The 288,358-nt window shown below is 40.5% G+C and overlaps 5 protein-coding genes across 22 annotated transcripts in view; 3 read left to right on the top strand and 2 right to left on the bottom strand.

Moving 5' to 3' along the window:
* The window catches only part of Abi1 (abl interactor 1), a 99,914-nt gene extending 13,843 nt beyond the window's left edge, over positions 1-86,071 (bottom strand). For 5 of the 12 annotated variants that reach the window (XM_042686235.1, XM_042686239.1, XM_042686236.1 and 2 more), the window contains exons 1-7: positions 85,799-86,028; positions 59,984-60,151; positions 15,793-15,969; positions 9,983-9,997; positions 8,955-9,055; positions 7,150-7,290; positions 3,377-3,477 (exon numbers count right to left, since the gene is read on the bottom strand). In XM_042686235.1, the coding sequence (XP_042542169.1) occupies positions 3,377-3,477; positions 7,150-7,290; positions 8,955-9,055; positions 9,983-9,997; positions 15,793-15,969; positions 59,984-60,151; positions 85,799-85,915 (820 nt within the window). In that variant the 5' untranslated portion in view covers positions 85,916-86,028. Of the gene's footprint in view, positions 1-2,420; positions 2,502-3,376; positions 3,478-7,149; positions 7,291-8,954; positions 9,056-9,982; positions 9,998-15,792; positions 15,970-59,983; positions 60,152-85,798 lie in introns of all 12 variants that reach the window. The other 7 variants (XM_042686237.1, XM_042686241.1, XM_042686238.1 and 4 more) reach the window with 3 other exon arrangements.
* Positions 86,072-107,285: 21,214 nt separating this feature from the next.
* Positions 107,286-148,749, top strand: Acbd5 (acyl-CoA binding domain containing 5). 4 transcript variants are annotated; one of them, XM_042686029.1, is made up of 14 exons: positions 107,286-107,369; positions 108,732-108,903; positions 114,949-115,069; positions 118,275-118,347; positions 122,440-122,554; positions 122,804-122,836; positions 130,336-130,470; positions 132,268-132,462; positions 134,489-134,595; positions 136,537-136,801; positions 140,506-140,705; positions 142,047-142,091; positions 142,405-142,514; positions 147,406-148,749. In XM_042686029.1, exons 2-14 carry the CDS (start codon positions 108,828-108,830, stop codon positions 147,416-147,418), a joined length of 1,488 nt encoding a protein of 495 aa, XP_042541963.1. In that variant the 5' UTR covers positions 107,286-107,369; positions 108,732-108,827; the 3' UTR covers positions 147,419-148,749. The 4 variants fall into 4 exon arrangements, with proteins under 4 accessions (XP_042541963.1, XP_042541960.1, XP_042541961.1 ...); XM_042686026.1 differs by lacking the exon at positions 107,286-107,369 and adding an exon at positions 108,482-108,538; XM_042686027.1 differs by lacking the exons at positions 107,286-107,369; positions 122,804-122,836 and adding an exon at positions 108,486-108,538.
* Positions 148,750-156,055: 7,306 nt separating this feature from the next.
* Positions 156,056-198,791, bottom strand: Mastl (microtubule associated serine/threonine kinase like). 3 transcript variants are annotated; one of them, XM_042686063.1, is made up of 12 exons: positions 198,593-198,791; positions 193,434-193,571; positions 190,205-190,344; positions 189,125-189,213; positions 185,989-186,095; positions 185,289-185,427; positions 181,433-181,605; positions 177,550-178,689; positions 175,321-175,462; positions 168,982-169,095; positions 168,269-168,370; positions 156,056-157,124 (listed from the first exon to the last, which is right to left on the bottom strand). In XM_042686063.1, exons 1-12 carry the CDS (start codon positions 198,773-198,775, stop codon positions 156,967-156,969), a joined length of 2,625 nt encoding a protein of 874 aa, XP_042541997.1. In that variant the 5' UTR covers positions 198,776-198,791; the 3' UTR covers positions 156,056-156,966. The 3 variants fall into 3 exon arrangements, with proteins under 3 accessions (XP_042541997.1, XP_042541999.1, XP_042541998.1); XM_042686065.1 differs by having other exon boundaries at positions 168,269-168,355; XM_042686064.1 differs by having other exon boundaries at positions 175,321-175,459.
* Positions 184,583-184,929, top strand: LOC122113321 (60S ribosomal protein L37a-like). Its single transcript, XM_042686324.1, has one exon. The coding sequence runs from the start codon at positions 184,602-184,604 to the stop codon at positions 184,878-184,880; it is 279 nt and encodes a 92-aa protein (XP_042542258.1). The 5' UTR covers positions 184,583-184,601; the 3' UTR covers positions 184,881-184,929.
* Positions 198,792-199,088: 297 nt separating the features above from the next.
* On the top strand, positions 199,089-239,149 carry Yme1l1 (YME1 like 1 ATPase). 2 transcript variants are annotated; one of them, XM_042686024.1, is made up of 19 exons: positions 199,089-199,313; positions 207,077-207,208; positions 210,822-210,984; positions 212,866-212,964; positions 216,740-216,849; positions 218,368-218,518; positions 219,096-219,179; positions 222,092-222,174; positions 222,970-223,060; positions 226,694-226,846; positions 227,691-227,823; positions 229,570-229,632; positions 231,017-231,129; positions 232,219-232,374; positions 234,803-234,954; positions 235,689-235,815; positions 235,920-235,993; positions 236,952-237,038; positions 238,673-239,149. In XM_042686024.1, exons 1-19 carry the CDS (start codon positions 199,284-199,286, stop codon positions 238,814-238,816), a joined length of 2,145 nt encoding a protein of 714 aa, XP_042541958.1. In that variant the 5' UTR covers positions 199,089-199,283; the 3' UTR covers positions 238,817-239,149. The 2 variants fall into 2 exon arrangements, with proteins under 2 accessions (XP_042541958.1, XP_042541957.1); XM_042686023.1 differs by lacking the exon at positions 199,089-199,313 and adding an exon at positions 199,741-199,911.
* The last annotated feature ends 49,209 nt before the right edge of the window (positions 239,150-288,358 follow it).

Raw genomic sequence — 288,358 nt, 5'->3', positions numbered from 1 at the left:
GCTATTTTACTCCAGCCACAGCACCACTTTCAGCTTTTTTTTTTTTAACTGGAAATAGGTCTCGTGGACTTTTCTACCGGGCTGTCTTTGAACTGCGATCCTCAGATCTCAGCCTCATGCGTAGCTAGGATGACAGCTGTGAAACACCAGCACCTGGCTTGGGGGGCTAATGTTTTTTTGGGGGGGAGGAGGAGAGAGGGAGGAATTTTGTGTGTATGTGCGTGTGTGTGCACATGCACACGTGCACACCCTGAACCTGGGCTTACACTCAGGGTCTGGGTGTTATCCCTGTGTTTTTGTGCTCAAATCTAGTCCTCTACTACTTGAGCCACAGCTCCACATCTGACATTTTTGAGATTAGGGTTTCATAGATTTTCTTGCCCAGACTAACTTCCAATAATGATCCTCAGATTCCAGCCTCCTAAGTAGCTAGAATTACAGGTGTGAGCCACCACCACTCTTTAAATAAAACAAATACCAAGCTCCATAAATACAGTATTAACCTATCACTGAAGCTTCCTATGTGTCCTTTCCCTGGATTGAACACTTTGTTTTCTATATAGCTTTTAACCGCAGATGAATTATACCTAGTATTAAGACACTTAAGTTGTGTTGAGATTTATGTTATTAATACTACTTAGAAATACTTGTTTAGGAATGAACATTTGTAAATATGGTTCCTCTGTTTCTATAAAACAACCATTCTTAAATTTCATCACTAATCAGAATATCCCTCTTGAGGGCTTATTATATATAGTACAGACTGTTGGGGTCATCAGAGTTTTTGAATGATTAAGCCTGGAATGAGATCTGAAAGCTTATAGTTGTAACTACTTCCCACATGTTGATGATTAGGGAACATCACTCTTAAAACTATTGCCCTAAGAGTCGTTTTCAAACTTTTTAGTATTAGAGTCCATTCTAAAATTAGAGAACCTCAAAAAGTTTTTGTTTATGTGGATTACAGCTATAAGTGATTACCATAATAGATATTAATATCCATATATTTTTGAAACACATAAATAATAAAGCACAGATTCCATTAGCTGTCAAAACTGACTTCATGTAGCCTTTGGAAAATTCTTCAACATACTTCTAATAGAAAGAGAATAAAAAAGATAAATAATGAACAGAGCTCCCAAATTTACTATGAAAGGATCTTGGAACCTGTGTTCCTTAATTATAGTTTGAGAATTGATGCTCTAGGGCAAATATCTATCATAAAATTTATTAAGTCCATGGTAAACATGTTCAACTTGGGTTACTTTGCAAAGTGAGTATATCAACTAGTAACACTACCAGTAATGCACTCTCCTGTTATCACATATCCTCACCAATATTCATATTGTACATTCTCCAATTTTTACCTATTCAAAAACAGAATCCTATTGTGGCTTTAATTTTCCTGATTAATTAGGCTAATGGCATTTTAGTTTCATACAAACCTATTAACAATTTCTATTATCAAAGTTCTGAGGTTTTTTAATTACCTCCTTCCCCACTTTTTGGCTCTCACTATTTAAAAGACTTCACTATCATTTCTACCTGCATAACTGTTACTTTGTACTTCTACAGCCAAATGGTTTTTTTTTTATTTTTTATTTTTTATTTTTGGGTCCGGTCGTGGGGCCTGAACTCTGGGCCTGGCCACTGTCCCTCAGCTCTTCAGCTCAAGGCCAACGCTCTACCACTTAAGCCACAGCACCACTTCCCGCTTTTTTTTCTTTTTGCTTATGTGGTGCTGAGGAATCGAACCCAGGGCCTCATGCGTGCAAGGCAAACACTCTACCACTGAGCCACCTTCCCAGCCCCCCAAATGGTTTTTATACTAATTACATGTGGAATCCTTTACATGCTCAATGTACTCTTTAGATTAAATGCACTTTATTCAAAAAACTGTTTTGTAGCATCCTCAGCAATCATAAAAACTGGATTTTTCAAAGTATAATCTACAGTAAAACATTGGAGGACCCCACATCACACATCATTTTCCTTCCCATTTTTCTCCTCCTGTTCCCACTTTTACCAGTCTTCTTACTGCTGTACATACCAGGGAGCTTTAATCAAGTTCCACTGTGGGGAGAGGGAATTACATTACTAATTTGGATTTTTTTTTTTTTGAGCAATCACTACAATTCTTTTAGAAAAATCTGAACAATAAGTAAATTAAAGTCATATTACATTGGTTATAAACCACATATAGAAGCATTTCATATTGCAGAAGAAGTTATTCTATATATTGTTACTGAATAAGTTCTTTCACTAGAAGAAATTAGTGCAAATTAGATGTAATATTTTAACCTTGGCATTATAATCTACCACCTAATGGCTATAAAAACTTGCATTCTATTAGCTACAGAGGAGTTCATTAAGAATTATGCAAAGTAAGGTCAATGGCTCCAATGGTTATGCAATCTCACCTATCACAGTGCTCACTGGGAGAAGTGGTGGCAGAGGTGGTGCTGGTGGAGCTCCAGAAGGAGGAGGGACAGAAATGTTTTCTAATAAAATAGTTTATAATTCAGGTCAGAGTGCAAGAAAAGAGAACTAAACATTCTGAAACAGCAGGAAAATACAATGTATTGGAAAGAAGAAAGAAAAGAAACACCCATATGTAACACATGTTCAAATGAATAAAGAATTTTGCTAGATAAAATTGAGTTTATAATTGTATTAACTAGAAAATGTGCCTGTCTTTATAAGTAGCCTTTCTCCTTCAGCAGTATGCTTGAAAAGCTAAGACGTTTCCCTAACGTTTTTATTATGATACTTACTTTTTAAATGTAAGCAATATTAGACTATATATACATAACAAAACTCTTTGTCTCCTCAGATCCCCCAAAAGTGTCCCATTTTCTTTAGTAAAAATTAATGGGCTAATTTAATGTTCTCCAAGAATGCTTTACTTTTCTAAAAAATAAAAGAACTTTCAATCTCAGTTTACATTCATCGCACTTTACTAAAATATAAACTGAATTGCACACAAAAAATGTAGTAAAGTCACAAAAGACCAGCATCAGAGTTAAATAACTATCCTACATTAAGACAACATCAAGACTCTGAGACATAATTTGCCTTTAGGCAATGATCCTTTGGATGAAATGTATAGCTGACTTGCTCTTGAAAAAATATGAGTTTTTTAAAGAATGTTATTCTTGACTACTGACAAAGACAAGCTTTTCTAAAACAAAACTGACCACATTTTTAAATAGTTACTTAAGATGCATTGTATATAAGGAGACAGAACTGGTAAAGTTCAAATAATTTTGTGACACCATCTAAATGTCACTAGCCTTTATTCTCACTGTAATTACAAATAATACTTCTAATAACTGAAGTATTTATATTACCACATATTAAACACAGAATAACATACCTGGTCCGATAGTGGGTGGTGAAGGTGTAGGCACAGCAATGGGAATGCCAATACTACTGCTTCCACTGTTTTCTCGGCTCCCACTTCCACCACTACTTCCACTACAAACACAAGAAGAAATAACTGAAAATAGCAATCCTGCATATTTATGAAGAAAATCAGAATAATCAATCACAGCTACCCATTAGTCAGGAAGATAACTATTTGAGGACAGCCTAGGCAAAGTTAGCAAAACCCCCATCTCAACAAATAAGCCAGGAATGATGATCATGCCTGTGATTCCAGTGAGGTAGGAGGCACAGGCAGAAATGTCAACAACCAAGGCCAGTCCTGAGCAAAAAGCAAGACTCTACCAGAAAAATAAAGGAAAAGGGGCTGGGGGCTTGGCTTAAGTGGCAGCGTACCTGCCTAACAGTTCAAGGCCATGAATTTAAACCTCAGTTCCACAAAAAAGAAAAGTTGTAATAAACTGAAAGCCTTTTTTTTCCCTCTTTTGTCTGTCATAGAGCTTGAACTCGGCCTGAGTGCCATCCCTCAGCTCTTCGGCTCAAGGCAAGAGCACTCTACCACTTGAGCCACAGCACCACTTCCAGTTTTCTGGTGGTTTATTGGAGACAACAGTCTTGCAGTGATGGGTGCCAGAGGCTCACGCCTGTAATCCTAGCTACTCAGGAGGCTGAGATCTGAGGATTTTGGTTCAAAGCCAGCTGGAGCAGGAAACTCCATGAGATTCTTATTTCCAATAAACCACTCAGAAAACCAGAAGGGCACTACAGCTCAAGTGGCAGAGTGTGCACCTTGAGCTGAGGGACAGCGCCCAAGCCGAGAGTTCAAGCCCCACAAACAACCAACAACAACAACAAAAAAGGTCTCAAGGCCTTTTCCTGCCCTGGCTGGCTTTGAACCCCAATCCTCAGATCTCAGCCTCCTGAGTAGCTAAGATTACAGGCATGAGCCACCAGCACCTGGCTAAACTGGAAGCTTTTCTAAACACTCTTTTACTGACATATGTATGTATTTATCTATGTACATATGAGCATACACATATTTATGTGTGCACACAAAAAATCTAATTGTTTATGATAAACCTTTAATGTGTAATTTATCTGAAATTGATAAAATATTCATATCATCTCTACTAAAAAATATTAAAATCTTACAATACAGTGTGTTGCCAACTTTTTAAAACCCACTACACAGAGTGAATAGCTGTGGTGATGCACAACTGTAATCCTAGCAAATGGGAGGCTGAGGTGGGGAAAGCTTGAGTTCATGGTTTGTTTGGGCTATAGGACAAGATGTCTCAAAAATAAAAAACAAAAGATACAAGGAACAAGCAAGAATGAGCCACGTTATGAGAAGCACTGATAGCTCATGCCTGTAATCTTAGCTATTCAGGAGGCTGAGATATTTAGATCACAATTCAAAGCCAACCCAGACAGAAAGTCCATGAGCTCTTATCTCCAATTACCACCCAAAAAGCCAGAAGCAGAACTGTGGCTCAAATGGAAGAGCACTAGCCTTGAGTACAAAAGTTCCAGCACAAGCACACACTTGTGGCTTACACCTGTAATCCTAGTTACTTGAGAGTCTGAGATCTGAGGATCATGGTTCAAAGCCAGCCCAATAGTCTGAGAAACTCTTATCTCAAATAAACTACTCAGAAAACTGGAAGTGGTGCAGTGGCTCAGTAGTAGAGTGCTTACCCTGAGCTAAAGAGCTAAGGGACAGTGCTCAAGCCCAGAGTTCAAGCCCTACAACAGACAAAAAAAAAAAGCTCGGGACAGTGCTGAAGCCCTGAGTTCAAGCCTCAGGACCAGTACACAAAAGAAGGAACCATGTTGTCATGGAACTCCACAGTCAAGAATGAACAAAGTGTGATGGACACTACAAAGCATAAAGTACATATGAGCATGTACACAGCCTTAGGCTCTGGATTAATACTTATCTGAGACAGTCTCTCTCTGTGGCTGGCTTCATACAAACTTCTAGGCTCAAGTGACTCCCCTGCCTCAGCCCTCCAAGTACTGAAAAAATGCATTAAATACTACCAGACCTAGCTCACATTATAGTTTAAGGGCAAAGTTTTACAGAGTCTGGGTAAAAATTTTCTTAATTCTCAATATGATTTATAAATAAGAAAACAGATTTTATATATACACATATATATATATATATATATTAGATTAATGAAAGAAAAAAGCACTGAGTGTCAAGCCCTCCCTAATTCTTTAAAGCCAATTCATCAATACATCAAAGATATATAAATATCTGTGCACTTGTTATGCTCTTCTATTATTATTGACTTAAATGACATTTTCTCACATAAGGGATGGTCAAAAGTGGGCCACGTCTAATTCTTGCTGTGAGCTAAGACTATGATTTTACATTTTTTAAACACTTGGAAAAAAAATTTAAAGAATCTTTTGCAACATATTAAAAGTATGTAAAACTTAAATTTCAGTATCATAAATAAAGTTTAATACAGCCATTTTCATATCATTATGGCTGTTTTGTGATACAATGAAAAAAACTGAGCATTCCCAGGAGAGCCTAGGCGGCCTGTGAACCCTAAAATATTGGCAGTCAAGCAATTTATAGTTATTTCTAATCTAACAGAATACATTCATGAAAAAAAGAACTACCTGACTGCCAGTGACTCATGCCTATCAATAATCCTAGCTTTTCTAGAGCCTGACCCTGAGGGATCAACATTCAAAGTCAACTTAGGCAGAAAAGTTCCTGAGACTCCATTTCCAATTAAGTAGCAAAAGGCACAGCTGGAGGCATGGCTTAAGGCATTGTAGAGTGCCAGCCGTGTGCAAGCAAGTCAAACAAGAGCACAAGTTCTTTTCTGCCCACACTGCTCCCAAACTGCTCTCCTTCCAGATCTCAGCCTCCTGAGTAGATAAGGTTGCAGGCACCACGCGTGATACATTTTTAAGTGATAGATACAATAACACCCTCTAGTATAACAACTCTCTTAAAATTCTTCCTCAAAAATAAGCTAAATCATCTGTCGTCCAACTTTTTAAATTTTAAATCATATTGCATAACTTCTATGGTATTCAACCTTTCATCCAAATATACTACAGAATGTTTGTCATGCCAGGTGATGATGGCTCACACCTGTAATCCTAGCTAGACACGAAGCTGAGATCTGAGAATCTTGGGTCAAAACCAGCCCAGGCCAGAAAAAGAAAAACCACAAGTGGAGCTGTTGCTCAAGTGGCAGAGCGCTAGCCTCAAGCAAAAAAGTTCAGGAATAACACCCAGATAATTTTAAAAAACATTCCTTTGTTTTAAATCCAAATATACTTCTGTTGGGCTGGGAAGGTGGCTCAGTGGTAGAGCGCTTGCCTTGCATGCATGAGGCCCTGGATTCGATTCCTCAGCACCACATAAGCAGAAAAAATTTTAAAAAGCCAGAAGTGGCGCTGTGGCTCAAGTGGTAGAGCGCTAGCCTTGAGCTGAAGAGCTGAGGGACAGCGCTCAGGCCCAGAGTTCAGGCCCCACGACTGGACCCAAATATACTTCTGTTGTCAAAGAGGAAGTAACTAAGGACCTGTTCAGAGTATAAACATTTTAAAGCTCTAAAAAGCAGCAAGTACAATGTAAATTCATAGAAGTACTTACAGTGTTATCACCCTCAACATTTATATACAGTATTAATATTAAAGGATAACTTCACTTTTACCCAGCACCTTTTATAGAAATTAGTTACAGTAAAAAACATCTCATTTTAAATGTTCAAATGAAATTTGAAGGTTTACCTGTGTGTCCTTGGTCTCTGATTTAAAGAAGCCGTCCTTCCTGGACTATGCTGACTTCCAAGCCTTGCAGGACTAGTCATGTAGTCATTAGGAACTGTTGGAGGTTTAACAGGTTCCAGGGTTTTATAAGGTGTATTCCGTCTAAAAAACAACAATACAGGAAGGAATATTGAATAATAAAATAGACCCCTCTCCCAAATTTGCAATTATTATCTCTTTGTGACTAATCGTAACAGGTTTTAAATTTTAATAAACTAATTTTGTTTTCTAAACTGAGCTATATAAATATTACTTCAATATGAAAACTAAAATTTGTTACATGTTTCCTTCAAAGGAGTAAAGTTCTAAACTTATTCCTAATTTTTAAAAAAGGGTTATGATTCTTTGAAACATGATTATTCCAGGCTTAGTCACCTATAAACCACTGTCCTTTACAAAGAAAGCTAAATATTGCCTTAATTTCTGCCTCAATATGGGAATATCTGAACTATATTCAACATCTTTGATATAATGCTATTAACTTAAGAACTGTTACTATGGGGGGGGGGGGGGGGAGGCTGGGAAGGGATGAGAAGGGTAAACAAAGGAGGAGGCTGCAATGCTTGGTAAGAAATGTACGCATTATCCTGCCCATGTAATTGTAACCCCTCTGTACAGTATGTTCACAAATAAAATTAAATTAAAAAAATAAAAAAAGAAATAAAAAAAAAAAGAACTGTTACTATTATTTTAGTTCTCTATTTTTTCAGGGGCAGAAGTTGAAAAAAATGAAAACCGAAACTAAAATCTTCACTAAGCTAATATAATACTTTCTATGTTAAGGTAAATAATCTTTCAGAAATTTCTTGGAAAGTTTTGAAAATATTTGGTAGCTTGAGAATAGGAAGGAAAAAAACCTATTACCTTTTCTACTTTTTTTGGGTGGGGGCAGAAGTAGGGAGTACACTTAGGACCTACAACATAAGTGCTCTACAATGTGAACCATAATTCTTATATAGTTTTTGTTTGTTTTCTTGTATATGGTATGTTTTCCTTTGTCCACTTTTATTGTTTTTGTCTTTAAAAATTATTACCATGAATTAATTGTACAAAAGGGTTTCATTGTGTTCTTTTCATATGTATATAATGTACTTGGATCAAATTTATCTCTTAGCTTATTTTTCAGATAGTATTTTGAGCTAACTTTGTCCAGGCCGACCTCGAAATCATGTTCTACTCTCCCTACCTCACCGGTATCTGGGATTACAAATATGCAACACCATAACTGGCCTCTCTTTTCTATTTTTCGAACTGGCCTTCCCCTAAAACTACTTTAATACGGAGGGTCTTAGATTACAACTGGTTTATAGTTACAAGGCCAGGAAAAGACTCCTAATTCTTAAGTGTCAAATAGGGAAACAAGAAGCGGTGTAAATACTAAGCCAAACTACAGAGAGCAGGCTACTTGCTCAAAGTTGAATAATATAAATATTGTAAATATATGCCTAAATATCATTTGGAACTCTCTTGTCCTTCCACTTAAAACATATCTAAGTTAGACTTACAATTAATTTTTTTAATTAGACAAAAAAGTATTCATTTATAACAAATTATAAAAGAACTTTCCAAGTACAGACTTCTGTAGAGATATTATTAAAGCAGGCAGATTGATTTTGGATTCTGTTCAGCGAGTAAGAATTAAAATGAATTGGAAAAAGGTATCATCACATAGAGAAGGTTCTAAGACAAAGATCCATACACTTATCTAAGTGACACTCTTTTCTTTAGCATAGAAATTCTTTTGTAAAATACAGTTGAATCCTTACCCCAATGTTCCCCGGCCTGACATGGGAGGACTTGGTGGTTTCTGAGTAGGAGGATTTGTTCTCGACAGTGTGCCAGTTCTTGCAGGCTGATTATTTCCATGCTAAAATGTGGAAAGAGAGCTTTTATTTTTATATCAAATTGTTCTCCTGGTGTTTTAACACTATGTATTATTTTTTTTAATAACAGAATGTGAAGTAAGGATTCCCAGACAGGTTTTTGTTTTTGTTTTTGGTCGGTCATGGAGCCTGAACTCTGGGCCTGGGCACTGTCCCTCAGCTCTTCAGCTCAAGGCTAGCGCTTTACCACTAGAGCCACAGTGCCATTTCCAGCTTTATCTGCATATGTGGTGCTGAAGAATCGAACCCAGGGCCTCATGCATGCAAGGCAAGCACTCTACCTCTGAGCCACCTTCCCAGCCCCCAGACAGTTCTAATAAAGACTTTGGTACTACATTTTTAAAAGTTAAGGAACCATCTGCACTGAGTCTTTCCTACCATTTTGTGTCACTCATGTGAGCTTTTGGCAAAATGCAAGTGAGACTTTATTAAATTATCACTAAACATGTTTACTCAGATTAAACTTATCTGCACTCAACTACTGGGTTTCTTAAATTTTTCAAATGTGTGCAAAAGCATAAACTACAGATCTCACTGTCAATCTGCTAAAACACCCATCTGAAAAATCGTCTTTATCCTAACAATTCAGTAACAAAGTCACATTATGATGTCTGGGAAACCTCCTAATTGTAAGTCAATGAAAGCAAGGCAACTATCAAAATATGAGCAAAGCAATAAATGTTAGCAAAATTAATGTTCCTCTATCAATGCAAATGTCAATATATCCTTGATATATTAACACAGCCAAGCTAAATGTTGCTGATTGGAACTGAGTTTGAGTACATTTAATCTATATAAATCCTACAGGAAAAAGCAGACAGACATAGAAGAGTTTTCAAATTTTAGTGGCTCTGCAGCCTCTATCAATATAGAGGAAATACTGTGGATCAAATGTAAGTAATATTTCTTACCTTGGCTTTTAGCCACTTTATGTTGGCAAAAAAAGAGGGGGGAAAAGTAGAAATTAATTCTAGGTAAGTTATATCTGACAGGACAGGTTTACATTTATAGTTATTCAAGTCATTCTAATTAAGCTTTATCCAGTCATATTCCAAATATTTTATATTCAAAAGTACAAGAATATTCATATGTTCCATGTTTCAAAAGAAATATATATTATTAAGGAAACCACCACTTAATTATGCCAATATCATGCAAGCCCAGTAATTTCTTAGGTCAATAGTTTATCCTATAGGAACTATTCCAAATGAATTACAGAGACCTAAAAGGGAAAAAAAAAATTTTGAGATAAACAAAATTGAAGAACACACTAGACCTAAAGCTATTTAAATTTCTCACATTCGAGACTGAAGACTTTAGTGGATAATGAATGCCCAAATATGAGAATTCATTATTTAAATTGCAGTATAATATATAAAATTCAAAATCATAGGTTGTTTTTTGATCCAGAAAAGGATTTTGCACATTAATATTTAAGGATGAAATCATAGATTGGCTATGTAGCTCAGTAATAGAGAACTTAACTAACATGTAAGGCCATGGGCTGTTTTGTTGCTGTTTGTAGTTATGATTGTGGGGCTTGAGCTCATGGCCTGGGCACTGTCCCTGAGCTTTTTCTGCTCAAGACTAGTGCTGTGTCACTTTGACAGGCCACTTCCAGTTTTCTGGTAGTTAATTAGAGATAAGAGTCTCATGGGAGTTTTCTGCCCAGGCTGGCTTCAAACCATGAGCCTCAGTTCTCATCCTCTTGAGTAGCTAGGATTACAGATGTTAGCCACCTGCACCCGAGTTGGCCCAGGGTTTAATAACCAGCACTGAATAAAGAAAGTTATCGTGCACATTAATAATCTGGGGCCAGATTCTAACTGAAAAACAGACTGGAAAATATTTCTATTCAAATTCTGAGCAGACCCAACAACACTAAGATACATGCTGCTTTAGTTTAAAGTTTTGTTCTGAACCAGATTAGTTAAAATTCAAAATTAAAGAAAAATTGCCTTGCTCAGAATGAAAGGCTAATTGTATGGAAGATGCCTAGCTACATACATAAAATTGTATATATTTAGATATACACATTGCAATTAAGAAAAAAATCTTTAGCCTAGTGCTGGTTGACATGCCAGTAACTCTTAGCTGCTCAGGAAGTTAAGATCTAAGGATCACAGTTCAAACCCAGCACAGGCAGAAAAATCCAAGAGAAGCCTGGTGCTGGAGGCTCACACCTATAATCCTAGCTACTCAAGAGGTAGAGATCTGAGGACTGCAGTTTGAAGCCAGGCAGGCAGAAAAGACTCCCTGAGACTTATCTCTAATTAACCACTCAAAAGTAATACGGCTCTAGCCTTGAGCAAAAGAGCCAAGTAAGAATATAAGACCCTGCCTGAATTCAAGTCCTAGTCCCAGTCCCAGAGAGAGAGAGAGAGAGAGAGAGAGAGAGAGAGAGAGCGCCTGAGAAAGGAATAAGAAGGGAAGGGAGAGGGGGAAATGGAAGGGGGTAGGGGAAATTCTTCAGTTTCTATGAGGAATCATAAGGTTCTATGGAGTTTTAAAGTGGCATGTTCTTTCTATAATATATACCATTCTGGAAGGGGAAAGGGAGAAGGGAAGAGGTGAGAGGGAGAGGGGGGAAATTCTCCAGTTTCTAAGAGGAATCCTAAGATTCTATGGAGTTTTAAAGTGGCATGTAACACACCATTTTAAGTTGTCTAGCACTTTTCAAATTACCATAAAGACAACATTAACAGAAATTAGCCAGGAGGAATTTGCTCTCTCTAGGATATACTCTCACTTATAGTGGTACCTGAAATTTTGGATTCTTTACTGTTTGCTTAAGCATTGATATTTCTCATTTTCATTTAGAAAACATCCGGAACCCTACCTAACGACTACATTTCACACCTAGTGTTATAATACCATATTTGACTAAAATCAGGATCCCTGATGGTAAGATATATCTTAATCTGGTCTATGCATATGTACATTCTGATTATAGTATATGTATAGTATATGTATAGTGTATGCATATAGTATAGTATATGTACACAAATGTTTTTATAATGTAATGCATAACCATTATAATAATTATCATAAAGTATACATAAAGCAAATACTCAAAACACGCTCATATCTTTTCTCATTTCTTCTTTCTTTTTGTGCCAATCCTAGGGCTTCATTCAACACAGGGCCTAGATATTGTCCTGAGCTTTTTGAAACCAAGGCTTGCACTGTACCACTTGAGCCACAGCTCCACTTCTGGCTTTTTGGTTATTAACCAGAGACTTAAGAGTCTCAGACTTTCCTGGTTGAGCTGGCTCTGAACCACTATCCTCAGATCTCTGCTTCCTGAGTCACTAGAATTACAGGCTTGAGCCACTGGCACAAAGCTACTGCTTCTTTTTCAGTAGAATTAGGGTTTCAATTCAAAGCCTTATACCACTTAAGCCATACCTCCAGCAGCTTGAGTCTGCTTTTCAGACAGGGTCTCACATGTTTTGCCCAGGACTGACCTTAGACTGCTATCCTCCTACTCCACATGCTAGGATTACATGAACTTGCAGCTATACTTAACCTTCCCTTGGATCTCTTTCAAGTACAGAGGAAACCAAAAAGTTATTATTCATGTGTAAAACTAGTCCTTTTCCAAAAGAAAGAGTAAAAGAAGGGCTGGGAAGGTAGCTCAGTGGTAGAGTGCTTGCCTTGCAGGCATGAGGCCCTGGGTTCGATTCCTCAGCACCACATAAGCAGAAAAAGCCAGAAGCGGCACATGGCTCAAGTGGTAGAGCGCTAGCCTTGAGCTGAAGAGCTGAGGGACAGCGCCCAGGCCCAGAGTTCAGGCCAATGACCAACAAAAAAATAAAAATAAAAACAAATAAAAATGTTGTCAGAAGCAAAACCAAAAAGAAAAAAAAAAAGAAAGAAACAGTAAAAGAAGAACGCAACTGGGAATGAAAATTCTAGTTGAACTCTGCAACTATTCAATAGTGTAACCTTTAGTATTTTATGGAGCTTGGCTTTCTCTAATTTATAAGTGGAATGTATGCAGACTGCTAAAAATGGGAAGTGTTGGAAAAACTAACCTTTTATAGTTCAAAGTATTACTGTCAGAAACCAATAATAATGTAAGCTAAATATCAACCTAAATGGCCCCTAAAACACACCCAAAGTAAGATAGTTTATTACTTCCTTAAGCTCTCACTGTCATTCTCTAACATTTATCCTTATAGACGAATGATTTTAGAATTTGCCTAGAATCTTTTAATAAAAACAGTAAATCTGTTTTTTATTCCTCTCTATTTTCTATGCCTCAGTAGATCATCATACTAAATGTCAGCAAGGCAAATTTTTTTCTTTGAAATGATGGAGCTCACTTAGAAAATTAAAACTTAAAAAAATCCCTACATTAATATTTTAAAACTTTACTGCCTAGGGGCTGAGAAGGTGGCTCAGTGGTAGAGTGCTTGCCTTGCATGCATGAGGCCCTGGGTTCGATTCCTCAGCACCATATAAGCAGAAAAGGCCAGAAGGGGCACTGTGGCTCAAGTGGTAGAGCGCTCACCTAGCACTGAAGAGCTGAGGGACAACGCCCAGGCCCAGGACAAGACAAAAACAAAACAAAACAAAGCTGGGCGCCAGTAGCTCACGCCTGTAATCCTAGCTACTCAGGAGGCTGAGATCTGAGGATCTCCTTTCAAAGCCAGCCCAGGCAGGAAAATCTGTGAAACTCTTATCTCTAATAAACCACCAGAAAACCAGAAGTGACACTGTAGCTCAAGCAGTAGAGCACTTGCCTTGAGGTGAAGAGCTGAGAGACAGTATTCAGACCCAGAGTTCAAGCCCCACGACTGACCAAAAAAAAAAAAAATTTACTGTCTATACTATTAAAACAAAAATTAAAAGATCATCAAGCTAAGACAGATTGAGTGTCTTGAAGTTCTATTAAGCAAACTAAAACCAATATAATCAATTAGAAACCCAACTAACCTCTAGAGATTACAAATCAGAAAATACCCTAACCAATCAAATGTGTTCTTTGTTATACTTCCTTCCATTAATTTCCTCTCACACCCCTGATGTGGTCAGGAGCCATCCAATTCATGAATCACTGTTCAAATAAATTTACTTTAACTAATGTAACAGCAACCAGAACTCTTTTTTTTTTTTTTGCCAGTCATGGGGCCTGAACTCTGGGTCTGGGCGCTGTCCCTCAGCTCTTCAGCTCAAGGCTAGCACTCTACCACTTGAGCCACAGCGCCACTTCTGGCTTTTTCTGCTTATGTGGTGCTTAGGAATCGAACCCAGGGCCTCATGCATGCAAGGCAAGCACTCTACCACTGAGCCACCTTCCCAGCCCAACCAGAACTCTTTTAAGCTTAAAAACAAGCAAACAAAAGCATTTATGTACTGTTTTATAAGAAGAAAAGTCAGCATGAGACAAAAAGTATTTATGGGCAAACATATGTGTTTATATATGTATATATACGCATGCATGCATGCATAAATACACACACACACACACACACACACACACACTGGAGTCTATATGTACTTCTTTCTTTAATCCCAAAGTAGGAAATAATACAGAAGCTTTTTCTATAATTTCACATTCAAATTCATAGACCCATTAGTATAAAATATCTTCAAATGTAATTAAATTTAAGCTCTTATACAACCCTACACATACTCTGAATGAATACAAGCAAAAAGTAATCTCTACTGTTTGCTAACTGCTATAAATTCACATGTAACTCCACAAGTCCTGGAAAAGAGCACACTAAAGTCAGTGTTGTTGGCTATGTTCCTTTCAACCAGAACATGAACAAAGTTAGAATGCAACAGATCTAAAACCTGCATAAATCAGATCCATCAGAAAAGACCTGACAATGTTAGCTGACTTCTAAAAAATTATGAAATATCCTGAAGACTAGAAACAAAATTCAAAGGGACTAACATTTCAGAAAAACAGTTTAACCTAGACAGAGATGACTAAAAAATTCAGGGTCATCACTGATGTTTGCAAATTGACACATGAATACCAAAAAGTTCACAAACCTCAAGATCAGCAAATTATAGTATAGTTTTTCTTTTTTGCAGGGGCAAGTCTTTCATTTTTTCTTTTGTTTCCTTCCCCCCACCCCCCCCACCCCCCCCCACCCCCCCCCACCCCCCCCCCCGTCATGGGGCTTAACTCTGGGCCCGGGGAACTGTCCCTTGGCTCTTCAGCTCAAGGCTAGCACTCTACCACTTGAGCCAAGCCCCACTTCTGGTTTTTCTGCTTATGTGGTGCTGAGCACTCTACCACTGAGCCACCTTCCCAGCCCTCCTTTCATTTTTTTTCTAAGCTGCTCAATAACATAGCCATATACACAGGAACACAACTATAAACAAATATTTAAAGATGAAAAGACAAAAGTATAACATTTTTCTAAACCAATTTTGGAAAGCAAGTGCATGTTTTAAGCATTTATTCAGTAGTAAAAACAAGACAAGGCATTCAAAATACTAATTTACAAGAGTAGTCTATAAGTGAAATGATTTATTTAATAAGTACCTATTTTTACTTTTAGTATATTTTAATATAGCTCATCAGCTAATATTCTGTTCCAAGCTAACTAAAATTAATATTAAATAAGTATTTTATGTAAATGAGTTACTAAAGGAAATCCATCAAGTAAGCAAATACTTCTAATATATTTCCTATCTAAAATATTTGAAAACACAAACTAGTTCTTAGTTCAAATAAACATAACAGAAAGATGCTTACCTTGACACCATGACCCACATCATCCAGAACTGTGTAGTCAATAGGTTTCCGAATATATCGTACAGGGCGCTCCATATTGGCAGGTGCTATTATTTTATGGGTTCTTGATGTGTTCTTATTTGTTGTCAAAATGCCGATCTCTCTTCGAGCCACTTTCTCTTTATGAATATCCACAGTCTATATTTTAAATGTGAACAAAGCAAGAAAATATTATTTGTCATGGCCAACTACATATGTGGTGTCCATATATACTGAATCCAATATAGGTTGTACTATGGTACTGCACCATAATACAGAAATTTTCCAGTGAATATATCTTTCTCTTCAAATTAATTCCCTCGAGGCTCAAAGGAAATACGTAAGGTAATTTAAAACACTAATTTATTGGATTTGATTCTAAGGTAACTGCCAGGAAAACAATTTGTTTCCTAAAAACTTGGGAGTATGTAGGGGAGAGGAATCCTGCTCTAAAAGCTTACATCACACCCACCTTATTAATTACAACACGAAGAGGTTAAGTACTGTTGTGACACATATGCAAATTATTTGAAATTGCTATTCAGAGTAAGACAAATGAGGCTGAAGAGTTCAGTTAAAGGCTTTACAGAGAAGATAAATTTTAAATGATAAGCAAGAATATAATATGGAGATTACAAAAGACACTGGGAAAAAAAACTACACTGCAGGATTCAAGGATGGTAATGGGCTTAATTTACTAAGAAAACCCTCTTGCCCCAATTGTTTCTTGAGTCCATATGTTGTATGAACCTCAATTTGCATTAAATTTTGTTTATTCTTTTTTTTAACTGCATACTTCAAACAAAAACATCAAGGGAAAAATGATAGGACCAAAAGTTATAACCTGTCAGCAAGTGGCCTACACACCTGCTGCTTAGAACAGCTTACTCAATAATGTCCTATGAGTTTTTAAAATATTTTTAGGATTTGTTCTATTTGTATTCAAAATACAGTACACAATTAGCTATTGTCACTGTGTTGTGCAACACATCTCAAAGAGGAGAGAATTTTTAAACTTATTGTGTGTGTGTGTGTGTTTAAAGAGAGACTAGCAAAGTAGCTCTGTAGTAGAATACTTGCCTAGCCAAGTACAAGAACCTGAATTCTACCCTCAGGACCAAATTAATAATAACAGCAATAATTATTATTTAAAACATTATTACTCAGTGATTAGCATTTAATAACTGGATAGCAGTCAAGTGCCAGTGACACGCATTATAATCCTAGCTACTCAGAAGGCTGAGATCTAGAGGATCATAGTTCAAAGCCAGCCCAGACAGAAAAGTCTGTCAGACTTCATCTCCGAAATAATCTGCCTAATGTCAGGTTGGAGAAATGGCCCAAGTGGTAGAGTGCCAGCTAAGTAAGCCAGATGAGTGAGCTCAAACAAACAAAAAACAATAAAAGACCTGGTTCCCTAAACCTGCAAGCCTTTCCCTGTAATGCACTCAACAATGTGCAGGTATCAACTGTCTCTCTTTGCAGTAGTCAATAAAAAAACAGACTGTTATCTGGTACAATTGTTAACATAGCGGCTACTGTAATTGCCATGAGAAATGATATCCTTTGTCACTGACCATGAGTCTCATGTCTTCTAATAAAATCTATGAAATTATGGTAGAGTTAACCTATTCATTTGCAAAAGTCAAGTCTCCAACTACTCACAATTTATGAGTTTTGGAAATGAAGATGGAAGGCTGACAGAGACCAAACTTTCTAATAATAATGGATGGAAAAGGTGATTACAGGTATTCAGAAAAATCCATGAGAATTGTTAAATGTCCTCCCTTTTATTGTTTATTAATGAAGCTAAATTAACAGAGACTTTCAGACTGAATACCAAGAAGTAGATATATTCAGACAGCAGCCTGAACAATTCCCTGATATTGCCAACTCTCTGCCAGATGGGAGATGTTCTTCATCAAGCTGACAGTCTCATAGGCCTGCCCCAAAAACAACTTGAATTAAAATTTGTCTGGTAGAGGAGGGGAAAGCACATAGGGTCCTGTTTCATTTCAGATGATAGTTACAGAGACACATGTCTATACTGAATGTGAAAAGGAGAAAATTCTGCAGCTATTTTGGTTAGAATAAAACTAATTTTTCTGGCTAGTTTGCTTGTAAGATGATGATGCTTGTTAAAGAATGACAAAACTAGTTATCTTACTGCCCAACTTTTCCTGCAGTCTATCTAACCAACATTCAATCCTCATGAACTGACAAGTCAAAGCCTCAGCAATTTTGATAGTGGGTCTTACTTGCTATAATAAAGCATTGGCCCTCTAGGAAATTTTTCTTTTAGACAAACCCCACTAAGAACCGACTAGCCTAAGGACTTTATAGTGGATTGAGATTAAAATGCCGATATTAGGGGTGATTCACTAGAAAATGAGACATACTCAAAAAAAAAAAAAAAAACTAGAAAATCCTTAGCCTCAGCTCTAATGCTTCTAACTGAATTAAGATTCTGCTGTGCACTTGTGGCTCACAGCTGCAACCCTACTAAAATCTGATGATCATGATTCTAAGTCACAGATTTTTTTTTGGGGGGGGGGGGGGGAGGTCGGTAGTGGGGCCTGAACTCTGGGACTGGGCCCTGTCCTTCAGCTCTTCAGCTGAAGGCTAGCACTCTACCACTTGAGAGTCAGCCCCACTTCCGGCTTTTTTGCTTATGTGGTGCTGAGGAATCGAACCCAGGGCCTCATGCATATAAGGCAAGCACTCTACCACTGAGCCACCTTCCCAGCCCCAGTCACAGACTCTTTATCTCCAATTAGCCTCCCGAAAACTGGAAATGGAGCTGTGGCTTAAGTGGTAAAATCTCAGGGACAGCACCTTGGCCCTGAGTTCAAGCCCCAGGACAATCATTCCCTCATCCCACCCCATTCCAAGAAAGATAAAAGATTTTAAGAGATATTATCTTTGTCAATGGAGCAATACTCCAAATTAAAGTGGGCTCCTGAAAATAATAATGCCACTATGCAAGTAAAGCCCAAGTCTAGGAGCCCAGGGAGTACAAAACTTATTGTCCCTGCCAACAAGCTGTTCACTCAAGATATTCACAATCAAAAATGGATTATAATAGTACTGATGAGGTTATCACACAAAATATTATTCTTTGGATAGACCAAAATCATCCCAAATTTGTTTTGTCAGTCTTGGGCCTTCAACTTTGAGCCTGGGCTCTATCCCTTGGCTCTTCAGCTCAAGGCTAGTGCTCTACCACTTGAGCCACAACGCCACTTCCAGTTTTCTGTGGTTAACTGGAGAAAAGCATCTCACAGACTTTCCTACCCGGGCAGGCTTTGAACCACAATCCTCGGACCTCAGCCTAGTGAGTAGCTAGGATTACCGGTGTGAGCCACCAGCGAGTGCCCAGCTTCATCCCAAGTTTTATTTGGTTGATCAGCATGCAGCTACCATACCATTCAAAAATGAGAGTAAATGCGTTTATTCAAAAAAGATGATTGGGGATGACTTGGAACTTTTTTTTAATTTAAAGTTTCCAAGGAAGGCTGAAGACCAAACATATTTATGTTAGATATTTTAGCAAACTTTTAGGGTAATGGTAGATGCAAGAAACAAAGTACTTTGGAGGGATAAGTTACCTGCTTTGAGCAAGGTTCATATCAGGGAAAAGAAGCTAATTTGACCTTTCCAGTGGGGCTCTTGGAACCCACTCAATATATTACTGTTATGGCTTCCATTAATAAGTAAATAGCCTAATTGTTGGCATTTTACTTATGATATTGTGAATACTCCTAAACTCCCAAGGGATTATGCCCACTTTAAAAAGAACCCATACATGACAGCATTAGTGGATTTAAGATCCCACAATTTTACAAGCTCTTTGAGGAGCAATCTCTGCAAGGATAATTTTACTGACTAAAGCCTTTAACAAGAGGAAGATCCTCTCTAGAGTCACTAGCTGGGTCAATAATATAAATGACTATAGTAAAGGTCACAGTCTCATAAAATCAAGTGGGATAAAGTCTGCATTGCTCAGACTGTTAACACTGCCACCATTCCATCATCATACCAGACATAACAACACATCTACCATCAAAATAAAAGACTGTGTTCCTGATTAAAAAAAAAAAAAAAGATACGACCTCATCCCAGACTGGTAAACTCCACAAAAAGTCATTCTGCAAGCTTGTAGCTGAAAGGCTACAGCAAACCTTTGACACTTAGTAATCAGTGATGCCTCACTGCTGATGACTTTTTCAAACACATCACACTAAATGCTGAAAAAAAATCTCCTCAAAAACCAACTCAAAATACTCAACAATATTAAGGAAAACCTATCTCCAAAAAACAGGCAAAGGAGGGCTGTGGGCAAAGCTCTGTGGTATGTGTACTTTAGCATGCACAATGCTTTGTGATGCCAGTGATTTCAAACATCACATTAAATATATATTCCTCCAATACTCACTAGACGCTATGTTGGGACTGAACTATACAACTTAGGGGAAGGAGGACAGAGGGAAAAAACTGGGAGAAAATGAGGTAATGGCACTGTTCAAAAAGACATGTACTCATTACCTGACTTATACAACTTATGTACATCACCTTTACAACAAACAAACATTCCTCCAAAGAAAATTCGGAAAGATAATGACTACTTGATCAAGTAAACTGCTCCATAAGTCCTCCCTTTAGGAGGCATAAAAGAAACTCAGTTAAATTTGATTTTAAAATGTCCTTTCACCAAGTAGCAGTGGCTCACACCTGTACTCCTAGCTACTCAGGAAGCTGAGATCTGAGGATCACAGTTCAAAGCCAGCCCAGCCAGTAAAGTCCTTGAGACTCTTATCTCCAGTTAGTCACCAAAAAGCTACAAGTGGAATTGTAGCCCAAGTGGTAGAGTGCTAGACGTGAGCAATTTAAAAAAACAAAACAGCTTAGGCACATCACCCAAACCCTGTGCTCAAGCCCAGAACCGGCAAGCACATGCACACAAACCAAAACTGGCACATGATTGTGCACACACGCGTGCGAGCACACGCGCTCACACACACACAGAAATGCCCTTTTCACTCTATTTTTTTTGGGGGGGGGGTCCAGTCGTGGGGGCCAGGTCTGGGCCTGGCCACTGTCCCTCAGCTCTTCAGCTCAAGGCTAGCACTCTACCACTTGAGCCACAGCACCACTTCCGGCTTTTTTCTTTTTACTTATGTGGTGCTGAGGAATCGAACCCAGGGCCTCAGGCATGCAAGGCAAGAGCTCTACCACTGAGCCACCTTCCCAGCCCCCTTTTCACTCTTGTACCTGATCATTCCAAACAAAAGGTCTAGGTACGAGCCAGGAATAGCTAGCAAAAGTAAACTATTGGAATGGAATACACTAACTTTGTGGCACTATAAGAAAGTAAATAACTATAAACAACCCTAGCACTTATGGGGGAGTACAGTACTTCCTTACTTCAAGAGGTAAGGAAAAAGCAAGGAGGTAAGGAAAAAGCAAGGATGTAAGTGATTTCTCGCCTTGAAAATCACTCCTAGATACTCTTTGGGGAGGAACACAAAGGCTCAATGCCTATATGCCTCTGATCATATAAAACAATATATATTGAAATGAACTCCAGAAAAATGGAAACAGAATTTTTCTTTGTTGAGGGGTGACAATTACATGGGCAAGGTAATGAGTATAGTTCTTATCAAGCATTATTGTCTCCTCCTTTGTTTCCCTTTATCATCCCTTCCCATCTCCCACCCCCCCAGCCCCCACCCCTGATTTTGTTTTTTCTTTTTGTCTTGTTCTTTTATCTGTGTCTTTGGGAGAGTAAGAGAGGCATGGAGATGGAGGGACAAAGGGTGAATAAATGCAGCAGTGGTACTCACTAGACACTATTTTGAAAATTAACTGTAATTTGTGGTTGAGGACAGGAGGGAAAAACTGAGAGAAAGCAAGAGAGGTAGTGACATTGTTCAAAAAGAAATGTACTCTTGGGCGCTAGTGTGGTCTAGGGCGCCAGAAATGTACTTTTTACCTGACTTGTATAACTGTAACCCCTCTGAACATCACTTTTATAATAATTATAAAAAATTAAAATTAAAAAAAAAAAAGAAAATCATTCCTGGAGCCTCCCTCACAATGGAAAATCCCCTGGTATGGACCCAACAAACTGCAAACTTTAAATTTCAATGGCTCCCTGCCAGACAGCTCTCATCACAATTCTTCTTAACCTCATAGAAAAGTCTCTAGGTAGAGATGGAACATGAACGAAGCTCCTGTATTTCCCACACAAAACACCTATGGTGTCTTTTCTACCCACATTCCTGTAACTAAATGAATGCCACCAGGCTAGTGGCAGAGACAAATAAGGGAAAAACAAGTATGAGCTTTAATTATCTATACTGAACTAGAAAGCCTAACACCAACAAGCCATCCAGGAGGCCCATACAGTAGAAACTGTCATCCCCAAACCTCATGGGGAGGAAGCACCTAGGCAAAAATTGTAAATAGCACATTCTTTATAGAAGCACAGAATACCACTTGATCAAGTACACTGTTCCCCAAGTCCGCCCTTTAGGAGACAGAAGAGAAACTTTGTTAAGTTTAAAATGTCCTTTTCTCCTGGTGGCAGTAGCCACCCTGTAATTCTAGTTACTCAGGAGGCTGAGATCTGAGGATCACAGTTCAAAGCCAGACCAAGCAGGAAAGTTTTTGAGACTCTTATTTCCAGTTAACCACCAAAAAGCTAGAAGTGGAGCTGTGCCTCAAGTGGTAAAGTGCTAGACTTGAGCCATAAAACAACAACAACAAACAAACAAACAAACAAAAAAAAACACAGCTTAAATGGGTCTTCCTGTATCCCTATTTAAACAATTTGTTTTTTCCCTTCCCTTCCACAAATTATACCAACATCAAATACAGTGAAAACAGGGGTTATACCGTGGGGGAGAGGCATACAAAGCAACAAAGAAATCTTTGCCTCTTGACACAAGAGGCACACATGCCCTCAATAAATGCTTACTGAATAAATGAATACTAAAAAAAAAAAAAAAAAAAAACCACAGCTTAGGCACAGCACCCAAGCCCTGGGTTCAAGCCCAGACCCTGCATGCACACATGTGCACATACATCCTTCTACTATAAAAATCAAGTATTGCTTCCTTCAAAAACAGTGACTTATAGATTAGGGGTGCTTATTCAAGACCTTCAAATGTTAAGGAAGCACCACTAGTAGATTATATAATGTCACAGACAACTATGATCTCTCTAAAACAAGGCTAGTAGGGAAAGGTGCTTACAGAGAAAATTAACAAGTTAATGCATTCTAATCATGTGCATTCTAATCATGTGCATTCTACATGTGCATTCCTACAATGTAAGTCATCCAATTTGGTGCACAATTTGCTCCAGACTTTAAATGAAGTAATCAATGACATCACCTTGGCCCTTCAAGCATTCTCAGCAGAGAGAATTGTTTTGGTTGACAGAATAACCCTAATACTTCCTTCTTGCAAAACAAGGCTAAAATCTGAGAAATATATCCGACAGTGCCTAAATTAAAGCCTTAGGCCAACTTGAAAGTCAGGACAGAAAGTTAAAAGAGAAAGCCAGATGGCTAAGATTGACTCTAAAAGTTCCCTGCATTTGTTCAGCAATATGGGTCTCAAGTCCTGGGGAGCATAATTGAGGTCAACACTGCAGATTGGCCTCATCCTGCTATCCTGTGGATAGTAACTTCAATTAAAGGTTATATAAGACAATATATCTGGTCCAAGCCTCTGCTGTAAGGTTTAATCAGTGACCAATGAAGTTGCATAATTAAATATACTTCATAACTAGCCAAAAAGGTACAGAAAGGAAGAGTGTTGGAAGACAATTATACTTAGATCTCTCATTTCAGTACATCTTGTAATTAGAGACGTTGAAACTCATTCCATAACATTTGGTTAAAATATGTTGATATAAAAAATAGTCTTGAAGTAAAGAAATAATATATCCTAAGGAGCAAAGAGCAGGTTTGTTTATTATCAAATATAATAAAGATGTTATCTTCCTCCAAGATAAAGATCAGATAGGCTTACTGCTCACTATTAAAAGTCTGTATGTTCCCTAACCTAGAAGTACTGTCTCTCCTATAACAGACTGGATTACATTACAGGAGATGGATCACCACCACAACATCTACAGTCCCCTTCACATTCCTCTACAGACCTGCGAGCTTGGGGAATAAGTACATTCCACTGTTCTCATGAGTAAAGCCCCATGTTTCTTGTCCATGAATCCTATTATCTTTCACCTGAAATCTTTAAAACTGTGGCAGGCTAGTCTGCATAAAAAACAAAATCTCAGATACCTTAGTCCTTAAAACAATTGTTTTTATAATGAAACACCACCTTCTGACCACCTTCTCTCATTAATTCTGATGACCATCTAATATAGACACTGATGTGAATATAAAAACTTTTGGAGGGCTGAGAATGTGGTTTGGTGGTAGAGTGCTTGCCTAGCCTAAATGAAGTCCGGGTTGGATTCTTCAGTACCACATAAGCATAAAAGATCAGGTATGGCATTATGGCTCAAGTGGTAGAGCAGCTATTCTTGAGCAAAGAAGTTAAGGGACAGTGCCCAGGCCTTGAGTTCAAGCCCTACAACTGAAAAGGAGAAAAAAGAAACAATTATATTTTTTTCAAAATGTCCCTTTTTAACTCTTCTAGGACCCTGAGTTCATACTCTAGTATCACCCACACAGACTTCCACAAACAAACTTGAAAATTTCTTCTGAATCACCAAAGTCCAAATTACAACCTGTCCAACAATACACAACTCTCCATATGGTAGGAGAGCACATGAAGTAAGTAGGAGGAGGGCCAACAGGTTTGGACTATTTGTATTGTAGCAGTGTGCATATGTTCACCAAGTTGACAGTTTTTTCAGTGAAAGCAATTCTTTTTTTTTTTTTTTTGGTCAGTCATGGATCTCTGAGGCCTGGGCGCTGTTCCTGAGCTCTTCATCTCAAGGCAAATGTTCTACCACTTGAGCCACAGCGACACTTCCAGTTTTCTGGTGGTTTATATAAGAGTCTCATGACTTTCCTAACTGGGCTGGCTTTGAACTGTGATCCTCAGATCTCAGCCTCCTGAGTAGTTGAACCACCGGTGCCCAGTGAGAGTAATTCTTTCTTATACTTGGATTTCCTTAGTTTTACATTCTTCTTCTTTATAGAAAAACCAGCTGTTTGATATTTAAAAACAAAAGAAAGAATCCTAGCTAAGGGGCTGGGAAGGTGGCTCAGCGGTAGAGTGCTTGCCTTGCATGCCTGAGGCCCTGGGTTCGATTCCTCAGCACCACATAAGCAAAAAAGCCGGAAGTGGTGCTGTGGCTCAAGTGGTAGAGTGCTAGCCTTGAGCTGAAGAGCTGAGGGACAGCGCCCAGGCCCAGAGTTCAGTCCCCATGACCGGACCCAAAAATTAAAAAAAAGAAAGAATCCTAGCAAAGATCTGAGGATCATGGTTCAAAGCCAGCCCAGGCAGGAAAGTCCTTGAGACTCTTATCTCCAATGAACCACCAGAAAACCCAAAGTGGCACTGCTGCTCAAAGTGGTAGAACACTAGCCTTGAGCTAAAAAGCTGAGGGACATTGCCCAGGCCCAGAGTTCATTCCTCAAGACTGACAAAAAAAAGTTTTTATCTTAATATACTGTTTGAGAAGATCCTAGCAGCGCAATCTTTAGAGCCACAGGTCTCCCCAGCACCCAAAATAAAAAGAGGGGGACATGCAAGCTTGAAATGAGAAAAATCTATGTTTAAATACTGGCTCTTTGGCCTAAGTGTAATAAAGCTTCGTTAACTATCAACTCAAGATAAGGTAAGATGGCTCAAGTCAAAAATAACAGCATTTAGGAAGTAGAGGCATGTCAAGTCCAGGTGAGGCTAACCTGAGGATACACACAGAGACCTTGCCTCAAAAAAAAAAAAAAAAAAAGATTTAATTTTGCTAGCTGTAGGGCTACAGCTCAATAGTAGACAACTTGCCTAACATATGTAACTTCAACCTCTAGTACTTAAAACAAAAATTCCATTTTGCTCATTGCCTTACTTATATAACTGTAAACCCTCTGTACAACACCTTTACAATATAATTAAAATTAAAAAGAATGGAATAACAGAATCTACATCATTAAGAAAATCTACAATACTGCCAGATACAAAAAGCACTCAATTTTTTTTACTGACTCTTATTCACCAATCTACTTTGATCTACAACCCCACAATTAAGACAACGTATTTCTAAAACACTAATATTAAACCTTGAGCCAATTATACTATGGATCAGAAATATGATAAATATAAATTGTGTTCTGAGTTCCAGGTCTGCAATGGGATTTTGGTGAACTATCCAGAGTCAGTACTAAGGTTTTGGCAAGTTGAAAACTAAATGATTTCAAGGTGAACAAGTACTAAAACAAGGCCAAACTTCTTTGTAAAAACAGTGAGTCTATAGCTATCAAAAATACTAACAGAGAAAAGATACACTCAAAGACAAGGTCTGATAAATGAAGACCATGTCTGATGAGTCAGCCTGTGAGGGAGAAATAACAAAATCAAGATGGATACATACAAGATAAATTTGGAACTAACAGGATTACTACATAAGGTATGGTAGGGGTAGGGGAAACAATTTTAAGGAATGAATGCATTTCTGAAGCTCTCATATAATTCAAAAACTAATATGGGTTTATTCCTAATCATCATTTAACAATAAAACAGTTTAATATTCCCTTCTTCTGTTTTGAAATTAGGCAATGGTTCACAAATTTTTTTAATTTGAAATAAGTCTTAATATCAAAATTTTTTCTGAATTTTATTCTCACTTTATACTACATTTTTACCATATAAAACTACTGCAGGGCTGGGAAGATGGCTCAGTGGTAGAGCGCTTGCCTTGCATGCCTGAGGCCCTGGGTTCGATTCCTCAGCACCACATAAGCAGAAAAAAAAAAAAAAAACGGAAGTGCTGTGGCTCAAGTGGTAGAGCGCTAGCCTTGAGCTGAAGAGCTGAGGGACAGCGACCAGGCCCAGAGTTCAGGCCCCACGACTGGACCAAAACAAAAACAAAAAACAAAAAAACTACTGCAATGAGGGCTGAGAATGTGGCTTAGTGGCAGAGTGCTTGACTAGCCTGCATGAAAGCCCTAGGTTCGATTCCTCGTACCACAAAAACAGAGAAGGCCAGAAGTAGCTTTGTGGCTCAGCTGGTAGAGTGCTAGCAATGAGCAAAAGAAGCTCAGGGACAATGCCCAAGCCCTGAGTTCAGTCCCAAGACTGGCAAAAAAAACCTACTGCAATGAGCAAGGTGCCAGTGGCTCACACCTGTAATTCTAGCTACTCAGGAGGCTGAGATCTGAGGATCATGGTTCAAAGCCAGCCCCAGCAGAAAAGTCCCTATAAGACTCTTATCTCCAATTAGCCACTAAAACTTGAAGTGGCACTGTGGCTCTAAGTGGTAGAGCATTAGCCTTGAGCAAAAAAGCTCAGAAACATTACACAGGGCCAGAGTTCAAGCCTCACGACCACCGCCCCCCCCCCAAAAAAAAACCTACAGCAAAGGGCCAGTAACAAGACACACAAAGTACAAACAAAACCCTGCACCTGCATAATATATAAAGCAAAATCTACAAATATCATTGTTAGATAGCTCTTTTGGCATTCTCAGTATATAATCAAGAGTTGTTGGGAGAGAATAGCAAAAGCAAACATGATAATACAAATATCCTTCCCATAAAATCAGAACACACCCTGAAGAAAAGCCTACAAATTCCTTTACCCATTTATATATCTTACTTCTAGTAAGAGAAAAATAAGGGAGCAGTAAAAACAAAAGCTTAAAAGAGGAATCTAAAAAAAAGAAGTTATATGCCCTTCAAAACTAGGTGTAACACTCCCTCCTACCAAATACACTCAATGCCCCACTTCTACACATGTAGTCTAAGTCTTCCAAAACTCAGTTATAACTTCAGAGCATCTCAATTAAAATATCAGCAGAGCTAATTTTTTTGGTCAGTTGTGAGGCTTGAACTCTGGGCTTGGGCACTGTCCCTCGGCTCTTCAGCTTAAGGCGAGCACTCTACCACTTGAGCCACAGTGCCACTTCCAGTTTTCTAGTGGTTTTTGGAGATAGTAGTCTCACGGACTTTCCTGTCCAGGCTGGCTTTGAACCGTGATCCCCAGATCTCAGGATTACAGGCATGAGCCACTGGCACCAGGCTTCAGCAGAGCTTTTTTTTTTTTAGGTCCGGTCATGGGGCCTGAACTCTGGGCCTGGGCGCTGTCCCTTAGCTCTTCAGCTCAAGGCTAGCGCTCTACCACTTGAGCCACAGCGCCACTTCCGGCTTTTTTTCTTTTTGCTTATGTGGTGCTGAGGAATTGAACCCAGGGCCTCAGGCATGCAAGGCAAGCGCTCTACCACTGAGCCAACTTCCCAGCCCCAGCAGAGCTTTTTACGGTTTCAAAAAGTATATGAAAGAAGAAAGGATAAGACATAATTGGGAAAAAAAATAAGTAGGATAACTTGCCTACTGAGATTCATTATAAAGCTTTAGTGTGGGCTGAGAATGTAGCTTACTGCTATAGTGCTTGCCTAGCATGCATGAAGCCCTGGGTTCAATTCCTCAGTACCACATAAACAGAAAAAGCCAGAAGTGACACTGTGGGTAGAGTGCTAGCCTTGAGCAAAAGCAGCTCAGGGATAATGCCTGGGCCCAGAGTTCAAGCCCAGGACTGGCACATTTAAAAAAGGGGAAGGGAAGGGAGAGGAAAGGAAGGGAAGGGAAGGGAAGGGAGGGGAGGGGAGGGAAGGGAAGAAAGACACGTGCCTCTTTTAAGGACCTTCCAGAAAAATCTGTCATATCAAAGACAGAAGGGCAGGCAGGAAAAAAACAGTACAGCAACACTACTTAGTGTTTCACGTATCTTCCATGATATGGGATTAGGAGGCCTGCTACCCTTACAATTGCCACTAAAGGGATGCATTGTTGATTTCAAGCAAAAATCTTTATATATAAATAAAACCACAATAAATGTTTGCTAAAAATGTAACTACATAATGAAAACCAAAATATATTTGTACCCTAAATTTTAAAAAAAGAGACATAGTTAAAGAACCCCAAAACAAGCTACAGAGAGAAAGCTTTCAGCCAAGAAAAAAGACAATCTTTCTCTGTTGCTGCTTATTTGGCTCAGTCTTCAGAAATGGCTCTATGCCCAAAATTCTGTGTTACAGGGCTTTGTGCAATAAGCTGAAAACAAGGTCCCAATCAACTTCAAAGTTAACTTGATTCTAAATGACCTATATATGTAATACACTATGAAATATATTTTAAAAGATGAACTGTAAAACTGGACTCTGGTAAAAAAAAATGTAATCAAAAAATTTGAATACAAATTATTTAGAAATATTGTCTCCTGGTTAAAAAATGGTTCTGGCACTAATATTTTGTTTTATGCCTAGTTTTTCAGTACTACCAATACCATTTTTCTATTTGAGAATCTAAGATATGGGTTTCAGAGAGATGAGCAACAACTATGGAAGAAGTAACATTGATCAAGATGCACTGCACTCACAAACTGCAATGTTCAAGTGAAACCTCTTCATACAACTAACAATGACAAAAATAATTAAAACTTTAAAAGAGAAAACATAGAACACTTTCATAATTATAGTCACCTAAAAAATATTTGTGCTTCATTTAGTAATAACAATTTTTAATCTAAACAGATTTGGGCTGGATATTTACTTTTAAGAGAACATTGTCACAGTTTTATCTTCTAAATATATGATCTAGGGTTTACAGTTAGTCTTCACTTTACTAAGATCATACCTAAGAATTCACATTTGTTGTAGTATTCTCTCTCCATAAAATGCATTTTAGGGCTAGGAATGTGGTTTAGTGGCACAGTGCTTGCCTAGCATTCATGAAGCACTGGGTTCTATTCCTCAGTACCACATACACAGAAAGAGCCAGAAGTGGCTCTGTGGCTCAATTGATAGAATGCTAGCTTGGAGCAAAAGCTGCTCAAGGACAGTGCCTAAGCTCTGAGACCTGACTAGCAAAAAACAAAAAACAAAAACCATGGTATTTTCAGGAGGCTGAGGTCTGAGTATCAAAAGTTTGAAGCCAGGCTAGGCAGGAAAGTCTGTAACACTTTTATCTCCCCTTATCCACCGAAAAGCTCAAAGGGGAGCTATAGCTCAAGTAATAAATCATTTGCCTTGAGCAAAAAACTCAGAAATAGTGCTCAAGCCCTGAGTTCAAGATTCAAAAGCAGAGTGTGTGCAGGCGCACAAGTGCGCACACACACACAATTTTTTCTAGAAGTACAAGACAGTTCAGTATAATGACTATGTAGAGGCTGATACAGAAAGATCACATATTCAAGGACATCCTGGGATATATAACCAGACATGGACATAAAAAATAAAAAAAAAATAGTTCTAAAGCTGGTTAGTGCACATACCTAACATACACAATGTCCTGGGTTCAGTACTCGATACTACCAAAAACAAGACTACCATTAGTGTATGATCTTTCAGGTAAGTTGTTTAACCCACTTTTGATTTCAGTTTTCTTATGAAAGTATTAAATTTAAAGATTTGGATGAATCTCATACAATTATTGTCAGGATTAAATAAGTTAGTATATGTAAAGGATTTTCATCATTTCTGGCATGCAGAAAGAAATCAGTAAATATTAGTTTTACCGTTAACTGCTCTGTTCCCCCATCTATATATCAAGTGTTAAACTGAATTTATTTGACTTTACTATTTAAATAAGTATTTTCAATTTTAACAGAAATTATTAACTGGGTGTTATTGGCTCACATCTATAATACAAGCTACTCAGGAGGCTGAGATCTGAGAATCCTCAAAGATAGCCCAGGCAGACAACTCTGTGAAACTCATCTCCAATTAACCAGCAAAAAGGTAAAAATAGAGATGTGGTTCAAATAGTAGAGCTAGACAAGAGTGGAAAAGCCAAACAAGAATACAAAGCCCGGAGTTCAAGAAAATAAAAATATTAGAAATTACTAATTTAAGATGCTCACCTAGGGGCTGGGAAGGTGGCTCAGTGGTAGAGTACTTGCCTTGCATGCATGAGGCCCTGGGTTCGATTCCTCAGCACCACATAAGCAAAAAGAAAAAAGCCAGAAGTGGCGCTGTGGCTCAAGTGGTAGAGCGCTAGCCTTGAGCTGAAGAGCTGAGGGACAGCGCCCAGGCCCAGAGTTCAAGCCCCACAACCGGGCCAAAAAAAAAAAAGATGCTCACCTATATTATAAATATATATACATACACACACACATATATATATATAGCAAATTTGCACTCTCAAAAATAAAGGTTGAAATCTATCACTGAAAAAATTTGGATTATACTTAATAGTAGTTTATTCTGAGCCTACACATTTCTTTTTGCATCATAGGAGTATTTTGGATCTACAATTCTTTACAACTGGGTATATTTATACCAAGGGTATATTTAAAATCAGAAGTTGGTACTTTGAAATGCCACCAAAATGACTGCTACAATTTTTTTTCTGGAGGATAAGGGAAAGCATTAATGGACAAGAAATTCCAGTAAGTCTTTGGACATTGGAAAGTAAATTGAGGTAAGGTAGCTAAGTTTTCAAAACAGAAGGTACTGCCTACAACACCTGTACACAGCAAAGCAATTTACCCTAAAAAAGAGTAAGAAAAAATAAGACCTGAGAGACTCAGAATTTGGGAGTGCCAGGCTCTATATATAGTGGACAAAAAGTGAAGAACAATTAAAATCACAACTTACAATACAGAAGAGCCAACAAATGAAGGTAAAAGTAGCTAAGTATTCAAAACAGAAGAAGCTAGTACACCAAAGGTATCTTAATGTATATAATTCCCAAAAAAGTGTTGTTGAGGAAAATTTGAGGATGCTCAGAATGCATAGAGTGTGGTACTATACTGCAGATGTTTCATTCATTTAAGCTATAACAATGCTTAACTTCTAAAGACATGCATGCCATCTTTTAACAAACCTAAAATTTTTGCTTTATCACTTCAATTAAGCACATTAATTTTTACTTTGCTTTGGGGAAACCAATTGGTTTTAAGAGGATATTTTCAGAAATTTTAGAATACAGGAAAACTCAACAGACTATACAACAATTTAAACAGAACTGATGATAATAAACATGGGAGTATGCAGGAAATATGTTGATGGGAAAGATGGCTCAAATGATAGATCCATGAGGGAAGACAAGCAAAAACACAGAAATGAGAGCGTCTCCACCTACATAATGCACAAGTAGAAAACTTTTTGTTTTTGACTGTGAAACCTGTTGAAACTGTTTAAAGAAGAAAGACAGACAATAAAATAGGTGATAGTGAGTTTGATGAAGTACAGTTTCCACATATGGAAATGTCACAATGAGAACACCTTCCAGTGTATAACAAACATATACTAATATTATTAATTTATTATTAATTTAGTTATTTTGATCATGCTTGGTCAAAACTGCATATATAACAAACCAAAAATAAGGCAGACTCACTCTATCATTGTTTTCATCAAAGTTAGCTAATAAAGTCTATACCAAACTACAGCCACGTAATAAGCATTATTGCTAAATGTTTTGCAATAATATAGATTTGGAATAACATTTTATCACTAGGAGGTATAGTTCTTAGTTTATCAGCTCACTGAACATAAAAAAGTTGTATATACCATACCCATACGTGCTGGAACAATCTTTTTTAATCAGCTGTGTGAGAAACACTTACAAATAAGATTAAGAACTTAAGTGAGAGAAGAATTAAAGAATCCATTAATCAATAATTTAAATCTTAAAAAAGAAAACAAAGATCAAGAAAACCCTTAAAAAGAAGTGTAAAGGGGCTGGGAAGGTGGCTCAGTGGTAGAGCGCTTGCCTTGCATGCCTGAGGCCCTGGGTTCGATTCCTCAGCACCACATAAGCAGAAAAGAAAAGCCGGAAGTGGGGCTGTGGCTCAAGTGGTAGAGCGCTAGCCTTGAGCTGAAGAGCTGAGGGACAGAGCTCAGGCCCAGAGTTCAGGCCCCACGACCGGACCCCCCCAAAAAAAAAAGAAGTGTAAAAATTATTACAAACAGTAGATACACTGGAATTAAAATTGAGGAAGTTACCCAGAGATAAAAGGTAGGAAGGAAAAGAATACTAAAATCCAAACAATCTAGGATCTGAATGTAACACTTAGAAAAGAGGAAAAGAATGTGGCAGAAAAAATTATCAAAGTAGATTATATTCCAGAAACAGTAGTGTATCTCCAGTCAAAAAGAGCCCTAGAACAGCACAATAATGCTTTGTAAACACCAATGACAAAGTATGTCCCTCTGAAATTTCAAACCATCACAACTAAATATTCTAAAAGTTTCCAGAGAGACAAAGACAAATCACATTAAAAAAAAAAAACCAAAACTCTAAAATAAGTCAGGCATGGTGGTACACACCTGTAAAATAAGCATTCAAGAAGATGGAGCAAAATGGTTAAAGAATTTAAAGCCAACCTGGGCTACCTAGCAAGACCCTTGTCTCAAAAAGAAAAACTAAAAAGCCAAAATATAATTTGTTGTTGTTTTTTCTAGGGTGTTTCTTGTTGGTCAGTTTTGGGTTTTTGTTGTTGTTGTACTTGGTTTTTGTTGTTGTTTTTTTGGTGGTATCAGGATTTTAACTTGGGCTTCATGCTTGCTACGCTAATGCTCTACCATTTGAACCACATCTCCAGCCTTGTGTTTTTGCTGAATGTTTTCCTTTCTTTCTTTTACTAACAGTACTGGGGCTTGAATTCTAGATCGGCTTTTCTGCTCATGACTGATGCTCTATCACTTGAGCTATGCCTCCAGTTCTCTATTTTGTCTGGTTAACTAGAGATTTAGTCTTTCACATATCTCTGCTCAGGCTAGCTTCACACTATGATCCTCGGATCTCAGCCTCCTGAGTAGCTAGGATTATAGTCATGAGCCTTGCTTGGTAGTTATTTTCAAGACAGGGTCTCTCGGACTTTTCTGCCCAAGCTGACCTCAAAAAGATATCCTTTTGGTCTGAGCCTTCCAAATGGCTAGGATTACGGGTATGAGTCACCTATACAAGTTTAAACCATCATCAAAACAAAAACAAAAACAAAAAAAACTTCATAATCAAATGCTAAATAGGAGAAAATAAGACATTAGAAGGAAAAAAACAGAATAGATAAAGAGTAGAGAAAATAATGGTAGTTCAATTAAATCCAAATCATATCTATATTAAATATAATATATAATATAAAATACTCCATTAAATATCACAATGAACTCAGGTTCCTGAGTTCTTTTGCTCAAGCAAGCACTCTACCACTTGAGTCACAGCTCCACCTTTGGCTTTTTTGTGGTTAATTGGGGAGAAGAGTCTTATGGACTTTTCCAGCCCAGGCTGTCTTCAAACTGATCCTAAGATCACAGGTGCCCAACTAAACTCACTGTATTTTTTAATCCACTTAAATACCCAGAAGAGAGATCTTTTTTCTGTATGCTAATATGTAGCATATTAATATGCTATCAAGATAAACTATAATCAAAGTCTTCTGACAGGTAAAGAGCCTTTTAATTCATAATAATTTGATTATTTTCTCAAAAACATTTTAAATGAACTTAATACTCAGTGAAGGATTTGTAATTTATACATGATCTCCAAATAATAAATGTCTCAACAATGAAAAACGTTGAAATTGGCAAAGGAGAGTGAGAGAAGGGGTGAGATTGATTAGAATACATTGTAAACATCTGTGGAAATGTAGCAAATGAAACTCCTTCCTATAACTATTGTTAGCTAATAATTAAAAAATGAACATAATATGTTTCTAAAGCATTTGAGAAGCTACTTCTATGCCAAGCTAGTTGGGGTGGGAGTTTGAAAAGAATGAACACATGCAACTGCACTGAAAACTGCAGGTGGCGAAAAAGGAAACCAGTGAAAGGGGAAACAATCTAAAAATAGGCTTAGAACAGTAATTCTGACAGTCTCAACTGGGTTTTTCAAATTATTTCAGAGCTAAATGGAGAAATAAAATATTGTACAATTTAAAAATAATTTCTGAATAATTAAATATTTATGCCTTAGAGTTTTCAAGTACCACTGGCAATTCAAAAGAATTCAGAGAATTTTCCATCAGAGATGATATCAATGACAAATTATACCAAAATAAATCATTCCTGATTAGTTGAATAAAAATTCCTATGACAGAGGACTGATAAAGAAAGAGGTGGTTGACACACTGTATGTGTGCATGGGATTGTGGGAACTTTCTTCTAGGACTAATTAAAAAATTCTTATTACAACAAACTATATTGGTGTCTTACAAAGTATTTTTAGGGGGCTGGGAATGTGGCTTAGTGGTAAAAATGCTTGCCTAGCATGCATGAAGCCCTAGGTCTGATTCCTCAGTACCACATAAACAGAAAAAAGCCAGAAGTGGCGCTGTGGCTCAAGTGATAGAGTACTATCCTTGAGCAAAAGAAGCTCAGGGACAGTGCCCAGTCCCTAATTCAAGCCCCAGGACTGGAGAGAGAGAGAGAGAGAGAGAGAGAGAGAGAGAGAGAGAGAGAGAGAGAGAGAGAGAGAGAGAGAGAGAGAGAGAATTCATTTACATATTTTAAACTGGGCCTGGTAGTACACTTGTCATCTCAATGATGCAGGAAGTATATAGCCGAAGATTATGTCCCAGGCCAGGTGGGCAAAAAATTAGAAACCTTAAAAAATAATTAAAACAAAAAGGACAGAGCATATGGCTTCCTAATAATGGTGATACTCAAATACCACCAAAATAATACTTTTTATAGGGCTCTTACACCTTCATGTATATGCCAAGTCCTTCAAAGATTTCCTCTAGATTAATTTTTTAAATGTATTTATTACTTTACTTGGTACTGGTGATTGCTTGTGCTTACTGGGCAGGGAGTGTAACATTAAGCCATATCGCTAGTCCTCCTCTAACTTTAAAGATTACAGATTCTCAGGCCTCCAAACAAAAACCTCTTGCAAAAATATTTAACATATGTAACAATTCTAAAAATAACAACACTGGGCTATATATCTGTGCATGAAGATCCATCCTTGTATGCAGGAAGCTGAGGTCTGAGACTATTAGTGTGAAGCCAGCCCAGACAAGACTTTTTTTTAACTTTTTAAAAATTTTATTTATGTTTACAGAGGAACTGAACCCAGGGCCTCATGCATGTTAGGCAGGCACTCCACCACAAGCCACATTCCTAGTCCAAGACTTACCTTGAATTAACCAGCAGAAAAACAAAACTGATCAGGCTCACACCTGTAATCCGAGCTACTCAGAAGGCTGAGATCTAAGAAACATGGTTCAAAGCCAGCCCAGGCAGGCAAGCCTGTGACTCTTATCTCCATTAACCACCAGAAAGCCAAAAGTAGGGCTCAAAGTGGTAAAGCACTAGCCTTGAGCAGAAGAGCTCAAAGGCAGCACCTAGGCCCAGAGTTCAAAGCCCATGACCAAAAAAACCTGCAAGAAGCATGGTTCAAGTGGTAGAGCACCAGCCTGTGACTGAATAGCTGAGCAAAGGTATATGAAAGTGAATGCAAGCCCCAGTACAAAGCAAAAATTAACAATAGTATTGTCTTTAGAAAGTCATCTTAGCCAGTCGCCAGTGGCTCACGCCTGTAATCCTAGCTACTCAGGAGGCTGAGATCTGAGGGTCGAGGTTCAAAGCCAGCCCAGGCAGGAATATGTGCGAGACTTTTATCTCCAATTAACCACTAGAAAACCAGAAGGGGCACTGTGGCTCAAGTGGTAGAGCATGGGCCGTGAGCTGAGGGACAGGGCCCAGACCCAGAGTTCAAGCACCACCATCGACGAAAGAGAGAGAGAGAGAGGGAAGGAAGATGGAAGGAAGAAATCGAAGAAAAACCACCCTTAAATAAAAATCAGGCTAAAGCCTAAAAGTAAGTGATTAGCTATGAGGAAATATGACCATAATATACACCTATATACTAACATAGGATAATTTCTTTATTCCCTTTCCCCCCCAGTGTAGGAGACTGCTCCCAAAGCCAGCACTCTGAGCTACATCCTTAATTTCAAACCAACTCACAAAGAATCACAATATATAATATGAACAACTAAAGTACTCTTCCTGCCAAAAGTGGGAAGAGACCACTTTAAAATTTCACCAGCTGAACCTCCTGTTTACCTATGATACTTAGAGCACGGCAAAAGCAGACAATGATTTAAGATACAGAAGGTAGTACTAAAAATATTATATGGTGGAAGACTTCCAATTAGAATGAAATATTCCAATTAGGATCACTCATAGAGCATTTATATGCAAAGAAACTAAATCCAAAGGAGTGATTAAGACTGGCCAAGGCACAGTGGACATGGAAGAGTTAGTCCTAGCCTCAGGTAGAGTATCTACAAATCCAAAATGCAAGGAGTAGGAAACTTGGGAGACAAAGTTACATAGAGAAGACCTTCATTGATTGAATAGTGGACCTGTCTTGGGATATAGCTAGCTTGGGACACAAGAGTATCACAGGAAAGAAATCATTCTGGGCTTTTCTTCTGATCTGCCAGTGTTACACACCAACTGAACAATGTTACCTGAAGTCACAGATGCTCACTGACAAATTTGTTTCCCAGGGTAAAGACTAGTTAGAGAACAGAACAAGATGACCAAATAGAAGTTATCTGTCATGGAGAGGTATGTACATTATCCCCATTAAGATAATGAGCTATCTCCTTTGAGACTAAGAAAAAGAATTCCATGGAGCAGAGACAAGCTGAAGTCTAAAGAACCAGCAGGAAATAGAGAAAGTAGATATGCCAAGCAAAGAAAACTAGCCACTATGAAAGTACAATGCTAGGGCCAGAAGATGGTGGCTCAGGTCTATAATACTAACTACTCAGGCAGCTGAAAATCTGAGGATCATGGTGGTTCAAAGCCAGTCCAGGCAGGAAAATCCATGAGACTCTTAACTCCAATAAATTAATCAGAAAAAGCTGGAAGTAGCATTGTGGCTCAAGTGGTAGAGCACTTGTCTTGAGCACGAATCAGCACAGGGACAGTGCCCAGACCTAGAGCTCAAGACCCAAGACTGGCAAAGAAAAAAGAAAAAGTACAATGCTTGAACAGTAAGTTATTGGGATTTTTTTGAAACAAGAGTATATGAAGCAAAAAGGTTAAGGAATGAAGCTAGACAAGCAAAAGGAAACAAGATCATGCTTGCTTCAATACCATAGTTGCAATCTACCTTTCCCCTGAAGGCAAAGTTTGAGGATTGACATGACATCATCTGACAGAAATAAATGTGAATTTTAATAAAATTGGCACAGAGTTTTTCTTTAGGTTTCTAGTTTTGGTTTTTGATTTTTGCCAGTCCTAGGGCTTGAACTCAAGACCTGGGCACTGTCCCTGAGCTTCTTTTGCTCAAGGCTAGCACTCTACCACTTGAGCCACAGTGCCACGTCTGGCCTTTTCCGTTTATGTGCTACTGATGAATCGAACCCAGGGTTTCAAGCATACTAGGCAAGCACTCTACCACAAAGCCACATTCCCAGCCTAGTACATTTCTTTTTTGACAATGTCATCCCAGCGCCAGGTTTCTGGTTTTTTGTTTGCTTTTCCATTAGTTTTATTGTTTTCTTTTTACACGTTGAAGTCAATTTGCTCTATTTCTTAGTTGAATGGCTCAAACCTGGTATTTTTTTTTACAAGAACTACAAGGCAGAGAAGTCAGACACAGTGGCTTATACATGTAATTCCAGAGATTTCAGGAAGATGGTAATTAGATTTCACCACAGTCAAAAAGTTGGCAAGAACTTATCTCAACTAACAGTTGGGCCTGGTAGTTCATTCCAGCTTCACAGAAGAGTAGATAGAGGATCTTAGTCCAGTCCCCACACCCACAAAAATGCAAGACATGATGTTATAATCGCTAAACCAAAAGGAATTGAAGGCAGAGGTCAACTAGTACAGTACCTACACCTAGGAAGTATAAGGTCTTCTGTTCAAACCTCAATATTACCAGGAAAAATAAAAAGGCAGTATGAGAGTATACAAAACAATCAAGCCTAGGTAATTATTAACTACAAATCTAAATTCACTTTATCTGTTACTTTTATTCTACACATTGACAATTCTGAAGGACTGGCAAAAATACTCAAGTAACCACATTAAGTAAGCTATTTATTCTGAACCAAACAGCTGGTAATTGTTTGACTTTTGAAAGAACAGTCTTTTAAAAACAAAATTAACATCTATGACCTATTTGTAAAAGACTACAGATTTTCAAAAGTGCCATGTTAATAATTTCAACACTAGGAAAACCAAACCGGGGAAATCATTAGAGGATACAGAGCCCCCACCCTAAAACAGGTCACTCTTCAACTTATTAAGCTAAAAATTATTAAAATTATCTCAAAAGAAAGGAAATAAGTATATAAACACAGAAATAAATAAAAGCAAAAAGGGAAGGCTTCAGGGCTGGGAAGGTGGCTCAGTGGTAGAGTACTTGCCCTGCATGCATGAGGCCCTGGGTTCGATTCCTCAGCACCACATAAGCAGAAAAAAAACCTGGAAGTGGCACTGTGGCTCAAGTGGTAGAGTACTAGCCTTGAGCTAAAGAGCTGAGGGACAGCGCCCAGGCTGAGTTCAGGCCCCACAACCAACCAAAAAAAAAGGGGGGGAGAGGGGGAAGGCTTCAAAATGCTACTAGAATTAGAAAACAGAAAGAATTGATGATCTCTACAAAAGTACCATCCACCAAGTGGGAAGGGGAAAAAATGTCAAATCACAATGGATTGAGGCACGCATATGTCTGGGGAAAGAAGTGCCATGAGATAATATATTCAACAGCTTGGGTTACAAACTAGAGGGGGAAAGGTAGTATCTAAAAGGGCATAGTTAAGAAAGCTTATCTTAAGTGGAAAAAAATCAGAGTGCATAAATTCTGATTGGAGCAAAAAAGAGGTTGAATAGAAGACAGTGGGAACACAAGGGGGGATTAATTTTACAAAAGAGATAGTTGATAAAAATGACTAATAATGGGGCTGGGGAAGTGGCTCAGTGGTAGAGTGCTTGCCTTGCATGCATGAGGCCCTGGGTTTGATTCCTCAGCACCACATAAGAAAAAGGAAAAAAGCCGGAAGTGGCACTGTGGCTCAAGTGGTAGAGCGCTAGCCTTGAGCTGAAGAGCTGAGGGACAGCGCCCAGACCCAGAGTTCAGGCCCTACAACCGGACCCAAAAAAAAAAAAAAAAGACTAATAATGGCAACACTCTGTTACAATGTTTATTTATATGCTTGTTTATTTAATTCCCTTAACTAGAGGTTTTTGGGGGTTTTTTGTTGGCCATGGGGCTTGAACTCAGGGCATGGGTGCTGTCACTGACCTTTATTGCTCAAGGCTAGCACTCTTCACTTTGAGCCACTTCTGGTTCCACTTCCAGTTTTCTGGTGGATAACTGGAGGTAAGAGTCTCACAAAGGTTTCTGCCCAGGCTGGCTTTGAACTGCAATCTTCATATCTTAGCCTCCTGAGTAGCTAGCATTGTAGGCGTGAGCCACCAACACCCGGAAACTAAGTTTTATATATACAATTTCTACCTGAATCTCCAAGGTTAACATTACTGTGTCAGTTTTGTAGACAAGAAAAGAAAACTAAACTCAAAGAAATTATATAATCTGAACAAATCACGGGAGCAGAGAACTCAGATTCAAAATAGGTCTTTATGATTCCAAAGCACATCATCTCATACTGCCTTTTAAGTGTCAGTTATTACTGAAGATATACTGATAAATAAAACATGATCTTTACCTTTAAAGAGATAGGGGAAACACATCTAAAATCAATGATAGGAATAGAAACAAGTTGGCTAGAGAAGAGAACCAGTCCTGAGATGACCAAGACTTCACATGGTGCTGGTGTGAAGCAGAAAACATAAGATAAAGTGAGTTCGAAGGAACATAAATACACTGTGGAAACGCAGAAAGACACAAAAATTTGTGAGTTTGGAACATGTTATGATGCTGAGTACAGCATAAAGTAGGATGAAAGTTGAAAAACACCAGATCAAAGAGCCTTTCATGCCAGGCTGAGAAATCTGAACTGTAAACTATAGGAAGTGAAAGAACTATTTCCAGACTTTGAAAGAGGATTAAGCTACTGTGAAGACTCACTAATAGATCAGGAGGTTTGAGCTATAGTTTGAAGTCTTACAGTCAAAAGAATACGGGATCTCAAATGAAACTCACAAACTAGCTGCTTAAAATCAGGCTGTGAGGAAGACAGTGCCACACTTTATTTTCTCATAGAAGGTAGTTTGTATTCCAAGTGTGAGGAAAACAATCTCTTCTTAGAACATTAACTAGAGTACAACAAATAAATTGTTTAGTCCAAACTTAGAATCAACAGAGAGGAGATTAGAGGTCTATTTCCTCAATGTCATAAAAGAATTATTTAAGACAGAATGTGGGTTTAGATGAAGTTTAATACAGATAATTTGCTGTTTTCCTTTAATGTAAAACAGAGTCTCCGATTTCTAAAACATGTTATTTTTTCTTTAATTCAGGTTTAATGGAGAGGAGGAGGGAGGGAGGCGTGAGGGAAGAAAAGAGAGGTATATAGCAGCCACATTTCTGCACTGCTCAGTTAAGGGTCATAAAACACATCATGTTCAAAACACCAAGATTATGGCAGACACTGAGCATGCTCAGTTCAGTATAAGCCAAATTTACTATAGGTTGTCTAAAGACTAAGTCAGTGGACTCCAGTGATCTTGGCTGGTCACTTGAGTCTATCAACCCACATTCACACAAATATACACATCAAGTGTAGTAGTTTATCCCTAAAGATGCTTTCCCTTGCATAGTACCTAACAATACCAAATAAAAGGAAAATTAAGTCATTTAAGCATTTCAGAATTATTTTTCCAAACCAATCTCCATTTATATTCCTCATTCCAAACACGATTGATTGTATCCTAGTCACACTAAAAAGGCCACTCATGTCTTGGTCTAACACAATTACTTTAGACTGGAAAATATGTGTACTCCAATGTTAAATCATAAATGCACAGGCTTTCTCTAAAACTTAATTTAAATGTGGTCCTTTCAGTGCCATTTAAACTGTATGCTCACAGCACTTTTTTCTTGATCACAGTTCTTTCTTAACCATATTAGGAAAATGGAAAAAGGAACAGGCCAGCTTCTACATCTCGACAGGCAAGAACTATTTACTGAGGCACAGCAGTGAGTCGCAGCAACCTTCCAGTGAGAATGGAGGTTGTGCAAGGAGGTGGGGTTGGAGTTAGGTTTTTATGGGGTCTGAGCAAGGGGACAGAAGTTACTTGAAAAGGCCTTAAGGCTGAGGAGGCAGGGACTTTTGGGTTAGGCTCACAATGGAAGGCCAGGCTTAAGTCGAGATTCACCTGCCCTCATGTCCACCCATACTTGGGGTTTTGCCTGACGTCCATATGCACTTGCAATAATAGGGTGAGGGCCAATCCTTAATATTCTACCTTTAAATACATAAGAAGATTGGGCCAAGAAGGGAGAGGTTAAGTCCTTCAAACCACTTCCATGTATTGTATTTAACAATATATGTACCAACCCATCACAAACAAAATTTTCTAACACATATTTCATGAACATTTTGTCTGTATCAACTATAGTGCTAAGTTTAAAAATTAATGGTGGGGCTGGGAAGATGGCTCAGTGGTAGTGTTTGCCTTGCATGCATGAGGGAGCCCCTGGGTTCGATTCCTCAGCACCACATAAGCAGAAAAAGTCGGAAGTGGCACTGTGGCTCAAGTGCCTTGAGCTGAAGAGATGAGGGACAGTGCCCAGGCCCAGAGTTCAGCCCCATGACTGGCAAAAAAATAAATTAAATAAAAATAAAATTAATGATATGATGTTTTTCAAAAGCTCCACATACAAGGAAAAATTATGTGGCATGACTTATGTTATATGCAATATATAGCATATGTTAGGTACTAAAGATGTATGATTTCAACGAAGTATGTAAACTAGCTCATTCAATCTTCATGCCAACCTCCCAACCCCCTACCTCAAGAATACCTTCTTGCTTGGCAGAAGTTAAAAAGGTAAAATCAACATTAGAATTCTGAACACAAAGTCTGATCTACCAATGAAATACTTTGATAAGATACAGAAATTAAATTTAAGAGTGCTCTCCTCGAGCTGAAGAGCTAAGGGACAGCACTCAGGCCCAGAGTTCAAGCCCACGACAGACAAAAAGAAGAAAGAAAGAAATTAAAACTCAATGAAGATATCTTACTACCAGCTTTTATGTATTCCCTATAAAGCAAGCAAGAACTTTTTTCCCCCTAAATGTTCTTGCAAGAGCACATTTTCCAATTCTTTGGATATTGGAGGAATCTAGCATTGGAGGCAATAGCTGGACCCCATGAGGCAGTTCAGCCAATGACAGTGACAAAAGAAGTCTAAGTCTTGGCTTCAAAAACCTTGAATCAGATACTTAAACTCAGTAATTCCAGTGGCACACCACCAGTGGTTTATTACTTCCACAGTGGAGATCTAAAACAAGTTCTGAGACTTACTCATGGAGACCTAAGTCATACTTAAAATAGCTGGAATGGATTTCATTTCCTGGAATTTGACTCATACAGCAACTGAATAAGTAACACCATACAAAGTAAGAAAGACATCAAGGACAGAAAGTGAGAAATACCAGTCTAAGACAGACTAGCAAACTGTGAAGATATTAGAGCTTCAGATATATAAGAAAATTACTGACAGATGAAAGTACAATCAGTATCTTGAAATTTGACCATAAAAAGTTTTAAGTTCCTAAATCCAGGACTACTCAAATAAAGAAATAGTCATTTGTACAATAAATATATCTCATCTTTGATCTCTCTAACTTTTTCCTGTTTCTTCACAGATATGGTCATTTTATATCATATCCTACACTCGGGAAGTAGTATCTTATAAAAATCCTTGACCTTTTTTAGTATTCTGGGAAGACTGACAAGCTACAATCTTTCCTCTAAAATCGGCTTGTATCTTCTTCAGTTTCTGGTGACTACTTGCTTTCTTGGCTTATTATAACATCACAAAGCCTGTTCTTTTTTTCTTTAATTTCTTACTGTCATTATAAAGATGATGTACAGAGGGGTTACAGTTACATAAATCAGGAAAAGAGTACATTTCTTTTTGACAACTTCTCCCCTTCCTTCCTTGTTCTTGTATTAATATTGCTTTCAACATTTTGTTGGGGGGAGAAGGGGTTATGAGGCTTGAACTCAGAGACTGAGCCCTGTCCCTGAGCTCTTTTGCTCAAAGCTACCACTCTACCACTTTGAGCCACAGGTTCTACTTCCAGTTTTCTGGTTGTTAACTGGAGATAAGAGTCTCACAGACTTTTCTGCCCATGCTGGCTTTGAACCACGATCTTCAGATCTCAGCTTCCTGAGTAGCTAGGATTACAGGCATGAGCCATCAGCACCTGATTTTGCTTTCTGCATTTCTATTTCTGGTCCTCCTCTTACTTCCCTCTTATCAAGACATTTGTAATTACATATGTGGCTCACTGCATAATCCAGGATAATCTCCCTTTAATTTATATCCAGAAGGAAAAAAATCAAACTTTCCTGCCATAGTGATCAACACCATATATCCAAAGATTAGGACTTAGCTATCTCTAGGAGTGGAGACATGGGAATGTGTGCATTACTCAGCATACCACAGCACGGTTCATCCTAGAAATATTAACAGTACTGAATAGTGCAGTTCAAGTATTTTTTCTAGCAAATCAGCCAACTAAGTGAAAACTACTACTGGGACTGAGAATGTGGCTTAGTGGTAGAGTGGTAGACCAAGCCCTGGGTTTGATTCCTCAGTATCACATAAACAGAAAAAGCCAGAAGTGGCATTGTGGCTCAAGTGGTAAAGTACTAGCCTTGAGCAAAAGAAGCTTAGGGGCAGTTCCCAGGCTGAGTTCAAGCTCCTAGACTGGCAAAAAATAATTAATAAATAAATAAATAAATAAATGTTGATACTAAATGCTTCTAGCTTTTGAGCACTAACTCAATGCTTTTCTCATTTAGAATGACAATCATCAATCTGCATTATATCTCACTAAAAGGGCCTAATAAAAAGTTTATATCAAGCTGGGCCATGGTGTCACACATCTATTATCACAGCATTTACAAGGCTGAGACAGGAGGATATAAAATAAGACTACATGGGCTACATAGTGAGATAGTCTGAAAAACTCCAAAAAGAAGTTCATAGCCAAAATACAAAAAGTATGATAGTGAATGCTACGTTCATTTTTCAGGGCAACTATAACAAAGTACTACCGATGTAGAGATATAAATAAAAATTTATATTCTCAGAATTCTACAGACTGCAGGTTTAAGACCTACATGTCACCAGCCTTAAATATTTCTGAAGTTCTCTCCCCTTAGTTTATAGATGGCCATCTTCTCTTTCCATCCCTACAAGTTCTTCCTACTGTGTCGTGTCCTAATAGATCATGCCCATTCTAGAGATCTCATTTTAATGTAACTACCTCTTTTTTTCTTTTTTATTGTTATTATAAAGGTGATACAGGGGTTATAATTATGTAAGTCAGATAATGAGAACATTTCTTTTTGGACAATGTCACCCATTCCCTGGTTCTCTCAGATTTTTCCTCTGGCTCCCTCACTCACAAATTGTGTTTTTCATTTCATCCATAGTGTCATGAGCATAACTACCTTTTAAAGAGAACTTGTCTCCAAATAGGGTCACATTCTGCATTTAGGAACTAGTATTTCAACATTTTTTATGACACACTGAGTTGGAAACAAGTGCTAAGTCAAAGCCGTATTAAATTTTATAAAACATTTTAGAAACTGAGCCAAGCTTATACCTGTAATCCTAGGTATTCAGGAGACTGAGATCTGAGGATACTGGCTCAAAGCCAATCCAAGCAAGAAAGTCTGTGACATTCTATCTCCAGTTAAACAACAAAACCAAAACCCAGAATTAGAAATGTAGAGCAGGTGAAAAAGCACAAACCTTGAGCAGGAAAAGTAGTAAAGTGAGAGTACCAGGCCAAATTCAAGCCCAGTATGGAGGGTTTGGGGGGAGGGAGACATCCTAATACTCTAAGAAGCCAGCAGAAATTCCTTTGTATTATTGATAAGGGCACCAAAAGTATACTGAAGTCATTAAGGATGGATTAAAAAAATAAAACTAAAAGAAACTGCAGGTGGAAACCTATTAACAAAACTTGGGAGATTTTTTTTTTTAATAGGGGCAGGTATGTGGGGGGGGGTGCAACTCAGTGACAGCACATGCTCAGCATGTACAAGACCCTGGGTGTGATCCCCGCATCAGCAAAAATGGATGAATTGAGCATGATGATAGCCAGCATATGCCACTAGAAACACACATTCATCAGAATGAAACTGTAACTTTTTTTTTTTGGGGGGGGGGGGGTCGTCCTGAACTCTGGGCCTGGGCGCTGTCCCTCAGCTCTTCAGCTCAAGGCTAGTGCTCTACCACTTGAGCCACAGCGCCACTTCTGGCTTTTTTTCTTTTTGCTTATGTGGTGCTGAGGAATCGAACCCAGGGCCTCATGCATGCAAGGCAAGCCCTCTACCACTGAGCTACCTTCCCAGCCTGAGAATCCAGTTTTCTTATATCAAACATAAGAGAGAGACTTGGAGAAAAATAAAATGCTATTTTACCAAAAAAATGCTTTAAATTAACAGATTTGTTGTGTTTTTTTTCCATTAAAATGTTACATGTAAGACATGACACATGTCTGTAGTCTCAGCTACTCAGAGAAAGCAAAGATACTGGGGATCCAAGGCAAACTAGGCAAAAAGGTACGAAAGGAGGGAAGACTTCAAAAAGATGGGTATGAAAGGACAAGTCTACCAACCAGAGGATTGGCAAAGAAGCCACCGAATTAAGTGATGCCATATTTCAAGCGAACTTATTAATATCTACCAAGTTTTCTACCCTAAAATGACACAGTACACGTTCTTCTCAGCAGCTCATGGAACTTTCTCCAAAATAGACCATATCATAGTTCATACAAAGAACTTAAGCAAATACAAGAGAATTGACATGATCCCCTGTATCTTATCCAACCACAGTGGAATCAAGTTAGTTCCCAATAACAAAGTAGACATTACTCAAATACATGAAAATTGAACAGCACACTTCTGAACAACACCTGGGTCACAGAAGAAATTAAAAAGTTCCCAGAATTCAATGAAAGTGAGTATACATCACAATGAAACCTGTGGGGCACGGCAAAAGCAGTCCTGAGGGGCAAATTTATCACATTCAGTGCACACATCAAGAAAACAGAGACAGACCAAGTAAATAATCTTATGTTGCAATTAAAACTGCTAGAAAAGCATGAAAAAATTGAACCCGAAATTACTAGACTGAGCAAGATAACCAAACAAGAGGTGAAATTAATGAGATAGAGGCTAAGAAAACTATAAATAAAATTAATTTTTTAAAAAGCTGGGTTTTTTTTGAAAAAAAAAAATCAATAAAATCAACGGACCTTTGGCAAGATTAACTAAAAAAAGAAGAGAGGAAACCCAAATCAATAAGACGGGATGCCACAGAAAAAAATTACAAAAAATACCCAAGACATCCAAACAATTATAAAGAATTATTTCCAGGGGCTGGGAAGTTGGCTCAGTGGTAGAGTGCTTACCTTGCATGCATGAGGCCCTGGGTTCGATCCCTCAGCACCACATAAACAAAATGAAAAAAGCCGGAAGTGGCGCTGTGGCTCAAGTGGTAGAGCTCTAGCCTTGAGCTGAGGGACAGCGCCCAGGCCCAGAGTTCAGGACGACCCCCCCCCCCCAAAAAAAAACAACAACAACAAAAAAAGAATTATTTCCAGAATCTACACTCACTAAGGAAAGAAAACCTAGCAGAAATGGGTGAATTTTTAGAGAAATACAAATTGCCCAAACTGAACCAAGAAGAAATAAATCAATTAAATAAGCCAATATCTTAAAATGAGATAGATGATGCAATCAGAAGTCTTCCAACAAGGAAAAGCCCAGTTCCAGATGGATTCACTACAGAACTTTCTAAGACCTTTAAAGAGGAACTAGTTCACATACTCCTCAGACTCTTCCAAGAAACAGAAACAGAGGGAGCTATCCCAAACTCATTCTACAATGCCAATATCACATTCATCCCTAAACCAGGCAAATACCCAACAAAAAAAGAGAACTACATACAGACCAATCTTCTTGATGAACACAGAGGCAAAGATCCTTAACAAAATTCTAGCCAACAGAATCCAGAAACACATAAAAAAAAAATGGTAAAATACAACCAAGTAGGCTTCATCCCAGAGATGCAGGGATGGTTTAACATACATAAATGAATAAATGTAATCCAACACATCAACAGATCCAAGGTCAAGAACTACATGATTATTTCCATTGATGCAGAAAAGGCTTTTTTTTGTTGTTGTTTTTTGGATCCAGTCATGGGGCCTGAACTCTGGGCCTGGGCACTGTCCCTCAGCTCTTCAGTTCAAGGCTAGCGCTCTACCACTTGAGCATAGCGCCACTTCCGGCTTTTTTCTTTTTGCTTATGTGGTGCTGAGGAATCGAACCCAGGGCCTCATGCATGCAAGGCAAGCGCTCTACCACTGAGCCACCTTCCCAGCCCCAGAAAAAAAGCTCTGGAGAAAATAGGAATAGAAGGAACATTCCTTAAGACAATAAAAGCCATACAGGACAGACCAATAACCAATATTATACTTTATGGGAAAAAACTACAACCACTTCTCCTAAAATCAGGAACAAGGCAAGGATGCCCACTCTCTCCACTCCTCTTCAATATAGTTCTGGAATCCTTAGCCAGAGCAATAAGGACATTAAAGGAATCTGCATAGGGAAGGAAGAAGTTAAACTAACCCTTTTTGAAGATGACATGATACTATACCTCCATGATCCCAAAAACTTCACCCCCAAACTCTTAGAACTTATAAACCACTTCAGCAAAGTAGCAGGATACAAAGTTAACCCACAAAAATCAGTTGCCTTTCTGTATACCAACAATATACAAGCAGAAGGGGAAATCAAGGAAACAACCCCATTAACAACAACCTCAAAAAAATAAAATATTTAGAAATTAACCTAACCAAAGATGTAAAAGAAATAGTTAATGAAAACTATAAAAACTTAAAGAAAGAAATATAGAGGACATCAGGAAATGGAAATACCTTCCATGTTCTTGGATAGGCAGACAATATAGTTAAAATGGCCATACTGCCAAAACCGATATACAAATTCAACCCAATTCCTATTAAAATCCCAATGATGTTCATCACTGAAATACAGAAAACAGTCCAAAACTTCATATGGAACAACAAAAGACCTAGAATAGCCAAGAAAATTTTAGGCAAAAAAGACAACACCGGAGGGATCTCGATGCCAGACTTCAAACTCTACTATGGAGCCATAATAACAAAGACAGCTTGGTACTGGCACAAAAACAGACCCAAAGACCAATAGAAGATCCAGAAATAAAACCACACGCTTATAGTCAGCTGATATTTGACAAAGGAGCCAAAGACATATAGTGGAGGAAGCACAGCCTCTTCAACTACTGGTGCTGGGAAAACTGGTGGCCACATACAGAAAACTGAAAATGGACCCCAGTCTATCACCATGCACCAACATCAACTCAAAATGAATTAAACATCTTAACAGCAAACCTGAAACTCTGAAACTACTGCAGGACAGAGTAGGAGAAACACTTAGTTCGAGGCAGGAACTTCCCGAACAGAGTTCCAGGGTCACCACAAATTGGAGAGAGACTTGACAAATGACACTACCTTAAAATACAAAGTTTCTGCACAGCTAAAGACATAGCTACCAAACTAGAAGGACAGCCAACTAACTGGGGAAATATACTTACCAGCAATATATAAGACAAGGAGCTAATATCCAGTATACATAGGGAACTCAAGAACTAATCCCTCCCAAACCTAACAAACCAACTACTAAATGGGCAAGGGAACTAAAAAAAGAGTTCTCAGAAGAAGAGATAAAAACGGCAAAGAAACACATAAGGAAATATTCACCATCCCTGGTTGTAAAGGAAATGCAAATAAAAACAACCCAGAGATACCACCTTGCAATAGTCAGAATGGCCTACATCCTAAATTCAACCAACGACAAATGCTGGAGGGGATGCAGAGAAAGAGGAACCATATTACACTGCTGGTAGGAATGTACACTTATACAACCACTTTGGAAAGCAGTCTGGAGGGTCCTCCTCAGAAAGCTAAATATAGACCTACCCTATGACCCAGCCATACCATTCCTAGGCCTCTATCCTTAACAACAGGAACCAGGGTACAAGGACACATGCACCTCCATGTTCACTGCAGCACTGTTTACAATAGCCAGGATGTGTAAACAACCCAGATGCCCCACTACAGATGAATAGAGCAAAAAATTGTGGTACCTTTATATAGTGGAATATTATGCACCCATTAGGAAGAACAAAGTAATGGAACTCACAGGGAAATGGATGGAACTAGAAAAAATCATGTTGAGTGAGGTAAGCCAAGAGCAAAGAGACAAATGGCACATGGTCTCCCTGATAAGTGGATGTTAAATCCAAAACATAAGGATACAACAAAGTAAACAAGACTGGAGAAACAAAGGACTCCACTCAGCTGGTCGAATCATTACTAAATGACCCCATGCTGTGGACCATATAATATGGTATGTATGTGCACTTCAGAGACTAGGAGGACAACACCAAAACAAAAGGAAACAGGAAAACATATAATAGCAGAACCCATTAGCTGCACTGGTCATTGATCAGAACGAACTAAGCAACTCAATGGCAGTGATGGGAGGGAAGGAATGAGCAGGAAAGGGAATAGCTGACACTAAGCAAAAGGAAAGAAATGTACATATCACCCGATGTGGAAGAAATAACTGTATTGTCAAAGCTCACAGAACTCATAAACATTATAGACCACAATAAAGACAATTTGCCCCATGAAGGTTAGAATGTGTGACTTTAACTAAGTATCACTATCCCACAATACTGTGAAATTTATGTAATCACTTAATCACAATAAAAAATTGCTATTAAAAAAAGATATGTGTTGTATCTGATCGTAACCATATCTAGGTAGGAAGGATTAGGATAATCCCAGGCTGGCTCCAGACAAAAACATCAGACCCTATCTGAAAATTAAGGAAAAATAGGCTGTGGAAGTGTTTCAAGTGGTTTAGAATGTCTTCCTAACAAATATAAGAGTCTAAGTTCAAGCCAATAAGAAATTAAGGGGTCTGGGAAGGTAGCTCAGTGGTAGAGTGCTTGCCTCGCATGCATGAGGCCCTGGGTTCTATTCCTCAGCACCACATAAACAGCAAAAGCCAGAAGTGGTGCTGTGGCTCAAGTGGTTGAGTGCTAGCCTTGAACTGAAGAGCTCAGGAACAGCACCCAAGCCCAGAGTTCAAGACCCATTACTGACCAAAAAAAAAGAAACTAAGTGCAACTGAAAGTATTTGTATTAACTTGTAATAACATTATTTTATTGCTAAATGAGCTTAATAGCTGTGCTAATTTTTGGTATTTGAAGGCCCACCCACATAATTTAGCATATAAAAAGATCTGAAACACAAACATTAGATCTTCAATTCTAGAAATCCAAGCTATCACCCCAGTAACCTGTACTAACTAGGCTTGTCTATATTAAACTAAATGATTCTCTATGAGGTGCACTTGTTTTTAAGGGGAGGGGAAACAGTCTACTATTTGGGCCGTGCCTCCAGCTCCTTTTTAAAATAGTTATTTTTGAGGTAGGATATTCTTTTAGGACTGGGGCTGGGCTTGTATTCTCTTATTTGTGTTTCCCTCTATTACTGGGCACTACAGATAGCACTACCACTGTGCCTAGCTATTGTGCTTCTCCATAGCAAGTGTAACTGGTATATGCCATAATGCTCAATAACTGAGATGGAGTCTCAAGAACTTGTATGCCCAGTCTGATCTCAAACCTCAATCCCCTGAGCTTCACCTCCCAAATACCTAGGATTACAGGCCTGAACCACTGTGCCCAGCCAAGATGCCTAAGGTATGACTCATCACAGAATTAAGAGATGAGGCAATTTATCTAATTTCTAAATTTTAGAAGTGTAATTGTAATTAGAAGGCACTGTGGGACAGAAGGGAAAAAACGGACCATCAAAATGTTCAACTTCTAGCTGGGTGCCAGTGGATCACACCTATAATCCTAGCTACTTAGCAGACAGACTAAGATCTAAGAACCACAACTCAAAGCCAGCCCAGGCAGGAAAGGCCATGAGATTCTTATCTCCAATTAACCACCCAAAGAAAAAAGCCAGAAGTGGAGCTGTGGCTCAAGTGGTAGAGTGCTAGCCTTGAGCAAAAAAATCTCAGGAACAGTGCCGACCAAGACCCTGAGTTCAAACTGGCACAAAAAATTTTTTTTCACAAGGTCAAGTGCATACTTGGCAGGAAGGCATTCTCTCACTTAAGTCAATTTGCCCTCGCCTTCAGCCTTTGACTTCTATAGCATGTCTCTATAACTTAAGGCAAATATTTTCTTTCTTTGGATATCTTTGTTATAAATTATAAAATCAAAACTCAAATTGGCATTGTCACTTCCTATTCTAAAGTACATGATTTCAGAAAAAAACAAAAATTGTCAGTTTTAACTACAAATTTTAATTATGATAAAGTTAAGTAGATGGCTTGAAAATTTTTAATAATTATGGACTTTCTCCAGGAATTAACTTCTGTATTTTCCATAAAGTTTCTGGTACTTTCACATAATAATTGTGTCACAAGAAATGTTAAGAATCCATTAAAAAAAATAAAAAGTGAGTATTGATTGTAGAAATTTTTAAGTACTAATTTTCAGTAAGCACTTAAGAAAGAAGAGAAAAGGAACACTGTTAAAACAGAAAACTTTTATAAATACAAGATACACCAAAACATAAAGTTAAAAGATCCACACTGAACAGGGTGCCAGGGGATCATGCCTGCAATCCTCACTACTAAGGAGGCTGAGATCTGAGGATCACGGTTCAAAGTGAGCCTGGGCAAGAAAGTCCCTGAGACTCTAATCCCCAATAAATCACCAGAAAACCCAAGTAGCGCTGTGGCTCAAGTGGTAGTGTGCTAGCCTTGAGCTGAAGAGCTAAGGGACAGCACCAGGCTGAGTTCAAGCCCCACAACTGACAAAAAAAAAAAAAGATTGACACTGAGAAGGGATTTTTTTTTCCCCACCATAAAGAATTATCCAAATACTAACAGAGTAAGCTGGGTTTTTTTTTCTTTTTCTTTTTTGAAAATGAGAACTAAGAAGTTTGGTATGAAATGATGAGATTATGCTCTAACAGGCACAAAACTTAAGACTACATTAAAGAATTTGAACTACAATCATACCTTCCAGCATGCAAACTAAAACCAAAACGAATCTCTCACAAAGTTCTAAGACATTCAAACAAAAATTTCTTTCATTCTTTGTGACTTTATTAAAGTAATAGCTAAAGAACAATCTGGAACAGCAAAGAAAGCTTTTTCACTTCCCCACAAAGAATATATGCCCCCCAAGAAAATCCTTTTGTAAGTAAACTTAAATTCTGTTTAACAGTTATAAATGTTTCAAGGAAGCTTACTAATAAAACGTCCTTTTACTTATCACTTTATGCTTTCTTGAATGACTCTCAGCAAGACAACTAATAACGCTATTATAAAAAAAGCTATTTTAAAAACTATATGAAAAAGCCGGGCGCTGGTGGCTCACGCCTGTAATCCTAGCTACTCAGGAGGCTGAGATCTGAGGATCGCGGTTCAAAGCCAGCCCGGGCAGGAAAGACCGGGAGACTCCTATCTCCAATAAAACAACCAGAAAACCGGAAGTGGCGCTGTAGCTCAAGTGGTAGAGCGCTCACCTTGAGCTGAAGAGCAGAGGGACAGCGCGCCCAGGCCCAGAGTTCAAGCCCCACGACCGACCAAATATAAATAAATAAATAAATAAAATAAAAACTATATGAGTTAAAATATCTTTAGCAGAATGAGAACTGAATTTAGTAAACTTATTTTTTATTTGTTTGCTTGTTTGCACACCCTTTAGACAGTCTCACCTATATAGTCCACCCAGGCTAGCCTCAAACTCTACATCCTCTTGTTCAATCTCCCCAGTACTGGGATCACAGAAATGTATCACTACACCCAAGCTTAATTTGGTAAACAGTTAACAGACTTACTAAAATACAAAGAGCATACATTGTTCAAGAGGGAAAATAATTTTAAATGTTTTGTTATTAAAGAGAAACATATTGGGCCAGGCGCCAATGGCTCATGCCTGTAATCCTAGCTACTCGGGAGGCTGAGATCTGAGGATCGCGGTTCAAAGCCAGCCTGGGCAAGAAACTCTGTGAAACTCTTATCGCCAATAAACCACCAGAAAACTGGAAGTGGTGCTGTAGCTCAAGTGGTAGAGCTCTAGCCTTGAGCTTAAGAGCTGAAGAACAGCGCTCAGGCCCAGAGTGCAAGCCCCATGACCGACAAAAAAAAAAAAAACGAAGAGAAACATATTGGCAGTCCTTGTTTTACACAATTCTGATATGCAGGAATTTCAACAGACTCAAATGACACCATCCAAGTTTCAGTTACAAGAACTATAATTACACAAAGTACAAACACTGCTGCTAGCTCTTCAATCTACAAATCACCACATACATAACAGATGAGCAACATGACTAGTAACCAATTATGTCACTGTTTCAAAGTTTATCTGGTGAAATTTTACCTCCATTACTCAGATGCAAAGTATACACTTCTCATGCCTCCTTGTCTCTCAGCAAGCCATTGTGATATTTTACAAAAGCAGATACTAGGTAATTATAAAGATGAAACTGCTGCAAATACATACAGATACATACACACACACACACACACACACACACACACACACTGCAAGCTTATTCATCTATATTAAAGATTAAAATTCTTATACACGAGGGGTGCCAGTGGCTCACGCCTGTAATCCTAGCCACTCAGGAGGCTTACATCTGAAGATCACAGTTCAAAGCCAGCCCGGGCAAGAAAAGTCCGTGAGACTCTTCTCTCCAATAAACCACTCAGAAAACGGGAAGTGGCGCTGTGGCACAAGTGGTAGAGTGGTAGCCTTGAGCTGAAGAGCTGAGTGACAGCGCACAGGCCGACAGTCCAAGGCCCACACCGACAAAAAAAAAAAAAAATCTGATACATGAATTAACTTTGAGAACATTATGCTAAGAGAAATAAGCAAATATAAAAGGACAATACCATGTGATTCTACTTATATAAAATACCTAGGTTAAGTCAAATTTGTAAAAATTGTGATAGAATTGTGCTTATTAATGACTAGTGAAGGGATGTTTTAGTGAATGGAAATTTTTTAACAGATACATAGCTTTAGTTCAGGCAGATGTAAAAAGTTCCAAAGATGGGGGCTGGGAAGGTAGCCCAGTGGTAGAGTGTTTGTCTTGCATGCATGAAGCCCTGGGTTCGATTCCTTAGCACCACATAAGCAGAAAAGGCTGGAAGTGGCACTATGGCTCAAGTGGTAGTACTAGCCTTGAGCTGAAGAGCTGAGGGACAGTGCTCAGACCCCACAACTAACAAAAAAAAAATTTTTTTTAAGTTCCAAAGATGGTTAATGGTGATGGGTGACAAACAATGTGAGTGTACTTAACGTCACTAAACTATACATTCAAAAATGGTTAAAATATTTCTCTCTGCTCTTTTCTAGCTCTTTCTCAGCTCTTTCCTTCTCTTCTCTTTCCCAGCTCCCTTCTCTTTTCTAGCTCTCTCTCTGCTCTTTTCTAGCTCTTTCCTAGCTCTTCTCTTTTCTAGCTACTTTCTCTCTTTTCTAGCTCTCTCTTAGCTCTTTTCCCCAGCTCTCTCTCTTTCTCTCTCTCTTTCCCAGCTCTCTCTTTCCCAGCTCTCTCTCTTTCCCAGGCCTTTCCTCACCGCGTGGAGGACCAAGATGGCCTGGTGCCAGCCTGAACGATGAATAAACCTACCCCTTACTGGAAAAAAAAAAAAAAAGGGTAAAATAGTAAGTTTATGTTACATATATTTTAAACACAATAATAAGAGAAAAAACAAAGTGAAGGTTTTTTTCAGACATACAAAAGCCCAAAGAATTCATCATCATTCTCATACAACATTTCAAGTTAAAGAAAAAACAAATGAGAAGGGGAAACAAAGGAGGAGGCAGCAATGCTTGATAAGAAATGTACTCATTACCTTGCCCATGTAATTGTAACCCCTCTGTACAGTATTTTCACAATAAAAAAAAAAGAATAAAACAATTCCTCATGCCAGGCGTGGGTAGCTCACACCTACTCATAATCTACCTACTCAGGAGGCTGCAATAAAAGGATCGAAGTTTGAAGCTTGAACACTAATGTCCATGATTCTTATTATCTCCAGTTAACTAGCAAAAAAAAAACAGGTGGGGATGTGACTCAAGTGGCAGAGCACTAGTCTTAAGCACAAAAGGGGACAGTGCCCAGGCCCTGAGTTCAACGTTCAAGTTTTAGGCCCAGTGGGCACGCACGCACACATGCACACACACATTTACTTTCTAATGTATATTACATATATATCATACTATATCTCATATATATTTCACTTTGTATTAACAGACTAGAAATACTATATCAATTTCAACAGATACACACAGAAATAGTATATAAATTTCAGCAGAAATGTATATACACAGAAAGTATTTAATAAAACCCATAATTTGTTCCTGCTAAACATCCTTAAACCAAATACTTCGGGGAAAAAATTCGAGCAGTTTCTTATAAACACCTATAACATGTATTCAGTGGGCTCAGAGGTATTTACCAAAAAGAAACAAAAATATCTTACCATACAAAGATTTGTACACAAATGCTGATAAATGTTTATAATAACTACAACATAAAACAGATTTCAAACAAATATTATAAAATATGTAACAATACGAAACACTTAGCTATAAAAAGTGACCTTTTGCTAGGTGCCAGCACTCATACCTGTAATCCTCGCTCTCAGGAGGCTGAGGTCTGAGGATCGTAATTCAAAGCCAGCCCAGGCAGGAAAGTCTGTGAGACTCTCATCTCCAATTAATCACAGAAAAAGTAGAAAGTGGTGCTAAGGCTCCAGTAGTAGAGCACTAGCCTTGAGCAAAAGAGCTCAGGGACAGTGCTCAGGCCCAGCATTCAAGCCCCAGGATCAGTCCAAAAAAAAAAAAAAGGGAACTCTTTTTACATGCAACAATATGGATGAATCTCAAAATAACTGAGTGAAGACAAACCAAAAAAAAAAGAAAGAAAGAAAAGGTTCATACTGTATGGTTCCATTTATATATAATTCTACAAAATTAAACTAATCTTATAACTGCAGGAAGCCTAAGGGCAGGGAATAGGAAGGAGGAAAGAGCACAAAAGAGCATTTTAATTTGAATGTTGATGATCTCACAGACAAAAGTGTCTTCAAAAGCCACAAGAAACTGTAAGCTTTAATTAGGCCCCATTTATCTTACCTCAAAAGAAGCTATTAAGCCAGGCATGGTGGCTACTTGGGAAGCTCAGGCAGAAGAATCTTGAGTTGTGCCAAACAGGGCAAGACTCTAGCTCAAAATAAAACTTTTTTTTAAAAGCTGGAGAAGATCGGCCACATTGAGAATTTGAACAACAATAAATGCTGGTGGAGATAAGGGGGAAAAAACAACAACAACAAAACCCTATTGCACTGTTAATGGGAAAGTAAGCAAGTATAACCACTCTGGATGACAGTTTGGAGGTTCCTCAAAAAGCTAAACTAAACATAGACCTTCCCTATGATCCAGCCATACCACTCCAACATCTACCCAGAATATTTCAAGTCAGGATATAATAAAGACACTCACGAATCATGGTCATTGGTGCACTCACTATTCATAATAGCCAAGTAATGGAAACAGTTTAGATGTCCAAAACAGATGAGTGTTCAAGAAAATGTGGCACATATACACAATGGAATTTTACTTATCCATTAGAGAGAATATTATGTCATTCTAGGGAAATGGATAGACAAATCATGTTATGAGGTAAGCCAAGCTCAGATAGACACCACCACATGTTCTCTCTTGCCTGTGGAAGCTGGATCTAAAATGTAACTAAACATGATAGCTTAAATGGAACTTTATGCATTTATACACAAAGAAATGTACTAAAGGAGAACATATTTAGGGAAGAACCCAAAGGCATAACTCTTCTGAATATCTGAAGTACTATTTATCCAAACAAATTCCAAAAATGGAAACATGTTTTTGTTTTGCTTTTCCTTTGGTGGCGGGGGGCAGGGTGGGAACACATAGGGGGTACAGGAATGGAGGGAAGAAGGGTAAACGAATGCAGTCACTTGTAATTCAATATACACTGTAAAAATCAAACTATGTAACTTGTGGGTAGGGATGAGAAAAGGAAAATGGAGGACACTGAAGGAAGGGACAACATTGTCCAAGAAGCATTATACTCCTAACCTGACATGGAAAATTGTTACCCTGTACAATTCCTTAAAACAATAAAAAATAAAAAGCCAGAGATGTAATTCACTGACGGAGCAATTTGTTAGCATGCATGAGGCCTTGGATTCAATCCCCCATTTTACACACCTGCATGCACATGCACACACACACACACATACACACATGCATACACATATAAAAAAAGTGGTAACAGCTACACAACCTAAATATACTTAATGTGACTGATCTGTTTACTTAAAATGGTAAATTTGGTCATGTTTATTTTACTACAATTTTTAAAAGGTATTTAACCAAAAAAAAGAGGGGGATGGGGATGTGCCTTAGTGGTAGAGTGCTTGCCTAGCATACATGAAGCCTTGGGTTCAATTCCTCAGAATCACATAAACAGAAAAGGCCAGAAGTGGCGCTGTGGCTCAAGTAGTAAAGCGCTAGCCTTAAGCAAAAGCATCTCAGGGATAGTGCCCAGACCCTGAGTTCAATCCCCAGGATTGGCAAAAAAAAAGTCCATACCTGTAATTCCAGTACTTGGGAAACTAAGGCAGAAAGATCACACAGTTTGAGGCTAAATTAGGCTAGATGGTGAGACCTTGTCTCAAAAACAAAAAATAAAAAGGTTTGTTGAACTAAAAGTAAATATAATAATGAATATAAATCAATTTTTAAAAATGAGTATGGAATCCCGATTTCCAAGCTATTTACAGTCACTGAATTAAATTTTAGTCAGTGGTAGAATGTGGTACATCAGTACTCCACTAAGATTGAAAGAGCTGAAAACCCCAGGGGCTTGATGTGTGGCTCAAGTGGTAAATCATTCACCCAGCAACTACAAGGCCCAGATCTAACTCCTGGTAACACTCTCCCACAAGAGAGACAGAGAAAATTCTCATTAATTTAGCCAGGCACTAGTGGCTCACATGTATCATCCTAGCTACTTAGGAGGCTGAGATTTGAGGATCATGGTTTGAAGCCATCCCAGGCAGACAAATCCAAGACTCTTATCTTCAATTAGCCAGCAAAAAGCTGAAGTAAAGGTGTGGTCCAAGTAGAAGTGTGCCATCCATGAGCAAAAAAGACCAAACAAGAGAATAAAGCAAACAAGAACCCCTATGCCTAGTGATGTCACAATGTCCTAACATTTTATTTATACATATATATATATATACACATATTATATATATACACATTTGTATGTATATTCACATATATAGGTGAAAATATATGTATTGTAATTCCAATTGTAAGGGTAGCATATACAACTTTTTATGTTACATAGTATTTGATGATAGCAGACCATTATGTTATTGGATTATGTATTCGCTATATTATATACTTTATCATTATTAAGAGTGTACTTATTAAAGAGAAAAATCTGTAAAACAAGGATGACATCAAACCAGTACCAGCCTCATACAGCTTGGTTTAATTGCATCAAGAGGGCAAGGTTGATCACTCAACTTGCCTGAGATTTCCCAGTTTCCCATTGTCACTATGCAATTTGAGACTGTTGCTCAGACATATGCTGCCATTTAAGTATATATGGATTTAAAGATTTTTACAAACTGTACCTGTGAGATATGATTGATAGAAGACTCCATTCTCCGAAGCTGAGAGGCTTGGATATCCAGCAACTGCAATACATTGTTGGCCAATGCATTTATTTGATAAGCAACACTAGCTAGAGATTGGGTTGTATATGCTTTGGTCTCTTCTAAAGCTTTTCTCTTGTCTGTAGCCTAAAAAAAAAAACAGAAACAATACTTATTTCCATTAACATTCTTTAAATACATTCTACAGAAAAGCAAAATTATGGCCTGGGAATGTGGCTAAGTGGTAGAGTGCTTGCTTAGCATGCATGAAGCCCTGGGTTCAATTCTTCAGTACCACATAAACAGAAAAGGCCAGAAGTAGTGCTGGGGCTCAAGTGTTAGAGTGGTAGCCTTGAGTACAGGGTTGGTGCCCAGGCCCAGAGTTCAAGCCCCCAGTACTGGTTTAAAAAAAAAAAACTCAACTCAATTAAAAATGTTTTGCACAAAGCTGAGGATAGTCTCATTAAGTTTACAGACAGGTAACTTTTTTTGGAGGTCAGTACTTGGGCTTGAACTCAGGACCTGGGTACTGTCCTTGAGCTTTTTCAATCAAGGCTAGCCATCTATCACTTTGAGCCACGGTGCCACTTCTGGTTTTCTGGTGATTAACTGGAGATTAAAAGTCTCCCAGAAAAAGAAAAAAAAAAGTCTCCCAGAGATTCTTGCATGAACTGAGTTTGAACCGTAATCCTCAGATCTCAGCCTCCTGAGCAGCTAGGATTATAGGCATGAGCCACCAGCAACAATTGATTTTTTAAATGACTTTGTAACTCTAAAAACTGCTAAACTCACTTATTAACTTTAGTCACTTTTTTTGGGGGGGGAGGGGGGGGTCCAGTCGTGGGGCCTGAACTCTGGGCCTGGGCGCTGTCCCTCAGGCTCTTCAGCTCAAAGCTAGTGCTCTACCAGCTGAGCCACAGCACCACTTCCGGCTTTTTTCTTTTTGCTTATGTGGTGCTGAGGAATCAAGCCCAGGGCCTCATGCATGCAAGGCAAGTGCTCTACCACTAAGCCACCTTCCCAGCCCACTTTAGTCACTTTTTGTGAATTCCTTTTAGTCATACTGTGACTAAGCTCAATTTTACTTTTTTTCTTTCCTATCAGTATGTCCTCTCTTTTTTTTTTATTCTTGCTCTATTGTAGTGACAGAAACTCTAGTACAGTGCTGAATAAAAAGTTGCTCCCAACAGTAGAGGGAAAGCATTCTTTTATCAGTAAAATACAGGATATAGGCTAAAGATACAGCTCAGTACAACACTTGCCTAGCATGTACAAGGCCCCAAGTCTGATATCCAGCACTGGAAAAAGCAAAAATCTTAAAACCCCACAAACTATAGGTTTAATACAAGTGTCTTTTAAGAGACTACTGGAACTACCCTTCTAAGTTTGCTTAAAAAGCTAGTTAAGTTTAATCTTGAATAAGATTTGGTTATTTTCAGCCACCTATCTTATTCTAGAAATTCATTAGCCTGTTTTTATAGTTTCAAGTATGTTTCACACATGTATCAATGGAAAAAGCTAGAAGTTGCTTGGGAGGCTAAGACTGGATAATCAAGAGGTTGAACTCAGAAGGTGTAGAGAATAAGATCAAAGCCAGTAGAAAATCTACATGGAGAGGCAGTCATCCCCACAGGGAGGGGAAAAAAAAAAAAGGAGAAAATGCTGCTTTGAACTGAAATCTATTTATTTCTCCTTATGTTTCCCAAATTCCCTTATTTCATAATTATTTAGCCAAGTATTACCTATAAAATGTTAGCAGAAACAGTTCTACTTCTAGACCTCAACATAAAAAACAAAGTTTAACCAAACACAATACTGTATACTTCCTATTTTTTTAATTTAAAATATTTAAGACTAGGGGCTGGAAAGGTGACTCAGTGGTAGAGTGCTTGCCTTGCATGCATGAGGGCCCTGGGTTCAATTCCTCAGAAAAAGCCAGAAGGGGCACTATGGCTCAAGTGGTAGAGGGCTAACCTTGAGCTGAAGAACTGAGAGACAACACCCAGGCCCTGAGTTTAGGCTCCACAACCAACCAAAAAAAAAAAATTAAGAGTAAATAAAAACTTAAAAGTTCATTTTCTCAGTCAGAATGAACTTGTGATTTTAAATGAGCATCATTATTCCACAATACTGTGAAATTCAGGAAATTATGTAATCAATCACAATAAAAAAAAAAAAAGAACTTCGGGGAAGGTAGGGAGGGAAGGGATGGTAGGGGGAAAATAATGGAGGGGGTAACAATGCTCAATAGGAAGTGTACTCATTACCTTACTCATGTAACTGTAACCCTCTGTATAGTATCTTTACAATAAAAAATAAAAAAATATTTAAAAAAAAGAACTACATACAAGGAAAAAGATATATCACACAAAAACACAGAAGGTTCAGTCATGTCCTCCTCTAGCCCTACCTCAGGATGGTGGGGGCTATTACTAAAATCTCCTAGAATTGAAATACATCTAAATTTATTTTCTCTGTAATGAGACTTGCATGATGAACTGCATCTCATGCATGGAAGAAATTGTTAATTTTGTGAAGCTCAAAAGAAGCACAATAATGGCACAAAAAATTAAAAGGCTTTTTTAAGTAGATCTTGTACCTGTAGAACTATATACAAGAAAAGGAACATAATATAAAGATCTTAGTCATGTGTCCAGATTCTGGAAGCATCTCAGGCATCCAGACCTGTCTGCTTCACAAAACTGAAAAGCCAAGAAAGGAAGCCCTATGCTATTATTTTTGCTCCCTTCCCATTCTTGTTCCACTTCTTTCCTCCCTTTATTCCGCTCTTCAAACACTCTACTTCTGACAGGTTCTAACCATGTTTAAACAAATAAAGCAAGAAAACAGAGTAATTTGGATTAAAAAAAAAAAAAAGTTCATTTTCTCCTTGTTCAAAAGCCACATAAGGACTGAGACTACATTATTAAGAGAGTGCAGTTGTAGAGTTAATTTCCCCTAAGGATTCTGAATTTGAAAGTTAAATCTGGTCAAAAATTACTGTTGTCACACTATTTATGTCACACTGTAAATTTAGTATACAAGAGTTATTTTTCCTTAACATACTAAGGGTAACGCAACATGATAAACAGCAAGCATAGCCGGTGCCGGTGGCTCACGCCTGTACTCCTAGCTACTCAGGAGGCTGAGATCTGAGGATCGCGGTTCAAAGCCAGCCCGGGCTGGAAAGTCCAAGAGACTCTTATCTCCAAAAAACCACCAGAAAACCGGAAGTGGCACTGTGGCTCAAGCAGTAGAGCGCTCGCCTTAAGCTGAAGAGCACAGAGACAGTGCCCACGCCCAGAATTCAAGCCCTACGACCGACCAAAAGAGAAAAAAGAAAAAAAAAAGTAGCAAGCATTTCTCCAAGGAATTAAAACAAATTTTGTTAATTATACAAGTCTTCTGTGCAAAGTTCCAATACTCTTAACTAATTGCTCTAGCACTTGACATGTGATGTGAAACCCATTTGCCATCAATGTCTTATGCCATTAAGTCTGCTTTAAAATGGAATTAAACACTCAGCTGTAAAAGAAAAGTCAACTATTTAAAGTAACAACTTAAAATAAACAATGCAGTCAATATTCTTAAAATAAACTAAACAGGAAGTCCCTTAGATAATTGAACTTTATGAACATCTCAAACATTAAATTAACTCTTCTGGGCTGGGAAGGTGGCTCAGTGGTAGAACGCTTGTCTTGCATGCTTGAGGCCCTGGGTTCGATTCCTCAGCACCACATAAGCAAAAAGAAAAAAGCCGGAAGTGGCGCTGTGGCTCAAGTGGTAGAGCGCTAGCCTTGAGCTGAAGAGCTGAAGGACAGCGCCCAGGCCCAGAGTTCAGGCCCCAGGACCGGACCCAAAACAATAAATAAATAAATAAATAAATAAACTCTTCTTTCTCTTTATCTACCTGAAAAAATAAAAGATTTTACTAAGTTGAGATCTAATAGTCTTAAGTCTCTAAATCCTTTCTCACCCCAAAAGGTGACAAACTCACAAAGTAACCTATTTACTTCCTGAAGTAAAATTACTTTTCTCTTCCACCCTTATACCTTTATTTCAAATTATGATTATTTACTACTGCCTTTCCTCTCTTTTACTTCAATCTTCATATATTACAATAGAGAAAAAAATCTTTCTCTTTATTATATGTAAATACTTGATATCAAAAAAGAAAACACCCTTGTCATAATTGTGATCTAAAAAGTTAGACAAGTTGGGAGTGCTATCACAGCTGAGACACTAAGACAAGAGTTCTTGGGCCAAGCTGGGCTATATAACCAATAGTCCAGAAAAACAAACAACAACAAAAATACTATACGCTCTTCAATGTTTCCTGTTTCTGACATTAAACGTGTTAACTGTAAAACAGAAAGAGAAATAAATCCATAAGGGATGATATAGCATTAAAAAGAAAGCAAGCAATTCACTGGAATGTTATTGTACATGCATAATCCTAGCTTGAAGACAGAAGTGAGGTGAAATAAGTATGAGGCCATTCTCAACTACAAAAGGAATTACAAGCCAATCTAGAACTAAAACTGGTCAGTCTACATATCAATGCCCAGAACCTGAGTTCAAATCCCAGGATCAGCGTTAACCCCCCCAAAAGTATAATCCTGGTAACACAAGCAAACACAGTTCATCCAGTCCCAGAGATTGAGGGTTTGTGGGGAAAGAATGACCTAGAAGGCCTTCCAGGCTTGTGTGACAATAATATTAAATTGTTCTTTCCTTAAAGTTCTTATGATCAAGGAAGCTATGCTACAAGAAATGTCATTCTCAAGGGATCTTTTGGAAGGCTGTTCAAATTTAAATACATCTAGGGAAATGAATGAACGTGGGAAGAACATAAAATTAAAAAAAAAAAAAAAAAGTTAGCTCAAGACAAGCACCAGTAGCTCACACCTATAATTCTAGCTACTCAGGAAGCTGAAATATGAAGATTACAGTTCAAAAACAGCCTAGGCAGCCAAGTCTGTGACTCTTATCTCTCTGATTAACCACCAAAAAGCCTTAAGTGGAGATGTGACCCAAATAGTAGAGTGCTAGCTTTGAGCAAAAAAAGCTCAAGGACAGCACCCAGGCCATGAGTGCAAGCCCCAGGACCTGCACCCCCCCAAAAAAAAATTCATATACTTTTATAACTTTTATGGAAAGACCAATTATAATAACTTATCTCAACTATAGTACACTTTTGGGGGGGGAGTGAGGGGGGGCCGCTGGTCCTGGGACTTGCACTCACGGCCTGGGTGCTGTCCTTGAGCTTTTTTTTGCTCAAAAACTCCCAATAGCTCCACAGGTTAACAACCAAGTGGTGTGTGTGTGTGTGTTGTGCGCGCACGTGTGTGTGTGTGTGTGTGTGCGCTGTCCTTGAGCTTTTTTTGCTCAAAAACTCCCAATAGCTCCACAGGTTAACAACCAAGGGGTGTGTGTGTGTGTGTTGTGCGTGCACGTGTGTGTGCGTGTGTGTGTGTGTGTGTGTGTGTGTGTATGTGTGCTGTCCTTGAGCTTTTTTTGCTCAAAAACTCCCAATAGCTCCACAGGTAAACAACCAAGGGTGTGTGTGTGTTGTGCACGCACATGTGTGTGTGTGCTGTTACAACCACGGGTGTGTGTGTCTGTTGTGCGCGCACATGTGTGTGTGTGTGCTGTCCTTGAGCTTTTTTTGCTTAAAAACTCCCAATAGCTCCACAGGTTAACAACCAAGGGTGTGTGTGTGTTGTGCGCGCACATGTATGTGTGCTGTCCTTGAGCCTTTTTTGCTCAAAAACTCCCAATAGCTCCACAACCAAGGGTGTATGTGTGTGTGTGCGTGTGTGCTGTCCTAGAGTTTTGCTCAGAAACTCCCAATACCTCCACAGGTTAACAACCAAGTGTGTGTGTGTGTGTGTGTGTGTGTGTGTGTGTGTGTGTGTGTGTGTGTGTGTGTGTGTGTGTGTGTGTGTGTGTGTGTGTGTGTGTGTGTGTGCTGTCCTTGAGCTTTTTTTGCTCAAAAACTCCCAATAGCTCCACAGGCTAACCAAGGGTGTGTGTGTGTGTATGCGTGCACATGTGTGCATGCACACACCCTGCTCTAGAGGCTTGAACTCAAGAGCCTGAATGGCTGTTCCTGAGCATTTTTGCTCAAGACCAGCATTCTACCACTGGAGCCACTGCTCCAGTGATACAAGTATCATGGACTTTCCTGCAAAGGCTGACTTTGAACCATGATCCTCAGATCTCAGCCTTCTGAATAACTAGAATTACAGGTGTAAGCCTCTAGTGCCCAGCTCACTTTTATTAATTACAGTCTCTGTCCAGTAAATTAGATCTTTTTCCTCCACATTGCTATTTTTACTCTGTAACCTGACCTAACATCTTCCTTTTTGTACCCATCGTTGGTAATCACTTTTTATGTCTTTATTAATTTCACTTGCACTATGGTTTAAGTAAGTGCCTCTAAATCGCTCAGGCATTAAAAACTCGGCAGTTGCCAAACACCAGTGGCTCACACCTGTAATCCTAACTACTCAGGAGGCTAAGATCTGAGGATCGTGGTTCAAAGCCAACCTGGGCAGGAAAGTCCATGAGATTCACATCACCAATTAATAACCAAAAACCCAGAAGTGAAGCAGTGGCGGCCACACACACACACACACCCGTAGGTTGTTAATCTATGGAGCTATTGGGAGTTATGCCTAGCTATTAAGGAGACTGAGATCTGAGGATCAAGACTTGAAACTAGCTCAGCATTGGATTTCTCTTGAGGTTTTGTTTTGGCTTGTTTTTTGTGGTCTTGGGGGTCAAACCCAAGGCCTCACACACTCAGGCAAATCCTCCAACCACTGAGTTACATCCCTAGCCCTCTTTTTTTATAGCCATAATATTGGTGTGAAAATTGATACCTCATAGTGGTTTTGATTTTCATTTCCTCCTTCATTAATAGTTATACTGGGTACCTTTTCATATGCCTGTTGGTCCATTTTCATAGCAAAAAGTCTATTCAAAATTTTTGCGCATTTTAAAAGTGCAAGCTGGGTGGCTAACACCAGTAATCCTAGCTCCTCAGGAGGCTGAGATCTGAGGATCACAACTCAAAGCAAGCCTGGGCAGGAAAGTGAGACTCTTATCCCCAGTTAACCACCAGAAAACCAGAAGCTGAGCTATGGCTCAAAGTGGTAGTGTTAGCTTTGCATGTAAAACCTCAGGGACAGCACCTAGGCCTCTTGAGGTTGAAGCTGCATGACCCACAAAAATTTTTGTTTTAATTTAAAAATAAATCAAGACTCTTTTCTACTATGATTTTTATTGGTTTTGACATTAACTCCCTTATCAGGGAGTTATTTATTTATTTATAACTGTAGTCTGTGAAGAGAAGCAAACAAAAAAACTCTAGGTGGACATCAGCAGGAGCTGGGCTGGGTACAGGGGCACATACCTGTGATCTCAGTTTACTCAGGTAGTAGAAAACAAAATGATAATGGTTTGAGACCAGCCCATGTAAAAAGTTAGTTAAAATACATTGAAACAAGCTAGGTATGGTGACACATGTGTGTGACCCCAGCTAGTCAGGAGGAATAGGAAGGAAGATCATGAGCTAAGGCTAGCTCTGGCCAACAAAAGCCAATCTAAATATAACTACATCTAAAAATAATCAAAGGATGGACTAGGAGCATGGCTCAAGTGGTAGATTGACTGTAATTCATTTCCACTGCATTTATCCATTTATTCAATGGTTTCTGTTGGTTATGCCAAATATGTCTTGACAAAAACAACAGTTATGTCAGGATATACCAAGGCACAATTTCTTCTTACCAGAGTTACATTTAAATCATAGTTTATATTTTTAGATGTAAGCAACATTAGACTGCTTTTCTACAGTTCAGTGACAGTAGTTCAGTGGTATATACGTATGTATATGTTATGTTACATATATGTGTATGCATACATATATGTGTGTGTGTGTACACACACACACACACAAACAGTAGAGTACTACTGGGAATTAAACTCAAGGCTTCATCCCTGTTGGGCAAGTATTTACCACTTGAGCCAGTGGTAGAAAAAGTTCTATCATTTGAACTAGTCTCCTATTTCATCTCCTTCACTACTGTCCTTTCCATTTGATACTACTGGACAGTCTTATTATCATGGTGATTTTTACTACTAATATATCTTGCCTCTCAACCTACTCATTCCCCTAACTCACTAAATTTAAGACTCAACTAAACACATTCTTTTCTGTAATGCTTTATTTTGTTTTAGAAACAGGGCCTCACCAGCATATGCTGGCCTCAAATTCAAGATCTACCCAACTCTACTTGCCATGTACTAGGAAGACAGTCATATGCCACCAATCCCAGTACTAAGCTTGTTCTTTATGAGCTTTCCCTGAGATAGCACTTCCAACATCATCCATATTCCTTAGAATTCTCTCTTAACGTTCCTTTCAAATAGGGAGAGTTTCAATTCATGTGTAAGTCATACATATGTTGAAATCATTTGTAAATGTAGAAAAATGTCAACATTCAACAATACAGAACATCAAAATGAGTATTAGAAGAAGAAACCTGTATCTCCTGCCACTATAGAACACAGTCAGAGACCTTGGAATCCCTTTCCTCTTCTTTCTCTCCTTTCTCCTCTCCTCTTCCCACGTCTGCCTACACAGCCAGCTAACAGTCAAGCCTTATTCCTACTCTGCAACCCACTGCTCTGCCAATCAATCCCACTGTGGAGGAGTACAAGCTGGAAAGTGTCAGGAACCAACTGTGTACTAACGGCTGAAAAAGAGGGTCTACAGACTCACTTCTATGACTGCAAATTACTTTCTGTAGGCGTATTAACTTTATGGTAGAAGAGAAACCATACAGGTCAAAAAAGACATCTTTAAAGACTTGCATGCATGTGCCCTTCCTTCCCACTTCCCACCCCAGCTCTCTCTCCTTCCCCACTGGCCCAGGCTGGCCTCAAACTGGAGATCCTCCTGTCTCAGTCTCCCAAATTCTGGGATTATAGTTATGCACTAGCACCCTCAACCATCTTTGAGCTTTCTCTTTGGAGAACCCAGATCTCTTTCAAAGGATTATTGCTGCTTGTTTTCCTTTTCAATCTCACTATAGCTATCCCCATTCAAGAAATATTCTTTATAGCCAGGATCCAGTTGTTAACACCTGGGCTGGAGGCATAGGTCAAGTGCTAGAGCACCAGGCTGTCAAATGCAAGGCCATGAGTTCAAACCCCAGCTCCACCATGACCCCTCCCCAAAAAAATAAAAACCAAAGAAATAAAAGCCTGTATTCCTAGCTACTCAGGAGGCTAAGATCTGTGGATCACAGTTTGAAGCCAGCCCCAGCAAAAAAAAAAAAGGTTGTGAGACTTATCTTCAATCAAACCTTGAGTTCAAGACTCAGGAATAGCTGGAGACCAGCATGTGCACACACGCGTGCATGCACGCACGCACACGCACACACACATACACACACATCTCTTTACATCTGAACAAATTTAACAGCTGTCTATCTGGTCACTGAATCCAAATTTGTCTCCTCTCCAATCTATCCTGCACTAAGGCTAGATAAATCTTCCCAAGTAACTCAACTTCTGTACAAAAACTAGAAGCATATGAAACAAACTTGACAACAGTCTAGAAGAAGATGAATACAGCATAAAGAAAAGAAAGAAGGTTTAGGTTTTGCTTTTAATACAACTGCATTACTTAAGTATTTTGTAGGATCATATTAATTACCTTTATTTTTTAGTGTTGCTTGACCTTGTCTCTTTCTAAAAATTCTGACAAAACTAAAATCAAAACCTGTTCAAAAAGGCCAAAGCACTGGTGGCTCGTGTCTGTAATCCTAGCTACTCAGAAGGCTGAGATCTGAAGATCATAGTTTGAAGCCCACCTGGATAGAAAGGCCATGAGACTCTGGGGTCTCCAATTAACCACCAAAAAATCTAAAAGTACAGCTGTGGCTCAAATGGTAGATCACTAGCCTTGAGCAAATAAGCTCAGGACAGTGCCCAGGCCTTGATGGGCAACAAAAAAAAAAAAGAAAAACTTTCCAAACACTAATTTCTTTTTTTTTTTTTGGTCCAGTCGTGGGCCTGAACTCTGGGTCTGGGCACTGTCTCTCAGCTCTTCAGCTCAAGGCTAGTGCTCTACCACTTGAGTCACAGTGCCACTTCCGGCTTTTTTTTTTCTACTTATGTGGTGCTGAGGAATGGAACCCAGGGCCTCATGCATGCAAGGCAAACACTCTACCACTGAGCCACCTTCCCAGCCCACACTAATTTCTTTTATACAGACTATTTCCTTATTTAAATATAAGTACTAGGCTGGAGATACAACTCTATGAATGAGCTCTTGCCTAGTACACAAGAGAGAGAAGGGAGGGGAATTGGGGAGAAAGAAAGAAGGGAAAGGATATATCCATCCATGTGTATACTACAGAGCAATTTTATGTTCCTTGGATCTAAAACCTCTATCACGCACTGGTTTCTATATACCTATATACAGAGCAGAAAATTAATTTTTAAACAAATCTCCCTCCTAAGTACATAGGTTCAATATATCCCAATAATGTCAAGAACTCTTTCTACAGAAGCCAGGGAATCATAACCTATTATGACTCCAAGCCACTAGAAATTTTAAATAAACCACTACTATTCAAGATTGTCACTTCTAGACCAGCCTTTTCCCAATCTCTTCTTGGACTTCTTCCCATCTATAATTCAATCCTCCTTAAAATCTGTTCTCCATTCTCAATAAAAGTACAATTTTTCGTCATCTGCATAAAACTTTCAACTACCCTCACCAAAAAAAAAAAAAAAAAGGAAAGACCAGGGGCTGGGAAGGTGGCTCAGTGGTAGAGCGCTTGCCTTGTGTGCCAGAGGCCCTGGGTTCGATTCTTCAGCACCACATAAGCAAAAAAAGAAAAAAGCCGGAAGTGGCGCTGTGGCTCAAGTGGTAGAGCGCTAGCCTTCAGCTGAAGAGCTGAGGGACAGCGCCCAGGCCCAGAGTTCAGGCCCCACGACTGGACCCAAAAAAAAAAAGGAAAGACCAAAATCCTAACACAGCAAATTGGTCCTTGCTTAGTATGGCTCTTCCCTACATCCTGAAAGATCATTTTCTGTTCATTCTCTCTACAGCACCCTATATATTGTTCAAAAATCACTCTCTCACCTTTGGACCCATGCACATGCTAATCCCCTTATTACCAACAGTGTTAATACATATCCACTTTTCAGATATGAACTCCAATTTCTTTCTTTGCCACACCAAGCTCACTAGAGACACCTAAGATAGAGCCTCATATCAACATATGTTTTCCTTGGTATAATTATAGTTTATGATCTACTTTATCAGTAGAGGACACAAAAGAAAATCCCCTGAGGAAAAAGATTATATCTAATTGCCAACCTGCTCTGACACATATAGGGATGTAAAAACCTGCTAAGCCAGGCACTGTGATACACAATCATAATTCAAACTACTTGAGAGGATGAAGTGGAAGATCATTTGGGACAAGAATTTTGAGGCCAACCAGACAACTTAGTGAGACCCCTGTCTGTCTCAAAAAAGGTGCAAGGGAAGGGAAAGAAGGAGAGAAGAGGAGAAATAAGGAAGTGGGGAAAGGAAAGGAAAAGGGAAGTGGAAGGAAGGAAAGGAGAAACAAAAGCAAAAACAAAAAAATGGCAAATAACTGACTAAGTAACAAATAGATTCTACCATCTATGAAGCATGTTACATATACATATATATATAATATATATATATGTATTTATGAAACACTCCTGTGATTCTAACTTGGGATTCTGTAACATTTTGCCAGTTTCCTTTGGGATCTTTATGGTATTCTGTGACTATTCTAAAGCAATAAGAGCATTAATAGTTTGTCTTCCACCTACTCAAAGTAAATTTTTACTATTAATTTTAATGGAACATGAAACTGAAAAGGCAAAATGGATTCTCAAGTCTTTTGAAAGAGGCATGGCTTAACAAAGAAACTAAGCCAATACCTTTTTTCTCACAGAAAACATTAAGTATATGAAATAAAGGGGACCCAGGTGTGGTGGCATACCCCTGCAATCCTAGCACTCAGGAGAAAAATCTGAGGCCAGCCTGGATTATGTACTTAGCTACAATCTGTCTCAAAGATAGGGGGGAAAGCCAGCAAAATGGCAGAAACAAAAGTATACCTCCATTTTTTGTCCTTTTTTTTCTCACTTCAGATATTTTTAAGATATATTAGTACTGAAAAGGGAAGATATTTATGTACCAAGGATAATATAAAAAACAAGAATGTAGGCTGGGCATGTGGCCTAGTGGTAGAGTGCTTGCCTAGCATGCATGAAGTCCTGGGTTTGATTCCTTAGTACCACATAAACAGAAAATCTGGTAGTGGTACTGTGGCTTAAGTGATAAGAGTGCTAGCCCTGAGCAAAAGAAACTCAGGGACAGTGCCCAGGCCCTGAGTTCAAGCCCCAGGACTGGCCCAGGGGTAAAAAAAAAAAAAGGAATATCTTCAAACACAACGTGAGAACAGGATTAAATTAGAGATTATGATTACTGCGTATTTCGCTATCTTGTATGTGTGTGTTTTTTTAAGGTATTGACTTCATGTCTGGCACTTACTAAGCAAACATTCTAGCACTTGAGGTAGTTCCCAGTGTTTTTTGTTTATGTGGTGTTTGTTTTTTAAACAGCACTGGGGTTTGATCTCAGGGCCTATAGCTTGCTAAGGAACCATTTTACTATAAGAGCCTATGACTCCTTGTTTTATTTTTTGAGACAGTGTCTCACTATGTAGCCCAGGCTCATGATTATCTTGTCTCAGCCTTCCAAATGCTGAGATTATACGTGTCTACCATTATGCCCCTCTATTACATTTTAATAAAAGTTAGTATTTCTTACAGTTCCAACTGTAAGAAACTGCTTATAAATTAAATTTATACAAACTATTAAATTTTTGATATGGCTAAAGTCTATACAAAGCAGGTATATGACACATTATAATCACAGTAGTTACACCAGAGGTGAAATATACAGAACAGTAAGACCCTGAATTTAAGTATCTATACAAAATAATTAGCACAGAATATATACTATGCAGGGGCTGGGAAGGTTGCTCAGTGGTAGAGCGCTTGCCTTGCATGCATGAGGCCCTGGGTTCGATTCCTCAGCACCACATAAGCAAAAAGAAAAAAGCCGGAAGTGGTGCTGTGGCTCAAGTGGTAGAGCGCTAGCCTTGAGCTGAAGAGCTGAGGGACAGCGCCCAGGCCCAGAGTTCAGGCCCCACGACCGGACCCCAAAAAAAAAAAAGAATATATAGCAAATGGAATTCTTTTTTTATTTTTTTTCCAGTCCTGAGACTTGAACTCAGGGCCTGGATACTGACCCTGAGCTTCTTTTGCTCACGGCTAGCACTCTACCACTTGAGCCACAGTGCCACTTCCAGGCTTTTCCTGTTTATGTGGCAGTAAGGAATCGATCTCAGGGCTTGGTGCTTGCTAGATCCCAAGGCTTGGTACATGCTAGGCAAGCACTCTACCACTAAGCCACATTCCTGATCCACAAAGAGAATTCTTGCATAAAGAACTTTATATCTCGGGGCTGGGAATGTGGCTCAGTGGCAGAGCGCTTGCCTTGCATGCATGAGGCCCTGGATTCGATTCCTCAGCACCACATAAGCAAAAAGAAAAAAGCCGGAAGTGGCGCTGTGGCTCAGGTGGTAAAGCACTAGCCTTGAGCTGAAGAGCTGAGGGACAGCGCCCAGGCCCAGAGTTCAGGTCCCACGACCGGACCCAAAAAAAAAAAAGAACTTTATCTGCTGGGCACTAGTGGCATACGCCTGTAATCCTAGCTATTCAGGTGGCTGAGATCTGAGGATTGCAGTTCAAAACTAGTCCATGCAGGAAGATCCATGAGACTTCTTTTTTTTTTTTTTTGTCTGTCATGGGGGCTGAACTCTGGGCCTGAGCGCTGTCCCTAAGCTCTTCAGCTCAACGCCAGCGTCCTACCACATAAGCCATAGCACCACTTCTGGCTTTTTTCTGCTTATGTGGTGCTAAGGAATCGAACCCAGGGCCTCATGCATGTGAGGCTAGCACTCTACCACTGAGCCACCTTCCCAGCTCCCCATGAGACTCTTTATACAATTAACCACCAGAAAACCAGACATAGCCCTGTGGCTCAAAGTGGCAGAGTACTAGCCTTGCGCAAAAAAAGTTCAGGGACAGCACCCAGGCCGAGTTCAAGTCCTAAACTCAGCCAAAAAAAAAAAAAAAAACACTTTAGTCAGAAACGCTCAATATACATCATAGCTTAAGTTATGATGGATACACTTAGGAAAAATATTGTGCAATATATTTGTAAACTGAACAGAACATCTTTTACAGAATTCTATTACTGGTTTTTTTAATCTATGGATCAACTATAGTTACTTAGACTCTTTGGTAGACATTTTCCTAAAAATGAACAAACAGACTGGCAAGTAATAGCAATAATTGCCAATAAAATTTAAGTTTTCAAGAAAAATTAGATTTTAAAAAAACCTGTATCTATCAACTTAAACTTGATAGTTTTTCACTGCTTAGAAGATTCTTCTAACAAGCTATGTAGTAGTGGCCAGGTGCTAGTGGCTCATACCTGTAATCCTAGCTACTCAGAAAGCTAAGATCTGAGGATCATGATTTGAAGCCAGCTGGGACAGCAAAGTCCATGAGATTCTTATCTCCAATAAACCACAAGAAAACACTGTAGCTCAAGTGGTACAACACTAGCCTTGAGCAAAAGAAGCTCAGGACAGCACTCAGGACCTGAGTTCAAGCCCCATGACCAACCCCCCAAAAAAAGAAAAGTAAAACTGAGCCAGGCACTGGTGGCTCACACCTGTAATCCTAGCTACTCAGGAGGCCTAGGCAGATATATCTTGTGAGACTTTTATGTCCTCTTAAACCAGCAAAGAGCTAGACAAGGTATAACTCAAGTGGTAGAGTACCTTGAGCAAAACACCCAAACAAGAGCACAAAGCCTTGAGTTCAAACCCCAGTATTAATACCAAAACAAAAAGCTAGTTAGTACTCCCAATAACTACATCTATTCAGAATGTTACCTCTTTCCAAGACCCCCGAAGGCCCTACATAAACACCTGATAATCTAATTTCTCTTCTCTGGTCCTCATTAACTGCCTCTGGGTCACAAAACCCTTAGAAATATTTTTCTCACATCACAACCTTTACCCTTCCTATTCCATAGCTATTCACACAGATGTCTTCCCAACCTTTCAAATTTTAGCTTACCTCCAAGGACTTCCTAACCTTCCTAACGTAAAGTTCTCCTTCCCTATTTTCTATCCCCATCTAACTGTACTTAATTTTCCTAAGCACAACTTCATTTATCTGAAGCATTAAATTTTTTATGTATATTATCTATCCCCTTTTCCATAATGAAAATTTGCTAAGAATATGGATTTTGACATGCTCAGTATTTATATGACCTAGAATAGTAGCTAACATATAGTGGGTACTCAAAGGATTTTTATCAAATGAGTAATTAATGTATGAACTACAAGAAAAGACCTAAAAATGAGTAATATCAGATCAAAAGGAATGAGTTTTCAAGTCAGAACACATTTGCTGAGCAGAATATGAGTGTTATTGTTTTGTTTTGTTTTTTTAACTAAAAGGCCAGTAAGACTTGTAAGGTGAGTCCAATAAGATGAATGCAGCAAGTGTAAAACAACAAAAGCTATTATATAAGGACTCTTAGACCCCATTGAGATAGGTAAATCTACATTTTGGTCAGTTTGTGCTATTACAGCAAAATGCTAAACTGAATACTTTATAAACAACAGAAAGTTACTTTAGCTGGGCGCCGGTGGCTCACACCTGTAATCCTAGCTACTCAGGAGGCTGAGATCTGAGTATCATGGTTCAAAGCCAGCCCGGGCAGAAAAGTCCGTGAGACTCTGATCTCCAATAAACCACTGGAAAACCAGAAGTGGCACTGTGGCTCAAGAAGTAGAGCACTCGCCTTGAGCTGAAGAGTGCAGGGACAGTGCCCAGGCCCAGAGTTCAAGAGAAAGAATGAAAGAAAGAACGAAAGAAAGAACGAAAGGAAGAAGGAAGGAAAGAAGGAAGGAAGGAAGGAAGGAAGGAAGGAAGGAAGGAAGGAAGGAAGGAAGGAAGGAAGGAAGGAAGGAAGGAAGACAGTTCTAAGTTCTGAGAAACACAAGATTAAGTAGTGACCATGTCAAGTCCAGGTCTCTATGTTCTCATATTGCAGAAGGCTAAAAGGCAACTTCACACTCTCAAGCCCCTTTGTCCAGTCCTGGGCTTGAATTCAGGACCTGGGCTCTGTCTGAGCTTTTTTGCTCAAGGCTCGCACTCTACCACTTCAACCACAGCTTCACTTTTAGTGTTTTCTGAGTTTATTGGAAGTAAGTGTCTCAAGGACTTGACTGTCCAGGATGACTTTAAACTATAATCCTCAAATCTCAGCCTCCTAAGTAGCTAGGATTACAGATGTGAGCCTCCTGTACCTGACTTCAAAAGTCTTTTTATAGGCACTTAATTCCATTCAAGAGGGCAGAACCCCCAGACAAGCAATTCTCCAAATCCCCATCTCTCAGTATCACTACCAGGGAGATTAAGTTCAATCTGAATTCTGGAGAGACATCATCATTTAAACCAGAGCAGTATACTGATGAGAAATCACCAGAAGACTTTAAAGGAGAGGAGTAACTTGATTTAAATTCTATCCTAAAAGTACGACATGAGCTGGGAATGTGGCTTAGTGGTACAGTGCTTGCCTAGCATGCACGAAGCCCTCGGTTCAATTCCTCAGTACCACATAAACAGAAAAAGCCAGAAGTGGTGCTGTGGCTCAAGTGATAGAGTGGCAGCTTTGAGCAAAAGAAGTTCAGGGACAGTGCCTAGGCCCTGAGTTCAAGCCCCACGACTGGCCAAAAAAAAAAAAAAAAAGACCATAGTAGGGGTTGGGGATTTAGCCCAGTGAAAGAGCACGGCCTGGCTAATTAATGCAAGGACCTGAGCTCAGTCTTCAGCTCTGCCCCCCCTCAAAAAAGTAAAGTACTACAGTACTACAGGGGAGCTTAGTGTGGACAATGGCTCAGAGAAAGCCAGAACAGCTGTCTAAACAGATAGACATTTGCAATGGGTAGCACCAGTGGATACTGAATAGGCAAATTTAAGAAGAATCTACAGGACCTGTCAGATGAATAGTAGTATTCAAGAGGGGCACAAGAACAGGGAAGAATAATGGAGGAGTTGCCAGAAGTTTCCACAGGTTTCCAGTGAGTTAGTCCATAATACTAAAAGATATGTGTGCCAGGTGCCAGTGGCTCACGCCTGTTATCTTATTCAGGAGGTGAGATCTGAGGATCGAGGTTAAAAGCTAGTCTGGGCAGGAAAGTCCATGGGACTCTTATCTCCAATTAACCGCCAGAAAACGGGAAGTGGCACTGTGGCTCAAATGGTAGAGCGCTCACCTTGAGCTGAAGAGCTGAGGGACAGTGTCCAGGCCCAGAGTTCAAACCCCACAACTGACACACACACAAAAAAAGATGTGTGTTATGTAACGGTAACCTTTCTATACATCATCTTTATAAAAACGAATTTTTAAAATTGAAAAGATGTCTGAAGCATCTTAACTGTGAAGCACCTTTGATTCAAACAAACAAGGCTGCCCTAAGTAGATGGTAAGATACATGGAAGCCTCAGTGGAAAAGAGACCTTATCTGGAAACTAGATGGAAACAAATAAAATCTTAGGTGACATGCATAGGAAAAAAAACAAAACAAAGCTACACTACTCAAAGATAAAAGAATAGAGGGCCAGAAAGTAACAGGAAAAGTAGAAGAAAAGTTATCAAGAAGCCCAAGAATTAATTTAAACCAAAGGAAAAAGAGAGAGAGAAACAAGCTTAGTAGGCAAACCTGTAATTCCAGCTACATGGGAGGATTCCAAATTCAAGTCAGCCTAGGCCTAGCTAGATCCCATGGGGGTGGGGACTAGGTGGGGACAAGCTGTGGATGAGGTGGAGAGAACTGAGGGGAGGAATGTGAAATGATGCTAAGAAGATGAGAAAGAAATAATGTCCAATAAACTTTCCATCATGGGGGATACTTAGCAAAATTCTGTGAAGCAGTAGAAATAACAACTTAGATAAAACAGCAAAGGCAAACTGGTGGGTGAAGGAGAAAGATGTTGCTGTTTTAATAAAAGCTATTTAAACCATAAATGAAAGGTAGGTCAGTTACTAGATAGGCGTATGAAGCAAAAGCAGTGTTTTCTTATATGGGAGCAACATGAAACATTTCCATTCCAACTTCACAAGTGCAGTAACAAGAGAAGGAATGAAAAGATGTAAGAAGTGAGCCAGCGTAGTTCATGCCTGTAATTCTAGCTACTCAGGAGGCTGAGATCTGAGAATTGAGGTCCAAAGCCAGACTGGGCAGACAAATCATGAGACTATTAATCAGTAGAAACTGGAAGTGGAAGTGTGGTTCAAGTGGTAGAATGCCAGTCTTGAGTAAAAAAGCCAAGTAAGACCCCTAAGTTCAAGCCCCTTTACCAACACCGCTCAGGAAAAAAAAAAAAAAGACCAAGTTAGCTGTTTCCTAGTAAATCAAAATCCAGTAATTGGTATTTTTCTAGTGTCTTGTATTTTTCTAGTGTCTAGTATTCTAATGTCTTCTCAATCATGTGCTTAAAAAAATTCCCTAATTTTCTATCATTGTGCCTTGTTAAATAGTAAGATCTCGGGCCTATGAAGGTGACTCAGTGGTAGAGTGCTTACCTTGCATGCATAAGGCCCTAGGTTCCATTCCTCAGCACCACATAAGCAGAAAAAGCCGGAAGTGGTGCTGTGGCTCAAGTGGTAGAGCGCTAGCCTTGAGATGAAGAGCTGAGGGACAGAGCCCAGGCCCAGAGTTCAGGCCCCATGACTGGAAAAAAAAATGTGTGTGTGTGTGTGTGTGTGTATATATATATATATATATATATATATATATATATACACACATAAAGATCTCAAAGATAATAATTTGGATGGCTCAACTATTAGTATTTTTTAAAGTCAAAGAATAACTTCAAAAACATTACACTTAACAAAGAAGATATTAGAAAAATATATAGCCCCTCATCAAAACTTTTTTTTTTTTTTTTTGGCCAGTTCTGGGACTTGAACTCAGGGTCTGGGCTCTGTCCCTGAGCCTCTATGTGCTCAAAGCTAGCACTCTACCACTTGAGACACAGCTTCACTTCTGGCTTTTTTCTGTTTATGTGGTTCTGGGGAATCGAACCCAGGGCTTCATGCATGCTAGGCAAGCTCTCTACCAGTAAGCCACATTCTCAGCCCACCATTGAAACTTCTTAAATATCCCCAAATAACATTTACTTATAATTTACCTCATTTTTCATTCCATTTTTTGTTTTTTTCTGCCAGAATTAGGGCTTGAACTCAGGGTCTCACACTCAACTTGCTTGCTCATTCTACCACTTGAGATATTCATGAGCTGGTCATGAACCTAGGTCAGATCCTGCTCCACCCAATCCAGAACATGCTTGGCAACAGCATTAAACACACTGTGACATGGTATAGGTCAACTTAACAATTACCTGAAGAACTTCCATTAAAAAACCCTGCTTAATTCATTATATGTTCAATTTACATCTTAACTTTTCTAGCCACTGCTTTACTAAAACTTCAAAAATGCAACTCTAAAAATTCTACCCTGTCCTCCTCAATCATTTTGACTTTCCTCAAATCTGGTTTGTACAGAATCAGACCTTTTCAAAATATTTCAAGACATTTGGTTAGCCTCTACTAATTCTACAAATTGTCTTACACCAACTGCAACACCAAATCAAAACAGAATAGGCAAGGAGAGACACAGAAGGAAAAGAAACCACAGAGCTGAATGAAAAATTAGGCTGTTCCTATAGTGAACATTTCAAATGCCAAAACTACCATCTTTTGGAAACTTTACGGACAAGTCTCCAAATTATAAACATACATGGTTTAGGAATTCAGAAAGAATTGTTCTAACTGATCAATGGTACAAGAGTTGTTAGGTTTCCAGTCTATTCACTTCTGAACTAGTCTGAGTTCTAGATTCATTCATGTGGAAACAGTGATATGAAAAGTGCATAGGCTGTAGTCTGTCAGAGTTCAACAGAAATTCTGTCTGAACAGTTAATAATTGTTATACCAAACAAAATTTAACTTTTCTGAGTCCTAATTTCCTCACCTATAAGATAGCATCACTTATCATGGAGTATTTGTAAGGATTAAATACAAAACAACTAGAAGATATTGTGACAGGGTAAATATTCACTCACTAAACACAATCAATTGCAGTCTGCCCTCCTTTTCTGTAGGTTCAGCAGTTGTGAATTCAACCAACCATTAGTTCATCCAAAATATTTTTTAAAACCTTAATCTGTGTTGAACATGTACACTTTGCCACTATTCACTCAACAATACTATATAACCATTCACACAGCATTTACATTGTAATCTAGACATGATTTAAAATATATAGGATGACGTATGTAGGTAGTAAATACTATGCCATTTCATATAAGGAATTTGAACATCTAGGGATTTTTTTAAGTATCCTTTAGGGTCCTACAATCTGGTCACTAAGGAATGAGAATATATTACCCACTAATCCATCAATCCTCTTGACATACATTCTTCTTTTTTGGTGCTAGAGTCTGAACCCAGCCTTGTGCATATTAAACATACACTCTAAACACACTATCACCCAGCTGTACTCCTAGCCCCTTTACACATCCTTTTTAACTCCTGTATTGCAGTAAGCAACCTATTCCTGACTTATTAAAGAGTTTAGGAGCCAGGTGCTGTTGGCTCACACACGTAGTTTTAGCTACTACTCAGGAGGCTGAGCTCTGAGGATCAAGGTTCAAGGCCAGGCCAAGCAGACAAACTCAAGAGACTTTTATCTACACTTAATCGGCAAAAGGCTGAAAGTATACATATGGCTGAAGTAGTACAACACCAGCTTTGAAAGGAGAAAGCCAAACAAAAGTGCAAAGCCTTGAGTTCCAAGTCCAAGTACTAATACATACATACATACACACACACAAAAAAAAAATTTTTAAGATTCAGAATCTGAAAATCTAGGACTCCATTTACTATTTCATACAAACTATTAAACTTTAGGCTAAGCTGGGCGCCGGTGGCTCAAGCCTGCAATCCCAGCTACTCAGGAGGCTAAGATCTGAGGATCACGGTTCAAAGCCAGCCCCGGCAAGAAAGTCCGTGGAACTCTTATCTCCAATAAACCACCAGAAAACTGGAAGTGGTGCTGTAGCTCAAGTGATAGAGTGCTAGCCTTGAGCTGAAGAGCTGAGGGACAGCGCCCAGGCCCAGAGTTCAAGCCCCACCACCAAAAAACTTTAGGCTAGATGTTTACTGTCTTTAAACAGATTATTCATCTGTTACCAGAAGAAAAAGAAAAAAGGAGAGCACAGGAAAAGAGAGGAAAGGACAGGGAATAGGGGAGAGGAAAGGAAAGGAGAATAAAACAAGGGAGTGGGAGAGAAGCACAGATTTACAATAATTAAGTGATATAGTCTATTACGTAGCATAAATGGTCTAATACAAAAAAGACTAAGCTTTTACCATAATTTACCTTATATCCACAATTAAATGTGTAAAGGAAGCAAATGTCATGGGAACTGTGTAAAGCTATCTAATGTGCTCACTATAAGACTAATGATTAGAACATACCTGCTACCTCAATGAAGCTCTTGTTGGTAGAAATCCCACCAGAAAAATTAAATCAAATTGAAAAGTGAAGTTATGTAGAACACTTTCCTGTCATTACCCAACCTAGCAATCTATATCCTGAGAAATCTTTCTTAAGTAGTTTCTACACTTCTTCACTTAGCTTCCTTTTCTTCCTATTCCTCAAAATAGTTTCCCTAACAGAAACCAAGTACAGAATAAAGCCAGATAGCTAAGTGTGCTCAAGTTAAAAAGTGATTGTTGCCAGGCGCCGGTGGCTCACACCTTGTAATCCTAGCTACTCAGGAAGATCTAAGCATCATAGTTCAAAGCCAGCCCGGGCAGGAAAGTCCATGAGACTCATCTACAATTAACCACCAGAAAACCAGAAGTGGTGCTGTGGCTCAAGTGGTAGAGCACTAGTCTTGAGCTGAAGAGCTGAGGGACAGCACCCAGGCCCAGAGTTCAGGCCCCACGACTGGACCCAAAAAAAAAAAAAAGGGAATCCTGAGACTGAGGCTGGCTTGAGATACATACAAGAGGACCAATCTCAAAAAAGAAAAACCTCAAAACATAACTAACTATATTCTTTCCCAAAGAAGAAATACATTTATGAAGATTATTATTTATAGACTAATCAGTCACAGAAGGGCTATAGTAAGATCTCAATAGACATTCAAATGGCTATTTCTAGGACGATTTGTTCATAACACCAAAATCAGCAGCCGTACCAACCATATGAACATATACATCATTTTCTGAGCTTGTCTGAGCTTGACCTCATCTAAGCCCCTTAAGCAAGACAATTAATGGCCTAGTTCATGTAGCCCAGAGTTTAAAAGCTATTAAGGTATCATGGTAATCATTACTATGTGTCAATCTTACTTCCCCACAATCATTTCTCACAGGTCAGATTTAGGAACACACACACATATACACACACACACAAACACAACCTTAGGGCCACTGAGTGTGGTTCTGAGCACTAGGCTCCAATATTTATGAGTGTTTATTAATACATGATTACTAGCATGATCTTCCCTATCAGGAATATTGCTAATGACGTTTTTTAAGTACTTCAACATTACATGACAGCAGCAGGAGAAAAGATAAGGGGTCTCAGAGGGGGGAAAAAGCACTGCAGAACATAACTACCTGAAAAAGAAATAGTCAACATACAGGCTAAAACATGTTAGGGTTACCAACAGTTGGCAACAAGTACCAGTTACCACACAGTGTGCTTGTCAGATTTCCCAACATGCAAAACAGAAAGAAGCCACCCTTCATAGCGTACTTATCTGCTGACTTCTATAGAGAAGAAATGACTTTTCCAAAATGATTTCCTTTGCTTTCCAAGATCATTTCTGTGTGTGTATGTGTGCATGCCAGTAGTGAGGCTTGAATTCAGAGGCTGGGCATTGTCCCCTGGCTATTTCTTGAAAGACAGTTCCACTTCCAGCTTTTTGGTGGTAAAATGGAGTCTCACAGACTTTCCGACCCCAGCTGTCTTCTAACGGTGATCCCAGATATCAGCCTCCTGAGTAGCTAGGATTACAGGCTTGAGTGACTAGAGCTCAGCTCTTTTCATGATCTTTAAAACTTTTAAAATTTTAAGGTCCATCTCAGGTTCAAATTTTTATATTAAGTTGAATGAAAGTTGCATATTTTTAATATTAGTAAGTTACAAGATCACTTTTGTTTTCACACTTTTTCTGTATCTCTACAAGGTTTTAAAAGATGTTTTTAAAACCTAAATCCCATTTGCAAAAACACATGTCTTAGAAACATGGCAAGCATTCAACAAGTTTACTTATCAGTAAAATTCCTTAAATTGAAAGATTGAAAAAAAAAATTACAAAGATAAATTCCTAGCAGTGCTACTGAAGATACAATGTCACTAACATAGAAACTGAGAAATACTTAACATATTCTGAAGACAGTATCAAGAGAAAAAGAACTTGCCCAACACAGAAACCATTGATTAAACTCATGATTAAAAATCATGAGGCTGGGAAAGTGGCTCAGTGGTAAAGTGTGTTCATCCCTTGCATGCATGAGGTCCTGGGTTCGATTCCTCAGTACCTCCTAAGCAGTAAAAGCCAGAAGTGGTGCTGTGGCCCCAGTGGTAGAAGGCTAGCCTTTAGCTGAAGTGCTGAGGGACAGAGCCCAGGCCCAGAGTTCAGGCCCCACGACTAGCCAAAAAAAAAAAAAAAAAATCATGATTGGGAGGCCAGGCCCTGGTGGCTCACACCTGTAATCCTAGCTAAGGAGGCTGAGATCTAAGGATCACAACTCAAAGCCAGCCAGGAGAGGAAAGTCCCTGAGACTCTTATCTCCAATAAACCACAAGAAAGCCGGAAGTTACACTGCGGCTCAAGTGGTAGAGCGTTGGACTTAAGCTGAAGAGCTGAGGGACAGCACCCAGGCCCAGAATTCAAGTCCCACGATGGACCAAAAAGAAAAAAAAAATCATGATGGGGATGGGAATGTGGCTTACTGGTAGAGTACTTGACCAGCATTCATAAAGCCCTGGGTTCTATTTCTCAGTACCGTAAAAACAGAAAAAAGCCAGAAGTGGCGCTGTGCTCAAGTGGTAGAGTGCTAGCCTTGAGCAAAAAAGCAGCTCAGGAACAGTGCCCAGGCCTGAGTTCAAGCCTCAGGACTGGCAAAACAAAAAAAAAAACCCTCATGATTAATCACATGGGTATAAATATTTGTTCTGAATTGCTGTAACTCTAATCTTTCAAAGCAACTTTAGGCCTTGCCTTACCAATAACAAGCTAATTTTTTAATATCTTTAATGTTGATACAAAAGACAACTTCTGCTGAAAGCTGTTAAGCTTACACAATTCGTTTCCAATCACCAAAATAAAAAGAAACAAATGAGCACCTGCCATAATTAAGGTTCCAAGAGTTATCTAATAAATGGACAAAAACAGGTATTGTGTTCCAAACAGTAAATAATAAGCATCTTTGGTTATTATCCTTAGACTGATGTCCTGTACAGAAACCTCGGGGGGGGGGGGGGGGAAACCTCAGCGATAACATTAACTCTATTTTAAGTTAACTCCTGAAGCCAACAGTGGAAGAACTTGAGAAGGAAGAAGAGAGTGTTGAAGACATTGTCCCCTCCAAGCAGTGTTCGATCATCCGTGTTCAAGAAAAACGAGAAGGAAGTTATCGGGAGGCAGAAGTGAACATGCTGAGAAGGGAGGTGAAAAAAATTTTAAAAAAATAAAATAAAAACGACTGGAAAACGGGCAAGCACGCAGATTCACCAACCTTCAATTACAGGCATGTGGCAGAGGAGCTTGGCCCGCGCGGGCCGGGCCCTGGCTCCCCGCACCCGCTTCCTTCTCCCCGCAGGGAGGAGGTCTGTGCGCGGTGACTCACGACAAAAATTCAAAAAATAAATAAATAAATACAGACACACCCTCTAGGCTGAACTGACATAATCGCCCCCACCCTCCGCCGACGCTGACACACTCACACACACACACCCCGCTTTTCCGCTCCCCGTCGGCGGCTTCACCCGGCACCTCGTCCCGGCCCTTTCCCCTCTGTCTCTCCCGATCTTAGAGCCGTCTCGGGGCGCGGAGACGGCGGAGTGGTAGTTTGGAGGGGGTGAGGGGGAGTCCCTCCAGACCAGACACCCCCCCCCAAGTGGGAGGCAGCTGGGGTGCGGAGGGGAGCCGCGCGCCTCCGGGGAGCAAGCCCGCGAGGGAGCCGGCGGCAGGGAGGGGGCGCCCGGTGGCGGGCTCCCGGCTCCCTCGCCCATTTTGCTCTCTGGGCTCCGGGCGGCTGGAACCGCAGCCACTTCCTGTATGGCAGCCCGACTCCCTCCGTCCGGCCGCGGGCTCGCTCCGGGGTCCGGATCGGGGCCCGGGGCCGGGCTGGGGCGGCGGCGGCGGCGGCTGAGGTCCGGGGCAGCTCCCCACCCCGCCCGGTGGGCTGGTCCCGCCCGCCGCGGGTCCCCGTTCGGCCCGGCCGGCGCCCGCCCGCACGCCCGCCCGCCCGCCCGCGCGCCTCACCTGTATGTAGTTGTTCTCACAGTAGTCCGCCACCCGGGTCAGGTTCTGGTAACTCTCTATCAGCGCCCTCTTGCCGGACGGGATCTCCTCCTCTAGTAACATCTGCAGCTCTGCCATTTTCCACCCCTCTGCATCGCTTCCTCTCGCGTTAAAGAGACAGAAGAGGCAGCGGGGTCCGCCGAGGCTCGCGGCGCCTCACAGCCCGGATACGAGCCGCGCGCCCGCCCTCCCGCCTGGTATTGTGGGACGGCGCCTCCTCCCCTTCCTCCTCACGCTCCCCGCCCTCCTCCACCCACTTCGCGCAGCCGCCAGAACCCCATCGTCTCGCGAGTCTTCATTTTTTTTTTTTCTTCTCTTCCTCCCCAACCCCCCGCCCCCAAACCACCCCTCACCCCCCACCTCCCACGGCGCGCCACACACGGAATGGTTTTTTTTTTTCTTCTAGCATGGGCTTCTGGGAATTGTAGTCTCCCGCAAACTGGCTTTCCCCCCTCAAGGCGCATGCGTCCAGGGAGGAACCCTACCGGGATTGGGGGGAGAAAAAAAAAAACGTCCAGTCAAAATGGTGTTTTAGGTTCCGAGTTTCCTGGTGGCGCCAGAAGGTGGCGCCACAGAGTGATTCTAGAGAACGACATTCGGTTCCCGGAGAAGATTGAGCAATTTGGCACAACTTGGCCAATTAGGAAAATGTCAGTGAATCAGAGCCATCCACTCGCATGGAAACTTTCCCTGTGTCTTCTGAGAGAGAATGTGTGACTCAGGCTTTAATTTCTTAACTTCTGCGCCCATCGATTCATTTGAAATTTAGGAAATATCAATTGGCAGCTGTGTACCAAGCAATGTGCTAGACGTTGGAGGCACAAGTTAGACAAGAATACCTTGTCCCCTTAAAAGGTAATAATTTTAAAATAAACACACATAATTTTACTGCTTTCCTGTCCCCTTTCAATTCAGACTCTCCTTGACGTATATTCTTCCTTCAGTTTTTAAGTCGGGCACACTTTCTTTTTTTTCTCGGTTGGACACAATCCTTTTTTTGTTTTATATCACCACTTGCTTTGAAAGAGTCTCAAAAGATCCTTTATTTTAAGCTTTCCACGGGAACATTAAATTCTTTTGAAATAATGAGCTATTCAAAAGTGTCTAAAGGGGTTGGAGGTGTGGCTCAAGAGGTACACTGCCTGCTTAACAGTCAACGACTGAGTTCAAACTCCAGTACCATTCTGGCATCAGAAAAAGAGTGTTGAAGGAGGCAACAATGCTTGATAAGAAATGTACTCATTACCTTGCTCATGCAACTGTAAGCCCTCCTCTGTACAGTATTCTCACAGTAAAAAACATTTAAAAAAAAGAAAAAGTGTCCAAGGTCTTAAAGAGAAACTAAAGATCATTTTCTAAAACATACATTGTCATTAATCTATAATGTTATTTGAAGTTCTAATAGTGGGAGAGTACTCAACTAAAGAAATAGCTCCTGGGCTGGGAAGTTGGCTCAGTGGTAAAGCGCTTGCCTTGCATGCCTGAGGCCCTGGGTTCGATTCTCAGCACCACATAAGCAAAAAGCCGGAAGTGGCGCTGTGGCTCAAGTGGTAGAGCGCTAGCCTTGAGCTGAAGAGCTGAGGGACAGCGCCCAGGCCCAGAGTTCAGGCCCCACGACCGGACCCAAAAAAAAAAAAAAAGAAATAGCTCCTGTGGGGGGGGCTAATGGGTGGAGGGCGAGGGGGGGGTGGGAGGGGATAGGAAGGGATGGTAAGGGGAAACAAAGGAGGAGGCAACAATGCTTGATAAGAAATGTACTCATTACCTTACTCACGTAATTGTAACCCCTCTGTATGGTATTTTCACAATTTAAAAAATTGTAAAATAAAAGAAAAAAGAAAAAAAGAAATAGTGCCTGTTGAAAGGGTTTTAAGGAAGGGGGTATGCCATGGGAAGAATGACAGAAGGAATGAAGTAGATCAGATTCATTATATACATGTGTAGTAATGTCTTGATGAAACCCTCCTTCTATGATGATTACATACTAAAAAAAAAAAAAAGGAGAGGGGGAAAAACACCAAAAACAAAGTGACAGGTCTCTTTTCAGGCTACTAAGAGGCACCAGAGCAGCAATCTGCAGCAACAGTCTACAGGATGATACAGGAAGAGCTACAACAGAACCAGATGTGCCAACAGTGCCAGATATTTTAGCAGTGAGGCCTAAACTCCTTGAAGAACCATGATCTCTCTCCCTAAAGACAAATGTTTCTCCAGCACCAGCAAGATTTAGTTTACTCTCCCTGTCCCAAGTTTATGTGGGTTTGGAGAGCGCAACACTACTATGACAAGGCCAAAGGCATGTCTGTCCCCACATGACGTAAGAGATGGAGAAGCTGGGCCTTGGTGGCTCACACCTGTAATCTTAGCTACTCAGGAGGCTGAGATTTAAGGATTATGGTTCAAAGCCAGCCTGGACAGAAAAAGTCTGTGAGACTATTATCTCCAATTAACCCCCAGGAAACTAGATGTAGCACTGTGGCTCAAAGTAGTAGAGCACTAGCCTTGAATGTAAAAGCTCAGGGACAGTGCTCAAGCCTTGGGTTCAAGCCCTACCACTGACAAACAAAGGAGGGGAGAGATGGAGAGATTGAATAAACTCAACAAGAATAAGAAGCTGGTCAAGAAACTGAAAACCTGGTATATTTTTGGGGAAGAGTCTGATTAAGTACATTTCATAAACCCTAACCTAGGATTTAGAAAGCTAAGTTCCTTCCCTGCTGACTCACAATGGAATATGATAACCCAAAATCAATTAGATGAAATCCACAATTAAGATGAAGGCCATTCCAGGATGACTCTGTCAACTACTTGTTGTAACCACTCAAGATTGACAACATATACATGCTCCATACATCAAAAGTATAATACCTGCCCAGCACTGTTGGCTCAAAGCCTGTAATCTTAACTACTCAAGATGCTCAGATCTGAAGATTGCAGTTCAAGGCAGCACACAAAGTAGAAGTACAGTTTATGTGATTCTTATCTCCAATTAACTACTCCCCCCCCCAAAAAAAAAAGCCAGAAGTGGAGCTATGGCTCAAGTGGTAGAGTGCTAGTCTTTGGGGGTGGGGGGAAAAGCAACACTCAGAAACAACCCCCAGCCCCAGGAGAGGTACACAAACAAACAAAAAACACATAGACCTGTACTCTAATAAATTTTAGTGATAGTTGAAGAGCAAGAGGAAGAGGCGAACAAGAAGGAGGAGAAGTGAGAAGTTAAACCACAGACTAAACCAACAACATAATTGTACAACAGATTTTTTTTTTTTAACTTGTTGGTATAGAGAGTTGGTAACAGGGTCTCCAGGTCAGAGTTGAACCCATGGTTCTTGTTTGAGCCTTTGAAATGTTGAGATTTCAGGTGTATGCCACCATGCTTAGTTCACAAGTATGATAGAGTTGAATCCATGCCTCGGACCCAATTAAATGTCTTCCAAAAAGTTTCCAACAGAGAATAACAAAACAATACAAGGTGGCGATATGGTGGGCACCAGTGGCTCACACCTGTAATCCTTGCTACTCAGGATGCTGAGATCTAAGTTAAGATTGAAGTGCAAAGCCAGCCTGGGTGGAACAATCTATGAGATTCTTTCTCTTTTTTTTTTTTTTTTGGCTGTCATAGGTCCTGAACTCTGGGCCTGGGCGCTGTTCCTCAGCTCTTCAGCTCAAGGCTAGCACTCTACCACTTGAGCCACAATGCCACTTCCAGCTTTTTCTGCTTATGTGGTGCTGAGGAATCGAACCCAGGGCCTCATGCATGCAAGGCAAGCGCTCTACCACTGAGCCACCTTCCCAACCCTATATGAGATTCTTATCTCCAATAAACTACCCTCCCCCCCAAAAAAACCAGAAGTAGAGTTGTGGCTCAAGTGGCAGAGCGTTAGCCTTGAGCAAAAGGAAGATCAACAACAGCACTCAGATCCTGACTTCAAGCCCCAGAACTGGCAACAACAACAACAACAACAACAAGTAGCAATATAATACAATGAAAGAAACCAGAAATCAGACCACTAGCAATTCACTCTCTCCTGTTCTCCCATCACTGCCATGCTCAACACCACCCCTGGCCCCACTCCATGCCACAGCCACCTTTTTCCCTTTTACATAAAGGGAAGAGAGCCGGGCACTGGTGGCTCACGCTTGTAATCCTACCTACTCAGGAGGCTGAGATCTGAGGATCGCGGTTCAAAGCCAGCCCGGGCAGGAAAGTCCGTGAGACTCTGATCTCCAATAAACCACCAGAAAACTGGAAGTGGTGCTGTAGCTCAAGTGGTAGAGTGCTAGCCTTGAGCTGAAGAGCTGAGGGACAGCATCCAGGCCCAGAGTTCAAGCCCCATGACCAACAAAAAACAAACAAACAAAAAAACCTAAAGGGAAGAGGGAGAACATTGATCTGCTACAGTTGCCATAAAAATAAATGCCATTCAATTGCAGGGAAATGGATGGAGCTAGAAGGAATCATGTTGAGCGAGGTAAGCCAAGAACGAAGAGACAAACGGTACATGGTCTCCCTGATAAGTGGATGCTAAATCCAAAATGTTAGGTGATACGACAAAACTAACAGGACTTAAGAAACAAAGAACTCCCACTCATCTGGTTGAACCACTACTAAATATCCCCATGCTGCTGATCACATGTATGGTGTATAATATGTGAACACCGTTATATGTTACAGACTGTGATAGACAATTTGCTCCAGGAAAGTTAGAATGAACTTGTGACTTTAAATGAGCATCATTATTCCACAATACTGTGAAATTCCGGGAATTATGTAATCACTTAATCACAATCAAAAAAAAAAAAAAAAAAAAAAAAAAGAACCTCGGGGAAGGTAGGGAGGGAGGGGATGGTAGGGGGAAAACAATGGAGGGGGTAACAATGTTCAAGAGGAAGTGTACTCATTACCTCACTCATGTAACTGTAACCCTCTGTATAGTATCTTTACAATAAAAAAAAAAAAAATGCCATTGACTCTGTAGCTTAAAATAGCAGAAATTTGAAGCTGGGTACCAGTGACTCATGCCTATAACCCTAACTACTCAGGTTGTTGAGATCTTAGGATCATAGTTCAAAGCTAGCCTGGGTAGAAAAATCCCCATGAGGGGCTGGGAAGGTGGCTCAGTGGTACAGCGCTTGCCTTGCATGCCTGAGGCCCTGGGTTCAATTCCTCAGCACCACATAAGCAAAAAGAAAAAAGCCGGAAGTGGTGCTGTGGCTCAAGTGGTAGAGCGCTAGCCTTGAGCTGAAGAGCTGAGGGACAGTGCCCAGGCCCAGAGTTCAGACCCCACGACTGAACCCAAAAAAAAAAAAGAAAGAAAGAAAAGAAAAAAATCCCCATGAGCTTCTTATCTCCAATTAACCACTCAAAAAAAAAAACAAAAAAAAAAACAGAAATGGCTCAAGTGGTAAGGCACTAGCCTTGAGCACAAAGAGACTCAGGACCATTACCTAGGTCCTGAGTTCAAGTCCCACAACCTACAACAACAACAATAAAAGAAACACCAGAACTTTTGTTTCTCATACTTCTAGAATCTTTTTGTTGTTGATGGTGGTGGTGGTTTGGGGCTTGAACTCAGGGCCTGGGTACTTTCCATGGGCTCTTTTGCTCAAGGCTAGCATTCTACAACTTTGAGCCACAGTGCTACTTCCAGTTTTCTGGTAGTTAATTGGAAATAAGAGTCTCACAGACTTTCCTGCCTGGGCTGGCTTTGAACCGAGATCCTCAGATCTCAGTTCAGATCTCCCACTCCACTCCAGGCTCTTTTCCTTTTCATTATTTTTCAGAGTATCCTGGTTTTGCCTGGGCCAGCCTGATCCAAAGTCCTCCAACGTGTGCCCCTAAATAGCTGAGTTGAAAAATGATAAATGAGGGCTGGGATGTAGCTCAGTGGCAAAGTGCTTGCCTAACAAGTGCAACGTCCTGGGTTCGATCCCCAGTACCAAAAAAGAAAAGGAAAGAAAAAAAAAAGAAAAATGATAAATCACACCCAGCTTTTTACTGGTTGCAATGGGGTTTTGCTAAGTTTCTCCAGGATCCTTCTGATCTCCGCCCTCTACTTCCTAAGTAGCTAGGATTATAGGTATGAGATATTATGCCTGGCTCCTCTTCTTTTTTGGGGGTAAAGGGGAGCCGAGAGGGGGGTGTAGATGCTGTCCCTGAGCTCTTTTGCTCAAGGGTAGCACTTTACCACTTTGAGCCACAGCTCCACTTCCAGTTTTTGAGTGGTTAATTGGAGATAAGAGTCTCACAGGGACTTTTCTGGCTGTGCAAATTGTGATCCTCAGATCTCAGTCTCCTGAATAGCTCGGATTATAGGTATAAGCCACTGGTGCCCAGCTTCCTTTTTTCTGTCTTCTTTTTATCCACTTAAGTCCCTGTGCTTGTTTGGTTTGTTTGTTTAGCTGGTATTCTACAACTCAAGCCATGCCTTCAGCATGGCTTTTTGCTGTTTTCTTTTACATAAATTCTCATGACTTTTCTTCTCAGGCAGCCTTTGAACCACCTTCCTCTGGATATCAGCCTCTGAGAAGCTATGAATTACAGGCATGAACCACTAACATCTAGTTACATTATTACTTTATTAAATACATAGTTTCAAGTACACCTAATCAAGTACATTTAATATAGTAGGAGTTAAGCCTTCACATTTGATTTAGGAGGAGCATTAGTCATCTATCATGTGACAAAAATCCCTGAGGAAAACAACTTAGAGGAGGACATATTTATTTTGGCTCAGTCCACGGTCACTTGCTGTGGGCATGCATTGAATCAGAACATCTTGTCAGGGAGTGTGTGCTGGTGCCAGGTGCCAGGAAGCAGAGAAAGAAAAAAACTGGTCAGGCAACAAGACATACCTTCCAAATGCACGTTTCCAGTGACCTACCTCTTTCCACTGGCCCCACTTAGCAAGAACTTGGTAGGCTGATCCATTAATGAACCTATCACCCTTGTAGTTTTCTCACCTCTCCATAATACCAACAGCTGGAGACCAAACTTTCAACACATGAGCACTATAGGGGGACATTTCATATCCAAATTATAATGGGAGTTAACTGACATTCCGAAATTCTATAACTTTGTGTGTGTGTGTGTGTGTGTGTGTGTGTGTATGCGCGCGCGTGCACAGGCACCCATGTACATATACCAGTACTGAGGCTTGAATGTAGGGCCTGGGTACTGACTCTGAGCTTCACTTTTATCAAGGATAACACTCTACCACTTTAGCCACAGCCTCACTTCTTGCTTTTTGGTTGTTAATTGGAGGTAAATCTCACAGACTTTCCTGCTTAGGCTGGCTTTGCACCACAATCCTCAGATCTCAGCCTCCTGATGATATAAGCCATCTTACAAAATGTCTACAAAATTCTACAACTTTTCATTCTTCTTCCTTCTTTTCTTTCTTTCCTCTCTGTCTCTGTCCCTCTGTCTCTCTTCTCTCTTCCTCTCTCCCACTTCCTCTTTTTTTGTGCTGGTTCTAGGACTTGAACTCAGGGCCATGGACTCGTGTGTGTGTGTGTGTGTGTGTGTGTGTGTGTGTGTGTGTGTGTGTGTGTGTGTGTGTGTGTGTGTATGCTGGTCCTGAGGCTTGAACTCAAGGTCTGAGTTCTGTCCTTGAGCTTTTTTGCTCAAGACTAGTGCTCCACCACTTGAGCCACAGCTCTATTTACTGCTTTGTTTTTGTTTTTTTGGGGGGGGTCCAGTCCTGGGGCCTGGACTCTGGGCCAAGGCGCTGTCTCTCAGCTCTTCAGCTCAAGGCTAGAGCTCTACCACTTGAGCCACAGCGCCACTTTCGGCTTTTTTCTTTTTGCTTATGTGGTGCTGAGGAATTGAACCCAGGGCCTCATGCATGCAAGGCAAGCGCTCTACCACTGAGCCACCTTCCCAGTCCTATTTACTGCTTTTGTGGTGCTTAATTGGAGATAAGAGTCTCATAGACTTTCCCACCCAGGCTGGCTTTGGACTGCAATCCTCAGATCTCAGCCTTCTAAGTAGCTAAGATTACAGGTATGAACTATCAAACACCCAGCAAAGCCTTCTACTCTTTTTTGGCTTCTTCCATTCAAGGATGGATCTCTACCACTAAGCCACTACTCCATTTTCTACTTTTTGTTGTTTAAAATAGGGAGATGAGAGTCTCAAGAGTTGTCTGATCTGGCTAGCTTTGAACCATAATTCTCAGATCTCAGGCTCCTGAGAAACGAAGTATTAGAGGTGTGAGCCACCAACCCCAGTCTTCAATTATTTCTTTTCCTTCCTTCTTATCAAAATAACATACTAAACTGGTTCTGGTGGCTGTAATCCTAGCTACTCAGGAAGCTGAGATCTGAGATCACAGTTTGAAGCCAGACCAGGCAGGAAAAAGACTCATCTCTAACCAGAGAGCCAGAAGTAGAGCTGTGGCTCAAGCGGCAGATCACTTGGGCAAAAAAGCTAAGGGACACCCTCAGTAGTAAAGTTCAAGCCTCAGTGCTGGCATAAAAATAAATAAATAAATATTATGGGGGTGGCAGGGAAGGGGGGAGGAGGAGAGAAATGGGGCAGGGAACTTTAGCTCAATAGTAAACATTTACCTAGCATGGGCAAGAATTGACATTACCATATGGGACTCCACAGAAATAGAAGAAAGGGCAGGGAATGTGGCTTAGTGGTAGAGTGCTTGAAGCCCTGGGTTCAATTCCTTAGTACCACATAAACAGAGAGTCAGAAGTGGTGCTGTGACTCAAGTTGCAGAGCACAGAGAGACTCAGGGACGGAGGCCTGGTGCTGAGTTCAAGCCCCAGGACCATCAGAAAGAAAGAAAGAAAGAAAGGAAGGAAGGAAGGAAGGAAGGAAGGAAGGAAGGAAGGAAGGAAGGAAGGAAGGAAGGAAGGAAGGAAGGAAGGAAGGAAGGAAGGAAGGAAGAGAGAGAGAGAGAGAGAAAGAGAGAAAGGAAGGAAGGAAGGAAGTGTGGAGAGCTGCGAGAGCCGACCAAAGATGGCGCGGCCGCATGGTGTGGCCACGACCAAAGATGGCGCTGGCTTCCGCCTTCCGCCTTCCCGATGGCGAGTGCTCTCTGTGAAAAACAACTCCTTATATGGCTATGGCTTGGCTACTGGCTTGCTTCCGTGTTTGCAACCCTATTGGTATATGCCACGTGGCACCTCGGGATTGGCCATCCAGGAGGCTTATAACCGGAGCGCGGGTGCGGGGCGAGAGAGAAGCTAGCAAACAAGGTTCCTGAATAAACTGCTTTGAGAAGAATCCCGGGTCGTGTCTTCCTTGCTGGTCGAGATGGTTGCGACAAGGAAGGAAGGAAGGGAAGAGAAGAAAGATTAATGGAACACTTAGTCCAGTTTAGCAAAGCCCATACAAAACTGAGTCACAAACCTTCCTCCAATTTTTACTTTAACTGATGGTAGATGATATAAAAAAATGTCACAATATTTTATTTTATTTATTATTTTTTGGTTGGTTTGTTTTTTGGTCATAGAGCTTCAGCTGTTGGCCTGGGCACTGTCCCTCAGCTCTTCAGCTCAAAGCGAGCACTCTACTACTTGAGCCACAGCACCACTTCCGAAGTCACAATATTTTAAAGGTTCCATAGGCTGGTTTTCAGAAAAAATTGATTTTTTTGGTGGTCCTGGGGCTTGAACTCTGGGTCTGGGGGCTATCTCTGAGCCTCTTTGTGCTCAAGGTTAGTGCTCTACAACTTGAGCCATACTTACAGCTTTTTCTGAGTAGTTTATTGGAGATTAGAGTCTCACAGACTTTTCTGCCCAAGCTGGCTTTGAACTATGATCCCCAGATCTCAACCTCCTGAGTAGCTAGGATTACAGGCATGAGCCTCTGGTGCCCAGATTTTATTCTTAATTAAAGATAAGAGCTCTTTATATCTTAAGCCAAATCAATGCAGAATATATGTTATTTTAGTGTGGAGAAAGCAATTATCAAGAATTATTTAAAAATTAGTAATGGAAGCTGAGGTTGGTGGCTCAGTCCTATAATACTAGCTACTCAAGAGGCTGAGATTTCAGGATTGCAGTTCAAAGAAAGGCCATGAGACCTTATCGCCAATTAATTATCAAAAAGCTGGAAGTGGAGCTGTGGTTTAATTGGTAAAGCGCTTTTGTGTTAAGCCAAAAAGCTCAGAGTCAGCAACCAAGCCCTGAGTTCAAACTCCAGGACCAAGACCAAAAAAAAAAAAAAGGCCAGGCACTGGTGGCTCACACCTGTAATCCTAGCTACTCAGGAGGCTGAGGTATGAGGATCACAGTTCAAAGCCAGTCTGGGCAGTAAAGTTTGTAAAACTTATCTCCAATAAACCACCAGAAAACCAGCAGTGGCATGGTGGCTCAAGTGGTAGAGTGCTTTCCTTGAGCTGAAGAGCTGATGGATAGCACCTAGGCCTAGAGTTCAAGACCCACAACTGACAAAAAAAAAAAAAGTTCTAAAGATAGCTGGGCAGTGATGGCTCATGCCTGTAATTCTAGTTACTCAGCAGGCTAATATTTGAGGATCTTGGTTCAAAGCCAGTTTGTGCAATTAACCAGCAAAAAAGTCAAAAGTAGAGGTGTGGCTCGAGTGGTAGCTGTGAATAAAAAATGGCAAGTTCTAAAAAGGGGAGCCAGTGGCTCACATCTGTAATCCTAGCTATTCAGGAGGCTGAGATCTGAGGATCTCAGTGTAAACCTACCCTGGGCAGGAAAGTCTGTGAGACTCTTATCTCCAATTAACCACCAGAAAACCAGAGGTGGTGCTGTGGCTCAAAGTGATAGAGCACTAGCCTTGAGCAAAAGAGTTTAGGGACAGTGCCCAGGTCCCTTGTTCAAGGCCCATGACCTACTTAAAAAAAAAAAAAAAAAGCAAGTTAAGTAGTACCAGCACACACACACACACAAAAGTTCCAAAGCTAGAGATTAGATGTATAGATCAGTGGGAGCATTGGCTAAATCCTACAACCAAACAATAAAAAAGTTCTCAGGACAAATGATAATTCATGTAAAGTTAGTGTTTTTTTTTTTAGTGAGACACTATAGAAAACAATTCAAGCAGCTAAATATAGACCTCCCCTATAACCCAGCCATACTACTCCTAGGCATCTACTCTGAGCAACAGGAACCAGGATACAAGGACACATATACCTCCATGTTCATTGCAACACTCTTCACAATAGCCAAGATATGGAAACAACCCAGATGCCCCACTACAGATGAATGGATCAAAAAGTCGTGGTACCTATATACAACGGAATATTATGCAGCCATTAGAAAGAACAAAGTAATGGCATTTGCAGGGAAGGGAATGGAAGTAGAAAAACTCATATTGAGCAAGAACAAAGAGACAAACAGCACCTGGTCTCCCTGATATGTGGATGTTAAATCCAAAATGCAAGGAGATAACAACAAAGTAAAAAGGACTAGAGAAACAAAGGACCTCCACTCATTTGACCTCCACTCATATCATTACTAAATGACCCCATATTCTTGACAACGTATATGGTACATATGTGCATATGGGAGACTAGGAGGAGGGCACAGAACAGAGGGAAACAGAGAAAAACATTCAACAGTGGGATCCATCAGCTGCACTGGACACTGACAGAAAACGAACTAAGCAACTCAAGGGCAGCTATGGGAGGGAGGGGATGAGAGGCAAAGAGGGAACAGCTTACATTAAGCAAAAGGAAAGAAATGTATATATCACCCGATGTGGGCGAAAGTTGTATTGCCAAACCTCATAGAATTCACAAACTTTACAGACCATGATAATCACAATTTACCTTATGAAGATTAGAATGTGTTTGCAACTTTAATGAAGTTTCACTATCTCACAATACTGTGAAATTTATATAATCACTTAATCACCATAAAAATTATTTTTAAAAAATTCAAGCTAGCATAGAATATTAGGAATATTCTATCTTAAGCACAAAACTCAAACAGCAAGTACTAAAGCAAATCATGAAGCCAGGCGCTGCTGGCTCATGCCTGAAATCCTAGCTACTCAGGAGGCTAGGATCTTAGGATTGCAGTTCAAAGCCAGCCCAGGCAGGAAAAGATGTGAAACTCTTATCTCCAATAAACCACCAGAAAACCAGAAGTGGCGCTGTGGCTCAAATGGTAGAATGCTAGCCTTTAGCAGAAGAGCAGAGGGACAGCGCTTAGGCTCAGAGTTCAAGTTCCATGACTGAGATAGATAAATAAATAAATAAATAAAGCAAATCATAAGGTAGGCCAGTAGGAATTTAGCCAGTGCTCCCAATTAACGCCTTGTTTTCTTGTCTAAAGAGGTTCTTAGCTGGGCACTGGTGGCTCAGTCCTGTAATCCTAGCTAATTAGGAGCCTGAAATATGAGGATCACAGTTCTAACCCAGCCCAGGCAGACAAATATAAGAGACTCTTATCCTACCTTAACCACTAAAAAGCCAGAATTAGAGCTATGTGGTTCAAGTGGTAGTGTCAGTCTTCAGTGAAAAAGGTAAGGGACAATACTCAGGTCCTGAGTTCTAGCTCCAGTACTGGTACACATACACAAAAATTCTATGCTAGTCAGCCATTTTAAATAGTTCAGTGCATGGCAAATTTGGATCCCAAATTTTATTTTATTTATTTATTTTTTTTGTGGTTAATAGATCTCTTTTTTTTTTTTTTTTGAGTCCAGTAGTGGGGCCTGAACTCTGGGCCTGAGCGCTGTCCCTCAGCTCTTCAGCTCAAGGCTAGCGCTCTACCACTTGAGTCACAGCGCCACTTATGGCTTTTTTCTTTTTGCTTATGTGGTGCTGAGGAATCGAACCCAGGGCCTCGAGCATGCAAGGCAAGCGCTCTACCACTGAGCCACTTCCCCAGCCCCGGATTCCAAATTTTAAATTTTAAATAATATGAAGGGCTGAGAAGGTGGCTCAGTTGTAGAGTGCTTACCTTGCATGCATGAGGCCCTGGGTTCAATTCCTCAGCACCACATAAGCAGAAAAAGCTGGAAGTGCCACTGTGGCTCAAGTGGTAGAGTGCTAGCCTTGAGCTGAAGAGCTAAGGGACAGTGCCCAGGCCCAGATTTCAAGCACCATGACCAAAAAAAAAAAAAAAAAAAGGAAAAAGAGAAAGAAAAGAATTTGAGATTAGATTATTTTCAATAATTTTTAAACTTCTGAGTTTGAAATCCATTTTCCTCAAAAAGAAAGCCTGACTTGTCCAGCTTGAGTTTCATTTGCTTTTTCTTCTTGGCTTTCCACAATAGAGAAGTATGTTCAAACAGCAGTGGCAGAAAAGTGATTCATTACTCTAACATTAGTGAAGAAGTTCCCAATGTCAGAAAAGATAATCAAAGAACACAACATAAGCTGCCAAGATTTTGCAATAAATACATGCACTATTTTGGCACTACCCAAGACCATTGTATACTATATTACATGCCTGGCTGCAGGGTCTAAGCTAGGTGCCCAAGCTGAAAGCCATCCCTTGGGTTGCATTCGCTGAAAGAAAAATGTACCTTTTTAAAATTAACACAGGTTGAGGGTGTACTGCAGTATAATGACTTTTGTTCAGTATGTGTGAGGCTCTGGGTTTAATTTCTGGACTCACCAAGAAAAAAACGTTTTAAAATAAAATTAACACAGCTAGGTGCTGGTGGCACATATCTGTAGTCCTTGCTACTCAGGAGGCTGAGGTCTGAGGATTGAGGTTCAAAGCCAAATTGGAGAGACTATCATCTCCAATTAACCAGCAAAATGCCAAAAGTGAGGGTTTATCTCAAGTGGTAGGGTGCCAGCCTTGATCAGAAAAACAAAAACAAAAACAAAAAAAATGAAGAGACTGTGAGCTCCTGAGATCAAGCATCAGTACCAGTAAAAACAATAAATAAAATGAAGCCGGTGCCTGTGGCTCATGCCAGTAATCCTAGCTACTCAGGAGGCTGAGATCTAAGGGTATTGGTTCAAAGGCAGAGAGAGAGCAGGGGCTGAGGGGGAGGGTTGTGTGGGGGGGGGGGAGCGAAACCCAGAAGTGTTGGCTCAAGTAGTAGGGTGATAGCTTTGAGCAAAAAAAAAAATCTCAAGGACAGCACCTAGGCTCTAAGTTCAACCCCTAGGACCAGCACATAAAAACACAATAAATAAATAAAGTAATAAAAAATAAAGAGCACAAAGCCAGATACCAGTTGCTCATACCTGTAATCCTAGCTACTCAGGAGGCTGAGATCTGAGGGTCGCAGTTCAAAACCAGCTGGGACAGGAAAGTCCTTGAAACTCTTATCTCCAATAAAACACCAGAAAAACAAAAGTGGCACTGTGGCTCCAGTGGCAGAGCACTTGCCTTGACCTGAAGAGCTGAGGGACAGTGCCCAGGCCCAGAGTTCAAGCTCTACCACCAAACCAAACCAAACCAAAACAAAAATAAAAAAGCACCAAAGCTGTTCTTTCAGAGACTATTTCTTTTTTTTTGGTCCGGTCGTGGGGCCTGAACTCTGGGCCTGGGCGCTGTCCCTCAGCTCTTCAGCTCAAGGCTAGCAGTCTACCACTTGAGCCACAGCACCACTTCCGGCTTTTTTCTTTTTGCTTATGTGGTGCTGAGGAATCGAACCCAGGGCCTCGCGCATGCAAGGCAAGCGTTCTACCACTGAGCCACCTTCCCAGCCCTAGACTATTTCTATTATTTAGTATTAGAAAAGTGTCTCAAGCTGGGTGCCAGTAGCCCATGCCTGTAATCCAAGCTACTCAGGAGGCTGAGATATGAAGAAGATCTTGGTTCGAATACAGCCCTGGCAAGAAAGGCAATGAGACTGTTATCTCTACCAAACTACCAAAAAACCTGGAAATGGAGCTGTAACTCACATGGTAGAGCACTAGACTTGAGCTCAGAGACAGAGCCCAGGCCCTAAATTCAAGTCCCACAACTGACTCTCTCTACCCTCCCCCCTACAAAAAAGTGTATCTTGGTGTTGTTGCTTTCGTACACTGATGATTGTTTTGTCTTCCTTGGGGAGAGTAGGTGTGAAAGAATGTAGTCTGGGTGGTAAGTTAATAAATAAATAAACATGAAAGTGCTTTATGGACTTTCAGGAAGCAGATCTTGTCATCTTCTTTGATAGCTCAGAATAAATTATGCCTTGTGCTTCCAAGGCATAAAAAAACCCACAAAAGGGGCTGGGAAGGTGGCTCAGTGGTAGAGTGCTTGTCCTTGCATGCATGAGGCCCTGGGTTCGATTCCTCAGCACCACATAAGCAGAAAAAGCTGGAAGTGGCACTGTGGCTCATGTGGTAGAGCGCTAATCTTGAGCTGAAGAGCTGAGGGACAGTGCCCAGGCCCAGAGTTCAGGCCCACGACTGACAAAACAAAAAACAAAAAAATAAAAAACAAAAAACCCCACAAAAGTAAAATATATAATGTGCTTTCCTTTTTCCTACTACATAGGAAGTGATCTAAGCTAATTTTTCCACCTTTATTTTGAGGTATTGATTTTCTCTGGGGAGAAGGTAAATTATTATGTCAAGAATGAAAATCCATTTTCTGATTTTTTTTCCAGTTCTGGGGCTTCAACTCAGGGCCTGGGCACTGTTCCTGAGCTTCTTTTGCTCAAAGTGAGCACTCTACAGCTTGAGCCACAGTATTACTTCTGGCTTTTTCTGCTTTGCCCAGGCAGTAAAATCCATGAGACTCTTGCCTTACAATTAACCACCAAAAAGCTGGAAGTGGATCTGTGGCTCACATAGCAGAGTACTAACCTTGAGCAAAAATGTTCAGAGACAGCACCCAGGCCCTGAGTTCATGGGCTAGGACTGGCACATAAAAACAAAACAAACACATAGAAAAACACACCCCTCTGCCCATTCCATTCAGCAACAGGCAGAGCATGTGCTAATATAGAAACATTTGAGGTTTCTAGGTAAATCCAAGCTGACTTCAAATTATTGTACTGGTAATAAAAGCTAACACAAATGGAAACAAGAAAAAAACATCAAAGCTAATACAAATTTGAGTGGGTGGTGTGGAAACGCTAAAGAAATGAAAGACTGAAAGAAGACCTGGTCAGACTATAAACACTAAATGTTATACCAGGGTATGGTAATACATACCTATAATCCCAGCTCTTGTGAGGCTGAGGCAGGAGAATTGCTTGTTCAGAGACCAATCTATTTCTACACAACAAGACCCCATCTAAAAAAAGAAAACAACCAAAACCAAAAAATAAACCAACAAAAAACAACCCCAAACAGTGAAAAAAGTTGTGTTTTAAAGGAAACGTATTAGGCAAGACTGGAAGTAAAATTTTAACACTGCCTAAACAGTTGAGCAAAGAAGCTTCCTATCTATGTCTTCCAGGAGTGATATCAAAGTTCAGAACAGCTATGCAACATAGTGCTGAGGTTTGTTTTTTTTCTTGTAACACCATAAAAACCAGTGCATAGTCCCTGTAATAGCTTATATATTTTTTGAGCTAACAGAAATATCTGTTTGGTTCTCTGATTTGACCTTTTATCCAGGTTTTGTTTATCTCATTAAATATGTAATACATCCCTATACTTCAAATACAAAAGATACAGAAATATATAGGAAAGTCAAGAGTCGATGACTCATACCTGTAATCTTAGCAACTCAAGAGGATGAAATCTGAAGACGTGGTTCAAAGACAGCCCAGCTAGAAAAGTCTGTGAGACTCTTATCTCCAATCAATCAGCAAAAATCCAGAAGTGGAATTGTGGCTTAACAGGTTGAATACAAGCTTTGAACAGAAAAGCTCATGGACACAGTTCAAGCCTCAGGATCAATGCGCGCGTGCAGGCACACACACACACACACACACATACACACACACACACACACACACATGCATGCACGCACACAGAATACTGGTTTGAGCATTTTCTAGTATAAAGGAGGTAAGAGCCTCATGGACTTTTCTGGTCCAGGGTGACTTGTATATCTGGGCTCGGTTTGAACCACAGTCTTTAGACCTTGGCTTTCTGAATAGACACCAGGCTGAGAACTAGGATTTTGGTGCTTTTTTGGGGGTGGTGGTGGTGGTTATTCCATTTACTTTGCTATTAAACACACTGGTTTACTGCAGGAAGGAAAGTCTTTAGTCTCTGAGGAGAAACAGTGCAGCCTTTTAGTTCTGACTAATCTTGGCTGAAAATAGTTCACTGGATTTGGCTTCCCTGAAATAAGTACAAAGACTTGAATTATCCACAACAATATGACTTGAATTACAATTTTTTTCAGTACTGAGCATTGAACTTAGTGTCTTGGCATTTGCTAGGCAGGCACTCATTCACTCAGCCACACCTCCAATACCTTTTTACAGTGGGTGTTTTCCTGGGAGGGTCTCAACTTATGCCTGGGCTGGCCTAGGCTCTGATTTTCCTCCTTGGGCTTCTCTGTGTCCCTGCAGGTGACAAGCACCTACTTCTGGGCCCAATCATTGATAGAGATGAGGTCTCACAAACTTCTTTTTTGCTGGGTTTGGCCTCAAACTGAGTTGTCACCACCCTCCCCCTCTCCCCCCCATCGCTGCCTCCCAAGCAGCAAGAATTACAAGATCACCTGTTTCCTTCCTTCTTTCCTTCCTTCTTTCCTTCTTTCCTTCCTTCCCTCCCTCCTTCCTTCCTCTCTCCCTCCCTCCTTCCTTCCTTTCTCCTTCCCTCCCTCCCTTTCTGTCTTTGATAGGATGAATTTCACTATGTAGCCCAAACTAGTCTTAAACTCTTTTGCTATAACCCCCCCCCACCCCCTTTGTGTGTTTGTGTCTGAGCACACGTGCGCACACGCGCGTCCCAGTACTGGGACTTGAACTCAGGGCTTGTGCTTTTCTTTTTTCTTTTCTTTTCTTTTTTTCAGTCAAGGCTGGAGTTTTACCACTTGAGCCCTGCCTCTACGTCTGGCTTTTCAGTCATTTATTGGAGATTTGAATTGTTCATTCTCTTGTCTCCGTCTCCTACATGCAAGAATTAAAGGCCTGCACCACAATGCTCAACCCAAAATTAAATATTTTTTTTGTGTGCTGATACCAAGGCTTTAACTCAGGTCCCTGCACTCTCAGATGGCTTTTTCTTCAGAGCTAGTGCTCTATCACTTGAGCCACACATCCACTCCTGGGTATGGGGGGCTCATGCCTGTAATCCTAGGTACTCAGTAGGCTAAGATCTGAGGATCACAGTGTGAAGCCAGCCCAGACAGGAAAATCTGTGAGACTCTTATTTCCAATGGAGCATAAAAAAGAAAAGGATGTGGAGCTGTGGCTATAGTGGTAAAGCGCTAGCCTTGAGCACAAAAGCTCAGGGATATTACCCACGCTCTTAGTTGAAGCCCCAGGAGTAGTGTGCAAGTGCATACACACGTGCACCCCTCCCCCTCACATACACACACAGAGCAAAATAACGAAACAAAACAAAAGCAAAAAAGTGTTCAGGGTGTAGCTTAGCAAGTGAAAACCCTGACTTCAAATCCAAAAAAAAACAACAAAAATATATTATTTTATCTTTTAATGGCCATATGTAAGTAGATATATATTTTTTAATTATTTTAATTTTATTGTCAAGGTGATGTACAGAGGGGACACAGTTACATAAGTAAGGTAGTAAGTACATTTCTTGTCAAACTTTTTACCCACTCCCTCATTTTTCTTCCACTTTTCCTCCCCTGTAAGTAGGTCTATTTATTTATTTATTTATTTTTATTGACAGTCGTGTGGATTGAACTCAGAGCCTGGGCTCTGTCCCTAAGCCTCTTTTCCTCAAGGCTAACACGCTATCACTTGAGCCACAGTGCCAACTTCCAGCTTTTTCTGTGTATGTGGTACTGAGGAATTGAACCCAGGGCTTCATGAATGCTAGGCAAGTACTCTACCACTAAGCCACATTCTTAGACCAAGGTCTATTTTTTTTTTTTTCTTGTCGGTCGTGGGGCTTGAACTCTGAACCTGGGCGCTGTCCCTCAGCTCTTCAGCTCAAGGCGAGCGCTCTACCACTTGAGCTACAGCGCCACTTCCGGTTTTTTGGTGGTTTATTGGAGATAGGAGTCTCATGGTCTTTCCTGCCCAGGCTGGCTTTGAACCACGATCCTCAGATCTCAGCCTCCTGAGTAGCTAGGATTACAGGCGTGAGCCACCAGCGCCCGGCTTCCAAGGTCTATTTTTTAATTGCAACATCTCTAGAGGCTGAGCGCTAGTGGCTCACACTATAATCCTAGCTGCTCAGGAGGTTGAGATCTGAGGGTCATGGTTTAAAGCCAGACTGGGCAGGAAAGTCCATGAGACTATCTCTAATAAATGACTCAGAAAAAGCCAGAAGTTGTGTTGTGACCCAAGTGGTAGAGCACTAGCCTTGAGCACAGAGAGGCTCAGGGACAGAGTCCAGGCCCTGAATTCAAGCCCCATGAAAGGCAAAAAACAAAAACAAAAACAAAACTCTAGAAATACATGATCAAGAATGCATTACCTAGCTGGGCGCTGGTGGCTCATACCTGTAATGCTAGCTACTCAGGAGACTGAGATCTGAGGATCAAGGTTCAAAGCCAGCCCAGGCAGAAAAGCTTATGAGACCCTTTTTTTTTGTACATTATAAGTACATTAAAAACAATAGCAAGCAAGAAAAAAAAAAACACTTGTGTTCCTGTTGTGGGGTTCCTTTCACTTAACATCATCTTATATGGTCATATGTACACAGCTTTTGACCTTTTCTGCTTGTCCTAGACATGTACTAGTTATTGCAAATAAGGGAAACCATGGGACCTATGTTTCTTTGGGCCTGGCTTACTTCACTTAGCATAATTTTTTCCAAGTTTTTCCATTTCTTAACAAATGGGGTGATGTCGTTCTTTCTGATGGAGGCATAGAATTCCATTGTGTGTGTGTGTGTGTGTGTGTATCACATTTTCTTGATTCATTCATCTACTGAGGGGCATCTGTTTGGTTCTAGAAATTTTTTTTCTTTTTGGTTATGTGGTGCTGAGGAATCGAACCCAGGGCCTCAGGCATGCAAGGCAAGCAGTCTACCACTGAGCCATCTTCCCAGCTACTGTTTGGTTCTATATCTTAGCAGAAAACCAGAAAACTGGAAGCGGTGCTGTGGCTCAAGTGGTAGAGCGTTAGCCTTGAGATGAAAAGATGGACAGCACCTGTAAGGTCTGCTCCTGGCTGGCGAGCAGACCCCACCCTAGGCAACTGGCACACCTGGAAGAAGTCACACCTGCATCCACTGAGGTCACATCTGAATTTGATATGGCTATACCTTTCTCCGCCCATACCCTATATAAGGCCTTGTCCAGGCCCAGATGCTGCTCTTTCTAGCTATCTCTTTCCCAGCTCTCTCTTTCCCAGCTCTCAGGCCTTTCCCACCAAGATGGCCTGGTGCCAGCCAGAATGATGAATAAACCTACCCCCTACCTGAATACCATGTGCGTGGTGCTGTTCTTACTCGGCTACCTCTTTTTAAAAACCTAACAGCACCAGGCCCAGAGTTCAAGTCCCACGATCGACCAAAAAAAAAAAAAAAAAGCATCACCTTAGGAATTATTACAGTGAAAAAATACTGAAAGAGTAGCTGGGACTACAGGTGCAAATCACACATTCAACTTGCTAGTTAAAAATTTTTTTTTCTTTAGCTGACATATTTAACAAGTTAACTTTTTTGTTGTTGTTGGCTTGTTTGTTTTTTCCAGTCCTGGAGCTTGAATTTAGGGCCTGGGCACTGTCCCTGGAGCTTCTTCTACTCAAGGCTAGCACTCTACCACTTGAGCCACAGCACCACTTCTGGCTTTTTCTGTTTCTTTGGTACTGAGGAATCAAACCCAGGTCTTCATGCATGCTAGGCAAGCACTCTACCACTGAGCCACATGCCCAGCCCACAACTTGATTTTTTAAAAATAAGTATGCATGATGGAGAAATATACAAGAACAAAAAACTAAAAAGAGGAAGCAATGTATATGAAAGCCTTCCTAGTTTGAATACATTGGAAAAGTTCATCTCTCTTTGTAGTGTTGACTTACTCCTGGCTTTACTACTTCCTAAATTGTGGGACCTTGGGCAAGTCCGTTTATGGCAATCTCGATTTCTTCACTCGAGGCACCCTTCGGCATTTTGGGAACATATCCTAAGCTTGCCACACATCACATACTCAGTAATGGCAGTCCTGATTTCCTAACGGGCACCCTGCATTCCTACATATGATCCCAAACTTAATCAGCACCTGGGGGCAAGAAATTAAGTCCCTAGCGCTCCAATTCCAGTGGAGATACACCAGAAGACTCCTCGGAGGAGCCACGGAGAGTCCCTTCGGCTGGAAGCGGATGTAGCCCTGGGAAGGATCACAAAACGCGACCCAAGGGGATGGAGACGGATTTCCACTGACACCAACAGTTTAAAAAAAGAAAAAAGAAAAACGAAAAAAAAAGGAGTTCGGGCAAGACCGGAAGAGGCGGGATGAACGCCCACGGGGGGGGGGAGGGAGGAAGAGTGCGGAAGTACCGAGGAGCGAGGACTACACTTCCCATAAGCCCGCGGGGCCGGGCGAGGGGCGGGCGTCGGGGACATTACCGGACGGGCCTTGCCCGGCAAGTACCAAGGTAAATGCCGGCATTGCGGCTCCAAGGCCAGGAGTCACTTACGATCCACATCTAGATTTGTATTAGTCACTCTTTTGATCTGTCTTGAGTTGCTAAAAACGACGTTTCTAACCGGGCGACTCTGAGATTCCGGGCGGCGGGACTCCAGTCCCACCCCCCTTTCGTACCCCTTCCGCTTCGCCCGCCAGCCTGGGGGCGCGCGGTTTGGGCTGGGGGGCGTAGGCCTGGGGTACCCCTTTCTGGGGCCGACTAGCTCTACGGATTTCTCATTCCTGTGTCTCAGAGCCTCCTGTCCTACTAAGCAGGGCTGGAGTCCGGCTGCGTCCCGGCTTCCCGGGGCTTGAAGAATCGGGCGGTGGAAGGGATGAGTACTGCAGTCCTCCCTCCGGGTCCTGCGGCTGGCGACCTTTCCTCTCGGGTCGCTCGCAGCTCCGACGTCCCCCGTCTCGGGTTAGCCGAAGCCGTCCCGGGTGTGCGGACCAACCCCTACTAAGCACCTCCTTGATCCTTTCCTCTTCAGAGCGGCAGAATGAGGTTGCTGGAAAGGTTTCAGGGTCCTGTCCCAGGTTACACAACTTAAGTGGTAGAACAGGCTCGCACGGAGTGGCGGGGACCTAAAACCCTTTGCGCGGGATTAATCCATCGCCTTCCCCGAGCTCTAAACCTCTCAGCCCTCCCTCGGGGCGGGCGCAGGACACCGCGGGGACCGGGGCCTTTCCGTTTGTTTTTGTCCTACTTTCCCAGCGGTACCCGGGCACGGTGCTTTAGGTCCAGACGCAGAACCCCACCGCATCCCTAAACGCGCGCCCCTTCTTGTCGGGGGACATCTCTTCGACCCAGCCTTGCACGCTTTCCTCCACCCGAGCAAAACTGAGCCACCGGGTCCTTTCGCGGACGGACCTCGGTCCCGGGCCTCTAAGGACCGCCATCTGCTCCAGCTCCCTCTCCCGGGCTCTCTTCCGCGGCCGTGCGTCACGGCGGGGCGGGTGGGTGGGGTCTGCGGCACCGTGGCGACCGCGGGCGCGGGTGGGTCCTCAGGTGACGCCGGGGCGGGCGGCCCGGACCCTCGGACGCCGCGGGATGGGCGGTGAGGCCGCTCGGCCAGCATCCTCGGGAGGGGAGAGCGGCCCGGCGACCACCCTGGGCTCCTAGAGATGCTCTTCCTCGCAGTGAGTCTTTCCATCCTCGCGGGCCGGGTCCTCGGCCTTAGCCACGCCCTCGAGGGGGGGGGAGGAGGAAGGAGCCAGGTCACCGCGGGCCGAGCGGCGGGGATAGGGCAGGGCAAAGGAGAGCTGACCAGCTGCGCCCCGGGGCCTCCACCCCTTGGGGCTTGTTGATCCGCGGCTGCGCTCCATGTTCCAGTTTCATGCAGGCTCCTGGGGAAGCTGGTGCTGCTGCTGCTGCTGTCTGATTCCCGCCGTCAGACCTTGGGATCGGGGCCGGCGCTGGCAGCTGGCGATGGCCGACACACGATCTGTGCACGAAACCAGGTTCGAGGCAGCGGTGAAGGTGATCCAGAGTTTGCCGAAAAATGGTACGTGCCCCGGGCCCCCGCTGGAGACGCGTTCTGCGGAGGCCCCAGTTTCTAAACCTCCCCCGCTCCTGTTGGTCTCTCAGGTTCTGGTCTAGCCTACTTTTTTCCCCCTTCTTCTCCTTCTTCTTTCTCCTGGGTTGAAAAGGACTGTCACGGGAGGGGAAGTTTTAAATCGAGAGCAGATGCCCCATCTTTCCAGCCTGAGTCCAACGAATGAGATCATCCAAATCTTAAGCAGTTTGTATGGAAGTAAACAAATCTTCTCACTGAATGAGAGGATTTGAATGGGTGATTTTTTTTTTTTTTAAATAGGATAGACTTGCCCCGAGCTGCCTTCTCAATAACTACAATTTAAACCTTTGAACACTTCTGATAGGAAAGCAAAGAACAGCTATTCATTTGTACAAGGATTTATTTTTACCCTCCTAAGTCTCTGTGTGCTACTTTTGTGCAGTTAATTCCATTGTGCTAGTGTTCACTTTACAAATTTTTAATTCTGGATGATCTTTACACCCTTGGGATAAGAGACAGAGTTGTTGTCATATATATATATATTTTTTTTTGGGGGGGGGGGTCCAGTCGTGGGGCCTGAACTCTGGGTCTGGATGCTGTCCCTCAGCTCTTCAGCTCAAGGCTAGTGCTCTACCACTTAAGCCACGGCGCCACTTCCGGCTTTTTTCTTTTTGCTTATGTGGTGCTGAGGAATCGAACCCAGGGCCTCATGCATGCAAGGCAAGCACTCTACCACTGAGCTACCTTCCCAGCCCTTGTCTTATATTTAATGTGCCTTTTCTCTGGTTTTTCAACAGTAAAAAAAAAATCCTTATCGTTGGTTTTCAGTAATTTGACGGTGATGTGTCTACATGTGATTTTCTTCACATTTATCTTTTTTACAGTTTGCTGAGAACTCTTTGCATGAGTTTGTTTTTGTTTTTGTTTTTGTCTGACCAGTTCTTAGAAGTGTTCAGCCTCTACCTTTTCCACTTATTTATCTATTTTTCTGTTCTAAGTGGAGAAGCTGGAAAAGGGAGACACTTTTCAAGTCAGGTCCTTTTGAATTATAGGATTAATTTTTTCATAAACTATTTTGTTTTTGTTTTTTGTGCCAGTCCTGGGGCTTGAACTTAAGGCCTAGGTACTGTTCCTGAGCTTTTTTGAGCACTGTACCACTTGAGCCACAGCTTCACTTCCAGCTTTTTTGTGGTTAACTGGAGATAAGAGTCTCACAGACTTTACTGCTTGGGCTGGCTTTGAATTTGAATGATGATCCTCACATCTCATCCTCCTGATTAGCTAGTATTACTGGCAAGAGCCACCAATACCTGGCCATAATAAACTATTTTTTTTAATGCTTTTAAGCATTATTACCATGTCAGAGTTGTAAACCTAACAGAATATAACATTAGCATACTACTATATTAGTTAATATGTTCTAGGGTTTCATTAGTCATCATTTGGCTAAGTAACTAATATTCAACACAGTTCACTCAATTAAAAGTTCATTAAATGTAGCTTCCATGTTTTGAAAACATACATGCCCAAAATACTGTCCTTTGTAATTTCAAACATTCCATTGGAGGATATATCGTGGATTAAAAGAGAAATAAAAATAAAATGTAAAAAGTAATACGGGGCCTAATTTAGGTTTGTTTTTTTTAATGTTTATAGAAAGATATGGTTCTAAGAGTTTTATGTAAATAGTATATTCACTTTTCTAAACCATGCATTTGGGGCTGGGAAGGTGGCTCAGTGGTAGAGCGCTTGCCTTGCATGCATGAGGCCCTGGGTTCGATTCCTCAGCACCACATAAGCCGAAAAAAAAAAGCCGGAAGTGGCACTGTGGCTCAAGTGGTAGAGCATTATCCTTGAGCTGAAGAGCTGAGGGACAGTGCCCAGGCCCAGAGTTCAGGCCCTCTACCGGACCCCCCCAAAAAAAAATACACAAAAAATAAACCATGCATTTGGGAGTGGGGTGTTTTCTGATACTGAGGATTAGCGTTTTCACTCAAAGCTGGCACTCTATCATTTGAGTCACGCCTCCATTTCTGGCTTTTTGCTATAACCAACAAAAAGATAAGTTTCATGGACTTTATTGAGTCCCACCTGGTTTTGAAAGGAGATCCTGAGATCTCAGCTTCCTATATAGCTATGATTACAGATTTCAGACACTGGTACTTGGCTTTGTAGTACTGTAAAAATTGATAAAGCGGGCTGGGAAGGTGGCTCAGTGGTAGAGTGCTTGCCTTGCATGCCTGAGGCCCTGGGTTCAATTCCTCAGCACCACATAAGCAAAAAGAAAAAAGCCGGAAGTGGCACTGTGGCACAAGTGGTAGAGCGCTAGCCTTGAGCTGAAGAGCTGAGGGACAGCGCCCAGGCCCAGAGTTCAGGCCCCACGACCGGACCCCCAAAAAAAAAATTAATAAAGCTAGGCTGGGAAGGTGGCTCAGTGGTAGAGTGTTTGCCTTGCATGCATGAGGCCCTGGGTTCGATTCCTCAGCACCACATAAGCAGAAAAAGCTGGAAGTGGCACTGTGGCTCAAATGGTAGAGCATTAGCCTTGGGCTGAAGAGCTGAAGGACAGTGCTCAGGCCCAGAGTTCAGGCCCCATGATTGACCAAAAAAAAAAAAAAAAAATTTGATAACGCTAGCTAGCTAGATTAGTCCACTTCAAAAAATTATCTGCTGCTTATTAAGAAACCTGTGAAAAGTAGTTTGCTTTTTTTTTTTTTTTTTTTGATGTGGGTTCTGTGGCATGAACTCAGATTTTTGCTTAAGGCTAGAACTCTACCACTTGAGCCACAGCTTTCTTTCTGGCTTTTTTTTTTTTTGGGGGGGGGCCTTCGGTCGTGGGGCCTGAACTTGGGCCTGGGCCTGGGCCTGGGCGCTGTCCCTCAGCTCTTCAGCTCAAGGCTAGCACTCTACCACCTGAGCCACAGCCACTTCCACCTTTTTTTTTTTCTGCTTATGTGGTGCTGAGGAATCGAACCCAGGGCCTCATGCATGCAAGGCAAGCGCTCTACCACTGAGCCACCTTCCGAGCCTTTTTTTTTTTTTTTTTGGTAGTTAATTAGCTTTAAAAATCTAGTAGACTTTCCTGCCCAGTCTGGTCTTGAATTGTGATCCTCAGATCTCAGCCTCCTGAGTAGCGAGGATTACAGGTGTGAGCAACACACTCCTGGCAAAGTTTGCATTTATTTTTTCTGAAAAGATACCACAAGCCTATAATCCCAGAATTTGGGAAGCTGAAGGAGGCAGATGACAACTTCCAAGTCAGACACACATACACACACAGAAAGGAATTACAGATAACTTGTCAGATGGCACTTCTGTGGGAGAGAATGTTAGGTTAGTGGTAGAGTGATTGCCTGAGACCCTAACTGTGATCCCTGGCACTGCAAAAATGGGAGTTAGGAGGCTAGGAATTGTATCTCAGTGGCAAAGTAGGTGTTTAGCATACATGAGTTGCTGGGTCCCATCCCTGCACCAAAAAAGGCACTTTTGAACAGCATTCAAGGTACTGTTATTCTCCCCAAACCAAGCTGATATAGCTGAACCACAAGTTTGCTATAATGAATTGTTAATCATTTTTATAATGGTATTTTAAAATAGTTTGGTCCATCCTGAATTATTTTGTAAAATGTAAGATTTTTTCCCCCTTTATTGCCTTCTCTTTAAGGCCGTACATATCATCTGAGCCAATTAACTCAAGTTGGCCTACTGAAGTCATTATAGAAGGTTTTTGAGCTGTTACATTGATTTGTGTTATATATTGATTACCATTCTTCATTGTGGTTTCTGTATTTTTCCTCTCTACCTTATGAAGAGCAACTTTATCATGGAAACCCTGTTACTAATAGATACTCTTTAATTGTGTATCTATTCTGTAAATAATTATTACTGTGATTTTAGAATTAATTATGCACTCTTCACCAAACCTGAAACACCAGCTCTGAACTTGTCTATGTTGTAATATCCATGGCTTTTATAAAGTACTAGCTTTTGATTACTACATGTTATCTGTCTTTTTAGTATATGAGGTTTAGTATACAGGATTTTTTTGTTTTGTTTTTCAAATTTCTGAGATCCAGACTTAAACTAGGTACTTTTGCTCATTTGCTCATTTGCTGCTTTCTATCTACCACCTTAGCCATGCCTCAAACCCCCAGTTTTTTTTTTCTTCGTGTGTGTGTGTTGTTTTTTAGTCTGGGGCTTGAACTCTGGGCCTGAGTGCTGTCTCTCACCTCTCCAGCTCAAGGCTAGTGTTCTACCTCTTGAGCCACAGTGCTACTTCCGGCTTTTTCTGCTTATGTGGTGCTGAGGAATCAAACCCAGGGCCTCATGCATGCAAGGCAAGCACTCTACCTCTGAGCCACCATCCCAGCCTTTTTTTTTTTTTTAAGGAAAGATCTTACTAATTTTTCCAGGCTGACCATAAACTTACGATCTTACCGCATCAGCCTCCCATCTTCTGTGTGTACAACCACATCTACCAAGTTTTTAAAATGTTTTTACACTTCTAATTTTTTTTTTAATAGTATTGTGGTTTCAACCTAGGATCTTGTGCTGAGAAGGCAGGCGTTCTACCACTGAGCTATACCTCATAGCCCTACATTTCTAATTTTTTACAGTTATGTTTTGTCTTAAAAATATATACACTTAATATTAAAAATTAAAACACAGGTAAGTGAAAAGGAAAAATAAAATCCAAAGAATATCCCTTTTTAGCTTTCTTTCTTTTTTCTTTCTGGGTAGATTTTTTACTACTTGATTCATGCCTCCAGCCTTTTCTGCCTTACTTGCTTTTTGGGATAGGGTTTTGCATTTGTGCTGGTGGCTACCTGGACCATAATCCTCCTATTTATTCTTTGTGCATAGCTGGGATATTTAGCTATTTGTTGACATAGGATCATGCCATGCTATTTTACCCCACCCTGTCTCTAGCTCTCAATCTCTTGCTTCTGAGTAACAGGGATTTACCAACGAGAGCTGCACCCAGCATCCCTTTTAATTTTGGTATATATTCTATAATCCTTTATTATGTGCATTGATACTTGTTTTGGAAAATATATTGTTTTGTGTATCTTGTTTCTAAACTGCTTTTTTAAACCTCATTTTAGTAGAATATTAAAGTTCTTTATGCCATTCTTAAAATTTTCCTACAATGCAACTTTTAGGGCCATAGTTACAAGTTACAGTTATGTGCATATCATAATTATTTAGCCAATTATAAACATTAAACATTCCTTATTTTCACCTTGATTAGGGTTAGAACACCTTATAGTACTTGTTTATACAATTTGAAAAATTTAGACATAAAATCAGTTATAGATATACTAGAAACATGTATAAAAGCTTATCTTCAAATAAATTGATGTGTCCAAAATTACAGGGATAGAAATTTGTTAGCTTATTTTTCTATCAAAGAATACACGAGTTGACTTTAAAGTTCCCTATCCAGGAAGTGGTGCTGTGGCTTAAATGGTAGAGCACTTGCCTTGAGCTGAAGCGCGCAGGGATAGCATCCATGCCCAGAGTTCAAGCCCTCCACGAACCAAAAAAAGAAAGAAAAGACAGCAAAATTGCCTTCTGAAAGAAACTAAAGGTTATTGCCAACAAAGTTCTCTATCCAGTGATGAGTGGAAATTTGGCCAAGAAAATTTCAATTTTCATTTTTTACTGTTGCACTTTTATTAACCAGAGTATACATGTAAATTTTTATTAATGATAATCAAGTTTGATTTGTCATATTTGTCAACTGCTTTGCATAATGTTATTCTACATTTTAACATATTTTAATATAACTTTGCTGGATATTTTGGCTATACCTATAGTGTAATCATTTATTTTAGCTATGAACTTTGTTTAGTATTGTTACTGAAGTTTCAAATTTCAGAGTTTTTTCAGAGCAGAGAAGTAGAGAAATTAACTTTAGTTCTTCAGGTAAAAATAAATTATCTGAACTCCTAATTAAGTGTAAAATAACTATTAATACAATATGGCTAAGCTAATATGTAACTTCAGGTTATCTGTTAATGTTTCCAACAGGATCATTCCAGCCAACAAATGAAATGATGCTCAAGTTTTATAGCTTCTACAAACAAGCGACTGAAGGACCCTGTAAACTTTCAAGGCCTGGATTCTGGGATCCTATTGGAAGATATAAATGGTAATTTAACTTAGAGAACTAAGAGAGACATTTTAATGCCATAATTATACAGCTGTTAGTTACAGTCTTATATATTACTCTATGAATAACTGTTGTAGGTACTACACAGATATTTTATCCTTTAAGGACGCTTAGTACAATTTTACATAAATAAGGAAAGACTTGAAGAAGGCAGTAAATCCAAGAGGGGTTAGTGTAGGTAAATCAATGATGGAAAGCATGTTTAATTAATTTCTCTCTCTTTTCGTCTCTCTTTTGTGCTGATCCTAGGGCATGAACTCAGGGTTTAGGCACTGTCCCTTAACTTTTTTGCTGAATCCTGATGCTCTGACATTTGAGCCACATCTCCACTTCCTGCTTTTTGGTGGTTATTTAGAGATAAGAGTTTCACAGACTTTCCTGCCTGGGGTGACTTTGAACTGCAGTCCTCAGATCTCAGCCTCCTGAGTGGCTAGGATTACACTGTGAGCCACTGGTGCTTTGCTTCTCCATATTTTGTTTCTTAATCTTTTCATTTGTGAAGTTTTTTTCCCCCCTCCAAACAACTCCTAAACAAATTGAATGAAACAAAATCCTGCCAAAAAAAATAATGACTTTTGTGCTTATCTAGGGACATTGTTTGCTTTGACCCTTTAAAAGAATATGTAACTAGGAATATGCTCAGGTATTGCCACATGGATTTTTATCTAAGCTGTCACTTAAGAACCACTGTGCTTGAATAGAAGTTTATTTATTTTAGGTATAATTGAGTCATAAAACTTCAAACATTTCTACCATTCTCTCAGTTGACTATCATCTGGTATTTTTAAATACTATGGTAAACGTTATGTATGTCTGACAAAATTTTACTTTAGGCTATTCTATTTTTGGTGCCGGTCCTGGGGCTTGAACTCAAGCCTAGGCACTATCCTTGAGCTATTACTCAAGGCTACCACTCTACCACTTGAGCTACTGTGCCACTTCCAGCTTTTTCTGAGTAGTTTGTTGGAGATAAGAGTCTCAAGGCCTTTCCTGCCTGAGCTGGCTTCAAACAGGGAACCTCTGATCTCAGCCTCTGTGTAGCTAGAGTTACAGGCCTGAGCTACCAGCACTGTTTAAGCTATTCTTTATCAAGAATATGCTAGTTAGTGCAGAATGCCTTAGGAGCCACTAAATGCTAACTTTCTTCACCTTGAATTAGTTCTCTGTAGGATCTTTATAGTCATAAAATAATATGTTAAGTGAAATGTTAATATGTACACACTGTGTCTTAAGCAAATTTACCTGTCTAGGGCTGGGAAGGTGGCTCAGAGGTAGAGCGCTTGCCTTGCATGCATGAGGCCCTGGGTTTGATTCCTCGGCACCACATAAGCAGAAAAAGCTGGAAGTGGTGCTGTGGCTCAAGTGGTAGAGCAATAGCCTTGAGCTGAAGAGCTGAGGGACAGTGCCCAGACCCAGAGTTCAGGACCCCACGACCGACAAAAAAAAAAAAAAAAGAAAGAAAGGAAGAAAGAAAAAAAAGGAAAAAAATTTACCTGTCTACAGAAAAATAAAAAGCTAACTTTTCCCCCCCTACACTTGACCTCTAGAATACACTTATAGGAAAAATGTATAAAGAGAAGTTTTTTTGTTAGGCCAAATTTGTAAGTATAAAGAAGACTATTTTTATCAAGGGATCTGTACATTTTCTACTCTTTACATCTTGATTGAAGAAAAAAAAAGAAAACCATCTTCATTTTTAGTTCAAATATATACATCAGACTTATTTAAAAAATGGAAACTTTTTTTGAGGGGGAGACACAAGTGGGGGAGACACGAGTTTGAACTTCAAGCTTTGAGCTTGCTAGGCAAATGTTTTATGACTTGAGCCAAGTCCTAACCCCTGTCCCTTTTTGTTTTAGTTTTCTTTTTGGATAAGGTCTCCCATTTTTTTGTTCAGGGTATCTGGTGCATGATCTTCCTACTTAAATTTCCATCATAGGTGTGATTATAGGCATATGCCACTGTGCCTGGCTTTTGTTTTTTAATGCATTCTTATACTTATATTTTCATTTGTTTAACAAAGATTTATCTTCTCCTTTATAATTGAACTCAGACCTTTCACTTGCTACCCAAGCACTCTACCACTTGTGCTTCACCTCCAAACCAGCCTTTCCTTTTTTTTTTTTTTTTTTTTGCCAATCCTGAGACCTTGAAGCAGGGCCTGGGCACTGTCCCTGAGTCTCCCTTGAGCACTAGCTCAAGGCAAGTGCTCTTGCCTGGGCTGGCTTCAAACCACGATCCTAAGATCTCAGCCTCCTTAGTAGCTTGGATTACAGGTATGAGCCACCAGTGCCTGGCTGTTGTAGTGGTTTTTGCTCATTTTTATTCCTGGACTTCAGTCCTCCTGCTTTTAGCTTTTAACTTTACCTGGGCTGACATGCCTATACTACCACACACAGGAATTGGTTGAAAAGGGGTCTTTCAACCTTTGGCCTGAGCTATGAACTGCAGTTCTTCTCATCTCAGTGTCAAATAGCTAGGACTACAAGTATAAGCTACTGCTAGCTCCAGCTAGACTGGGACTTGAACTCTGACAGTTGCTTTCAGTCACTGGCTGACATGCTGCCATCTGAATCATTCTTCCAACCCATCTATTACTGTTCTTTATACTGATGTAAAAGCTTGTAAAGAGTTCTTAGGAAATACTTATGAACAGCTTATAGTCCCTGTGGTTTCTTAATATATGGATGCGTTAAATACCTAATTGTTTAAAAATGCTGTTTAATTTGCCAGTCTAGTAACTTTTCTAGTTTCCTTTAAGGTGACACATTTATTAAAAAGATGTGTTGGAGCTGGGCACTGGTGGCTCACGCCTGCAATCTTGGCTACTCAGGAGGCTGAGATCTGAGGATCACAGTTCAGAGTTCAAAGCCAGTCAGGTCAGGAAAGTCCGTGAGACTCTTTATCTCCAATAAACCACCAGAAAACCAGAAGTTGCACTGTAGCTCAAGTGGTGGAGCTCTAGCCTTGAACTGAAGAACTCAGGGTCAGTGCCTAGGCTCGGAGTTCAAGCCCCATGACCGACCAAAAATAAAACAAAATAAAAGATGTGTTGGAAATATATCATGACTTAACGTAAAACCTGTTTTAAATAATTAATGACTATAGCATCAACTATCAATTATATTTTCTTCAAGTGAAAATTAAGCACCTTTATGTCTTTTTAAAAATATTTTATTTCTAGGGATGCTTGGAATTCATTGGGTGATATGACCAAAGAAGAAGCAATGATTGCATATGTTGAAGAAATGAAAAAGGTAGGGAAAATAATTCATAATAGAGAATAAAAGTATGTAAAGCAGATCTAGTTTATATTTTTTTTGGGGGGGGGGTTGTTGGGGATTGAGCCCTGGGCACGCGATGTTGCACACTAAGCTCTTAATTGTTTGTTTAGCCAATACTGGAGCTTGAACTCAGAGCCTGGAATCTGTCTCTTAGCTTTTTCACTCAATTGGCTCTACCAGTTGAGCCACTCTACTTTTGACCTTTTGATGATTAACTGGAGATAAGACTCTTACAGCCTTTCCTGCCTGGGCTGACTTCGAACCATGATCCTCAGATCAGCCTTCGAAGTAGCTAGGATTACAGTCGTGAACCACTGGTACTTGGCTTATAATTTATTTTTATTTGACAATGTTTTTTGTTTGTTTTTCGTCAGTCATGGGGCCTGAACTCAGGGCCTGAGTACTGTCCTTGAGCTTTTTTGCTTAAGGCTAGCGTCCTACCACTTGAGCTACAGTGCCACTTCTGGCTTTTTTCTGCTTATGTGGTGCTGAGGAATCAAACCCAGGGCCTCATGCATGGGAGGCAAGCACTCTACTACTGAGCCAACTTCCCAGCCCTATTAGACAGTGTTTTAAGGAACAACAATAGTGTAGTATGTTACTATCAGTCACAGATTATTACATTTATTAGGGAATTTTCTACATTATTGAAGTTCACCTTAAGGTGAGTGTTTTTTCTTAAAGATGTTTTACATTGTGTCATAATGTTATTACAGGCATGATCTACTGGTCTGCCTTAGTCATAGCTTTTTGGTCTAATAAGTCTTAGAACTAGAAAGAGAATTTCCAAATCGTATCTATCTCCTTGCTGCTTACTGGCTGCCTTTCACTGTGGTCTTTTCTTCTTCTTTTATTTGATGATTTTAATGCTCAGCTGGCATCATTTGACGCAGGACAGTCTGGAGTGTGTTGTCCAGCCAGGCTTGGCTTGGCTCCTCTTCTCTCCTCCCATTCCCCCGTCCTCCCATTCTCCCCTCTCCCCTGTTTCCTTGCCCTCTACCCCATTGCTGTTTTCTAATCTCTTTATACACTGTTCAAAGTTTTGCCCTTTGTTACATTTTCGAAATCTTTATTTAGTGGACTTTAATACAGAGGGCAGAGATTAACTCTCTTGCCTGTCAACTAAGCAGGAGCATACAAACAAAAGAATCTTTGGGGGAGGAAGAGGGAAAGAGAGAGAGAGATAGACAGAGACAGAGATAGAGAGAGTGGGGGAGAGGAAGAGAGAGAGGGAGAGAGAAAGAGAAAGAGTACCTGAAGCCTTTTGGATTTGGTAACTATTCCTGTTACATTAAATTTAGTATAGAAGCTGGGCACGGTGGCTCATGCCTGTAATCATAGCTAAGCTACTGAGGAGGCTGAGGTCTGAGGATCACGTGATACAAAGCCAGGCCAGGCAGAAAAGTCTTATCTTCAATTACCCAGCAGAAAACCAGAAGTGGAGCTGTGGCTGAAGTAGTAGAGTGCCAGCCCTGAGTGAAAATTGTAAGGGACAGTACCCAGGGGCTGAGTTCAAGCCCTCATACTAGAACACACATACCCAAACAGAAACTTTAGTGTATATTTCTATATTACAAACTTGAATCCCCACATTAAAGTTTACCTGTTTTCATACAAGTTCTATTAATTAATGACATCATCACAGTTTAATGGTATAGTCATAGTTTCAAGTGAGGTGATGAAATAATGTGTATTCTACTTTAAAGTTAAACTATTACGCTGTCTTTCAGCTCTCTTAAAATGCTAATATTACCTGTAGGTTTCTGTAACTCTTTTCTCTCTCTTTCTTTCTTCTTTCCTTCCTTTCTGTCTTTCTTTTTTTTTTTTTTTTAATAAGTACTGTGGTTCAGAACTCAGTGCCTTATGCCTTATGCCAGAAACATCCTTGTAGACTTTCTTCTGGCAGGTTTATCTTCAGTTTACCAGGAAAAAGCCAGAACTAGAGGCTTAGCTCAAGTGGTAGAACATCAGCAACCTTGCGTGAAAAAGCTGAGCAAGAATTCAGACTCCAATACTGGCAAAAAACAAACAAAAAAAGCCCACAACTAAAAAACCCAGTAATAAAGAATAAAGCTAGAAAAATTACTTTGGTTTGAATGCTGCTTTTCTTTCCTTTTTTTTTTTTTTGGCAGTCGTGGGCCTGAATTCTGGGCCTGGGCACTGTCCCTCAGTTCTTCAGCTCAAGGCTAGGACTCTACCACTTGAGCCACAGTGCCACTTCCAGCTTTTTCTGTTTATGTGGTGCTGAGGAATCAAACCCAGGGCCTCATGCATGCAAGGCAAAGCACTCTACCACTGAGCCACTTTCCCAACCCCTTTCTTTGCTTTTTTTTTTTTGTTATTGTTAAGTAGTTGTACAAAGGAGTTGTCATTTAACAAAGCAGTTTTATGAGTACAACGTGGCTTGGTCAGTGTCACCACTTTCAACATTCTGAATGCTGCTTTTCTTTTCTTTTTTTTTTTTTGCGTCTGGTTGTGGGGCCTGTACTCTGGGCCTGGGCACTGTCCCTCAGCTCTTCAGCTCAAGGCTAGTGCTCTACCACTTGAGCCACAGTACCACTTCCTGCTTTTTTCTTTTTGCTTATGTGGTGCTGAGGAATGGAACCCAGGGCCTCATGCATGTAAGGCAAGCGCTCTACCACTGAGCCACCTTCCCAGCCCCTGAATGCTGCTTTTCTAGTTGATACAACTTGCCAAATATTTTTGTTAAAACCTTCTGCATTTGGATAGTTTCTATTATAGTGAGTCAATATCATAAAATTAAAACGATTTTTTTTTTTTTTTTTTTTAGTGTCAGTCCTAGAGTTTTAACATAGAGCCTTGGTGCTGTCTCTGAACTTTTGTGCTCTACCACTTGGAGCCACAACACCATTTCTGGCTTTTTTTTTTTTTTGTCATTCGTGGAGCTTGAACTCTGGGCTTGGGCACTGTCCCTGAGCTCTTTAGCTCGAGGCTAGCGCTCTACCACCTGAGCCACAGTGCCACGCTGGTAGTTAATTAGAGATAAGATTTTCATGGAGTTTCCTGCCTGGGTTGGCTTAGAACCATGATCCTCAGATGTCAGCCTCCTGAGTAGCTAGGATTACAGGTGTGAGCCACAGTGCCCAGCCATTTTTAGCTTTTTTGTAATTTATTGCAGATAAGAGTCTTATGGTCTTTCCTGCCTGGGCTAACTTTGAACTGTAAACCTCAGATCTCAGCATCCTGAGTAGCAAGATTTATAAGTGTGAGCCACTGGTAGCTGGCCAATAATTCTTCTTCATTTTTTGTTGGTTGTAGAGTTTGAACTCAGAGTCTGGGTGCTGTCCCTGAGCCTCTCTGTGATCAAGGCTCTACCACTTGAGCCCCAGTGCCACTTCCTATTTTTGAGTGATTAATTAGAGATAAGAGCCCCAGGGGGACTTTCTGCACAGGCTGGCTTCAAACCACAATCTTCAGATCTCAGCCTCCTGAGTAGCTAGGATTACAGGTGTGAGCCACTGGTGTCCAGCTAATTCTTCTTCTTCTTCTTCTTTTTTTTTTTTTGGGGGGGGGGCCAGTTGTAGGGCCTGAACTCTGGGCCTGGGTGTTGTCCCTCAGTTCTGCAGCTCAAGGCTAGAGCTCAAGCCACAGCGTCACTTCCAGCTTTTTTCTTTTTGCTTATGTGGTGCTGAGGAATCGAACCCAGGGCCTCAGAGGCATGTAAGACGAGCGCTCTACCACTGAGCCATCTTCCCAGCCCCTCTCCTGCTTTACTTTTATGCCTTCTTGAAACACTATCTTAGTATTAAAGAACAAACATTATAATTTTACTCTAACACAGTTTCTTTTTGAGTGTTTGTTTTAAAGTTTTACATAAGTCAAATAGTCTTCAACATAAGAGTGCTTTTCCATCATTATTATGTTTGAGATTTTTCTAGGAGTATATGTGCATTAAGTATGTAATTTATAGTTCCTTTTGGAAGTCTGTTAATAAACTTCAAATGTCAAAATTATTAATAAATTGGAAAGCATAAATTACTTGATAGGCATATAGATTAAATGAATAGATATGATTTCACAGTATTTGTCTCTTTTTGATTACAGATTATTGAAACTATGCCCATGACTGAGAAAGTTGAAGAACTGCTACAAGTCATAGGTCCATTTTATGAAATTGTGGAAGATAAAAAATGTGGCAGGAGTTCTGATTTAACCTCAGGTTGGACTTTTTTAACCTTCTTTATTTTTTTGAGATAGGGACTTATTCTGTAGTTCAGCCTGGCCTTGCTATCCTATACTAGCCTCAAATTCACAGTCTTCCTGCCTTTACCCTTCAGAGTACTGGGATTATAGGTGTGCGCCGTTATGCTTGACTATTTTTGTTAACCTTTTAAATTTAGCAACTAACCTCTTATGTATGAACTGATGCCTACATGTCTAATTTTTTCTTTTACTTTTTTCATGCTAGTCCGATTGGAGAAAATCTCTAAATACTTAGAAGGTAGGAATAATGAAATCCACATAAAATTTTTAATATTTCCAGATAAGATAATTCTGTATGAATTTATATAGTATATAAATTTGTCACTCAGGAATTTTCATTCTAAGAAAACACATTATAGGAAGTTCTAAATAAACTTTTAAGGTTTGAATACTTATATGATAAGTTATGAAACCATCCTATGTGGTTCATTTAGTATAAACAAAATTATAGCAATTTATAGTTGTTTTTTGCTTAGGATTGGGAATATGGCTTAGTGGTAGAGTGCTTGCCTAACATGTATGAAGCCCTAGGTTCGATTCCTCAGTACCACAGAAACAGAAAAAACCGTAAGTGGCACTATGGCTCAAGTGGCAGAGCACTAACCTTGAGCAAAAAGAAGCTCTGGGACAGAGCCCAGGCCCTGAGTTCAAACACCAGGACTAGCCCCCCCCCCCCAAAAAAAAAATAGTTGTCTTTTGCTTAATTATTTTCTATATTTCTTTATAAATTATGTTACAATACCATGGATTAAATGATTTTGAAGTTAATTTTAAACATGGGTGTTTATAGTATGGTTTAAGTGTAACATAGCAAGTGAATCTAAGATATCAAGTAACTTGGTGTGTTTGAGTGCTGGTACTAGGACTTGAACTTGGGGCCTGGATATTGTCCTTGAGCTTTTTTGCTAAATACCTGTGCTCTACCACTTAAGTCACAGCTTTACTTCTGGTTTTTTGCTGGATAATTGGAGGTAAGTCTCACCAACTTTTTTGCCTGTGTAGAATTTAACCATGATCCTCAAATCTCAACTTCCCAAATAGCTAGGATTCCAGGCATGAGCCACGAGTGCTGGGCAGTTATGTGTGTGACTTTTTAAAAATTTTGTTTCCATGTTTTTGTTGAAGTGTTTATTTATTTATTTTGGTTGGTTGTGGGGCTTGAACTCAGGACCTGGGCACTGTCCCTGAGCTCTTTTGCTCAAGGCTAGTGCTCTACTTCTTTGAGTCACAGCTCCACTTCTGGTTTTTGAGTGGTTGATTAGAGATAACAGTCTCACAGGGACTTTTCTGCCTTGGCTGCCTTTGAACTGTGATCCTCAGATCTCAGCCTCCTGAGTAGCTAGGGTTACAGGTGTGAGCCACCAGTGCCTAGCTTGTTGAAGAATATAAAGGCTTATGTTTGCAAACTGACAGGAAATAAAATGTAAGGTTTGCTAATACTAACGGTAAACATTTACTCTTTACATGTCTTTTAGAAAGCAGAGTGAAGTGAGACCTTGTGAATAAATTTAAATGAAAACTTTATGCTTTAAAAATAGGCCTGGGGCTGGGAAGGTGGCTCAGTGGTAGAGCGCTTGCCTTGCATGCCTGAGGCCCTGGGTTCGATTCCTCAGCACCACATAAGCAGAAAAGAAAAGCCGGAAGTGGGGCTGTGGCTCAAGTGGTAGAGCGCTAGCCTTGAGCTGAAGAGCTGAGGGACAGAGCTCAGGCCCAGAGTTCAGGCCCCACGACCGGACCCCAAAAAAAAAAATTAAAAAAAAATAAAAAAATAAAAAATAAAAATAGGCCTGTGTTCTTCTTTATAAAGTATCTTTTAGTTATTGACAGAGATTTCAGCATTTCAGAATAGTAATCTTTGTATAGGTAATCAAGCATTGTAGTTTACTTTCATGTTAATAAGTCACATACAATTGAAAGTGACAGCTAACTGAGCAATAACCCTGTATCACACTATTCTTAGAGAACACAAATGTTATTAGTCTTTGTGTGTGTGTGTGTGTGCGTGTGTGCGTGCGCGTGCATACTGGTCTTGGTATTGTCCCTGAGATTTTTTTGCTCAAGATTAGGACTTTATCATTTGAGCCACAGCTCCACTTCTGGCTTTTTTTTTTTTTTTGTAGTTAATTGGAAATAAGAATCTCACATGCTTTCCTGCTTAGGCTGGCTTCCAACTGCAGTCCTTAGTTCTCAGCCTCCTGAGTAGTTAGGATTACAGGTGTGAGGCACAGGGGTCCAGCCATTTTTTTTCCCCTTATACTTCATGATTATTCAGTTAAGAAAAAAAAGTTATATGGATTACCATTACCCATTTCCATTTACTGTGTATGCCAGTGTAAATTAAGAATATATTCACACATTCCAGGCAACTGATCTGTTAAATATGGTCTAAAAAAAAAAAGAAGTTAAGTTTTTTTTCCTTTTAGTCAACCAAGTTATTAAGTTGAAGGGTGGGGATAAACTTGGGTCTGTTTGGCTGGGTCTAGTTGGCTGGTAGAGACAGATATTTGGGTAACTAAGTATGAAAGAAGGAAGAGTAAAAGCACTAGCCCACTGCTGGTTGCAATTTAATCTCCAAAGCTTTGGAAAATCAATTTTTGTTTTTGTTGTTGTTGTTGTTGTTGGTGGTGGTGGTGGTCATGGGGTCCTAGGCACTGTCCTTCAGCTCTTCAGCTCAAGGCTAGCGTTCTACCGCTTGAGCCACAGAACAACTTCCGGTCTTCTGGTGGTTTATTGGAGATAAAGAGTCTTATGGACTTTGCTGCCTGGTCTGGCTTTGAACTGCAATCCTTAGATCTCAGCCTCCTGAGTTGCTAGCATTACAGACATGAGCCACCAGTACCCAGCATTTTTTTTTAAAACTTGTCCTCTCATGAACTTATTAAGGAACAAAACCTAATCTGAACCATGTAACGCTATTCTGATTCTTTTTTTCTTTTTTTTTTTTTTTTGGGTCCAGTCGTGGGGTCTGAACTCTGGGCCTGGGCACTGTCCCTCAGCTCTTCAGCTCAAGGCTAGCACTCTACCACTTGAGCCACAGCACCACTTCTGGCTTTTTTCTTTTTGTTTATGTGGTGCTGAGGAATCGAACCCAGGGCCTCATGCATGCAAGGCAAGCACTCTACCACTGAGCCACCTTCCCAGCCCCTGATTCTTTTTTGTTTGCTTGGGCATACTGGGGTTTAGTGCTTTCTGGGCTGGTGCCCAGAGTCATGACTCCAGCCTAGCTTTTTGTTGTTATTTTGGAGATGGAGTCTTGCAATTGTTTTCTGCCTGGGCTGGCTTTGAACTGCCATCTTTCAGATCTCAGCAAGGATTATAAGTGTGAGACGTTGGTGTTCATCTATTTGTTTTTTTCTTTTTGAAACATGATGTCCGTATAAGTTCATAATGGCCTAGAATTTTATGTGTAGCTCAAACTGGCTTTGAAATTACAGTCCTTCTACCTCAGCCTTTCAAGTGCTACAATTACAGGCATGTGTCATCATATATAACTATTTCTATTCTTTTGTTTATTTTTGGTTTAGTGCTGGTCCTGGGGCTTGAACTCAGGGCCTGAGTACTGTCCTTGAGCTTTTATGCTTAAGGCTAGCACTCTACCACTTGAGCCATAGCTTCACTTCTGGCTTTTTTGGTAGTTTATTGGAGATAAGAGTCTCATGGACTTCCTGCCCCAGCTGGCATGAGCCACTGGTGCTTATCTATTTCTATTCTTTATACTAATGATTTCGAATATTTATATGCTTTGCTGTAAAAATATTATTATTATTATTGTTGTTGTTGTTGTTATTTTGGTTGGTTGTGGGGCCTAGACTCTGGGCCTGGGTGCTGTCCCTCAGCTCTTCAGCTCAAGGCTAATAATGCTCTACCACTTAAGCCACAGTGCCACTTCCGACTTTTTCTGCTCATGTGATTCTGAGGAATCGAACCCAGGGCCTCATACATGCAAGGCAAGCACTCTACCACTGTGCTACCTTCCCAGCCCCAAAATATTATTTTTTGTGAAAGTCTTTTTGTTAGTTTTGGTTTGTTTTTAGTGGATTCTGATACTCATGTTAGATATTCATATATATGATATTCATAACACATAGTGCAACATTAGTAATCTTGGGATTTCAAAATATATTTGGATTCATGGGTTGTAAGCAAAGGCCAATAGACTTAAACGATAATTTATTTAACCTGAACCCTTATAATGGACATTGCATTTTTCACTCATTGTTTTTTGGGGGGTGGCAGGGAGGGAGTGTTATAAAAGCTTTCACACTTTTTTTTTTAATTGCCATTCCTGGGCTTGAACTCAGGGCCTGGGCACTGTCCCCAAGCTTCTTTTCCTCAATGCTAGTACTCTACCACTTGAGCCACAGCACCATTTCTGGCTTTTTCTGTTTATGTGGTACTAGGAATCCAGCCCAGGGCTTCATGCATGCTAGGCAAGCACTGTACCACTAAGCTACCTTCCCAGCCCCAGCTTTCATTCTTTTTGAATCCTGAAAAAATCCTGCTGAAAGTTTCTGTACATATGTCACTTTAGATATGTGGAAGTTTATCTGTAAGAAATAATATGAGAAATAGATTTTAAATTGTTATATCTGACTTGCCAAACTACAAGCTAGTTTGTGGTCTGTCTGTCTGTCTCTCTCTCTCTCTCTCTTTTTTTTTTTTTTTAGTCTCTTGTGCTAGGAGTGGTGGCAGGGATCCAGTCATGCTTAAAGGCCATTCAATTCCAGGAAAAAGCAAAACTCCATCTATCTCCACCAATAAGCAGCTGGGCAGAGTGGTGTGCCCTGTAATCCTCAGTTATAATGGAAATGTAAATAGAATTGTGATCCAGGCTGGCTTAGGCACAAATGCGAGACACTATTTGAAAAATAACTAAAGCAAAAATGGTTAGAGGCATGGCTCAAGTGGTATAGTTCTGCCTGGTAAGTTCAAAGTCAGGAATTAAAACCTTAGTACTAGCTGGACACCGGTGGCTCACGCTGTAATCCTAGCTACTCAGGAGGCTGAGATAGGAGGATTGTGGTTCAAAGCCAGATTAGGCAGGAAAGTCAGTGAGACTCTTATCTCCAGTTAACCAGCAGAAAACCAGACATGGCACTGTGGCACCCTGCTGAAGAGCACAGAGACAGCGCGCAGGCCCAGAGTTCAAGCCCCACAACTGACAAAAAATTAAAATTAAAAAACAAAAAACAAACCTACTTAGTACTGTTCAAAAAAAAAAAAATCCTCAAACTCAACCAATCCAATTTTTTTTAACCCTTTTTTTTTTGCCAGTCCTATGGCCTGAGCTCAAGGCCTGGGCACTATCCCTGAGCTTCTTTTGCTCAAGGCTAGAGCTCTACCACTTGAACCACAGCTTCACGTGGGGCCTTTTCTGTTAATGTGGTACTGAGGAATCAAACCAGGGCTTCATGCCTGTTAAGCTTCATGCATGTTAAGCAAACACTCTACCACTAAGCCACATTCCCAGCCCCATAAATCACTTTCTTTTCTTAGGTCGAAGATCAGGACTTGAACTTGGTATTTAATGTTTTTGCTCATTGACTAGTGCTCTACCAGTTGAGCCATGCCTCCAACTCCGTACACTCTACCACTAAGCCATCTTCCTAGCCCTTACATAATCTTTTTTTTTTTTTTTTTTTTGGGTCCGGTTGTGGGGCCTGAACTCTGGGTCTGGGCGCTGTCCCTCAGCTCTTCAGCTCAAGGCGAGTGCTCTACCACTTGAGCCACAGCACCACTTCCGGCTTTTTTCTTTTTGCTTATGTGGTGCTGAGGAATTGAACCCAGGGCCTCAGGCATGCAAGGCAAGCGCTCTACCACTGAGCCACCTTCCCAGCCCCCTTACATAATCTTAAAAAACAAATTTTTGTTAAAATGATATACAGAGGGGTCACAGTTATATAAATCAGGTATGGAGTACATTTCTTTTTGAATAGTGTCATTTTCTCCCAGTTTCTTCCCTCCCGATCCCCTTTCCCCCAAGTTGTATGATTCATTTTCAATACAGTGTCTAGTAAGTATCACTTCTGAATTGGTTCACCCTTTGTCCCACTGTTTCTGTGCTTCCCCTTCCTCTCCCCAAATCAGATAAACTAATAAACAGAACAAAAGGAACAGCAGGGCTGGGAAGGTGGCTCAGTGGTAGAGCGCTTGCCTTGCATGCATGAGGCCCTGGGTTCAATGCCTCAGCACCACATAAGCAAAAAGAAAAAAGCCGGAAGTGGCGCTGTGGCTCAAGTGGTAGAGCACTAGCCTTGAGCTGAAGAGCTGAGGGACAGTGCCCAGGCCCAGAGTTCAGGCCCCACGACCAGACCCCCCAAAAAAAAAAAAAAAAAGGAACAGCAATCAAAAACAGTGACAAAAGGGGGGAAAAAAAAACCCCAAAATGTAAAAACCCAAAATGTAAAAAGTTTGTTGCTGTTTCCATTTCTTGGAATTGATCTCAATAAGCATCATTTTATGTGATCATACGCACATAGCTGTTGAGCCCTTTACATTGTCCTCCTTCGCATACCCTTAAGTAGTAAGTTTTGAAATCAGAGTTTTTCACTTTTTTTTTTTAAATTAGAGATAGGAGTCTCATGGACTTTCCTCCCAGGCTAGCTTCAAACCATGATCCTCAGATCTCAGCCTGCTTAGTAGCCAGGATTACAGGCATGAGCCACTAGCATGGCTTTGCTTTTATTTAATTATTATTTTCTTCTAGACTGTCAGGGAGAGTGAGAGAGATGAAAAAACCATGATTCTCTTGTGCCTAGCATACATAAGACTTTAGATTTGATCCACCCAATACTGATTCAGTTTATAATATAAACTGAGGTATACCTCAGTGGGGCAGTATCTGCCTAGCATGTATGAGGTGTTAAGTTTGATCTCTGGTACTCTACAAACAAACAGTTATGAAAACTGTTCTGAAAGGCCAAGTTGCTACTGCCTGATGACTGTAATCGTTGCTGCTCAGGAGGCTGAGATCAGAGGATGAAGATTTGAAGCCAGCCAGAGTAGAAAAAGTCTGAGAGACTCTATCTTCAGTTAACGAGAAGCTGAGATATGGCTCAAATGATAGAACACTTGCTTTGATCAAAAAAATCTAAGGGAGGGGCTGGGAAGGTGGCTCAGTGGTAGAGTACTTGCCTTGCATGTATGAGACCCTGGGTTCAATTCCTCAGCACCACATAAGCAGAAAAAGTTGGAAGTGGTGCTTGGCTCAAGTGGTAGAGCATTAGCCTTGAGCTGAAGAGCTGAGGGACAGTGCCCAGGCCCAAAGTTCAGGCACCATGACTGGCAAAAAAAAAAAAAAAAAATCTAGGGGAAAGTATGAGGCCCTAGTATCTGACCCCTTCCCCTGCAAAAAGTTTTAAAATGGAGTCCAAGTGTAATGTTGATGAGATTGTTGGAATGGCCCAAAACAACATTTTTATGTTTTTTAGCAGGCTAGTATATCTCATCATTTCTGAAGCTCATTTATGCTTATCTTTACGATTTCAAATGATGTTAACTTAAAAACAATTATTCTGTGCTTTGTTCAAATAATATTTGATAGCTTAGCTTTATCATTTTTGTTGTAAACTGATAATTGAAAGAATGTGTCTACTAATGTAGGTATATTTTGAGTGTAAGAATACTATCATATATAAAATTCTAGGATATTAATTCAGAATTGCTTTATTCATTAAAAATCAAGCCATGATTATCTATTACCGAATGAGTGATATAAATGGTCAATTTATGTTTTAGATCTTGGTAATGTTCTAACTTCTACTCCAAATGCCAAAACTGTTAACGGCAAAGCAGAAAGCAGTGACAGTGGAGCTGAGTCCGAGGAAGATGAGGCCCAAGAAGAAGTAAAGGGAACAAAGCAAAGTGATAATGGTAAGTTTTAGGTATCAGGTTAATAATTTTATACTAAATAAAAGGTCATTCAGTCCAGGTGCTGGTGAGCCATGCCTCTAATCCTGGCTGAGATCTGAGGATCATGGTTTGAAGCCAGACTGGGCAGGAAAATCTATGAGACTTTTACTATCATAAACTACTCAAAAAAAGCTGGAAGTGGCACTGTGGCTCAAAAGCACTGGCCTTGAGCTAAAAATGAATTTCCAGGACTTGAGTTCAATTCCCAGGACTGGCAAAAAAAAAAAAAGGCATTCAGACATTGGCATGATTAGATACTGTGTGAGATCAGTGCACATCGTGGGTTATGGCCTGTTGACCAAATGGCTCTGCTACATCCAGACTTAAGCATAAATGACAGTGTTAATTGAAGGCTGACCAAGAATAGACCAAATGTAGTACCTGCCAAGTTATTTAAAAGGCAATGTTTCTGATGTGGATATACATGTTACTAAGAACCAGAAACAATTTAAATTCTCAGTATCTTATCAAGATTAAAGTGCACTCCAGAGAATAGAATATAGGTATGCATATTTGTGTGTGTGTACACACGTGTACACGTGTGTACATGTGCACGTGTGCGTGCATGTGTGTTGGGGTTTGAACTCAGGGCCACAGGCTCTTGCTTGGTATTATACTACTTAAGCCATACCTCTACTTCTGACTTTTTGCTGGTTAATTGAATACAAAAGTCACATAGATTTTCCTGCCTGGGCTGGCTTAGAACTGTGATTCTCCAATTTCAGCTTCCTAGATAGCTAGGATTACAGGTGTTAGCCACCTTTTCCCAGCTTGTTTTTGCTTTTTGCAGCCCTGAGAATCAAACTCAGGGCCTCATGTGTGCTAGGCAAGTGCTCTATCCTTAATCTTTAGGCCTAAGTTTTGATGGAGAGGGAACACTGGAATTATGGGGTACTACATTCCTAAATGTAACTTTGTTAGTAGGAGTTCCTGTAACTTATGAGAAGGTTATTTTAGAAAGAAAAAAAACCCCACTAAAACAGACTTAAAACACACTGTTACCACTTAGCTTTGTCTATACTTTCCAGCCTTTAACGTTCTTTTGCTTTTCCTTTTGCTGGTACCAAGGCTTAAATTTGAGGTCTCAAACTTGATTGGTTTAGCTTGCTTGGCTGGTGCCCTATCAGTTGAGTCATGCCTCCAGCTCTGCTTTTTGTTGATTATTTTGGAGATAGATTTGTGTAGACTTTTTTTTTTTTACTAAGGCAGGCTTTAAATGCAACCCTCAGGATCTCATTTTCCTGAGCAGGCAGTAATAACAGGCATGAGCCACTGATACTTGGCCTGATAAATTATTTTTGAACGATACTTTAGAATAATCACAGGGAATGGAAGCAGTTTTAAAGTCAACATCATTTTTGGGGAGCTGTGCACTCTTCTCAAAGAGTGCTTCATCTTTCTAATTCAGGTAGGAAAACCTTCAGAGAGAAATGACTAATAAGCCGGGCGTTGGTGGCTCATGCCTGTAATGCTAGCTACTCAGGAGGCCAAGATCTGAGGATCACAGTTCAAAGCCAGCCTGAGCAGGAAAGTCCATGAGAGTCTTATCTCCAGTTAACCACCAGAAAGCCTTAACTGGAACTGTGGCTCAAGTGGTAGAGCCCTAGCCTTGAGCTGTAGAGCTAAGGGTCAGTGCCACAGGCCCAGAGTTCAAGCCCCATGACCACAAAAAAAAAAAAAAAGACTAATAGCTATTAGACTATTTTATGCAGAAGTTGACTTACTACGATCTTTTCTGAATCTCTCTTCTCATAAAAGATAAGAAAATGAAGAAATTAACAGATAATCTGGAACTTATTGTCACTAATGGCTATGATAAAGACAGCTTTGTTCAGGACATGCAGCATGAAGTTCATCCTGATTCTTCACTGAAAGGTGGAAATGCTGAAGAAGGAAAGTGTATAGAGCAGAACTTAGAGCCAACTGGAAACACTGTTGTCTGTGTTCATGAAGGTATTATCTTCAAATACTTTGTTTAGCCATTTCCCTATGGCTCAAATATTCTTTTAGTAATTTTGGGATATTTAGAAATAGTTTGAAAAAACTTACTGAATAGTATCTTAAGAGTTTATTAATAGTATGAGTGTTTAGCTTTGAAGATCTAAAATACAACTGGACATGATAATGTATACAGGACTCTAGGCATTCACATACAAACAGTTGTTCTACTAAAGGAGAATGCTCTTAAGGGAGGAACCCAAAGGCATAACTCTTCTGAACATTTAAAATATTTATCCAAATGAATTATCCAAATGAATTCCAGAAAATGGAAACCATGGGTTTTGTTATTATTGTATTTTTGTTTGTTTTTGCTTTCTTTCTTTTTCCTTTTTTTTTTTTTTGTCTTTTTAGAGGGCAGAGAGGTGGTACAGAAAGGGAGGGAAGAATGGTGAACAAATGCATTCATGGTATTCAGTAGACACTGGAAAATGAACTGTGCAATTTGTGGACGGGGACAGGAGGGGAAAACTGGGGGAAAGCAAAAGAAGAGGTGACATTATCCAAGTTCTTTACTGACTTATGAAATAGTAACCCCTCTGTACAATACGTTAATAACAACAATACAATTATTACATATATATATATATATACATATTTTTTTAATGAAGAATGTTTAGCTTTGAGAGGCAGAGAATTAGGACGAGGACCTTTTTTTTTTTCCTTTAAGATATAGTCTTCCTATGCAGCTGTGAATTTGTGATTCTCTGGCTTCAGCCTCTCAAGTGCTGGGATTATAGGCATATTGCATCATGCCTCTGTGTTCAGAACTTTTATCATGACATATTCTTATTGTGTTCTTTTTTTTTTTGGTCATGGAATTTGAACTCTGGGCCTGGGTGCTGTCTCTCAGCTCTTCAGCTCAAGGCTAGTGCTCTACCACTTGAGCCACAGTGCTACTTCCAGTTTTCTGGTGGTTTATTGAAGATAAGAGTCTCACAGACTTTCCTGCCTGGGCTGGCTTTGAACAGCAATCCTCAGATTTCAGCCCCCTGAGTAGCTGGGATTACAGGTGTGAGCCACCAGCGCCTGGCTCTTACTTTGTTCTTAGATATAATACCTTAAAATCTTTGACATTTTTGTTCCTGATTTATTTATTTATGTTGTTGTTATTGGTGTTATTTATGATGTTGTTATTGACAGCATTGGGGACTGAACTCATAACCCTGAGCTTGCAGGTCAAGTGCTCTACCACTTCAACTAAACCTCCAGTTTTCCTGATTTTTTTTCCCTCCAATCCTCACTCCCTCGTTTCTTCCATGGTCCCTGAGCTTTTTTGCCAAGGCTAGGAACCTGCCACTTTTAGCCACAGTTCTACTTCTGGTTTTCTGGTGGTTAATTGGAGATAAGAGTCTCACAGACTTTCTTGCCTGGGCTGGCTTTGAACCATAATCCTCAGATCTCAGCCTCCTGTGTACCTAGAATTACAGACGTGAGCCACAGGCGCTTGGCTAGTCTTTTATATTCTAGAGGTCTAGAGGGAGTCTATAGTATGTCTGCACAGAATCATTAATGTTGCTGTAACTGTATCCAAAAATCAATGTGTAACAAATTTGAATAATTACATTTCAAATTAGACTTCCTGTGTGGCAGCTGTTTTGTCTTATATGGTTATTAATTTTTCTAAGGTTTTATCTAGACAGTGGTTTCATAGAATTCAATAATAAAAGCTTTGTAATAATTTAAATAAGAATTATTGACTAAATTTAAACTTTTGGTAAGTTAACAATAATATGACTTAAAAGTACTTGTGTACCTGAAATTCTAGCACTTAGGAGGCTGAGTCAGGAGGATTATGAGTTTGAGGCTAATATGGGGTAGATAGATAGATAGATAGATAGACAGACAGACTTGAAATATCAAATTTGTCTCTCAGTATGAACATAATATAGGGCTGATTAATTTAGAAAATGGAATATAAAAATGTATTTGTCTTCTATTAGAGTATAATTATCCTACCTGGACATTTGTTCATATTTAGATATAAATGATGATCATGTTGAAGATATTTCAGGAATTCAGCATTTGACAAGTGATTCAGACAGTGAAGTTTACTGTGATTCTATGGAACAGTTTGGACAAGAAGAGGTAAAAATGACATTTTTTGATTGGTAAGGTTTCAAAATGGTATATCAGAATGTACGTCAGAACTTCTGTTAATAGCAGATGTACTTTCTGTTTATCACTTTGAAAAACTTTTAAAATGTTTGAATATTTATATTTTGTGGCTTAAAGTATATATAATTCTAAAGTATTCAAAGAAACGAATTAATATTAGTTATCTTTCTATTATAATTATAATATATGTATAAATCTCTTGGGAGATGTGGGGCAAAAATACAGAGGATAAACATTTTAAGCAAGGGCCCTTGGTGAAAACTTTGATGAAGGAAATGGAATATTTTGCAAACAAATAAACCTGTTTCTTACATTGACTACAGTCCACTGCATTCAAGTTTTCAGTAGAAAACAGGTGCCCAGTGGCTCATGCTATAACCTGGTTACTTAGGAGGCTGAGATCTGAGGATCATGGTTTGAAGCCAGCTTGAACAGGAAAGTCCATGAGAATCTTACCTCCAATTAACTGCCACAGGACCAAAAGTAGAGCTGTGGTTCAAGTGGGATAGCATGTTCCTTATGTGAAAAAGATAAGGGGCAGCGCCTAGGCCCTGAGTTCTAGTCCCAGTCCTGCCACAAAAAAATTAGTGGAAATAATCTTCAATTTTTAGGTGAGATTCAGCAATCAGAGAAAAAGTTTTAAAAAATTATAAAAAGTATGATTTTTCTTTCTGCTAGAGCTGTTTCTGGTAATTATGAAAATGTTTTTGGAAAATGACATCTGATTTTGGCATTTTTATATTTATCCACTTTTTTCCTCTACCCCTGTTGTAAAAAAGTTCAGGGTATCCTATCATTTATCTTTTGCTTTCATGAAAGGATGATTTTTAACTTTGTGTTTCCCTCTTTTTATTTCACAAATACAGTTGAATCTATGTTTTAATTTTCTCAAATTTTTAAAGCACATACAGAACTTTTAACCTAAGGTCAAACAAAGGAGTAGCACAGATAGGCAAAATAATGATAAACCCGATGCCAGTAGCTCATGCCTATAATTCTTGACACTCAGGAAGCTGAGATCTGGAGGATCAAGGTTCAAAGACAAAGTCCAAGAGACTGTATCTCCAATTAACCAGCAAAATGCTGGACTGGAGATGTGACTCAAGTAGAACACTAGCTTTCATCAAGAAAATGGAGTGAGGGCTGGGAAGGTGGCTCAGTGGTAGAGCGCTTGCCTTGCATGCCTGAGGCCCTGGGTTCGATTCCTCAGCACCACATAAGCAAAAAGAAAAAAGCTGGAAGTGGTGCTGTGGCTCAAGTGGTAGAGTGCTAGCCTTGAGCAAAAGGAACTTAGGGACATCATCTAGGACTAGAGTTCAAGGCCCAGGACCAGCATAAATAAATAAATAAATAAGCCAAACTGAAATTAGTGAAAACTGAAAGCAATAAATGATAAAAATATTAGATTCCACTTTTTTCCTCATTTTGTTTTTTGTTTTGTATACTTATAGACAACATCATTCCTACCAATTTTTTTTTGTATCTAGGAAGTCAATTCATATTTTCTTTTAGGAAAAGAATATTTGCAACAATAACACACAACTGCCATTTTAGAAAAACAATATTTTACCATGAAAACTTGGTGCTATACAATTTATGTTTACTTTAGCTGGGCACTGGCTCATGCCTAATAATCCTAGCTACTCGGGAGGCTGAGATCTGAGGATCACAGTATGAAGCCAGCTGGGGCAGAAAAGTCTGTGAGACTCTTACCGCCAATAAACTAGTCAGAAAAAGCCAGAATTGGTGCTGTGGCTCAAGTGGTAGATTGCTAGCCTTGAGCACAAAGAAGTTCAGAGATAGCACCCAGGTCCCTGAGTTGGATCTTCAGGACTGGGGGAAGAAAAAAAAAGGAAAAAACCCCAAACAATTTATATTTACTTTTAATAAAGCCTCATTTTAAATTTGTAGTCTTTTGACAGCTTTACATCAAATAATGGACCCTTTCAATATTACTTGGCTGGTCATCCCAATCAGCACTTGGAAAATTGTGGTTTTTCTGAAGATGTTCAAGGTCTTCCTGGAAATGGCAACATGGGAAATGTCCAGATGGTAGCAGTGGAAGGAAAAGGCGAAGTAAAGCATGGAGGAGAAGATGGCAGAAATAATAGTGGAACACCACACCGCGAGAAGCGAGGTGGTGAAAGTGAGGAGTTCTCTGTCAGAAGAGGAAGAGGTGTGTATGGCCTTGCCCTTTCTTTATAAACAAACCAATGGTGCTGAGTGCTGGTGGCTCATGCCTATAATCCTAGCTACTCAGGAGGCTGAGATATGAGGATCATGGTTTAGAGCCAGCCCCTTGGCAGAAAAGTCTGTAAGACTCTTATCTCCAGTTACCCAGAAAACTGGAAGTGGCACTGTGGCTCAAGTGGTAGAGCTCTCGCCTTGATCTGAAGAACTCAGGGACAGCACCCAGGCCCAGAGTTCAAGCCCCACAAAAAACCCCAACAAAACAACAACAAACAAAAACTAACCAAGGAATGAAATGGAGAAATTCAGGTCAGAAGGGCACTAATATATTTGATGTGCAATGGTTAACTGCATAATATCTGCTTACTTTTCATTCTTTTGTTTTTTTTTTTTTTTTGGTCTGGTCGTGGGGCCTGAACTCTGGGCTTGGGCACTGTCCCTCAGCTCTTCAGCTCAAGGCTAGCGCTCTACCACTGAGCCACCTTCCCAGCCCCTCTGCTTACTTTTCTTTAGGCCAATTCTCTCCTCAGAAATGGTAGCTTATTCTCTTACGATATTAGAGAAAATTATTCTATTCTTAAACTTGTATGTTTGTGTGTGTATGTGTGTGTGCATGCATGCACATGCATGTGCACACGCACCAATGTTGGTGCTTGAGCTCAGGATCTTGCTTTTTGTTTTTGCTTTTTGTCAGTCCTGGGGCTTGAACTCAGGGCTTGGGCACCTCAAGGCTAGTGCTGTACCACTTGAGCCACAAGGCCTTTTCTGGCTTTTTCTGTTTATTGGTACTAAGGAATCAAACCCAGGGCTTCATGCATGCTAGGCAAGCACTCTTACCACTAAGCCACATTCCCAGCCCAGGGATCTTGAATTTTTGCCTGGCCTTTTCACTCAAAGCTGGCAATCTACCACTGGAGCCACACTGCCACTTCTGGTTTTTAGCCGGTTAACTGGAGATAAAAGTCTCTTGGATATATCTGCCCAGGCTGCTTTGAACTGAGATTACACGTGTAAACTGGAGCCTGTTTGTTTTTTTTTCCTCCTCCTCTTCCTCCCCCTCCTCCTCTTCCTCTTCCTCCTCTTCCTTGTTTGTTACTTTTATGCCACAGAGACAAGAAACCTAATTTATTATCAACATTTATTATCAACATCTTTTTTGCATTTAGTCCAATATATAAACCTGTAATGTTTGTGCCATATTGTTTTCCTTACCATTTTAATAGCTGGACTATGTTTTCCATTTTTCACTCCTTTCGAGACATTCTTTTTTTTTTTTGAGACAGAGTCTATATTGCCAAGGCTGACCTCAAATTCATAGGCTCAAGTGATCAATCTGTTTCAGTCTCCCAAGTGCTGAGATTATAGGTATGTGTCACCAGCTCAGCCACATTTAACTTTAATCACAGGAATTTAATATCCTTGTGTTGTTTTACTCACTGCTTTTGTCTGTTAGAACTTTTAGGGGTTCTGAATATAGAGTATGATTGGTGAATGTTGACAGCATACTATAAAGCAGTAAGTGAAAAGCTTTGGAGATTTTTTTTTTTTAATTTTTTTTTGGGTCTGGTCATGGGGTCTGAACTCTGGGCCTGGGTGCTGTCCCTCAGCTCTTCAGCTCAAGGCTAGCACTCTACCACTTGAGCCACAGCGCCACTTCCGGCTTTTTTCTTTTTGCTTATATGGTGCTGAGGAATTGAACCCAGGGCCTCTGGCATGCAAGGCATGTGCTCTACCACTGAGTAACCTTCCCAGCCCAGCTTTGGAGATTTTTCAGGAGAGTAAAATGTATGCATGGTCTCAATTAATAAAAATAACTTAAGGGTTGGGAAGGTGGCTCAGTGGTAGAGTGCTTGCCTTGCATGCATGAGGCCCTGAGTTTGATTCCTCAGCACAAGATAAGCAGAAAAAGCCACAAATGGCACTGTGGCTCAAGTGGTAGAACACTAGCCTTGAGCTGAAGAGCTGAGAGACAGCGCCCAGGCCCAGAGTTCAAGCCCCATGACTGAAAGAAAAAACAAAACTTTAAGATGTCAGATCCTGAAACTAGGTAAAGAATTTGGCTTTCTGCTATGGCATTTTCCAGTCTCAGTGGAAGAATAGAGAATTAGAAGAAAGCTACAAGATCTTTTTGGGGATACATAGGAAATGCTTTCTCATCTTCTATACAAAGTAATGAAGAGTAAGTTGAGTTTATGAAATTAAAAAAATTAAAATAGAGCAGACTGGATGAAATAGTGCCTTGAGTTCAAGAATTCATAGTGTCCTATTAGAATCGTGTGTGTGTGTGTGTGTGTGTGTGTGTGTGTGTGTGTGTGTATGTGTGTGTGTGTGGTACTGGGGTTGAACTCAGGACCTCACAGTAGGCAAGCACTCTACAATTTAAACCACTCTCCCAGATCTTTTTGACTTTTTTTTTTTTTGAAAGGATTTTTCTTTTTTCCCAGGCCATCTCAGGCTATAATCCTTCTACCTACCTATACCTGTCATGTCACTGTGGTCACAGGCACACACCACCATACCTCCCTTGTTGAGAAAGGGGTCTTGCTAACTTTTTAGCAAGGCCAACTTCAAACTAGGATCCTTCTGATCTCTGCCTCCCATCACTGAAAGTATAGATATGTATGATTGAGCCTTGCTAGAACCCTTTCGTATAGCAATATATGGTAGAATTTTCAGGGGTAAATTAGGTAGCCATTGAGAGGACTTTGAATCTTGTTAAATTTTTAGGGAAAAATTTTTAGCATGTCCTCTGAACACGTGTATTATTTGTAAATTATATCCATGTAGTCATGTAATAGTATGTTACACATAGGCCTTTTGTAAATAATTTAAGAATATAGTAATATAGGTTTTTTTATTTTTCCAGTCCTGGGGTTTGAACTTGAGGCCTGGGCACTGTCCCTGAACTGCTTTTGCTCAAGGCTAGCACTCTACCACTTGAGTGACAGCACCATTTCCAGCTTTTCCTATTTATGTGGTACTTAGGAATTGAACCCAGGGCTTCATGTATGCTAGACAAGCACTCTACCACTAAGCCACATTCCCAGTCCCCATGAATATAGTTTATATATTTCTTTTTCTCTTTTCTTCTTTTTTTTTTTTTTAAAATCAGCCTTGGGGCTTAAACTCAGGGCTTGGGTGCTATCTGAGCCTCGCTACCACTTGTGCTACAATTCCATTTCCAACTTTTTGGTAGTTAATTGGAGGTAAGAGTCTCATGAACTGGGGCTGGGAAGGTGGTTCAGTGGTAGAGCGCTTGTCTTGCATGCATGAGGCCCTGGGTTCAATTCCTCAGCACCACATAAGCAAAAAGAAAAAAGCCGGAAGTGGCGCTGTGGCTCAAGTGGTAGAGTGCTAGCCTTGAGCTGAAGAGCTGAGGGACAGAGCCCAGGCCCAGAGTTCAGGCCCAGGACCTGACCCCCCACCCCAAAAAAAAAAAAAGAGTCTCATGAACTTTCCTGCCCTGGCTGGCTTTGAACCATGATCCTCAGATATCAGCCTCTTGAGTAGCTAGAATTATAGGCATGAGCCACCAGAGCCTGGCAATATATTTCTTGAATCCTAAAAGTTATGATTGCTTCTATTCTATATTGGACAATTAGATCTTAAATAACAGGGCCATGAATAGAGTATAATGTCTACTTTTGTAAGTTTCATTTAAGGCTAATTTGTTTTATTGCCTTAAAATAGGACATAGAATGCCACACTTGAGTGAAGGATCCAAGGGTCGGCAAATGGGAAGTGGAGGTGATGGAGAACGCTGGGGCTCAGACAGAGGGTCAAGAGGCAGCCTCAATGAACAGATTGCTCTTGTGCTCATGAGATTGCAGGAGGATATGCAGAACGTCCTTCAGAGACTTCATAAACTGGAAACTCTAACTGCTTCGCAGGTAAGGCTTCTGAATTGGTCTCTTCACTTGTTGGCACTTATAAAGGAGTGTGTAATCTGTGCTGCTGAGATTCACAGAAATCACAAAATTTGAAGACTTTCATGAATAGTACAAAGGACCTTCTTTTGAAATATTGCCCCTAAAGCTAAATACTACTTAAACTAACAAGAAGTTTTCAGAGCATAAAGCAGCAGTACTACATTGTGGGAAATGATCAGATACTTGGTCTCAGGAAAATAATTGCTAAACACTGCAGTTTGATGAACTAATAAACCTTTACATAGTGGTACACATCTGTAATCCTAGTTACTTGGGAGGCTGAAGACGAGGGATTGCCAGTTCAAGTCCTGCCTGGGCTTTATAGTAATTTGAAGACCAATCTATACCTCAAGACTCTGTCTCAAACAGAAAAGAGTTGAGGATATAACTTCCTGGTAGATTGTCTGATGAACATGTGCAAAGCCCTGGGATATCCTCAGCACTGACAAATAAGCAAAGAAACAAAAACTAAGAAGCCAGTGGTTCTTTATTTCATCTGGTATTAATGTAGCATGGGCTTCAAAACCAGACTTTGACTCAGAAGAAAGCAAGGGTTTAGATTTGAGGTTTTATTTTTATATCTTTATATACCAATGAATTGTAAAATATAAAGAAAAGTTTTTGTTCAGCTTACAGGTTTTTTGTTTGTTTGTTTTTTATTTTTTGTTTTGATCAGTCATGGGGCTTGAACTCTGGGCCTGAGTTCTGTCCCTAGCTCTACAGTCAAGGCAACAGCTCTACCATTTGAGCCACAGCACCACTTCTGGTTTTCTGGTGGTTAATTGGAAATAAGAGTTTCATAGACTTTACTGGCCAGATCTTAGCCTCCTGAGTGGCTGGGATTACAGGCGTGAGCCACCAGCACCTGGCTTTCAGCTTACAGTTTTAAGGACCTTGTTTTTTGGGCAGTATGGGTTTCAGGACAATCAATATAGCAGAAAAATAGTCGTATTTTAGCCCTTTAGTTTAAGAAAAGGTAGGAAATTTAAAACATTACTATGAAGCTAGGCACTGGTGGCTCATGCCTGAAATCCTAGCTAATCAGAAGGCAAAAAGCTGAGTATTATAGTTCAAAGCCAGTCCATGCAGAAAAGTCCATGAGACTCATCTCCAATTAATCACCAGAAAACCAGAAATGGCACTGTGGCTGAAAGTGGTAGAGTGCTAGCCTTAAGTGAAAAGAGCTCAAAGACAGTACCGAGGCTCTGAGTTCAAGCCTCATGATTTGAAAAAAAATTACTGTTTTTTGGTATTTTTTTTTCCATTTTATCGAAGCTAAGTCATTTTGATCTGTATTCACAGGCAAAATCAGCAGCATTGCAGACTAGCAACCAGTCCTCCTCAGAGGTAAGAAATTGTTTTGTAAAAATTGTCAGGGTTTTATATACATTACAAAAGATTTAGATTATATGAGCTATTTAAATCATTTCAAATAAAATCTGCCATGTAGAGCATTAAAGTTACAAAAGCCTTTTGGGAAATGTTTATCTAAGTTTGGAGTATTCTTTATGGTGTGTTGAATTATGCTCTGGAATGAAAATTACCCTTCTCTATCAGGAGTAAGGTTGTCAACAGTTTTATTTATAAAATTCTGTTACGTTTCTAAATTTGTAGATGCAATAATTAGTAGATTAATGACGGCTTTTTTTTCCCCCCTCAGCGACCATCTTGGTGGCCCTTTGAGATGTCTCCTGGTGCATTAACTTTTGCTATTATATGGCCTTTCATTGCCCAGTGGTTGGTGCATTTATATTATCAAAGACGGAGAAGGTAATATATAAGGTCTTATAATTTGAAATGGTATATAAACTCTTACAATTTATAGTAGACAGTATTTAAGCAGCAATTAAGGCAGTAGATCTGTTTCATGGACCAAAACATTCATATTGATTTTGAGATTACAGAACTTAGGAAATATCTTCTGGATTTCTGAGTACTTGTTAGACTTGAAATTTTTTCACTTGTGAGAATCTGAGTTTTACATCTTTAATTTACACAAGGTGAAGACATTATGCTTAAGTTTTTCAAGTTTTGAGGGAATAATGCTCTTAAAATCTCATGTTTATTTTGGGTCCTTTGATGCTAAATAAGAAGGGAGGGGAAAACAAGTAATAACTGCTGCTTGCTTGCTATATACCTTTGAAATACAGACATTAACAGTTGAAAATTTCTCTACCTGGTGTTTGACTATGTCTAGATTTAGGGATTACTATGAGGCCAAAATGCCAGTTTGGTTTGACAGGAGTAACTTAAATAAAATCTCTAAAAGAGCCTTGAGTTTATCTAGTTAGAAATAAACTCGAGGCCACGAATCTAAAAAGTATTGTCAGCTGAAAGCCGTATAAACTGAATTACTGTCCATTGGTTGGGTGGATAGACAAGTACTTCCTGAGTGGCCTCACTGGTTATGTGTTCAGTGTTTCATCACCATGACACCGGAAGTCACAACACATGGGATAAGCAATGGAACAGAATGTGCAGTAGACACACATTCTCAAAAATCTTATCAGTCGGGGCTGGGAAGGTGGCTCAGTGGTAGAGCGCTTGCCTTGCATGCCTGAGGCCCTGGGTTCGATTCCTCAGCACCACATAAGCAAAAAGAAAAAAGCCGGAAGTGGCGCTGTGGCTCAAGTGGTAGAGCACTAGCCTTGAGCTGAAGAGCTGAGGGACAGCGCTCAGGCCCAGAGTTCAGGCCCCATGACCGGACCCAAAAAAAAAAAAAAAAAATCTTATCAGTCTAGGGGCTGGGAATGTGGCTTAGTGGTAGAGTGCTTGCCTAGCATGCATGAAGCCCTGGGTCTGATACCTCAGTACCACATACACAGAAAAATCTGGAAGTGGCCCTGTGGCTTAAGCAGTAGAGTGTTAGCCTTGAGCAAAAGCTCAGGGACAGTGCCCAGACCCTGAGTTCAAGCCCCAGGATGGCAAAAAAAAAAAAAAAAAAATCAGTCTTAATATTTATAAGTTTCTAATTATTTCTGCTTTAGTCTCCCAAGTTCTGGGATTACAGGATGGTATCCTATTATGTAAAAGGGGTAAGCAGTACTCTTAATGCTTCAGTTACAATATGTGACACAATGAAATTCTCATCACCTTAAGTGAGCTATTTTAGTTCACTATTCCTCTTCCTTTCTTCCTCCTTCCTTCCTTCCTTCTTCCTTCCTTCCTTCCTTCCTTTCTTTTTTTGCTGTGGGGCTTGAATTCAGGGCCTGCGTTTTGTCCCTCAGCTCTTTTGCTCAAGGCTACCACTTTGAGCCACAGTTCTACTTCTAGTTTTTGAGTAGAGATGAGTCTCATGGGGACTTTTCTGCCCAGGTTGGCTTCGAACCATGATCCTAGCTAGTATTACAGGTGTGAACCACCAGCGCCCGACTCCTTGTTTACTATTATTGCTTTATGTTTGAGTGACCCAATTAAGTTTCTGGTATGTTTTCTCAGACTCCATCTGAGTGGACTCTCCCCACTTGGAAAAAAAAAAAAACTTTAATAGAGCCAAGTGCTGGTGGTTCATGCCTATAATCCTAGCTACTCTGGAGGCTGAGATCTGATGATCATGGTTCAAAACCAACCTGGGCAGATAAATCTGTGAGACTGTTAACTACTATTAACCATCAAAAAGCTGGAAGTGGTAGAGCACCAACCCTAACCAAAAATGCAAGAGACAAGGCTGAAGCCTGGAGTTCAATTCATAGTTCACACACACACACACACACACACACACACACACACACACACACACACACACATACAAGTTGCTATTGTTTGTTGCTGGCATAAGTATAGTAAAAGGTTGTTTATTATTTCACCTAAGAGCTCTTTCAATTATTCAGATGTCTCTGTGAATAACACTATTCACATATTCAGTATTGTTTTTGTCTCTGTGTGTGTGTGTATGTGTGTGTTTGACTTGTAAAATGGAGAATATAGTGTGGATATTGAGGGGGGAAAGTCATAGGGAATAACAGAAAAGATAGGAATTAATTCAGTCTTTGTCCCTACCCAGCAACACCCTCCATACTGGCTGCACATGAAGCCTCTTTTCCCTCCCTATGGGTTTGACTTTTTGTTAGTACCTACCACCTGCCCTTCCCCAACTATTTTCCCAGTTTAAAGAACATTCCTCCTGATATCCTTCCCATGCCCAACCAGTTTTTATTTATTCTTTATTTTTTACTTATTAATTTTATTATTATTATTAATTTTTTAAACCAGTCCTGAGGCTTGAGTTCAGGGCCTGGGCACTCTCCCTGAGCTTCTTTTGCTCAAGGCTAGCACTCTATCACTTGAGCCACAGCACCACTTCTAGCTTTTTCTGTTTATGTAATACTGAGGAATGGAACCCAGGGCTTCATTCATAGAAGGCAAGCACTCTACCACTAAGCACATTCCCAGCCCCAGCCCCTCCCCTCTCAGTTTTTCTTTATTACCTCTTGACTAAAGTCTCAGTGTCTCTAATGAAATTACATTATAGCAAATTTATGAATCTGAAGAGAATGAGAAAGAAAAGTGATTAGAAACTTTTCCTTCAAATCGTAGTTTTAAGAGTTGCCTTTTGTCCTATCACTTGGGAGTTCAAGCCAGCCATGGGTGCATAATAAAATCCTGCCTTCAAAAGAAAGCAGTTTATGACTTTAACTAAGTATCACTATCTCATAATACTGTGAAATTTGTGAAATTTATGTAATCACTTAATATCAATAACAATTATTTTTAAAAAAAGAAAGCAGTTTAAAATCAGTATTTAGGGTTAGGGTTTTGTTTACTTCAGTGTTAAGTATTAACCCTCAGATCCCTTTTAGGCCTGGAGTTTTTTTTTTCTTCTTCTACACACACACACACACACACACACACACACACACACACACACACACACACACACACACACACACACACACACACACACACACACACACACACACACACACACACACACACACACACACACACACACACACACACACACACACACACACAGGTCTTAAGAACCTGAAGCTTGAAAAAAGTTCTCACGTTTTTTTTTTTTTCTTCTACACACACACACACACACACACACACACACACTGGTCTTAAGAACCTGAAGCTTGAAAAAAGTTCTCATGTTTTTTGTTTTCTTTTGTACATACACACACACACACTGGTCTTAAGAACCTGAAGCTTGAAAAAAGTTCTCACGTTTTTTGTTTTTTTTTTGTACACACACACACACACTGGTCTTAAGAAACTGAAGCTTGAAAAAAGTTCTCATGTTTTTTGTTTTTGTTTTTTGTTTTTGTAAGCCCTAGGGCTTAAACTCGGTGCCTGGGCACTGTCCCTAAGGCTAGCACTCTACCACTTGAGCCACAGCACCATTTTCAGCTTTTTCTGTTTATGTGATATTGTGGAATTGAACTCGGGGCTTCATGCTTGCTAGGTAAGCACTCAACCACTGAGCCACATTCCCAGCCCCAGTTCTGAGGTTTTGAAGGTAATGATTTATGTTTATTCTATTCTATTAGAAGGCTAGGGACTCTGAAACCAAATTGTGTGCCCTGTTGTAAATCTGCAAGTGACTCTGTGTAGCAATCTGCATCACATGTGTTTTTAATAGGTGTTACACAATGGTCAGGCACCCCACAGCCAGTATATCTAGAACTGCTCTCACAGAGTGCCTATAAAACCACCCACATCTGTCTTGCCTGTATCAACCATTTCAAGTCTCTTCCTCCCAGGCCTATTTTCTTCCTGCTGCAGGGATCGCCTTTTGTGAGGTGAAAAATGATCTGATTAATTATAATGATCTGATTATACCATGCCCAAGTGGTATATATATTCTTTGTGCCACACTCCTGCCACCAAGGGAGTTGCATAAGAGTATTTCTACAGAGAGGCATGAGTTTGTAATCGAGAGTTTCAGGCTTTTTGGCATCTTGGGTGCTAGGGAGAGTATGGAGATTTTTACAGTAGTTGGACCTTCACAGAGATTGTTGTTTTCTTTGCTAACAAGGTTATCTTTTTTCTGATAGCTCTTTCATTCTGTTATTATCAAAATCATCACTCTAGATAGACTGTTACCCTTGAGCAAAAGAAGTTAAGGGATTGCACCCCAGCCGGGAGGTTAAGCCCTGGCACCAAAATATTCAAAACAAAACCAAACCAAAAAACCCCAATAAAACACAAGGACAAAACTGTTTGGTAATGGTTTAGCATGTGCAAGAGTGTGTACTTAGTATGCAAGATGTCCTGGGTTCAGTCCCAGCATCATAAATTTTTAAAAACGAGGAGGCTAGGAAGGTGGCTCATTGGTAGAGCACTTGCCCTGCATGCATGAGGCCCCGGGTTTGATTCCTCAGCACCACATAAGAATAAAGCCGGAAGTGACGCTGTGGCTCAAGTGGTAGAGCGCTAGACTTGAGCTGAAGAGCTGAGGGACAGCGCCCAGGCCCAGAGTTCAAGCCTCATGACCCTCCCCCCCAAAAAAAGAAGAAATAAAACCAATAAAATTGGCACAGATTGTTCTCCTCTCTATTGGGCTAAGTTATATCACCATTTATAATTTTGTGGTTTTATCTTAAATTAGAATGTTACCCTGTTAGCATCCAGTACATTCTTTGGTAGAGATGTGCTTCATATTCATCTTACATTTATACTCACAGGAGATTGGTTTTTACTTTCTTTTTTAAAGAAAACTGAACTGAAGAAAAAATTTTACCCAAGAAGACTGCTGGGCCTGGATGACTTAAGAATGAAATGGATGTGGAATTCACAAGAAAATCTTAGTTTGTGATGATTACATTTCTTTTTTTTTGTTGTTGTTGTCCAGTAGTTTGGTTTGTGTACATATATACATACATATTTTTTGCACTACACAGTGATAACATTTTGAGGACTCATATTGCTGATACTTGAATAATCAGTCTCAACTAGGTTATAAGTAGCATAAAAGATTTACCCTATTCTTGAACTTGAAAGACATTAAATTATTATTGATAATGTTTACCTATGTCCCATAGAGAAATGTAAGCTGCTTTCCCAACGTATAATTGTGATTATGAGATCAGATATATCAGTCAATATTTTTAATTTTCTGAACTAAATATGAGAAAGAATGCAAACCAAGCGGTTAATTTCAAATAAGGTTAGATTGATTTATATTAGTGACCGAATGGCCATGCCAAGTAGTAGGAAACTGCCAGAAGACAAAACTTCGCTAGGCTCCTTTCTGAGCTGTGTGTAATCTTCTTAGACACTCAAAACTCAGAGCTAATGTTCAGACATCATAACTAAAAATCAGAGTCCTTTGTACTAGACTTAATTTTTGCAAATAATTCACCAAACATATATAATCTGCTGATGGAAATGATGGAGAATGAAAAAAAGTTTTTTAAATTCTAGTGTGGGTTTAGAAGTATATTCTGGGCCTGCAGATGATTAATCAGATTTTAATTTAATCATACACATTTCTTCCTTTGTAATCATTTTTCTTTTAAGTGAGGATATCTAGTTTCTGCTTCATAGGGTGCTTTGAAATATAAAATGAAAACTTATTTATACTGTTTTTACAAAGGTTATAAAGGAAACATGAAAATCACCTTTCTGCATCTGGTGAAACCACACAGACTGGACTCTTAACCTCTTAGTGCCTCAGTTTTTCCTTCGGGGTATAATATGTGTCTGTACCTACTTCATAAGAGTATTGGAAAGATTGGCAAGAGAAGAGACTATATGCTTCCATATATGTAAGGCATGTCTAACTACTGGATATTTAAGTCTCTTTATCCCACCTTTCATCTTTAGACCAAAAGGAAGATCCTTGAAGACTATATTTGGAAAATCATCTTTCTTCTATACTTTCCCAAATTCCCTGCTTACTTAGCACTTCTTTGTACTTTACTGATTTCTTTGATTTAAAGTTTTTCTAGCAAATGGTTTGAGCATTCTCAGTATATATGATGTTGTTAGCATTGTGTTCAGAGTATTAAAAGAGAAAGAATCCATTTTTTGTATACAGGGTAGAGCTTTGAAGAAAGAGTATAAAAATACAATTTTCTTTCTTTCTTTTTTTTTTTTTTTTGTCGGTCGTGGGGCCTGAACTCTGGGCCTGGGTGCTATCCCTCAGCTCTTCAGCTCAAGGGCTAACGCTCTACCACTTGAGCCATAGCACCACTTCTGGCTTTTTTTTTCTATTTATGTGGTGCTGAGGAATCGAACCCAGGGCCTCATGCATGCAAGGCAAGCACTCTACCACTGAGCTACCTTCCCAGCCCAAAAATACAATTTTCTTTACCTAAATTCTTTTTCTTTCATGGTAACTTGGTGATTTAAAGAAAAATTTAAATCCCACCTTGATTAAAATATGTCTGTCTAAAAGGATCTACTAATCTTTGCTTAAAAAATAACAACTGCTGGGCACCGGTGGCTCATGCCTGTAACCTAGCTACTAAGGAGACTGAGATCTGAGGATCTGAGGATCAAAGCCAGGCTGGCCAGGAAAGACCGTGAGACTCCTCTCCAATTAACCACTAGAAAACCGGAAGTGGTGCTGTGGCTCAAGTGGTAGAGTGCTAGCTTTGAGCTGAAGAGCTCAGGGACAGCACCCAGGCCCAGAGTTCAAGCCCCATGACTGATAAAACAAAACAACAACAAAAAACCCTCACAAATACCAACTATCCTCTACTTATTTAGAAAAAAAATGAAGCAAGAAACTGAATTATGTGTAAAAATAAAGTTTGGATCTGTGGATCAGGACTTTTTAAAAATTAGATATCAACTTGGGATCAGAAAATGGTGGCTTTTTCTTAGTCTATAAATGAATAAAATGCAAATTAAGACTGAAAGCAGACCAGGCGCTGGTGGCTCACACCTATAATCCTAGCTACTCAGGAGGCTGACATCTGAGGATCGCAGTTCAAAGCTAGCCCAGGCAGGAAAGGCCATGAGACTCTTATCTCCAATAAACCACTAGAAAACTGGAAGTGGCGCTGTGGCTCAAGTGGTAGAGTGCTCACCTTGAGCTGAAGAGCTGAGGGACAGCGCCCAAGCCCAGAGTCAGAGTTCAAGCCCCACGACTGACCAAAAAAAAAACAAAACAAAACTGAAAGCAGTTATGATTCATTACAAAAAGTCAAGGTTAACTAACTCCTAGGGATAACTTTCATCTTATTCCAAAGTTTTATTTTATAGTTTGAAAAGCACTTTGCACACAGTTCTTGTATATAAACGATGTAATTATAGGGTATAGTATTAATGTTTTGTTTAACAAGAACCTCATTTTGAATCTTAAATTGACAGCTATGGTATTTTTTTAATGATCAACTTCTTTTCTGTTTCCTTATTGTAAAACTAAGTTAAAAATAAAAGGTTAATGAGAAATGATACCGTTTTTGTTACTTGTTACTCTTAATGCCTTGATCAGATGCATTGATCCGGATTAAATCAGAACAAATAGGAATTCATATAAAGTAATCATGACTAAAAACAGTCATGCTGTTAATTTCATAAAAATCAGAAACTGGGATGAGATTTACCTAATTTCTTTCATCAGGCTGAGACTATTCAAATATATTTGTTTTCTTATACCAAATAAATAACTTCCCACAACCCTTGAATAAACTCTTAAACAGACACTTTGAATATATGCAATTGGTCTTATAACTTAGTGAAAAAATTTTGTGTTTTTAATACATATAACTCTACATGTAGTGGTAAAAATGTTGTTAACCTCTTTTCGGAGGTGGGGGACGGGGTGTTTGCCAGTCGTGGAACTTGAACTCAGGGCTTGGGCTCAGTCCATGAGCCACTCTGTGCTCAAGGCTAGCACTCTACCACTTAAGCACACCCCCACTTCTGGCTTTTTCTATTTATGTGGTACTGAGAAATCAAACCCTGAGCTTCCTGCATGCTAGGCAAGTACTCTACCACTAAGCCACATTCCCAGTCCCCCTTCTTGTATGTATGTATGTATGTATGTATGTATTTATGTCAGTTATAGGGCCTGAACTCTGGGCCTGGGTGCTGTTCCTCAGCTCTTCAGCTCAAGGCTAGCCCTCTACCACTTCAGCCACAGCTCCACTTCTGGCTTTTTCTGCTTATGTGGTGCTGGAGAATGGAACCTAGGGTCTTGGGCATTGCAAGGCAAGTGCTCTACTACCGAGCTACCTTCCCAGCCCCACTTTTGTACAAGATGTAAGTGCTCAACCGAGCACTGGTGGCTGCCTATAATCCTACTTACTTTGGAGGCTGAGACCTGAGGATCAGGGTTTGAAGCCAGCCCAGGCAGGGTAGTCCTTGAACTCTTATCTCCAATTAACCACCAAAAAGCTGGAAGTGGTAGATCACCAGCCAGTTCAAATCCCAGAACCAGAGAGCATACGTGTGTGCGCGCGCACACCCAATTTAAAATGTAAGTGCTCAAAGCCAGTCTTGGTGGCTCACACCTGTGTTTCTGGAGGTAATGGCCGTAGGATCTCCATTGAGACCAGAGTAAGGTTCTATGTGAAAAACTTAAAAAAAGCTGGACATCTGTAGTTCATGTCTATAATTCTAACTACTCCGAGGGATCAAAGTGTAAAGCCAGCACAGGTAGAAAAGTCTGGAGACCCTATCTCCAAAATAACCAGCAAAAGGCAAGGTTGGAGATATGACTTAGGTAGAATAGCATCAGCTAAGCAAACACACTGAACATGAGGCCCTGAGTTCAAACCCTAGTCAGCATTCCCCACAATTGTTTTTTAGAGGACAGGAGCAAAGTTCAACTGCTAGAGTACTTACCTAGCAAGCTCAAGGTCCAGAGTTGAATTCCAGTATTGCTTAAAAATACACAAACAAAACAGGGCCTTCTGCTTGTACTAGAAATTTGATGAATTTATCAAATACTTTTGGTCAAGAAATCCAGAGGTAGGAAGTCTAGAGTTGGTATGGTACTTTCACAGTGCTGTTCAGGAGATAGGGTTCTTCTGTCTTCTGCCGTATTTAGTGAGTAGTTTTTTTTGTCATGCCTATAAGTTGGTTGCTACACATCTACATCCATGGTTATATTTTCATACATGGAGATTAACTACATAGACCATACCCATTCTCCTTCAGCCTGTTTCTTAACCCTCTATGCTTCTGTTGGTGCCCACATCCAAGCCTGTTTATTTTCCTGTCATTTCAAGTATGTATCAATGACATCAATGGGTTTCACTATGGTATTTCATGATGTGCAAATCTTAGGTTTTCCTCAGAATAACCTTCACTATTGCCTTCCCGCCCCCTATCAATGATCAGCTGTCATTGAGATTGAAACATCTTTTTCAATGTCCAGTCATATTAATGGTAGTATTTTGTGTGTGTGTGTGTGTGTGTGCCAGTCTAGGGTCTGGGTGCTATCTTTGAGCTTTTTGAATTAAGGCTAACACTTTTGAGCCACGGCTTCACTCCCAGCTTTTTGGTGGTTAATTGGAGGTAAGAGTCTCATGGACTTTGCTGCCTGGGCTGGTTTCTAATTGCTATCCTCAGATTTCAGCTTCCAGAGAAACTAGGCATAAGTCACCAGCAGCTAACAGTGATAATACTTTAAAGTATCCTATGCAAATATCCATATATCCTACAAGTTACTTTTTTTTCTCTAAATTGTTTTGTTTTCATTTTTTTTTTTCTAGTTCTGGGACTTGAACTCAGGGCCTGGACAATGTCCCTGAGTTTCTATGTGCTCAAGGCTAGCGCTGTAGCACTTGAGCCACAGCAGTACTTTGGGCTTTTTCAGAGTAGTTTACTGGAGATAAAGAGTCTCAGAGACTTTCCTGTCTGGGCTGGCTTTAAACCAAGATCCCCTCCTCTGGCCTTTTTTGGGGGGGTTGATGGGAGGGAGTCTTTTTTTTTTCTTTGTCAGTCGTGGGGCTTGAACTCTGGGCCTGAGTGCTGTCCCTCAGCTCTTCAGCTCAAGGAGAGTGCTCTACCGCTTGAGCTACAGGGCCACATCCTTTTTTTTTGTATAGGGATTAAACCAAAGGCTGCTTATGTCATGCACATGCTTTACCACTGAGCTATCTTTTAAGATACTTTTCTTCAGGGCTCCAAGAATTCTTGATCTTCTCATGTTTATGATTGAACTAAAAAGCTGACCAGTGGCTGAGTGGGGCTTAGAAATAAGCTTCACTGATAGGCTTCTTCAATATCATATCTTTGGGTCCTCCCCCCCCCCCCCCCCCTGCCCCACTCCTCTTTTACCAGAGCTTGACTCAAGTTTATTGGAAGAGTCTCACAGGGACTTTTCTGCCTGAGCTGGCTTCAAACTGCAATCAGTTTGAAGACCTCCTGAGAAACTAGGATTACAGGTGTGAATTACCAGCACCCAACTTCAATGGCTATTTTTTTTTTTTGGGTACGGTCGTGAGGCCTGAACTCTGGGCCTGGGCGCTGTCCCTCAGCTCTTCAGCTCAAGGCTAGCGCTCTACCACTTGAGCCACAGCACCACTGCCAGCTTTTTTCTTATGTGGTGCTGAGGAATCGAACCCAGGACCTCAGGCATGCAAGGCAAGTGCTCTACCACTGAGCCACCTTCCCAGCCCCATCAATGGCTCTTGCTTAGATGATCAAATTCTTGCTCTCAACATCTTGGGAGCCTACAGGAGATTGTGGATAGAAGACTGTGGCAGGGATATCATAGCATTCACTGTGTATATGTGGCCCCTAAATGTGCATTTTAAGGCCCATTTCCAGTAATATTATTGTATCAATCAGATACTCAACAAAAATGTCAAAGCCCTTTGGATATATTGAGAAGGGTACAATATACAGCTGTATTTATGTAGGAATGAGCAGAGCAAAGGCGAATCACAAGAAATAGTTCTGTGGGCTAGGAATGTGGCGTAGTGGTAGAGTGCTTGCCTAGCATGCATGAAGCCCTGGGTTCGATTCCTCAGTACCACATAAACAGAAAAAGCCAGAAGTGGCCCTGTGGCTCAAATGGTAGAGTGCCAGCCTTGAGCAAAAGGAGATCAGGGACAGTGCTCAGGCCCCGAGTTCAAGCCCCAGGACTGGCAAAAAACAAAAACAAAAAAACAAATAATTGGGGCTGGGAAGGTGGCCCAGTGGTAGAGCACTTGCCTTGCATGCTCGAGGCCCTGGGTTCGATTCCTCAGCACCACATAAGAAAAAAGCCAGAAGTGGCACTGTGGTTCAAGTGGTAGAATGCTAGCCTTGAGCTGAAGAGCTGAGGGACAGTGCCTAGGCCCAGAGTTCAGGCTCCACGACAGGACCCAAAAAAAAAAAAATTTTTTTTTTTAACATGAATAGGAGTGAAAAGACAATTATTCTCTATTAAAAATTGCATAGTAGCTGCTGGGGAGGAAATTTACTTTTTTTTCTTAACCCTCATGAGTGCTGACTTGGGATGCTTCCTTGTAACAAAAGCATATTAACAACAGAAAAGCATATTAACAATAGAAAAGCATATTAACAATAGAAAAGTGTATTAACTGTGCCACGCATATCTTTCTGGGGAAAATACAATGAAACTAAAGCAGTATCTTAAAACTCTTCATTTAAGCTGGTTGGGCAGCAGTAGCTCATGCTATTTAGGAAATAGTTTCCAAGTCAGTCTGAACAGAAAAGTCAGAGAAACATAATCTCCAATTAACCAGAAACAGGTGGAGATATGGCTCAAGTGGTAGAACACAAGCAGTGAGCAGAAAAAGCTGAGTGAAGAGTGCAAGGCCCTGGGTCCAAGCCCCAGTACACAGACACAGAAACAGAAACAGACACAGACACACACAACCAACCCTCCACAAAAACAACAACAAAAAAAACCAACAAAAAACCCTGATTTACATAGTACCTTCAAAACAAAGAACAAAACATTTGCAGAGAAAGGATAGGACAAGGAAAAGTAATTCTAAGGGTGAGGAACTTTGGGAAGATAAATATAGACAGTAAGGTTTAGTCATATTTTTCTGGTACTGATGCTTGGTTCTACTCTTATTTCAACTCTAGTGTTGTCTCCAGTAACAGAATTTATATCCTACCTGAAGACAAGGATAAAATTTTCCTGTTTGGTGCTTCTTCACTGACTTTAAAAGACGCTTGCTTACATCAAAGAGCCATATTTGGGAAGGCAAATTCTTTTTTTTTTTGGGGGGGGGGGGGAGTCCGGTCGTGGGGCCTGAACTCTGTGCCTGGGAACTGTCCCTCAGCTCTTCAGCTCAAGGCTAGCGCTCTACCACTTGAGCCACAGCACCACTTCCGCTTTTTTCCTTTTGCTTATGTGGTGCTGAGGAATCGAACCCAGGGCCTCATGCATGCAAGGCAAGCGCTCTACCACTGAGCCACCTTCCCAGCCCTGGGGAGGCAAATTCTTAAAAAAACAAACATACACTGAGTAGTCAGTGTTCTCTTAGTATTGATTTTTTTTTAACAAGAATCTGGACTTACACCTTTGTAAAATTTAGACAACAAATCACTTATTCTCTACAAATGCCATTGCAGCATGTCATACCTGGTAGCAGAATTTCAGTTGACTGTAGCTGCACATGCCAGGTGTCTAATGGCAAACTGTAAGGATCTACTAAAGAGCTTTGTCTTCTCCACTGAAAACAAGCTCATTGTATATTTCTTCTGTTTTTCCAGTAAGGTTTTTAGTCCCTGATAAGACTGAAATCCTGGGCAGCTACTGGCTTGTTCTTTAATCTGCTTCTGGTCATTCAACTTCTCCAAAATAACCATCAATAGTAATCCCCAACACACAGTGCTCTGAATTAACCTGCCCAAAGCCTTTAAATGTGGGAGAGGAATGGTTTTAGCCATCCGTCTTTCATTCCAAAGGCATTTTTCTTTCTACTACTTGAATAGCATAAAAGGATAATTGTTAATTCTATGCTCTCAAATAGGAAAAAAAGGTAACTCGTTCAAGTTATAACACTATTTTGAACATTTTATTAGAAAGAGTAACTATAAGAAACATTAAATAGCAGTTAGTATAGAAATAAATTTATTTTATTTTTTTGGGGTCTGGTCTTGGGGCCTGAACTCTGGGCCTGGGCGCTGTCCCTCAGCTCTTCAGTTCAAGGCTAGTGCTCTACCACTTGAGCCACAGCGCCACTTCCGGCTTTTTTCTTTTTGCTTATGTGGTGCTGAGGAATCGAACCCAGGGCCTCAGGGATGCAAGGCAAGCACTCTATCACTGAGCCACCTTCCCAGCTCCATAAAAATAAATTCAATAAAACCATTAACTCCTGATTTCAATGACATAGCATTGATTATAATGGTCAATGTAATCATTTTAAACCTGCACTATCCTCATCAACTATTTTAATAAGGTTGAATGGTAATGGAAAATAAAGACACTAAAACAAATGTGCAAACGAACAACAGTATTTAATAGACTATTAACAGAAAACTTACCTATGGTATTTTTAAATTTAAATTTTGCTCTTTTATGAGTTATATGTGCTGAAAGCCTCAATGATTTCAGATATGACATATTAGCTAAATCTTGCTATGTGCATTTTGAAAACAATTATTTTGACAGATAATCTGCTTGTTCTAATTATATTTACTGAGAAAAGTAAACTGTTATTTTAAGGATAAATCTTAAGTTACAAATGGCCATAAGATTAAAAAGCATCACATTTTTTATAAAAGTTGAACAAGGTATTAAAACTGCTTACAGTGTATCACACCTAACCTCCCCTATTATTTTAAACAAATATGTAATATAGATACAAACACCAAAAGCAGTTAAGGCAGCAGAACTATATCATTAGTTAACTAAAGTAAAACTTAAGTCGTTTTGTTTATTCCTCATTTCTCAAAGCAATTAAACTACTGAGTAGAGAAATTTTCTAGCTACATTTTAGGTTATACACATGGCCTTAAATGACTAACCTTGAGAATATAGTTTTAGAGGCAGTTGTGTACAAACAAATTACATTCAAATGAAACTGTACACTTTTTTGGGGGTGGGGGAGTGGGAGAGTTATTGTTTTAACACCAAACAGAATGGTAGACTGAAGTCAATAGAGACCAACTTTAGGCTGTTAGTGGTAGTGTCATTCCACTGGTGCTTTACTTTTGATAAAGTGCAATAAACAAAATAAATAAGCTTTGAAGATTTATATACAGTTCTAGATTAACTTACTAAGTATACTCCTTACAGCATATAAGTTCTGTGAAAGCTGTTGCATACATTAAAAGCTTAAGTGACTTGGGCATAAAATTATAACGCTTCTTCTACAACACAAGGTTAGATAGCAGAAATACTTGTGTGCTATAGACTAAATCCAGATACAGTGAGGTGCTGAGCATTATTTCTGGCTTCAAAATAGGATGTGTCGGTTTCATCATCCGGTTGAGGTATGAAAGGCATAGTCTGATGCTGGAGATTTTCCCAATCCACATCATTGAAGAGAGGATGATGTTTCAGTTCTTAGGGGAAAAAATATGTAAGACAAAATAGGATGTAGACTGTCACACACACACACACACACACACACACACACACACACACACACACACACACACCTTTTTGGTTGGTTGTGGGGCTTGAACTCTGGGCCTTGACGCTGTCCCTCTGCTATTCAGCTCAAGGCCAGTATTCTACCACTTGAGCCACAGCATCACTTCCAGTTTTCTGAGTGGTTTATTGGAGATAAAAGAGTCTCACTGGGCTGGGAAGGTGGCTCAGTGGTAGAGTGCTTGCCTTGCATGCATGAGGCCCTGGGTTCGATTCCTCAGCACCACATAAGCAGAAAAAAAAAAGCTGGAAGTGGCACTGTGGCTCAAGTGGTAGAGCGCTAGCCTTGAGCTGAAGAGCTGAGGGACAGTACTCAGGCCCAGAGTTCAGGCCCATGACTGGACAAAAAAAAAAAAAAGTCTCAAGGACTTTCATGCGCAGGCTGGCTTTGCACTGCAATCCTCAGATCTCAGCTCCCTGAGTAGTTAGTATTACAGTTGTGAGCTACCAGCACCCGGTGACATACATATATTTTGTCCTACTTAATGATGTGTCAATTTCAGAGATGTTTGTTTAATGTCTGTCTCCCTGTTAGGCCACTTACTTTACAAAAACACTCAGAGTGTATTTTGTGACCTGGCATGTGATAGGAGTCTGGTTTGTATTTGTTAATAAAGTGAATGATTAGCCTTAACAGAAACAATCTCTCTCACTGCCTTCAATCTTCTCAACAATTCCTGACTTGAGAGAAGAGAGCCTGTCCTGCTTCTTGCTCCCTGATTCACTTTCCACTATACTGCAACCTTTAGCACAATTCCCCTAGATGCCATTAGCAGGAAGAGGACCCTTTACTCTTATTTTCTTCCCTATGCCCCATCCTCTTTCTATATGTACTTTGATAATGCTTTATTTCTTTATTGTCCTTTTGTTTATTATTCCTTTTATTTATTGTCCCTTCATGGCTCTAAGACTACCTTGATTTTGCTGACTTGGATCTCTACAACATGGACCAACAAGCTGGAATCTTTACACCTTAGTACTTCTCTGCTTACAAGATGGCAAACTTTGGCCATTTTAAATACACTTTTGTTATTTGTGATCTTTCCTATTGCCTTCTACTTACTAAAAGTATGTTCATTTATTGGACTATACTGTGGTATTCAGTCGCTAGAAATAAACTCCTTTTCTCACTAGCCTCTCCCTCCCTGCCATCCTTTTGCAGTACTTGAGATGAAGCCCAGAATTAGGCAAGCTACCTCTCCAGACCCAGTCTTCCACTGTTGGAGGCAAGAGTAAAGGTATTAGCAAACAAGAAAGTGACATGGCAGTAAATAAGAAAATAACAACAGCAACAACAAAAAGCACTTAGGGAGAATATGGGAAAACAACTAACACTATCATTTGTCTGTTCTGGAGGTGATGAGTTAAGGAGACCTGTATGTTTGTAGTTGTTTTTATGGTATAGTAAGACTGGGATAAAATGACAAAAACAATTAACTGATAGGGAATATATATATATATATATATATATTCCATACACACACACACACATTTTTTTTTTTTTGTCATGGAGCTTGAATTGGCCTGGGCATTGTCCCAGAGCTTTTTTGCTCAAGGCTAGTGCTCTACCACTTGGAGCCACAGTGCCACTTCTAGTTTGAGTGGTTAACTGGAGATAAGACCCTCACAGAGACTTTTCTGCCCGGGCTGGCTGGAACTACAAACCTCAAATCTCAGCTTCCTGAGCAACTAGGATTACAGGAATGAGCACCAGTGCCTGCTGGGAATATATTTTAGTATTCAAAATAAGTAACTGAACATGGATTAATTTAAAAATTACTTTAGAGCTAGGCACTGATGGCTCTCACCTGTAATCTTAGCTACTGAGGCATGAAAGTCCAAAAGAAATTCCATCTCCAGTTAACCAGACCAAAGAGTTGAAAGTATGGTTTAAGTGGCAGAGCATAAGGCAATGACCAGAAAAAATGGGCGTGCAGGTCCTTGAGTTCAAGACCAGGAACTGGCACAAAACCCCCCCACAAAACCAGGACCTCAGAGCCACAGTGGTCCACAGAATGCCAGTACAGAAAACTCCCATGGCGCAGGACCTGGAGACAGAGACCAGAGACAACATACCGTGAAACCCAGACCCGGAGCTCATCACAACAGAGGGCGGTGGTGACCAGCGACCTACAGCGCACAGACACAGCGATCTGCCACAGCACCACTGGACAGCCCTTAACCAGGATAAGTGAGTACCCCACGGGGGACACCCCCTCCCCCACGGAAGACCAGCGCTGGTGGTAACCCCCAGGATCCCTCCTTCCCCTGCTGCCTGGGCTACAGCGTCCTACTGAAGCTGGAATTGTGCAAGCACCCCAGCTACCGGCGGAGCACACACAGCTGGCCAGGCTTGACCAAGGGCGCCCCTGGGAGGGAGCTCCAACACGGCCAGTCCCTGGGTGAAGTCGGGAACTGCGTCCATGGGCCTCAGCAGCTGGGAGTGGAATGGAGCCCGACCTGTGTGTGCCAGGAGGGAGCTCGAGCAGATTAAACCAAAGGTCCTTGGCTGAAATTGGGATCTACGTGTGGGCTGGGTACACCCAGCCCACCATGTTTGGCCCAGAGTACCCCTGGGAGAGAAACCAGGCAACCCAGGTTTCCAGCCCCTGGTTGAAGCTGGAACAGTGAGTAGGCTACAACAGCCAGCAGCGGAAGTAGCCTCACCTGGATCCCCCAGGCAGGAGTCGAAGCAGCATACACTGCCAGACCCTGGCTGAAGTTGGGACCTGAGCTCCTGGGCTCCAACAGCCGGTGAAGCGAGCCCCGACTGTGCGTACCAGGCAGGAGGTTGGCAGCTCAGGCCACTGGTACCTGGCCAAAGTTGGGAACTGCCAGCTGGCTCCAGAAACTGGTGGAATACATCCGGCCAACCAGATATTGCCAAGAGTGCCTCTGGCAGGTCCTTGGCTGAAGTCCGGAACTGCCTAGAGGTTCCAGCAGGTGCCTGAACAAGCCTCACCTGTGTGTCCCAGGTGGGAGACTGAGCTGCCTAAGCCACCGTCGCTGAATGAAGTTAGAAACTGAGTGCATGCCTCAGCAGAGGGTGGAGTGTGTCTGCCCACAGGAATCTACAAGAAGTAAGCCCTAAGTGGGTCAGACTAGCAGCTGTAGGTTGGCCCCTCCCCCCCAACAGAACTGAGACTGGGCAAAGTCCCTCTCAGCCAGCCCAGGGCTGAGAGCAGGCTTCAACAACCGACCCAGGAACCAACCCAGAACCAAGCAAAGGCAGCCACCTATCAACCAAAACAGTCAGTTCAGGATTCGGCTCTGATAATCCCTAAATCATCATATGAAAGTCACAGTGAAAAATTACAAGATTCATCAACAGCCAAGACAGCAAACCATTTCCAAAGGCCGACAGCAAACTATCCCCAAAGGCCAACAGCCACCCAGGGAAGAACTCCAGTGAAAGCAAAAAAGAAATGGATAACATAATGTTACATCCAAGAGTTGATAGAGGCAATGACCCAAGAATTAAAGGGAGAAATGGATCCGAAATTTAAAGAACAAAGAAATGAATTATCAAGAGATCCAGGATATCAAAAGAGATGCACTTGAGAATAGATGCCGTACACACCTCATTAAAAGATAAAATTAACACTTTGTGATCCGACATAGAAATCATAAATGGTTCAATTTCCTCCATGAAAACCACAATGGAATCCATAGTTAATAGAGTGACTGAAATAGAAAATAGAACATCAGGTACTGAAGACAGAATGTAGCAACTGGAAAAAAGGCACAGATGTGGATAAAACACTCAAAATATACCAAAGGGATGTCCAAAACAGGCAGAAAATGCCAAGGTATTTAACCTTCATATAATTGGGGCTGACGAAGGTGAGGAATACCAGAACAGAGGGATGCAACACTTATTGAATAAGATTATCGCTGAAAATTTCCTCAATCTTAAGATTGGTCTCACCTACATAACATCTAGCAAACAGGATCCTAAGAGGAAAACTTCTAGGCACATCATAGTAAAAATGCTATATTTGAGTAACAAACAATCTTACATGTGGCAAAAGCAAAGAAGGAGCTATACTATAATGGAAAAAAAATCAGAATCACTGCAGATCTCTCCACAATACACTGAGTGCAAGGAAAGCTTGGAAAAGTAACATCCAAGCCCTGAGAACCAATAACTGCCAACCCAGACTGATATATCCAGCGAAGCTAGCATTCACATTCGACAGAGAAACTAGTAAAGAAAAACTAAATAAATTCATAAGCAATAATCCAGCACTACAAAGAATATTAAGAGGGGGAATACAATCTGAAGAAAACAAGAACAGGGATCTACATCAGACAGGTATCACTAGGAGACCAACTAAGTAAACACAGGAGGAAAGGAAAGAAGAAAAACTTAGAAAAGCAGGAAAATGACAGGAAACACAATGCACATCTCCATAAATTAATAAATATTAATGGATTCAATTCACCAATCAAAAGAAAAAGAACTGCAGATTGAATCAGAAAACCAGATCCAACCAGTTGCTGTCTTTAAGAGACCCATCTTACAGTCAAAGATAAAAACAAACTGAGTGAAGGGATGGAGATCTACCATGCAAATGCTCACAGCAAGAAGGCAGGAGTTGCCATCCTGATATGACAAAATAAACTTTTCATTGAAATCAATACAAAAAGACAAAGGAGGACACTACACATTAATACAGGGAGCAATCCAAGAAGAGGATATCACCATTATCAATTTAAACTCTCCAAACATTGGAGCACCAAAATACATTAAGCAAATACTCTGAGACTTACACTCTCACCAAACGAAGGATCTACCAATCAGAGGACCACATAATATGGTATATATGTGCACATCAGAGAGTAGGAGCAGGACACAGAAACAGAGGGAAACGGGAAAATATACAACAGTGGGACCCATCAGCTGCACTGGTTATTGATCAAAACAAACTAAGCAACTCAATGGCAGCGATGGGAGGGAGGGAATGAGCAGGAAAGAGGGAACAGCTGACACGAAGCAAAAGGAAAGAAATGTACATATCACCCAATGTGGAAGAAATAGTGGTATAGTCAAAGCTCATAGAATCCACAAACTTTAGAGACCATGATAATGACAATTTGCCTTGTGAAGGTTAAAATGTATTTGTGACTTTAACAAAGCATCACTATCCCACAATACTGTGAAATTTATGTAATCATTTAATCTCAATAAAAAAATTATTCTTTAAAAAAATGCTCAAAAAATAAAGGAAATACAAAGCCTCAACAGAATGGTAGTTCTCCATTAGGGTGACTGTGCCCCCTGAAGAATATTTGGCATCTTTTGTTTGGAAACACTTGGTTGCCACAATTGTGAGATCATCTATAGAGATTCTATTAAATGTCCAACAATGTCCAAGACACTTTCCACAGCAAAGAATTTGCTGGTCAAATTAAGAAACCCTTTTTCATTAAATGATTATATGCTATAATTTGCTCAAAATAGGTAGGGATAGAAGGAAAATAATCTTATGAATAATATCATATTTTTTTTTCTAAGAGCGCAGATGATGGGGCATTCAGTTTAAACAGTTGTTTCAATTCTTTAAAGGTTGTTTAAATTCAATTTTTGTTGTTGCTGTTGTTTTTTGCTGGCCCTAGGGCTTGAACTCAGGGTACTGTCCCTGAGATTTTTTTTTTTTTTTTTTTTGCTCAAAGCTAGTGCTCTACTTCTTGAGCCACAGCTCTACTTCTGGCTTTTTAGTATTGGAGATAACAGTCTGTACAAAGTTTCCTGCCCAGCCAGGCTTTGAACCATGATCCTAGAACTCAGCCTCCTGAGTAGCTAGGATTGCAGATATAAGCTACCAATGTCTGGTCAGTAGTTTCAACTCTTAAATTAGTATTCTTTTGAGCATTCCATTTAAATAGAAACAAGCAATTAAGAAGAATGATCATAAGATTCTCATCACATCTAGATATCAGATGTTAAGAATTATAAGCTACAATGGTTCTGCTACATTGTATCTTTCTAGCAGCAGAAAAATCTGAAAAGCAAAGCCAGGCAAGGTGGCTCATGCCTGTAATACTGTAATCCTAGCTACTCAGAGGGCTGAGATCTGAGGATCATGGTTCAAAGCCGGCCCAGGAAGAAAAGGCCGTGAGAATCTTATCTCCAATAAACCACCAGAAAACCTGAAGTGGTACTGTGGCTCAAGTGGTAGAGCACTAGTCTTGAGCTGAAGAGCTGAGGAACAGTGCCCAGGTCCAGAGTTCAAGCCCCATGACCAACAAAAAACAAACAAACAAAAGAAAAGCATTATAACTCACAATTCCTTAGCCCATTAGAATATAGCCTAACCATTTTTTTGGGGGGGTGGGGTGGGGGTACGGTCATGGGGCCTGAACTCTGGGCCTGGGTGCTGTCCCTCAGCTCTTCAGCTCAAGGCTAGTGCTTTACCACTTGAGCCACAGCGCCGCTTCTGGCTTTTTTCTTTTTGCTTATGTGGTGCTGAGGAATTGAGGCCTCAGGCATGCAAGGCAAGCGCTCTACCACTGAGCCACCTTCCTTGCCCCTATAGCCTAACCATTTCTTAAAACTGTTGCTTATCATAAATGTGGACAGAAAGAACCTTACATTTTCGATTTCCCCCACCAATCCTACGGCTTGAACTCTGGGCCTGGGCACTGTCCCTGAGCTTTCGTTCTCAAGGTTAGCACTCTATCCCTTGAGCCACAGTTCCACTCCTAGCTTTTTCAGAGTAGTTTACTGGAGATAAGAGTTTCATAGACTTTCCTGCCAGGGCTAGTTTTGAACTGTGATCCTTAGATCTCAGCCTCCTGAGTAGCTAGGATTACAAGTATGAGCCACTGGTGTTCAGCAATATGTTTATAATTGATTTTCTTTCCTTTCCTTTTACATGGCAATTATTTTTTACCTCAACTGTGCTTCTCTTTTTTCCCCCCAGTCTTGGGGCTTGTACTCTGGGCCTGGGCACTATTCCGGAGCTTCTTCTTCTTCTTTTTTTTTTTTTGGTCGGTCGTGGGGCTTGAACTCTGGGCTTAGGTGCTGTTCCTCAGCTCTTCAGCTCAAGGCAAGCACTCTACTGCTTGAGCCACAGCGCCACTTCCAGTTTTCTAGTGGTTTACTGGAGATAAGTGTCTCAGGACTTTCCCTGCCTGGGCTGGCTTTGAACCATGATCCTCAGATCTCAGCCTCCAGAGTAGCTAGGATTATAGACATGAGCTACTGTCGCCCAGCCAGGAGCTTCTTTTTGCTCAAGGCTAGCACTCTACACTTGAGCCACAGTGCCACTTCCAGCTTTTTCTGTTCATGTGGTACTGAGGAATCGAACCCAGGGTTTTGTGCATGCTAGGCAAGCACTCTACCACTAAGCCACATTCCCAGCCCTGTACTTCACTTTTTGTAAGGTAAGGTAGGTTGATGTCTAGAATTTGTTAAGTTCTTCTTTTTTTCCGGCCTGGTCTGGAGGCCTGAACTTTGAGCCTGAGGGGTGTCCCTGAGCTCCTTTTGATCAAGGCTAGCAGTCTACCACCTAAGCACAAGCACCATTTCCACAGTTTTCTATGATTTAACTGGAGGTAAGAGTTTAGACTTTCCTGCCTGGGCTGACTTCAAACTGCGGGCCTCAGTTTTCATCCTCTTGAGTAGCTAGGATTACAGGCGAGAGCTACCAGTGCCCAGCTTTCATGATAAATTCATTCCTCAGCTTGGGACTGGTTAAAGGTATTTTTATAAGCAATTCATGGAATAAACTTAACATAAATTAACCTAAAAACAAAACAAAATCTGAATCCTCCATTATAAATGGTAGTGTTTTAAAATACCAATCTGACTAATATGTCCTGTTCAGAGACTCATTATCTATTCCTTTTTTTTTTTGGTCGGTTGTGGGGTCTGAACTCTGAGCCTGGGCGCTGTCCATTAGCTCTTCAACTCAAGGCTAGTGCTCTTACCGCTTGAACCACAGCGCCACTTCTGGCTTTTTTTTCCTGCTCATGTGGTGCAGAGGAATTGAACCCAGGGCCTCATGCATGCAAGACAAGCACTCTACCACTGAGCCACCTTCCCAGCCCCGACTCATATCTATTCTGAAATAACATTACAAGGACTCAAAATGCCTAAACCCACTGCACTCTACTTGGAGTTCAAATCTATGCTTATGCTATGTTCCAAGTCACTTAATTTAAGTCTTAGGTATCTAGAGAAAGCAAAATATGAGGTTTTTTTGTTTTGCTGGTCGTGGAGCTTGAACTCTGGGCCTGGGCACTGTTCTGAGCTCTTCAGCTCAAGGCTAGCGCTCTACCACTTGAGCCATAGCACCCACTTCCAGCTTTTTCTGTGTATGTGGTGCTGAGGAATCAAACCCAGAGCCTCATGCATGCAAGGCAAGCACTCTACCACTGAGCCACCTTGCCAGCCCCAAAAATATGAGTTTTTAAATGCCTGTCCCCCCACTTCACATCCATTTCTGTTCAAATAATCCATGGCCATCACTTTTTATCATTACTCTGCTTTAGTTGTCTTCATTGTACTTACCACAACATGAGCTAATGCTATTTCTTCATTGTTTTCCTTTCTATTAAAATGTAAATTCTATAAGGAAAGGGATTTGAGTCTAGTCTATTTCTAGGGTAACCCAGGCAACATTGCCAAACACCAGAAAATAACCCAAAACAGGTTCAAATTCTTCAATAAACAAACTACTGAGGTTTATAACAGGAAATACCTATTTTAACCATTAGCCTATTTCTAAGTATACCTCACTTTTCTAAAAATATAACATATACATGGAAATTCATTTTAGGACATAACGATTACTTGTCTATATATTACAATACCTTATTAATTAAAAAAAAAAGACATTCTTTTTTTTTAGGTAATAGGATTTTATTTGTTTTGTTTTTTGCCAGTCATGGTGCCTGAACTGTGGGCCTGGGCACTGTCCCTCAGCTCTTCAGCTCAAGGCTAGTGCTCTACCACTTGAGCCACAGCACCACTTCCAGCTTTTTCTGCTTATGTGGTGCTGAGGAATCGAACCCAGGGCCTCATGCATGCAAGGCAAGAACTCTACCACTGAGCCACCTTCCCAGCCCCGGTAATAGGATTTTATAAATGATAAGCACATACTTTACCAATGAGCTAGGTTGGGCACTAGCGGCTTACTCCTGTAATTCTAGCTACTCAGGAGTCTGAGATCTGAGGATCACAGTTTGAAGCCAGCCCAGGCAGGAAAGTCTGTGAAACTCTTACCTCCAACTAACTACCAAAGAAAGCTAGAAGTAGAACTGTGGCTTAAGTGATAAGAGTGCTAGCCTTGAGCACAAAAACTCAGGAACAGTGCTCAGGCCCTGAGTTCAAGCCTCAAGAGTGGAACAAAAATTTACTGTGAATGAGTAATGGTACTGGAAATTAAACAATAAGCTACATATGGAATGGTATCAGAAATTATTCAAGTTACACACAGAATGGTTTTGCAAATTAAGCAATAAGCTATATGTGGTAGCTCGCTTTGTGATCCCAGCTACTTGGAAGCTAAAGACAAGAAGATCATGGTTTGAGGTCAACCCAGGCAAAACTTAGTGAGACCCTCATTTCAACAAACTGGGTAGGCATGATGGAAGCACCTATAATCCCAGCTATATTGAGAGGCATAGTTAGAAGGGTTGAAGTCTGATGCCAGCCCTGGCAAAAAGTGTGATACCCTATCTGAAAAATAACTACACAGCAAAAAGGCTGGGGATGTGGGTTAAGTGACAGAACAGTTGCTTAGTAGGCTTAGGGCCGAGTTCAAATCCCAGTACCACAAAAATAAATTAAACAGTAAGAAATTATCAAACAGAGGTATTCATAATACAGATTTCCTGCTTTTGTTGATGGTTGACATTTATCAAGTCTGAAGAAACACCAAAGACAGTGACAGTGTAAGATTGTTTCAGAGGGCTGGGAAGGTAGCTCAGCGGTAGAGTGCATGCATGCCTTGCAAGCATGAGGCCCTGGGTTCGATTCCTCAGCACCACATAAACAGAAAAAGCCGGAAGTGGCGCTGTGGCTCCAGTGGTAGAGCGCTAGCCTTGAGCTGAAGAGCTGAGAGACAGCACCCAGGCCCAGAGTTCAGGCCCCATGACCGGCAAAAAAAAAAAAAAGATTGTTTCAGAGGCTGGAAATGTGGCTCGGCAGTAGAGTGCCTGCCTAGCATGCATGAAGCCCTGGGTTCGATTCTCCTGCCCCACATACTCAGAAAAAGCCAGAAGTAGCACTGTGCTCAAGTGGTAGAGTACTAGCCTTGAGCAGAAAGTTCAGGGACAGGACCCAGGCTCTGAATTCAAGCCCCAGGACTGGCAAAAAAAAGATTGTTTCAGGTACCACAAGAGTCAAAAAACTTCAGTGTGAATACCTTAATTTAACTTGACTGAATTTTTTTTATTTTTATTTTTTTGGGGGGAGGGGGTAACAGTCGTGGGGCTTGAACTCGGCCTGGGCGCTGTCCCTCAGCTCTTTAGCTCAAGGCTAGCACTCTACCACTTGAGCCACAGCGCCACTTCCAGCTTTTTTCTTTTTTTTTTTTGTTGGTTGTAGGGCTTGAACTCTGGGCCTGGGTGCTGTCCCTCAGCTCTTCAGCTCAAGGCGAGCGCTCTACCACTTGAGCTACAGCGCCACTTCTGGTTTTCTGGTGGTTTATTGGAGATAGGAGTCTCACGGTCTTTCCTGCCCGGGCTGGCTTTGAACCGCGATCCTCAGATCTCATGAGTAGCTAGGATTACAGGCGTGAGCCACCAGCGCCCGGCTCCGGCTTTTTTCTTATGTAGTGCTAAGGAATTGAACCCAGGGCCTCAGGCATGCAAGGCAAGCGCTCTACCACTGAGCCACCTTTCCAGCCCCAACTTGACTGAATTTTAAGGTGGAATAAAGACAAATACAGTTAATGTATACCCCGAAGGCAGAAAGAAATGGAATTATCTTTTTACCCTTTAGTGGTCAGTTTATCTGCAATAATGTATAGAAATTTGATGTTACTAAAAACCAGCACCTGGAATAAACCAAGAATAAAATAGTGGACTGACCAAAAACTCTTACCTTTCATTCCAGCTCTCTTGGTATCATCAATGGTTAGAAGTATTTCCACTGCATTTTGAGCATTTTCAGATAACTTTTCTTCATCTTCTGGCCAAGGGATATCTATTAATACAAACATAACCTGTTCAACTACATAGGGATAAATCAATGTCCTGGGAATCACACCTAGGACTTTTGGCCATTCTAGGCAAGTAGTCTACCGTAGTCTACCACTGAGCTACAGACACAGGGCCTTAATTGTTTGTTATGGTAGGACTGAGGTTTGAGCTTAAGGCCTTATGCTTCTAGGCAGGTGCTCTATCACTTGAGCAACACCCTAGTCCATTTTGCTTTAGTTTTTTTTTGGATGTGGTCTCCTGCTTTTGTCTAGGCTGGGCTCAGACCATGATTCTACTTAGGCTTCCCATGCTGGAATTATGGGCACATGCCATTGTACAGACTTGTACCAGTCCTGGGGCCCAAACTCAGGACCTGGGTACCACTGTTCCTGAGCTTTTGTGCTCAAGGCTAGTGCTCCAACACTTGAGCCACAGCTACACTTTTGTCTTTTTTGGTGGTTAACTGGAGATAAGAATCTCATGGACTTTTCTGCCCTGTTGGTTTTGAAGTCCAATCTTAAGATCTTAGTCTCCTGAGCGCTAGGACCGATTACAGGCATGAGCCATTCACTGGCTCTGGGCTTGAATCTATTTTAATATTTGAAAAGGAATCACCTCTTTTCAGAATGTTCTGGAATACTTGTTGTGCTGTTTCATCATTGAACGGGGGAATTCCTGTTAGAAATTCAAACAAGCATACTCCGAGTGCCCACCAGTCCACTGCAGGACCTGGAATTCAAGAGTAAAACTTTAAGCTGAATTTGCAAGCATTTTCTACAAATAAATGATCAAGTGCAACATTACCACATAGATATTTCCACATACTCAAGACCTCCAATGCCTAAGACTTTCTTCTGTCCTCATAAAGATAAAAAATCTCAAGTTATGTTCATTTGGGCAATTAAAAGTATTAATTACTTTCCTGTATTTTCCAAGAAATTACTCAAGTTATTTATTATTGTTGTTTGTTCTTCCTGGGACTTGAACTCAGAGCCTCCTGCTCTTGTTCAGCTTTTTTGCTAAATGCTAGCATTTTACCATTTGTGTCATACTGCCTCCAGTTCTGGCTTTTTGCTGGTAATTTGGAGATGAGAGTCTCATGGATTTGTTTCCCTGGACTAGCTTTAAACTAAGATCCTTATATCTCAGTCTCCTGAGTAGCTAGGGTTACAAATATTGAGACATCAGTAGCTGGCTACCACAGCTATTTAAGAGAACATTAAGCCGGGCGCCAGTGGCTCACACCTGTAATCCTAGCCACTCAGGAGACTGAGATCTGAGGATCTTGGTTCAAAGCCAGCCCAGGCAGGAAAGTCTGTGAGACTCTTATCTCCAATAGACCACTAGAAAACTGGAAGTGGTGCTGTGGCTTAAGCGGTCTACCGCTCGCCTTAAGCTGAAGAGTGCAAGGACAGCGCCCAGGTCCAGAGTTCAAGCCCCATGACTGCCAAAAAAAGAAAAACATATTATAGTCATCCTTTTCAATGATTATTTCTGATCTGTGTATTTCATAGTGGCTTTGCACTTAAAAACATACAAGGATAAATTATCAAAAAGATTCACCACTCAAACCACAGCTTTCTGATGGTTTATTGGAGGTAAGAGTCTCATGGACTTTCCTGCTTGGGCTGGCTTTGAACTGCAACCCTAAGATCTCAGCCTCCTGGGTAGCTGGGTTACAGGCGTGAGCTACTGGTGCCTTGCTATAGGTGTGTATTATTATGTCCAGCTTTAACTATTATTTTATTTTTTGCCAGTCCTGGGCTTGAACTCAGGGCTTAGGCATTGTCCCTGAGCTTCTTTTGCTTAAGGCTAGCACTCTACCACTTGAGCCACAGCACCACTTCCAGCCTTTTCTGTGTATGTGGTACTGAGGAATCAAACCCAGGGCTTCATGCATACTAGCTAGGCAATCACTCTACCACTAAGCCACATCCCCAGCCCTTTTACCATCATTTTAAACACTGCCTTGATGGTTTATATTTAGAAATAAGTATTTCCTAAGCCAACGTTAATTTCACCTTGAAAGATAGTTAACTTCAATAAAATTCTAGACTAAAGCCAGGAGCCAGTGGCTCACGCCTGTAATCCTAGCTACTCAGGAGGCTGAGCTCTGAGGATCACAGTTCAAAGTCAGTGAGACTTTTTTTTTTTAAATAGCAACTTTGTCATTTGTTCTTTTATTTATTTATTTATTTTTTTGTTGGTTGTGGGGGTAAACTCTGGGCCTGGGCACTGTCCCTCAGCTCTTTAGTTCAAGCCTAGCACTCCACAGTGCCACTTCCAGCTTTTTCTGCTTATGTGGTGCTGAGGAATCAAACCCAGGGCCTCATGCATGCAAGGCAAGAACTCTACCACCAAGCCACCTTCCCAGCCCTGTCAGTGAGACTCTTATCCCCAATAAACCACTCAGAAAACCAGAAGTGGTGCTGTGGCTCAAGTGGTTGAGCACTAGCCTTGAGCTGAAGAGCTGAGAGACAGTGCCCAGGTCCAGAGTTCAAACTGTACAACTGACAAAATAAATCAATAAAACAGAATAAAAATACTAGTATAGTACTAGATTTGCCTATAAATTATATTTTAAAGACAAGTTCACAAAATTCATTATTGTGGTTAACCAACAGCCATCATCCATTTTATTTTATTTAAAAAATAATTTTTATTGTCAAGGTGATGTACAGAGGGGTAACAGTTACATAAGTAAGGTAGTGAGTACATTTCTTGTCTAACTTGTTACCCCGTCCCTCATTTTTCTTCCTCTCCCCCACCGTCCACCCCTACCATCCACTTTAAAAGAAGTAGAAAAGCATTGTGGAATATGCCAATAGGAAAAACAATTGCATGCATTTGGAGTGCCTTTTCACCAGCCTTTTCACCATGTAGCCCATGCTTCCTTTATGGACCACAAGGTGCTAATATTCTGTAGGTGTCAGTTACTATAGTAACCACTAAAAACGCATAGACCACCACAATTAGTAGCCTTTTGAGCAGCACAGGAAAGAATTATTCCAGTGGATTAATCAAGTAACAGGAAAGTATAGGAAAAAATATATTTATATTTTACTTAGGTTAGAAATTAAAGCCCTTTTTCCAGCTTAGCCAAAATGTACTGATGTTAAAAACATACCTGATTTCTCCACAGATATGTCCACACATCCCCATAAATATAAGTCAAAGTCTAATAAGATCACATATTGTGATTAAATCAAAGCAATTATGACATGTTAGCCAGGGAAAAAGAAAAATCTCATGCTGGCTTTCTAACTTATAACCTATTCTTGTAATTTGTAGGGCTGTTTTGTTTGTACTGTCGTTTCTATGCTCTAATAAAAATAAAATTTAAAGATTGAGAAAAGTAAACCCTTTTTGCAGCTGCTAATATTACTTTTTAAAATCAAGACTATTTCTGCTGTTGTATTCTATGATATCTTTAAGTTATGTAAAAAATGACATATGCCAAATTTGTCTATTTTCTGAGAACCATGACTCTACATGTCCCCCTATTAATAATATAGAAAAGACATTTGGATTCACAAATGAGATGAAAGAGAAAAAATTATGCAATGTGATCTAGTTATACTTTGACTACTGATTTTAATGTGCTTTTGTTTGCCATTATGACTTTATAGAGAATCTTACTTACCTGAAGTCAAAAATCCTGCATGTAAGAAAACAGTAGTTAGGTACAATGTATTAAAATTATAAGTTCAAGACTTACATGAACAAGGCCCTGGGTTTGATTGTCAATACCACTCTCTATCTATCTAAATAGAGAATATTAAATGTGTCTATTTCTATTATTGTAAGAGATTACTAACAACAGTTATGGAATGCTTCCAAGGAATTTTTCTCTGCTAGGTAAAAGGCAGAAAATAAACTACTTTAACGAAATCTTCTCAAGTTTTTATAGTGGAGACGAATTTAACAATTAATTTCAACAAACCAGAATGACCTAAGTTTCCTTTTGTGGTGGTAGGGATTCAAGTGTAGGGCCTCCCACATGCTGAGCATGCATTCTAGCATTGAGCTACATCTTTAGCTCCAGAATAACATAACTTTACTCGATTTATAGTAAGGTGTTGTAGAAGTAAATATCTCTTAGTAGTTGAAGGGTTGCTGTATCAAAGATGTGACACTTGAAGTAATAAGGAGAAAAAATTTGACTGGAAGTTGAGAGACTGGTTTTCCACAACTAGATAAAAACACATACGTAAAATAAGACTTGAAAAATTAAATATGTATTAAAAATGAATTGTATTAAAAATGATGTATTAAAAATGAACATGTATTAGAATGAGAATATGAAGCAAATAGAGGTTCCTTGACACACAAGGGTAAATGTAAGGAGCAGCTAAGTGGGAGTCACCATGATATTTTTGTTTGTTTGTTTTTGCCAGTCCTGGGGCTTGAACTCAGGGCCTAGGTATTGTCCTTGAGGTTTTATGATCAAGGCTACCACTCTTCCACTTGAGCTAAAGCTCCGCTTCCAGTTTTTTTGCTGGTTAATTGGAGAAAAGAGTCTCATGAACTTTCCAGCCCAGGCTGGCTTCAAACTGTAATCCTCAGATCTCTGCCACCTGAGTAGCTAAGGAATACACATGTAAGCCACTGGCTCTTGGAGACAGTGTTTCACTCTGACTCTTTTTTTTTTTTTGGGTCTGGTCGGGGGGCTGAACTCTGGGCCTGGGCGCTGTCCCTCAGCTCTTCAGCTCAAGGCTAACACTCTACCACTTGAGCCACGGCACCACTTCCGGCTTTTTTTTTCTTTTTGCTTATGTGGTGCTGAGGAATCGAACCCAGGGCCTCATGCATGCAAGGCAAGCCCTCTACCACTGAGCCACCTTCCCAGCCCCAGTGTTTTACTCTGTAGCACATGTTAGCTTGGAATTTGTTATATAGCTCAGGCTGCCATCAAAATCATGATTCCCCTGACTCAGACTGCCTGGTGCTGGGGTTTCAAGCCTGCATCACCATGCTTGCTTACAGTAAGTCTAGTTTTTACATATAATAAGTATAATATAGAGTAGGCCACTTGGCCATATGTCTGCTGCATAGAGAAAGTCAGGACAAATAGGGATTTGGGAATATTCCCTATAGACAACTGAAATAATGGATATGATGAGATTAATATAGATTAAGTGTAGGCTACAGGGTATAGGGAAGAATCTTGAAAAAAATCTATTCAGTCATTTGTATTCATTGATTTCTACATCTACAGATTCAACTGACCATGGATAGAAAATATTTAAGGCGAAAAAAAACTGTCTGTTTAGAACTTGTACAGAATATTTTTTCTTGATAACATTCCTTAAATTATATGGCAAAACAAATAGCATATACATTGTAGTAGATGTTATAAGGAATATAGAAATGTACTAAAGTATACGGACTACATACATAGGTTATATGCATACAGTGAGCCATTTTGATTAGGGTCTTACGCAACCTTGGATTTTGGAGGGTCACAGAACCAATCTTTCAAAGAGATGGTTGTATTTGAAAGAAATGAGGAAGGAACAATAAAATAACAATCAAGTAAGAGGAATGAGACTCAAAAGAGACTGTTAAATTTGGCAATAAGGACTCTAGAAATAATTATAGTTGGCCATGGTGGCACATATCTATAATCCTAGCACCTGAGGGGCTGAGGCAGAATGAAGAGCTCAAGGCCAGCCTACAATATGTATGGAACTCCAGGCCAACTAGGACTACATCTGGAAACCTTGTCAACAACAAAAAAAGAAGCCCACAGAAAAGTAGAAGATGTAGAAAAAAATGGGTGGACTGGGATATAACTCACAGGTACAGCCTTTGCCTAAGGGCTAGGCAAGATGCTCAGTCTGCTTCCCAATACCACAGAAAAGGATGTTGAAGAACACATGGACATTAGGTTGGATTGTATCCCTCCAAAACAGTATGCTCTCCCAGTACTTCAGAATGTGGCTTCATTGGAAATATTCATTGCAGATTACAATTCATTAGGCTAAGATGAGGTTAAACTGGACTGGCATGGGCCAATAATGCAATATGAGTGGCTTCTTTGATGTTTTTGCAAGAAGCCACCAACACTAAGATACACAGGGAGAATATCAACATATGAAGAGGTAAAACTGGAATGATGCATCTGCAAGTCAAGGAAAACCAATGGTCAGCAATTCGTCAGAAGCTAGAAGAGCAAAGAAGGATTCTCCTATAGTTTTCAGATTGAGGATGGCCTCATTAATACTTGATTCTGGATTTTTAGTGTCACAATTGTGAGGCAATACCAAATAGAGGGGGTGCAAGGTAGGGGTTATCTTGATCACTCAGACTGAACCAAAGAAGGTAAGACCATTGAAGGAAAAGGACAAATGGCGACATGTGTTTTAGTGGTTAGTCTTTTTAGAAAATTATTATTGATTTACTGTTATTATAGAAGTGATAACAGAGGGATTACAATTACATGAGTCAGGTAATGAGTACATTTCCTTTTGTACAGTGTCTTCTGCTCCTTTATTCTTTCCCAGAGTGTTTAGTCTTTTACATTCACAGAGTAAAAGTCATTCCCTTTTCCCATAATAAATGCCATTTATATGACAAAGAATATTTTATAAGTTCTTTTCCTTTTGCACTAGGTTATTTAAGTATTAAAGAAATTTTAGCTGGGCACTGGTGGTTCATGCCTGTAATCCTAGCAACTGAGGAAGCTGAGACTTGAGGATCCTGGTTCAATGCCAGCCCAGGCAGGCAAGTCCATGACATGAGACTCTTATCTCCAATTAACCACCAGAAAACTGGAAGTGGAGCCATGGCTCAAAATGACAGAGTGTTAGCCTTGAGTACAAAAGCTTGGGGACAGTGCCCAGGCACTGAGTGCAAGCCCCATGACCGACCCAAAGCCTTTTTTTTAAAAAACAATTTTACTTTAAAAGATGATGTACAGTTAGATAACCAAAAACCCAAAAGCATGCTTACCATGAGCTGTGCCCAATAAGAGCTCAGGTGCCAGGTAGTCTGGGGTTCCTAGAATCCTCCCATCATCCACTGGGGCTGCCCCTCTTCTGACACTCTTTGGAGTACGGTATGAAGTTCCTGATTTGACATTACTTGGAGTCTGCTAAGTCAAAAAGAATTTAAGAGACAACCAATATCTTATTATTTTCATAGTGGATAGACATAGTGAAATGACAACCAAAACCTAGAACTTCCTTGATCAGGGATTTGAAAATAAACTCATATTAGTTACAAGTTATGAAAAAGCTCTTATATGTAAAATTTTAATATAATTATTGCCAAACACCACCCTGGGGCCCAGGGCAGGGTAAAGACAGGCTCTGAGGTTAAGGAACTCCTAAGTACCTTACTAAATTCTGAATGGGAAACCCAAGCCTCACAATTTAAAATTAGTTTATGCCTTTTCTAATTTCCCTCCAATGGAAGAAAAAAAAAGTGAATTTTTGGTCTGTGAAAGTAAAGTTTAGAGTCAGACAACGGTGGCTCACGCCTGTAATCCTAGCTACTCAGGAGGCTGAGATCTGAGGATCGAGATTCAAAGCCAGCCTGGGCAGGAAAGTCCGTGAGACTCTGATCTCCAATAAACCACTAGAAATCTGGAAGTGGCGCCTTAGCTCAAGTAGTAGTGCGCTTGCCTTGAGCTGAAGAGCACAGGGACAGCACCCAGGCCAAGTTCAAGCCCCATGACTGACAAAAAAAAAAAAAAAAAGAAAAGAAAGTAAAGTTTAGGCTGAGTGTGATGATGCATGTCTGTAATCTCAGCTACTCAGGAAATAAAGAGGGGAACAATGGTTTGAGAATAGTCTGAACATTTCTTAGCAAGACCCTATCATAAAAAAAAACCCCAAAAAGCTAATTGTTGATATACACCTATAGTCCCAGCTACATGGGAAATGGAGTTAGGATAATCGAGGTTTAAGGGCATTCTGGGCAAAAATATTAGAGCCTACATGGAAAACAAAAACTAAAGCTAAAAGGGCTGAGATGTAGCTCAAGTGGTAGAGCACTTCCTTAGCAACTGTGAAAATCTGAATTCAAACCTAGTAATGCTATAAAAGGGTAAAGTCTTAAAAATAAAATACACATATTTTAGTATGTAGTATTTGAAATAACAATTCCAACTATTTAAAGAAAAGATTATTTAAGTATATCATTGGAAGACAGAGTAGACTTTCAGTTCATACCTCAGTACTGCTGCAATCAAGTGAAAATATGTGATTGTATTGATTCTATTTTTTTAGGAAAAAGCATGCAGGGTCACACAAATGGAAGAAAGCATCATTAAAAATAGTAAAAAAGAAAACAAAAGAGCAATGAATAATCATTGTTGGGAGCTGGTGGCTAACATCTGTAATCCTAGCTACTCAGGAGGCTGATATCTGAGGCTCTCAGTTCAAAGCCAACTCGGGCAGGAGAGTCCATAAGACATTTTTTTTTTTTTGGGTCCGGTCATGGGGTCTGAACTCTGGTCCTGGGCGCTGTCCCTCAGCTCTTCAGCTCAAGGCTAGCGCTCTACCACTTGAGTTACAGTGCCACTTCCGGCTTTTTTCTTTTTGCTTATGGGGTGCTGAGGAATCGAACCCAGGGCCTCATACATACAAGGCAAGTGCTCTACCACTGAGCCACCTTCCCAGCCCCCCATAAGACTTTTATCTCCAATTAACTACTAAAAAAGCCAGAAGTGGAGTTGTGGCTCAAGTAGTAGCCTTCAGCAGAAGAGCTCAGGGACCATGCCCAGATCCTAAGTTCAAGTCCCAGGACCAGCATAAAAATAAATTTAAAGTGGGGGGTGGGGGGGTATGATTGGGTGGGAGGGAGGGGAGAGGCTGGGAAGGGAGGTGAAGGGTAAACAAAGGAGGAGGCTGCAATGCTTGGTAAGAAATGTATGCATTATCCTGCCCATGTAATTGTAACCCCTCTGTACAGTATGTTCTCAAATAAAATAAAATTAAATTAAAAAAAAATAATAAATTTAAAAAATTAAAAAGAATAAGAAATAATCATTACTACTAGATTTATCTTTCTGCATTAAAACTTCCAACAACCCATAGATTATCAACAAGAACAAAACTATATAATTGATACCATGTGGTCTAGCTGAGACACAAACATCTATCTTCATAGTTTATTTCCCTAATTTTCAAAGAATAACATAGAATGTCATTTCTAAAGAATGACATGATAATATACCTGATATGGCATCCAGGATCTTCGTTTTTGAATAGGCGTTACGGCCATGGGATATGAACCACTATAAACACCTGAAACTTCCATTGCATCAAAAGAAGTAATGCTCATCTTGGATGGTTCTGAGTTATTCGATGCATTAATATGACTGTTAAAACTTCGAAAAGCGACAGCATTTCTCTTAGAGAGAGTTAATGTTTTCAACACCTCTGAAGAAGGAGCTAACATTTTTTGGTTACTGTCTTGGACAGCAGAGTTCTCAACATCTTTTGGAAAGTTCTTTTCTTGACAGTTTGGTGATACAATAAGATCTTCAATATTTGATTCTTCAAAAGAGGACTCTTTGATGCTTTTATCTGGATCTAAGGACTGCCTTTCTAATGAACTTTCCATCATAGAAATCCCAGGAAAAGATGAATCTGAGTCCATACATATACTTTTAGGAGCTCTATCATCATCAGAACATAGAGAAGTAGAAATTAGGTGGTCCTTCTGATTCATCTTTTCACAATCTTCATCTAGTTCACACATGAGATTTTTTGCTATCATTGGAATACATAATTTTTCTGGTGTTTGTTGCCTATCAGTAAAAAAATCGACAATGTTCTCCTTATTGGCATAATCATTTTGCTGACTTCTATACAGTGAGAGCTTAAGATTCTGGACTTCAGTTGTTAAGCTTGTACTTTGATCTGTATAGCAATCTGTCATTTCACTATTATGCTTATATTCTACACAATTTTTTTTATTCTGCATGATTTCCTGACAAGGACTAGAGTCAATCAACTGAAAACTTCTTTTTAAATTTCTTTTCCCAAGGGGCTCTTCAGACATACCACTAGAATCCACAGCCCACTGATTTGAGTGGTAGAAGCCAGACTCTTCTTTGTCACTGGTCATGTTTACACTATTAATGTCCAGTTCTCTTGCTGCCCAAGAAGCTTCCCCAGAGAAGCATTTTTTAGCAAGTTTTACATAAGAGTTTCCAGTGGCAGGATTAACACTGCTGTTATGAATGGGAGAAAGGACTAATTCAAGTTCCTTTTTATGAAAACTTTTGGTCTCGATGGCATCTGTGGATTTCATACATAACTTTTCAACTGTATTCCAACTCATTGCAGAGCCCAATGCCTTGTCACTTTCCTGAGAGGGAGAAAATGCATTTTTTAGTTGCATAAAGCTGATCTTCTTTAACCTTCTAGTCTATAATATAGCACCTATGTGGGACAAATAACTCCATAACCTACTATGCTTCATATGGAGTGAAAGAACAATGATAATAGAGAATTAGAATAAATTACTGCATAAACTTAATACCATTACTTTAAATGAAACATTGGTCAAAATTTAAGTCTATTATCCTCTAACATTTATTTTGATACTGTACTACATGCTGTTAAGCGGAACAAATTAACAGGTAAATTTGGAGATAAGGCTACATTATCTGTTTGGGAGCCCTTTTTTTGTACTGCAACTCCATTGGGCTTAAGATCTAATCACTGAAAAATCAGAAACCAAAAATAGTTACAATAAACTTGTATTACTTTACATTAGCAATAATACCAAAAACAGTAGGAATTAAAAACCATTGCCAATAAGTAAACTGATGATGCACTGGTAACAAAATACTTTCCCTAAAAATTGTCTGAATTCCAACTCTTCCTGGTTACTCATCAGAATTTTGTAAATAATTTTGCAATTTGGTGCATGGTGGCCATGATTTTTATGAGAACATTCAGTTAGTACTGTGAATCTTCAGCACTAATAGTCCCTATTTTCAATGTATAAATATGAAATAATAACTGTCACTAATTTATTTAGTAAGAAAAAGGAGAGCTTAGTCACAAGCCTGAAAAAAAATTCCTGAATTAATTAACCATTTTCCAAGCATAAAATGATGAATTTGAGGACTAGTACCAGGATATCACCTGGTCCCTGTGGTTCACTAGACTCCTGTGATATAAGTTATGAAGTGCTACAATAATTTCATCAATCTTTTCTTCCAAATGTGAAATGGAAGAAGGTAAAGCTGTATGTAGTTTGAAATAATATATGATATGCTATGCTTTTTAGAATATAAGGGATGAAATACTATGAACGGAAGTTTATAATCTATCTTACAGCATATGTTTTTTTTTTTTTTTGGGTCCGGTCCTGGGGCCTGAACTCTGGGCCTGGGCGCTGTCCCTCAGCTCTTCAGCTCAAGGCTAGTGCTCTACCACTTGAGCAACAGCGCCACTTCCTGCTTTTTTCTTATGTGGTGTTGAGGAATCGAACCTAGGGCCTCATGCATGCAAGGCAAGTGCTCTACCACTGAGCCACCTTCCCAGCCCATCTTACAGCATATGTTATTCATATCATAGCTTAAAAAGGGAGAAAAAGGATTTAGAAGCACTACTTTATCTAGGGGTTTTTTTTGTTTTGTTGTTTGGTCAGTTGTGGGGCTTGAACTCTAGGCCTGGTCGCTGTCCCTCAGCTCTTCAGCTCAAGGCTAGTAATCTACCACTTGAGCCATAGTGCCACTCCCGGTTTTCTGGAGATAAGAGTCTCATGGTCTTTCCTACCTGGGCTAGACTACCGGGGCTAGCTTTGAACCATGATCCTCAGATTTCGGCCTCCTTAATAGCTAGGATTACAGGCATGAGGCACTAGCACCTGGCTCTTATCTAGTTTATCTAAAGTTAATTTGCCCTTACAGAAACAAATATTCAACAGTAATGAAGAAACCAGAGTGCAGAGAATAAGAAGAAACTATAATCCAAGTTAATCAAATGGAAGGTTTATTCTAACAAGAATGTTTAGCTAGAAGAGCTGAGGGACAGCGCCCAGGCCCAGAGTTCAGGCCCCCACCCCCCAAAAAGAAAAATGTTTAGCTGGGTGCTGGTGGCTCATGCCTGTAATCCTAGCCACTCAAGAGGCTGAGATCTGAGGATCAAAGTTCAAAGCCAGCCTGGGTAGGAAAGTCTGTGAGAGGGCTGGGAAGGTGGCTCAGTGGTAGAGCGTTTGCCTTGCATGTATGAGGCCCTGGGTTCGATTCCTCAGCACCACATAAGCAAAACAGAAAAAAAAAGCCAGAAGTGGTGCTGTGGCTCCAGTGGTAGAGCGCTAGCCTTGAGCTGAAGACCTGAGGGACAGCGCCCAGGCCCAGAGTTCAGGCCCCACGACCGGACCCCAAAAAAAAAGAAAAAGAAAAAAAGTCTGTGAGACTCTTATCTCCAATAAACCACTAGAAAACCAGAAGTGGCCCTGTGGCTCATTTTGAGCTGAAGAGTGCAGGGACAGCGCTCAAGCCCCACGACGAACCCCCTCCCCCCAAAAAAAGTTTTATCAACGTCCAATGAAGGAGACAATATAATTTTACATTTTAGTTTGTATCATCTTTTATAACTATTAGCTTTGATAACTTCAATAATAAAAGGCAAAAATAAAAATAATGTATAAATTAAATTACTTATAAATAAATCCATTCATTTTGAAGTACCCAACCTTACTATTCTTTGGTCTAAAAGTTAATTGTGAAGATTTGTCATTTCATTAAGTAAAGAATTAGTGGGAACCAATATAGAAGAAGGTAGTAGTTTTAAAATAATATATAAAAAACACACAAAATATTTCAACAAGGTAAGGTCTATATCATGGTAGGGAATTAAAAGGAAACCTAGACGTCTAGAGGCCAAAAACATTTACTATCAATTTGCTATAATTACTTAATCATAATAATGAAAAATGAAATACTTCAACAAGATATCCAGGAAAATAAATGATTTCTGATAAATCTCGACTATCATTCATGAAACTATTATAGAATTTGCATAAAAAGGCATGATATTTCTATCATTAACTTGAAAAGCATATTGGTTTGGGGTTAAAATAATTGCCTTCTAACCTGGCTGTCATTTTCCCACTTGGGACTGCTGTGACATTCTGATTCCACACTGGACACAAAGGTGTGGGACTGGCTACTGGCACTAGATGTCCCCAGCCTTTTCCTAGACTGGAGCAGATTAGAAGTTAAACATTTCACAGGCACTCCTGGGTTGGAAGTAAGTGTTTCAAGACCTGTAGGAAAGCAAATATTGAATCATGTTAAAGCTTTCTTAATTCCTTACACAATATGTACAACATATCAGAATGATTGCTTTCTAAACAAGGTCTGACCATTCGGACAGTTGCAAGTGTTTCTAGAATTATTTTCATTATGTTTAGATTCATAAATTGTTACAAATATAAGTACTGCTGTGAATATTATAAAAAAAATCCTTTAAATTTAAAAGTAAAAATCAGGATAAGGGAATTAATTTACAATTAAAAGGAAATCAACTATGAATTATTTATGAACCAACTTGAAGCTATTCTTTTTATTTATTTATTCATTTTTTATTTATTTATTTTTTTGCCAGTCATGGGGTCTGAACTCTGGGCTTGGGCACTGTCCCTAAGCTCTTCAGCTCAAGGCTAGCGCTCAACCACTTGAGCCACAGCACCACTTCTGGCCTTTTCTGCTTATGTGGTGCTGAGGAATCAAACCCAGGGCCTCATGCATGCAAGGCAAGCACTCTACCACTGAGCCACCTTCCCTGTCTAAAGCTATTCTTGATGAAAGACATTACTGATGTACCATATACAAGATATTATGTAAGGTTAAAATGATACAAAATTTATTCAGCTCAACTGGTAATCTAAAACTATAGCTTTACTAGAAGCTTGTATTTATGCTCCCAAAGTACTACAAACTGTAGACAGAAGACATTTCCTTTCTTTTAGGGGCAGTGTTGGAGATTGAACCCGCAGCTTTGTACATGAAAGGCAAATACTCTACTAATATGCTACATGCCTATCCCTGTATAAAGAATTTTCTCACTTTGACTGGATAAAACAAATGGTAATGGTAAATTAGGTATCAATGCAGTACTATAAAGCAGCACTATTTATATGACACTTGCACCTTTATCATAAAAATAATACTAAAAATAGCCATTCCTTAATCTGTAATTGGACAAAAGATAATTGAGCTTTTAGTAAAGACAATTGTATATAAATTCTTTTTGTTCTTTTGTTTTTGTTTTGGGGCTTGGAATTTAACCTAGGGTATGTCATTTTTCTATGCACCCAGATGACCACCACAGTGCCTTGTACCTAGCTCGTTCTAATAAGACTAAGCAAAACTAAAGCAGAAAAAGGCTATAAGCGATATATGCATAGTTTGTATATCAACAGTTTTCTGTTTATCAAAGCTATAGGTATCTTTTTCAGGAATTTATTTTGTTTGGACATAGGGTCTTGCTACATAACCCAGACTCACAATCCTCCTGCCTCAGCCTCCCTAGTGCCAGATGGTAGGTACCACTATGTTTCAGCTTTTGGCATATAATTTTTTTTTTTTTTTGGCGAGTCGGGGTACCTGAACTATGGGTCTGGGCGGTGTCCCCCAGCTCTTCAGCTCAGGCTAGCACTCTTATCACTTGAGCTACAGCGCAACTTCCAGCTTTTTCTGCTTATGTGGTGCTGATGAATTGAACCTAGGACCTCATGCATGCGAGGCAAGCACTCTACCACTGAGCCACTTTCCCAGCCCTAGCATATAATTTTTTTTTTTGGGTCCAGTTGTGGGGCCTGAACTCTGGGCCTGGGCGCTGTCCCTCAGCTCTTCAGCTCAAGGCTAGCGCTCTTCCACTTGAGTCACAGCGCCACTTCCGGCTTTTTTCTTTTTTGCTTATGTGGTGCTGAGGAATCGAACCCAGGGCCTCAGGCATGCAAGGCAAGCGCTCTACCACTGAGCCACCTTCCCAGCCCAAAAGTATACATATGGTTTTTTTTTTTGATTTTTTTTTTGTCGGTCGTGGGGCTTGAACTCTGGGCCTGGACGCTGTCCCTCAGCTCTTCAGCTCAAGGCGAGCGCTCTACCACTTGAGCTACAGCGCCACTTCCCCTAGCATATAATTTTGATATAAGAAATAAGACTACAGCTGGGCGCTCGTGGCTCACGCCTATAATCCTAGCTACTCAGGAGGCTGAGATCTGAGGATCGCAATTCAAAGCCAGCCCGGGCAGGAAAGTCCCTGAAACTCTTATCTCCAATAAACCACTAGAAAACTGGAAGTGGCGCTGTAGCTCAAGTGGGAGAGTGCTAGCCTTGAGCTCAGGCCCAGAGTTCAAGATCCACAACTGACAAAAAAAAAAAAGAAAGAAAAAAAGAAGTAAGACTACATTTGGAGAAAAAGCTCAGTGGATAATTAGATTTGTAATCAAGTCTTAGCTTATCCAATTATTAGGGTGCAACTAGATATTTTCAAGTATTGGAGTTTTCTCACTTGTTAATTCTATATATGTCCTAAATACATATAACTTTCTTGAGGTCCAAAATCAAAATAAGGCAAGGTCTATGAGAACAACTTACATTGACCATTCAAGGCATTAAGTATATTCCTAAGAAGAGGAACACGGTTTCATAGAACTAAACTGTCCACTGTCACTAAGTTACAAAGTGTGAAGTGCTACATAAATTCAAATTATCTCTCTCATCTTCCTCCTCACTAACTGGTCTTTTATCAAACACACACACACACACACACACACACACACACACACACACACACACACACACACACACCTTTGAGGGTTGGCATGATAGCTCATGCCTGTACACACACACACACACACACACACACACACACACCTTTGAGGGTTGGCATGATAGCTCATGCCTGTAATCCCAGGACAGGAAGATCACAAGTTCAAAATCAGTTTGGGTGATATGGCAAGACTATAAAAAAAATGCCAAATCAAACTGAACCAATCAAATGAAAACAAAAAAAAAAAATTGAGTTTTAAAATTTAAATGACCGTGTAAACTTTTGGAAATCAATTTATAAAGATGTATGTTTTCCATAGACCAAAAATAGTGAAATTTTCCCCAATGATCATTACAATATTATAGGTATTTGGAGGAATATATCATTAGCAATATATTTTATTCTACAGCTTAAAAACCTGCCACAATCTCTATAAGAAATGGCAGGATCAACTTTTTGGGCTGGGACCTGAGTTGTGGCAATATGGCCAAACGCACCAAGAAGGTCGGCATTGTCGGTAAATATAGCACCTGCTGTGGTGCTTCACTCTGGAAGATGGTGAAAAAATCTGAAATCAGCCAGCACACCAACTACACCTGCTCCTTCTGTAGTAAGACTAATATGAAGAGGCAAGCAGTGGATATCTGGCACTGTGGTTCCTGCATGAAAACATTGGCTGGTGATGCCTGGACTTACACCACCACTTCTGCCATCACAGTCAAATCTGCCATTAGAAGACTGAAGGAATTAAAAGACCAGTAAAAGCTCTACCATCTGAGATATTCCTACCCTACAATAACTGGGTTAATTTATTAAAAATAAAAAAGAAATGGCAGGATCAAACAATTACATTTTTTTTTTGGCGGGGGTTCTGGTTGTGGGGCCTGAACTCTGGGCCTGGGCGCTGTCCCTCAGCTCTTCAGCTCAAGGCTGGTGCTCTACCACTTGAGCCAAAGCGCCACTTCTGGCTTTTTTCTTTTTGCTTATGTGGTGCTGAGGAATCGAACCCAGGGCTTCATGCATGCAAGGCAAGAGCTCTACCAGTGAGCCACCTTCCTAGCCCCAACAATTACACTTTAAAATTATTAAACTGCCAAATGAAATTTAGAATTTTGAGACTTTTTGTTCTTTCAAGTACACAATACAATAAAAATTTTCATTTATACTCACATGAGTTTAGTTCTTTGCTAGAACAAGGAGTAATCTCTTTTTGATCTATAGACATAGGACAAATTAATCCTTGAGAAAGTTCTGATGTTTCAAATTGATGGGCTGTAGCCTCTTGACTTTTTTCTGTACTTGGTGTGAACTATTGAAAGTGAAAGTTTAAAACAAATATGAGATTTAAGAAAAGTATCATCCAAAATAGATAGTAACACCATCTAAGTAGAGAGGTCTCATACTTGATATTTTAATCTAGATCTTTTTTAAAATAAAAAGATAAAAATACTTTAAATGAAAGATTAAAACCCTTTTTTAATTAGAAAAATAAAATTTATTTTTTAAATAAAATCTAGATATTATTTAAATTTAGATTTTTTTTTTTTGCCATTTTAAAGGAGACTTTTTTTTTTTGTCGGTCGTGGGGCTGGAACTCTGGGCCTGGGCCATGTGCCTGAGCTCTTCAGCTCAAAGCAAGCACTCTACCACTTCAGCCAAAGTGCCACTTCCAATTTTGGGGTGTTTTATTGGAGATGAGAGTCTCATAGACTTTCCTGCCTAGGCAGGCTTTGAACTGCAGTCCTCAGATCTCAGCCTCCTGAGTAGCTAGGATTATAGCATGAGCCACCGGCGCCCAGTGAAACGTTAAATTTTAAGTGGTGATCATTATATGGTATGTTACATGAGTTTTTTCTCATCAAGTACTTACAAATCCCAAAGAACTGATGAGAGATAACACTTGTCCTGGGGTTCTTGAATAATCTTGTTTAGGTTTAGCCATTGATGGTGTTGTAAGGATATCCATCATATTGATATCTATGCACAAAAACCAAAGTACATGAATTACTTTAAAACCTTCCATTGTCCCCAGAGAACTGCAGCTCAAGTGGTAGAGCACTCGTCTTGAGCACAAAAACTCATCGACAGTGCCCAGGACCTGAGTTTAAGCCTAGGGATCAGCACGCATGCACACGTGCACATTCTCACGCACATGTGTATGCGTACACACATACACACACACACTTCTGAAAACCTATGATTGTTATTGACCAAGTCAATGATCACATGTTTTGAATTTTCCCCTTTTTCTGCACTATTAACCGTATCTACAAAACTGGTAGTTTTTATGCAGTATAAATATGCGCAGTATAAATATGCCATAGTATAAATATGACCACCTAATCAAACAGCTAGAATCATTAAAAGGTCTGATAGAACACAATATTTCTCTGGAATAGATAGGTAAAATGATACATAATCCTATTATCTTCTTAGGACACTCAATTACTAAAAGTGATCTTTAGCTAACTAGCAAAAGGTATTTTTTGTAAATCAGTTTTCTGAAAAGGAGGAAGAAATTAGTATAATCAGGGGAAGTTCATATTAACCTACATGACAAGACAAAAATTGACCCATGTTACTAGAATATTTTAAGGTATAATATTTCAAAATAATTTGACACTGGTATACAATAATATACTATTTTATTTAGATATAAAAAATGGCAAGAGGGGCTGAGAAGGTGGCTCAGTGGTAGAGCACTTGCCTTGCATGCCAGAGGCCCTGGGTTCGATTCCTCAGCACCACATAAGCAAAAAGAAAAAAGCCAGAAGTGGCGCTTTGGCTCAAGTGGTAGAGCACTAGCCTTGAGCTGAAGAGCTGAGGGACAGCGCCCAGGACCAGAGTTCAGGCCCCACTACCGGACCTAAAAAAACAAAAAAAAAGGCAAGAAAGACCTAATGTTCTGCATGTGATATAGGACTTTTGAAAAGTATACTTAAAGTTGGAACCTAAAACAAATTTCATTTGTGTCTCATGATAAAGTAATAATAATTTTACAAATAATTTTATAGATAAAACTAAGAAAATTAGACCATTCTTTCATATAAATGACATTAATTCACCAAGAACATCATTTTAATGCAGTTTTCCAAGCCAGGTACCAATGGCTTACTCTCATTATCCAATCTACTCAGGAGGCTGAGATATGAGGATGTGGTTCAAAGCCTGCCTGAGCAGAAAGTCCATGAGATTCTTATCTCCAACTAATCATTAAAAAAGCCTTAAGTGGAGTTATGACTAATACAGTAGTGAGTGTTAGCCTTGCATGCAAACTCAAGGAAAGGAAGGAAGGAAGGAAGGAAGGAAAGAAGAAAGGAAGGAAGGAAGGAAGGAAGGAGGGAGGGAGGGAGGGAAGGAGAGAGGCAGGGACGAGGAAGGAAAGAAAGAAAGGAAGAAAGAAAGAAAGAAAGAAAGAAAGAAAGAAAGGAAAGAAGGAGGGAGGGAGAGAAAGAAAGGAAAGAGAGAAAGGAAGGAGAGAAAAAGAGAGAAAGAAAGAGAAAGAAAGAAAGAAAGAAAGGAAGGAAGGAAGGAAGGAAGGAAGAAAAGGGTTTCCAATAGTTTATCTGGAATTATAGAACTTAGACTATTTCACAAGTTTAAAATGTTTAGATTTTAGAAAGTTTATGTGGTAAGCATACTATAATATAGTGGGTCATGCCTGTAATCCTAGCAACTCAGGAAGCTGAGCTCTTAAGATCATGGTTTAAAGCCAGCCCTGGGAGAAAAGTCCTTGTAAGACTCTTATCTCCAATTAGCCACTCAAAAACCAGAAGTGGTGCTGTGGATCAAGGTGGTAAAGCACTAGTCTAGTAAAAAGAGCTCAGGGACAGTGCCCAGGCACTGAGGTTAAGCCCCACAACCACCACCAACAAAAAAGTATTGGCAGATTTTTCTTTTCCTGGTCCTCGGGAGTTGAACTCAGTTTGGGTGCTGTCCCCAGCTGGGCCTCTTTGGGCTCAAGGCTAGTGCTCTACCACTTGAGCCACAGGAACACTTCTGGCTTTTCTGAGTAGTTTATTAGAGATAAATGTCTCCTGAGGACTTTTCTGCCTGGGTTGGCTTCAACCCACAATCCTCAGACCTTAGCCACCTGAGTAGCTAGGATTATAGGTGAGAGCCACCCCATCAGCACCTGGCATGGCAGATTTTTTTTTTCCTGTGAGTCATAGGGGCTGAACTCTGAGCCTGGGCACTGTCCCTCAGCTCTTCAGCCCAAGGCTAGTGCCCTACCACTTGAGCTATAGCGCCACTTCCAGTTTTCTGGTGGTTTATTGGAGATAGGAGTCTCGCGGTCTTTCCTGCCCGGGCTGGCTTTGAACCGTGATCCTCAGATCTCAGCCTCCTAAGTAGCTAGGATTACAGGCGTGAGCCACCAGCGCCCGGCTCCATGGCAGATTTTCTTGAGCAATCATTTAACTAATTTATAATCCCTCAAGAAAAACTTCAGTATGTATTTTTTGAATCTCATTTACTAGATCAGTATACCTTTTTGATATACTTAATAGTGTATAACTGTTCATTTATTCTTTTTGGCATATTTCTTAAATGAACTTATTCTCATTTGTGAACGTGTGTGAATTATGTGTTCCCTTTCTTTGACTCTTTGTTTTCTAAGGTGTTGATAGTATATATATATGAATTCATTTTTATCTATTAACTCTATCATATTGTAGTTATTTTGCTTATGCTTAATTATTAAGAACAAATTTCAGTAGGGATAAAAGTCAGGAAAACAGGAGGTGTGAGATTCATGTTGAATATATGTTTTAAAGACCAAAAACTAATGATTCTCATTTCTCTTTTTGTTATTTTTGGTGCTGGAGATAGAACGCAGGACTTTATGCATGCTAAACCCACATGCTACCCTTTACAGCTAAAACTCCTTCCACCATGTTTCTTGTTTATCAGAGAATGCCAACCCCCCCATCATTACATATTTCTAGTATCTTTTGAGATAAATAATCACCACATTTTAAAAGAAAATTGTCTACTGTTTTCCTTACCTCTATTCAAAGTGACTTTGGAGAGGCCAAAATCTGTCAGCTTAATATGACCCTCATTGGAAATAAGCATATTGTCTGGTTTCAAATCCCTACAAAAGGTAAATCAGAGGTAAGTAAAATAAGAGCTAGTTTCGATGTGAGAAGGTGTGTATGTGTAGAGGTGGGGACAGAGAGAAAGAAATAGTTCTTTAAGAGAGACAAATGAACCATAACTTATTTATAAAAACCCATTGTTAGCTATGAAAAGTGCCAAAAAACCCTCTCAAAGCAAAACATTATTTGTATAGAAGGATGTACAAAAAAGTTAAATGATTTAATACTATATTATCTTTTGCATTATGTTTTAGCACTTCAATTAAAGTAAGTAAACATCAATAGGAAAAAAAATTAGTCTCAAGCCAGTTTAAAATTACTTATCTGTAAAAGAAGATCTAATTAAACTTTAACAGGTAAGAGCCACTTACCCTTTCCTTACATAAAGGGAAAGAGTATATATCAGCTAGGACGATGATGGCAGAGTAGATAGTATATTTCATATTATATTTTAATAAACTATATAATATTTATTTATTTCATATTATGGCATTTTATTGTAGAGATTAACTTCATATTATAATGCATATTCATGTTCAAAGCAACACATTTTAAAAATACTGGAAGGCTGGGTGCTGGAGACTCACAGCTGTAAACATAGCCACTCAGGAGGCTGAGATCTGAGGATCCAAGTTCAAAGCTAGCTGAAGCAGCCAAGTTTGTTAAACTCTTTAATTAACCAGCAAAACACAAAGTAGAGCTGTGGCTCAAGTGCTACAGCACCAACATTGAGTAGGGAATATAAAGGCAAATAAGAGTGAGAGGCTCTGAGTTAAAGCCCTAGAACCAGCACAATACATACATTCATATATATTTACATGCACAAGAATTATCAAAATTTTTCAACTCACATAAGCTACTACCAAATTTTAGATAACCTGGAAGTAGATAAGTATGTATTACAATTCATTGGGAGTCAAAGAATTAAGACATATATTTGATTAAGAGCATTTTTAAGTGATAACTTGGAGAAAAGCCAGGCTTTACCTGTGGATAATTCCATGTCTGTGTAGGTAATCTAGAGCTAGTGCTACTTCAGAAATATATTTCACAGCCATCTCTTCATCAAAATAACCATATATATGTAGGAGAGACTTGACATCTCCGCCAATAAGATATTCCATTACCTATCAAAAAGGAATTTAATATTGTTAAATAAAATTATCAATACCTTAAAATGTAGTCATTAAAATGTAACATTAGTTACATATTTTTAGCATAACAAATAATTTATTTTTCCTTCTTATGATTAAATTGATGGCCTTTTTTTGGGGGGTCGGGGGCTTGAATGCTGGGCTTGGGCGCTGTCCCTCAGGTCAAGGCCAATGCTCTACCGCTTGAGCCTCAGTGCCACTTCCCGTTTTCTAGTGGCTTATTGGTGATGAGATTCTCATAGTCTTTCCTGCCTGGACTGGCTTTGAACCGCGATCCTTAGATCTCAGGCTCCTGAGTACCTAGCATTACAGGCATGAGCCACCAACGCAGGTTAATTGATGGAATTCTATGATGACATCTAAAAGGATGTTACCATTAAGAGAAAAAAATAGGTAAAATTATAGTATATACACTACGATCACATTTTACCATTCATTTTAAATTTTGTTTGTTTCTTTTCGTCGGTTGTGGAGCTTGAAGCTGTCCAGAGGGCTTGGGCTTGGGCGCTGTCCCTGTGCAATTCAGCTCACGGCGAGCACTTGAGCCACAGCACCACTTCTGGTTTTCACTACTTCTGGTTTTTCGAGTGGTTAGTTGGAGATAAGAGTCTAGACTTTCCTTTCTCGGGCTGGCTTTGAACCTCCATCCTCAGATCTCAGCCTCTTGAGTAGCTAGGATTACAGGTGTTAGCCACCAGCACGCAGCTAGCACCCAGCTATATGCTGCTTTTTAAAGAAAAGGAGTAGGGGCTGGGAAGGTGGCTCTACTGAGCGCTTGCCTTGCATGCAGGAGGCCCTGGGTTCAATTCCTCAGTATCCCATAAGCAAAAAGCCGGAAGTGGTACTGTGGCTCAAGTGGAAGAGCGCTAGCCTTGAGCTGAAGAGCTGAGGAATAGCGCCCAGGCCCAGAGTTCAGGCCCCACTACTGGCCCCCCCTCACAAAAAAAAATAATAAAAATAAAGAAAAGGAGTCAAAGGCTGAGCTCTGGTGGCTCACGCCTATTATTATAGCTGCCTATCTTAACTTTTGTTTGTTAAAGAAAAACAAAACAAATCCCTTACTTTTCTTGAATTTGTCTCAATGCAGGGGCAGAGAGTGGCTAGAGGAAAAGTGCTTATCTCTGCCTATGGAAACCTATCTACTTTCTTTACTGCTCCCTCATTAAATCTACATCACATTCAGCATCAATTTAGGAAGGCTTATTGCAAGATTGGCAATGAACTAAATCTTCAGGTACCAGAAGAGTTTATAGCTTAAGAATCATTTTTATAATACACCTAAAGTATTCTTTAGGATACTTTAGAGTTTAACATTTAAATCTGTAGACTTTGACAAAGTTCATTTGACGCTCCCCCACCCCCACCTCCCTTAATTCTAGTAGCTCTTAATTATTTAGTTAAAAGCAGTTAAGAGTCAAGATGAAAGGGAAGTACTGGGTGAGAGTGAGGGAACAGAAGACACTGTATATGAAAGGAATTGTACTCATTACCTGACTAACTTAATCCCTCGGTTCATCACCTTTATAGTAACAATAAAGCACATGAACTTAAAAAAAAAAAGCTGTTAAGAGGGAAAGAAGAGGGCTGGGAAGGTGGCTCAGTGGTAGAGCGCTTGCCTTGCATGCTAGAGGCCCTGGGTTCGATTCCTCAGCACCACATAAGCAAAAAGAAAAAAGCCGGAAGTGGTGCTGTGGCTCAAGTGGTAGAGCGCTAGCCTTGAGCTGAAGAGCTGAGGGACAGCACCCAGGCCCAGAGTTCAGGCCCCACGACCGGACCCAAAAAAAAAAAAAAAAAAAAAAGAGGGAAAGAAGACTGAAAGTCCCCAGAGGTAGAGGGTGATCTGCCTCCATACTGCCTGGGGAAGCTGCAATGTCAACCTTTCATGAGTCTCTGGATCACCAAGCTACCTTGCAGATTTCAGACACGCAAGCCTCCATAATCTAGTGAGCAGGTTCCTTACAAATAGATCTCTTTCTATGCATGTATACATATGTACAAACATACATTGTATTGATAATTTTCCTTTGCAGAACTCTAATAATGTAACAAGTTAAACTGCGCTGATCATAAAGCTAGTGTGTATCAGATCTCGAATCCAAATACAAGTACACCTAGATACTGTGCTCTTTCATCACTGCATTCAGTGATTACTAAAGAAAGGTTAAGATTTGGGGCTGGGGGGCTGGGAAGGTGGCTCAGTGGTAGAGTGCTTGCCTTGCATGCATGAGGCCCTGGGTTTGATTCCTCAGCACCACATATGCAGAAAAAGTCGCAAGTGGTGCTGTGGCTCAAGTGGTAGAGCACTAGCCTTGAGCTGAAGAGCTGAGGGACAGCACCCAGGCCCAGAGTTCAGGCCCCACAACTGGCAAAAAAAAAAAAAAAAGATTTGGGGTTGGGAAGGTGGCTCAGTGGTAGAGAGCTTGCCTTGCATGCATGAGGCCCTGGGTTCAATTCCTTAGTACCACATAAGCAAAAAGAAAAAAGCCGGAAGTGGCGCTGTGGCTCAAGTGGTAGAGCGTTAGCCTTGAGCTGAAGAGCTGAGGGACAGTGCCCAGGCCCAGAGTTCAGGCCCTATGACCGGCACCCCCCCCCCCTCCCCCCCCCCCTCCCGCAAAAAAAAAGAAAGTGTATGGTCTGCTCCTGGATGGGGAGCAGACTCCACCCTCCTTGCAGCAAAGTCTCCACCCAGTACCTGCGTTACCTAGGCAACTGGGACACCAGGAAGAGGTCACACCTGCATCTGCTAAGGTCACATCTGAATTTGATGTGGCCACACCCTTCTCCGCCCATACCCTAGATAAGGCCTAGCGCAGGCCCAGAAGCCCTCTTGCTGCTCTTTTCTAGCTCTCTCTGCTTTCTCTCTGCTCTAGTTCTTTCCTCTCTCTTTCCCAGCTCTCTCATTCCCAGGCCTTTCCCAGCCACGTGGAGTGCCAACCTTGCCTGGTCCCAGCAGGTCTACTGAATAAACCTACCCCTTACCTGAATACCACGTGCGTGCTGGTGCTGTTCTTACTCGGCTACCTCTTTTTAAAAACCTAACAGAAAGATTAAGATTTACTCACCAAATAGACATTGTTTGCTGATTGCAATGAATAATACAAGTGGACAATGAAAGGACTTTTGCTAAGCGCTAGTGCATCTCTTTCAGCTTGTACCTGATGAGTCATATTTTTGTTGATCATATCTGCCTTTTTAACAACCTGTAATAGATAATATGACAAAAGACACATTTATGTTATATTACAAAATGTTCTTAGCACTCAAGGTTGCCATCATTAAAATACCAAGAATGAGAAAACATAGTTATCATTTTGATCTCACCCTAGAGGAAAATGCTAGAAAAAAAGCTGGGATGGTAAAACAAACAAAAATAAGAAAATATTACCTTCAAGACAAGTGATATTAAGTATTGCATCTATTTTGAAAAGGAAAAGGAATTAAACAAATGTTCCTTGACTGATCCGCCAAGTTTCTTTTTAATTTTTTTAATCTAGTTTTGTCTGGTATGGAGCTTGAACGCTGGGCCTGGGTACTGTCCCTGAGCTCTTCAGCTCAAGGCAAGTGCTCTACCATTTGAGCCACAGCACCACTTCCAGTTTTCTAGTGGTTAATTGGTGATAAGAGTCTCAGGGACTTTCCTGCCAGGCTGGCTTTGAACCACAATCTCAGATCTTAGCCTTCTGAATAGCTAGGATTACAGACGTGAGCCACAGGCACTAGGCTAAGTAATGTTCTTAATAGTCTACCCTCTACCCCAACCTCTGAACCTGGGACAAAAGAAGAGAAATAAAGCTGGACGTAGTGGCTCATACCTGTAATCCAGTCTACCTATTCAAGAGGCAGAGATTGGGAAGATCATAGATTCAGGTCAACCCTGAGGAAAAAAGTCATCAAGATCTCATTGCTGAGACTTGTGATGCAAGCTTGTCATCTGAATTATGTGGGAGGTCCATGCATGTCTGGGCAAAAATGTGAGATCTTATCCAAGAAGATAAAACAAGAGATCAGAGTTTGGCTCAAATGGTAAAGCACCTCCAAGCAATTACGAAGTCCTGAGGTCAAAGACCATTACTACAAAATATATGTATAGCCGTGTAATCATGAATTTTATTAATATATTACAGTTTTCAAATATTACTCATCATGTAACATCTGTAATTACATATCATTAATATGTTAACATTACCTACACTATATTAACACATACACATTTTAACGTATAATTATTTGGTGAATAGAAATAAAATCAAAATATTGGAAGTCTGTCGTCTGTTTTTCCCTTCGTGTGTGTGTGTGTGTGTGTGTGTGTGTGTGTGTGTGTGTGTGTGTCTGTGTGTGTGTACTCAGGCTCTGGTGCTCTTGCTTTTTTTTTTTTTTTTCTCTAGACTGGTGTTCTACCATTTGAGTTATGGCTACACTTCCAGCTTTTTTTTTTTAACTGGTTAATTGGAGGTAAGAATCTCACGGATTTGTCTACCCAGACTGGCTTTAATCCTTGAAACCTCTAGAGCAGCTAGGATTACAGGTGTGAGCCACCAACTCCAGCTTGTTTGCCTTTCTTAAGAATGATCAAAACTACTGAAATAGTCTCAAATGCTGTCTTATGGTTTTCAAGTTTCAAGATAACTGGTCCAAAAACAAAACTATAACCTACATTAATGTTGAAGCACTAACATGAATATTCAGTAAAATTGGGATCCATTCTCAAAACTATTACAAGAAGAAAAGACATTTATTACAATACTTTAAAACCATTAATAACAAGATAAATGGAGTCTTAGTTCTTTCATTTGAAAACTGAGAGGCTGAGCATTTGCCAAGCATGACAGTGGCTTTAGACTGGATCCCCAACACCGTAAACAAAAAGAAAAGAGAAGGGAATTGATAAAAGCAAGCCAGCAATGTGATAATACTTATCTCTGTAAGGATATGTTTGTTTTGTTCATCAATGTAACCTAAGGTCCTGAAATATTGACTGAACAAATTAATCGCTATTTTCATTTCAAGGATTGATGAAGAAAAAACATTGTGAACAAGATTTTTGTTTCTCCCTGATTAGGAAGCAACAATTTCAATGGGTTGAGTTGTGAAAGATCAGAGAAGGGAAGATAAGATAAAACTTTATACAAAGTAAAATGGATAAGAAGCAGAGAAGTGGAAGAAAAACAGGAAGAAACCAACAGAAATAAAATCTTAGAGGCAGGAAAATACACAGCTTTGGAAGACTAGTCTTCTGGTGTTACTACAACAAAGGGTATGCGCAAAACACAGTGGAGCTCTATATCCACATTTTGCAAGTATGATTCCTTTCCTAAGGCACCTGGACTTTAGCTTGCATGTCATAGCCTACCTAATGAATAAAAAATAAAGGTAACAATTCCAAAGCTAGTGATCCCAGCTACTCAAGAGGCTAAGATCTGAGGACTGTGGTTTGAAGCCAGCCCTGGCAGGTAAAGTCCTTATCTCCATAAATGAAGCTGTGGTTCAAGTTGTAGAGTGCTAGCTTTGAGCAAAGGAGGCTCAAGGACAGAGGCCAGTTCCAGAGTCCAAGCCCAAACACCACTCCCTTCTCCTTTACACAAAGGTAACAGTTCCATTAGACTAAATATGAAAACAAGGGGGCTGGGAAGGTGGCTCAGTGGTAGAGTGTTTGCCTTGCATTCATGAGGCCCTGGGTTCAATTCCTCAGCACCACATAAGCAGAAAAAGCCTGAGTGGCACTGTGGCTTAAGTGGTAGAGCGCTAGCCTTGAGCTGAAGAGTTCAGGGACAGCATCCAGGCCTAGAGTTCAGGCCCCATGACCAAAAAACCCCAAAAAATCAAAAACCAAAAACCAAAAAAACAAAGGAAAAAAAATATGAAAACAAGTCCTGATGAATCTCAAGAAACAAAAAAAAGGGGGGGAGGGGGCTGGGAATGTGGCTTAGTGGTAGAGTGCTTGTCTAACATGCATGAAGCCCTGGTTTCGAGTCTTCAGTACCACATACAGAAACAGAAAAAAGCCAGAGTTGGTGCTGTGGCTTAAGTGGTAGAGTGCTAACCTTGAGCAAATGAAGCTCAAGGACAGTGCCCAGGCCTTTTGTTCAAGCCCCAATACTGGCCAAAAAAAAAAAGGAAGCGAAAGACCATATATTGTATGATTCCACTTAAATGTGAAATCGCCCTAAAAGAAATATGTGGAGAGGTAGAAACTACAGATTAGTGCTTCCTTGTGGCTGATATATGAAGGCAGGAAATCACTGTAGATGGAAGGAAATGTCCTTTTAGGACAGTAGATATTCTTTTTGTTTTTGTTTTTTTTTTGGTTAGTCATGGGGCTTGAACTCTAGGCCTGGGCACTGTCCCTGAGCTCTTCAGCTCAAGGCTAGCACTCTACCACTTGAGCCACAGCGCTACTTCTGCCCTTTTCTGTTTATGTAGTGCTGAGGAATTGAACCCAGGGCCTCATGAATGCAAGGCAAGCCCTCTACAGCTGAGCCACCTTCCTAGCCCTGGGCAGTGAATATTCTTTTTTTTTTGTCTGTCGTGGGGCTTGAACTCTGGGCTTGGGTGCTGTCCCTGCACTCTTCAGCTCAAGGCAAACACTCTACCACTTGACCTACAGCGCCACTTCTGGTTTTCTAGTGGTTTATTGGAGATAGGAGTATCACAGCCTTTCCTGCCTGGGCTGGCTTTGAACCAAGATTCTCAGATCTCAGCCTCCTGAGTAGCTAGGATTACAAGTGTGAGCTACCGGCACCCGGCTGAATATTCTTAAAGTTAGATTGTGGTGATAGTTTCAAAACTATTCAATTTACTAAAAGCCACTGAATTTTAAGTAAATAATAAATAAAATTAAAAACTGGATTGTGGTGATAGTTACAGAACTACTTTACTAAAAGCTATTGAATGGTAAATAAATAAAATGAAAGCCTCAGCTTGGGTAGTGACTTAGGAATGGAAAGGCAGGAATAAAAATGTAAGAGGGCTGGGAATGTTCCTTAGTGATAGAGTGCTTGCTTAGCATGCATGAAGCCCTGGGTTTGATTCCTTGGTACCATAAAAACAGAAAAAGCCAGAAGTAGTGCTGTGGCTCAAGTGGTAGAGTGCTAGCCTTTTGCAAAAGAAGCTCAGAACAGTGCCCAGGCCTTGAGATCAAGCCCAAGGCCTGGCAAAAAAAACACCCCCCAAAAATGTCTTAAGAGACAGAATTGGTAAGACTAGTTATGAGCTATAATAACTGGAGTAAGAAAAATAAAATGACTCATCTTCCTTGAAGGATGAGATGATGTTTTTTCTGTTAAATGGAGATTCAGAGTTTAGGCACTTAATATAGAAGATTGTTTACAATGAGGCAAGTATAATTTGGAGGTGCACACTAGATGCCCTGTAGACCTTGCCTTTCCTTTATCATATACACACGTTGCTTAAAACTGGGTCATTTACAACCTTGGGAGTGGATGAAAACCGAGCGCACAAAACTGCTTGAAATAAGTGTGGAAAGTATTTAGAATGACATAAACTGTTGTATGGACAAATTCTTGATTTACGACATATTTCAGCTTACTCTCTAAATATATGGGCAATTTAAGTACCAAGAGAAAAGTTTGAATAGAAAAAAAATGGTTACTTCTTTTTATTGAGGCAAAATCTCACTATGGAAAAAAAGGCTTGCCTTGATCTTGAACTTGCCATCTTCAGGAAATGTTAGAATTACAACTAGGCACCAAGAAAGTTAGTTTAATTAGATTTTGTTGTTGTTGTTGGACAAGAGTTGCGATATTAATCTATCATCAGATGGGTAGAAGTAATATATAATTAGAAACAGCTATTACAAACACAATGAACGTTTCCTACTTAATCCTGGCAAAAGTCTGAACTAGTAAAAAGAAGATGCAGACAACGAGCAGCTATGACTAATTGAAAAGATTTCCTAACCAACCGGGCGTGGTGGCTCCAGCCCCGAAATCCCAGCACTCGCGAGGCTGACCCAGGAGGGCCGTCTGCACGACAGGACCAGACCCTGCTCCAAAAACGAAACAAAGAAACACAAATTCCCCCACAGTCCCCGCCGGAGCATTCGCTGGGTGGTCTGGGTGGTCGGGTAGCAGAAGGCTGCAGGGCCCCTTCGAGGTGAGCGCGGTGTGGGCTGACCTCAGCCCGGGCACCTGCCGCCGTCGGCGCGCAGGAAGCGGGGCGGAAGGGTCAAGGCCCCGTCTTGGTTTACTTCCACACTTCCTACCTTCACTGCGTACAGCTTGCCGCCTTTCTGCCCCAGATACACTTTCCCGAAAGCGCCACGGCTAATGGGTTTCACTATGGTGAATTCCTCAATGGAGGGAGGTCTTGGGACTGGGATCCTATTCACCGAGTGTTCACTCGCCGCGCCTCCTCCATTCTCCTCGTCCCCCGCCGCAGGCTCCATGGAAGGACAGCTACCTGACCCACCGAAGCAAGCCCCAGGCGGCCAAGGTGCCTCACCCGGTGGCAGCTCCCGCCAACAGGGTTCAAAGCGAGGCTCCGCCCCCCAACGCGCGCCGTCCGTGGCGTCACCGCGCTACGCACCGCGCGAAGCCCCGCCCCATTCCGCCTCCCTTAAGTAGATGCTAGAGGACCCGGCCTGTGTGAGTGTGGCCTCGAGCCCCTGGAACATCTCGAGCTTTCTTCTGGCTCTCCATTGACATCTGTCGTGATGAGGGAGGGACTGCAAACAGTTCGTGGCCCAGGAGAAAAGGGACTTAAAATCTGAATCGCGAGATTTGTAAAGAACCTCCCAGCTTCCAAATGAGTCTGATGGGAACTTGTCCCAGTCAAGACCTGATTATATTTCTTCCCTTCGCGATCTCCCACCCCCGCAAGAGTTGTAAACCAGTTTGGACTGTTCGGTAAAGCAATGGCCAAAGGTGCGGTTTGGAAGCTGCTGTCGTCACAGAATGTGGAGAAGCTGGATGAGCAGGAAGCAGGTGGCTGGCCCTGTACTCTTAACTTATCAAAGCATGTAATTTGCCTGAATCAGATCCCTGAGGATTTCCAGTTCATTATAAGGACGAAGAGTAATAAATTGTAATTTAAAAAAAAAAAAAAACCACATTAGCCAAAGGATTAGTTGGAACACAGATTGGTTGGGGAAGTTCTAGAAAGGCTGGAAGGCTCGACGGGGTGAATGTCGATCCTCTTTAAAAGCTTAAAAAGAAAAAAAAAAAACTACAAAACAACCCAAAAACTCCATCCAGTGTGTTTTGGGGACTCAGCAGAAACGTGAGGGCGCTACAACTTGGAGCGCTGACAAGTGGCTGTGGGCGTTCACTTGCCCCGGAAGTACTGTTGCGTGAGAGCCTTTGACTTCCGGGTCACGGTCGTCGTAGCAGCCGTAGGGGAGGCCATCTTGCATTTCTGGGAGGAGTGAGGGGGGGGAAACGGGAGGGGAGAAAAGAAGGATCGCGCCGGAGGGCTCAGCGCCTCCCTGCCGGCCGAGGACACTGGGATAGTTTCGGCGAGGCGGGCGAGGCTGCTGAGGCTCCGGAGGAGATGTTTTCCCTGTCGAGCACCGTGCAGCCCCAGGTGAGCCCGGCCTTCCGTCCCTTTTCCTGCGACCCTGCCCGGGTCTTGTTTTCTAGCTGACTGGGTGGGGTCAGTTCCGAAGTGAACCTCTGAGGGAAGCGGAGAACCCAGTGGGAGACCCGAGGCCCCGGTGGGGCCGGGGACGTGAAGGGCCGACCACCAAGCATCCGGGGCCGGGGCGTGAAGTCTGGGTGATGGAGCGAAGGCTCACCGGGTTGATGGAGTGTGATTTCTGCTGCTTTGTTCAGGGTTGGACATTCTGGGTTAGGGGTTGCGGGGGGTGGGGGGCGATGTATACAGCTTGGATATAATGTTCTTTACATCCTTCCATCTGTTTGGTTTTTCAAAAACATCTCCCACAGCTCCCTCCCCCTCCCTACCTTTTAAATGGAACTTAACCAAACATGCCATATAACTGGAGTAATCACCGTGATTTTTTTTTAAATTTTGGCCCAAATCGATTGAAATGATAATACATGTAAGTATACGCATATACTTTTACTTATTTATTTGTTGTCGTTCACTTCTTGTAGTTATAATTTTGATCCAGCCCCACCCCCATTGTTTGGTAAAGCAAAAGATAGAGCAGAGGAAAATGGTTCCAGGGAGTTTTGATAGATTACCCATTCTCTTGAGAATCGCTTGTGACAATATTTTATTCTTGATTCATTTTTAAAAATCTTTTTTATGGCACTTTTTTTTTTTTTAAGACAAACCTCTTGCAATGGTAGTCTTGAATTCCTGATACTCTTGACTCAGCCTGTGAAGACTGGGATTGCAGGATGAGGTTATAGCACTGCACCACCCTACCAGACTAGATGGTAGGCCTTCCCTCCCTTTCTTCTAAGAGAAGATTGGTCTTGAGAAAGTTCAAATTTAAATCAACTTCAGCTTCTCCCGGCCTAGCTACTCAGGAGGCTGAGATCTGAGGATCACAGTTCAAAGCCAGCCCAGGCAAGAAAGCCTGTAAGACTTATCTTTAATAAACCACTAGAAAACCGGAGTGGCCACTGTGCCTCAAGTGATAGAGCACTCACCTTGAGCTGAAGAGCTGAGAGATAGTACCCAAACCCAGAGTTCAAGCCCCACGACCAACCAAAAAAAAAAAAAATATATATATATATACATATATATATATATATATATATATATATATATAAAATTATGTTACTTAGTTTGACTTTTTTGGTACTGGGCTTAATCTCAGGACCTTTTGGTCTCACTTGGCCTTTTCAGCCACAGCTGGCACACTCCCACTTGAACTATGTATCCAGTTTTGGCTTTTTGCTAGTAAGATTCCCTGGGATTTTTTTTTTTTTTGGTGGGGGGGGGCTGGTCATGGGACTTGAACTCAGGGCCTGGACACTGTCCCTGAGCTCTTTCACTTAAAACCAGTGCTCTTCCACTTTGAGCCACAGCACCACTTCCATTTTTCTGGCAGTTAATTGGAGACAAGAGTCTCATAGACTGTCCTGGCCAGGTTGGCTTCAAACCATGGTCTTTAGATCTCAGCTTCCACTGGCACCCAGTGGATTTTTTGTGAGGACTGGCTTTGAACCATAGTCCTTGTATCTCAGCCTCCTTTAGGAACAGAATTATAAATGTGAGTCATCTTTTTTTTTTTGGTCATAGTACAGTATTCAGTAATAAAAGATGAAATGGTTATTTGTTGGGTAGCAGATAAAAGTAAGTGTAGCTTTAATATTAGTGATGCCAGGTAAAAATAAATGAATTAGCAGGGAGAACAGATATTTTAAGCATACAAGGACTATCAAAATTCTGAGTAAGGAAGGGGATTAATTAGAGGAACAAAAATAAGGCTATGATAGCTAGTGTTTAAAGGGAGTAACGTCAAAGATAAGATTGAAGTGAAACTTTTAAGACAAGAGTTTGGGTTTTAAGTGTGTTCAGAAACATTCAAGATCATAAACTGGACATTAGTGACTCCTAGTCTTAAACCTGTAATCCTAGCTACTCAGGAGGCTGAGATCTGTAGTTCAAAGCCAGTCCTATCAGGAAAAACCATTCCCCAATTGGAACTGTGGCTTAAAATCTCAGGGACAGTACCCAGGGCCAGTTTAAGCCCCAGGGCCAGCAAAAAAGCAAAAACAAACTAAGCAAAAAACATGATCATGCTTTCAATTTCAGCAAATCGGCTGGGAATGTGGCTTAGAGCATGCATGAAGTCCTGAGTTCAATTCTTCATTACCACATAAACAGAAAAAGCCAGAGATGGAACTGTGGCTCAAGTGGTAGAAGACTAGCCTTAAGCAAAATCTCAGGGACAGTGCCTAGGCCCTGAATTCAAAGCCCCAAGACTGGCAAAAAAAAAAAAAATTAATAGATCACTCTGGTTTCTTGTTATGTGGACAATAATAATAAGTCAGAAGTGGAAATTAATTGTGATCAAGGATGCTATTGCCTCAGGAGAGAGATTACTTCACTAATATGTTCGTAATGATTTTAGAAATACAGAGCTGTTTCTGGTTTGATCAGCTGGCTACAGGAAGATGCCATTCACCAGAATGAGTGTCTAGAGGAGTCCAAGCTATTGTTTGAAAAGAAAAAGTTAGATACAAACTGTTGAATAGTATTAAACTGTTGGCAACTAAATTTATTACCTTAGTTCAAGGAGGCCTTTTTCAGAAGTTACTATGTCAGGATGGAAGATATCACATGATAAAAGAGCAAGAGGGAGAAACCCCACTTCTTTGCTGCATTAATATATTCATAAAGGCAAGATCCTTATGACCTACACTTTTTCCCCTTATTCCTTTTTGGCTTTTATTATGATTGTTTGTGTTATTGAGGGTTGAACTCAAGCCTTGAGCTTGTTAGGGAGGTGCTTTGCTACTTGAGCCATGCTCCAGTCCTTTTTGGTCTCAAGTTCCAGGCTCCTTGTGCTTATGCTTTTGTAGCACACCATCTTGTCCATCTACTGGTTAAGATGGGGTCTTGTGAATTTGCCGTCTTTGCTGGCCTGGCGCTGAAATCTTTCCTGTCTCTGACTCCTGAATAACTAGGACTCAGACTTCTCTTGGATTTAAGTCAGGATCTCCCTGTGTAGGAGACAGTCCTTGAATTCCTGCTTAGCCTCCTTAGTGCTGCTGTTATAGGCATGTACCACCAAGCCTAGCCTAAACCTTTTTTTTCCTTTTGGTCTGTCATGGGGCTTGAACTCTGGGCCTGGGCACTGTCCCTGAGTTCTTCAGCTCAAAGCTAATATTCTACCACTTTGAACCACAGTGCCACTCCCAGTTTTCTGGTGGTTAATTGGAGATAAGAGTCTCCTGGTCTTTCTTGCCTGAGCTGGCTTTGAACCCAGATCCTCAGATCTTAGCCTTTTGAGTAGCTTAGGATTACAGGTGTGAATCACCGGTTCCTGGCCTAAACTCTTTTAAAGATTTCTCAGCTTTTAAGATCTCAGCTTTGAGCTAAGGGTGTGATTCTATAGTTTCTGTGTTCAAATTGTAGTACCTCAAAAAAAGTAAATAAATAAATATAAAGGTATGTTAATATTGTTAGAATGATACCTAAATATCAAAAACTGAATTTTAGGGAGAAACACACCTTCAAACCTTATCAGAAAGTTTAATAATAACCAGTTTTTATGTTTGTTATTAGAATTAAATGAACTAGGTAAGACAAATTACAGACCTTGGCTTATGGAAAGAACTCATTTTAATTTATTCAACAAATATTTAGCACTCATTGTGTACACTTTGCTTAAGAGACATAGTATTGACTAATAAATAAAACCCTTTGCCACATGGAGCTTACCTTCTAGTTGGAGACTATATCATTAAAAAACTAATTTCTGTGATCTTGTTGACAAAGAGCTATAAAATCATGTATGTACACATGGGTATGTACATTAGAGTTTGAACTTGGGCCTTGCTTTCCATCAGCTTTCTTGCTCACAGCTGCTGCTCTATCACTGGAGCCATAACTCTAGTGCTGCATTTTACTAGTTAATTGGAGACGGAGTCTCAAAGACTTTTCTACCCAGGCTATCTTTGAACTGATACCCTCCAGTACTCATCCTCCTGAATAGCTAGGATTATAGGTGTGAGCTACCAGCTTCCAGCCTATAAAATTCTTGAAATTTTCTGAGTTATAATTCACAAGCCCCTATTGATCACATCTGTGTTTTTTATATTATGGTAACTTTTTATACTCCCTAAATGCCAGTGTAGGGATTCCAGTATAATCACTTGGAAAACAGTGATTACAGAATGTACTTTTATTCCCATCCCTCTGGGGGAGGGAAAAGCAGGACTCGAAGAGTTCTATTAATGACTTGAAGGGCAAATACAGTCTGCCTTTAGTTGGTGAGTGAATGCATATATTCACATAGCAAAAGATATCATACCCTGCCTCCAATAAATGACTAGGGACCCTTCAGACCTATTCATCTTCAAGTCGCTATTCATTTCTGTCAGATTATAGACATATAAACAGTTTCCTGAGTTCTGTGAGACTTTCTAATGAATTAGAGAAGGTTGTGGGAATTCCTTATTTATAACTAGTTGATGAGGTATATGAATGGTCTGGGACTTGTGCATGGCATCTAAAGTGGGGGCATTAGTAGGGTGTGCTATCTCCAGACAGGGTCAGAAAGTGTTAGAGAATTGCAAAGAAAACACCCTAAAAAGAGAGGTAATCAGTATACAGATAAATAGTATTTAAGTTGTTAATGAAAAGTGCTAAAAGAAAACAATAGAGCAGAGATCATATTTTTTAGAAGAAAATCACTGAAATATTAGGGCAACCAGGGGAAAGTCTTATGAAAAGATGACTTGAACAAAGAACTGAAGGGACAGTGAGAGCAAATTATGTTACTAACTAGACAAAAGGGAGTGCATGGTGCAAAGACTTTGAGGTAAGAGTGTGCCAGTTGTGTTCCAGGAACATCAAGAGATCAGTGGTATTGGAGCTTAGAGAAAGAATGGGTACGTAGGAGGAGGAGGCCAAGTTGTATTTTAAAGTCCTACAGTTGTTGGGACTTTAGCTTTTACTCTGAGAAGTCATTGGATGGATTTGAGCAGAATGTTAACTGATTTTGGTTTTAATGTAATCACTTTTTTTTTTCTCCTATTACTGGGGCCTGAACTCTGGGCTTGGACATTGTCACTTAGCTCTTTGGCTCAAGGCTATCATTCTACCACTTGAGCCACACCTCCATTTCTGGCTTTTTGGTGGTTAGAGATGAGCCTCTCAGTGGACTTTCCTGCCTAAGATTGCTTTGAGCCATGATCTATAGATCTTAGCCTCCTGGGTAGCTAGGATTACTGGCATAAACCACTGCATATGGCACTCTAGTCACTTTTAGTCTGTGCTTGGAATGCACTGCAGCTGGATAAGGACTCAAGATGATGATATAGAACAAGATGTTGGCAAGTTGAAAAGTTTAAGATCTGCTTGTAAATTGCTTAATGTATATGAAATACCTCATTTTGCCCAATGTCATTTATTTTGCTACTCTTACTGATGACTTCTCTAGCTTTTCCCTGTTTGTGCTGATAATAATGTGTAAACATTATTTCCTTAAATTTCTAAGCCAGGCACTGGCATAATTACAGGAAATAATTACAGGTTCACAACCTGTAATCTTAGCTACTCATGAAGCAGATCTGAGGATCAGTTCAAAGCCAGCCCTGGGCAGCAAAATCTGAGAGACTGTCTCTAAAAAAACTACTAAAAAAAAGGCTGGAAGTGGAGCTGTGGCTTAAGTGATATAGCACTAACCTTGAGTAAAAGAAGTTCAAGGATAAAGACTTACAAAAATAAAAAATTCCTAGAAGGTAGTTGGAATAAGAAATATATGTATTTTCATACTTTAAATTCATATGTCCAGCATAGTATCCTGAAAGAATAGATTCATTTTCTTCTACCAACATTAAAAGGATACTTCCAAATTTTATTTATTTATTTTTATTTTTTTAATTTTTTTGTCCATCGTGGGGCTTGAACTCTGGGCCTGGGCGCTGTCTCTCAGCTCTTCAGCTTAAGGCTAGCACTCTACCACTTGAGCCACAGTACCACTTCCTGTTTTCTGAAGAGTCTCACAGTCTTTGCTGCCCAGGCTGGCTTTGAACCCCGATCCTCAGATCTCAGCCTCCTGAGTAGCTAGGATTACAGGCGTGAGCCTCCAGTGCCCAGCAGAATTTTTTTTTTTAATGCCAGTTCTGGGACTTGAGTTCAGGGCCTGGGGGCTATCCCTTAGGATTTTTTTTTTCCACTCAAGGCTGGCATTCTACCACAGCTACAGCTACAGCTCCATTTCCAGCTTTCAAATAATTAATTAGAAATAAGAGTCTTGGGGCTGGGAAGGTGGCTCAGAGGTAGAGCACTTGCCTTGCATGCATGAGGTCCTGGGTTCGATTCCTCAGCACCACATAAGCAAAAAGAACACAGCCAGAAGTGGCACTGTGGCTCAAGTGGTAGAGCACTAGCCTTGAGCTGAAGAGCTCAGAGACAGCGCCCAGGCCCAGAGTTCAGGCCCCACGACTGGACCCTCATCCCTTCCTCCCCCCCCCCCCCCCCAAAAAAAAAAAAGAGTCTCACAGACTGTCTTGCCTAGGTTAGCTTTGAACCACCATCCTCAAATCTCAGCCTCCTGAGAAGCTAGGATTACAGAGGTGAACCACCCAGTGCTTGGCAAGTAGTTAGAACTTTTTTGGGGGGGGGTGGGGGTTTGGTCGTGGGGCCTGAACTCTGGGCCTGGGCTTTGTCCCTCAGCTCTTCCGCCCAAGGCTAGCGCTCTACCATTTGAGCCACAGCGCCACTTCTGGCTTTTTTCTTTTTGCTTATGTGGTGCTGAGGAATTGAACCTAGGGCCTCAGGCATGCAAGGCAAGCGCTCTACCAATGAGCCACCTTCCCAGCCCAGTAGTTAGAATTTTTAACATTGTGTGTGTGTGTGGGGGGGGGGGGGGCAAGTAGTTAGAATTTTTAATGTGTGTGTGTGGCAAGTAAAATTTTTAGTGTGTGTGTGTGTGTTGATGGAGATCAAATCCAAGGCCTTGTGCTTGGTAGGCAAGTACTCTACTACTGAGCTATACTTTCAACCCAGTGTATAGTTTTGATAAACATTATATGTTTATAATATGGAAATTGTTTCTGTTTTTATTAAAACTATTTAATTTTAATTTTCTTTTTTCTAGGTTACAGTTCCTCTCAGTCATCTCATCAATGCCTTCCATTCACCAAAAAAAACATCTTTTTCTGCCAATACATCAGTTTCTCAAAACCAGCACCGAGATGTAGTTCCTGAGCGTGAGGCTCCCAGCAGTGAGGTAATATTTTTTTATCCAATTGGCTTGAAAAAGCCCTTTTTGTTTTTATTTTTGATTTGTATTGTAATTGTAAGAGTTTAGCTATAAAGCCCAAGCTGACCACAAAACTCAGGTGATCTTCCAGCATTGGAATTAGAGGTATTATATTCTGCCATGTCTAGCTGAAAATTCCTTTAGTATTTTTTTTGTGATTGTGCTGGTCCTGGGACAGGAACTCAGGTCCTGGGTGCTATTCCTGAGCTTCTTTTGCTCAAGGCTAGAACTCTAACACTTGAGCCACAGTGCCACTTTTGGATTTTTCTGCATAGTTTTTTGGAGATAAAAGCCTCAGGGACTTTCCTGCCCAGGCTAGCTTCAAACTTTTCAGCCTTCTGAGTAGGCTAGGATTATAGGCATGAGCCATCAGCTCCTGGCAATTTTAGTCATTTTTGATTAACTATATTTAGATATTTGTATTAACATGCTTCCTGCCTTTAGTAATTAAAGACAGGTAATTCTGACTTTTAGTGTATGTATTGAAAAATTATTTTTAGTCATTTAATTTTTTTTTATTTTGTTTTTTGTTGTTTTTTTTTTGGGTCCGGTCGTGGGGCCTGAACTCTGGGCCTGAGCACTGTCCCTCAGCTCTTCAGCTCAAGGCTAGTGCTCTACCACTTGAGCCACAGCGCCACTTCCGGGTTTTTTCTTTTTCCTTATGTGGTGCTGAGGAATTGAACCCAGGACCTCAGGCATGCAAGGCAAGTGCTCTACCTCTAAGCCCACTTCCCAGCTGAATTTTTTTTAATTTTTCATTTGGCATTGCATTTGGTATTCACCTCCTTGTCTCCTTTTTGATATTCAGTATAGGGTATAGGTAATTGAAGGTAAGATGTTAAATTAAGAAACTATGATTTTAGTATTCATAAGATTATAAAATCAATGTTGCCCAGAATATAAGCAATTATAAACTTAATCATTTATAAGGCTCATTGATGGTATGGTTACTTAGAAGGTCAGAATACATTTTTCATGGAAAAGTTATTGTAGTCTGTAGTTTTACAAGTTTCCCTAAACTATAAATAGCCTATGTTCATATTTCTGATATAAGAAGCCATGACAAAAGTAACAGGAAAAATACAAAAGGCATTTGCTGGGGGCTGGGAAGGTGGCTCAGTGGTAGAGCACTTGCCTTGCATGCTTGAGGCCCTGGGTTCGATTCCTCAGCACCACATAAGAAAAAAGCCGGAAGTGGCGCTGTGGCTCAAGTGGTAGAGCGCTAGCCTTGAGCTGAAGAGCTGAGGGACAGTGCCCAGGCCCACAGTTCAGGCCCCACTACCGGACCCAAAAAAAAAAAAAAAAAATACAAAAGGCATTTGCTTGACCAGGGAGGGAGCATTTATCATTTATCCTAGGGTTAGTTTTAGCATATTTTTTTTTTCCTGAGACATATTTCCTCATGTAGCCTAAGCTAGCTTTAAGCGTAAGCTGGTCTCTAACTCTACCTTAACCTTCTGAATGTTAAGGTCACAGGCATTGAGCCACTACCACAATTGATAAAGATAAATTTTTAATTTGTATTTGCTATCTTTGCTATTGCCTTTTATTTTGCCCAGTACTACTGCTGCTGTGTGTGTGTGTGTGTGTGTGTGTGTGTGTGTGTGTGTGTGTGTGTGTGTGTGTGTGTGTGTGTGTGTGTGTGTGTGTGTGTGTGTGTGTGTGTGTGTGTGTGTGTGTGTGTGTGTGTGTGTGTGTCTGGGCATTGTCCTTCAGCTCAAGGCTAGCGCTCTACCACTTGAATCACAGTGCCACTTCTGGGTTTTTCTGTTTATGTGGCACTGAGGAATCGAACCCAGGGCCTCATGCATGTGAGACCAGCACTTTACCACCACTCTGTCACCTTCTCAGCCCACTACTACTTCTTTCTATAGTGCTTCTATTGTGCTGACCCAGAATACAGTCAAAATACAATGAAGTTGAGTTTATAAATTATTTGTTTTGGGGCTGGGAAGGTGGCTCAGTGGTAGAGCGTTTGCCTTGCATGCATGAGGCCCTGAGTTCGATTCCTTAGCACCACATAACCAGAAAAAAAAAGCCGGAAGTGGTGCTATGGCTCAAGTGGTAGAGTGCTAGCCTTGAGCTGAAGAGCTGAGGGACAGCGCTCAGGCCCAGAGTTCAGGCCCATGACCGGACCCAAAAAAAAAAAAAGAAGAAAAAAAAAATTATTTGTTTTATTTTGTTTTTTTGGGTCCGGTTGTGGGGCCTGTACTCTGGGCCTGGGAGCTGTCCCTCAGCTCTTCAGCTCAAGGCTAGCACTCTACCACTTGAGCCGTAGCGCCACTTCTGGCTTTTTTCTTTTTGCTTATGTGGTGCTGAGGAATCGAACCCAGGGCCTCAGGCATGCAAAGCAAGCCTGCTCTACCACTGAGCCACCTTCCCAGCCCGAGTTTATAAATTATTGTAAGTGATTATTATTAGAATAATTAGGCAGTATAGTATAATGTAAGCAAAATGACCTGGTGTGCTATACTTCACCCAGAAAGTACTGTCTTACATTCTTACCATTTTAAATGTTTGTCAGAATAGTGTTAGATGAGAGTACTTAAGTAAAGAGAAAAACGCATAAAGCATTTGATTTGAATTGATTTGATTTTTTTAAAAAAGATTTTTAAATGCTGGTATTGGGGCTTGAATTCAAAGCCTGTGCTTTCCCTTCACTTTTTTGCTGGTGCTCTGCTACTTGAGCCACAGCCCCACTTTCATCTATTTGCTGGTAATTGGATATAAAAGTCTTTTGGACCTCCCACCAGGCTAACTTTTTTGCCCAGGCTGTCTTTTCAGCCTCCTGAGTACCTATGATTGCAGGTGGGAGGCTTCAGCCCCTGGCGTTTCATTTGATTTCTGATTTCTATGAGTCATAAAGTTTATAACTTCAATGATGATATTTTGATTTGAAAGAATTTTTTCCTACTCATACCAAAATGTCTTCTCTATTTAAGGATATCATCAGAGATAAAGTTTTTTTTTTTAAATTAGCTTATATTAGTAATACAGAGGGGCGTTTTGTGGTTAAATTTCTGCATTTTTATAATACATCCCAATCAATCTTATCCTTCTATGAGATACAGTTTGTTTTTAACTTTTGTTAAATCACATATGGCTGACTTCAGTCAAAGCAGGAATATATAGTATTTTCATCATGTGTATCTTAAATAGTAAAATGCTAATGTAGTTATTCGATTAAAATGTCTATATCGTGTGCTCGGTAATGCCAGCTACTCAGGAAGCAGAGATAGGATAATCATTGTTCAAAATCAGTTTGAGCAAAAGTTAACAAGATTCTATCTCAAGAAACAAGCTCTAGGAATAGTGATACTCCTGTGATCCCAGCTATGTGGGAGGCTGGGTAGGAGGATTGCCAGCCAAGGCTGGCAGACAGAAGTCAGTGACTATTGTGAAAACAAACTAACGCAAAAGAACTGGGAATATGGTGTAATCAGTAGCATACTTGCCTAGCAAGTAGTACCTCAGAATTGCAGGGGAAATTAAGGTCCATATTGTTTCTGATATTAAATAATCTTTAAATTAAATATCTCAAAAATATTAATGTTTATTTGGTTGACTTAATCTTTTTCAGCCTGCACTTAATTTAAGGGACCTTGGAATATCTGAATTAAGAATTGGGCATATTGACCAACTGATAGAAAATCTACTTCCTGGATTTTATAAAGGCAAAAATGTATCTTCCCATTGGCATACATCTCATGTCTCTGCACAATCCTTCTTTGAAAATAAATATGGTATGGTAATGCATTTGTGGTTCCAATTAAAACAAACCATTTTAGTATTACTAATCATAGTTATAATAAATACCTTTTTAACACTTATTTTGTGACAGCTTTCCTGAGTTTTTCTTTTATTATTTTTATTGGGATTTTTTAAAGAAGCTCAATAGTATAAAATGTCATGGTAATGACTCTAGAGTTTCCTTTCTTTTTTAAAATACATCACTGCTGGGCACTGGTGGTTCACACCTCTAATCCTAGCTACTCACGACCTGAATTCTGAAGCTTGAAGCTAGCCCTCACAAGTCCCTCTTTTATCTCCAATTAACAACCAGAAACCTGAAAGTGTAGTTATGGCTTAAATGGTAGAGTGTTAATCCTGAGCAAAAAAGCTCAAGCACAGTGCCCAGTATTTAATTCAAGCCCTAGGACCGGCATTGAAAAAAAAAAAAAAGGTTTATATTGAAATGCTAGATTTACAGAAAAGCTTCAAAGATATGGAGAATTTCTATATTCCCTTTACTTTATGTCCCCTAATGTTGACATCTTGTATCACAAGCACAGTACATTTGTCTAAATAAGAAATTGACATTGGCATAGTATTTTAAATTAAATACAGACTAAATCATCTAACTCATTTAACTCAATAATTAATTTTCCTACTAGTGTTCTTTTTGTGTCATAGATTTTAAGGCAGCATAGCACATCATATTTAGGAGAATAGATTGTTATTATTTTACTTTCAGGTGAAGTCATTAAGTTCCAAGTAACATTCTAATTTCTGAGACTACATTTATGAAGAAACAGTCTTGGGATGTCTACATAGTTTGTTAATTGAGACTACTACAGTCTAGTATTAAACCATTTATTATAACAAATGGCCCTGTACTGTAGTCTGTTGAAAGGGATGTTAGATTCATGAAGTTTCTTTTTGTTGTGATGCTGGGGATTGAACCTAGGTTATTGTGCAAGCTAGGCAAATGTTGTACCACTGATCTATTTTCCCAGTCCATGAGTTAAACAGGGATGGTAGAACTTATTAAAACAATGAAATATGTTTCATGTTGATGGAAGAATTCTGAGTTTGAACTCATTTTCCCAGTCCATGAGTTAAACAGGGATGGTAGAACTTATTAAAACAATGAAATATGTTTCATGTTGATGGAAGAATTCTGAGTTTGAACTCAATCTGTTTCTTTTGTTTTTATGCCTCTTTCTTCAGTACTTGGCACATAGTAATGTTCAGTAAAATAAAATTTTTGTTATTATTACTCCTACGTATTTATGTTTCATTTAAGGTTCTTTCTAATACTGCCAGCTGCTTTCTTTATTTAAACAGTCATATGTTTATTTGCTTGACTAAGAGTTCAGTTACTGAAATCTAACTAGACACACAAATAGATGATAAACATTGTTTCTTATGTTGCTACTGCCAAACATATCCCTAGCATCTTAGATACAAAGTAAGATGGAATGCATCCATCAAGAATTTAGGAAGAATTACTGAAATGTTCATGAAATATGGCTTTAGGGAAAAGAAGGTTCTTTGTACCTAGTGATTATGGAAAGCTTTAAGTTAGAACAGAAATGATTTTAGCATAAACATGTATGTGTGCATATATTACCTATGCTTATTTGAATTTAGTTTTATGTATAGTCTTATTCGTATGTTAGATAAGAAAAGCAATATAACTACAGTGATAGTACAATTTAAAAGCTGTGATATGTAGTAAAGTAGATTAATGGTTTTATAAAAGCATAATCAATATATAGACAAAAGGTGAAATTTATTATATTGTGACTTTTTAAATTATTTGATAAAATTATTTGTTTCATATGATTTTTGTGTATTTAGTTTGTCAATTAGGAAATTTACTTTTTTTAATTTCCCTCTAGGTTACATAGATATGTTTAGTGCTTTACGTTCCTCTTGCTTGTACAGACAACATTCAAGAACTATTCAAAACATTTGTTCAGATCTTCAGTGCTGGCCAGGTATGAAACAACTATTTATATTGAAAAATGCAATATATTCATTTAATAAGTTTGTCTTTCTTAGCAACGTCTTATAAACATAAGCATCTGTTGCTGTATATAGTAGGCCTTGTTTAGTATAAGTAGTTCTAGGTAAAAATTTTAGGATCTTTCTAAGCCCAGACTGCTTTCAAACTCAACAATCCTCCTGCCTTAGCTTTCAAGTGCTAGGACTCCAGGTGTGTGCCACTATACCCCACTTTCCATATATATACATTTTATATATATTCCATATACACATATATGTACACACACACACACACACATATATTTCAGTCATGAGGCTTAACCTCAGGGTTAAGACACTGTCCCTGAGCTCTTTTGCTCAAGGTTAGTGCTCTACTACTTTTGAGCTATAGCTACACTTCTAGTTTTCTGGAACTTAGAAAAAGCCATAAAGTAAAATAACTTAAAATAGCAAAATAAAACAATTCTGACAGTGAGAAATCCCACAGATACAATGAAAGATTTAAATGCTACAAGGTAGTACATAGTTTTATTTCATTAATAAAGTACTAAAATATCCCCTCTCTACAGTATTTTTACAATAAAAAAACATTTTTTATAAAAGTGCTGAAACAGGCAATTGTATGAGCTATAAGTTAGCACAATGGACCAAAGCTCAACTTTTCATTTAAGTAAAATTATATCCTGCTATTTTTAATATAGTTTTATCTATGTTAATTTCTATCTTTAAAAAAATATAGCCAGGTACCAGTGGCTCATGTCTATGATCCTAGCTCCTTAGGAGGCTGAGATCTGAAGATGGCTGTTCAAAGCCAACCTGGGCAGGAAAGTCCTTGAGACTCTTACCTCCAATTAACCACCAAAACCTGGAAGTGGCATTGTGGCTCAAGTGGTAGAGCACTCACCTTGAGCTGAAGAGCTCAGGGACAGTGCCCAGGTCTCTAATTGGAGATTAGAAGGGATAGGATGATAGCCATAAAGTTTGGAGAATAATCTCATTATTCTATAGATACCAGGCTCATATCTTCTAATTTTTCTAAAGTAGAGCAAGTTTATTTGAAAGTAAAAAGAAAGCCTTAAAAGGTCCCCCCAAAAGAGACTCATACTGTTTTTCTTTGCAAGATTTTTAAATTAGCATACATTAATGTTAAAAAGTAAAAAGGAAGTATCATTGTGACATTTCCATAAATCATACATTTGTATAGGATATCCTATCAATTTTGTCAATTTTGCAACTCTCTTTTTCTACCTTTCCTGCCTTCTTAAAAGCCTCCCTTCCTTTTTTGTGCCAGTACCAGGACTTTGAACTCAGGTCTTCATGCTCTTACTTGGTTTTGCTCCAAAATTTTCTTTAATATCTGGAAAGTGAGATTACAAGTTCCTATAATATATGTACAAGTTAAAAAGATGTTATCTGGTGTTTGCAACAGTATAGAAAAAAGTATACTCATTGGTGTGTGTGAGCATATATAACAGGTAGCCTTCTTTGAAAGCAAATTCAAGCCTTATAGTCCAACTTTTAGGGATTTATTCTACATGTGCTGAAGGAAATAGGTAAAGAATATTCATTGCAGTATTATTCTTGGCAATAAAATAGGGGGCCTAGAGGCATAGCTCAGTACACATGAACTTGGATTGAACCCTCAGCACTAAAATACTCTCAACAGTAAACTAACATTCATAGTTAAATTAAGACATATAAATGGCTGTTCAAGTGAGTTCACAATACATTTTGAAATATATGTATGAGATATCATTCGGAAGACAAAGAATTATGTAAAGCTATGTACTATTTCTAGAATAATTTGTATAGAAGATCAAGAATGTGCATATTATAAAAATAGACATGGAATTGTTAGCATTGGCTACTTTTGTGAAATAGCATTGAGGTTTAAGGAATTAAGATTCTTCTATTTGATACTTTTTTTTTTCTTGGGTCCGGTCGTGGGGCCTGAACTCTGGGCCTGGGCGCTGTCCCTCAGCTCTTCAGCTCAAGGCTAGCGCTCTACCACTTGAGCCATAGCACCACTTCCGGCTTTTTTCTTTTTGCTTATGTGGTGCTGAGGAATCGAACCCAGGGCCTCAGGCATGCAAGGCAAGCGCTCTACCACTGAGCCACCTTCCCAGCCCCTTTTTAAAAGTTTGTTTTTTTGTTTTGTTTTGTTTTGTTTTTTTTGGGTCCGGTCATGGGGCCTGAACTCTGGGCTTGGGCGCCGTCCCTCAGCTCTTCAGCTCAAGGCTAGCGCTCTACCACTTGAGCCACAGCACCACTTCCGGCTTTTTTCTTTTTGCTTATATGGTGCTGAGGAATCGAACCCATGGCCTCATGCATGCAAGGCAAGCGCTCTACCACTAAGCCATCTTCCCAGCCCCAAAATGGTATTACTTTCTTTTTTTGGGGGGGGGGGAGGGGTCCAGTCGTGGGGCCTCAACTCTGGGCCTGGGCGTTGTCCCTCAGCTCTTCAGCTCAAGGCTAGTGCTCTACCACTTGAGCCACAGCGCCACTTCCAGCTTTTTTCTTATGTGGTGCTGAGGAATCGAACCCAGGGCCTTGAGCATGCAAAGCAAGTGCTCTACCACTGAGCCACCTTCCCAGCCCTATTTGATACTTTTTAAAACATTTTGTAATTACCTAGAAAATACAAAGTCAATTTTTTGTATTTTGATCAGTTCTATCTATTTTAACAACTTGGCTTTTCTTTTTTTAAAAAAAAATTGTCAGAATTTATCAATGTTCTGTTATCAAAATTATTTAATGCCGAGCCCCAACAGCTATACCTATAATCCTACCTATTGAGAAGGCTAAGATCGGAGGATTACAGTTTGAAGACAGCCTGGGTAGGAAGGTCTGTGAGACTCTTATCTCCAGTTAACCACTAAAAAAGAATCAGAAGCGAAGCTGTGGCTAAGTGTAAGGCAGTAGGCCTTTAGCAAAAAAGCTCAGAAACAGCACCTAGGCCCTGAATTTAAGCCCTAGGATTAGTATACACATACATAAAATTTAAGATAACTTGACTCCTCTACTTTCCCTCCCATTAAGATGAGATAAAATATGCACAAAGATCTTTTAAAAAAAAAAAAAGTAATAGCAAAAAAATATGTAAAGCACATTGAAATGTCAGACAAAAGAAATTCATTGAAAATTTAGATACCAAGCCTACTGTGGTTGTTTATATCTTTGTAATCCTGATTACTGGGAAATGGATACTCATTCAAGGTCAGCCTAAGCAGAAATTTAGCAAGGCCCTATCTCAACAAACAAGCTGGCCATGGAGATACAGGCTTATAATTCCATGTTGGCAGAAACGTCAAAATCTAAGACCATTCCTAAGCAAAAGTAATCTGTGGAAAATAGCTAAAGGAAAAAGGGCTGGAGGCATTGCTTAAGTTTCAGAGCATGGGGCTGAGAAGGTGGCTCAGTGGTAGATTGCTTGCCTTTGTATGCATGAAGCCCTGGGTTCAATTCCTCAACACCACATAAGCAGAAAAGGCCGGAAGTGGCGCCGTGGCTCCAGTGGTGGAGAGCTATCCTTGAGCTGAAGAGCTGAGGGACAGTGCCCATCCCCAGAGTTCAGCCCCACAGTGGCCAAGAAAAAAAAAAGTTTCAGAGCACCTGTCTATTGAGCATGAAGCCCTGAGTCAAACCCAGGTACTACCAAAATAAAACCTAGATACTAACTAAAATTTGTAATTAGAGTCAGATTTATCCATCCCTTAGGCAGTTTTCTTTTAGAACAATTTACAAAGTAAATGGTACTGTTTTGTTCAGTTTTCATACAGTCTCGAGGTTTTAAGACTTTGAAATCAAGGACACGACGTCTACAGTCAACCTCTGAGAGATTAGCAGAATCACAGAATACGGCGCCATCATTTGTGAAGGTAATTAAATTTCTTTTTGCTATCCAGAAGTAATTTTCAAATTATTAAGATAATAAGGACCTTCAAGTGCTAGATTTCTGAGGGCTGGTGGTTTTTTCCCCACATTCTTTCCACCTGTGATAAGGAATTAATGAACTATAGTCATGAACATATATAGAACTCTTGGACACCTGCCTTGTCTGTACATGCTTAGTTATCATATGCTACTGTTTTTTCATATTAATCTATATCTACTGATGTGCTCTGTACTGATGAATAGCCTTCACTTAAGATAGCACACCTGGTATTCAATCTATATTTGTGTTTTGCCTTATCTCTAATGTCTCCTAATCACTAGAATTCTTTGGTTCCAACCTCAATCTCCCTCCTACCTTTCATCTCTTCCTCATTCATTCTTCTTTCCTTAGTACTGGACTTTAAACTGAGGATTTATACATGATAGGCAAGCAATCTACCACTGACCTGTACCCCCAGCAGTAAATATTTAACTCTCTTCATCTCTGTTGTGGCATACATATGCTATAATCATTTCTTGCCTAGATAACTATATTCTCATTTATTTTCCATGCTTCTAGTCTTGCTACCTTCAATCTTGCCTCCAGACCTGCAACTCCCAGTGTTTCTAAAATGACAGTCTAATTGCATTAGTCTCCTTTATTACCTAGCTTATCCTGGTATAACACTGTTGACTTGTTTGATCTTTCCTGACCATCTTTCTGTTCTCATCTTTCAATGTGCCAAACTCTATTCTCCTATCTTCTAGACATTTAAGTCTTAGCGGTTCTGTTTCTTCTATCTATCAGATTGTTCTTCATGCTTGTTCTTTGTGTATGGTTCTTTTCCTCACTTCCCACCCATTGGGGGTTTTTTGTTGTGTTTTTTGTTTGTTCCTTTGTTTCTTTTTGGATAGTCACTGTGTAACCTAGGCTAGCATCTAAATCTTGCTGCTTTCAGAGTGCTATGATTATTACATATGTGTACCACCACACTTGGCTGTGTAGTTTTGATGTCCTGTTCTCTTTAAGGTCTTTTGTGTCTTCCATATATAGCATTTACTTTACTACAATGAAGTGCTTCTAGTACTTATGTATCTTTCTTCAGTAGACAGAAAACTTAAAGATCAATCACTTTATCTATCCTAGGAGCTCGCTCACACAAGACCTAATATCTGGAAGGTATATAGTAAACATTTTGAAGCTTTTCCTGTAGCAGTATAAAGTTGTATGAACATCAAAGAATTAAAACCCTAAGATCACGTGACCTATTCCCTGTTCTCAGTGTAGTATTTTTACAGGGATTAATGATGCTTTCTTTATATTACTAGTTAATTGATACAGGTGTAGGCACTACTGTTAGTATTCTAGTTCAGCTAAAGTAATTCATTATTGACTCTTTCTTCATTAGCAATACAACTTCTTGACTTTCAATGATTTTTTTTTTTTGTATATAGTCACAATATTACTAGAGAGTGTTACTATTGGTGCAGGCAACCAATGCTATTATGTTTTATGTATTTAGGGGTTTCTTTTGCGGGACAGAGGATCAGATGTTGAGAGTTTAGACAAACTCATGAAAACTAAAAATATACCTGAAGCTCACCAAGATGCATTTAAAACTGGTTTTGCAGAGGGTTTTCTGAAAGCTCAAGCGCTAACACAAAAAACCAATGGTAAGTTAATTTGAGAACAACTGAAAAGCTAGCACAGTCCTTTATGTAAAAGTGTAAATTTTCTAAAATCATCCATTTTTACATTGGTAATTCAACTATATTTACAACTTAAGACAATTGAAGCTTGAATGCCTATAATCTTAGCTACTTGGGAGACAGTTCAGAAGGATTAGTTTTAGGCTAACTTAAACCCACAAGACTTTTTCTGGGGAAACTGGAAACAAAAAGGGGGAAGGGTATGACTCAAATTGTAGAAAGCCTTCCTAGTAAGTGTGAGGTCCTGAGTTTAAACCACAGTACTACCCTTAAAAAAAAAATTAAGCTTTATGGAAATGAAAATACTGTTGGCAATTTAGTTTTCTTAAGAGAAGAGCCAATCAAGGACAGAAGTCAGTGTGGCATACGTGGCTTCATGAAGTGTTAGTGTGCTGAAGAAAATGTCAGTTATACAAAAGAATGCCAGATTCAAAACCTGCGTGTGATAAAGTAAGGTTATCTATAACCCAGTATTTTATTTAATTGGGCTAACATATGTTATTGGTGACACTTGATTTAAGGCTTTTCCTGTCTCTTCCAGATTCCCTAAGGCGAACTCGTCTGATTCTCTTTGTTCTGCTGCTATTTGGCATTTATGGACTCTTAAAAAACCCATTTTTATCTGGTAAAGTTTGTTTGTCTGACTTGCTGGGGTTTTTTTCCCTCTATCATCTGACTTGTTTCTTGTTTCTCAGACCTAGAATTTTTAAAAAGTTACTTGAGGTGGTAGTTCAAAGAGAGGTGGAAATGTGGTGGGGCTATGGTCACTTGAAAGGAAGGTGACAACATGACATAAGTCTTTCACATATAGTAGTACCAGGCCAGAGATTTAGCCATCAGGGCCGTGCTAGTAACCAGAATGAACTGGAAGCTTGGCTTCCTCAACCTATCCGTAGTGGTCTGCAAGGGACAACTATTGCCCTGCTGGACATCTTTGTCTGGTTGAGCAGTGTAGAAGGGGTCATTTTTTAATATCCCCCTTCCCATCATGCATGGAGAGCTATCCTTCAAGGTCTCTGTCCAGCTTGGAGCCAGCCTAATCCAATCCTTTGAAGGTCTGTATACTTGAAAAACTCTAGTTATCAGATTCTGGTCTGAGGTGTTCATCTTTGTCTTCTAGAACTGTTTGAACTGCTATGTACTATCCTCATTCTCAAAACAGATCTTAGTCCCTTCCCCAAGTGCTAGAGAGTCTCAGTGCCTACAGGTCCACCTTTAGCATCTAGCCCCCTAAGAAGTCCCCTCCCCCTGACCTTCTTCCCATGTAATAAGTGAAAACCTGGATTGCCAGAGCTTCAGCTCATTCTCCCCTACTTATTGGATGCACTCCATTTATTTCTAGACAGTTTCAGACCACTTCACCTTCTCCTCCTCACCTTCACTCAGAGAATACTCCGTGCTCTTTGTCTGAACCTGCTTCCAATACAGCTTCATAGAGACATAGAAGGGCATGAAGGCTGAGTGGTTCTTGTCCATTGCCCCCTTGAGGTCTGTATGTGTGAAGTAAAGTGCAATAAAGCCCGCTTTAAGTGGCTCCTTCTTAATGTTACCCTTTAAAAAGTCCTTGACAAATTACTTTGTCATTCACTTACCCTTCAGGAGCTCAGAGAAGTCAGCTATTGTGTATGTTTTTTATTTTCTGGGCCATGTAGTTCTTTTTCTCTGAATTGTATCTATCCCCTGAGGCTTCCACCTACACTCACATTGTTGCTGAATAAATCCTGCTGCCCTCCCTCTACTCCCACAACCCGTCAGAGACTCCTTTGGTGCTGCTGCAACTAAGCCTGTCTTGTTAATTTTTTTTCTTTTTTTTCTTTTTGTGGCCAGTCCAGGTAGTAAAGAAAAAGACTATTGTTTATAGACTGACAATGTGTAATGTAGGTGCATTTTTGATTACTGTGATGAAATACTGAGGATAGATACTTTGTAAAGAAAAAAGGTTTGGATATATGGCCCCTGGTATATGTTAGACTTTGGTAAGGACCTCAGGCTGTCTTGCATCACAGGGAGGGAGTGCATGCAAGAGGGAGAAGTCACATGATGAGACAAAGTTAAGGGCGGCTGGGAGATGCCAGGCTTGTTCTTTTTAGAACAGTCCTCTGTGAGAACTAGCTCAGGATTCCACAGCTCTTCTGAAGCACCACTCTCTTGATCTTCCACTAGGCTATACTTCTGAAAGCCTGCCTCTTTCTAGCTTCGCCACACTGCAGACCAGGCTCCCAACACAGAAACCATTAAGGCAGCTCCTACATACTCAAACAGTAGGAAAGCCTTTCGTTTCTAGTAGTGGCTACAGTTTCCCAGATTTTTAGAAAGTTATACCTGTTTAATGATAAAATTTTTAAATTACACAAATGAATTTTATAGCTGGGCACTAGTGACTCATACCTATAATCCTAGTTACTCAGAAGGCTAAGATCTGAGGATTGCAGTTCAAAGCCAGCCTAGGCAGGAAAGTCCATGAGACTTTTTTTTTTTTTGCCAGTCATGGGCCTGAACTCTGGGCCTGGGCACTGTCCCTCAGCTCAAGGCTCAAGGCTAGCGCTCTTACCACTGGAGCCATAGTGCCACTTCTGGCTTTTTTTTTTTTTCTGTTTATGTGGTGCTGAGGAATCGAACCCAGGGCCTCATGCTTGCAAGGCATGCACTCTACCGCTGAGCTACCTTCCCAGCCCCTCCATGAGACTCTTATCTCCAATTAACCACCAAAACCCGGAAGTGGCATTGTGACTCAAGTGGTAGAGCACTCACCTTGAGCTGAAGAGCTCAGGAACAGTGCCCAGGCCCACAGTTCAAGTCCCCCGACCAACCCTCCCAAAATTTTTTTATAATAGCAAAAACAGGAAAATAGTCTTTTTCAAAGATCAAACAAGTTGAAATGAATCCAGTATTTTTCTAAATTTGCAGGTCTAAGGATATATGATCTTTAAAAAAATAGTAAGCTAAATTTTATTGTCTATTCTAGAATTACTATCTTGTTTCTTATATATTGATGATTAAACCTTTTGTAAACAAAAAATTATCTTTAGTTGTACAGAGGGGTTGCAGTTCAACATGTGAATAAATCATGTGACACTTCCAGCGTTCTCCCTTCCCATATATCTCATTCCACCCATCACCTCATTTCCTAGTTATGTTTTCACATGTTTATCCAGTATTATGCCTATATTCACTCCCCATTCTTCTCTCCATTTGTTTGTCGCCTTCTACTAAAGTAACATTCCCCCTCAGACAAGACTTTTTTATTTTTATTTATTTATTTTTGCTTTTAATTTTATTGGTGATACTGGGTTTGAATTCAGGTTTTGTATTTGTTCTGGCAGGTGCTCTGTCTCTTGAGTTACAACTGTAGCCTCTAGTATGAATCATCTGTTTCTTGATTATGGTCTAGAATTCAGACCTGGTTTCTCTTTTTTCTAATATGTATATTAACTTCAGTGTCTTCAACACTTAATTTTTCTTGTCTTTCTTGCATATAAAAATTAAGATGGTTGGAGTTTTATTAATCTACCAAATATTATTATCTATTTTCTTTAGTTCGCTTCCGGACAACCACAGGGCTTGATTCTGCAGTAGATCCTGTCCAGATGAAAAATGTCACATTTGAACATGTCAAAGGAGTAAGTTTTCTTTGTCTTCTTTGTACATTATCTAACAGATAGTCTATTAATAAAGGTAATATTTGAGTCTAAGACTATTCTAGATTAGGTAAAATTCTATCTTCTAAAAAATGCTGGAAATTTCAGTATTTTAGGGTAAATGATAACATTAGATCAGATCTTCTTTCATGGTAGAGGTTTATATTAGTTTGTGATGAAGCAGCATCATTTTATAGTGGAATTCAGGTCTTAGAAGTTAAGTAGACTTGGGAGCATTGCACAGCTGAGAGAGTGCCTGCTTAGTTAGTGCAAAGCCCTGAGTTCAAAATCCTCTACTACAAAGAAAACAAAGAAATAAAAGTCAAATAGGATAAAGTTTCTGCTTCATTATTATAATTCTTGGATATGTGACTGAACTAATTCCCATAGTTTCTCACAAATAACACGTACTTGACACATAGTAATCAGTAAATAACATTTCTTTATTGATTCCTTATATTGTAACTTATAGCTTGTAACTCCACTATTTAAAACACGCAGACCAGCTAGGCACCACTAGAAAACAGGAAGTGGTGCTGCGGCTCAAGTGGTAGAGCGCTCACCTTGAGCTGAAGAGCTGAAGGACAGCACCCAGGCCCAGAGTTCAAACCCCACGATTGACAAAAAAAAAAAAAAGATTTTTATATATTTCATGGTAATAAAGTTAAGGTCCAGTTAATTCTCTACCCAAAAATTAACTTTATCATTTGCAAAGAGGAAACCTTGATTAACCAAATCAACATTATTAAAGTCATTGAGTAAATTGTGTCACTTCAGGTGGAGGAAGCTAAACAAGAATTACAGGAAGTTGTTGAGTTCTTGAAAAATCCACAAAAATTTACTGCACTTGGAGGTAAACTCCCAAAAGGTAAGATATTTTTCCTTTTATAATGATTTGATGACAATGTACTAATTTTACTTCATTACATTTTAAAGTAAGGTTAACATTTCTTTTTATTTTTTGCCGGTCTTAGGGCCTGAACTCAAGGACTGGGCACTATCCCTGAACTTTTGTTGCTCAAGGCTAACACTCTGCCACTTAAGCCTCAGCTCTACTTCTGGGGCTTTTTTTGGCTGTTAATTGGACTTTCCTATCTAGCTTGGCTTTGAGTCATGATCCTCAGATGTCAGCCTCTTTAGTAGGTAGGATTACAGGTGTGAGTTATCAGTGCCCAGCTAACATTTTTCTTTTCTTTTGTGTGGTTCTAGGGTACTATTCCTGAGCTTTTTTGCTCAAGGCTAGTACTTCCTACTATTCAAGCTACAGCTCCAGTTCTAGCTTTTAGGTGTCAATTGGAGACAAGAATCTCACATACTTTTTCTGCTCAGTCTGGTTTTGAACCATCTCCCTCAAGATCTAATCCACATGAGTAGCTAGGATTATAGGCATGAGCCACCAGCACCCAGTTATTTCTTAATTACTATTTTCAAAAATATTTCTACAACCAGTTTTTTTTAAAAAACTAGCTTCCATTAGTTATACAGAAAGAATTTCATAGTTATATTTCCACAAATGTTACACTTCTTAAAATCAGCATTATGTATTTAGCATCATTTCTGAAAGAAGCAGGTTTTTTCCAATTAATTTATTGTTTAAAATAATGGCATATTATGACATTTCAACACATTCAGACTCATTTTTATCTTATTTATCCTCACTGTCACCTCCCTTTGCTAACTTTCTCTTCCCTTCCACTAGTTCCTCCCCAATTAGTTCTACATTTAGGTTTATATGTTTTGTTTGTATTTATGGATCTACCTGTAACAGAAAACTTAACTATATTTGTCTCCCTAACTCTAGCTTATCTTACTTAGCATGATGATTTCCTGTTTTATTTATTACTTTTTTTGCAGGTGACAGTTATATTTTATGTTCTTCTTTCTTTTGTGTGTGTATAATACACACACACATACATGTTATATATATGCACGTATGCATATATATACATATACACATATATGTATAAAATATTTTCTTAATTGATTTGTTGAAAGGCACCTAGACCAATTGCACAGCTTAATGTGAATAGTATTGTTAGACACATGGATGTTCATTTATGTCTATTGTTATACCCAAAAGTGCCATATGTTTATACTGTGTTCCAAATTTTTTTTTTGGCCAGTCATGGGGCTTGAACTCTGGGCCTGGGCACTGTCCTTGAGCTCTTCAGCTCAAGGCAAGTGCGCTACCACTTGAGCCACAGCACCATTGCCAGTTTTCTGGCAGTTAGTTGGAGATAAGAGTCTCACGGACTTGCCTGCTGGGGCTGACTTTGAACTGTGATCCTCAGATCTCAGCCTCCTGAGTAGCTAGGATTACAGGCATGAGCTACCAGTGCCCAGCTTCCAAATAATTTTATTCCCTCTGTGCACACTCTCTATCCCAATCCTCTAAAACAGTATTCACTACAGGTTTCCTTGTTCCATTTTTAGAGTTGCAAATAATCAACAATATTCAATGGAAGATTACATGTGTAAGCCACTGGCACTCTGCTTATTACTTGTATTCTTTTAACTATTTGGGAGTAAATTAAAGATATACTATTCTTACTCCTAAACCTGTGAGTAGTTCCTAAGATAAGGATATTCTTTTATATAATTCCAGTATAATTTTTAAATTTTTAATTATTAAATTTATCATCGAAAGAAAACTGAAATCTATAGTACAAACCCAGATTTCAGTCTTTGTTCCCGTAGTTTCACCTTGCTTATGCCACTTTCTAAGACTTAAGATCTAAAATCACATATGCCATTCATTTGTACGTTTGTGGTGCTTTTTTGTGTGTGTGTGTTTTTTTGTTTTTTTGTTTTTGGTCCGATCATGGGGGCCTGAACTCTGGGCCTGGACGCTGTCCCTCAGCCCTTCAGCTCAAGGCTAGCACTCTACCACTTGAGCCACAGCGCCACTTCCGGCTTTTATTTTTTTTTCTGCTTATGTGGTGCTGAGGAATGGAACCCAGGACCTCATGCATGCAAGGCTTAAGCACTCTACCACTGAGCCACCTTCCCAGCCGTTTTTTTGTTTTTCTGCATGTTAGACTAAAGTACTGTATCACTGAGCTATATATCGCTAGCTCCTTGTATTTTCTTGAGAAGATGAATTTTCTTTAAATTTTTTATTTTTTTTGGGTCCGGTCATAGGGCCTGAACTCTGGGCCTGGGAGCTGTCCCTCAGCTCTTCAGCTCAAGGCTAGCACTCTACTACTTGAGCCACAGCGCCACTTACGGCTTTTTTCTTTTTGCTTATGTGTTGCTGAGGAATCGAACCCAGGGCCTCAGGCATGCAAGGCAAGCGCTCTACCACTGAGCCACCTTCTCAGCCCCGAAATTTTTTATTATTTATAGAGTGCCTATCTAAAGACCATTTATGTTAAACTTTTGAATGGTTTTAAGGGATTTTGTTTTTTATTTTGCTATTAAATATAACACTATGGGGACTCCTCTTTGGGGCTCCTCTCTCATAGAGAGTCTTCCTACCTTCACAGCTTTCCTTTCATTTTCAAATAAACTTACTTTGTTTGCTTTTTTTTAAATTGCACTGTGTGCTTTTGCTAACATACTTTTCTTGTATGGATTTCTTCTGTAGAATACATTTCTGGAAATGAAATTGCCTAGTTTAAAAGCATCAGTGGGTTTGTTTATGTCTTGTTAAAGGAGGAAATAGTTGCCTTAAGACTTTACATGTTATAATCCATGCATGGTCTCCTGGCTTCATTGCTGTAGGCTGAAAGGGAGATTTTCAGAATACCTTTGGGTTTTTTTGAGTTGTTTATTGATGTTACTTTTATCACTTAGTTATAAATGAATTTACATTCCTTTTGTTGATATGTAAAAAAATGTTTAATTGAAAGCTAGGTGCTGGTGGCTCACACCTATAATCCTAGCCTCTGGAGGCTGAGATATGAGGATTGTGCTTCTAAAGTCAGCCTGAGCATGAAAAGCTGGAAGTAGTGCTGTGGCTCTAATGGTAGAACTGTATCCATGAGCACAAAGGAGCTCAGGGACAGTCCCCAGGCCCAGAGTTCAGGCCCCTGGACTAGCAAAAAAAAAAAAAAAGGCAGAGGAAAATTAGATGTAGGCAAGATCCTGAAATGAGTATTAGGATAGACAAGTGTGTTGTATTTGAATATTGTTAGCCGGGCGCCAGTCGCTCACACCTGTAATCCTAGCTACTCAGGAGGCTGAGATCTGAGTATCGTGGTTCAAAGCCAGGCTCAAAGCCAGCCCCAGCAGGAAAGTCCATGAGACTCTTATCTCCAATACACCACTAGGAAACCGGAAGTGGCACTGTGGCTCAAGCGGTAGAGTACTCACCTTGAGCTGAAGAGCACAGGGACAGCACCCAAGCCGAGTTCAAGCCCCACGACCGACCAAAAAAAAAAAAAAAAATCATTGTTGTCCCTTGTCAAAATTATATAACTTAATAAATATTTGTCTAGTAGGTTTATATCAAGGGATCTGTTTTTAAATTTCAGTTATTCCTTTTTACTTTTTCTTTTAGGAATTCTTTTAGTTGGACCACCTGGAACCGGAAAGACACTTCTTGCCCGAGCTGTTGCAGGGGAGGCTGATGTTCCTTTTTATTATGCTTCTGGATCAGAATTTGATGAGATGTTTGTGGGCGTAGGAGCCAGCCGAATCAGAAATCTTTTTAGTATGTTTTTATTTGCCTTTCCACAGTGTTAGATTTTGTTAATTTTAGAGAAGACTCATCTTCTTTCCTTACAAATTGCTTGCATTTGGTAGCTAAAATAAACATTGTAGAATTCTGGTTTTAATTAACATAACAAATAAACTAAAATGAGCTGTAGTCTTTATAAATAGAGTGAATTATCTTTTTTTTTTTTTTTTTTAAATCGGTTGTAGGGCTTGAATTCAGGATCTGGGTGCTGTCTCTGAAACTTTTTGCTCAAGGCCAGAGCTCTACCACCTTGAGCCACAGCTCTACTTCCAGTTTTCCATTTTATCCATCCATTTAGTAGTATGTAGTAAAGAATTCTTAATCTCAAATCTGCTTTATATATATTTGAATGTTAGAATGAGTAGTAGTTTTTGTTTTATAATGTTGTTTCGTATAGGCCTACCTACAGTGCTGATATTCTATGCTAGTATTATATGCACTAGTATGTAAACTCATGCTAGTTAAAAAAAAATAGCCTTTTTTGTATTTTCTCACTGAATATTTTTTTTTTTTGGGTCCGGTTGTGGGGCCTGAACTCTGGGCCTGGGCACTGTCCCTCAGTTCTTCAGCTCAAGGCTAGCGCTCTACCACTTGAGCCACAGCGCCACTTATGACTTTTTTCTTTTTGCTTATGTGGTGCTGAGGAGTCGAACCCAGGGCCTCAGGCATGCAAGGCAAGCGCTCTACCACTGAGCCACCTTCCCAGCCCCTGAATATTTTTGTCCTTTGATAGTCTTATAGCTTTTAATACTTAGATGGTTTTGTTTTTAAAATGTTGATTTCTTTCAATGTATTTGAACTTCTTCTATTTTCTTAGGGGAAGCAAAAGCAAATGCTCCTTGTGTTATATTTATTGATGAGCTAGACTCTGTTGGTGGGAAGAGGATTGAATCTCCAATGCATCCATATTCAAGGCAGACTATAAATCAACTTCTTGCCGAAATGGATGGGTAACTGAGTCTTTTGTTTGTGAATATGATGTATTTTTAAAATTAGGATTTATTCTATTTTAGAAACTGCCTATAATACAGATACCTTCCAGCATTTGATACGTGACTTTACCTTATGCAAACTGTTTCTATAAAATAATAGGTAACATCTGATAACTCTGAAAATGTTTTATGTGTAGACAACAGAGTTGTCCCTTATACAAGAAGTCAAGCCAAGTTTTTTCTCTTGGTATTGTTTCCATCATTGATTATTTGACATATCAGCTTCTCTTTTAAGTTTGTGATACATGTATTTTTCATCTATTGTATTATGTTTACAATTTTAAAAAGCAATAATTCAAGCTGAAGCTAGTACTATTTAAAGAAGCAAAGATGGTTCAATGATAGAGTACCTATCTAACATGTACAAGGCCCTGGGCTCGATCCCGAGCATTGGAATTGAGCATACAGGCTGGTGCTGGGGCTTGAACTCAGGGCCAGAGTGGTATCCTTAAGCTTTTGTGCTCAAGGCTAGTACTCTACCACTTAAGACACAGCTTTTTGGTGCATATGAGTCTCATGGACTTTTCCTACCCAGGCTGGATTTGAACTATGATCTTCAGATATCAACCTCCTGAGCCACTAGCTCCCAACCAGTTCATCATTATTATTATTGATGATAGTGGTAGTAATAGTTATTACTATCATTATTTTGTCAATCATGGGGCTTGAACTCAGAGCCTGGGCACTGTCCCTGAGCTCTTTTGCTTAAAGCTAGCACTTTGCCACTTTGAGCCACAGCACTACTTCCAGTTTTCTGGTGGTTATTTGGAGATAAGAGCCTTATGGACTTTTCTGCCCAGGCTGGCTTTGAATTGTGATCCTCAGATCTTAGACTCCTGAATAGCTAGGATTATAGGTGTGAGCCACCAGCACCCAGCTATATACATTCTGTTCTTTTTATCTTTTTTTTTTTTTTTTTTTTTTTTTGCCAGTCCTGGGGCTTGAACTCAGGGCCTGGGCGCTGTCCTTGAGCTTCTTTTGCAGAAGGCTAGCATTCTTCCACTTGAGCCACAGCACCACTCCTGGCTTTTTCTGTTTAAGTGGTATTGGAATTGAACCCAGGGCTTCATGCATGCTAGGCAAGCACTCTACCATTAAGCTGCATTCCCAATCCTAATACATTATTATCTACATACTTTGATTAGCATTAAAGGTATAAAACTTATATTGGTATTTGTAATATAGAATGCAAGAAGTATTGTTCATTTGAAGGACTTACATTCAAGTCAATGTGAGCAATTTTGAAACTAGATTAGAAGCAAGTAATTTGAATTGTAAGCTTGAAAGTAAATTTTTAAAACACACTGAGGCTGCTGAGCACCAAGGATTTATCCTTATAACCCTAGCTAAACCATCAGAAAGCTTCAAGTTGACAGGTGACTCAGTAGAGCACTAGTTGTCAGTGAAAAAGCTCAGAGACAGCTCTCAGGTCCTGCATTCAAGTCACAGTACCAGCATGTGGTACACATGGACACACACACACACACCAAGTAATTATACAGATTTTTTTTGTTGTTGTTGCTGTTACTGGATTTTCCTAAGTTGAGCAAATATGAAGGTATCTGATCATACATGATTGGTTATCTATATTCACCCACTTTTCTCGGCTGTTACTTGGTTAGTGTTACAGTATTATATAGATGATTGGCATATATATGCTATATGAATTCAATAAAAACATACTTTTTTCCCCCCTCTGAATAGTTTTAAACCCAATGAAGGAGTAATCATTATAGGAGCTACAAACTTCCCAGAGGCATTAGACAAGTGAGTATTAAAAGAAAAATTTTAGAGTTGGATGTGGCTGGAGAGATAGAGGGTCTTAGTGTGCACAAGGCCCTGATATAATTGTGTACGCTGCTTTTTTCTTTTCTTTTTTTTTTTTGGTCGGTCATGGGTCTTGAACTCTGGCCCTGGGCGCTATCCATCAGCTCTTCAGCTCAAGGCAAGTGCTCTACCACTTGAGTCACAGTGCCACTTCCGGTTTTCTGATGGCTTATTTTGGAGATAAGAGTCTCATGGACTTTCCTGCCTAGACTGGCTTTGAACCACAATCCTCAGATCTCAGCTTCCTGAGTAGCTAGGGTTATAGGCATGAGCCACCAGCGCCCGGCTATATGCTGCTTTTTAAAGAAAAAGAGACAAAGGCTGGGCTCTGGTGGCTCACACCTATGATTATAGCTGCTCAGAAGGCCAAGATATGAGAATTGAAGTTTCAAATCAAAGTTCCAGCCATTCAAGAAAGTCCTTGAGACTTTTATCTCCAATTAACCACCAGAAAACTGGAAGTGGAACTGTGGCTCAAAGTGGTAGGGTGCTATCCTTGAGCAGAAAAGCTCAGGGACAGCACCCAGACCCTGGGTTTAAGCCTCACGACTATGCCAAAAAAAAAAAAAAAGACAAAATTGTGAAGTATTCATCTATACTATAACATTATGCTATGAGTATGAACCTACCACAAATCATACATTTGTACAGAGTTCCATTTCTGTGAAATACTTGGAATAAGTAAATCCAACTAGCAGTTACCTAACAAATGGTAGGGTTTGCCAGCATATATAGGATTTTTTTGTAGGGGAGACAATATTCTAAAGTTGTGATGATTGTGTAAGTCAAAATATATTACAAACCACTGAGATTCATTTTGAACTGTGTGAATAAAACTGGATTTTTATTTATATCACAAAGATTTTAGGTGAGAACCATTTTAAGAATATGATTCACTGTAGCACAGTTAGCTTTACATGAAAATGAAAATTACTATTGAGAATTATTTTTTTATTATTATTATTTTTTTCAGGAGCGGGGGGTCCGGTCGTGGGGCCTGAACTCTGGGCCTGGGCGCTGTCCCTCAGCTCTTCAGCTCAAGGCTAGCACTTGAGCCACAGCACTACTTCCGGCTTTTTTTTTTCTGCTTATGTGGTGCTGAGGAATCGAACCCAGGGCCTCATGCATGCAAGGCAAGCGCTCTACCACTGAGCCACCTTCTTGGCCCCATGAGAATTTTTTTTTTTTATAGATATTTGTAATTTTTTTTATGTTCAGTAGTCTGTAGTCTAATACTATATAGCAGTTACCTTCTCGTAATAGGTTTTGTGTGTGTGTTAGCATAATGAGCTAATTAATTTCTTTTTGTTTACATTTCTTTTAGTGCCTTAATACGTCCTGGTCGTTTTGACATGCAAGTGACAGTTCCAAGACCAGATGTGAAAGGACGAACTGAAATTTTGAAATGGTATCTGAATAAAATTAAATTTGATAAGTGTAAGTCTTTTAACTGGATAATAAAAACCTTACTATCTCTACAAAATGATATATCTACTGACAGTGTTTGTGGTCCCTACTTGATTAGACTAGTTCATTTACCTTCCTTTTCTCATTTTTATGTCCTTTTAGGACTCTAAAAGTTAGTATATAACCAGGAAATTCTATCATTTTACTTCCTTACTCCAAAGTAAAGTTGGCTTTGGGGTTTCCACAGTATATATATATATTTTTTTTTTTTTTTTTGCCAGTCATGGGGCCAGAACTGTGGGTTTGGGGTCTGTCCCTGAGCTCTTCAGCTCCAGGCTAGCGCTGTACCACTTGAGCCACAGCTCCACTTCTGGCTTTTTCTGCTTATGTGGTGCTGAGAAATCAAACCTAGGGCCTCATGCATGCAAGGCAAGCACTGTACCACTGAGCCACATTCCCAGCCCTCCACAGTTATATTTAAATTGTATGAGTCTTTTATTTTTTCAATACAAGTGTAAAGAACAGAATAATAGTCCCTTTTGAGAGGAAAGCAAAATATGAAACACGATACATTAAAGTATCATAGACCCTTTAATTTACAGTGAAGTTTTTAAAACTGTAGTATTTTCAGATATAACTCAAATCAGTTCATAAAACTAGTTTCCTATAAAAGCCAGAGGAGTTGCTATTTCTAAGATATTTCAAGATGAAATTCAGGGATTAGAATGTCTGAAATTTTTTTAGTTGGTAGTCAGGATATACATTGTGTTAGGTTGTATTTCATATTTTAACTAAGTTCATATCAGTTTTTTGAATTTCAGAAAGTTAAATTTAGAACTTTTGTGATTTTTTTCCTCAGTTATAATTTTAATGGCATATATTTAATAAATTATGTTGTAGCTTTAAATATTTCAAGTTATAGTTCAGAATACTGTGTCCTTTTTTTCCTTTAAAAATGTGAATTCTTTGTTTTGTAGCTCTTCCTGGTCTGGAACTTTATTAGGACCCTCCTTTTTTTAACCACTCAAATGATGAGATCATTGGCATGTAATAACATAACCCAGTTTCTCTTCTTTTAGCTCTTTTGGACTTTTAATACTGTGTTTTTTGTTTATATAGCTGTTGACCCAGAAATCATAGCTCGAGGTACTGTTGGATTTTCTGGAGCAGAATTGGAGAATCTTGTGAACCAAGCTGCATTAAAGGCAGCTGTTGATGGCAAAGAAATGGTTACCATGAAGGAATTAGAGTTTTCCAAAGATAAAATTCTAATGGGTATGTTTTCCTTTGTTTTGTGTTGGTTTTTTTGTCTTTTTACATTATCTTAGAGAATAAACTCTCTCTTTTGCTGTTATTATTTATTCAGACAGCTAAGGGTTTTTTGTGTGTTGAATTTAATTTTACTCTAAACTTCAGGGTCTTGAATATTTAAGATTCATAAGGCAATGCCACCAATTTGCAATGAGTCAGTAATTGCCAATAAATTAAGATTTTTTATTATATTCATTTTGCCACTAGTATACTGCTCAATTTTTTCATATTGCACATTTATTTTTTCCTTAGACTTCTTTTTTATCTTGCATGAAAAGGTTGTAAAAATGTGTATGAGTGGGCTGGGAATGTGGCTTAGTGGTAGAGTGCTTGCCTAGCATGCATGAAGTCCTGGGTTTGATTTATCAGTACCACATAAACACAAAAGGCTAGAAGTAGTGCTGTGGCTCAAGTGCTAGTCTTGAGCAAAAGAAGCCCAAGGACAGTGCCCAGGCCAAAAAAAAAAAGGTATGTATGAGCCAGGTATCAGTGCTCACACCTGTAATTCTAACTTCTTAGGAGACAGATCAGAGGATCAAGGCAAGCCAATACAGGCAGAAAATTCCACAAAACTCCCATCTTCAAAATAATGAGCAAAATGCTGTACTGGATGTATGGTTACAGTGGAGTGTTCTACCAATTGATAGAATACATGCTAGCTGTGAGCAAACAAGCTGAGCAAGAGCACGAATCCCTAAGCTCAAGCCTCACTACCTATACATACAAAAAAAAAAGAAAAATCCCAGTAGAGTAGATTGGTGCTAGAATGCTTGCCTAGTATGGTCAAGGTCTCAGATTTCATCCATGGCATTATGAAAGAAGAAAGGTTATAGGAACATGAAAATAAACTCTTGAAAACACCATTGAAAGGTAGCCTCTTAAAAAACTTCAGTGGTTTATGGCCTGGATATGTAGTTCACTGTTACAGTGCTGTCTACAGTGTTTGAACCCCAGAATTAGATCCTCCACCCTAAAAAAAGTTTATATCATTATACTGATGAATGTGATAGGGTACTTATGCTTTTTTCCTCTGGTCTAATATTGCTGAAAAGTTTGGTTGATTTTTTTTGGGGGGGGGGAGGGGGTCCGGTTGGAGGCCTGAACTCTGGGCCTGGGCACTGTCCCTCAGCTCTTCAGCTCAAGGCTAGCGCTCTACCACTTGAGCCACAGCGCCACTTCTGGGTTTTTTTCTTTTTGCTTATGTGGTGGTGAGGAATCGAACCCAGGGCCTCATGCATGCAAGGCAAGCACTCTACCACTGAGCCACCTTCCCAGCCCAGTTTTTTTTTTTTTTGGTCGGCCGTGGGGCTTGAACTCTGGGCCTGGGCGCTGTCCTTCAGCTCTTCAGCTCAAGGCGAGCGCTCTACCACTTGAGCTACAGCGCCACTTCCGGTTTTCTGGTGGTTTATTGGAGATAGGAGTCTCACGGTCTCTCCTGCCCGGGCTAACTTTGAACCTCGATCCTCAGATCTCAGCCTCCTGAGTAGCTAGGATTACAGGCATGAGCCACCAGCGCCCGGCTCCAGCCCAGTTTGGTTGATTTTATTTACTTAGTTTTGATTTTAAATCTTAGATTGGTTTAGAAACAGATTAATTAAAACTAGTTTTATTATTATTTATTTATTATTATTACTAGTTTTCTTGTAATAATTATGAAGTTTTCTAGAGATAGATAATTACTCTTTCCCTTTTGATATATAAGGATTAACAAAATTGTTTTTACAGTTTTTTGTTTGTTTTTTTGGGTCCAGTCATGGGGCCTGGGCGCTATCCCTCAGCTCTTCAACTCAAGACTAGCGCTCTAACACTTGAGCCACAGCGCCACTTCCGGCTTTTTTCTTTTTGCTTATGTGGTGCTGAGGAATTGAACCCAGGGTCTCAAGCATGCAAGGCAAGCGCTCTACCACTGAGCCACCTTCCCAGCTCTGTTTTTATATTGCTGCAATTTTTATTATAGACTGAATTTTGCTGATTTTTAAACCATTACTCTATGTGTTAATAATATAAAATTATTACTCTAAAAATGACTTTAAGAACCTTGGAGCCAGGTGCTGATGGCTCACACCTGTAATCCTAGCTACTGAGGAAGCTGAGATCTCAGGATCAAGATTCCAAGCCAGCCAGGACAGAAAAGTCCCCATGACACTCTTATCTCCCCAGGCAGTATTGCATATGCAAAGGAGAATGGATTCATTGATTTATACTTCTGTCTTTCCCTTTCTCCCTTCTTGTTTTTTTTTGAGTCAAGGTCTCACTGTGTAGTCCAGACTGGCCTGGAACTTGTGATCCTCCTTTCTCAACTTCCTAGGGTCTGAATTGTAGGCATATACCTCTACCTCAAGCATTCAAATATACCTTTCTAATATAATGTTTACTTAAATTTTTATCTTAGGGCCTGAACGAAGAAGCGTAGAAATTGATAATAAAAACAAAACTATTACAGCGTATCATGAATCTGGTCATGCTATTATTGCTTACTACACAAAGGATGCAATGCCTATCAACAAAGCCACAATCATGCCACGAGGGCCAACACTTGGACATGTAAGTTTCTTAGAGGTTCTCAGTGCTGTGGATCAAACCTAACCTGAGCTTATGCTTAGCAAGTGCTCTACTGTTGAGCTGTGTTCATAGTCTGAGTCTTGTAGTATTTTATTTACTTACAAATAGAACCACAAACAATGCATCCACAAACAATGCAATGTAATTCCTCTATAAAAGATAGAGATCTCTACATTTGTGACATCATGGAGTAACTTGGAGGCTGTTAAGATAAATAATCCAGCCGGGCGCTGGTGGCTCACGCCTGTAATCCTAGCTACTCAGGAGGCTGAGATCTGAGGATCGCCCCATGTTCTTTTTCCTGTATAAAGAAAATTTTAAAGGGACTGGGAAGGTGGCTCAGTGGTAGAGCGTTTGCCTTGCATGCTTGAGGCCCTGGGTTCGATTCCCAAGCACCACATAAGCAAAAAGAAAAAAGCCAGAAGTGGCACTGTGGCTCAGGTGGTAGAACACTAGCCTTGAGCTGAAGAGCTGAGGGACAGCGCCCAGGCCCAGAGTTGAGGCCCATGACCGGACCCAAAAAAAAAAAAAAAAGAATCACCTAAAGAAAATTTTAAAAATTTTAATTGTTTTGTCATTAGTCACTTAATAGCAGATTTTACCACCATCATATTAAGTACCATTTATGGTGGGGATAAATGATAATTCTGGTTTTGAATGAAACTATCGCACAACTTTGCTTGAATTCCTTCTTTGGTTATTATCCAATTGTCTAGGTGTCATTGTTGCCTGAAAATGACAGGTGGAATGAAACTAGAGCGCAGCTGCTTGCACAAATGGATGTTAGTATGGGAGGAAGAGTGGCCGAGGAGCTTATATTTGGAACTGACCATATTACAACAGGTTGAGTTTTAGAAAATGTGGTTTTTTTTTTTTTGCCTTAAATTTGTTTGTTGATTTTAGCAGTATTTTCAAATAGTAAATTGTATTGTTATTTTAAATTTTAGGTGCTTCTAGTGATTTTGATAATGCAACAAAAATAGCTAAGCGGATGGTTACAAAATTTGGAATGAGTGAAAAGGTAATTATTTTATAAATTGAGCCTTTTTGGAGATCTAGTTTGTGTGTGTGTGTGTGTGTGTGTGTGTGTGTGTGTGCATGCGCATGTGTACTTTTTTTAAATGTTGGATATTAGTTATATGTGGAGGCATTTCCCTGTTATACATGTACACAGACTATATTGTATTCCAGTCAGTTTCACTCCCTCACTATGACATCATGAGTTAACAAGTGATAAAGTAAATTCTTGAGCTTTTTGTGTGGCATAAAAGAACCTACTTTTTAAGCTTCTTCACCTTTTCTGTATATTTCACATCCCACACTACACTGTGCTCCGTGCTCCTAAAAGTACTTTGACTCTGTGAATTATAGTTGTCTAGATTTAGAATAGTTGCTAGAATTTTCTGAGAAGGCACTCAAAATCAAACTTGAAATAATTTAAATTTTTTCTCTTGTCTACACTTAAGTATTTTGATGTAGTTTTTAGTTTCAGAAGAAATGGTCAAATGTCCTTGCCGTAAGCATCCCCCCTCCCCTACCCCGCAAGCATCCCCCCTCCCCTTCCCCGTAAGCATCCCCCCTCCCCTTCCCCGTAAGCATCCCCCCTCCCCTTCCCTTCAGTTCCTGGGCTTCAGCTCAGCCTGGTTTGTTCCACCACTTGAGCCATGTTTCTCATCCCAGCTTTTTGCTTGTTAGTTGGAAATGAGTCTTGCAGCTGCCTACCAGGGTTGAAAGCTTACTTAATTCTCTGATCTCAGCCTCCTTAGTAGCAAAGATTACACAGGGCTCAGTTTAAAAGCAATTTTTCAATTTAGTCTATAGTTTCAGAAGAATTAGCCTTAAAAACATTTTTATACTGTGTTTCTTGTTTTCCTCTTTCATGATATTTCGTTTCTTATGTATAAGTTAGTACTTCCTTTGTTAAAATTCTTGTCATTTAGAGACTGTCTATTCAGCTACTTTCTCCCCTTTGATTTTAGCTTGGAGTGATGACCTACAGTGATACAGCCAAACTGAGTCCTGAAACTCAGTCTGCCATTGAGCAAGAAATAAGAATACTTCTGAGGGTAATATTTTTCTGATCTTATTTATTTTTCAGACATAATATACCTAAATAGGGGCTTGAAAAAATTCATCATTGGGTCTGGGGTATAAGTCAGTGGTAGAGAGTGCCTAATAATTAGGTTCAAGGCCTTGAGTTCAATCCCTAGCACTGCAAAAAAAAAAAAAAAAAAAAAATCATTTGTGTCATTTGAAAAAAACGAGTGAACCTAGGCTGTAGTGGGTAGGTGATAGGTAGATTGTGATTTCATTTCTACATGTTGATTTTGAGAGATCTTAGATTTTGAGTTAGAAATGGGTATATGGAAATGGTGGCACAAGCCCTTGATCCTAGCACTCGGAGGGCTGAGGCAGGAAGATTTCCAAGTTTGAGGCCAGCCTCAACTACATAGTGAGTTCCAGGCCAGCCTGGGTAACGTAGCAGAACTCTTGTCTCAAAAAATAAGGAAACACGGGCGCCAGTGGCTCATGCCTGTAATCCTAGCTACTCAGGAGGCTGAGATCTGAGAATTGCAGTTCAGAGCCGGCCTGGGCAGGAAAGTCCATGAGACTCTTACCTCCAATAAACCACCAGAAAACCAGAAGTGGTGCTGTGGCTGAAGTGGTAGAACCTTGAGGTAAAAAGCTGAGGGAGAGCCGGGCGACGGGGGCTCACGCTTGTAATCCTAGCTACTCAGGAGACTGAGATCTGAGTATCGTGGTTCAAAGCCAGCCCGGGCAAGAAAGACCGTGAGACTCTCATCTCCAGTAAACCACCAGAAAACCGGAAGTGGCGCTGTGGCTTAAGTGGTAGAGTCGCCTTGAGCTGAAGAGAGCAGGGACAGTGCCCAAGCCGAATTCAAGCCCAACGACTGACCAAAAAAAAAAAAGGAACCACCACAGCAGTCAAGAAGGAAATAGATATGTGAGTCTGGAGCTTAATGGGAAGGTTGCTTATGTGATCCACTGGATGTTACCCATCTCAAGAGATGTCTTAGAATGGAGAAAAGGCCGAGTCTTTAGGGAGTGAGGAAATATATTAGGATATTGGCTAGATATTAAAGTATAGGGATTTTGGAGAAGGATAATAGTCAAATGGTGGATCTTTAAAAGAGTAATACATTCTACAAGACTGTATCAGGGGGCTGGGATATAGCTCAGTGGCACAGTACTTGCCCACTAAGTACAGTGTTCTGAGATAGTTTCAATCCTCAGTATCAAAAGAAAAAGACTAAAAAAAAAAAAAAAAGTAGATTAATAATGATCTAGAAGTGGTAACAGGAACACAGAAGTATCCAGGACAAGAGTGAACAAATAATACTTCAGACAACTTAGGGAAGGCAGTGTGGGCAGAAAAGAGCCAAGTTTCAATTCATTCGAGATAGAGGAAATGCCTTAGAATAGTTTCAGCAAAGAGAATAAATATTTAAGAAAGCCAAAGAGTCTTAAACATTTTCTAAACCCTTCTATTATGCATACTTTTCTAAACAACATTGCTCTTACGTACAAATTATCTCTACTGTAGACTCAAGCTTATAAATGCTTTTTTAACAAGTATAAATCAGTAGATTTTACAAAGTTCACAAGCTTTTATTTATTGCCTGTATTTTGTGCTTCCCCTACATTCTCTGCTTCTTACATATCTACTTTTCTATTTTAGGAGTCATATGAAAGAGCAAAGCATATCTTGAAAACTCATGCAAAAGAACATAAGAATCTAGCGGAAGCTTTATTGACCTATGAGACTTTGGATGCCAAAGAGATTCAAATTGTTCTTGAGGGGAAGAAATTGGAACTGAGATGATAACTCTTTTGATATGGATACATTGCTGGTTTTATTGGAAAAATATTAGTAGCATTGTAGTAATCCTTTTGCATCGCTTCCCCCACCCCATTTTTGACTTGGTATAATTCAAGGATGTGAAACACTTTGTCAGTCTTTTGTCACATTTATCTAATTTTGGTTATTCTTATGATGGTATCTATTGCAAATTAGCAACTATAGCAAATATATTTTAAAAAATAAAGAACTATCAGGATTGAAAACAGATGGTTTGAGAAATGACAGTTATGTTGGAAGTAAGTAATGGTTTTATAGCTGGCTACTCTGAGATATGAATAAGATATTGTGCCTTTAGCTTCTGATATTTCCAGTTTGCAAGCTAACCTAATAGAAGGAGCCATCTTTCTGTCTGGATAGTAACATTTCTCTTTGATAATAAGTTGGTGGCTGGTGAATCATTTTTGCATACATCAATGAAAACATCATGAAGATGCACTTAATGATGCACCAGATTTACTATATAGGAATAGTTTCATTATTTTTTTATTAGCATTAGCTTTATTGGGGGAGTGGTCATTGGGACATTTCCTAACATGCATACAACATTCTAATATATGTCCTCACCTCTTCTATCACTCTCTTTTCCCCACCTTACCTGTTTTTTTTTTTAAAGATCTAGAGGAAATTTGTAAACATACAACAGGCTTTAATTTTTTACAACCTTGTATAACTGTGTCTTGTTGCGTAAACAGGTCACAAACTTCATCCTCAAAAGCTGTAGAATTCTGCTTAATCTAAAAAGCAATTGTTTTTAATCTGTTCTTTAAAATATTTTAGTGTGGAAATCAAAGGTAATTTATTTTTCATTCAAGTTTTATGAATATGTTTCAGACTATATAGATGAAGGGTTTTTTTGTTCTATTTTGTTTGTTCTGAGCTACTTTTGTTCAGGCTAACACTTTTTTTTTTTTTTTTTTGTCAGTCATGGGGCCTGAACTCTGGGCCTGGGTGCTGTCCCTCAGCTCTTCAGCTCAAGGCGAGCACTCTACCACTTGAGCCACAGCTCTACTTCCGGCTTTTTCTGCTTATGTGGTGCTGAGGAGTCGAACCCAGGGCCTCATGCATGCAAGGCAAGCACGCTTATCACTGAGCCACCTTCCCAGCCCCAGGCTAATAGCACTCTTATTATCACTTGCACCCCAGCACCACTTCTGGCTTTTTCTGTTTATGTGGTACTGAGGATTCAGACCCAGGGCTTCATGCTTGCACTCTACTAATAAGCCACATTCCTATCCTGATAGATGAGTTTTTTTTTGTTTTTTTTTTTTCTTTTTATTATTTTATTTTATTTTATTTTATTTGAAAACATACTGTACAGAGGGGTTACAATTACATGGGCAGGAAAATGCATACATTTCTTACCAAGCATTGCAGCCTCCTCCTTTGTTTACCCTTCACCTCCCTTCCCAGCCTCCCCCCTCCCCCCCACCCAATCATACCCCCCCTCCCTCCCCCCCACCGACATTGTAAAGCTGGTTTTGACATGACATTTTGTACTTCTCATTGTTGCAACAGGTCCACTTGAATCCTTAAACGACTTGTTTGTCCCCGTCTCCTCCACATGTTATACTGACATCAAATATAGTGAAAGCGGGGGTTACACTGTGGGGGAGGGATGATAGATGAGTTTTTATTTGAAAACACAAAGAGCATTGTATTGGTATTTTGCAGTATACTCTAGCTGACTTTTTTTTGTTGTTATTGGTCATGGGGCTTGAACTCTGGGCCCGGGCTGTCCCTCAGCTCTTCACCTCAAGGCTAGCACTCTACCACTTAAGCCACAGTGCTACTTCTGGTTTTCTGGTGGATAAGTCTCACACTTTCCTGCCCAGGCTGGCTTTGAACCGTGATCCTCAGATCTCAGCCTCCTGAGTAGCTAGGATTGCATTACAGGTGTGAGCCACCAGCACCCAGCTAGCTGACTTCTGTTTATGTATAATTTTCTAATAAGCTGTTATCATTTTATCATTATTGAAGACAAAATATTGATAGCCACATGGGAAGTCAGAGATTTGGGTGACTGAGGTTTGAGGCCAGCCCAGGCATATATATATGTGTGTATATATATATATATATATATATGTATGTATGTATGTATATATATATATGTGTGACCTCTTATCAACCAATAGTTGGACTACCACAGTGACCTGTTATCCTAAGAGCTGTTTAGACTTGAGAACATTCTTATAACCCTGCCTTAGTCTAAAAGGCAATCTCCTGAGTCTAGCATCCAGAAGGAACTCAGTGAAATAGAAACAGGATCATTACCTCAAGACTGGTCTTCACAGTATTTCAGGATTTTCTGTTCTTCCTAGAGGTTGTGTCTGGGCTGGAGAGGGCATCAATGCCCCTTTGGCCGTCAAGGAGTGTCACAGAGATCCTTGGGTGAATGCAACCAACAGAGGGAGCTGGGTGGAGCTGGAGACAACCAGTGCTTTTTCACTGCTGTGTGACAGAAGCAGAGAGGGCCATGACTCTCTCAAGGGTGGACAGGCTACCTGAGCAGAGGATAATACAAATGGGAAGGAACCAAGCCGGGGGGGGGGGGGGGTTGATAAGTGGAGAAGGAGAAGAGGGAAGGGTGGAGATACCAGGACTCCAGAGAGGGGAGGACATGGTGGAAGGAGTGAGAGAAGATGGATTATTGGGACTAGGAAATGGCCAATACAAGAAATAAACACGAAACTTTCCAAATGTTCAACTGTGACCAAAACTATATAATTCATTACAGATGTAATAGAGATTTAAAGAGCACAGTATGACTGGGCCCTGGGCATGGGTAGGAAGCATGCAGAAATGCTCCAGCAGGAGAGCTGCTGTAAGGGCCTCTTGAGTAGCTAGTAGGGGACTTGGCCTGATTGTGTGTGTGTCCCCCCCACACCCCAAGGGAAGGGATTCCCCTGGAACTTCAGCATGTTGTCACAGCTAGACTGTGAGCTCCAAGTACCTTTCTGGAACTCCCCTGGTGATCCTGAAGCCTGAATGCCTGCAGATCCCACATTCCTAGCTGCCATCCTCATGTTCCTGTCCCCACTTTTCTTGTCCAGTGCTCAGAAGGTCCTTTGGCCCTGGATTCAGGAGGCAATGGAGTACGGTAGGGATATGACAATGCAGGCAGAGCTCTGCTACATGAAAATGTAGAGGGGAAAGCACATATCTTTTTTAGTCCCAGGCTCACAGAACCTTGCTTGGAGACTCAGTTCTAAGTTCTAAGCTTTTCTACCCCTGCTTCTTGGTCACTAGCAGATTTGAAAGTATGATAAACTACCTAAAAACAGTCCACCAACACAAATATAGCCACTAATATATTCCATTTGCCCTTTCTTTGTTTTTGTTTTTTAAATTAAGTCTCACTGCCCTCTTCTACTTCAAGATAGAAAAGAGAAGGCTTAATCAAGCACCTCCCTGCTAGCAAATAGGAAGGGGTGAGGAGAGCTTCTGGTACTCAGTCCGCCAGCCTAGTTTATCAGTAGGGTGAATTGAGGGTCTCCCATGAGAGAACGTGATCAGATTTGGCCAGGTTGTATGACCAATCAAAACCAAGACTCCTGGAAAGAGACAGAATGGTGAGTGGAAAAAAGGTATTCCTCTACCAGCCGCACTCAGACATCCTGACCCCATGACAAGGCCTGGACAGAAAAACCAGTGTGCTTACTAAAGGGAATTTGGCCACTGGAAAGCTGTTAGATTTTAAGTGGCTCAGGATGTAGCAGAAGGGTGCACCTTGAGCCAGAAATCTGGCAAGTAAACACACAGAGCCAGAAGGTGGTTCCTTTTTGATCCTAACCCAGCAGGCCCTGCCCCTCTGCTCAGATTGGTTGAGCTCTGCAAAAGGATGCGGCTTTATTCACAGGATGTAACTGAAATGGAATCAACAAGGGCCAAGTAGGAACTTTTCAGAATAGCAATTCTACAAAGTTGACAGAAAGGAAGCCGCCTACTTTGATAGAAAAGCCACTTTCCTCACAAAATGGATGCCCTACTTGGAAGGGGCAAGGAGGGGGGGCGGGGTCCAAGGCCTATCCAAGTGAGAAGACGCCACACTAGAAAGTAGCAGGTGATGCCTTACCTTATAGGAAATTTTCAGTGGCATGAGTGTACAAGATTCAGATGAGAAGTAACTTGGACTCCTTGATCCTGGCTCCCCAGGGACCCACGGTGGAAATGGTGACTTCCATGGTAGATACATGGGTAGAGCATTTGGTTGTAACATGTCTAGTGGCCCCATTCACTGGTAAGGAAAGCACGATTCAGGGGACTACTGGCTCCCAGACTGCATGGCCTTCTTGTCAAAAAGTCTGCCAGCTTGGTAGCCATCTGGAGTTCCATGAATTCCTGTACTTAACCAGACTACCTAATCCTTCTACTAGGAAGAGATCTTCTGTCCAAGTTGGGAACCCAGATCACCTTCACCCAGGGGAGCTAGAGCCCTCTTGACTATCTAGGCCCAAGGCAATCCTCCTAGCATAACTGAGAAATCCTGCGACTGCTTGAGGCAGTATGGGCCCCATCACAGGTGGCCATAATTCACTATAGATGGCATCAAATGGGCAACAACTCAGTAAATAGGCATAGTGGACCAGGTGGCAAAGGAAGCCTAAAAGTCCCATTATCACAGAACTTATGGTCCAGGTCTTAATGGCCCCAACCTCCCCCAGAAAAGTCCAAAGTAGAAGTATAACCAAGAGGAAGGGAAATCTTTCCTATGATTTATATAATCCATTAAAAATGTTATCTGAAATTATTCTAAATTATAAACACCACTTGTGTTTAGTTGTTTGGACATCCACTATTCACTTGTGCTTAGGGTAGCAACCTTGAGATGGTCCAGCACTCTGAAAGTGTCATCACTTAGAAGCTACACCACAGCATCTCAATGTGTACCTTCAGCTTTAGCCATCTTGTTCATTTTCTCAATCGATCCGTCTGTCTTCGAAGAAAGATGAAATGTGTGGGATTAGTCCCACATCGAATCAACAAGTTGATTCTTGCTTTTTATAAACTTGATTCTTAAAAATGACCTCACCAGTGAATATTCGTTTTTAAAAAATAAGAAAATTTGTTTCCTTGTCCACACAGATAATTATGACCTTTATTTAGCAAACTGAAAACAAAAATTATAGCATAAATATAAATCCTAATGGAAATATAATTGTTGGCCAGGTAGTTTTTCAAGCTCCCATTTGAAGGTCATAGATTTGAGGTATTGTCCACTGTTAGGAAAATGGAGGAGAAATTAAAAGGAAAAAGCCAGACCCTGTTCTCAAGAGGTTAGGGCTGTTTATTGAGGTACAGCAGCATGGGGCAACAAACCTTCCCAGGGGAATGGAGGTTTGTGCAAGGAAGTGGGGCCAGAGTGGGCTTTTTTTTCTTCTTTTTTTCTTTTTTGGTTGGTTGTGGGGCTTGAATTCAGGGCCTGGGCGCTGTCCTTGAGCCTCTTTGTGCTCAAGGATAGCACTCTGCCACTTTGAGCCACAGCGCCACTTTCAGTTTTTGAGTAGTTAGTTGGACATAAGAGTATCTCAGGAACTTTGCCTGGGCTGGCTTTGAACCTCAATCATCAGATTTCAGCCTTCCCAATAACTAGGCTTACAGGTGTGAGCCATGGTGCTTGGCTTAGAGTAGGGCTTTTACGGCTTTGAGTAAGGAGACAGAGGTTACTTGAGTTTAATAACTTTAAACTCAGGCAGAGAATAGGCCTTTTTAGTGCTCAAACAGCTCTATATCTGTCTTGCCTAGACAGTTTGACTTTCACAGGGTCCAATTCTATCTTCCAGCTTCTTTAACCCTTCTCTAGCCTCACAGCTTGGCCTCAGAGAATTACAGACTGGGTCCACGATGAAATGTTTCTAGCCAGGCTCAGGTTGGATTGTCCTGCCTGGGTCAATTACATCTATGTATACTTGGGGTAAAAGGGTGGGGATCAACCCTTCAGCCACAAGTTTTCTCTTGGAATAAAAATAAAATTCTGTGTCTCAGTGGTAGAGTGCTTGCCTAGCATGCATAAAGCCTTGGGTTTGATTCCTCAGTACCACAGAAAGAAAAAAACTGGAAATGGCGCTGTGGCTCAAGTGGCAGAGTGCTAGCCTTGAGCAAAAGAAGCTCAGAGACAGTGCCCAGGCCCTGAGTTCAAGCCCTAGGATTGGCAAAAAAAAAAAAAAAAAAAGTTTTATTGAATAACAAACTGTTATGAAGATATCCAGCAAGGGTTCTCTAGAGTTTTTAACATCTGTTCTTATTGCATCTCCATGACAAATTTGGTGGTGGTCATGAATCCTGTGAAAACTGAAAAAGGTAAAAATATTCAGCATCTCTTGTTTCCTAAGGGACAGATATATGACTTAAGTTTAAAAAAAAATCCCCAGGTGTTAGTGGCTTATGCTGTAATCCTAGCTATTCAAAAGGTTGAGATCTGAGGACCAGGGTTCAAAGCCAGCCCAGGAAGGAAAGCCCATGAGAAAACTGGAAGTGGATCTGTGGCTCAAAGTAGTACAGCATTAACCTTGAGTGAAAGAGCTCAGGGACAGCACCCTGAGTTCAGGTCCCATGACCACCAAAATAAGTAAATAAATAAAATTTCCATAAAATAACTATATATTCTCATGGATGGTGTTTTAACACTTAAAGTATGTCAGAGTGTAAGTATGGTATACAAGTATTGGGACTTGAACTCAGGGCATGGGCACTGTCCCTGAACTCTTTCACTCAAGGCTAGCACTCTACTACTTTGAGCCACAGCACCACTTTTGGCTTTCTGGTGGTTAATTGGAGATGAAAATCTCATAAATTTTCCTGCCTGCACTGGCTTCAAACCTTAATCCTCAGATCTCAGTGTCCTGACTAGCTAGGATTACAGATGTAAGCCACAAGTGCCTGGCTTGTAGGCAAGATTAAAACTAAATTATTCCAAAGAAGTACTTACATTTCTAGGAGGTTACGAATTAAGAAGTAATTCAAATAAAGTCCAGAGAAGTGGTTGACAAGGTATCAGGCTTATCAAGTACCATTGCTTCCTACTGGTACAGCTCACTTAGAAGATTGCTCAGGGTGCCATTGGAAAACTTTGCATTAGCAGGGCGCTGGTGGCTCATACCTGTAACCCTAGTTCTTAAGGAGGCTGAGATCTGAGGATCACAGTTCAAAGCCAGCCTGGGCAGGAAAGTCTGTGAGACTCTTACTTCCAATAAACCACCAGAAAACCGGAAGTGGCACTGTGGCTCAAGTGGTAGAGCACTAGCCTTGAGCAGAAGAGCTGAGGGACAGTGCCCAGGCCCAGAGTTCAAGCCCTATGACTAGCAAAAAAGAAAGGAAGGAAGGCAGGCAGGCAGGCAGGAAAGAAAGGAAGGAAGGAAGGAAGGAAGAAAGGAAGGAAGGGAAAGAAAGAAAAGAAAGGAAAGAAAACAAAGAAATCTTTGCATTAAAGAGTTAATAGGGGGCTGGGAAGGTGGCTCAGTGGTAGAGTGCTTGTCTTGCATGCATGAGGCCCTGGGTTCAATTCCTCAGCACCACATAAGCAAAAAAGAAAAAAGCCAGAAGTGGCGCTGTGACTCAAGTGGTAGAGCGCTAGCCTTGAGCTGAAGAGCTGAGGAACAGCTCCCAGGCCGAGTTCAGGCCGCACGACCGGACTCCCCCCACCCCCCACCCACCACCCTCCAAAAAAAGAGTTAATAGGTCAAACGATAAATCTGGTAATTTTCTGTCACTATAGTAGCCACCTCCCTATGTACAAATTTATTAAACCAGCATGTGGTAGGTAGTCCATAAGTATATAATCATTAAAATAACAAACAAAAGAAGCTAGGAAGACTTTTATTTAGGAAGCTAGTTTGGAGATTTAAAGATACACCACTCAAAGACAAATTTCAAGTATTTTCTTTCATTCACAATCTGGGAGAAATTAAAATGACATTGAAGGAGCTGGGAAGGTGGCTAAGTGGTAGAGTGCTTGCCTTGCATGCCTGAGGCCCTGGGTTCGATTCCCCAGCACCACATAAGCAAAAAGAAAAAAGCCGGAAGTGGCACTGTGGCTCAAGTGGTAGAGCGCTAGCCTTGAGCTGAAGAGCTGAGGGACAGTGCCCAGGCCCAGAGTTCAGGCCCCACGACCGGCAATAAATAAATAAATAAAATGACATTGAAGAATAAAAAGAGCCAAAACATCTGGGGATGGTTGCTGATAATCAAAAGAACTGAAGTACTTACTTGGTCAACTGGCAAGATGACTGGGCCTCCCCTTCTCTTTCATACATCCCTCACACTGGCCAAGGAATTATTTTGATCACATTGTGAGTTACCGGTATCACTCTATCCCACCTAAGTATTCCTTTCCATTGAGTAGAAAAGCTGATGATAGTTTGTCCTCATACTCCCTCTAGTGGTACCAATAAAGATTACAAACAGGGGAAGTTCATTTGCTAAGTGTCTGATCCTGACTACAGAATTATCATTAGTATTTTGAGCCTTTGTGTTAATGAGATAATGTACTGAAATATCGCTGAATTCATTGATATGTAGATCTATAAACATATAGATATGTATTGTCAGTTGTGGGACTTGAACTCAGGACCTAGGCACTGTCCCTGAGCCTCTTTGTGCTAAAGGATAGTTCTCTACCACTTAAGCCACAGTGCCACTTTGGTTTTTGAGTGGTTTATTGGAGATAAGAGTCTCACAGGGATTTTTCTGCCCAGGCTGGCTTTGAATATCGGTCTTAGGACCTCAGCCTCCTGAGTAGGTAGGATTACAGGCATGCGCCACCGGCACCTAGCTTCATTTTATTTAAGAGAATTCTGGCAAGTAACTTTATAACAATTTGTGTCATCATTAAAATCCTTCAAAAATACTTAGGGAAAAGTATAATACATCAGGTTTAAAGTATGAGAAAACTGAACAGGAATCCATGTGCAATCTAAAACCTTGGAAGCAACTTAGGTCCTAGCAGCTAACACCTACAAACCCAGGCAGTGGAGAAGCTGAGATCTGGTTGGAAGCCAGTTCAGTTGGAAAAGTCGGAGAGAACTCTTATCCTCAATTAATAGACAAAAGGCCCAAAGTGGAGTGGTAGAGCACTAGCCTTGGGGATGGGGGACATGGCACAATGCAAGGCTCCAAGTTCATTCTCTGGTATCCACACAAAACATTTTAAGTGAAAATGTATTTACTGACATTATTTCCCACAATTATACTGTTTAGTTTTCATTTTATGCTAATCTCTTGAACCTGTCTTTTTTATTAGGGGGAGGGAGGACTTTGAATTTAGGGCCTGGGCACTGACCCTGAGCTTTTTTGTTCAAGGTTAGCTCACTACCATTTTAAGCCACAGCAACACTTTCAGTTTTCTGGTGGTTGATTGGAGATGGAGTTCCACAGACTTATCTACCTAGGCTGGGTAGATCTCAGATCTTAACCTCATGAGTAGTTAGGATTACAGGAATAAGCTGCAGTGACCAGCTTGTCTCATTTTGAAAAGTGTGCTTTGGAGACAAATTATGAGCATAAATATTTTCTGTGATTCAATATTTTCACTTCCTCATTTAGTTCATGTGATAATGAGTTGCTCATTCTTAATTTGTCAGGATGGGGTTGTTTATATTGTTCCAGTTCTGTTTTATGTTAATCTTTTAAAATTTCATTTTATCGAGTTCAAGTCCCAGCTTCTTAATTGAAGCAGGGTGAACTTGTGTGATTAAGCCTTCTGATTGAAGCACTATCAATATTATCAAGATTGTTAACCCCGTGAGCTCCCTTCCCATAGCTTAACATGCTCCTTCCCCCTTCCACAGCTTAGCATGCTCCTTTCCTAGGCAATACTAGGCCCATTTAGTAAAGGCAGTAAATAATCAGCCTCCAACCCCCCTTTGCCTTGAGATAACACTCCTCTGGGGCAGCTACCACACTATAAGGCAGCAAGAGCCCCTTAGAGTGACCTTCAGGTCTGGGCAGCTGCAGGGCCCCTTATCTATGGACAGCAGCCATAAATCCTAGTCCATCATGATGAAGCCCCTGGTCCTTATGTCCACACCAGGGTCTCCGCCTCCCAGCCCCTTCTAGCCCCTCCTACCCTCAGTAAGTTATATAAGTCATCTCAGCCAATAGCCGGTGCTGCTTCTCACTCCTGTCTTGTGTGAAGGGGTCTGGCAGGTCCCCTTGCTGGCCATAAACCTTTCTTTGTTCTTTGCACCTGAATGTAGGCATGGTTTTCTGGCAAAAGTCTAATAATCTAACAAAGATGCTGCTTATTAATAAAAGACATTGAAAGTATACACTTATATCCCTAATTGGTTATTATGTATTTCTGCCCCTTAGTTCTGAGTCATTGAGTCAGACAGAAATTTTAGACATGGGAAGCCAGATACTGGGATTGAAATATTTATGATGAAAAAGAATCCCTAAATTTAAAAAGGTCACTTGGGCTGAGTGCCAGTGGTTCCCACCTAGAATCCTAGCTACTCAGGAAGTGGTGATATGAATACTGTGGTTTGAAGCCAGCTTGGGCAGGAAAGTCCATGAAGCTGGAAGTGAAGCTGTAGTTCAAGTGGGAGAGCACTGGCCTTGGGCAAAAGAAATTCAGGGACAGTGCCCATGTGCCGAGTTCAAGCCCCAGGACCAGCACACCCCCCCCCCCCAAAAAAAAAAGGCTGAGATCTTAGAATCAAGGTTCAAAGCCAACCTGGACAGGAAAGTCTTTCAGGGTCTTATCTGCAATTAACTACCAAAGAGCTAGATGTGGTTCAAGTGATAGAGTGGTACATATAGTGCCTGCAGTTCTAGACTTTTACTCTTTTCTCTATGCGTGTTCAAATCGTTGTGTGCAAAGAACGTGCTTGCGTGTGAATTTCTTTTCTTTCTTTCGTTTTTGCTGGTCCTGAGTCTTGAACTTAGGGTCTGGGTGCTGTCCCAGAGCCTCTTTGTGTTCAAGGATAGCACTCTACCCCATAAGCCACAGTGCCACTTCTGCCTTTTTTCTGAGTAGTTTATTGGAGATAAGAGTCTCATGGACGGGGCTGGGAAGTTGGCTCAGTGGTAGAGTGCTTGCCTTGCATGCCTGAGGCCCTGGGTTCGATTCCTCAGTACCACATAAGCAAAAAGAAAAAAGCCAGAAGTGGTGCTGTGGCTCAAGTGGTAGAGTGCTAGCCTTGAGCTGAAGAGCTGAGGGACAGTGCCCAGGCCCAGAGTTCAGGCCCCACGACTGGACCCAAAAACAAAACAAAACAAAAAAAGAGTCTCATGGACTTTGCTGCCTGGCTGGCTTTGAAAAGTGATCCTCAGATCTCAGCCTCCTGAGCAGCTAGGGTTACAGATTCCAGCCACTGGTACCCAGCTGGGATTCTTTTTCTTTCTTAATATCATGTTTATCCCTCCCAAAAAATAGCACTAAAATATAATAGCCTCTTCAATAATTTCTCCAACACCCATCAGTGTGATTTCTCTTTATAATTTATAACAAATTACTTGCATAGGGCTGTTGGAATTGAACTATTGTTAGAAATGATTCCAGAATGGCTGAGATGTTGGAGTGTCGTGTAAGAATAAGGACACCCACTTGAAAGGAACTTGGGAAGGCAAGGTTTACTGTACTGAAGGGTGTACCATCAGTCAAAAAGCTGGCAAGCAAGTACATAGAGCAGGTATTGCAAGGTGCAGGTGGCTCACACCTACAATCCTAGCTACTCAGGAGGCTGAGATCTAAGGTTCACAGTTCAAAGCTAGCCTGGGCAGGAAAGTCCATCAGATTCTTATCTCCAGTTAATCACCAGAAAACTGGAAATGGCGCTGTCGCTCAAGTGGTAGAGCACTTGCCTTGAGCTGAAGAGCTCAGGGACAGTGCCCAGGCCCAGAGTTCAAGCCCTACTACTGAAAACAAAAACAAAAGCCCAGTAGGTATTGTTAATAAGCCTTCCTTTAACTTCCAAACACAGAAGCAGAGAAAAAAGGAAGTTAGGCTATGTTACTGGAAAGGAGATGCCAGGAGGAAGTAGAAGTTCAGACTTCTAGAATATTGTTCTAGAGATTTCTTAGGTTTGGAAACATGGGAGTTCTTCTGTTATACTTATCTATTTGATAAGTATACTTATCTATGAGTTCCATGGGGGGGGGGTGTGCGCTCGCACACACAGTCACGCATCCTGGGCCTTGAACTCAGGGCCTGGGCACTTGTCCCTGAGCTCTTTTTTTTTGGGGGGGGGGTCTGGTCGTGGGGCCTGAATTCTGGGCCTGGGCGCTGTCCCTCAGCTCTTCAGCTCATAGTGCTCTACCACTTGAGCCACAGCCACTTGAGCCACAGCACCACTTCCGGCTTTTTTCTCTCTACCACTGAGCCACCTTCCCAGCCCCTCAAGGCTAGAATTCTACTACTTGAGCCACACCTCCCCTATTGGCATTTTTAGTAGCTATTTGGAGATAAAAGTCTTTAGACTTTCCTGTCAGGATGGCTTTAAACTTCAATCTTCAGATCTCACACTTCTGAGTAGCTAGGGTTACAGTTGTGAGCCACCAGTGAGCATCTCTAGTTTATTTTTAATTATAATTTCTTTTTGTTGATACTTCTTTCTCCTTTTTTGTTTTTTGGTCAGTTGTGGGGCCTGAACTCTGGGCCTGGGCGCTGTCCCTCAGCTCTTCAGCTCAAGGCTAGCGTTCTACCACTTGAGCCATAGCATCACTTCCGGCTTTTTCTGCTTATGTGGTACTGAAGAATCGAACCCAGGGCCTCTACCTCTGAGCCACCTTCCCAGCCCTTATTGATATTTCATATCAGTATCAACATTTTCACTATCTTTGAATTGTTTGTTCATTTTGCAGTCCTAGGAATCAAAACAGGGTGTTTTCTTAGCATCTTTCTTTCCCTTCTCTCCGGCAATAAGCCCTTTTTCTTTGACCCCCTTTGCCCATCATTTTTGCTTATTTCATTAAAAACACTGCAATTTTGCTGGGTGCTGGTGACTCATGCATGGATTCCATGAGATCTTGAATAAGTATTTGTAAATATCCATGGCCAGGCCTTATTAGATAGATTACATCAGACTCAATGGGAGGAAGCCTGGATGTTAATTATTCAAAACTACCCCTAGGTCATTATGATACATGTACTAGTTGAGAACCAGAATACCATTTTAATTTCGTCTGTCATCTAGATGATAAATCTCATTAGCATTTGGGGATTTTGCCAAAAGGAGGAAATGGAAAGACATAGTCACTTACTGAAAACTGCATTTAATTTCCATCGATAGGGTCAAAAAGGGACCAGGAAATTCAAAATGAAATCTGATTTCATTATATAAAAATGCAAAATAAGGGCCAGGCGTTGGTGGCTCATGCCTGTAATCCTAGCCACTCAGGCAGAAACGTATGTGAGACTCGCATCTCCAATTAAACACCAAAAAAAAAAAAACACCAAAAAAAGCCATGGGCTGGGAAGGTGGCTCAGTGGTAGAGCGCTTGCCTTGCATGCATGAGGCCCTGTGTTCGATTCCTCAGCACCACATAAACAAAAAGAAAAAAGCTGGAAGTGGCGCTGTGGCTCAAGTGGTAGAGCGCTAGCCTTGAGCTGAAGAGCTGAGGGACAGCGCCCAGGCCCAGAGTTCAGGCTCCACCACCAGACCTCCAAAAAAAAGGCCAGAAGTGAAGTGGTGACTCAAATGGTAGAGTGCTATCTTTGATCTGAAAAAGCTAAGGGACAGTCCTGACACTCTGAATTCAAGCCTCAGTATCGGCACAAAAAACACAAAATACCTCCCACCTCTTAGCAAGACATTGTAGATTTGATAGCAGAATTTAAACTCTTATCTAATTGGTTGTTTCTTCCAGAAAAGGGTAATCTGGGAGTGTATTAATAGATCATCTCCTTTGTCTGACACATAATCACCACTAGGTGGTGATGTAGAGGGATTCTAAGGAAGAATCCTAAAATTGCTCTCTGTATTTGTAACTAAATTTCTTTCCCAATCTAAGAATTATTATCTCCAAAACTGGACCTATACACATGAAACTTGAAGCAACAGTTTTAAAATAAACCCTTCTTCTAGTTTTTTTCCCTCTGACCTGTGCATCTGTGATCATTTTCTCTTTTCAAATTATCATTCTTCAGCCCCATGGCTAAGAGATAAACAACAGCATCCCAACAGCAACAAGATTTCCATTCATTGTAAAATGATGTTGCTTTCTTTGAGCTTTGAGACAAAGCCCATTTCAAAGGAAAATTTTTCTTTCCTATATATTTCACAGTAATTATTCTCCTCAAAAGGTTGTTTTTAAAACTTTGAAGAAAAGAACAGACAAATGGATTAGTGGTGAAGATCTTGAAGACCTGGGTTCTATCTCCAGCAATTAAAAGGAAAGCATATTAAAATTAGAAAAACATAAAAGTTTTCCTTTTAACAAATTCAGTGTTTTCTCAACCTCCTTTTTTTTGCTTTACCATGAATATACAGAAACTGTATCATCTAATGTGTCATCAAAAGAACCAGTATTTACTGTGGTTCACAACTATAATCCTAACAACTCAGGAGGCTGGGATCTGAACATCATGGTTTGATCTTCAGTCTGGGCAGGAAAGTCTATGAGACATATCTCCAATTAACCATCAAAAATCAAGGAGTGGAACTGTGGCTCAACTGCTGTAGTGTGAGCATTGAACATAACACCCAGGCTCTGAGTTCAAGCCCCAGGACTGGCACACACACACACACACACACACACACACACACACACACACACACACACAGAGCAATATTTAAAGTTAAATCATGAACAGTTAAGTTATTCTAAATATTTTCATTTAGGAAATGCTTGTTCTTCATATGAAAAATGGCTCTATATGTCACTGTTAAAACGGAAATAGGGCTGGGCTAGCCCTTCTTGGGTTTTGCATCAATGTTTGTATTGTGTACAAGGTGTTTGGCAGCCATCCATGTGCTTCTACTCTGGACTGCACAGTAGATGACTGTTGCTACTGGCATTCAGGACACTTGGATCAGCACCATACTCTAAGAATAGCCATATAAGGCTCTGTTGGTAAGATCTATGGGTGTTGCACCAAGAAATCGATGGCAAATTCAGGGATTCAAGATAAGCATTCAGCAATCTCATATATTTAACTGAGATAGATGCAGTGTGTGTGTGTGTGTGTGTGTGTGTGTGTGTGTGTGTGTGTGTGTGTGCTTGAATTCAAGGCCTGGACACCACATTTAAGCTAGTTTTTTTCCCTCAAGGGTCGTGCTTTACAACTTGAGCTATAATTCTACTTCCAGCTTTTTGGTAGATAATTGGAGATGAGTTGCATGGCCTCTCCAGCTTTGCGCTGGCTTTGAACTAATATCCTCAGATCTCAGCCTCCTGCATAGCAAGAATTATAGACATGAGCCACTGGGGCCTAATGATAAATACATTTTAAATTTTTTATTTATTTATTTTTGTTTGTCTTGGAGCTTGAACTCAGGACCTGGGTGCTGTCCTGAGCTTTTTCACTCAAGACTGGCTCTCTACCACTTTGAACCACAGCACCACTTCCAGTTTTCTGGGGGCTAATTAGAGATAAGAGTCACACAGGCTTTCCTGCCTGGGCTGGCTTCAAACCACGATCTTCAGATCTCAGCCTCCTGGGTAGCTACAATTAGGCGTGGGCCACTGGTGCCTGTCAATAAATGCATTTTTATTCTCAGCATTTAAATCAGATCCATCTCATGATAAAATTGTTGGCTCCTCAGGCTCAGAAAGAAAAATGGTGCAGGTTTTCTCTCATGTGTGGAAGCTAGATCTAAAATACAGCTATGTAGGGCTTGGAATGTGGCTTAGTGGTACAGTGTTAAGTGGTAGAATGCATAAAGCCTTGGGTTCAATTCCCCAGTATCACATAAACAGAAAAAGCCAGAGATGGCCCTATGTCTCAAGCGGTAGAGTGCTAACTTTGAGCAAAAGCAGCTCATGGACAGTGCCCAGGCCCAGAGTTCAAGCCCCAGCCCTGGCAAAAAATAAAATAAAATACAGCTATGCATGATGACATACACTGGGCTCCATGCACTTACACAAAAAAATGAACAATCATGGTTTGTTTTCCAAATGAATACCAGGAAGTGGAAACATACTTTGGGGGTGGGCAAAAGGGCCCAGGGATGGAGGAAGGAAGGGTGAGCAAATGCAGTCATTATACACAAGGTGCATTATGTAAAAAATGAACTATGTAACTTGTGGGTAGAGACAGCAGGGAAGAAATGGAGAGAATGAAGGAAGGGGTGACATTGACCAAGAAGTATTGTACTCATAACCTGACTTTGGAATTGTAACCCCTCTCTACAACTACTTAATAATAACAGTTGAAAGAAATTGTCTCCTCTTTCCCTTGGAGTTGTCCTCTTGTTACTCCTACAAGGGTCAATAGCACACTTTATCTATACTGGCTTTCTGGATGGCCCAGAGCACAGACATAAAGCAGGGCTGTCCTATGAAGATGAGAGGGCTTTGTTTGTTTGTTTGTTTGTTTATTGTTGGTTGTGGGGCTTGAACTCTGGGCCTGGGTTCTGTCTCTGTGCCCTTTAGCTCAAGGCTAGCACTCTACCGCTTGAGCCACAGTGCTACTTCTGGTTTTCTGGTAGTTGATTGGAGATAAGAGTCTCTGGGACTTTCCTGCCCCCAGCTGGTTTTGAACTGTGACCCTCAGATCTCAGGCTCCTGAGTAGCTAGGATTACAGGCATGAGCCACTGGAGCCCGGTTGAGAGGGTTTATTTTTTAGATAATTCTAAAGCACTATATGAATGTGCACAATTATCCATATAAAAATACACAATAAGCCAGGAGCTGATGGGTCACACCTATAATTCTAGATGGTCATGAAACTGAGATCTGTGGATTGCAGTTCAAAGCCGGCATGGGCGGGAAACTCCGTGAGACTCTTATTACCAATAAAGTAGCAAAGAGCTAGAAGTGGACTGTGGCTCTAGTGGCAGAGTGCTAACCTTGGGCAAAGAAAAGCTCAGGGACAGAGCCTAGGCCCTGGGTTCAAGGTCTAGAACTGGCGCGCGCACACGCATGCCTACACACATACACACACACACACACACACACACACACACACACACACACACACACACAAAACATTCAGTATCATGTTGTTACTTTTCTTCTGAAGGAAGGATAGCATGAATTGGCCCTTCTTCCTGCATCCTATTTGAATGAATTCTTATGCGTGCTGGGAGCACATGGTATCTCACACAGAGGGCAAGTGCTCTACTGCTAAGCAACATCCCTGCCCACAGAAGCCTTTTTGAATAAGAGGAATTTGGCCTTTGGATTTATCTTGTTTGGAATTTGAGTCTAGCTTTCACCTCTGTCACTTACTAGCTATCTCTTATCATTTCCGTGCCTAAATTCCCTTATATTTCTTTTCTTTCCTTCCCTTTCTTTGTTTTTTCTTCTTTTTTTTTTTTTTTCAGTCCTGGGGCTTGAACTCAGGGCCTGGGCACTGTCTCTGAGCTTCTTTTGCTCAAGGCTAGCGTTCTACCACTTGAGCTACAGCGCCACTTCCAGCCTTTTCTGTGTATGTGGTACTGAGGAATTGAACACAGGGCTTCATGTATGGTAGGCAAGCACTCTACCACTAAGCTTCATTCCCAGCCCTCCTCATTTTTCTTTTTTTGGGTCCGGTCGTGAGGCCTGAACTCTGGGCCTGGGCGCTGTCCCACAGCTTTTCAGCTCAAGGCTGCACTCTGGGCCTGGGCACTGTCCTTCAGCTCTTCAGCTCAAGGCTAGTGCTCTACCTCTGAGCCATAGCACCACTTCCGGCTTTTTTTTTTCCTTTTTGCTTATGTGGTGCTGAGGAATCGAACCCAGGGCCTCAGGCATGTAAGGCAAGCACTCTACCACTGAGCCACATTCCCAGCCCCCCTCCTCATTTTTCACTAGAGGATTAAAACAGTTGAGAAGATATTTGAGAAGCTTCCATGAGACTCTATGCAAAGAGTTTACAATTGTTTCTGTTAGATATTACACTCATTATGAGTAATAATTATTATTTCATTTCACTGGAATGTCACTCATTATGAGTAACATTCCAGTGAAATGAAATAATAATTATACCTATTTTGCAATATGTCTTAGTGATTAAGGATTTCAATAAGTCTTAGACCTTTCTTATTTTTTCTATTGAGACAGTCCGATATGTTGTTTTGGTTGGCCTCAATTTTACAATCTTCCCTCTTCAGCCTCCCAGTAAGTAGAATTATAGGCGAGCACTACTATGTCTAGTTTAAGACTTTTTCTCACAGTTTAATGTCTTGGAATTCTACTTATAATTTATAATGTATTATGACTATGATTGGCACAGTTTTAAAGCTTTTCTCAATATACACCAAAAAAGGGTCATCACACAACCCTTGGTCTCTTGTGTTAAATGTGATCTATTCAAAGGCCCCATGGTGGTTCTAGTAATGTCATTACATTTAAATAAGTGTTTTGTTTTTGTTTTTAATGTGGAACACTAGTGGTTCACATCTGTAATCCTAGCTACTCAGGAGGCTGAGATCTGTGGATAATAGTTTGAAGCTAGTCTGGCAGGAAAGTCTGTGAGATTCTTATCTCCAACTGACCACCCCCAAAAAGCCACAAATAGAGTTGTGGTTCAAGTGGTAGAGCAGTAGCCTTGAGCAAAAAAAGTTCAGTGACAAACTCTGAACTGGCCCCAAGTTCAAGCTCCAGGACAAGTGCGCGCATGCGCGCGCACGCACACACACACACACACACACACACACACACACACACACACACACACAGGCACACGCACACACTCAGAATTGGCAGAAGATATATATATATATATGTAAATTAATAGTAATTGAGAAATTATTAGTGGTGATTTATAGGTATTGCCAATAAATATTTATTAGAATCTTTGTATATGCTCAATTTAGAAATCACAGACAAAGGAGATACAGCTGGGGCTGAGTGGCTCAAGCTTATAATCCTAGCTACTCAGGAAGCTGAGATCTACAGGATCCAGGTTTGAAGACAGCACAAGCAGAAAAGTCTATGAGACTCCATCTCCAAAAATAATCAGCTAAAAGCTGGGCTGGAGGAGTTGCTCCCATGTTAGATCACCAGCCAAGCAAGTATAAGGTCCTGAGTTCAAACCTTAATACAAGGAAGGAAGGAAGGAAGGAAGGAAGGAAAGAAGGAAGAAAGAAAAAGAAAGGAGGAAAAAAAGGAAATGAAAAAGGTATAGTCTAAGTGCATATTGTCAAAAATAATCAAATCAGTTTGTCTTAGTGAAAAATCTAAGACAAAGCTGCTGGGTGCTGGTGGCTCACACTGTAATTCTAGCTACTCAGAGGACTGAGATCTGAGAAAGCAGTTCATAGCCAGCCTGGGCAGAAAAGTCTGTGACACTATCTCCTATTAACTACCAAAAAGCTGGAAGTGGAGCTGTAGCTCAAATGGTAGAGCACTAGACTTGAGCAAAGAAGCTTAGGAATAGTGCCCAGGCCCTGCGTTCAAGCCCCAGGACCAGAAAAAAAATATCCAAGGCAAATGTTAGAGTGTAATACAGAGTATATTTGCTGGTGTGAATCAAAGAAATAAAAATATATTGACTTCCCAAGTGTTAAAAAAATAAGTTAATAAATGTCTAAATAATAAAGAAAAACTCACTTTTAATTGAAATACCTGAAAATAACAAATGTTATTTATGTATGTTATTACATATTATATATAAAATATTATATATATATATATATATATATATATATATATATATATAGTTTGGTGAACCCAAGATAGGAGCATTTGATGTATGTATAATCTGACTTTTTTCCTCACTTGTTCAAACAGCCTACATCATAGCAACCTAGAGCTACATCCAAGCTATCAGCAGTGCATTCTGCCATCCTATAGCAGTGCTGCAATTCATTTACAAAATCTATTATACATATCCGGCTCACTCCACTACTACTTTAGGCAGTGCTGAGAAAATAATTGGACGTTTCATTATTCAAGATAGTGGAAATAATGACTAGAGACACATATACTTTTAAGGTGCAACAATACTTGCTGTCAAATTTCTGTCTGAAACATTAGGAGCAACTTAATCTTTAAGTACCCACTACAGCAAGTACCAAGTGCTTCATCCTCACAAACTTCGTAGAAGAAAACAGTGTTTTGTTCTTCTTTTATCTTAAATCATTTCATGTACATTACATTTCCCAGTGTGCATGGGTCATCTTAATCGAGTTAAATCAGAATTCAAGGCTGGAGGATTGTAAGTCAGTGGTAGAGGACTTGCCTAGCATGCTGTGAGACCTGTGCTCAATTCCTAACACCATTGAATACAATTCAGAGGTTTTATTCCCCCTTCCTTCTGTTAATGATATGAAAAAGAAACTGTTCAATGCAGCTACATTTTCCCATCTGAGATATATTATTACATAAGCATCCTGCAAGTATTTCTTTTTCCTTTTTTTTTTTTTCCTGCTAGAGAGGGAGTTGGGTTTTATTTTGAGAAATCGACCTTCAGAATGCTTGCTTTTAGGCCGGGAGGTGTCCCTATGATGCACGAGGCCCCGGGTTCAAGCCCACTGTGCCTCTCCTGATACCCGGGGCCCCTCATGCCTAGACCCTGTCCTTCATGCCATTTTTCTCTGCCCTTTGCCCACAGTAGCCCACACTTGCAGCCTTGTGGATCTTTCCCGAAGCTTTGTATCTGTGGACGTGTCTGGACGAGTCACAGCCCTCAGCTTCCACACTCACAACCCACAGCTCAGGAAAGTCCTGAGCGGGCGGGGGAGGGGGAGGAGCCCCCAAAGCTCACTCCCTGAGCCCCAGATTGTCTTGGCTGGGGCTCCCCTCCCCCTTTGCTTGTGAGCCGCCGCCTGTAACTAAATCCAAGTCGATGCTGGCCAAACAGGGCCGCTAAAACACAAGTGCGCCTGCGCGTGTGCTCGCCCCGCCTTCGCCCTCCCCTCTCCTTATTTCTTCCCCCTCCCCCCTGCCCCCACCAGCAGTGGCCACTGACAGCCAAGGGCGCTCATTGCGCATGTGCAAGTTCTGGCCTGTCAAATCTCAGCTCCCTGGAAGATTTGCCTTCCCTTCCAACGTCAAACATCAGTGGATGAGAGTTGAGATCCTTTGCAAAAACCGACTCGCCTCACCCCTGGAGGAAAGCAGCCTGTGCATAACCCCCAAGTCCAGTGGATCTTGAGGATTGCTGAGGGCCTAGTCTCCAAGGAAACTCTCCTGAAAATCACATCCCCATGCTCTCCTCCCTCCCCGTTCACTCTCCACACTCCCCAGGCCGTGGGATTGAGCAGACGCGGTTAAGAGAAGGCTGGGACTTCAGAGCTGGCCACAGTGTGTGTCCTCAAGTGAAACCGTGCAAAGGCACGAAATCCAAGTGAAAGGCGCCCCCTCCTCCCCTTTGGACCAGACTTTTGATCACATTCTCTTGATTTCCTTTCCTCTGTTGAATCTGGAATGAGTTGTTCTGCAGCATGGTGTATTATTTAGAAACTTCTTTTTTTTTTTGAGCCTTTACTCCTAAAACTCCATCTTTGATTTCCCCACTAGGTTCAAATGCCACTTTAAGTAGCAAATGTAGTCACTATAGTCAATGTACATTAAGTAAAAAAAGAGAACTATGTAACTTGAAGGTAGAGATGGGAGGGAAAAAGGGAGAACAAAGAAAGGAGCATTGTACTTATAACTTGACTTATGGGATTGTAACCTCTTTGTGCATTTACTTAATAATAATAATAATAACAACTTAAATAAAAGAAAGAAAAAATAGGCTCTTAGAGTACCAACCTTAGTTTGCTGCCTCCTCCTCCTTTTCCCCCTCCGCTCCACCTGTTTACTGGTCACCCCAAATCCTCTCCTTCAGAATCTCTAAAGCCCTGGCGGCAAGAGCCTCCAGACCACTCAGCCAACTCTTGTGAGTCACCCCTGACACTAATCTTCCTGCCCCGAGTCTCCCACCTGGGAAACAATTGTAGCACCTCCTGCTCAGGCTACTGACACCTCTGCTTTGTCTTTTGCTTTGTTGTTGTTGTTTTGCTTTTAGTCATGGGACTTGAACTCAGGGCCTGGGCACTGTCCCTGAGCTTTTTTTTTTTTTGCTCACAGCTAGCATTTTATCACTGAGCCATAGCTCCATTTCTGGGTTTTCTGGTGGTTAACTGGTGGCAAGAGTCTTGTGACTTGGGCTGGCTTCAAACCCAGATCCTCAGATCTCAGCTTCCTGAGTAGCTAGGCTTACAGGGATGAGCCACCAGTGCCTGGCCTTGCCCTGTCTTTCTTTCCTTTGCTCTTACTGGGTCTGGAGCTTCAGGAGCCACCCCGCCATTTTGATCTGGACCCTAGAGGCAGGGGCCCAAAGCCTGTGGGACTGGCTTTTCGAAAAGCATCCAGGGAAAGGCGCAGTGGACAAGAGTACATTGAGAGCCCTTGTACCCAGCTCTGCCTTCCAGAAAGGACCAGGATGACCAGTGACCACAGGAAAGCCATAAAGGACAACAGCACAAGAGAAACAACCTTCACAAAGCCAAGGCCCAGATCCTACTTATCAGCCATCTCTCTCTAGATACAAAGTCTTACGACTTCCATCTGTCTTTGAAACCAAAAGAGGCTGAGAGTTCCACAGAGTTCACTTAGCAAGCCCACAGAATTTGTTGAGCTTCACAGTTGCTTAGGAGCACAGAATGGCACAGAATGCTTCCCAGGTCTCTACCCCCATCCTAACTTTCCAAATGGAAAAAAAAGAACACAGAAAACAAGGCTGGAAGAAAAGCTCAGAAAGGAATCTAGTAACAGGAGGCATATGCAAGGGAGAGAGAGAAAAAAAGGAACATTTAAATTAAAGTTGTTCATGAATTCTCAGATTTCACAATTACAGTTTGAAGGATACTTTTTCACAGCATTCCTTTTTGTTCATTAAGCATTGCCCTACAACTCTGAACAAGAGTTCTGTCAGAGGCTGGGGATGTGGCTTAGTGGTAGAGTGCTTGCCTAGTATGCATCAAGCCCTGGGTTCAATTCCTCAATACCACAGAAACAGAAAAAGGCAGAACTGGTATTGTGGCTCAAGTAGTAGAGTGCTAGCTTGAGCAAAAGAAGCTCAGAAACAGTGAGTTCAAGGCCCTGAGTTCAAGCCCCAGGACTGGCAAAAAAAAAAAAAAAAAAGAGTTCTGTCAGAGAAGCCTCTGAGTAATAGGCCTGTGTTAGTATATCAAAGTGGGGTTATTTCTGGGGGATAGCATATTACTAGAGGTTGCTATCTGAGTACTTATCTCACTTTATGTGGTTTCACAATCATGATATGCAGTAATAGGGGACATCTTTATCCTTTTCTTGTGTGGACATGCTAGTACTGGGGCTTGAGCTCAGGGTTTTATGCTCTTCCTTAGCTTTTTTGCTCAAGGCTAGTATCTACCACCTGAGTCACACCTCCACTTCCTGCTTTTTAGTGATTAATTGGAGATAAGAGTATTAGGGATTTTTTTTTTCTGCCTGGGCTGGCTTAGAACCAAGATTCTCAGATCTCAGCCCACAAGTAGCTAGGATTACAGATATGAGTTGTTGGCACCCAGCATCTTTATCCTTTGATACATGGAAAATGTAGCATGGAAAGAAATATATGGATTTTAGTAAGCACATCATAGAAAGTTCATTTTTTTTTTTTTTATCAGTTGTGGGGCTTGAACTCTGGGCCTGGGCGCTGTCCCTCAGCATTTCAGCTCAAGGCTAGCACTCTACCACTTGAGCCACAGTGCCACTTCCAGCTTTTTCTGTTTATGTGGTGCTGGGGAATCGAACCCAGGGCCTCATGCATGCGAGGCAAACACTCTACCACTGAACCACCTTCCCAGCCTGAAAGTTCATTTTTAAGAGTAAGTCCACCAAGGAAATTCTGACACATACAGTAATACGGATGTACCTTGAGAACATTAAACTGGGGAAAAAAAGAAAGCCAGATACTAGGCTGTGATGGTGTCTGCCTACAATCCTAGCTACTCAGGAGGCTGAGACCTGGAGGATAGAGGCTTAAAGCCACTCTGTTCAGAGAAGATTGCAAGATTCCATTTCCAATTGAGCAGCAAAAAAAAAAAAAAACATCAGGCTGGACGTGTGACTCAAGTGGTAAAGTGGCAACGGAGCAAGCACTAGACCCTGAGTTTAAACACCTGTACTGTGAAATTCTACTCACATAAAAAAATCTAAGATAGATTCATAGGGAAAGTTGAATGGTGGTAGTGGCGAGGAGACATTGGATGTTGTTTAATTAGTAGAGACGTTGTTGTAGGATGTTGCTTAATTAGTGGAGAACGTCAGACCTGCAAGATGGAGAAGGTTCTGGAGGTTTGTTTCCGGACATTGGGAGTGTTCTTACTAGAGTCAAGATGGAAACAGGGTATGGTGACCTCCAGCTCTGGGAAGGCGGGAGAATCAGAGCATCAGTTTGAGACCAGTTTGGGCTACAAAGACAGTTCAAGGTCAGCCTGTCTTTAAAAATCAAGAAAGCCTGGTGCCAGTGCCTCACACCTGCAATTCTAACTATTCAGAAGGCTGAGATCTGAGGATCACGGTTCAAAGCCAGCCTGAGCAGGAAAGTCTATGAGACTTTTATCTCTGATAAACTACTCAGAAAGGGCCAGAAGTGGCACTGTGCTAGCCTTGAGCAAGAAGAAGTTCAGGGACAATGCCCAGGCCCTGAGTTCAAGCCCCAGGATAGACAAAAAAAAATAATGATAACAACAACAATAATAATAAAACAAGAGGTGAGGATGTAGCTCAATGGTAGAATACACACACACACATACACACACACAAAGCCCTGGCTTCACAGTGTGTGTATGTGCACATGCACACACGCGTGCTTGTGCACACACATGTACACACAGAGAAACAATCCATTTAAATATACATATACAGTTAGAAGAAAGAATAAAGTATATAGGCCATTTATTGAACCAATATAACTTGCAGACTCATTGTGTTAGATCCTTTTACAAGCTATTGTAGGGGCTGGGAAGGTGGCTCAGTGGTAGAGCGCTTGCCTTGCATGCATGAGGCCCTGGGTTCCATTCTTCAGCACCACATAAGCAAAAAGAAAAAAAGCCGGAAGTGGCGCTGTGGCTCAAGTGGTAGAGCGTTAGCCTTGAGCTGAAGAGCTGAGGGATAGCGCCCAGGCCCAGAGTTCAGGCCCCACGACTGGACCCCCCAAAAAAATATCCTCACATGCTATTGTATTAAACTGTCAATGTGGACTGGGAATGTGGCTTAGTGGTAGAGTGCTTGCCTAGCACACATGAAGCCCTGGGTTCAATTCCTCAGTATCACATAAACAGAAAACTCTGGAAGTGGCACTGTGGCTCAAGTGGTAGAATGATAACCCTGAGCAAAGAAGCTCAGGGACAGGTGCCCAGACCCTGAGTTCAAGCCCTAGGATTAACAAACAACAACAACCCTCTGCTCCCTCCCCCACAAAAACAAAAACAAAAACAAAAAAACACAAAAAAACTGACAATGTAAACCTGAAAGTAGACTTTCTTAGCCTGATTTTTTTTGTTTGTTTTGGGTCCAGTCGTGGGGCCTGAACTCTAGGCCTGGGTGCTGTCCCTCAGCTCTTCAGCTCAAGGCTAGCGCTCTACCACTTGAGCCACAGCACCTCTTCCGGCTTTTTTCTTTTTGCTTATGTGGTGCTGAGGAATCGAACCCAGGGCCTCAGGCATGCAAGGCAAGCGCTTTACCACTGAGCCACCTTCCCAGCCCTTAGCCTGACTTTTAAAATGAGAAAATGAAATATAGAAATGACAAATAGGTTATCTAAGTTCTCACAGATGCTAATCAGCAGAGAGCAATAACTGATGTCCTCCTAGTAGAAAGTGAAGATTTGGAGCATTGGGGCATTGTGTAAAGTTTTACTGTAATGCTTCTTCTACATTCATCTACCTTCCTGCCTTATTTTCACATTTTTCCCTTTAACTTTACTGAATTCTGAGAAAACTTAAAACCAAAGAACTCTAGCGTCTATAGAGAAAGTTGCAAGCAGAAATGTTGAAGTTTCTTTTCTTTTTTATTTTCTTTTATTATTTTTTTATTGTGAAAATACTGTACAGAGGGGTTACAATTACATGGGCAACGTTGAAGTTTCTTTACTTCATTAGCATAAGATTTACATGCTTGACAGAAAGTGTCCTGGACACATTGTTTATGAGCTTGAACGTGACAAAATTTACCTTCAGGAGAAACTTAAGGCTGGGAGCTTTGTGTGTGTTTCAACTTTTTTGAAGACACCACCAGATTAGACTGACTTGCTGTCGATTAGGAAGTCTTTTTTTTTTTTTTTAAATGTAATTTAACTGATGAGGAAATTGTATCATTCAGGGTCACAGAACACTGTGACACACTCAAATCAAGCAATTTGTAGGAAGTGTAACAAAGGGCAATTTGTGAAGGAGTGGACAGGGTAGAAGGAAGCCTTTGGGACAGTGGAGCTTTGGGGCTAATGGCCCTGGGGATTTAGCCACCAAGAAGTCTGAGAGTGGACAAAAGAGTGATCAGAGCTGTTACTAAAACTCAGAATCAGAGGGCTACTTGGCTGAAGCTGTGTTCTTTGGCCAGGGAAAGCGGCCAACTTGGAGTGAACCAGCTGGATGACAGTCCAACCTCCTTTTCCTGTCTTCTTTCTCTGGATCTCTTTCTTAGGACAAAGTAGAAAAGAATGGAAAGAGAATCTGAAAAGGCAGCTAGAATGAATCCAGTTCACAGACTGACTTAACACGCTACAGGTCATATGTGGAAATAATTTTACAGATGAATTAACACCTCAGAACAAGTTTTCTCTTTCTTTCACTATGTTAAAAAAATAACGCATTGCTAAACTTTAGTAAATGCGTGTCAAGTTTTGCTGTAAGAATGTGACATCACAAACAACCCCCAAATCCCAGTGACTTACAATAATAAACATTGGATTTCCCCGCCTCAAGCTCTGGTTTCGATGTATTTAGCTAAGTTAACAGAGTGTGGGCCCATGTGTACTTCCCATTCTAGAATTGATGGCCAGGAGCACCAGAGGAGAGCCAAGGTGTCTGCTAAACCTCTGCTTGGAGCTGGCATCATGTACCTTCACAGCTTTCCCACTGGCCATTAGAAAACATTGAATTTAAGTCTAATATCAATGGAGTGGGAAAGGAAAGGGAGGGGGAGGGGGAGAGTAAATGCTGGCTCAATAATAATTTATTATGCTTAGTAAAACTGCTCCTGCAAATATGCTTTTCATAGCTGTATACAGCCATTTCCACTATAAATAGATTTTACTGCATTTAGTGTTTTCATGTACCTATTTTTTTTGGCTGACTGAATTCCCCTTTGATTTTATATTTTGTGCCAATCCCATTTATCATCTACATAACTAAAAGGAACCATGAAGATAAGCACTATTGTGTATGTGTGTGTGTGTGTGTGTGTGTGTGTGTGTGTGTGTGTGTGTGTGTGTGTCAGTCCAGTCCTGGGGCTTGAACTCAGGGCCTGAGTTCTGTCATTAAGCTTATTTTGTTCAAGGCTAGTGTTCTACCACTTGAGCAATAGCTTGTTTTCAGCTCGCTCTCTCTCTCTCTCTGGTGCTTAATTGGAGATAAAAGTTTCATAGACTTTCCTGCATAGGCTGGCTTCAAATCTCAGTCTTCAGATTTTATCGTCCTGAGTAGCTAGGATTATAGGCATGAGCCAATGGTGCTGGCTGACAGGCACAATTAATAAAAATAGAAGTAGGGCTGGGACGGTGGCTCAGTGGTAGAACGCTTGCCTTTCATGCTCAAGGCCCTGGGTTTGATTCCTCAGCACCACATAAGCAGAAAAAAAAAGCTAGATGTGGTGCTGTGGCTCAAGTGGTAGAGTCCTAGCTTTGAGCTGAAGAGCTGAGGGACAGCGCCCAGGCCCAGATATAGACCCCACGACCGGACCCGCCAAAAAAATAGAAGTAAAGGTAACTATCATATTTCTTCAGCTGGAAGCATTTTTGTTCAAATTTCCAGAATAGATGAGCATCTGGTACAAAAGAAAAAAAGTACTAAAAGATTAGACACTGTTCCCTAGTAACCATTGCATAGCCCTCTTTAAATCATTAGCTGAAGAAATCAATTTTTAAAACATGTTAGTGAGGTTCATCAGGATTTTATATTCACCATTTTCTTATGATACACGTACTGCTAAAATGTTTTTGCTCAAGCTGGTTATGGTGGCTCAATCCATTAATCCTATTAACCTGGAGGTCACAGTTCAAGGCCAGCCCAGGCATAGAAGTCCAATGGCTGGGCACAGTGGCAATATTGTTACCCCAAGCCACAGGGGAAACACAGTTTGTGAAACTGACTACTGACCAAAGTATCCAATCCAACATTTACTACCCAGAATTAAAAACAAAAACAAAAATACCTTCTTTCCATTTCTTAGAATTCATTTTGATAAATATGATTTTAAATGTTTAGAGACACAGAAGCATTGTGCATTTGGGTTCCTCCTGTAAGGGTAACCTCCTTTTGTCTCATTATGTTTATATGCCTAGAGTCCTGTATAATTTATCATGTCCCAGTGTATTTTAGATTTAGCTTGTATGTATGAGAGAAAACGTGCACTATTTGTCTCTCTGAGCTTAGCTTACCTCATTTAACACAATTTGTTCTAGGTCTATCCATTTCCCTGCAAATGACATAATATTATTCTTTCCAATGGCTGCTTAAAATTCCATTGTGTATAGATACCACATTTTTTGGATCTACTCACCTACTTACTGTAGGGCATCTGGGCTGCTGTTTCCATAACTTGGTTATTGTGACTAGTGCAGCAATGAACATGGGTGTGCAAGGGTCTTTACAATATCCTGGCTTGTGATGTTCTGGGTAGATGTCCAAAAGGCTATCTGGAATTTTTTTTTTTTTTTTGGTCAGTCGTGGGTCTTGAATTCTGGGCCTGGGTGCCGTCCCGCAGTTCTTCAGCTCAAGGCTAGTGCTCTACCATTTGAGCTACAGTGCCACTTCTGGCTTTTTCTTCTTATGTTTGGTTGAGGAATCAAACCCAGGGCCTCATGCATGCAAGGCAAGCACTCTACCACTGAGCCACCTTCCCAGGCCCCTATCTGGAATTTTTATTTGCTGATTATATTTGCTGGTGGAAGAAGTTCTGTGGATTTTTGGCACCCAATGGCAGTCACTGCCTACTAAAGAGCACTTGTTTATTTCAGATGAATCCCAGCCCCTCTAGTGTCTACATCAAGACAGGCACGTATGCCTCTGGCAAAAACAGTACATCATGGTACATAGAACCTGCTGAGAGAAAAGCTCATTTTGGAAGGGGGAGGGAGAGCTTGAACTCAGAGCCTGGGAGCTGTCCCTGAGCTCTTTTGCTCAAGGCTAGCACTCTATCACTTTGAGCCAGAGAGCCACTTCTGGTTTTTCTGGAGGTTAATTGGAGATAAGAGTCTTACAGACTTTGCTGCCTGCCGTGGCTGGCTTTGAACCAAAATCCTCAGATCTCAGCCTCCTGAGTAGCTAGGATTACAGGCTAGGATTACCATCCTCCAGCTTCTTTTTTTTTTTCTCTTTATTTGACATGTTCTGCCACAAAGCACAAGGACATAAGTTAACCCTTGGCACTGATTTTCTTTATTATGGAAAAGTTACTTGAAGGGATCCTATAGTTATATTTCTATAGATTCTGCTTTGGCTGTATGAAACAAGACTTGTGATTGTTTTTGTAATCAGTAAAATGAGTCAGTACAGATAGATTGTCAGCTGTGTAATTGAGTGAGAGAAGAGAATTTCATAGAGCTGTATGGAATTTCCCTTATTAGGAGAAGGGAAACAAATGTATATGCTTGTATCAATATGGTATAAAAAAATGCATGAATATCCCAGACAGTAGACATGGGGTGATCTTGTGTTGTAAGGAGAACAGCAAGAGAGTTAAAGTGGGGCTGGGAAGGTGGCTCAGTGGCAGAGCGCTTGCCTTGCATGCCTGAGGCCCTGGGTTCGATTCCTCAGCACCACATAAGCAAAAAGAAAAAAGCCAGAAGTGGCGCTGTGGCTCGAGTAGTAGAGCGCTAGCCTTGAGCTGAAGGGCTGAGGGACAGCGCCCAGGCCCAGAGTTCAGGCCCCACGACCGGACCCCCCCCCAAATAAAAAAGAAAGATAAAGTGGAATTTATCTATGTCTATATCTTTATGCATTTTTTCTTCATAGTGCTGGAGCTTGAACTCAGAGCCTTGAGTTTGCTAAGGCAGGAACTCTACCTTCATTTTTTTTTTGGCTCTAGTTATTTTTGGCTCTATTCTTACTTAGGGCCAGCTTCCCATTGGCTACTACCACAAGTGCATGCTGTTACACTTGGTTATTGGCCAAGATGGAGTTTCACTAACTTTGTGTTCAAGGCAACCTTGAACTGCAATCCTTGCAAACTTGGCCTTTCAAGTGGCTGGAATTACAGGCATGAGCAACCATGCTTGTCAGGAAAAACATTCTTAAAATACAATACAAAAGAATCTATTTAAAAAATGTACAATCCCTAGCTGGGAGCCAATGGCTCATGCCTATAATTCTAGCTACTCAGGAGGCTGAGATCTGAGGATCATAGTTCCAAGCCAGCCCAGGTATGAAAGTCTGTACAACTCTTATCTCTAATAAACTACCAAAAAGCTGGACATGGAGTGGTGGCTCAAGTAGTAGAGTGATAGCCTTGAGCAAAAAAGCATAGGAACAGTGCTCAGGCCCTGACTTCAAGTTTTAGGACCAGCACAAAACAAACAAAAGCAAAAATCTCATCTACACTCCCATGAAAGAGAAAGAGAAAGATTGGACTTACGCTCAAGTAGGTGTATAAGGCTCAAAGTAGTTATATCTTGATTACCAAAAGAATGAACCTTTATTTTGTAGCCACAAGTTTATGTGATCTGGGAACACTGGTGCTATAAAATGAATAGCTGATTTTAAAGCCTGCATGCAAACTAGGAAAAAGGTGGTGGCAAATCCTTTATGGCCAGGCAAGTACAGAAAATCTTCACTGTGTCCATTAGTAAGTACTTTTGTGTGTGTATGTGTGTGTGTGGGTAGTAACTAGGGTTTGAACCCAGGTCTTTGTGTTCATAAGGCAAGAGGTCTACCATTAAAGCCACATCCCCAGCCCTTTTTTACTTTAATTATTTTTCAGATAAGGTCTCCTAGATTTTGCCTTGGTCTGGCCTCAGATTGAGATCCTCTACCTCTTCTTCCCACCTAGCTGAGAGAAGTGAACCACCAGGCCTCCTTTTTTTTTTTTTTTTCCTGGTCCTGGGCTTGAACTCGGGGCTTGATCATTGTCCTAAGCTTTTGTGCTCAAGGCTGGTACTCTACCCCTTTGAACCACAGTTCTATTTCTGGCTTTTTGATAGTTTGTTGGAGATAAGAGTCTCACAGAGTTTTCTGGGCTGGCTTTGAACTTTGATCCTCAGATCTCAGCCTCTTGATTAGCTAGAAGTACAGATATGAGCCACCAACGCATAGCTTATTTTTTTCTTTATTGAGATTGATTACATAAATTTCACAAGTTTCACAGAATTGTGGGATAGTGGCCCTTAGTTAAAGTCACAAACACATTTTAACCTTCACGAGGCACATTGTCATTACCATGGTCTCTAGAGCTTATGGACTGTACAAACTTTGATACTACAGCTATTTTTTTCCACATCAGGTGATATGTACATTTCTTTCCTTTTGCTTCGTGTCAGCTGTTCCCTCTTTCCTGCTCATTCCCTCCCTCCCCTCGCTGCCGTTGAGTTGCTTAGTTCACTTTTATCACTATCCAGTGAAGCTGATGGACTTCCTGCTGTATATTTTCCCATTTCCCTCTGATTCTGCGCCCTCCTCCTAGCTTCCCTCAGAGTGCACATGTATATACCATATGTGAGGTCAAGAACATGGAGTCATCTAAAAATGATAGGACAAATTAAGAGGTCCTTTGTTTCTTGAGTATGATTTACTTTGTCATATCTCCTTACGTTTTGAATTTAACATCTGCATACCATGTGTCATTTGTCTCTCTGATCTTGGCTTACCTCGCTCAACATGATTTGTTGTAGTTCCATCCATTTCCCTGGGAATGCCATTATTTTTTCCTTTCTAATGGCTGCATTATATTCCATTGTATATAGGTACCACAATTTTTGGATCCATTCATCTGTGGGGCATCTGGGTTGTTTCCATATCTTGGCTATTGTGAACAGTGCACAGTGAACAGTGAACAGTGAGAGAAGGTCTCACTAACTTTTGCCAGAGCTGGGCTCAAATGATATTCTTTCTAGGTCCACTTCTACAGAGTTGGGATTACAGGCATGTATCACCTGCTTCTGCTAATAGAGTTCTTAAAACACCATTTGTTAGGATACTATAACAGTGTCTTGTCCCTTACAAGGAAAAAAAAAAGATTAACCAAAGTACATTTGATTACAGGCCTTGGAATAAAGTTTTCAGAGATAGCCTGTCAAAACCTCTTTCAATTTGAACTAAAGACTTCTCCACCATAGGTATTACAGCTATTTTACACAGAACAGGTCTAAACATTTTGTTTCTCTGCCTTCCAGAAGATGAAACTGAGCTTCAGAAAGTGTCAGTAGTTTTCTTGAGGTCATTCGGCCAGAATCTGGCCTGTGATGTAGTTCCAAAGCCTCGGTCCTTCTTGATAGATGGCTTGGTTTGGAGTCTACTCTGCTTGGTTTGGAGTCTACCTAGACACGTGACATTCAGATACTTCATTTATTCTGGCTGTGTGATTAAGTTCCATACTTGATCTTAATACAGTTTGTCTCTGTATTTCCACCTTTCAGATATAAATCATTAACTCTTTTTTTTAAGAGTCTACAAACCAGCTGGCTGCTGGTAGTTCATGCCTGTAATCCTAGCTACTAAGGAGGCTGAGTTCTGAGAATCATGGTTCAAAGCCAGCCCAGGCAGAAATGTCTGTGAGACTCTTATTTCCAATTAACCACCAGAAAACTGGAAGTGGTGCTGTGGCTCAAGTGCTATCTTTGAGCTGAAGAGCTGAGGGACAGCGCTCAGGCCCAGAGTTCAAGCCCCACCACCAACCCCCCCCCCCCAAAAAAAAGTCTATAAACCTATGCAATCTGCACACATTCCATCTCTCAGCCACCTTTCCTTTCTTACTCTATTCCAATTATTTTTGCCTCCTGTTCGCCAAATACAGCAAGCATACCCCTACCCCAGGGCCTTTGCACTTACTCTTTTCTTTTCCCAAAATAGTCTTCCATTGGCCTTTCACTTGCCTTTACTCTCCTTTTTTTTTTTTCTAGTAAACCCCTTTCGAACAAAATTATTTATAATTTCAATCACCACAGCCAATCTGACCCTTCCCTATGCTCTGTCCTGTTTTGTTTTCTTCTATCCCATTCATTATCCAGTAAGTTTTATGTTTACCTATTTATTTTGTCTGATTCACTCCAAAAGAAGTATAAACTTTAAAGGGTAGGAATTTTCTCCTTGCTTTCTTATATATCTCGAGTACCTCAAATAGAACCTGAAGACAGTAGGTACTTGGTGTATGTTTCTTTTCTTTTTTTTTTTTTGGGTCCGGTCGTAGGGCTTGAACTCTGGGCCTGGGCGCTGTCCCTCAGCTCTTCAGCTCAAGGCTAGTGCTCTACCACTTGAGCCACAGCGTCACTTCCGGCTTTTTTCTTTTTGCTTATGTGGTGGTGAGGAATCGAACCCAGGGCCTCAGGCATGCAAGGCAAGCGCTCTACCACTGAGCCATCTTCCCAGCCCTTGGTGTATGTTTCTGAAACAAGTAAATAAGCACGTTGCTATTCTCTTTTCTAGTCTTCTAGATGTGCAAGTACATTGTTCACGAGCCATGTCTTTTAATGACCACATTCTAGTTGTGCAGCCTATCCTATTCTTTCTACAATTCCTCGGGATAAAAATAGAGAAAATGAATCACAGTAATTCAATAACATTATTGAAGAAATTTGAAATGCATAATTTGACAACATAAGGATGATGATGCTCAGGCTTTACACAAAAATGAATAATATACAGGTAACATGTTTGTAAATATACAAAGCCATGAAAAAAGATAATTGTTTACTGAAGCTCGAGGAATAAAGATCTAAAATATAACTGTGCATCACATATACAGGGTTCAGTGCATTTGCACACAAACAAACTGACTAGAAAAGGACATATTTAAGGGAGGAACCAAAGGGATAACTCCTCTGAACAACAAATGTACTATTTATCAAAACAAATACCAGGAAGTGGAAACATATTGTGGGGGGGTGGGCAAAAGGGGGCATGGGAAAGGAGAGAGGAAAGATGAGCAAATGCAGTCATTATATTCAATGTACATTATGGAAAACCTTTGTAACTTGAGGGGGAAATGGGGAAGAATGATGGAAGAGGCCGGGCACCAGTGGCTCACACTTATAATCTTAGCTACTCAAGAGGCTGAGATCTGAGGATCGCGGTTCAAAGCCAGCCCAGGCAGGAAAGTCTGTCAGACTCTTTTTTTTTGCGGGGGGTGGGGGGGTGTCCAGTTGTGGGGCCTGAACTCTGGGCCTGGGCACTGTCCCTCAGCTCTTCAGCTCAAGGCTAGCGCTCTACCACTTGAGCCATAGCACCACTTCCAGCTTTTTTCTTTTTGCTTACGTGGTGCTGGGGAATCAAACCCAGGGCCTCAGGCATGCAAGGCAAGCGCTCTACCACTGAGCCACCTTCCCAGCTCCTGTCAGACTCTTATCTCCAATAAACCACCAGAAACCTAGAAGTGGCGCTGTGGCTCAAGTGGTAGAGCACTAGCCTTGAGCTGAAGAGCTGGGGGACAGCACCCAGGCCCAGAGTTCAAGCCCCACGACCGACAAAAAAAAAAAATGATGGAGGAGAGGTGACATTGATCAAGATACATGGTACTCATAGCCTGTCTTATGTAATTGTAACTCCTTTATACAATTACTTAATAATAACACAAAGTGCAAAAAATTCAATAGGCCTTTGGAATAATGCTAACTAAAATCCGCTAGAGGAGCAATAGATGATGTTTATGTTGTAAAAAATCAAACAAACTAATAAGAGAAAGTTAAGATTTTAGCAGACAAGTGGACAAAGTGTGAGTTCCCAATTTACATAACAGATAAACAATGTGTCAGTAACATGGAGCAAAAAACTTCAACAAGTTAGTAAAAATGTAAATGCAAGAAAGAATATAATGTCATTGTCTTGACAACTACACAACAATACTGTAAACTGATTGTAACACTGTTAAGTGAAAAAGGCAGAAGTGAATATGTTGTTTTGTTCATATTTACATTTTTTTTCTTTTTGTGCCAGTCCTGGGGTTAGAACTCAGGACCTGGGATCTGTCGCTGAACTTTTTTGCTCAAGGATTGTGCTCTACCACTAAAGCCACACCTTTTCTGCTTTTAGGTGGTTAATTGGAGATAAGAGACTCAGTCTCCTAAAGAGCTAAGATTACAGGTGTGAGCCACCAGCACCCAGCTAATATTCACATTTAAAGTTCACTTTATTGTTACCCTTACCTTTTATATTGACATCTGAGATCAAATACTCACCTGGCCAGCTGGGTTTTAGTTTATAATTCTGTGGCTTTCAACTAAAAAGTATTCGTTTTTCTGATTCTATGGCACAATGTTTTTCCCCCCAGAGCACTATTAAGCTTTAAAGCCATGAGAAGCAAGATAGAACAGACTGGAAAGCTAGACCACCCAATCTGAATCCTTTCTGTCTTCCTGATTGACCTTGGGCAAATTATTCAAATGGCCCAGTTTCTCCACGGTACAAGGCAATAACAGCAGCAACAATCCCCAATTCATGCATTTAGTGAAAGGAAGACACAAGATTATGTTCCTAAAGCACTCAGAAGAGTACCCGGGCACAGTGTAATAATAATAGCTGTTAGTCGATAGTTATTCTGTCTGTCTGTTTTTTTTCCTCTTTTTCTCAATATTCAGTTTAAAATCCTCTTGATGAGCTGAATCCCTTTGCCAAACTTCTTTTTCTACTCTAGCAAGAAATCACAGGGTTGCTGGATCAGGAATTCATCATTTGGAATTATAGGCCATGGCTCAGGTCATCAGTGCCATCTTTTCAGTTGCTGGATAGCAGAGGAGACTGGAAGCAAAGCAATAACCATATGAGGCACACAGTGAAAAGACAATGCCCCTCTCAGGGGCTAGGAAGCCTAGACCAAACATTTATTACATACTTCCTCTGTTCCAGATATTATGTTAAGCCTAAGAACCGAGCAGCAAGTAAGACAGTTATCACCTCCTGAAGCGTAAAGGCAAAGACAAGTATCAGTTAATTACTAGTGTGACAGGTAGGACAAGAGGTCCCTCATTCTGTGAGTGTTCAGAATTAAAGAGCAGGAATTCTTATTACACAGTCACAATCCACCTATCATAGGTTTGTAGGGCAGGTACTGAGTAGATTCATAGAAACATCAGAAACCAGGAATAGAGGGCAGGTATTCCACAAATGGTGTACTCGTGGGTATACAGGCACGATCACTGAGAAAGTGCTGCCACCATGTCGCAGGACTGCAGATGCTAAGGAGAATAAGACAAAAATGCAACATACACAAGGGAGATGGGAGGAGGAGGTTGTATTCTAGAACTGCAAGTGATTCAACAGGACTACAACCTAGAGTGGTGGGAGGGGTGAGAGATGACGCTGGATGGTAAGCAGGGACAAGAACCTGAAAACAGGGGCTGGGAAGGTGGCTCAGTGGTAGAGCGCTTGCCTTGCATGCCTGAGGCCCTGAGTTCGATTCCTCAGCACCACATAAGCAAAAAGAAAAAAGCCGGAAGTGGCCCTGTGGCTCAAATGGTAGAGCGCTAGCCTTGAGCTGAAGAGCTGAGGGACAGTGCCCAGGCCCAGAGTTCAGGCCCCACAACCGGACCCCCCCCCCCCAAAAAAAAAAAAAAAAAAAAAAGAACCTGAAAACACTTGCATGTCCTGTGGGGGAGATCTGCCAGTAATGCTGTGGCCGACCACCATGGAATGATACTGAATTTGGTTCTTCTCTCATCCCTTTCTACCTAATAACAGTGAGCTGAACCTCAGTGGATGGGGAGGGAAGAGTCTTAGAAGTATCATGTTACTCCAGGTGGTCCAAACTACACTCTGAAAGCCTTCTAAGTATTTGACCTGGATCTGTGCACCTCAGAGTCTGAGGTATACGCTTATTTTTCCTCTCATGCCAAATTATGATATAATATAAGGAAGGAAGGGAAGGAGGAAAAGAGAGGGAAGGAAGGTAGGTAGGAAGGAAGGAAAGAAGGAAGGAAGGAAGGAAGGAATGCCAGTAATTCCATCAAAGGTAAGAGTTTGATCCTAATTCTCTGTGCCAAACAGGATAAAGAAATGAGCATCTCACTAGCATTCAGCCACTTGTGCTTCTCACAGGAAGTAACACAATCTGTCTGGAAGATTTCTCATGGAGGGTGGAGGCTTGTCCACAGACTCTGTAGGTAGCTGAAGATGCTGCAGCCAGTGCTATAGTCCATTTGGGCTCCACAGTTGTATTTCTCCTAGTTTTGACTCACATGCTCATCCAGCATCCACCACTGTGCCCACAGCTGATCAGCCACTCTGCCCGGACACTGCGCTCACACTACTTCTGCCATGGAAGCCTTAATGTCCAAATCTCAGGCTCCTGGGGCCTAAATAAAAAGGCAAGATTCTTATTGAATTGTAACCCCTTTGAAGAACTATGCGTTACTACTACTACTACTGCTACTGCTAATACTATTAATTTAAGGCAAATAGGCACTTTTAGGAGTTATCAGGTCTTTATTCTTTCTAGTAATGATCTCAATGTTTTGTGTGTGTGTGTGTGTGTGTGTGTGTGTGTGTGTGTGTGTGTGTGTGTGTGTGTGTGTGCTGGTACTAGGGCATGAACTGAGAGCCTTGTGCTTTTGCTCAACTTTTTCACTCACAGCTTGGTACTCTACCATTTGAGCAGCACCTCTAGTCCAATAGTTTGCTAGTTAATTGGAATTAAGAATCTCTTGTGCTGGGAAGGTGGCTCAATGGTAGAGTGCTTGCCTCGCATGCATGAAGCCTTGAGTTCGATTCCTTAGTATCACATAAACAGAAAAAGCCAGAAGTGGCTCTGTGGCTCAGGTAGTAGAGTGCTCGCCTTGAGCTGAAGAGCTCAGGGACAGTGGTCAGGCCCAGAGTTCTAGCCCCATGACTGGCCAAAAAAAAAAATCTCTTGGACTTTTCTGCCCAGGCTGGCTTTGAACCAAGATGCTTAGCCCTTACCAGGATTTACATGCATTTGCTATATATATATATATATATATTTTTTTTTTTGGTGGGTCATGGGGCTTGAACTCTGGGTCTGGGTGCTGTCCCTCAGTTCTTCAGCTCCAGGCTAGCGCTCTATCACTTGAGCCACAGCGCCACTTTGGCTTTTTTTAGTTTTTGCTTATGCGGTGCTGGGGAATCGAACCCAGGGTCTCATGCTTGCAAGGCAAGCGCTCTACCACTGAGCCACCTTCCCAGCCCCTTGAACCCTTTATTTTAGGATTTACCACTTTCTTGGCTTTTCTTCCCCACCTTACTACCCCAAGTCTATACAGAGACTTCAATTAAACCTTCTAGCTGTGAGCAAGAAGGAATCTTGTTGAATCTGGTATTTGCTGGTGTCAGCTCACTATCATACTGCTGACATTTTATTGCTAACTTCTACTCTCCTTCCTGGCTATAATCTAAGGCCTGATAGTCTCCAGTTACTGCTTGCAATTGGTACTGGAAATCGCCTCTGCTTTTCCTTACAGATAATGGACTATAATGAATGTAGTAAATACTTTTATGTCTTTCTAAATGGGAAACTTATGGCACCAAAAGTCATATTGCTTACATACTGTTCTGTACTTTATGTAATTATTAGAAGTAACCCCTAAGCCCTTTGTCCACAAAGAGTTTAATAGGTGGATCAATATATTTGATTTAGACATTTCCTTTTTTTGTACGTTTTTTTACTGTAAAAATATTGTACAGAGGGGTTACAGTTACATGAGTAAGGTAATGAGTCCATTTCCTATTGAGCATTGTTGCCTCCTCCTTTGATTTTCCCCTACCATCCCTTCCCTCCCACCTTCATAACTACCCCCCCCCCACCAGCCAAAGTTGTAAAGTTCATTTTTCAACAGTGTCTTGTACATCTCATTGTTACAATAAGTCAACTTGTATCCTTATTTAAAGACATTTCCTTTTTTTTATTCTTCTATTATCTTTAAGTAGTTCTACAAAAGAGATTCAGTTTAACATGCCAGTTTATAAGTACAGTGCATCTTGATCAGTGCAAACGTTTTCTTTAATTAGTAGTAGATATATAGTAACAGTATAAAGTCTTCCTTTGAAATTGTGTGTTTTAGGAAAATTTGCCTTAAAGAAAAATTGAGTAAATAATCATGAAGAGGACATGAAGATATGGCAAGCATTCTGATAACCAAAGGACAAAATTTGGGCAGCATCGGTATTTGAGGAATATCGTAAAGTCATTGCACAAGGATGATAGGGAAATTGAAAGTTAAGGGTGATTTAGTCAGTTTTCTGAATAAATAATGACCCTCCCTGTGTCTCCTCATAAAAAGCACGACATAGGGCAAAAGGAAAACCCAGATTTCCTGCTGTACTTTAATTCAGCAGTGGTGGACGGCTACCTTCCCCTCTACTAATAAATGAAGGAGGAATCTTACCACCAGTTTGAAATAACCAGGGCATATGCAGCAGAAGCACATTTGAATAACAGTCTTTTTGTGGTTATATAAAAGCCATAAAACTGGCCCAAATAAAGAAACCTAACAGGCTGGCTGGAGAGATAGAGAATAACAATCTTTGTTGGTAACATAGCCATAGGGGGAAAAGCTCCTTTGGTTTGGGGTATGGGGGAAACAAAATAGGGACACAAAGACCTGAGTGTAAAACCTTATCAACAAGTTCAGAGTTGAGAAGAGGAAGTTCTGCTCTTGCTTAGGACTGATTTGCAATGCCAAAAATTGGAGAAAAGGATGACCTTAAGAAAAATCTGATAACTTTTTGTTTTGTTTATCGATGGAGGGATCAAACCCAAGGTCTCCTTTATGCTGGGTAGAATCTCTACCACTGTGTTCTTTCCCCAATCTCTTACAACTTTATAGGCTTCCATTTCTATAGCAGAGTTATTAGTCAGGAGAACAGTAATAACTAACCTAACTCAACTGTTAAAGAGTGAATTGCACATATGAGTGATATAATTCATATAAAGCACTGGGTCAAACCAGGGGCTCAATACATATGACTTCTGTTCCTAGCCAAAAGGACTCTGGTCAAGAGGTATGCCTAAACTAATTTGGTGAATATGGGTCAGTCTATTCTCTTAAAAATTTCCAAAACGTATATGAAGTAGATTGTAAGAATTCACAAGGATAAAATTGTTATACCTAAAATTTCCCAACCAGGGAAAATACAAATTAGAGTATTTATAATTCTAATGATAGAATTATAGAAAGAAAGCCAGGCATGGTGGCTCACGCACTTATCTCCCATATACCATTCAGAAAAGTGGCTCTATGGTTCAAGCTGTAGAACACTAGCCTTGAACACAAAGAAGCTCAGGGACAGTGCTCAGGCCCTGAGATCAAACCCCAGGACAGGCAAAAAAAAAAAAAAAAAAAGGAAAAGAAAAGGATTATGGAAAAAAATCAAGAAAATTATGGGAAATCAAGAACAGAACAGAAAATATAACATGAATATCTAGGCTAATATATATTATACAAATACTAAGGTATACTAAAGTACAAAATTAGTTCTAGGCTTCCTGGCATCCCAAAAGAAATATGAAACATGTTCAGTAATGTGATATTCATTCCCTATAAGGGAAAAAATACAACTGCCAACATAGGGTTTTTATTTAATTTATTTATGTATTTTTTGGGGGGTCCGGTCATGGGGCTTGAACTCTGGGCCTGGGTGCTGTCCCTCAGCTCTTCAGCTCAAGGCTAGCACTCTACCACTTGAGCCACAGCACCACTTCCGGCTTTTTTCTTTTTGCTTATGTGGTGCTGAGGAATCGAACCCAGGGCCTCATGCATGCAAGGCAAGCGCTCTACCACTGAGCCACCTTCCCAGCCCAACATAGGGTTTTTAGAACCTATCACTTCAACTGTATAAGCTTTAGTCAATTCATCTCCCTCCCCCCCATCCCCTTTCTCTCAGGCTGGTCCTGGGGGCTTGAGGTTTGAACTTAGGGCTTGGGTGCTTTCCCTGAGCCAAAGCTCTACTTCCAACTTCTTTTTTGAGGGGGGATAATTAATTGGAGATAAGAATCATGTGGACTTTTCTGCCTGGGCTGACTTCAAATTGCAGTCCTCTGATCTTAGCCTCCTGAGTAGCTATGATTACAGGTGTGAGTGGCTTCAATTCATCTTTAAAACAAGAAAAAAAATTATCTAACTTTCAGGGTAAATTTTGGGGACTAAGTAGGATAATGCATATGAACGAAGATTTCCTAAATTGATGTGCTGTGTAAAGGTCACTTATTATTTGATATATGTTAACTTACCAACAGAAGAGCCTCCTCATGTTCACATTAATTCAAATTACAGAGTTTATTTTTACAACTGGGATACTGAACATTCCAAAGCAACTATTATCTGACTCTGGGATGCCCCTCCCAAATGCCATGTGTTAGCTCCCACAATGGAGCTAGCTACTATTACCTTACAGGTAGTAGAACCTGTAAGAGCTAGGGCCCAATGAGAAGGTTTTTGAATTACTGAGGACTTGCAATTGTAGGGGATAGTGGGATCACAGCTCCTTCTTCTTCTTCTCTGTGTTTCACCTAAAGATCATTATAGGCCTGAAAACGACTGAGCTTACCAATTATGGGCTGAAGCCTCATACAGTGGGCAAACCCTTTGTCTTTGTCTTTCTTTCTCCTCCCCTCCCCCCCACCCTCCGCCAGTCCTGGGGCTTGAACCCTGAGCCTCTTTGAGTAGTTTATTGGAGATAGAGTCTCACACAGTTTCCTGTTGGGGCTGGCTTTGAACAAGGATCCTCAGATTTCAATCTCCTTTTTTTAGGGGGTCCGGTCGTGGGGCCTGAACTCTGGGCCTGGGCAGTGTCCCTCAGCTCTTCAGCTCAAGGCTAGCGCTCTACCACTTGAGCCACAGCACCGCTTCTGGCTTTTTTCTTTTTGCTTATGTGGTGCTGAGGAATCGAACCCAGGGCCTGAGGCATGCAAGGCAAGAGCTCTACCACTGAGCCACCTTCCCAATCTCCTGAGTAGCTAGGATTACAGGTGTGTGGTGTCCTGCTAAAATGGTTTTCTTTATAAGCTCATTAGCTTTCTTTCTTTCTTTTTCTAGATGGGTCATGGGACTTGAACTCTGGGCTCTTCAGCTCAAGGTTAGTGCTCTATCACTTGAGCCACAGCACCATTTCCAGTTTCCTGGTGGTAAATTGGAGATAAGAATCTCATGGACTTTCCTGCTTGGGATGGCTTTGAACCATGATCCTCAGATCTCAGCCTCCTGAGTAGCTAGGATTACAGGCATGAGCCATGGTGCCTGGCAAGCTCATTATCCTTTATATTTGTTACAATGGCAGAAAGCTAATATAGTCACCTCTGCAGTAATTTACATGTACTCAATTAGTATTTGTAATAGTAGATATTATTCTCTTCATTCTGATGAAGAAATTGGGACACAAAGAGGTAAAGTAGGAAACCCAAGTTTACTCAGCTAGGGAGTTGGGTGCAAAGATTGGCACTGAGGAATTCTGATCCCGAGTCCATCTCTTTACAGAGAGATGAAAATTCCCTACCATTTTTTCCACCCAAGTTACTGTAAATCATTTGTCCAGACAGCTTGCTGTCTTCACTTGCCTTCACTTGGTATAAAGGCATCGTGTACATATTAAGTACATATTTGGTTCTGTCCTCATTAGCTCTCTGGCTAGTGTAAAATTTATCTGCACTGACTCAATTAGAAGCACAAACACCAGCCTAAAAATCTCAAGGTAGCACCTGGCTACAGGAGAGGTCACTCACACGATTCAGGATATTTCCTATGTTACATTTTACAGTATTACTGAGCTGAAAAACAAACGTAAAATTCTCACAGACACTGCTATCTCTAATTGTAGAAATTCACCAGTCTACTAAAAAAGGGAAGTGACCAGAGGCATTTCTGGGAGGGAAAAAAAATTCATCTTGTAGAGCTGGGGATCAAACTCAGGGTCTCAAATAGGCTAGACAAGTACTCTCCACTGGGCCACTTGCCTCAACCTTCTTTCTGAAACTTGATGGACAACCCTAGCGGTGTATGAGGCCAATGAGGAAGCACTGAAGTCCCGCCTCCTGTCAGTCAGAGAAGACTCTCCAGGGTTTCCTTCTTTCCTATCACGTTATCCAGGGTTCTTTGCAGCATCTTGAGGGAGGGAGTCCAGTTGATCGGTGTCCTATTTTGATACTGACAGTGTGTGTGTAGAGGGAGTGGAATTAGCTACTGTATATCTGTTCTGATTATATCAAGTGGCATATGCTGGCTTTCCAAAAGACCTCAGAATAATAGGAGGCTCTTTTGTATTGTGTCAAGAGCAAATTCTCAGCACCATGCTTTTATCAGGATCCTAAGCCTAGATACAGTTCTCAAAACAGTTACCTCAGTCCAACCTATCAACTTTGCAAGGTAAGACTTTACTGCTGAAACATAGCTTCAGTGTTGGTGCAAAACAGAAAAAAAAAAAAAGTTTCTGGTTCCTTATAAATATTCCTCTGATTATGGTTTGCAAATTGAGGTTGGATGCATTGGCTTTTCATGTATGTCCAACACAGCAAACTGACTTTGCCTGTTAGTAAAGATTATATCTTACTAAAGACTTCTGGGAACAACATTGAATATATTGCACCAGAGAGGTCAAGAAAGAGTCCAGCACATTCGCTTCTGGCTTAAAATTCAAGCATAATTAAGACAGACCTTCACTAGCAGTCCTTGAGAGCATAGTCTGGACCCTAAAATAGAGTAAGGCTAACTCACTCTCTGGATGACTGAAACCTAATTATGGCCTCACCAAATAATCTCATAAGAGAACCCTTAGTGAAGAGAAATTGTGCTATTGCCTTTCTCTTTGCAAAGGAAAAACAATACAACTAAAGGATGACAGGTCAATAATTAAGACTGGCAAGATCAAAGCTCCAGTCAGCCAACAGGTAATTGCCACCAAAGCTAAGATATTTGTTTTGTTTTTAAAATAAAGTTTACCAAAGCTACACACTGGTGGCCCATGCTTGTACGGCTGGCTACTCAGGAGGTTGAGATCTGAGGATCACAGTTTGAAAGCAGCCCAAGCAGACAAATCAAAGAAACTCAAACTCATATCCAATTAACCAGCCAAAGCCTGGAAATAGAGGTGTGGCTCAAATGGTAATGCAAAAGCTGTGAGCAGAAAGGCAAGGTGAGTGTAAAGCTCTGAGTTCAGTCCCCACTACTGGTAAAAAAAAGAGAAGAAAAGAAAAAAGTTTACGGAAAGGGGTCTGATAGTTTGATGTTTTTTTAAAAAAATGATCATATGATGTATATAAAGCAACTAATTTCCCTTATGTTTACAATTCATTATCTACTAATTAAAATGTTTTCAGGGTTTAGTTTAGTTCATTTTTTCCCCCAGTGCTGGGGATTGAACCTAGAGCTTCACTCATGCTAGGCAAGTACTACACCATTAAGTTACAGATCAAGTACTATACACATTACTAAGAAGTACTATTATATACTATTTATATATCTTCATTCTGCCTATTGTTCAGCTTTCCCTGAGTTCCAGGTATTTCCTGCTCCAGAGTTACCCACGCCCTTATAAGCCACATGAATTCATCCCAGATGACCTTGGTAAATGATTAGGAAGCAAGCAAGCAATCTTATTTCATTGAGAGTAGCTTGCACATGTGTTATGATTTCACAAATAATTTGGAACTGTAAAGTGGGGGCAGTTTTTTCTTGATGCCACTTGCAAAATCTCTGCTCTTTATCAAACAAGTATATAATTGTGTTAATTATGTAATCACTCCTGTCTGAGTTATTTTTGTGGTTGCTATTACATATACTTGTTCAGTTATGTAATAAAGGATTGCCGACTTGGCACCCTTTTATTCTGAAAGTTTGCCAACAGAAAAAGAAGTACAAGGAAAGACATTGGAAAAAGATCCAGAAAAATAGAATTACAAGTAGTGATTATACTTTCTCTCTCTCCCCCCCACTCTCCCTCTCTTTCTCTCTCTCTCTCTCTCTCTCTCTATATATATATATATATATATATTCCCCCCAAATTACTAATAATGAATTTGCAGCACTTTTATCATTTGGAAGAAAAAGAAATACAATAAAAGAGAGTCATTTAGACTATAATAATAATTATCATTATTATATATTATATGTTACTATATAATAATGCTGCTGCTGCTGATTTTTATTTTATATTTTTTGTCGATCACGGGGCCTGAACTCTGAGTGCTGTCCCTCAGCTCTTCAGCTCAAGGCTAGTGCTGTACCACTAAGCCACAGTACGACTTCCAGCTTCTTCTGCTTATGTGGTACTTAGGAATGGAACCCAGGGCCTCATGCATGCAAGGCAAGCACTCTACCACTGGGCCACCTTCCCAGACTACTAGAATTATTTTTACCAATACGAAAAACTGAGACCCAGTGCCAGTGGCTCACACCTGTAATCCTAGCTATTTGGGAGGCTGAAATCAGAGGATTGTAGTTTGACACCGCTCAGGCAGGAAAGACTGTGAGACGCCATCTCCAATAAACTACCAAATAAGAAAAGAAAAGGCTAGAAGTAGAGCTGTGACTCAAGTGGTTAAGCAGTAGCCTTGAGCAAAAGAAGCTCAGGGACAATGCTCAGGCCCTGAATTCAAGCCCCATGACCAACACACACACACAAATAATAACAATGATAATTAAAGATAAAGACAAGAAAATCAAGAAAAAATAAATATAGAGAAAGAGAGAGGGATGGGAATGTGGCTTAGTGGTAGAGTATTTGCCTAGCATATATGAAGTCCTGGGTTCGATTCCTCAGTATCAAATACACAGAAAAAGCTGGAAGTGGCACTTCTATGACTCAAGTGGTAGAGTGCTAGCCTTGAGCAAAAGAAACTTAGGAACAGTGCCCAGGCCCTGAGTTCAAGCCCCAGGACTGGCAAAAAAAAAAAAAAAAAGAAAGAAAGAAAGAAAGAGAGAGAGAAAGAGAAAGAGAGAAAGAAAGAAAAAAGAAAGAAAGAAAGAAGGAAGGAAAGAAGGAAGGAAGGAGGAAAGAAAGGAAGGAAGAAAGAAAGGAAATTTGAAAGCCCAAGGTGCTAATGGCCCAAGCCTGTAATCCTAGTCACTCAGGAAGCTAAGATGTGAGGATCATAGATTGAAGCCAGACCAGGCAGAAAAGCCTGAGAGACTATCTCCAATTAACCAGCAAAAAGCTGGAACTGGAGGCATGGCCTAAGTAATGGTGCCAGCCATGGACAAAAAAAGCTAATTGAGAATACAAAGCCCTGAGTTCAAACGCTGGTACCAGCACCAAATGAGAAAAATAAAAGAAAGAAAAAAAGGGGGCTGGGAAGGTGGCTCAGTGGTAGAGCGCTTGCCTTGCATGCATGAGGCCCTGGGTTCGATTCCTCAGCACCACATAAGCAAAAAGAAAAAATCTGGGAGTGGCTGTGGCTCAAGTGGTAGAGTGCTAGCCTTGAGCTGAAGAGCTGAGGGACAGTTCCCTGGCTCAGAGTTCAGGCCCCATGACCAGACCCCCCCCCCAAAAAAAAAAAGAAAGAAAAAAAGAGAGAGAAAGAAAAAAAAAGGGAGAGAAAGAAGAAAGGAGAGAGAGAGAAAAAGAGAGAGAGAGGGCTGGGAAGGTGGCTCAGTGGCATGAGGCCCTGGGTTCGATTCCTTAGCACCACATAAGCAAAAAGAAAAAAGCTGGAAGTGGTGCTGTGGCTCAAGTGGTAGAGCGCTAGCCTTGAGCTGAAGAGCTGAGGGACAGCACTCAGGCCCAGAGTTCAGGCCCCATGACCAGACCCCCCCCCCAAAAAAAAAAAAGAAAAGAAAAGAAAGAAAGAAAGAAAAATAACCTGAAAGCTAGAGTAGATTTTAGGTAGTAGTCTGCTCTTTGTAAATAAGTAAATGTTCTTATTATATATGTGTTAAACAATGCTCCTTTCAACAGTTCAAATATCAAAGTGAAGGACCAGGTATGATTGCACATGCATATAATCCCATCTATGCAGAAGGAGGTAGGAGAATGGAAATTTAAAATCAGTCTAGGAAAAAGCAAGAGACCCATCCTGAAAAATGACCAAAGCCAAAAGGGCTGAAGTTGTGACTCAAGTGGCAGAGTGTCTGCCTAGTAAGTGCAAGGCCCTTAAACTCAATTTTCAGTACTGAAAAAAAAATAGTGAATAATCATTCTGGTAATCCAGTTTTTCAGAAGCTATCTTTGTGTGTGTGTGTGTGTATATGTGTGTGTGTGTGTGTGTGTGTGTGTGGGTGTGTGTGTGTGTGTCCTGGGGCTTGAACTCTGGGCCTGGGCACTGTCCCTGAGCTCTTCAGCTCAAGGCTAGTACTCTACCATTTGAGCCACACAGCACCACTTCTGGCTTTCTATTCGTTTATCGGAGACAAGAAGCTCATGGCCTTTCTTGCCTGGGCTGTCTTTGAACCTCGATCCTCAGATCTCAGCCTCCTGAGTAGCTAGGGTTATGGGAGTGAGCCACCAGTGCCTGGCTAGCTGTCTGTCTTTCATAGTTATCCTTCAGGCAACAGAAAGGCCAGTCCTTGGGGGCCTAAGCTCAGGGTCTGGGTGCTGTCCCTGAGAGTTTCTGCTCAAGGCTAACTAACACTCAACCACTTTGAATCACAGCTCCATTTCAGGGTTTTGAGTGGCTAATTGGAGATAAGAATCTCACAGGGACTTTTCTGCCTGGATTGGCTTTGAACCATAATCCTCAGATGTTAGCCTCCTGAGTAGCTAGTCTTATAGGCATGAGCCACTGGCACCCAACTAGTTGGCTTTCTTTTCTTTTCTTTTTTTTGTCGGCTGTGGGGCTTGAGCTCTGGGTCTGGGTGCTATCCCTGAGCTCTTAAGCTCAAGGCTAGCACTCTACCATTTGAGCCACACAGCACCAGTGCTGGGCCCAAGTCATTGGCTTTTTAGTCTCAAAATATAGCTTAAAACATTGTCCAAAGTATCTTTTTAGTGCAATACAATCCAAAGACAGTAGGATTTGTTAAGAATACAATAAACCAACTGTCATAGATTCTGTCATAAATATCAGTCAATCTTCCTACTCCAACTAAGGAATCACAATATAATCCTTATCTAGATAAAGGTAGGGAAATTATTTCTTATTTGATCCTAGGACTTTGTCATCCTAGGATTGAATGACTTCGTGCCTTTTTTCTAATAATGTTTCACATTTCATTACAGCAAATAATCTTTCTTGTATGGAAGCCTCATACTTGAAGGTACATTCTTGAAGCTCAAGTCTTTACTGTGTTTCTATTGATGTGGATGTTCTCTTTCCTCCTTAACTTCATAAATCTATGCAATGCTGAAATTTCAAGCACTAAAATTGATCAGTGTGTGAGTTTTCTCAACACTACCCTCCCCTGAGAAGTGGGAATAGCTCTTGGAAAGGAAGAGTTCTGAAGAGTGTTACGTAGTAACAAAAACAACTTTTCTACCATATGCTTGGTGAAAAACCCCCCTTTTTTTTGTCGGTCATGGGGCTTGAACTCTAGGCTTGGGCACTATTTCCTGCACTCTTTTAAGCTCAAGGCAAGCACTCTACCGCTTGAGTCACAGCACCACTTCCGGTTTCCTAGTGGTTAATTGGAGATAAGAGTCTCATGGACTTTTCTGCCTGCACTGGCTTTTAACCGTGATCCTCAGATCTCAGAGTCCTCAGTAGCTAGGATTACAGGCGTGAGCCACTGGCACACCCAGCTTTGTTTTTGTTTTTGCCCATCCTGGGGCTTGAACTCAGAGTCTGGGGACCATCCTTGAGCCTCTCTGAGCTGAAGGCTAGTGCTCTACCACTTGAGCCATAGCTCCTCTTCTTGGTTTTTCTGAGCAGTTTATTGGAGGTAAGAGCCTCATAGTCTTTTCTGCCTGGGGTTGGCTTTGAATCATGATGCTCAGATCCTTAGCCTCCGGAGTAGTTAGGATTACAGATTTGAGCCACTGGCACCTGGTACCTTTTGTTGGGTTTTTAGGATAATGCTTCTTGGATCATAAGATTTTCATAAGAAAATCACCACCTAGAGGTTTGCTGGTTTAGCCACTAGGTTCACAATTGATTAATTACCACCAGCCTGGAATTCTGATAAGCAATATGAGCATGAGAGACTTGAGTGCAGGTGAAGTCAACCAAGACTTAGGGCTCATATAATGAAGGAAGATGGTTGCTTCTACAGAAAGCATGAAATACAAATA

The sequence above is a fragment of the Dipodomys spectabilis genome, unplaced genomic scaffold (assembly GCF_019054845.1).
Source record: "Dipodomys spectabilis isolate Male_0828 unplaced genomic scaffold, ASM1905484v1 ptg000096l, whole genome shotgun sequence".
NCBI classification, from domain to species: domain Eukaryota; kingdom Metazoa; phylum Chordata; class Mammalia; order Rodentia; family Heteromyidae; genus Dipodomys; species Dipodomys spectabilis.
Note: the sequence above shows the minus strand (reverse complement) of the source record. Positions and strands in the feature narration are given on the sequence as shown.

Excerpts from the sequence above, each read along its gene's own strand:
- Acbd5 (XM_042686026.1), top strand. Across the intron at positions 132,463-134,488 it reads TGTTGTCTGTGTTCATGAAG|ATATAAATGATGATCATGTT; the intron begins GTATTATCTTCA and ends GTTCATATTTAG. Across the intron at positions 136,802-140,505 it reads CTCTGTCAGAAGAGGAAGAG|GACATAGAATGCCACACTTG; the intron begins GTGTGTATGGCC and ends GCCTTAAAATAG.
- LOC122113321 (XM_042686324.1), top strand. The coding sequence starts at position 184,602 with ATGGCCAAACGCACCAAGAAGGTCGGCATTGTCGGTAAATATAGCACC.
- Mastl (XM_042686063.1), bottom strand. The coding sequence starts at position 198,775 with ATGGAGCCTGCGGCGGGGGACGAGGAGAATGGAGGAGGCGCGGCGAGT. Across the intron at positions 169,096-175,320 it reads CTTATTGGGCACAGCTCATG|GTCCTGCAGTGGACTGGTGG; the intron begins GTAAGCATGCTT and ends CTTGAATTCCAG. Across the intron at positions 157,125-168,268 it reads CAAGAGAGCTGGAATGAAAG|AACTGAAACATCATCCTCTC; the intron begins GTAAGAGTTTTT and ends TTTTCCCCTAAG.
- Yme1l1 (XM_042686023.1), top strand. The coding sequence starts at position 199,879 with ATGTTTTCCCTGTCGAGCACCGTGCAGCCCCAG. Across the intron at positions 216,850-218,367 it reads CGGCGCCATCATTTGTGAAG|GGGTTTCTTTTGCGGGACAG; the intron begins GTAATTAAATTT and ends TTATGTATTTAG. Across the intron at positions 222,175-222,969 it reads CATTTGAACATGTCAAAGGA|GTGGAGGAAGCTAAACAAGA; the intron begins GTAAGTTTTCTT and ends GTGTCACTTCAG.